Source organism: Neodiprion virginianus, chromosome 7 (assembly GCF_021901495.1).
Source record: "Neodiprion virginianus isolate iyNeoVirg1 chromosome 7, iyNeoVirg1.1, whole genome shotgun sequence".
Taxonomy (NCBI): domain Eukaryota; kingdom Metazoa; phylum Arthropoda; class Insecta; order Hymenoptera; family Diprionidae; genus Neodiprion; species Neodiprion virginianus.
In genome coordinates this window covers 2,271,532-2,554,801 of record NC_060883.1, presented here as the reverse complement: position 1 = coordinate 2,554,801, position 283,270 = coordinate 2,271,532, and the positions used below count along the sequence as shown (strand labels likewise).

General features: G+C 38.5%; 6 protein-coding genes and 5 long non-coding RNA genes across 36 annotated transcripts; 3 read left to right on the top strand and 8 right to left on the bottom strand.

The window, feature by feature from the left end:
- Window positions 1-6,086: 6,086 nt before the first annotated feature.
- LOC124308901 (uncharacterized) lies at window positions 6,087-25,013 on the bottom strand. The gene is made up of 3 exons (XR_006909138.1): window positions 24,905-25,013; window positions 15,551-15,754; window positions 6,087-6,865 (listed from the first exon to the last, which is right to left on the bottom strand). It is a non-coding gene; the product is annotated as an uncharacterized LOC124308901 (long non-coding RNA).
- On the top strand, window positions 23,224-24,164 carry LOC124308900 (C-type lectin domain family 4 member K-like). The gene is made up of 3 exons (XM_046772061.1): window positions 23,224-23,384; window positions 23,562-23,792; window positions 23,894-24,164. Exons 1-3 carry the CDS (start codon window positions 23,282-23,284, stop codon window positions 24,034-24,036), a joined length of 477 nt encoding a protein of 158 aa, XP_046628017.1. The 5' UTR covers window positions 23,224-23,281; the 3' UTR covers window positions 24,037-24,164.
- A 64,782-nt stretch (window positions 25,014-89,795) lies between the features above and the next one.
- LOC124308433 (hemolymph lipopolysaccharide-binding protein-like) lies at window positions 89,796-91,041 on the bottom strand. Its single transcript, XM_046771138.1, has 3 exons — window positions 90,898-91,041; window positions 90,479-90,527; window positions 89,796-90,395 (listed from the first exon to the last, which is right to left on the bottom strand). Exons 1-3 carry the CDS (start codon window positions 90,974-90,976, stop codon window positions 89,987-89,989), a joined length of 537 nt encoding a protein of 178 aa, XP_046627094.1. The 5' UTR covers window positions 90,977-91,041; the 3' UTR covers window positions 89,796-89,986.
- Window positions 91,042-96,548: 5,507 nt separating this feature from the next.
- Window positions 96,549-100,457, bottom strand: LOC124308884 (hemolymph lipopolysaccharide-binding protein-like). Of its 2 annotated transcripts, none has more exons than XM_046772041.1 (4): window positions 100,329-100,457; window positions 97,905-98,106; window positions 97,486-97,534; window positions 96,549-97,402 (listed from the first exon to the last, which is right to left on the bottom strand). In XM_046772041.1, the coding sequence occupies exons 2-4, from the start codon at window positions 97,981-97,983 to the stop codon at window positions 96,994-96,996; spliced, it is 537 nt and encodes a 178-aa protein (XP_046627997.1). In that variant the 5' UTR covers window positions 97,984-98,106; window positions 100,329-100,457; the 3' UTR covers window positions 96,549-96,993. The 2 variants fall into 2 exon arrangements, with proteins under 2 accessions (XP_046627997.1, XP_046627998.1); XM_046772042.1 differs by having other exon boundaries at window positions 97,905-98,103; window positions 100,329-100,422.
- Window positions 100,458-111,140: 10,683 nt separating this feature from the next.
- Window positions 111,141-111,835, bottom strand: LOC124309089 (uncharacterized). The gene is made up of 3 exons (XR_006909169.1): window positions 111,716-111,835; window positions 111,378-111,465; window positions 111,141-111,213 (listed from the first exon to the last, which is right to left on the bottom strand). It is a non-coding gene; the product is annotated as an uncharacterized LOC124309089 (long non-coding RNA).
- Window positions 111,836-131,253: 19,418 nt separating this feature from the next.
- On the top strand, window positions 131,254-132,458 carry LOC124308789 (uncharacterized). Its single transcript, XR_006909090.1, has 3 exons — window positions 131,254-131,318; window positions 131,431-131,740; window positions 132,323-132,458. It is a non-coding gene; the product is annotated as an uncharacterized LOC124308789 (long non-coding RNA).
- An 11,383-nt stretch (window positions 132,459-143,841) lies between these two features.
- On the bottom strand, window positions 143,842-151,734 carry LOC124308788 (elongation of very long chain fatty acids protein 1-like). Of its 5 annotated transcripts, none has more exons than XM_046771845.1 (7): window positions 151,616-151,734; window positions 148,288-148,346; window positions 147,050-147,240; window positions 146,404-146,484; window positions 145,898-146,060; window positions 145,467-145,606; window positions 143,842-145,071 (listed from the first exon to the last, which is right to left on the bottom strand). In XM_046771845.1, the coding sequence occupies exons 2-7, from the start codon at window positions 148,331-148,333 to the stop codon at window positions 144,907-144,909; spliced, it is 786 nt and encodes a 261-aa protein (XP_046627801.1). In that variant the 5' UTR covers window positions 148,334-148,346; window positions 151,616-151,734; the 3' UTR covers window positions 143,842-144,906. The 5 variants fall into 5 exon arrangements, with proteins under 5 accessions (XP_046627801.1, XP_046627798.1, XP_046627800.1 ...); XM_046771842.1 differs by lacking the exon at window positions 151,616-151,734 and adding an exon at window positions 149,649-149,689; XM_046771844.1 differs by lacking the exon at window positions 151,616-151,734 and adding an exon at window positions 149,392-149,432.
- A 4,607-nt stretch (window positions 151,735-156,341) lies between these two features.
- LOC124308800 (cysteine sulfinic acid decarboxylase-like) lies at window positions 156,342-161,100 on the bottom strand. The gene is made up of 6 exons (XM_046771895.1): window positions 160,709-161,100; window positions 160,135-160,387; window positions 159,861-160,077; window positions 159,327-159,703; window positions 158,196-158,387; window positions 156,342-156,664 (listed from the first exon to the last, which is right to left on the bottom strand). Exons 1-6 carry the CDS (start codon window positions 160,978-160,980, stop codon window positions 156,491-156,493), a joined length of 1,485 nt encoding a protein of 494 aa, XP_046627851.1. The 5' UTR covers window positions 160,981-161,100; the 3' UTR covers window positions 156,342-156,490.
- Window positions 161,101-161,404: 304 nt separating this feature from the next.
- On the bottom strand, window positions 161,405-244,402 carry LOC124308806 (protein doublesex-like). Of its 21 annotated transcripts, none has more exons than XM_046771902.1 (9): window positions 219,721-219,933; window positions 219,296-219,388; window positions 218,812-219,074; window positions 215,048-215,235; window positions 212,179-212,904; window positions 211,507-211,753; window positions 193,960-194,103; window positions 181,945-182,200; window positions 169,399-171,075 (listed from the first exon to the last, which is right to left on the bottom strand). In XM_046771902.1, exons 5-8 carry the CDS (start codon window positions 212,455-212,457, stop codon window positions 181,950-181,952), a joined length of 921 nt encoding a protein of 306 aa, XP_046627858.1. In that variant the 5' UTR covers window positions 212,458-212,904; window positions 215,048-215,235; window positions 218,812-219,074; window positions 219,296-219,388; window positions 219,721-219,933; the 3' UTR covers window positions 169,399-171,075; window positions 181,945-181,949. The 21 variants fall into 21 exon arrangements, 18 of the variants coding, with proteins under 18 accessions (XP_046627874.1, XP_046627873.1, XP_046627870.1 ...); XM_046771910.1 differs by having other exon boundaries at window positions 215,052-215,235; XM_046771903.1 differs by lacking the exon at window positions 215,048-215,235.
- LOC124308812 (uncharacterized) lies at window positions 223,838-275,901 on the top strand. The gene is made up of 3 exons (XR_006909103.1): window positions 223,838-224,248; window positions 230,261-230,412; window positions 275,771-275,901. It is a non-coding gene; the product is annotated as an uncharacterized LOC124308812 (long non-coding RNA).
- LOC124308810 (uncharacterized) lies at window positions 258,403-271,591 on the bottom strand. The gene is made up of 3 exons (XR_006909100.1): window positions 271,581-271,591; window positions 270,825-270,829; window positions 258,403-268,640 (listed from the first exon to the last, which is right to left on the bottom strand). It is a non-coding gene; the product is annotated as an uncharacterized LOC124308810 (long non-coding RNA).
- Window positions 275,902-283,270: the final 7,369 nt, after the last annotated feature.

The window sequence follows — 283,270 nt, the reverse complement described above, 5'->3', positions numbered from 1 at the left end:
CAAAATTGGCGGTGTTTTAAAGAAGACCGACTATTTTTGGTTAGGCCGGATAAAAATTTATTTTAAAACAATACGGACGTTTCTTTCGAACAAGAAGTTTTTCTAATCGGTAGGTATTCGTATTTAAATTTATCTTTTCCCGCGCGTACACTCGTACAAGTTGCGTGTAAAATATAGACGCAGTGTATCGCGTCTCACTGCGTGGTACGAGACTGGAATTCCCTTCGGACAGGAGACTCAGTGGCCTATTTATCACTCGGAGCTTAGCTGAAATTATTAGGTCCCGAGGAAGGTGCCAAGAGAGAAGAGAAGAGAACGTCGCGCTGTCCGGCCAGCCGGACTCGCTAAGCTTCCAATTACTGGACCCTGAAGGACCAGGACTCGGGACCAGGTCCTGGGTTGTTTGTATCGGTGCAGCTCCGCCTCCCAATCTTGCGGTCTTAGAGTGAAGGGAAGGTCAATGCTTGGAATGCGAAGGGAATGCGAAATTTAGTAAAGGGAAATTGGAGCGGCGAGCCTCTCACTTTTCGCCGACTTCCAACCCCTCCTTCGTCTATCTTCCTCCATCTTCTTCGCCTCCCCGACTTCCTACGCCGCGTAGTCACTGCCCGAAGGGATTCAGAAATTCGAGGAATTCTTCGGCTACTTACTCAAGGTATGGTCGGCCTTTATACAGGTGAATACTTCTTGGAAAGTGTCTTTAAGTTACCTGAAACTACTTCGAGCTGATCTAAGACGCGTGAAGTCACTTGAATCAGGATGTATCAGGTGTACTCTTAGGTCAAAGATGCGTTGATGTACGGAAAAATTGGGTAACGGAGGTCGAAAATCAATTCCCGAATTAAGGTAACGGCTAAGTCGTTTGGTTGGAATCGCGTGAGTTCATTCGAATTTACGTTTAATCAGTTTCGGATACACTGTAAAATGAATCTGCCAGATGGTCTGAACCACGAATTAGGCAAAGAAGAAACAACGTAAAGTACCTTACTTTTTAAACACGTACTTTCTCTTCTCTCAACTGTCGATTCACACGGTCTATTGGACAATCATCAAGGTAGTCGGAAGATAATTAACAAGTTGAAAATTTCAGCATCTCCGAGAAGAGTGTACAGAACTATGCTGAATGAGAGTAATAAAAAAAAATAACAGAAAGATCAGAAATTCTGTACGGTGAGGCGTTTCCAATCTGGAACCATACCAAATGATTACACCTGTGCGCGGCACGTGAGGTGAAAAGATGGCGGTATTTTCCCTCCTTTCCTTCGGCCGTGCGTTCTTCTAGCCCGAACTCGGGCCCTTTTCTTTTATTACGTCTTACCTCATTTCTCGCATTGAGACAACCTTATCTCGGTTCTCATAGAATTCCTATCTAGCCAGCCGCCGAGGCGGCGCTCCCGGCGGAAAAGAGCGTCCGTCGGCGTCTCGGCGTCGCGAATAGCTGCCGTCCCGAACGAACTCGCCGAGCTATTGTCGGGTGAAATAGAGGTCGTTTTTCCGGAGGTTAAATAAAGGTTTGATAAATGTGGAGGAGACCAGACCGCCGCGACCTCCTTCAGACCACGTTCCGCCCCCCTCCTCGGACGTCGAAGTATATAGTACAAGGTGCGGGAACAGAGACCAATCAGATGAAGAGAGAGTGTCGGAGAGAGAGAGAGAAAGAGAGAAAGAAAGGGAAAGGTGAGAAAAGAAGAATAGCGAAGGGTTGGGTGAGGGAGCTAAGTGGACGGGACCTCGAACTCTGCAGACTGGCAGCAAAGATAAATCCGAGTGAAGGACAGTTCCGGCAAATCTACGCTTGATTCAATTGTTGCCGTATCTCTTTTTTCCCTGGTTCCCCGATCTTTTTTCCTTGAGCTCTTCTTCTTCTTCCAATCATTTTCTTTTCTTTCTAGTTTTCTTTTTTTTTCCCTATTGTTTTTTGCGCTCCCTGCGGCACCTTCGAATCTGACGGTTCTTTAGCAGGTGGAATGTGCATGTATGGTTTGCCCGCGGAAGCTGAGGAGCATAAATTCGCACTGGAATTTGAAAACTTTTGATGCCCATCAGCGCTGAAGATAATCTAACGAACTATATTTCAGTTACTGCTTTCAACACGAATTTACAGATGCGAAGGGATGAAAGAAGGGAGAGTGGAAGATGAAAAAATATTTGTCGATGTCCCGCAGAAGCGAAAGTTCCTGAGGAATCAGCGCTTTCAAAGACACTGTAATTATTATTTTCAGAAACAGGACGAATAAACGATGAATGGAATACAAGATTCAACTTCAAAGTTATGTAAAGCTCTTTACATTCAGTTGAAGCAATGAATTGTAATCAAGTGACTTGAATTCATTTGACACTGTTCAAAGCGGCACAAAACCACGTCAAGTCATATGCAATGATTCATACATCACTCAAAATCGTGATTAAGTAATAATGAAGCTGCAGTAAGAAATTCATTCGGATAAGCTTAGAATGACTAAAAAGTCTCGAGTAAATCGTAAGCAGAAGTGAAGTGACGGTGGACGGATGGGGAGAAAAAGAGGTCATAGGTAAGAACCGAGAAGCCGTGATGAGTGGGTCGAATGAAGGAGTCCGTACTGTTTGAACTCTAGTATTAACGTGGGGCGAAGTGTGGGTGAGAGGAGAGTGAAGAAGAAGGAAGCTGAAGGAGGAGGGAGGGGGGGGGGGAGGAGGGAGAAGCGGGCTTTAGTCAATATTGATTTCGCATTTGGCGATGAATTTTTTAAAATTAGCATCACCGCCTCGCGGCCCGGGGAGAATAAGGAGTCGTTCGCGAGTGGCGGAAGTAGTCCTGAAGAAGGAGTAGGAGGAAGTGGCTCGAAAGGTATATATAACGTGATTGAAACGGACTAAAAACAGATTACGATCTTTCGGCGATGCCGGCAAGCCGCGGAAAATAGGGAAGCGGTGCAGGAAGGAGTATAAGAAGAAGGAGAATAAGGGGGTGGGTTTATTGCCCGACTCGGGTTACCACGAGGCTTGTATCCGTACTTTTACTTTTACCCACCACGTTTCTCTTCTCTTTTTTTACTTGCTTTTACCGCCAACACGTCTACTCGTCCAAACTTAAATTTCTTCAACCCCCCCGACTCTGTTCGACCCTTATTGAACCCCTTGAGTCGAGTTTTATACCGATGTCCGAACATCGTTTCAAGCCTCAATATCCTTTTCACATGGTTCATTCAACTTCGAGATCAAATTCCGACACGACTAAAGGGCTTCGAGTAACTTCGAATTACTCGCATAGTACACGCTGAAAAAGTTTTTCGAAAATATTATCATGAAAAAGGATTTCAAAGGGCTGCGACTAAGTTCAATGCACGAATTTGAGCACCAAACAGACGACTTTGTTCATTTCACAGTGGTTCCAATCATTTTTCGTGCATTCCGAAATTTCCACTTACCGATCAATAATGAGGGCCAGTTATTTCACCAAAGAAAACACATCATTTGTACTGATCGACGGTAAGAACTCGTTCGAACTCTTTCCTCTGGCATTCCGTATAATACATCACAAGTTTCAGTGAGGTTAAACTTCCTGACTTCTCTTACGCTAAAGTATGACACTCGGATCTCAACGGGGGGGGGGTTAAAACGTGGGTGTTAATAACGATGACGAACGGAACCCAGGCGTGTTTCATGTGTCAGAATTCTATGTACCCCACGAAGAAATTTGTCTCCTTCTCTACTTCCGCTGTGTTCACTTCTTTTTTTCATTCTCGTTTTGTTACCCTTTCTCATTCTTTTTTCCCTTCCTTTTTCTCTTTAAAGATCGTGTAGGTGTAGCGAAGCATGCGAGGGACGTTTGGCCCTCTCGCCTCTCTTCACGGGCCGTAAATATATCCTTGAAGAGGTTGCCTGCCGGTGGGATACAGCGAAAGAGGACGTTAAACGGCAATAGACACTCGACCGGGTGAATGGGGCTCGCCTTTCGGTCCAGCAGCAACGCGTTGTTTAAGAAAAGCTTTGACGCTGCCCGGGCAGGGAAGAAACGGGGTGTAGCCACCCCGTTTATGGGGGGACCGGAACTACTATAAGGTCGTTTCGGCGGGTGCCGGATGTCGGAAACTCCCCTTAACGCCAGCTTGATATCTACGGCTAGGATGATCACAAATATACTCCTCCCCCCCACCCCCCCCCCCCCCCCCAACAGCCTTTTTTTCTACCTCTGCTCGTAATTTCGCTACGAGGGAAAAATAAAGGGAAGGAGAGACAAAGAGAAAGAGAGAGAGAGAGAGAGAGAAAGAGAGATAGACAGGCGGAAAGAAAACGGAACCGAAAGAATGGGGAAATGGAAATATACAGAGTGAATTAATCTCGTGACAAGAAGAGTGAACAATGCCTTACCCCCCGCCATCATCAAGACAAGAGATACGGTCAGGATCTTGACTCCATCCTCTGCAGGATCCCTATTGTGGTGCATAACGAATGACGACCAGAGGATGAAACTTTCATAAGTATAGCGTGCACCGGTCGCTAATGGAATTCTGTGCCGAGAATTCGGGGAATTTTATATATTCGGAAGAATTATTGTCCGCTTTAATTCTCGGCATTTTGTGGCAGGTACTAATGAAGTATGTAGAAATGGAAAATCCTACCCAGAGTTTGAAGTAGGTAATTATTGCCGAAACGGTTAAACCCTCGAGAATTATTGATTCAAGTTCTGAAACATTGTTGAAAAGAATGGAAGAAAAAGAAGAATTATTTAGGAAATCCTAATTTGGGGCCGAGAGTCAGAAGGCTAGCGTAAAAGTAAATACCAATGTGTTCACAAATAGAAAAGGGTCAGGCTTAGCTGAGCCACGACTACGCTCAGTCAGGCAGTCGATCATCAAATGTACATCTTTTAACATTCATTATAACGCTTGGCCAAGCAAAGCGAACAAATGGTAGTCTCATTGTTCTTGTCCTGATTATTCTTCAAACGATTCTCAATAATATCGACAAACCCGGTTGCGAATTTCAAATAGAAAATTAACGTGACCGACTCAACTACGATACCTTTTGTGCAAAGCTGAAGTGAAGCTTCAAGTCTTTTATTTAACTACATCCATTCCTGGGTAAAACAAAAAAAAAAAATCAAATCTATTCTCCGCCATATATTCTAACTAGTTCGACATTATTAAAAATTTGCGTGTTGTGTGAATGGATGTACGAATGTAATTATTGAAATTATTGTATTATAAATAGACAACCAACTAATGGATGAATTATTTTTCATGTCTCATTTGCCGTTCCATTGGTAAATAAATGAGATCATCACACCAGCGAGAATATTATTCCCATTCCTCGGTTTTACCCTCCTGCCACTATCACGATAACAATTGAAAGTATCCGTGGCGGTGATTTACGATCATGTTTGATCGAGAGAAAAGGATCGTCGCTTTTCCGAGCTTTGGACTCTGGGCGAATTTTCTGCCGGGCACGATTATGTGTCCGGGGGAGCGGGGGGGTGTACTTGGGGGTGGAGGATGTAAACGGCGTATCCTGAGGGTGATGGGCGTCGTTGCATGACGAGGGACGGCGAGAGGCACTCCAAGGAGCGACAGAGTGGACGAGGAAGATCTCCGGCTCTTCCTACCTCCTCCAGTTTAGAGACACTGACGCTCTCGGACAGCCCGCTAAAAGCCAACCCCCTAAAAAGCCCCGAAGAGCGAAAATACAGCCAAGAGTGAAATATATAAGAGGTGAAATGAAAGCCCAGGAGCCGAGGGAAAACCAGACCAAAAATACCGACGAGGAAAAAAAGATGCTCGGTGTAAACGCGCTGCGATCAGAAGTCGATGTTCGGGCATCCCGAGATCACGCGATTAGTACAATTTCAATTACACTTCACATTTCCACAACGTGAAAACGAATACCACGAGTCTAAATTTTTCATCTTTTAATCACCCAGAAATCAGTAATAAAAAATTGTAACTTTTATTATAATTAAAGGGTAGTAATTCTAAATTAATTTCCAGCATAAAAAATAAAAAAAAAATCACCGACATTTTAAACTTTCAGAAAAGACCTGATTTACGAAAATCCATCCTTGAAAACTATTATTATAGGTATATACAATGTCGCTGAAATTTTTGGAAAATGAAATTCCCTCAGTCACGATCATTTGAAATCTTCACTTCTCAAAATTCGAGTCAATTCCAATGCAATAATTATCATTTCAAAGTTTTTCAAGTTACAGTTTCTAGTCAAAAAATAATCATACGTGTACAATATTTCTATGCATAAGGTACGGTCACTTTCAACAGTGATTTCAGTTGAAATTCACAGAAATTCTAGATCAGGCTTTACTAAATTCCTCAAAGTTTGATTAATATTTATTCTTTCAACTTATTTTCGTAGGTCAGTCAACTCATTTACCATATGTGACCAGTATTTTATTAGTTTCATTCTTTATCTCGTATTAATTTATCTGTTATTTCAATCATTTTTCGGTTTTTCTTGTCTATCGATAACCTGATTAATTCTACTTTTGTCGTCCCACTTTCGGATGAATAATGCCAGACACCCGAGCAAAGGTGACATGGTGTATAACGCAAGGTGAAAGAGGGTTAATTCTATGGGAGAATGGGAGAAGGAGACAAATCCCAAATCTCTGGCGCGGGGTAAAACTCGGCGGGAAGAGAGGAAGAGAGAAGTGTGAAGAGGAGAAGAGAGGAGAGGAGAGTAGAGGAGAGGAGTATCTCAATCTGGGGTGATTAAAGCGAGAGCGTTTCCAACGTCGCTTTAACCCCCTGCCGACGACGGCGATGACGTCCCTCCCAGCGGGGCTCTTCGACGATGTATTCGATTCTACCTCGTCGTTTCGCAAATTCCGAAAACGCACTCCAGAGCTCGTTGCAAGCGATGGCCGCAAAATCTGAAAAAAAAACAATCAATTACTAAATAGAGAAAGGGATGAGGAATCTATTTATTACATAGAAAATCCGTTTCGTCGGTTCAATTAAGGGAGTGAAAATTTTTACGAAAATTCAGACCCAGATGATTTTCGAGTTCTGAGAATTCTCGCTGTATAATAAAATATGTTATACATTTTGAATAAATTTGTATTTTCGATTATTAAATATTTAAAGAGAGAAATTTTTCTCTGTTTAATTTAACCCTGATAAAATTGGCTCTTCATGGTAGTTTAAATTTGTAATTTCTGTCGCATGGTTTTTTGGTTCTTCTAGTGTTTTTTTTTTTTTTTATTTCTTTTTTCAAAATGAGTCTCGAGATTGGGTATTAATTATAAAACACACTGCCGAAAACCGTGATTGGGGAAACGAATGAATGATAATAATCGTAAGTAGAAACAATATTGAAAAAGTTCTGTTTCCATTCTCCTATCTTCAATATATAATGCATTCGATATTGTTTCAAATTGAATAATATTCTTTCAAGTAGTCACATGTCACTGTCAATTTGAAATAATCCAAAGCATGCAATTCGTCAGTTTTTAAATTAAGACTGTAAAAAAAAAATCATTACAAGGTTTTTCTGATTCTCCAAAACGAACAGTTCATCATTGAGATTAAATCAACAGGTTTCTGGACAACGATCAATAAGAATTTTCAAAAATTCACTCTATCAATAAATCAAACCGTTAAAAATCCAAAGTAAAAAAGGCCAAAACTGTTTTGAATTCCGTGATAGGTAACTCAGTGCAAAATAGTTCTGGTAATTCGCGAATTGCAGATAAGCTTGGGAAATAGCGGCGAAGCGAGAAGGAGGTCAGGTTAGGTCGAGTGCGCGTGGTCGCAGACAACGACGTGTGTAAACCGAGGGTTAATTATCACCGAATGTGCACTGCGGGCCGAGCGAGGACGACTCGAGTGATTCGATGAAGCGAGCAGACCTTGAACACCGCGAAACCACTTCAATCGCACGTTACTTCCCCTGCCCTCCCTCTTTCTCACCCTCTTCCCACCGCCCGAGGGTGGCGGGGTGCGTTCGCTAATTTATGTTGCATCAGGAGCAATTAACCGCAACGCCTGACGAGCGACCGGCGCGTCGCCACAAATTATCGCACCCCCGTTTCTCCGGGCTGTTGCCGGCACGCCGGTCGGACGATACGCGACAGTGATGGCCACGAAGCTAAAAATAATCGATGCGTCGATTAATTGGGTCCAAAAAAATAATCAGACACGATTGGATTGATGCGGTAAAAATTAATCGATTAATCTTGCGTTTCGTATTTCATTTTTTTTTTTTTTTTTTAACTGTGCATTTAACCAAATTTCGTAAACTTCAGTATGCAGTCTTAACAGCGGAAAAGTTTTTTTCATAATTTATAGTTTCGTTGAAAGTATTTTTCAATTTCAGGTAAAAATATTCATTTTCATACAGTGAGTAAGACAATGATATTAATCGATACTTTAATCATATAAATTGATATTATATTGCGTCGTTCATGGGAATAAAAAACAAAAATCTATTGTGAGGAAACGTAATTGAGTCGGTCGATTGATCGAGATTGAAAAATAATCGATTATACTCGGTTAATCGAGAAAAATAATCGATTATGTTTGATTATCCTTCATTTGCAAAATTTCGTGAATATGAGAATTCGCTGGGAAAATTGAGCGATGCATTTGTTTTAGCATTCCTCGGTGGAAGAAATATCCTGCAAATGATTCTAAAATTATAGGCTGTAGGAAAAAATATTTGGATAAATAATTGGACCACACGTATTAGAAATGCGATGTTTGAAACATTTTTGACAAATTATATCAAAACTGTTGAAAAGGAAAAAGAAACTCTTCAATGGTTGTTTCGTACATTTGATCGAATAGAAAACTGAAAAAATTTCCATTGACTAAAAGCGACATTTTTATATCAACTCACGATTTATCACACCATCGATTTAATAATATCGCGGTGAAAAAAAAATCGGCAGATATTTCCCACCGCAATTATATCATTAAATTACGAATCAAGAGTTGCACACGATATGAAGCATTCACACAGCGGTTTTAAGCCATCGTCAAAGGATAGCAGGGCAAATTTTTCCCATCTAATTCCTGACTGCAGTGGTTAGATCCTCTTGCAGTACAAAATGAATAAATAATTCGAGTTGCAGAGATTTTTCGTAGCCATTCGTCCTCGTCTTCCTTTGGGTCAGTTAGCTCCGATTTGGTCCAGCGACTCGAGCGTGACTTGGCCGTCTCTCATCCATCGTTCTATGTACCCACAAGCCATCCCCTGCGTCATGGGAACGCGTCTGAGAGTATGCGTGTGTGTGTGTGTGTGTGTGTGTGTGTGTGTATGGTGCATGCAAATATTTAATTAAACCGGCAACATATGTGCGGCAGCAGCAGCAGCAGCAGCAGAGGCGGGCCTCTGTACTGTAAATATATAATTATGCATGAGGCTGGAGTGCTGAGTGCACTTTGCATCCCCCCTTTCTCTCTCTCTCTCACTCACTCTCTCTCTCTCTCTCACTTTCCGTAGTCCTAATGAATGGATAGACTACCGGCGTGTCGTCGGAGTCCAAAATTTTTCGTAAGGGTTTAGAATTCAGTGAATTTTGTATAATCGAAAGAATTATTGTCCGCTTTAATTCTTAGCATTTTATGGTAGATACTAATGAAGTATATCGAAATGGAAAATCCTATCCAGAGTTTGAAGTAGGTAAAGATTGTCGAAACGTTTTAGTCCTGGAAAATAATTGATTCAAGCTCTGAAAGATTGTTCAAAAAAAAGTTTTGTAGCCGGCGGAAATTCTTCTTCGTTCAAAGTCGTGAAAAAATCAATTGCTAGATCCTTTTCGCGAGCCGATGAATAGTCTTCGTGAGGTTTGTTCACCAAATACATGTCGATACATTTTATTAATTCTTTCACGGGATGATTACGGATTGAGAATTTCTGATATTATGCATTAATAGAAAATACAGGACCTATAAACAAAAACTTAGATCTCCTCAAAATTTGTAGAAATCTAGAAATTTTCTTCCATTTCACTCTACGAGGTCCTCATTTTATTCAGAAGGACGTCTTTTGATGGATTGGTTAATTTACTGGTAATAATAATTTTTAATTAATTAATTTTCTGTTTTCCTCGTGTTATGGCTATTAAAATTTAAAGATTATTAAACTTGGCAACGTTGCACGGATATTGATGACGATTGAAAAATAAGAGTAAAATCTGACAAATTTATGAGATTCTTATCAATTTTGAAGCGATCTAAAATAAAGCCTCGATATCCAAGCTTTCGTTTAAATTTCCGGTAGCATCAATCCTCATATTTTCAAATAAATTCCTGCAGATTATAACAATTCAACAAATACTCAATGCGCGACTATCGCGTAGTAAAATCAATAAAAAATACCATTTTTGACGATCCGATTCTCCCGAAACTGCGATGGCGCGGAAAATCGGGGTCAGGATAGACCGAGTTTGCATTCGACCGCGTTGGCTCATTTTATATGCATTTTAATTAATTCCGTGCAGCAGGGCAGTAAGTAACAACATTATAACCCCGGAACGATCCCCTCCCCCTCAGCCTACGCTTCTATCGCACCACGATTCTCCGTGCAGTATAAAACTCACTTCGTCAGGCATACTTTGTGCAGTGTCGTGGTTTTGTCGAACTGCAGCGGCTCGCCGCACCGGCTTACCGCTATTTTATACGCTTCCTTTAATTTACCCTCTCCCAAAGTTCCTCGACGCACCGAATTGCGGTCTTGCATTTTCCACTTCCCCTCTTCTGTTTGCTTCGAATTTTTAAAAAAATACTTTGCACGCATTCTTCTTCCACATCTGTGTAGTTTAATTTTTTCGCGAATAAATTTTTTTTGACGTAATACCAAATTTCAATTATTTTCTCTCGTCTTCTTTTTATATCTAATCTGATTCGACGCGATCTGGTCTGATTTGTTTTGCTTTCTGTGGGATATTTTCAAAATTTCTCTTATTCCTCTGCATTTATTGTTTTACGAAAAAGTGTACAACTAATTGTCAGTATAATACAATCAATTTTTTTATTTTTTTTTTTTATGTTTCTAATCCTCCGTATCTTCATTTTCATCCGTGTTCGCATTTTCGTTCGTCTCCTCTTCCTTCAATCTTAACAATCTTATCGATCTCATCTCTTCAGGGATGGATAAATGTCTCATCTATAATCCTATCCTACCTTTGTTTCAAAATTCGTCTTGTCGACTATCTTTCAGTTCCTTCATTTTCCGGGTTCGGGTTTGAAATTCTCCCCATTCTCTCACCCTACGCATTTCCAGACTCTTTCTCTCGCGTTCCTCTCCCTCCCTCCCCCCCCCCCCCCTGATTTATATTCCCCGGCCTTAACGTCCTCGCGCGAATACGCCCGCCATTTCAGCCTCGTAACCCCGCAAGGGCCGACGGCCACTCTCCGCGATTCCGCCATCCCTTCGCCATTCCGGCATATCCCTTAACCGTCGCGGCCGCATGAGTTACCCTCTCAACTTTTATTTCGTACAAATTATCCGCACCGATGTTACACGTCACGTTTCGCTGAGCAAACCGTATTTTTATTCACCGACCTGTGTATGTGCGTATTTACGCACAAAGGGTGATGTAGACGCATGTTTTATACGAGGAAGGAGGAAAGACTCGCCGCATTCGGTTCACCGCGATGACATCCGCATGCAGGGAAAATAAAATAAGGGAGACGCTCTTTTTTCATCCCTGTATTATAATTTTCTTTTATATACCGCTAATTATTGCACATGAAGTTCTATATATGTATCAACGTATCCAGCCGAATGAATTTATTTCTGTTTGCATAGCTTATTCCAATTTCTTAAATTCTCATTTTCGTTGCAATGAACCATAAATTTTATCGCTTTTTCGAGTAATCGAGTTTCTACAATTTTTTCACAGTCTGTGTCTCGGCGGAAAATGGGTCGTGTAAGAAATACCAGAAATTTCCATTCGCGATCGATTGAAAAAATGATTTTTATACGTCCCAACTTCGAAGTTTATCTCTATGAATTTTTTTTTTTTTTTGTGCCAAGTAAGTATTATAGCTAAAGAAAAAGAAAAATCGAATTTTAACGCTAAATAAACATGTCGTATTGGATATCAGATGTTTGAAGCAATTTGTGATTCAAATTTTATATACACGGAATGAAATTCGTGTCTAGCGTATCATCTTTTTTTTCTTTTCTTGCGTATTATTACACGAATAAGGAAAGAGAAATGTGGATCAACTCGATTCAGTGAAACGCGTCTGACGGAATGAGAAGCCGCGTCTTCCTCGTCGTCGTCACGTCGCTGAGAACGAATTGCGCGTTTTGTAACAATTAAATATAGTCAGCCGAGGCTTATACGCGTAAATTTTAATTAAAACTGACTAATTAGCTTCAGCCATTTCACTCAATTGCTTTCGCTGAAAAAGGGAGGAGAGAATTTTGCGGTTTCATAGCCTCGGGTGTAATATACGAGAAATTTCATTTCTATAGACAACTACTGGGTGTCCCGTTTCCAAAGGAGCCACAAAAAATCAAAGAAGATAATCAACGTACAGGAAATTCACGAAGAAACGACATCGTTAGATTACCGAACGTTAAAAATTTCATACGCAATCGGCTAGTTGCTGAATTTTATACCGCACAGAAAATATTTCGAGAAAAATTTGCTTATTTTCCTTCAAGAAAAAAAGTAAGCATTTCTTCAAAAAAAACCGTCTTAATGACCTGAAAAAACTTTTTTTCACGAAATATGTCACTGAATTTAATTTTGACTTTAACCAAAGACTGAAAAATACACCTTGGGCAAAAAATGTCTTCCACTGTTGCGGAAAAAATGAAATGAAATCACTTGCTTTATAAGAAAGAATTTTCTTTCCCTTCAAGTGTCGAAATCACCTTTATTATTTTATTCAAAATGACACACCATGTACATCAGCGTTCTACGGCAGGTAGTAATGTATTTCTCTTTGATTATACTAACGGCCTCGTTTGCCCAAATACTCTTCATAATTGTGTACATAACCGTGGTAAAAACGATCTCCTTAGGGAAGAAGAAGAAATTAAAGAGAAAGAGGAAGAAGGAAAACACTCGCTCGAGGCAGCAAACACAAAAACTTATTACACCGTTTCCGGTGAGTAGGCAGACGCCTACACGGAAATCGGTGTTTATTCATTCAACGGTTATGTAAGGTTGAATAAAAAGAGAGTACAAGGTGTAGCTTGAATATGGAATTGAAGAGGAAATGAATAAAAGCGGTATTAATGTAATAATTATACGTGTACAACGATCGTTGCGGGGATATTATTGAACGCAGCGATTCGCGTGAACATCGCGAAAACTTGCAGTCGACTGCAATTACAATTAAATCGGAGACAGCGAGACCGAGAAAGGTAGACAAAGCCGAGAAGGAGAGAGCGAGAGAGAAAAAAATTAATATTCATGAAATATTACGACCCTCCGAAATTACCTTCGAATAATTCATCTACGTAAGACGAAAACTTTATTGTTCCCATCTAATCATTAACGCGTTTTCTCCCGAATTCATCGCCAATCGCGTGGGTTTTTAATTCAAGAATACGTAAATACAATTCACTGCGTTTTTCTTCAATGTCCTGTTTCACTATCCCCGTAAACGGATAAAAAGAATAATATACTCCGAATTTCACTGCCATCCCGTCCTTCCCTCGATTTATAAGTTATTAAATAAAATCCGAGATTAAATAAAAAGGAAACAGTCTGATTGGTTAGATTTTGGAAGCTTTTTTCGATTTCAAAATTTTTCTCTCCCCTATCTCTTGGCTCAAATAACGCAGGTCTGCAACAAGATATATTTTTCAACTGCACGGGATGTTTTTCGTTATTATTATGTTTCCGAGTGTGCTAAATCCAAAAATGACTCATTTTCCTCCAGCACGTACGGTATTCTTGCAAAGTACAAGGAGCTTGCATAAAAAAAAAGCATAACAGTAACGAAAAAATCACTATTTCATTACAACGAATTAAACAATATTTCTTATAAAATTAAACAAACAATTTCTTTATTAAATGTGTTCAACATTCCTTGTTTATTCTTTTCGCCTATAAAACCTTTTCTTCTTTTTTCTGATAACTCTCTAAACACGCTTCCGCTTTCAATTTTCTGTTTGTATTAATTCTCGCGTCTCATTCTAACCCATATTAAATGAAAGTAAGAAATCACTTGTGCCTAGAATTTTTAGAATCAAGAATATGATACCAGATTTCGAATTAAACGGGAGTTTCACTCTGAATGAAGCTGAACACGAGTTCAAGAAAAAAACCTGACGCGTCGGAACTTTTCGACCAAATTTTCCAGTTTCAGTGAGTAAAAATCGATGATAAACGGTATAAAAAAAGAAACCTGTACAGTTTTTTTTTTTTTTTTTTTGTTTTGTTTTGACTGCAGACCTATGTTATCAACGAATCGACTAACCCTTGACAAGCTTCCAACTCGGGGCGTCTGCAACAATAAGACGCGGGCAAATCCAAGTTATGAGATGAAACGCGCGTCTGTTAGAGGCGGGGTTAAATCGGTGTTTGTCAGGTAGCTCGCGGAGCTCTGACGGAGGGTGGAAGATTCCATAACTGAATCATCCTCACGTGCGGAGGTGAATACACGCCGCCCCGAAACGTGACAATAGAACTATCGCTGCCTGTTACTCCGTTAATCCATTTTCGCGGATCAAAGCGGACGTCGCCTCCGGGCTTGTGCGTCTCCTCGCCTGATCGTCGAGAGGAAAGCCGGCGAACCGCGACCCTCGGCTTCCTCCGAAACACCCCAAGAACCGCATGGATGCACCAAATCCCGTCACCCCTTTCTTGAATATTCAGGAGCTTGCGTCGGCTGCTCGACTCGACGGCTCGTCGAATTAACCGGACAATTGGGGTGTTACGTAGATACGCATGTGCGAACGGCTGGCGTCCCTTTCAAGGTTTACATGTGTTTCGAAATTTCAAAATATCCATTTTTCTTTCCTTCTCAGTTTTCTTATTTAATGGTACAACGTGTCAAGAATATTATCCAAAAGTTTCAAGTCAATTGGAGTAAAAGTCTGTGACAGAAAGCCTACCGTTCTTTTCTCAAAACTATATTGTTCAAGCCAGTGGCCACGATTTCTCAAAAACTGATGCAAACTTATCGAAATTTTGCACTTTTTCGAATACAACTCTGCCAAAAATTCAAATTTCGATTTTTTTCAAAACCCTTCGTTCAACCCCGAGCCATACTCACCTACTAACATAAAATATTTGATTTTTTGATTTCGGATTTATCTATTTTTGGCTATCGTGGCCACCGCAAGGGTACTTTTTTCTAAGGGTTCTCAAAAATTTTTAAATAAAAATTTCACGAAACATGGTTCAAATTTTGTTCTTTTACATGCTTAGTTAGAGAAAATATGCTTTTTTTTCACCACCGAAACCCATGAAACCAATTTTTTCAATTATTCTCAATACTCTGAAAAACTTGCTTGTAATTCGTTTCCAATTTCTATCTCGATCCGTATTCTCGGTTCAAGATTTGTCCCCGTCAGTACGACTGGGACTGAAATGAAATACCGCTGAATACGATGCTTGAAAAATAAGGGTATTCTCACACACCTTGAAGCCAGTGTTTTCACTTTCTACGGGGGGAGGGGGGCTGAAAATTCTTCCCCCAAGCTCGTCGTGTCTCGGTTGAATTGGGGTTGTATGCTCATTCACTCTGCCGAGAAATTGTCTACTCTGGTGGGAAATCGGCAGTCCCTCCCACTTCCAGCTTTTCTTCCTTCAGATTCGATGATATATTCGTGCGTAGAACTCTGGCTGAAAAATTTTCCAAACAAGTCTTACATTTCAATAGTGAAAATACATGGAAAACTATGAAAACAGTTTTATTCTGATTTCAAAACTATCCAAACAGTGAAATTTAATGAAATCATTATAACAATTTATACGTTAAAAATAGTCAATTGAACTAAACAGTTGAAAAATGTCACAATGTAGTTGCGAGAAAAAAAAATGATCAGTTATATAGCCAAATTATTAGTTTTTCAATCTTTCTGCTTTCGGATATTTTAAATAATCCAATATTCAATGTCCTAATTATATAATTAATGCCTCACACTTGAGCACATTCAAGTAGTCAAATTAAATTCTTCGCAACATTTTTCATAGCAGAAACAACTAATCGAGAAAAACGATCACCAGTCGCAACGAACTACGGAACGGTTAGTTCGCAACTAACAATAAGTTTCTTCCGTTTCCTTCGAATAAAAATTAATTCCCATTCCATAACCGCGTGCAAGACGGTTTCCGGTCTCAATTAAGGCGGTAACGAAACTGTCTTTAATTAAGCAGTCTCTGTTTTAGGCGTGACGCTGTGAAACGACACACCGAGTACAACGATAACCGTTTTAAAAATCCATTTGCATCCCGGTTTGCCCAGGGTTGTTTTCGCCGAGGAACATTTACGCGTGCAGCGTTATGCTCGTGGGTGAATATGCTCTGTTCCGGAGTCCGACCGCCCAAATATTTCAACGTTTTGCAATTGCGTATAGTTCGCCTGCAGCACCGCTCCCATTACACCGGGCTAGCTGCACTTTCCAACCGTGGCATGCGGCCGCTGCCTACAACTTTACATTTAATTACCTTCAGCCCGACTTCGGACCACCCCCGGAACAGTTTCCTACCGGAAACGAGCGCCGGCGTGCCTTCCAAACCCCCAGCCACCCCTTCCTAGCAGATATTATCGCGAGGTTCATCGGGGGAGGGAGGGAGAATAGGAGAAAAGGTGCAGGCACGGACAAATGAGAGGAAAGAGAGACGAGAGAGAGAGAGAGAGAAAGAGAAAAGGAATGGGAGGAATTAAAGAAGGAGAGAGTTTCCCGTTTCATTATTCCATTCGATTCAATTTGAACAGTAGCCACGAATGAATTTCCTCTATAATTATTTTCATTTAATATCAGGTTGACTATATTTGATACTCAACCACGAGTAATGGAAGAATAAACTTACTCAAAGTTCATTCGCATGTTTAGAAATCGGATTCTTATTTCGAATTCGGATGAAAACTAAAACGAAGATGATAAATCGTCAAAATTTGTTTGATAGGTCAGAGATCATGATTTAATTTTATAATTTAATCAAGGATTTGAGATTACTAATAAAGAATAATAGAGAAAAAAAATTGTCGTTACAGTTCGATTCTGAGTTTGAAAATATTGTTTCTCGAGTTTATAATGTGCATTTCAAATTCAACCGAGAGACGAGAAGACCGGTTTTAAGAAATCCGAACAACAAAATTCACCGACTCTCTGTTTACTATCAAATTCCAAGAGATGGAAAGCAAAATTCTATGCAAGCATGAACATAAAAAATGACCCATATTCTGCGAAGGATTTTTTAAAAAAAGTAAAAAATTTATGTGCAATAATTTGGAATTATACCTTGTCTGTGGAATAAATGCGTACATACACTTTATCCATGAAAAATCGCGTCCTTTTTTTTTGTATAGGGCTGCAGGCACGATGCATCAGTTGAAAGAGCGCAATTTTCCGCTAAACGAAACGTAGATATATATGCATAGATACACGTCTGCTTTTCTCTTCTCGCCTTAAGCAGAAAACAGCTTTTCACTTTGCCCTCGATACTTTTTATACGTACAAATAGATACCGATTGAAAATTAGCACCTATTTTCAACGCTCCAAATCACACACGCCGCGATATTAGACAGCGAGTTTAAGCGAACGCTTCGTGAAAGGATGAAAATTATTCGCTACCCAATCACGTTTATACTGCTGCTGCAATGCTGCAGGAAAGAAACTGCATTCACGTATTCAACCGAATACAAAAGTAATCAATTTATTCCCTAAGGATTGTTATTTTTTATTAATATTGTAATACTGGTTGATAAGAGACGCAAAATATCGAACGAAGCCAAAAGAATTTTTTAATTTTGCGAGCCAAAGATATCCGTTACAATTGCTGAAAATGTAAGACTAATTTTTACTCAAGCCTGATTTATCGTTGATAAAAGAATTTTTATTTTTTCTGATGCCAAAATAAATATTGTTTATTTTTTTCTCACTCTTATCGTCCTGTTGCGTTAAATTTCTTTCAATTCTCTTGCCTGCCATTCTGATTAATTTCGATTTTCTCGCCCTCCCTCCGCGTCGCTTTCGCAATATATCGGACACCGCGCTTGTGCGTGTTCGAGGTCAAACAAATTTGCGACCGATTAACGGTGTAAGCTGTAAATTTCCGTGGCATGATTGAACGCGATCGACGTTGCGTTTAACCGATACGGATTATATTTTCAAAAGTTGCCAAGTAAACAGAGCGGCTTATATCGCCGTAGGGGTTGCAGATCGGGACTGAAAAGGGGTGTGCTCAACGAGTGCACACAGTTTACAGTAATGTAAACAGTGATTTATTCTTCGGTATACACACGGTGTGTGCACAGCCACCCTTCAATTCTCATTTTCAATATATCGCCATCATATATTTACCACCTTCGAGCCACCCTTACGAGTCGTACTCACCTATGATAATTACGACGTTTCAGGGGATCGATCGGTGATTGAATTGATTTATTTATCACACCTAAGATATGTTGACGGAATGTTTTTTATTTCTCTCGTATTCATAAAAACGACAGAAAAGTGTTACGCGCCCGCCGTTTTCAGGATAACAGGGAACGAACGGATGAAAATAAAATTATTGTTGTAATAATCTGTTGGATCTCTGAATCATTTAGTTTATTTTTAATATTCGATTACCGGTCACCACCCTTAGTCGCAATATGACGTATCGATCGGTTTATCTACATACTCAGGTAAAAACGATGCTTACCAAAAACAACATTTGTTTGCTTACAAAATATCGAAAAACAAATTGCTAAAACAGTTCCTAATAACGCGGGGGGTGCATTTTTGAGCAATTTGAAGAGTTCGCTTGGGTTTCGGGATTCGAGGGACGGTTAATCCCCGATGGGACGATGTAATTGCCTGTTTAATTGGTTGAGCAAAGTCAGGGTAGATCGGCGGGGTGAATGGGTGGGGGGGAGGAGCACTAATTATTCCGTCCATCACTCCGGAGCGGGCGCGCGTCGAATAATTAGCATCTTAAAACGTTTGGAAACTTTTATACTGAAATACCAGCCCCGAGTCTAAGCCGACGCTCGCACCGCGCGGTAATAATCAGTCACTCAAGTAGTACAGCTCGACGGCAACGTCGACGGGGCGCGAGCCGACGAGGAGGCGAGAAAAGTTAGAGTTTATGAATCGGAGAGCAGCCCCCCCTTCATCCCCCCCCCCCCCTACCCCTCCCCCTCTCACCCTCTCGCCGTCCCTAGACTCCTCTTCCTCTCTTTCTCTTCACCCTCGGTGCGGGGTGAAGCGCAGCAAGACTAGAAGAGCGAGGAAAGCGTGCGGCACAGAAGCAGCAACAGCAGTAACGCCAGAGCGTGTGGCGGTGGTTACGAGTCATTAGTCACTGTCTAGGACAGAAGCGACTTACTCGGGGATTTTAAATTAATGGCGCGTAACTTGCAGCGACGGTTTCGCCAAGACAACGATCTTGCGAAGCTCGTTGCTCGGTGACGAGATCGAAATAGACTGCGAGGAACATCGGAAAGGGTGGAGAAACGAATGCCGAAAGGAAGGATTCGGAGTGATGGATATCAGGAGTCGGGCAAAAACGTATCGCTACTTACGGTGAATTCAAACGATTTCCAAGATTAAAGTCAGACGACTTGCATGTGGACTCAAATCAATACAACGGTTCGAAAGATGATTTTGGAAATTCCCTGAGGAGACTGGAAGTTGATAACGAAGACCTTCGAACAGACTTGACTTCAATTCCAATAAGCCTGACTGGATTCGAAGTGGTTTCGATTGATTTCCAAGCTTGAAGTCAGACGTCTCGAAGGGAACTCTTCTTACGATCTTAGAAACGCGCGTAGAGGACTGGAAAACCTTCGAACGAACATCAACGAATTCAGGTGATTCCAACGCACCTGACATTAACTTTTCGCCGAGTGTATACCCTTCAATTGCAATTAGGCCCTATTGAAGCGTTATTTCTCAATACCATAACCAATCCGATCGGCGTACCTGGCGAAGGACGCGACGCGACGGTTGAATTTAGCATAGGTTACATCATATTATAGGAGCAGTTATAGGAGGTGAAGTTTCCCGTGGGTGTAGCACAAAAGCGGGAGTAAGGGGAAGTAATTGGGACAATTATCCCCGACATTTGGCAGGCAAAGGGCGTTCGACGTGCTGCCGATGACAGAACAAGCGTAGGGCCGTATCCCGGGTGTATTAATGACGTTTCTAATTAGGATACGTCTCAAGTTGCTGTGTATCCAGAGGGTGGGTCGCCACCCTCGTTCGCTCGCACGTTATACCGGCAACGAAGCGATCTCGACTGTAAAAGGAAACGTTCGTCAGGCAGCCAGGTAGAAAGGCGACGCCGTGCACCAGGTGCCTGTCATTAATAGATAACTTCGTGTTTCCGCCAAGTTACACGGTTATATCGCTCCCAATTATCAACTTCCACCTTCTCCCTATGCTGGGCGTGAATTCACCTTGATCATGGAATCCGTGAAGCGATCGCAATGCTTCTCTATAGTTCCGATCTGCAATGGAGACAGTAAATGAGGCGCGATGATCGATCGACGAGCATACTTTCCATTTCTCATAGGTCCCAAACCGATGTCTTTAAGGCTGCCAAATTGCTGGCGAGACTTTTTTCAAACATCCAGTGCTGCCTTTCCAAATGATTTCATTCGAGGTTTCAACACGAAGTTCAAGAAAATTGTAATTCTGATTTACGTGTACCCGCAATACTGCCATGCACTGAGTTTAAAAAATGCTACATTTTGTTCACATAAAATATTGGTAGAGGGATTCAACCATTCCCTCGGTACACCTTCTTGCAAGGCTCACTCTATTACTCTTTCTCTAGCACAGAGCAACGTGCTTTCACGTTGATTACCTAGATCGCAGGCTGCGAGAAGCGAACTCCCGCAGCCACTGGTTTACATCCTTGGAATGACTCACCTTTAAATTGTAGCAAGAACCGCAGAAATGCGATACGAACATACCCTTCGTGTGGATGTTTCAGACTCGGAAAAAAATCACCTTGTTCAGGAGATTTTTACGTAATTATTTTTTTCCTTCGTGTTATAACCTTAACGAATGAACTCGACGGAGCGTTGCAGTATTAAAAAACAACGTATTTCCCAACTTGGGCAGTTCATCGAAAATTTTTGTAAGCGGTCAGTTTAAAACCATCATCCGAACAGAGAAGTTTACAGAATCTCTTGAAATCAAGTCCTTCAAATAACTCTGAAGAAATTCCGTACTTCTTGTCTTTCATAATAATATTCAATCATTATAATTTTGATACAACTAAAATTGAATAAACTTTATCAATGTATTCAATCTATATTGCGAGTTGACCAAATTAATTACCTTCAAAGTGAGTAAATCTACTCAACTATCTCCGTAAATACTGGTAAATAATTGATGGGAGACATTTTATCAATTCAGTAGAAGACAATAATTCGGTTACCACCGCCAGAGCAATCGTGTGTAAATAGTGTCATACAATTTGTGTTGGCGTGTTTTTAGAAAAGATAAAGACAACTCCATAATTTATACCTTATACAATACTCGCTGGACATGCAAAGCTGCCCACAATGCCCGAGACGATCCAAATCGACTAAAGGTGAACGAGAACTTTTATTTCAAAAGCTCATCTCCTCTCGATACGAACTCAACCAAGAGAGGAAACCTCCGCGTTCCTCTCAGGTAAATTGTGATCAAGAATTTTGTCTTAGTACGAGCGTTAAATTGTCTTGGCGAGTTTGGGTTTCCGTAAACAAAAAGTAGCCAAACCAAATCCGTCTTATAAAAATAGCAAAACGGTAAGTGCGTATATCCATTGTGTACAGACGTGATTACCTGCTAAATGGACCGTCAAAATCAAATTTGAATGATTGCCAAACGTCCCAAGATGACGGACAGAATATAACCGAAGGTTTGTTGAAACTCTATGAAGAAAGAACAAATAAAAAAATATTACTCTATAAAAATACAGTCGTAGATTTTTATTCATGAATTTGTCATTAAAATGAAGTATCGAAAAGTGCTAACGATCCGTTCAGAGTTCATTTTAGCTTGACTTATCAGTCTGAACCATTGTTTCCAGAGCATCGAGGTGAATCGTTGACGTACCTTTCATGGGCATTCGGTAAACCTTCCAGCCCGAAAAACTGTGTTGTCATGGCGGATAACAACGGAGGATTGACTAACGCATTCTGCGAAGAACTGAACGCTTTTGAACGAACGACATCGTCTGAAGACGCCTAACAATGCCAATCTCTTTCACGAAAAATCACCAACCAGCCATTCGTTTGATTCTGACTTTGGATTCTACTTTCGGTCGAGTTTTTGTAGAACAATCGTCGCGGTGACGGTGTAGCAGAAAACCACAACAGAACTCTTCTATTCTCCACGTGTCGAGACCAATTCCAGTGTACAAACCGGACCGTTTGAACAACGATACAGTTCAATGTGATAGTTGAATACTTGACTACGTCTTCATTGACCAAACCCTTGTGCAACAATGGCTGAAGAGGTGGGTGAGAGTAAACTATTTGCGGGTTTGAATACCACCGTGAAGGTGTGTAACAACGTCTCAAACCAAACTTACCGCACATGGCAGACTGGTTCCACGGTGGCTTTGCCCAACTTGTGTAAAAAATTCTGCAAGATCGCGTTTCAAGTCCAACGTACCATCAGCTAATTCTCTTTTTTCTTAAAGTATAATTCCGAAGACCAACAAAATAAAAAGACTCATCCAAAAATTCAATGGTCTGACATTTTTACGATACGTGTATCACGAAGTGATATTATTCTTTTCAAAAAAAAAAGTGAAGTGGAATAGAATTTCAGTTTGCTGATATGAGCAAATAGATGGCTATTAATCATCTCGCACTCACGTTAATCGCAAGGTTTTACTCGATTTTTTTTTCTTCTTGTTGAAATAAAAAATTACGCACATTCATAAATAGACAGACTGTGAGTCTGATTCGGCAGATTATCGGCTATGGATTGAATTATAATACAAACAACGATTATGGTCGAATCTCATCGATGCGCGTGAATGTTTTATGATGCTGGTTTTTCCGCGGGGTCAAAGAATCGCACTTATTATCAGGAGACTCCAAGCCAGTAAGAACTGGAATCGAACATTACGTAAGAACGTCGAAGCGTCAAAGTGAAGTCAGAAGCGAAATCAGTGTCAGTTTGAAGCTGACTCGTGTCTGCAGCACTTTGAAAATGGCTTCTTTATTCAAGTCACTATCACTGATTCAAATCGCCACGTGTCTCCTGACAGTTTTTGCAGTTTTCTGTTGCCTCGCAGAAGCTCACACCTCCTTAGGTAAAAAAAAAAAACACAAAATTTTCTTACACTATCACTGACAGTTATACGCCATTTTCAACCAAGGTTCGCGTTTATTATTTATCTTCTTCTCAACCTGTTTCTACATCTATGTTGCTCTTGTCGAAAAGGAGGGAACTCAACAAAGTTATTTCAAACCGTCTCAAACTTTTCCAGCTTCTGGTTACACCGAGTACACAGATGAAAAGGTAGCCTACAAAATTCACGCAGACCCGAAAACTTGGCTGGAGGCAAAGCAAGTATGCGCGGAAGAAGGAGGCAGCCTGGCATTCATAGATACTCGTAAAAAGATTCGATTTCTGGGGTCCAAGAAGAGTCAAGGTGTTCAACTTTGGGTTGGCATATCAAGAACGTCACCGTCGACGGATTGGTCGAGAGTCGACTGCGGTATGTTTCGCGTATCGAATTTTCTCCCCCTTTCTGCGAAGCCCGTAACAAAAATGGATCCACAAAAGTAATACAACCTTTATTTTCATCCCCTTCTACAGATGACACATTGTATTACCTTCCGTGGGCTCCGTACGAACCCTCAAACTCGCAGAACTGCGTTGCCATCAAAGGTTGCAGCACAGGATTATCCAGTCAGAACTGTTTCGACCGAAAAGCTTTCGTCTGCGAAAAGAGAGTGTGAGAACCAGTGATAGTACCATTGTGTATAAATATTGCTCGCAAAATGATTACCAAGCTAGGTACCAAGTGTAATAAACTATAGATCGATATCCAAGCTCAGGCAATCTAATAAAGCTCAGAATAACCAAATTCAGATTATCAAGTGCTCTGCATCCTCTCATTTTCGATTCGGGATTTCAGCGTCGAGGTGTGTCGGTTAAAGTGCTGCCCGGGGTAGGCAGAGAGAGAGAGTGAGTGGCTAATCTACGCGGCGTGGAAACAATTCGTGTGGTGTAGAAACTGAACCGTCGGAACAACAACACAACTCAAGATTCGCGTGTGACACTTGAATACGTCTTTATCCCCAAGACTCTTGCAACCGAGAGCTTGAGGAGGCGGTTTTGGGTAAACTATTTGCGGGTTTGAATAGCGTCACGAAGGTGTGTAACAACGCCTCAAACTAGCCCACGAACGGCTCGTTGATTCCACGATGTTTCGGTTCTCGGCTTTTACCACCTCGTGTGCATGGAAGGCCCGGCAAGATGGTGCCGAGGCTCGGAAAGCCGGTATATTCGCCTTTCGGAATAGCGCTGTTTAAGTTGTATATTTCACTACCCATCCCCCTCTTTCTCTCTCTCTCACACTATCTCTCTTTGGAAAGTTTTGTCTTGTATAATTATCGTTAATTCTCTCCTTATATCCCCTCTCCAGCAAGTATCTCGAAGTCAGAGTCAACTCTAGGAAAAGCTCACGAGGAAGAAGCGGAGCGCCGCTTCTTCTCTCTGTTGTTTTTCATCTCGAAAGTTTCACGGCTGTTCGACCGGTTTACAAGTCAACTTTTTAACTAATTCAGTCACGATGTTGTTATTATTTCATAAAAGGCGACGTACCTCTTCTCCGCTCTTTCAAACTGTCAGTGACAAAAAAATCCGTCTTCCAAATCAACTTCCAGAACTGATGAAAATTTCTATACTAGTGGATGATTTCATCAGTACGTAGTGTGTTGAACAACCGAGCTAATTTTAGTCGTCAGAGTCTTGAACAGCTCTTCACTCATGCGTTCATCGATTCTTGATTAAATGTGACCCCGAAAGTGATAACTCGTTAGTTATACAACCGAAAAATCGTCGTCGTACGTCATAATGCGATAAGATAAATGCGGTCAAGAAAATAGCGAAAGCAAGATTGGGCTGCTTTAAGAGAGAGAGAGAGAGAGAGAGAAAAGCTGTATGTGGTTGAAAAGATAAAAGCACAAATAACAAGAAGCTTCGAGCTTCATGACTGAAGTCGAACCCTGTGAAGCTTCTTTTTTCAAGAGTCAGGCAACCAGGCTGTATTATTAGTTCATTTTACTGCATGAATTACACTTCGGATAACTATTTTGACTTTCTTGATATGAGGAAAATTGGTAATTTTATACCCTTGAAGAAAATATATCTACCGATCCAGTAATGGAATTGCTCGATCGGACGATTGTGTTTTCTTTCATAAGCTACCCAGCCTTTTTTCTCATCGGCAGTACGCTTTCGATAAATTTCACGACCAATCACGAACGAATTCGATATTACAGCACATGGCCAACAAACACCGCGGAAGACAAAGAAGAAGAAGAATGATAAGAATAACAGGAATAATAAAGAAAAGTCGGCTTGATCGAGTTCGCGGATGATCCCGGACGGAGTCGATTGATCTAGTTTTGCCAATTCGGGGCGGTCGGATCATCATTCGAAGGACCTGCTCGCTTCTCCTCGAAGCAGGACGAAATAGGGGTCCCTTCTTGCCTGGCAATATCGCGTTGGACGGCGGGTCGTGCCGCCGAGCAATAAGTGTCAAGGCGCTCGGGTCCCTTCGGGGAGGACTTCATCCAAAACGCGTTATCCTTCCGAAATGAAAGGGAATAAGAGAGGCTAACAGAGGCCGAAAGTAGTTGGCGAGTGGAAGGAAACGAAGAAAGAAAAATGAGGATACCGAGATGAAAGTCAGAGGACTTTTTTACACCCCTCGTCGCTTTGACTTACAATTCTTCTTCGTAATATTTCTGTAATTGAAATAATCTACGTCAGATTCAGATCTTGAACGAGAAAATGATCGGGATTCATTCTGCGATACTCAATTCCGATGAAAGTTCTGATTCGAACTCGGGTTAAACGTCGAGAAACTTCTTTCCCACAATTTCTCAAACTTGCGCACACGATGTTAGTTCTTTTTTCTTCTTCTTCAATATCCTCCGCACCTACTTCGTCTTCTATTTTTCTTTTTAACGACACCTTCAGCCTTTGAGCGACAATTACACTTTTCCTCAAGTGTTTCCCAGGGTGTAAACCTACCCTTCGCATGCACATCCGCAAGCCTTAGACTGACTGACGGCAACGACTGTACTTGTTCAACCGAGACTCGTTACCACCGGGAAAAAGGAGCCTGAGACACTCTTCAGAAAATTACAGAAACTAGGAGGAAGTTAAACCGAGGCGAAAAAGTACTCCTACGAAGCCTTGTAACGCCTTCAAGTCTCTATAAAGGCTGACCCTCTTTCTCTCGGCAACTCGACTTTGCAAACCCTCGTTAAATTTACAGACAGCAAAAATTTTATCTTTCCGTATCTTGCATGTGACGTGTGCTTTATAGATCTACGAATGCGATAAAATTTCAGACTACTTTAGACTTGTGTTTAACGTGATATGCACATTTTCCTTCATTTTTTTTTTTCATCGACGTAGTCTTGATTTGTTTGTTTTCTTATAATGCGAATTTTCAAGCAGGCATTTTTTTCGAAATATTTACTGTGTTCGTTTCGAAGAAAGAAGAAAAAAGTAATAGATAGAACTTGGATCTTACTGGTGAAATAATTTCAACGTCTAACTACGAATTTGATTTTACGATTGAGTAGAGAAATTCGAACATTTTGGTAGTTCTGGTATAGAATTTTTAGTAAGTGATCGTACTTTTTCGTGAAACATGGTAATTTTTCATAGATCATCGTCGTATTTTACAAATAATTGTAGAATGGATCGCATTTGCGTGATCGTGTTTCTTATAACAAATATTGAAATAGATGTAATGTTATGTGTAATATCGTCAAATTCCTGGTTTAGAACAACAAAAAATGTTAGTTTTTTCACAAGACTCACCGATTCTCTAAATCCGTCTGAATCATACTCGGAAGATGAGAAGATCAACCTTCGCATGTACATCCAAATTCTGCCAAGTACTCGACTTGTCTGCCACAAGTTTTCCTTGTGTGAGAGATGCGACATCTGGCGGTCGTTCAAAAATTCCTGGAATTCACAAAAACGTTTTACTTTTCAACGAAATTTTAAAAACCCTACGAGAAAAAAAATGATGTCGCCTCGTCCCAAAATGGTAATTATCTTTCATAGAAAAATTGTGAATTTTTATAATTTATCGTAAAAATTTGTAACTTTCTATACAAAATACTACTATTTTCGACGATTTGCCACAATGCTCAACGATTTTCTAATATTTCCTACAATTTTCCACGAACCGCACTTTATTACTGTTTGGCGTAGAAATTATTTTCACCAGGGAATGACTCTAAGAAAAAGATACATCGTGTTTTACGGATCAGATGCCGCTGTGCGGGAGCTCATCAAAGCAGGTAAGAACAGTTTGATCTCGAAACTGGATCCGATCATACGCCATGCGAAAGGCAGACCGAAGCTCTTGCAGGACTAAGAGGATTAAATTTCACCACAGTGAAATCGAATTTTGACCCGTTCTATTGTCGGAGTTTCCATTAGCCAATGTGATTTTATGTTCACGACACAACACGCAAGGACGAAAAGAGTAAAGCAGGAGCTTTTCGTCCATTACATTATTCATTATTTAAGGAAGTTTTAACGGTATTAGGCGCCTAGTCAAAATTCGATTGCGTTGCGTGTCCGACTATCGTATTAGGTTTTTTCAAAGTTTGGCAACGTCACGTCACGTCACGTCAGTGTGAAAGCTTCGTATATTCATTCTGTATACTTCGAAGATCTGTCATGCGTAATATCCATTTTTTTTTTTTTTTTATTGATAACTTAAATTCTAGTCCGTTCCTCCGTAAGAATACGTGTAAAATTTGCGAAGAGGTATTTGCTCATATTTCACAAAAAAACCCGCGAATCGATGCAAAATTTTAATCTAGTAATTGAATCGCATAAATGTATTGAATCGTCAAGTTTTATGAAAAACTGAATGACAATTCTCGTACAGTTAGAACTCCCTTAACACCAATTCAAACCTCACTCTTCAATATCTTGAAATCTTCAGTGAACACCTGATCAGTGATGCGAATAAAAATTCACTGAACATTAATTTATTGCAACGGATGTTCACGGTTGACAATTTGTACCCGGATCGACGCGACGCGACGCGACGCTTGTTTACGCCGCATGCTGATACGAACCAATCGTAATTTTCACCCCGGCTCTTCCTCTCCCACACCACGTTTATACGCCACGGAAAATGGGGGAGAATAGAAGAGGAGCTGCCGACACCCCGGCGAGATTAATAATCAGGATTTCCGTGTGTACTTGGGCGACAGGATCTGATACGAGTCCTGGGGATCCCGGCGTGTTGCTGTTCCCCATTACGCACACTGAACGGTTCTCCGCGTAGCACCGGGTGCTAAATAATTATCCCCGTTGTTATTATCGTCATTGTCATCGTCATTAATACGATTATTATCACTATTATTGTTATCGTTATTATTATTAATACTACTGCTACTACTATTTGGACAGTTTTGGGAACTACGAGGGAAAGGATATGCGTATATATGTATGTATAAAGCTTCGATTGTCTTCCTTGATTAGAGAAGCTGCGGAAATTTGGAAACTAAACGAGCCATGTATTTTACGCATAGCTATATAGACAGAAAGAGGAAACTTCGGTTCGATTTAGCCAACCCCTAAACCTTTTCATCCTTGTTACACTTTTTTTGCACGGTACTTGCGCCGCATATTGATTCTTGTTGCAAAATTATTCGCGTTATAGTTGAAGGAAAATATTCCGAACTTGTGAAACGGAATAAAAATTAATGGAGCCTTGTCCAACTGTAAGTTTAAATATTAATTAGTGTTTTTAATTATCAAACGAATTTCCAGTTGTAAGAAAATTTTTCACATTTTCTCACCATCTCACTTTTCATTCCTTCGAAATTGACTTCGCTTTCTTGGTTTTGAATGACGTAAGAAAATTCAACCAATCGACGAACGTTTCAATCGAAAAACTATCTGACGAACGAATAACCAGAATCGGAGGGAGAGAAAAAATGAATTAGGTACAAGAAGGTTCGGTCGATTTAAATCCGAGATTTAGATCCGGGTCGAGCATCGTGAAACGATCCATATTTATGGATAACACAAATTTGCATTTACAACAACGTGGTCGGCTGGTACGATAATTGCTTACCGTCAAAACTGTTACTCTGGGAACCAAGCGTTAATATCCCAGGGTTCGTCGAGCCGGGTCTCGCCGTGTGATAGAGAGATAGAGGGAGGAAGGGAGGGAGCAGGGAGACAGATATGCATGTATTCGGAGAGACTGGGAGTAATACTGGTTTGGTTAATTTGTATTTAATTGGAAGGTAAGAGCTTGATACGCGGGATAACCTCTTCGAGTCGTAAACTCGAGCTGTCCCATTCCCATCCCCATCCCATCCCACATCCCATCCCGTCCCATCTCATCCCCGTCCCATTCGGTCCCATTTCCCATACCGCAGCAGGCAACGTCGTCTCTATATCAATGTAATTGATACAGGATCTTCGCCAACTCAATTCCCTGGATGACAGAAGACATCCGAGGGAAAATTGAACCTCCCTCACAGGCAAACCTCTTTCAAATTCCCCGCGGGACCGAATTGCTCCGGTACAACTATACGCGCCTGCCTAATAACCTCGCTCGCCCTGTAATAAAGCGTTAATCATATTTCACCTGTGCTCGAATCCTTCGGGGGCGAAGGCGATAACAGCTGAAACGGACGGAGAAAAGTCGAGAATTGCTGATGGATGTTCGAATCTATTTTTGCAAGATATTAAGTTCATATCGTATTACACGGAGAAGTAAATTGCACGTTTACGATGTATATCCTAATATATATATATATGAAAAAACAAATCACGCGAATGTAAATAATTTTAATTCGATGCAACACCCGTGATGTGTGAAATATTTCCAACTTGATATTTTTCTTTTCGTTCAGTTCGAAATACGTACGGACCAGAAAGAGATTTATTTGATAAACAGACGAAACCGGGTATTTATTATTGTACACAGAAAAGGGAGACAACGTTGAGGACGCGGTGATCCTGACGAATGACGTTCAGAAAAGCTGTCTTATACGTGGGAATAATTTAAAAGATTCACCCACCTTCATCCCCTGTTTTCTTCATTTTCTATTTCGTTTCTTTAATACAGTTTCTCTCACCGTCTTTACAGAGCTTTCCGCAAATTTTACCCCCAACTTTTTCTCCCGCCTTTATTTTTGCATCCCGCGATCATTTCTCTTATTTTCTCCTCACCTTTTTCTTATAAAGAAAAAAAAACAGATTCTTTTTCTCGTCAGTGGGGATCATCTGCAGTCGGGGATGAAAAACCATGGAGTGATAAACGTTCGAGCCGAACGTTGACGTTCTTCCTGACTGACTGAGGGTGAAATTGTCATCCGCTTGAGAATTTTGAGCCGAATCTCTGTTCGAGAAGGGGAGGAAACCGAAAGGGATAAGGGGGCTGATTGCGGCCCATTCGGAAACAAACTGTGTCGGTCCGGCCTCGAGGTCCGACGGGGCTGGATGGTGAATAAATTTCAATAATGTTGGTATTATATCGTCGACCCCCTTCGCTCCCCCATATGTTCCCTGTACGTCGCACCCTCGGATTATTCAAATTTCCCGCCACCGTTTCAAAAACCTGTCCGTCCTTCTTTCTATGATAATAACGGACGATACGCGAGGTGTCTATCGGCGATTTGGAAATTGACGTAACCGATGTGAAAATTGGTAAGAAAAGTGGGATAGAAATAAAAATCAATTATTAAAAATCGTTACTGTTTTATGCCTTGGAATGCGAATTGAAAAAGATACAATAAGCAAAAAGATCGACCTTGAATATCTTGATAACGATAATTGATTTTGAAGAATTTATAAAAAAAAAAAAAACGAAGCTTGATCATTTTTAAAATCCTCGAAGAGGAACGAAGACTGATAGATAGGTACGTTTCAAAAAGAAAAACCGAAAGTAATAAAATAAAAGCTTGAAATAAATTCTTTCGGAGAAAAAAAAAAAAGAAACGAGAAGAAAGGTGATGGAAAATAACGATGCTAGGGTTGAGAATAACGATTATATAAGTAGGGGTGTAAAGAGATGCGACCCATTTTAATTATCGCCAAAAGAAGAAGGGAAAGGGAGACAAAGAGAGAAAGAGAGGGAAAAATTGCGAGGGAAATCTGGTACAGAGAAGAGAATAAAGTGAAAGAGAAGGAGGAGAAAGAAGAGGCTGCTCAGGGATCTGGGATGAAATCTTAAATCTGTAATCTAAAATTTTAAATCTCGGAATTCTCTAAGAGAAAGAGTTAATTAAAAAAATAAAATGGAAAATAAATGAAACGACTTTTTCAACCTCCCGGTCGAGTTTCGAGAGGAACAGTGACAGCCTTGACAAGTTCTCGCTTTTACCTCCCTGAATGACTATGTAACGCGTACATACATACGTACTTATGTATACCAACGTATATACCAAACACCCTTTCTTCATCTCTCTCTTTTCTCGCTGTCTCTTAAATCCTTAAATATTTATTTTCATTTTTATTACACCCTTTCTCTTTTATACTGTTTTTTAATCGAATTTAATCCTCAATTGCTACCTTGTGTAATAAAACAAAAGTCGCAGATTTATTTTACACCCTTGAGCGATTCCGTCGTGTGAAAGAGGCAAAACTTTTGTATTTTATAATTATCTTCGTTTTCACGACAAAAGTGATCTCTTAGTAACGGGGGAAAGGAACGTTTTTAAAATTTTCTCTACCGCAGAAATGAAAACCAAACCTGAAATATTTTACATGTAACGTAAGAAAGAATTTGAAATCCCGTAATATATTTAGCCAATCACACGCTTGAACTGTTTCATATTTAGGTAACAAAATAATGAACAAAAATTAGCTATGTTTCAATACGTGTGTATAATACAGGTACGAATAATTGAACAGTAGGTGCGATGGAGAAGCAAATGGAAAAACAAAAGGACGAGAATTGACGTGAACAGAATAAAAAAAGAGTATAAAAATAGAATAAAAAAATAAATAAATAAATACTCTGAATATCGACGTGTTCGATGCTCGTCACGCGGACACTAATTAACTGTTATCATCTATTAATGGTGAACTATGAATAATTCGCGCTCATCAACGACCCCTTCTGCCGAATTCTCTCTCTCTCCCGCTTTCTCTCTCGCTCTCCGTCTCTCCACGCAGCCCTGTGTTAAATAATAATCAAACGATAATTACTACGCTCGTCCGTTTCCACTGCTTATAATCGGATCGTGGAGAATCGAACCGTGAGTTAAAATCCCCGAACACTGTAATTGCAGGAGATTATGAGAGGATTTTATAATTTAAAACAAGGTCTTCTATCATTTTTCTTTTTTTGTCATTTAAGCTTTGGATTATTCGTTCCCATTTTATTCCAACAGCTTTCGACAAAAAAAAAAATAAATAAATAAACGAAGTTTAAAAAAAAAAAAAAAAAAAGACAATAATTGTTGAACTCCAAACAAAGTACAGTGCATTGATTTTTCTAAAGAGTTTCATAATATTGCTCACAAGCTGATATCGGAGTGATTATTTTAGTGAATTTCGATGATAGATGTATTTGTCAAGGATCGAAGAAAATTTTCAATTCGTTAGTTATCCAATAATTTCATTTCATCGTAATATTATATCCGACCGACAAGAATTCGACAAATTGACGAATTCAAAACCGTAAATAAAGTCTGAAAATAGAGAGAGAGAGAAAAAAATTATTCCAAATGTTTCAAAGCTATTCGTCTATGATTTTCTATCACCGCAATTCAAACCCAAAACAATCGATGTAAAAAATTGGGTGGATTTGACGCGCGAAATACTTGTTTCACAATAATCGTGACTCTGGACTGCTGCATGAATCGCAGCTTGCGAAGAGAAGGTAAATTGCGATGGAGGAAACAGGAGGATAGGAGAGAGGGAGAATTGGTTGGGGATGCAGGTTTCTGCCGACGACATTTCTCCCCGGAGGCGCGAAGAGGCTGCCTGACGTCACTTCCTGCAAGCTGCAGCTCTAGTTCTAATTGTACCGCATTTTCTCCAATTTCCCCGCCGCGTCTCGAGACCGTCTATAAATGCAAACCCTCGTCTACAGACGTACGTATATATTTGTGTTTCACCCCATGTGCAACAGGATAGAGAATTCGCTAACTGGAATTCAACCGATCCCAGGAAGCTGGAACTTGGATATCCGCGGAGAGAATGAAAAACAAACCGGGTAACACTCGGAGACGGAAGATTCCACTTGAAACTATTTGAAACTATCGCCGTTCGGTCTGTCTACCAATTGTACGGAATTTTGTTCTTCTTTTCAGAACTTTCGAAGTCAGGATTTTGATTATTCTTATCGTTATCGCCATCGCTTGTTATTTCGTACTTCAGACTTTTTCCCTTCTGGTCAAAACCTTACAGTCTATTTCGAATATCTGATTTTTAGTTATTTTATTTTTGAGAATTCCAAACAATGTTCCATGAAATAATAGTCCATCAGAAGACGCCATACCAAATATCTCTGACCTCGCACCAATCCCAAATTTGTTTCGTTATATCGCTAAGATTATCGTACCGGCTGTCTCGCATACGATTTATGTAAGCTAAAATTTGATCTCTGAAGGAAGAGGCGCAAAATACAATGTGTTTAAAAATACGTCGTTGTTGAACGATAGTATCCCATATGCCTTTTTGAAAATCACCAGCTTTTTCCATAAAATGCAAAATTACTAAAGGGCGTACAGTTCGCTCGTTTATAACTACCTTCGCACCTGTATAACTGTGTATAAATTTCGAAGCGATCCCTTGTAACAAGGGAAATCCGAGGCTCAGCTTCGTTTCCAATTATTTTATAAAAGAATTAAAAAAAAAAAAAAAAAGAACAAACAAAGCTACCGGATCACGGCGACTAGGTTTCGCGGACACGTGACAATGCTGGCATTGTACGTATTACGGTCAGACACGCGAGGCAGCCTGCAGCATATGTCGAGAGGCGCGTTAATTCATTAATAATAATTTGCATCGCGTTGCAGCGGCAGCTGCTCCAGGCTCCGGTCTGACTGCCCATCGTCGTTTTCTCCGCGACGGCGGAACGGATGTAGGCATGTGTACCTACATCCAGGTTATACGTATTACACGGGAGTCCCGAGATTATCCGTTAACGGGAATACGTCACATATCCGAGAACTAATTTCTCCCAGGGAACGACGAAGCCGGCCGGCCGTACGTACGTACAATGTATGGGAAATTCCATGCGAAACCCGACAAACGTGGTGAACTCAAGATTTTTGATTTTGTTTTTTAAACTTTGAATATACTGTAACAAAGAAAAAGAAGTTGAATTGAAGCAAAACTGTAGTGATTCACGTGCAATTTGGATTAACAAGCCAAAGAATAAGAAAAATAAGATCGGAGAAAAGGAGAATGTTAAAAAAAGGCAGTGTGTAATTAATTAGTATAATTAGGTTATAATTTCTCCAGCAATTTTATCGTCGAATTGATTACGAATGATTGGTTTTTATGTGTAAACGTATAGATTGTCACGTAATACAATTTAAATTGAAGAACTCTAAGGAACAAGAAACAAGAGTAAGTATAAGAAAAAAGTGAAATGAGAACGAAATCAGTTCATTAATTATAATTGATCGAACCGTCGAGTGATTAATTGTAGCTTCTTATACGATTTAATTTAACAAATCGTAGGAAAAGTGGGAACGCAAAAGCTTAAGGAAGATGTTTCAAGAAAATAAACGATCATTCGAAATATTGCGCATAATCGATACGTATAATCAAAAAAAAAAAAAAAGAATGCCACCTTCATTTTTTTTTCTTAACCTTTTAAAACGAAAATGCAGCTCTAGATATTTCAACGAATTATTTACTTTCCTTCTCAATGTTTTTGAATAGATGCAAAACACTGTCGTGTTTCTTTCGAAATTTATACGCGTCCGACAAAAATGTTCGTGGAACATACCAAAACGTGAAATAAAGAAGTACAACAATTATTTTTCTATTTTCTTGAATTTTTCAAGAACGATTTGATCCTCAGGCGTATATCATATAAATGGTTATACATTCGGTGCACATCTTCTGGGTATAAAACTGGTGTCACATTGGGACTCTGAAGACCCCACGTTAAAAATCATTGCGTGGAAACGGAAATGCCGATTCAAATAACTTGAAAAAATTCTAGGATAATTTTTAACTGTGACGTTTGAAGGCAAATTAGCTATATCCAGCAGAATGAAATTTTGAATACGAAAAAAAATATTCACAAAACAGTAAAATAAATAGAAAATGGATCATTCTACTAAAAAAAGAAATCGTAACTTACGAAATTTTCAATATTCTGAGCTAAAAATTGACGGAGTAACTCTGAAGGCACAGATATTTAAGAAAAACAAAAAATATATATATATATATAGAAATACTGCGTGACGAAAAAAAAAAGTGTAATCTTAGGAAAATGTATGAATTAACGATTGTTACGATATTTCATCATTGATTTTGCATAAAATCTAATTGTTTTGAATCCCTTTGATAATTGACGGCGAAGAAGCCTCGAGGTCATTTCGGAATCGATATCTGCATCTGATTTTTCAGGCATCCACTGGAACAAGTAGGACTAGGATAAAACTAGACGACGCCAGGCTGAGGGATTAGCGAGTTTTCAACGACCCGGAGGGCAGCCGCATGTTGCGGACCTCTGGGAAAATAATTCATATCGTTGAAACTTTGCGTGCGAGTTTGCGACTACGCGAGTACACCTCTATACATGCATATATAATACAGATGCGCGATGCTGCGCGTGGGAAAAGCAAAAGCTAGGAGTTTGAAAAGAAAAAAAAAAGAAAAAAAAGACGTAAAGTCAGAGGGACGAGAGACAGAGAAAAAAGGAAAACTCGGAACTGTTTTTCCAGGATTTTAAAAATAATAGTCAGGAGGCGACTAGGGTAGAATTATACATATATCTATATATATACGTATACGTTATAGGTACATAAATTGCAAGGTATGTACAAGTGTGTGTTCAACTACCCGATTGCATGTGCAAGCTATTCGAGAACCGGAGGGATGGTTTAAAGCCGCACGAATTTTTAACTTTTTTAACGATTCACCACCCTCACCCTCGACGCGCCCTCAACGCTAACGCTGCTATTAATGCTGCCTGAATGCGAAACGTCGGAAAGAGAAGAACGAGAGAAACGAAGCAAAACAAAAGTGAAGAAAAGAAACAAAAAATAAAAAATAGAAAAAGTATGAATTTTTGTACTTTTAATTTGTACGGTATTATTTAACTGCCCGTTTCTTTGTTTTCAGAGAAAAAAGGAAATCGTTGTAATCACTCCGAAAATGGAACGTTAAATTTTCACTACATTTCGACGTTTTAAAATCTAGAGAAATCACTTCTGAGCATTTTCGAATGAATGTCTGTGTGCTATACATTTTTTTGCCCGACGATATCTCGAGAACGAGTCAACGGATTTCAATAATTTTTATCCCAATCGGCCCCGTTTTTTTTTCAAACTTAGAACTCAATTTAATTATTGGGAGAATTATTTACACAGTTTTGGTTGAACGGTTGCATAATAAAGCGGTTATTTGGTTACTTAGTTAATCAGGTTGTTCAATCATTTCCTTAAAAAACAGTTTATACCTTCATTGAATTGTCATTGAGGTGCTACGATTGTGTATAATTATCAAACTATCAAGTTATTCAGTACTTTGAAAACTGTTGAAAATTTCACGAACATAATGTCATTAATCTGAAAGTCAAACTCTATAAGTAAGCCAATTAACCTCAATAAGAGATGAAAACAAATATAATAAGAATAATTTCTTCAAACGACGAAAGTAAAACGTAAAGAAAATTTTTCGTCGTTAAAATTCGTAATTTCTACCTGCGATAGCACAAAGAGAACAGAGAAGAGAGAAAAGGCCTCGGGGTAAGTTAAGTTGTTATTTGACAAATTCAAAATACCAAATGCAGAAGCTGGCTGTCGCGGCACGGATTGAGTAGTGAGTTTAATTTCGAGTCGGCAAATATTTCCAAAGAGATGAGGAAGGTATTGCATGAGATGGAAAAAAGCTGCTAGGCGGGAGAAAAGCGAGAAAAAGAGAGAGAGAGAGAGAGAGAGAGAGAGAGAGAGAGAGAGAGAGGAGGGGAGAGAGAAACGCGGTAGCGGAGGAAGATTAATTATATTTTTGCCACAAGTCATTAAACAAGTTGATAAGGAATTCTGCCTGATGGCGTGTGTGTGTGTGTATATACGTATATATGGGGCATTCCGTGAAATCTCGATCAAAATTCCACGTGGATATCTCAGATTGGCTCTATAACGTTTTGTATGAAAGTACACGACGAAAGACGTAATCGTAATTTTTTTCACAATATTTCCACCCAACGTATCTGAAGTATGATTTAAAAACTTGGAATAAAAACCCAGTTTATAAATTCTGGAAAAATTCAGAGAAGTCTTATAAAGGGTAACAAAATTTTCGACACCTATTAGAAGATGCGGATTTCATAACTTCGAACGATAAATAAGAAGAATGAAAAAAAATTATTATTATTATTGGATTGCATTTTTCTGCCGAAAAATGTCTATTCAGAGAGATATTATGGCGAATTCTTATGTTCATCCTTGTGTCAAAAATGCAACCCAATAATAATAATAATTACATATTTTTTTATCATTTTTCTTATTTATCTTTTGAAGTTATAAAACCTCCATTTTCTAATAGGTGTAAAAACTTTTATTATATTTGATAAGATTTTTTTCTTCTTGGAATTTTTCCAGATTTTCAAAAATGGTTTGTTTTCATGTTGTTAAATCATACTTGAGATAAGCTGGGTCGACAAATTGTGAAAAAAATTGCCATTGGCTTTTTCGTAATGTACTTTCATACAAAAAATGATAAAGTCAATCTGAGACATCGACGTGTAGAATCTTGATTGAGATGTCACGGAATGGCCCATATATATTATATATATATAAGCAAAGGCTTGCAGAAGCCGAGTATCAGGTTATGTTGCCCGTCTACACAATAACACAAAGTCAGAAGTTAATTATTACTTACCAACCGGCAGCGAGCCGAGTTCAAGAAGAAGGTGATGTAGAAGAGTGAGATAAAGAGGAAGAGGACGAAGAGAGTCCTTACTCGAGATGGCGTGGTTCATTTGTTTCAACCTTTATCCTTATCCGTACAAAGTTGCAATACATGGACAAAATGCCCGTGTATTTGTATTCTACATATACGTGTACAAGACATTATATATTTACACGCTTTTCGCAACCCACCACCAAACTTTTCCTCCTTAGAAACTTCCGCAAGGATCCTCTCCTTCTCCCCGTATACCTGCAGTGAGGCACGGTACACTTTGTTTTCATCCCTTAAATACAAACACTCGCCTCCTCGACCCTGTACTCATATATATTTATGCATTCACATCGAGACGGAGGTTACCTAACCGGAAGTTAATTCAAATGAAATTTACTCATTCAAACGTAAGAATTGATACGATACAAAAGGTGCTAATAAATTGCCAGATCATACTATCGAATCACGATTTGAATTCGATGCAAAAGTAAGAGGCAAACAGTCATGCGACGGTAGAAATTTTTCTTGAGTAATTTCAATATAAGAATAGTAGCTAATTTTAAGTAGTTACAAAGAAAGAATAGTTTTTATTTTTAAAACCCTTCAAACCATCGAACCGCACTAAAAATTGTGGAAAATAATCGTTCGATACGTAGAAGTGATCGCGTAATGTGATGAAATTTTTTTGAAAATGATTGACCAAACGAGTGAAAATAAAATAAATTTGATTAAGTTTTGAAGGTGATAAAAATCAGCAATAAGTGTAAAAAGTTTCTCGAATGTATTAACGCGAATGCGGTAAACTAGGTTCAATAAATTCGAAGCAGTATATGAATGATTCTTTTCACCCTTCCAATTTTCCTCCATTTTAATGATCATTTTTTTCTAACTATTTTCTTTTACGTTGAATAATTATTCATCAACAAATGATTCAACCCTGACAGAACGGGGAAAAAGCCTTACGGTTTCGGTGAAAATGACCATTTGACATTTCCTCGCTTTTTCAATGCACATGGAAAATCCTCTCCCTTGTAAAAATATCCACACATACCGTGTACATATTAATAAACATGAATATTTTACAAGTACGCATGTAGGATAGGTACTTGAAGGTAGGTATAATAACGTGTGTAAGTTCGGGAAGATCAGACTGCAGCTTTGAAAATCTACGCTTCTACGGCTCAAAGCTCGAGCCTCGATTCCGGGAAACTGGAAATGTAAAACGACTAGCTCTTTGCCATTTCCATCCTATGCTGCAACTCGAGTGCTGCGTGGATTCGATTTGCTATGAGCTATAATATTTTACCGAGGTTTAGCTGTGTGCCGGCAGTCAGGATCATTCGTGTATTGTGCGCAGGATACTCCGGAAGTGGATCGATTCTACGGAAATTTGTTCTACAAGGAAAATTTTCGACAGAATATCTTCTACAAGTTTGTTTCTACAGAAATATTTTTCCACAGAATGGAATTCAAGATTCACGTCAGAAATAAACCCGCACGAATAATTCTACAGGAGAATTGCTCTACAGAATATTCCGCTACAGAACATTTTTCGGCAGAATATTTTATCTGTAGAATATTTTTCTACCGAAAAATTGTTGTATGGAATAATTTAGAAAACTGAGGATTTCTGTAAAAAAACATGCTGTAGCATAATTCATGCAGGGTTTATTTCTGATGTGAATCTCAAATTTATTTCTATAGGAATATATTCTGTAGAAAAATATATCTGTAGAAACGAGTCAGTAGAACATATTCTGTACAAGATTTTCTCCGTAGAACTTATTTCTGTAGAATCGAACCCCATTCAATATCCATCCCTTATCTCAACGTTATTGTGAAATTGATTTCCACGTTTTATTAATTCTTCTCTTCATCGCCCGCACCATTTCCCGTTCTTTCACTTTCATCCTCATCCCCAGTTTGTGGTTCCTTTTTCCCTGTCTTATGGTGATCATGATCTTCAAACACTATCAATTACCGCCTTTCCTCTTTTTGCCACCCTGATCGTTATAATTCTCCACGGATTTTTTCGTCTCTCACAAAATTCAAATTCAAAGGAATGAAATTTTCGTAGCTAAGTTGGAGCGTGTTTGCAATTTTCTACGATAGTTATTATATCGGAAAAGGAATGATGAAACCGTTATGACCAAGCCATAGAGCGCAGGAAAAGAAACGAGAACGTAAAGAGTACAACGTATATATGCCTATATACATACATATATAGGATATATATAAGTGAAAAGTTGCGCCGAGAAGGCGGAACGTTTGAAAACCGAGCACCTTTCACAGTAACCTCGTAGTTTTGTTGTTGCTGTTGTTGTTGTTGTTGTTGTTTCTTCTTTCGTTCTTGGCCGCTTGAATCGTCGCAACGCAGCAGCAGCAGCAGCAGCAGTAACAAAACTCGGAAGGGAAACCGTATTAGGTAGAATATATATATATATATACATATATATATATAAATGTATAAAGGACGTCTGGTTCAATCGTCAACTTGATCCTATCCTCGCAACGCGATATCGGGTTCGTAACAATTTATTGGCACCCCTCGCAACGCCCAAGAATCCTGGAAAAATTCAGACCGAGACGCCACCGGAGGCTTCTCGATATCTTCCGTTTTCAATTTTTGCATGCTTGTCTAACAACAAGGTGTGGCAACAGAAAAGTGCCAAGATCTGCATCTTTCGAAAAGTTCATTTCATATACATCTAAGTCCCATCTATTTCCCACCTTACTGCAATTTCAAAATTCTTTCCCTGGGAATTTGTAACTTCCATCCATTTGAAACTTTGAGTTCCGGGTTTTCAACTATTCGAAACTTTGATATTTCGTCGGAGTTTGATTTCTTCACTTCAAGTTTCGCGAGGAAAAAATTTCGGTATTTGGTGCTTTCGGAATTTCAACCCCGCCACGAATATACCGTGTACTTTTGTATTTACTGAAAGATGTGATTTTCTCGAGCTAAAGAAATAAATAAATAAATAAAGAAAGAAAGAAAGAAACAAGAAATTTGAATATTCGGAGGAAAAAGAAAACGGGGTGGAAAAAGTTGGCCCCTTTTCTCGCTAAACGAGAATATTGGCGTGAGGGAAAAACTCCTTACGCGAATATTTCAGCGGGCTTGGGACTTCCTAAGGTATAAGGTGTAAGGTGGAAGTAGGTGAATGGAAATCTATCGATTGTTTGTCGAATGGCGAGGCGCGGTGCGCAGGGTGCGAGAGTTTAATTTAATTCGTTTTCGAGGGTATCGCAGCGGCAGGAGCAGCTCTCAAATTCGTAGCCGCGAGGGGATAAGGCCTCGATCATTCTCAGAGGGTATTCATTGGTGACTAGGGTTGAACGTGCCGAGAACGTAATTAAGCGTCTGTACGCTTCTCCCCCCCTGCCGCTTTTCTCCTGTTAGGTATACAAAAATGGGAATATAAATTTTCATTCAAAGCCTGTACAACCGAGCTTCTGCCTCTCTTAGAAATAATTCTGCCATTTTCCATCGCGCCGTGAAAGCGAGTTGCAATATTTTTTTTTTTTTTTTAATTTCTTATTTCTCTATTCTTATTTTCTTTCTTGTTACGTGTCAACAGATTCGATTATTCTCATTGTGATAAATGCAATTTTGACAAAAATGATGGTATTTTTTTTTTTTACGATCCCACTTTCGTTAAACAGAATTCAAACTTTGCTCCGTACCTTTTACCAAACTTCCATTACATTTATATCCAAAAATATAGCTTGTCAAAAACTATCTATACTCTTAAAAAACCAAAAGTGACTAGATGTTCCAGATATTCACTTCTTTTTTTTTTTTTTTATCGCATCTGTTGAATTTATTTTCGATCGTAGAAACAATTTCATTCTCACAAAGTGCAAATCCATATGTGTAGACGTGATAATTAGTATCGTTGCTGGAGCGAATACGAAGTGCGGTTATAAATCATACGCGTTGAAAATCCCCAGAGGGTAAAGAATTTTCACAGCGAGACGTAAAAAGACGATAAAAGGGAAAAAAAAAAAAAAAAGAAAACGAAAAATGAAAACACACGTGGGCTAGTCAGGTGTAGAAGCCACCGATTATCGTTGCGCTTTTCTATAGCGGATCGCGCATGAATCCGCGACTTACACAGTTCAAGTGGAAAGTCATGTTTTTCCCCGCACTTTACTCGGCTCTCGACCTCCTACCAACCTCAGCTCCATAATCCCCCAGGGATCCGGACGAGTGAGCTTCGTCGTCGGGTAGATTTATTAATTGATTTTTTTCCCCATTTCCTTCTTGCTTTTATTATTATTTTTTTTTTTAATCTCTATTCAACTCCCGTTACATTAGCAGAATAGCGGTTATCCTGCTGCATGAATACGAGTTGAGTTGCAATTTCCAAATGAATATGTAAATAAGTACCAGAGGAAAATCGTATACCGGAATAGAGAGAAATGAATCCTCAAGCGAAATTAAACTTCATTCGTTAGAAATTATGAGAAATAAATTTGCAATATTGCGTTGCGATAGATACATTTTGGATGAATGTTTTTAAATTTCCGTTTATCAATTATGGAAACTTAATTACCGTACGTGATATGATCAATGTCAACAATTTCAAGTAAAGGAACTTAATCAATTAATCAATAAAAAATACTGCTTTCGCACTTTCGTATATGCATGGTGGTCGAAAAAAAAAAAAATAAATAAAACCAGGACCGTTTTGAAACCCGAATAAAACGCGAATGCGTTGACCGATTTCCGAAAACTTTCATTAACCCAGCGAATTTTCCAAAACCTGTTTTTCAAGAGCGTGTGTCTCAACAACGAATGAAGACTTTCTTGATTTTCAAACGCGAAATGAAAAACTCGTTCTTCTACTTTCAAGAAAAAAAGTGTTTTCAAAAATTGGTCAAGACAATTTTTTGGGCCACCCTGTGTATAAATTGTAAAATACAATACTGTTTAAATTTTGTCCAGATAAAATGCGGTGGCTGAGGTTTGTCTTAAAAACAGAAAAAAACGAACATCGTTTCCTCGATTCATCAGTTCCGCATGCCTTGTGAAATTGCGAGGACGGAATTGGGTGTGATAACCTACCGTATGCTTTCCAGGAATGATAAACGGGTTCGGTTCAGGTATACATGAATCTATACGTACATGTACGTAAAACGCGGAGATAAGTGAGAGAAGGCAGGGGGCGAATTGAAACGTCGATAAATGGACGATGTACGAACTCCTGTGCAAACACAAACGTTTCGTCTATCTAATTGTATAAATATTGACCCACCGCTGACTGGCTTGGTTCGTTGGCTGGCTTACCGTGGCACACCGAAATGTTAATAAGAAAATCCATATGCAAAGAATACATATATACGTATAACTTATACGTGTGTATGAATGTTTGCTTTATTACTTATCCATAACTAAAAGAAAATGTACAAATTTAAGAATTAATCGAGCTAAAGTTGTAAGAACAGTTGCACAGTGAGTGTGAAAGTTCAGAGTTGATACTTTTTTTTTTTTTTTTTAATGACTCGCAAGAATATCAGACTCTTACGTTAAATGAATTACGGTATTTGCAAATTATTGTATTAAGCTTTGTCACAAACCCTGAGTAACGAAAAGTGTTATACTTTTATGAGATTATTAAAGTTTCATACATTTCTTACGTCTTGTGTTATTCGAACTCACTTACTTTCGGAACTATTTTTTCAATAACTTATTATTCATCCCGATCACTTTTTCACGCTAAAAATTTCTTTCTTCTTGATTCTCAAGATTATAACAATTCATACAGAAATACTAGGATCTCCTATTGTTCTAGAAATGACTATTACAGTATCACGATTGTCCTTAAATTACGTAGTACATTTTTTATTTTTTGTAATTACGGATAAGCGATAAAACAAACATTGATACCAAAAGTCTCTCCGTGGGCATATAATGTACGGATGATAGACGTTTCCCAGATTCTCTGATCCAGTTGGAAGTCCCTGAAAAATTTCGGATCCCGGCTCACTGGCGAAATATAGGGGAAGAATAAGCTAAAAACGGAGGGAAAATTATTCGAGAACGTTGGACGTGTACGCGATGTATGTTGTACATGTACAGAAAATATTAACCTTAGGAAGTTTCGAGGATTCGAGGAGAGACGGGTGTAGCACGTGTATACTGGATTTATTATCAGGGGTGGAGGTTTCGAAACATGAAAGATAAAATGCAATTTTTATCAGAGATTCTTCGACAGCAATTTTTTTTTTTCTTCTTCTTTATTTCGGCCAGCCCGGTAAATTCGCTCGATATCTTCCGCTACTGCGAAAATATTGATGCTTCGGTGTGAAGTTAAAAAATAAAAAATACTGAAAATACCGTCCAATGATGTTTTTTTTTACTAGATTCGGTGGAATAATACACTGTGAAAATATGAATAACACCAAAGAATTTGACATAGTAAATTCAATCAGTCACTGCTGAATTATTGCAATGCGTAGAAGCCACAAGAAACGGGTAATTGCAAAGTGAAATCGAACGGATTTACAAAATTTTCAATAATTTCAAACCGACGTACAAAATCGAAAATCAGCATTTAAGCTTTTGTTCATAATTCTTTTTTCTCTTGCATTTTTACAGTAAAATCATGATAACCGACGAGTATTTAGTGAATTTGATAAATGCATTGTGCGAGTATCTCGTAATAAAAATTAACAAGTAAAACTGTCGATTCTGATTTCGCATCTTGTAAATTGCACTTGTCAACGAAAATTCACTTTTTGTGTATAACATGAAAACTTTCAACTGATTGTGTTAGGAACACGGTTTAGTATGATAAAATTGATATCAGAATATTTTAGATACGAATAGTTTTGTTGCAACATGATTTTTTTAGCGTTACCAAAAATTCAGTTTTTATGAACAAAAATGAGGTTATATATACCGTTACAGTACACTGGTCACCAAAATTTTGCAACATTTAAGGTGCTTACTAATTTGCAAATACCTATCTACCAACCATGTTTATTTTCATTCGATCAGGTCTAGTTTTTGTGTTGCAACTACTACCAGTAAAAAATTGAATGTCTATCGTTTTGACTTATCTTTTTCGTATCAGAGTGTTTTGTTATTTACCAGAAACACCATTCAATTATTTAAAATACAATTCTACCGATGATAGCTGTAACGCAAAAACTAGACATTATCGAGTCAAAATAAACATGGTTTTATAATAAGGGTAGATTATAGGTATCTAAAAATTAATAACCACCTTCCTCGTTAATAAAATTTTGTTAAACAGTGTTATTTTTCACGGATACTCTCTGACGTACGCACGCGGTACTTTCGTGATCAGGGTCTCCGAGGACTCGACCGCGACTCGGCTGGATGAGCTCGTCGTTTGCGGGATGTTTATAATAATTTGAAATTGGCGGTGCGGAAAAACTGGGCGGCGGGACTTCCCGGGACGCGGCTCAGCCGGCTGAGCCGTCGCGTCGCTTCCCTCTCCAGGCCTCCGGGGGATCCCAGACGATGCGAACGCCACGCCGCGCCGGTTCCGATCCCCGGGGAATCCCCTCGTCACCGAGCCAGACGAACAGCCCGACCACCTTTGCGAGCAGCGTCAACCGCCCACCGGAACCAGGCGCATTCACCCTCGAGCCCTCTGAGCTACTCAGGGATCATATTACGACGCTGGATTTCCGGTAGCGACGAGGTCGAATTTAATGCCGTGGATGCTCCTATTTTCGGAATTTATTTCAGATGATTTTAACTTTAAGCTTGGTCCCCGATTTTTTTTTAATAAGGTAAGTATACCGGTTATTGGTACACTTTTGAACCCAATCATTGAACCTTTGATTTTCCAAAATTATAAGCTTACGGCACGAATTGTGAATTTCTTCGTGACTAAAACCAATCGCGAGACGGTTAGACACTACAAATTTATTTTTTCATTATTTTTAGAACCAAGGATCAAACGGATACAACGAAAAAAGGTGAATGATTGGGAAACTCACCTCATTCTAAAATCTTGGCAACAAAATTTTCTGATCAGGTTCAATAGATTTGTTCAATCTTTTGATACAATTTGCCATATAATTTTGTTATTTGAAACGATTTTTGTAACGTGGTGTTTAAAAGTCTCTTTCAAATCTTCCCGATTTTTTCCTAGCGTTTTCCGATTGTCCTGATTTTTTTTTTTTTAAACTTAGTCATTTACCAAATTGATTTTTTCTGGTTTCATTTTCTTTTTATCGCGGATTTTTCCGGTTACAAAATAATTTTCTTCTCACAGATCATTCAATTTTTGCAACGGGAATCGCAAATTTTGTTCACGTATATGAAAAAATTTGAATGGAAAACAATTATGTAGAAGATGAAAATGAAATGCACCCCATTAATTTTTTCCCAAATATTTTCCGACTTATTTAAACTTTCACAGATTCACAATTCCAGTCGGAATAAAAAAAAAATAAAAAAATGATATCGAACCGAATGCTTGCACAGTTACCGTTCGTGCTTTACATAAAATAAGAATTCTTTCGCAGATTTGCTTGATCAGACAAATAATTCACTGGTACAATTTTACCGATATTTTCCGTTCAACACCGACTTTCCAAAGCAAAAAAAAACTGCTAATCCAAGCGCAAAGTTTCAGGTTTTCCATCCACGATTTTGAAAAAAAAAAAGACGACGATGCAAATTTCTCCGTACCAATAAACCAACCTAACAATTACCTACCCGCTTGTTTGTGATTCTCCTGTGATTCCAAGTTATCACGAATAACAGTAGGTATTACTATATATACACACACACATATATAAATACATGTACAAAGTTTTGTCTGGAGAGGGTCAGGCGCTAAATGGAGAAGCGAGGGCGCCCTTTTTCACCCCCGGAATCGCGACAAAAACGGCGTCGTTCTTCCCACGGCTTTGGCCCTCGGAAACAACCCTTGCTTAATTGTTTATTAAAAATTTAGATTACGATTTACAGAGCCCCGTGCCGCTGTCGCCGCCGCTGTTCCTCCTGCAGCCCAGCCAACTCTTTGTTTCCCTCGTTCCATTTCTCCGAGCCGTGATCGCGGTCGTGAGGAATTAAATGCTTTTCTACCCAGCCCTTAAACCGCGAGTCTCTCCCTCGTTCCTCGCTGTATTCACGGGAGGGTGAACGTTTCTCTCCGGCGAGAAAATATCGAGACTGCAACCTCGTTTCATATTATAAAGCAATTTCAAACCAGGTTTTTCGTGTCTCTTCAATCTCACCGTGTTTTTATTCTCATCAGTCCGGATGGAAAATAAAAGTCATCGAGAATACAATATCTTTTTTGTCGAATGAAAAATCTTACAACTGATTCTCATCTTTTTTCTTTATTGGTGATTCGTGAAAAAATATCAAAAGTTTAAAATTTTTCATAGTGTCAGGCGAAAAATTCACAAATTTTAATGTTCCAAATCAGAATAAAACAGAATTTGTGTGTCTTTCAATTACAACATTTCTGAAATTTTGGAATCGAATCTAACCGGTGTAAAAAAATATTCAGATTTGAAAAATGTAAAATTGTATTTGAGATTTCTTCTCTTTTCTTTACACTGTAAATTTTGATCTTCCAAATGAGGATAAATTAATTATGGGAATAATCAAAGGACGTAAGACTTGTTGAAAAATTCGAATTCGTTCCAATGCCAAATTCCCGAAAACCAGTAATCGATTATACAACAACTTAGCACACCAGTTTCCCAGCAGTTCAGTCTTGCATAGTTTTTCGTCGAAATTGTTTCACCCTCGCCTGACGTTCCGTGCCTAAATTCTTACCCCAAAGGTAGAGTGAAAAGTGTGAAGCGAGGGTGTAGATGAAGAACGTTTAAACATTTCTGACCGACGTAGCCGTGTTTGGGTGCTTATAAATGTGTACCGAGGTAAGTTCAGCCCCCCTAGCCCATCGTAGAGCTTCGCAGAATGACCGGGTAGAAATTCTGTAGTAAAATAGCGTGAATTCCATGAGGATCTCTTCCGAGGGGTACAACAGCGACGGCTGCACACGACGTTGAGGGTGGCGAAAATGGGTTCTTGGTACCATCGGTTGAGTCTGCGCGAGGGAGAAAGATAGAACCTGAGAGAGGGAACGAGCGAGGCGAAAAAGCGTTAATGACTTCAGGGCGGCGTGGCGTGTCTGCGGAGGGACGTTAGCAACGCATGGGTAATTTTAAACGGTAATATAGGTACGAAACAAGCAACAACTTCATTGAATATACGCTTTCAGCTTCGGCACGTGCCTACCACCACCACCCCTCCCCTATCCGCCATCACCGTGTCCTTTATCCCGGTGAACGTCGACGTTATGTCCGCCCTTCACGCTCCGCTAGGATGAACACATCCGCGGAACAATCGGGAAGAAACTGAGAACAGGTCGGCTTGTTTGACCGAGGAAAGCTGCGGGGCGAACACCCCCTCGACAACTACGAACGAACGCCTCTGGGCGGTCTTGGAAATCTCTGGAGGAGATGAGGAGATGAGGAGGATGAGGAGGGTGAGGCGGATGAGGACGAGGACCGAGTTTCCGGCCCCAAACTTCCAAGTCAACCAAATATACGTATACGTATGCAGCGAGGGTGGAGGAAGGTACCCACCCATATTCCAAGACGCGAATTGAACAAGTACCCGGCACAAGTTTCCTACCCCTCCTTTTCAACCCCTCCCCGACCCTCTCGAAACCCACTCTAGACACTGCATGCCTACTTGTGTTAGCTGCTGAGCTTTCTATAACAATATACCTACCTACCTACCTACCTACCCTCATCGAGTTTCCGTCCCATTCTAACCCCTGTGTAACTTTGCCCCTCCGCCTGTGGATCCTCGAATATAAACATTTTTCACCCTCCGCACGCGTCTGCGATTTTCCCTAAATCTGGTGGTGAGTTTGGATCTACTTGCGGAACAAACGTTCCGTTGATACGCCTGGGATAAGCCGGTCGAATGAACGGAAAATATTCACCTTTGTTAAGCAAACGTAACAATTTTTTGAAAACAAAAATTTACTTACCCTCCCAAATTTCAGTCAAATAGATTTTGAAGTCGTCTTTTTTTCATCATTCAGTTTCTGCGTAATATGAAGTTGTATGAGATCTTGGTAAAGTTTCGTGACAAAATTTCATGGACTACTTGATCAGGGACTAAAGTTTCGTTTTCAATTGGTCGAGTTTGAGTCTCCCCTCATATTTCATCAAAACTCAGCCGAGAGGTTGTTTTGAAATCAAGAATCCAACAGTTTCCACTTAAATCGTACATACCAGCACACTGAAATAGTGAAAAACAGGTGTTTGAGTGATGAAAGCATGCTTCCAAAAACAGGTTAGATTAGGTCCAGTTCGAGGTTAGATCAGATATTATCAGTCTTCGTTGAAATATCTTCAACTGTAAGCTAGATTTCTTATTTTTTCTTCTTTAATCTGTATAGAATTTTGATATTATCACATTAAATTTGGATGCGGGCAAAGCCGCGACGGGCTGCTGGTACATAAATAAATAAGCAAATTTACGACTTGGGAATTAAGCGGAAGGGTCTCTCGAAGGTGGCCCCATAACTAATCCTTCCTCAACTCGGAGACGCGGAGGCGTAGCGCTTTTCCAGGTTGACGAGGCGCCTAATTAGTGCGAACTTTCTCTGTAACCGTACACGAGAAGGACGACGACGTCCCGATGGACATTGGCGTGAATAAATCTCTTTGAAGCCTCGTATTCTCGACCTTATCCCGTTACGCAGCGCTCGGCGTTAATTAGTGAATAATTTTCAAAACTTTAATATAACACGTGTGCCAATTCGTGCATTAAAATCCAGTGGAATGCGCCCGAAAAATTATTCTTTCAGAGGTATAAAAAATGGTTCGGCATATTTACTGTTCAATTCTTGAGTTTCATCTTGATTTGAATCACCTTTGTCAAACTTTATAAAAATTTTGTCCGATTATTGATTTTAGTATGTGTTACTTTCAAATGGCAAGAAATATTTCACTGTGCCCTATAAAACGTGGCACCTAAAGGTATTTTTGGTCGCTGACTTATGAATCTGTGCTCAAAATTCATACATGACGTTAAGATCTGTGCAGCCTGATTCCAATTAATCAACACTTTTACAACGTCGATAAGAACATTCATCTCGAGTAGGTTGGTACGCTGTTCTTCACGTCGGAATCCAACGCTGTTCGGTGTTGATCGTTCGGAAAGATCTACGACAACAATTAAAGAGTGAAGAAGATTCGTGTTAAGCAGCGAGCCACGGGAGTGTTAAAACGGAAATTCATCGTCAAATTCGCGCAGCTAATAACCCAGAGACGGGTCAATTTTGCCCAACGGATATACAGTGCAGGGCGTCGTTCTGTAATCAGGATGGATACGGGGAGGTGATAATGAGGGGTGACCGCTCGGCGAAGGGGCCAGTGAATGAAGACAAATAGCGCTCCGCATCTCCCTTTCCGTTGGATGGTTCCGCATATCCCATGGTGGAAGATGAACCTCGCGAGGTCGGAGTCAGGTTCCCAAGGCTGACGCTTTCCGCGGGCAATTCCGCACGAACAGCCGCCAACTAGCTCCCGGTTTAAACTCGACTCCCTGCAGTTGCTCTATCTGGCCAAAAACCCGTCCCCGCTATCTTTCGACCAGCCGAGGTAACCGTGCTCTCCGCAGTTCCACAAGCGACGACCCCTTTAACCACCCCCTCTTTCCAACTAGATAAAACTGTCAAACACACCCGCGTCCCGCAGAGAATACCTACACTCCCGACGATTATGTCCCTCTGGCCTCGTTGTTCATTATGCTTCATTATCACCGTGTAGGTGTACCCACAGTGCACCCCGATACTTTCGCAACTCTCAGAGTATAACGGTTGTATCAGAGTGCAGGTCTCGCGTGTGCGACTTGAATTCATCCGTGGTAAGTGGGACGAATGATTTTCCACCTGCTAGTTCTTTCTCCGGTCTTTTTTTCACCACCAAAGAGTATCTGCAGGACGGTGTGTAGCATGACGTAAGGAGATAAGGCGAAACAATGCGCGTACGCTTTGGTTAAACCGATCAGACAACATATCCAAGGTAACGTCATGCTTCATATTTTGTCCTTTAGTATTTGTATTATTATTTTTCCAACTTTTGACTGCAACAACTGAAATTTTCAGCCAGCAGAATATACGGAAATAAACGAGCAGCCTCGAGTGTATAACTTATATACATGATTACTGTGACATCGTCTTGGATATGTGCAGACTGAGCAAGAATCGGTTTTGAGTTCCAACGCACTTTATTTCCTTAGATCATTGTGTAGCGAGTTATCTCAAACTGATCTCACGAACACTCTCTCCAATTCACCCGCCTAGTGCCTGCACCAACGAATTTATTATTCAGCTAATGTCTGTGCTTGGATGGTTAGGCAGCATTTGATCATGAATTTTAAATGACGACTGTCAACCGACCCTCATCTCGGAGATGAGTATAAACTTCACTGGTTAAACCCATCAATCATACACGAGAAACGTGGATTAAGAACTTGTGTCGAGTTGAAGAATTTATAGGTATTGGTAATTGTGTCGGTATAGTTGCACGATATTACGATAATGCGTGCAAGCAAATGTATTCGAATGTTGGACCTGTGAGAAAGGTGTTTTTTCTCAAATTGTATTCACACTTGCGGCTGTGATTAGCTACTCGGTTATCCGTTCGAGTTACATAATTGACGCGGTTTTTACCCCATATATGAAAACTCCATTGAAATCATAACGGTATGTCAGAACTGAAGACATATTTTCGTTTAGTCTGTTCATATCTAAATTGACGTCACAGAAATCACGTAAATAGTTTATAGGATTCAGGTTACTTATTCATTTCCGTAAATTCTGTTTCCAGTTCTTCCACTCAAAAGATGCAAAAATGATAATACATGACACTAACCAACAAAACATCAAGCCCATGAAACGTCACTTCGGATATGTATTCCGATCGGTTCAACTAAATCGTATGCGCTTTGTTTCGCCCTATTTCCTTACACCACGATTGGAATGACGAATGAATAGCTTATTCCGCACAATGAACTTTGCGAGATTCCATCTCAATGGTTTCCGACTCTCCCGTGCTGCCTGCAGTGCGGATACATAATGAAAGCGGCCGATGCCCCATTGATCAATCCCGCTTCTGACAACCACCATTACCGTCCCGTTTCTTGAACAGTTTCATCTTCCATCCGAGGGTTTGCGTGGATGACTGTACCATTGTTGGGCCAGCTCGTCGAGAAGGGGCGGCGGTCAGGCGCATTTCAAGGGGGCGCATAAACACTACAATTGGGGTTAAGGGGAAGTCTGAGGTCAGCCGGGCAAGACCGTGCAATAACGACGGTTCTTAATTACGGCAAGAGCTTCTGTGATGGGGGGGGGGGGGGGGGGGAGCGAAAGCTCCGGCAAACAATTTCGGGCCGAAATACGATTAGAGAGAAACGCCACGGTTCGTCGCTGCTGCTGCTGCTGCTGCGGGCTTCCGGTGCCGCACCGACAATCGCGGGGTGGCATCGATAGCCTCTGGCTCTTGGCCCGCGATGCTAAACCACCCCCTCACCCTCCTCGAACCGAACTAAACTCTCGGACTAACCCCCTTTCGATTCTAGCCCCGAATTACGCCCGACGTATTAATCCTCTCGAACAATTACGAAATTATCCGCTGCTGCAACCCACCCCCCCCCCCCCTCCCGCCTCCTTTTCGCTTACCAGCTACCAGCGGCATGCATACCTTCCTAAACGATTCTGACTCCTCTATCTAGTCGGGCATGCGCCATAGCTATGTATGCCTCGCCGCGTTCCTGCGGTTTCCCAAATAATTGAGAGAAATTAATTCTTGCCAACTGTAAGCGGATCGGCGATCAACCCTCGGATATAAAAATATGATAGACTGCTCGTCTGGACATCAAGTTTCGTGCTGAATTGAGAAATATTATTCAATTCAAATAAATTAAACCTGCATGTTTACAGTGGAGAAATCGTTGAAACTGTGTCTCAAAGCTTGGACAGTCTAAGATCATGCCTTTTTTTAGTAGCTTTATTTTTATATAAAATGAAAACACTTGGCACAATTTCAGTTTGAGGACTTTGTTATTTACAGTTTCGAGAACATTGTAGAATTTTTTTATTTAAATTAATAACAAAATGGTGACACGGCGCATATGATTACTGCAAGTGTTTTTATTTTCTTAAAAAAAAAAAACTCCTAAAACTAGGTATGATTCTAAACCGTCCGATCTGCAGCCCCCCCTTAACTGTCTAAAAAAAACTTGAATTACTTTTTAACGAAAGTGCTGAGAGCAAAATAAAGTTCTTTGAAGTCATTATCGCCGTCGGCTTGACCGCAAGGCCGCTAGCGGACACGTTCTAAACTCCCACTCGGTATGCTGAATTAGGCCGTAGACACTCATTTGACTGACGTATTTTCATTTCGGGCCGCACGTTACGTTGGTCGTTGTTTAAATTGATTAATAACTCCCGAATAATAAGAAGTACCGATAATAATACACCGTACCACGACCTTAGCTGATACCGCCTTGTCGGGCAGACCAGCCCTTGTTCGATGGCACAATAGATATACCAATATTCCGAAACGTAGCACTTATCCAACGATCCACATCAAATATAATCGCGTGGAGCTCAGCCACTTTCTGGCTTATCATGAATATTTACATTCTGCGTATAATGTGCCTACTTCCATCGCCTTGAGGATGTGGAGTGAAGGAACAATGACATTTCGCTACCGGTCGATTCCTGATTAAGGTATCCTTCACGCGATCCCCGTCAGGCTACTTTTACTTGACATATCGAGTGACTTTCGCTACAGCTTACAGAACGATCGAAACGAGTTCGTGATTCCGATTTTCGTATTGGCCGAGGCTTGAAATCACCGTAGGGATAAAGCTCCGTATTTTAAGGGGCTATACCCGGACAGGATTTTTGAAAATTTCATTTTCGTTGTGTACATACATTCAAGTATATATACAGAAAATTTCATGTCCATCCAAAAAATATTCTCAAAACTAGGCGTACGTTTGCAAAGATGCCCCGCACCGTATTGAAGTGCTATTGAAACCAAAAAAATATCAAAATGAAGTTCAATGTTACCGCAATACGTAGGTACATAAATTTTTATATTCATAAATTGAAATGCCTCTTCATGAAAAAACCCCCTGAAACGGTTTGGAAAATTATTCAATCGAATACAAACAAGATTTTAAAACGCCTGATCGAAAATAGAGGCAAAAAATTTCACTCGACGTGCGAACGAATTTTGACACGTTTGACCGAATCACGTTTACCGCAAAATCGAATGAACTGAATTACCGCCTGGTTTAAATGGTGAATTCGTTTTCCCCGCATCGCGAACTGTTAAATATCGCCGCGTGGCTAAAAGCTGACTAAAAAATTTCATCACGATCGTCATCAAAGATAGCTTTTGTACTTCATACGCGCCAGCCTAGAGAGCTTGTGAAATATAGTTGGAGGGGCGACGGAGGAGGAAGCGGGGTTCGTGAAAAACTCGTTAACGCTACCCGGGATTGAGTTAGTTATTCGGCCCGAGCTGGCCCGCCATCCATATCGCGGGGCGTCCCTCCTACGATATTATAAATTCCAGGTGCGCATACAGGGTGGCTCAGCCATCGCAAGAAGAAACTTCTCAAGGGTTAAATTCAATTCTCGATGAAAATCTGAGGAGAAACTTCGGCATCTGCTCAGAATTCACCGAGTCGAAACTCCTCTGATCCGAGGTCACAGGATTGATTTTCGAATTTTCGTAACCAATTTATTTTTCGTTCCAAAAAAACGATGGTTAATGTGTTTTGAAATTTCTATTTTAGAAATCAAAACGAGTCATCATCTTGAGTGGTAGTAATAATTTTTGTTGACATTTTTTCGAAGAAAAATATGGTTGATCAAGTGAATACCAAAAAAGCACAGATGCCGACGTAGCATGGAGCAAGATCTTTCGTTTCGGTGGTGGGACAAATTAATGATCAGCGGTACGTGGAGAACAAAAGAAAGAATAGAGAGAAAAAAAGTGCGCTGGCATTGATTGAAAAGGATATAAAATAAGAAGAATAATAAGGATAGGAATGGCGGAAAGTGAGACGCGACAGTCGGTCATTTCGCCTTCGTTCCCGTCGTCGGCGATAAGAGTTTCCAGAGATGCTCGTATAACCGGGATATCGATAGACATAAGACATGTACGAGCCGTCGTGCATAATAAAGGAGTAAACAAGAACAGTGCGGTTGAATAAAGTGGGGAATAGCCTGGAGAAATGACGGTGCAACTTGAGGTTTTATCATCCTTCCTGCAACCGCATAAATAATGTATTAGACTACGACAGAAGAAGCGGCTATCATCTCCGTTGCCGGAGTAATATCATCCCGAACCACCTTGAATCTTTATACACCTATCGATCCCGTCGCGAAACAGCTAACTGTGAAACTAGAAAATCTCCCGTCGTGCTTTACTGTCTGAAAGCATCCCACCGCTGATACCACAATTTCGTTGAATCACATCTGAGAAGTGCAAGATCGATCATTGATTTTGAAAGCTACTGAATTCGTATCGAGAAAAAATGACTACCAAGGTTTGGAATGAGTGAAAAGATCGAAACTGGAAAATCTCCGGTGACTCTTCACTGTCTGAAAGCATCCCAGCGCTGACACCAGAATTTCGTTGAATCACCGTCTGAGAAGTGCAGTATTGTCACCGATTTTTGGAAGAATCTGGAGTCGCATCGCGAAAAATTGACTACCATGGTTTAAAATGATTGGAAAAGTCGATAGGAAAGACCGCATGGTGTTCGAATGAGGAGGGACGATCAGCCGAGAGTGAGATTCTGGTGAACAGTTCGGACATCCCGTCCACAATCAGGAGCCGACCAATCCACAGGATGTTTGTAATTAATATTTGGGATCACAGGGTCAGGCGATTCGTCCTCCGAGAGGCTTACGGACGCCGCGCAGTTCCGACCCTGACGAGGGTATTCAGAGGTCAGACCGCCTTGCGGGCTCCGCCATCCGGACACACCCAGATATTATTCTACCCTATGGCCTCTGCCCGACTCGACTCTATGGTCGGAAAATACCAAGCCGCTGCCCATTTAACGGGTGGGAAGAAGCATCTCGACGTTGACGAGACGCGAGCAAAGACGATCCAGCACGGTGGGAATTCAGCGGACGGTGTTCGAAGGATCTGAAGAGTTTGAGTGACACTCGAGAAAATCCTCGACGATTCTCTACGCTCGGGGTATTTTTTCAACCGGTTTTCAAGCCGATCCGATTCGGACCACCGGGTACGAAACTTCCGTATCTCAGCCCCTCTGTACACAGGAATTCGATAACGGAATTGGGTAAGCGGGAAGGCCGTTTGCTAACGGGCGCGATACCGCAGACCCACGTCCGGTTGACCGGCTGTTTTTGGTTGGGATCAAATCCCTCAGCCGCCGTCGCGACGTCGGGCGTCGTTTGTCCGCGGTTTTACGCCGCTCCACCGAGGTGGTAAAATGCCCGATCAATTCCCGCGTTCCGCACCCAAGCCCAAAGGGAGTCGAGAACTCGACGTCCATGCAAAAAGATCTTCTTCAACAGCTGGCTGTAACTCAGACTCACTGTGACGGGGACGAGGACGGGTGAAAACTTGGGTTCCACCTCGAAACTGGGCTGCAAATGCGTCACTCCGCGTATGATAACGTCAAACAGTTTTGACGTGGATTCGATGTAGGACGGAAATGCGATTCTGAAACAACTTTCGAAGCGTTTCCCGACGGGTCAAGTCTCGCGACAAAAAGGTCCCGTCTTCACGGAAGACGGCTCGTTCCACTCGATTGATCGTCAATTAACTATCCGGTAGTATCGACAAAAGTTGGCAAGAAGAGTTTAGATTATGTAAAGAGAGAATTGGCTGGTACATGGGAAAAGAAAAACTTATTTCATGGATACTTTCCCCGTTTACAGGACGAAGGGAAGTCTTCTCCGCGAAAAGTTGGGAGACTCGAACGATCGAGGTACACTACACCGCAGGATGAGAAAGGGGAGAAAATCGACTTACACACCCTTGATCGGGGATTCGCTTAAAAATTCTCTTTACTCTCGCACGCTTTGCCCAGGCATTGTATAAACATGGGGAATCTCATGACTAGGCACGAAGATGTTCAAGGTGAAGTCGCGATTGCTGGCCCGGAAAAAAGAAGGAAGATCGATTTGTCGCAAGACCTTGTCACATCCATTCCTTGTACGGCGAATCGATGATTTAACGACGACGAGATTGAGCTGGATCGTTTCGAGAGTTGCTCAGTGTCAACGTTTAAGTCAAATCGCGATACGCTCGTCGAGTCAACAGACGGGCGCCAGAGGCTGATTGAAGTGCACCATCGAGATGGTGATTGGCTCCGTCAAAAGCTCGGTGTATGTATCGATGTTGCGGGATGCCGAGTGAAGGCGGCAGTTGGGCTCTTCGATTCCATTAATGTAATACCCAGAGGAAAAAAGAGAAGGAAAAAAAATAAGAGGAAGAAGATGAAGAGGAGCATGCGGAAGTCTTTTTTCGCCCCGGCAATGGAGTCGAGTTTTCTTCAATTTTCCTACCCAACCATCGGCGTCCGTTGCGATGACCGAGACGAGGGATGGGGAAGGCTAATGCTCGCAACCGGAAGGAAGGAAAACGTGAAAGTCCGTCGGGAACGGTCAGAGTCCGACCGACCGTCGCTTCAGGAACCGCCACAAAGAGTAGGCAGCAACCGTTTCCGGTCAAGTTACCTCTCGACGTTTGTTTATAGTCTGCGGGCTTCCAAATGGTTCTTTTCTTAGCCTCGTCTGAGGGAAAACGTAAGTACTTCTTTCGATGCATGTGTTATCAATTTTTTGTCCAACGATATTTCGAGAACGAGTTACTGGATTTTTATGATTTTCGTCTCAATCATCGCGTTTTTTCTAAACTTGGAACTAATTATAATTTAACTTCGATCGGTTCAGTAGTTTAAAAAATTATTAAAATAACAAAATTATAAAAACTAAAATAAAAATTATGATGTATTCAGAATGGATAAACACCTTGAGATTCGATACCGTACTACGATTGTGTAAAAAGCTTCGATTTCTCCGTGTGTTGAACGACTATTTATTGAAACCAAGAATTTTATTCGCGAGGGTACAACGGTACGGTGTACGAAACGAATTTTGCAAAGCGGAAAAATTTTTCGCGGACAAGGGGTTGATGAGCGCGGGATAATAGGAAAATGGAAAACTCTTTACGCCGCATTAGGCGACGCCCTAAGCTTTCCTCGACTCCCCCCCCCCCCCCCCCCCGCCTCCCCCAACCCCCTTCTCGGAGAGCATCACGAGCGTAAGCATCAATTGAACGAGGAGGGTGGCCCGAGGAGAATAAAGGAACGACGAGGCCCGGTCTGTCATCGTTAGGGTGGATGGTGTTGTTGTGCTTTTGGGAAAGTGGGCGACATCGACAACCAGCGACCGAGAGGGATGAAGAGGGGTGACTTCGTCCCCCCGCCTGCCTGACAAACGGGCGTAACAAGATGTGACGCGAAACCGGGGCAACAGGCGTGTTCGCACTTGAGTAACGTTTTGGCGAGTGGGTAGTAACAACAACATAATTCTACACCCGCGGCGATTCTCCTTTTTATCTCTTTTCCTCCATTTTTCTTTAGTCCTGACATTTTTTCAAAAAAAAAAAAAAATCACCCTTTGTCGTCGTTTAGAAATTACGCCCGCTTTTAAGCCCGGTTACATGTCGCGTTACGTCCATCCGTGTGAAATTCGGTGACGGTGTGAAAAAAAAGAAAAACAAACTTATTTTACCACCTTCGCACTTGCGGAGCGTTTTTGTTAAATTTTCCGTTGGACGCTTGATTCTCATCTGATATATATTTACGTTGTTAGTAATGAAAGAAAAAAATTGGGATACAAAACGTGTTGGACATGTATTCTGATGTTTTAGGTGTCGTTTCGGGGTGAATTTAATGCTGATAATTGCACAGTTTTAGCCGTCAAATTTAACGTTACACAATGTTGACTTTTATGATAGAGACAAATACCGAAAGGTTCATAATTTTATTTCAAAAAGGGAGACGCTGAGCAATTTTGGATCAAACATGTTCAAGCAACACAAAAAAAAAAAAAAAATGTTGATTTTATCCAGTCTTACAGTTAGTCTTTAATAATGACTCGTTATCGCGTTCATTTCAAAACGTTTTTGTGGTCGTTGATGCACGATGACGCTGAAAAAACATACGTTCAAGATCGAGCGATGTTAATTTTAAGACATCGTTACCTAGTTTAGGGTTGAATTTCGAATCTATTATCCAAAACTCATGCAAAATAATACTGGAGAAACTTTTTACGATCGGCCAAATAATCCTGGATCTAATTTGCGGGAAATTAAAGACAGAAAAATGTCTAACCGCCAAAAGAGGAAGGTTAATTTGAGCTGAAATTAGTACAGAACGACACCGAGGGTGTTGAATAAGCATGTATAAACCACAGATGAAAATTTAGCCAAAACAATTGTTGAATTAAACAGCCGGCTACGACTTACTTCCGCGCGGTATAAAATTTTCCTCGGAATAAAGTCGTGGGACGGGAATAAAAGCGGGTAATAAAATCGTGAGAGAAGCATTTGCAGCAATTCAGATATGAAAATCTTTGGTCGAATGACCGGGAGCCGCGTAGACCGGAGGCGGAGGATTCGAATCTGCAGACACGGAGGCCAATACAAGACCGTGTAAATTCCTCGGTGCACCTTAAGTCGGCCAAAATCGGTTTCACGGAAGCGTTCTTCTTCCCGATATCTGGCGCTTCCAGAAAGCTCGTACGGCTATATTCGCCCGGCTCTAGCTGCCCATTCGCTCGCTACTCTTTTTACTCGTTTCTTTCTTCCTTCCTTCCTTCCTTCCTTCCTTCCTCCCTCCACCTATCCCCCTGACAGTTAAAGTACATTGGGTAACGTTCGTTTTTCCAGAGGAAACGAGAGACGCTCCTGGCTACTGCACCGCTGCGCCAACGACCGGAAAAACTTACACCGGTTTCATACTTCTTTCCGGCCGCGTTGCTGCTGCAGCAACGGTTGAAATTGATGTGGGAAACCGACCGCGGTTTTCACGACTGGAAAGTCCCGTTAGAAAACACATTTTTAATTTCATTTCTTACAATCATCCCGAAAGATAAGAAACGGGATTTTTCTTAAATCTCTACAATTTCAGGTCAAAGTATCAGCGCAAATTTCAACCATTTCTCGAAAACTGATCAACGCATTTTTATGCTTTTGGAATTGTAAATAAACTAAATCACGCCGCTCCCGATTTATTTTCAAAAATTAATAATAACTTGAAAACGAATGAAATAATTTGAATAAATTTTGGTATTCGTTGGTCTGTTTTACATTTAGCTAACAACTGATCACACTTCCAACAAAATTAGCTCAGACGATTCCTGAATCATTTCCGAGACGTAAAAGTTTTCCTCAAAAATTTTTACGACTTCCTTAGATTTTGCCTGCTTGTTTCTACTCACAATCGTATTCGTAAAATAATTTTTACGTAAAAAAGAAATAAATTATCTGTTAGTTTTCGTTGAAATTTATCATTTAATTTATTCTCTTCTTTCACATTGTTTCATCCAATCTTAGAACTTGGATTGTCTTTTATTTTCTCTCATTTATTCCACCGAAAAATCCCCCGCGGTAAATTAAAAGTCGAATTTCATATAGAAGCACAAATTTTTTTTACCCTCAATTGCGTTTTAATTTATCTTTTTCAACTTTTTCATCGTTTCTTTATTATCCTCTTTTTCTTTAAATCTCAGGCTCCAGACGGTTTTTCGGTGATTAAAGCTAAATGAAGCATGAAAATAAAGAAACCCAGAGGTGCACAAGAGTTTTCGATTTAAAGTTTTAAAAAAAATTGCCTCATGGTTTTGAATCTTCGATTTATCGAGGGAGCTTCCCGCTCACTTTCCCTGCGTGAAATGAACTTCGGGAGACTGAAATTTATGCCTCTTTCTCTTTCTCTCTCTGCCTCGATAAAAATTAGGTTTCAAGATCGTCGACAACGTTCTGAATTATTCACGATCGGATTGAAAAAATCTATTGTAAATAAAACCATTCGATGGCTGCTAAAACGAGAACAAATACTGGACTAAGGTTTGTTTTGTAATTCATCGGATACTTGAATAACTTTCGAACTATCTCGCGACCTTCCGCCCGCATTGCAGTTATTTGGATTAAAAAATAGCAAAGGTACTTTACACCATGGTGAAAGAAAAAAAAAAATACACGTGCAAGAGAAACTATACGCTTTTAAATATTCAGCTTTTATAATGACACCGCGGAGTATTCAAACTTTTCCAATACATTCATTCACAACGCGTTATTATACCTGACACAGGTATTTTACACGGTTTAAAACAACTCCAACTCCTTTTCATTGTCGTTGAACAAAGCTAAATCGTAATATGGAAAAAAACAAAACAACGATAAATAAATATTTTGTAAAACAGAATTTCTGAACAAAGTTGAAACAAAATAAATGAATCAACGTAAACACACGAAGCTTACAAACTGTTGAGTACATTCGAAAAGTTGTCTGAAATATCGTTCTCTGCGTATAATATGCATGTACGTCTACATCCGGGAAAACGTTTTGCTTCAGAAATAATTTTGAATAATAATTCAAAAAGGGAACGGGGGGATTGGGGGGGGGGGGTTCAGTTTGTCTTTGTTTTCTGTTTTTCTCTTGTCACGTATGCAATTTTCTATCTCCTTGTGGTTATTATTTTTTTACAAAATCGCGCACACTCGATTTGCAAGCAAACAAAAAAACGAAACATTTCATCAAACCAGCGGTGTAAAAAAAAAAAAAATGTTAAAAAAAATCTAATTCGATTCTGTCAACACATATATATATATATATATACACGTATATAATGACCGGGGTCGAACATCGCATGGCGGTTATGGATTGAAATTTCGTCCGGTGCCCTCGGAATAGAAGGATGAGGCGAAAAGGGATATCGAGGAGCATTATTATACCCACCAACCCACCACCTCCAGCTATTAGGCGTTCGTCATTTATGGACGTGGCCGTTGAAACTTTGGCTCGTAAAATCAAACGGGCCAAGTTGTTCCCGGTTCGGTTATAAGCGCTGCCGCTGGTGTCTCGGCCCGGACGCACGCTGGAGGACAATTGGATTCAGGTGCATATAACATCGTCTACCTCCACGTCCACCCCCTCGACCCACTCCATGCATCCTCGAAGCATGCAGCTTCATCCCTCGGTACTCGTCGAGGGCGAAACTGCACCGGTATGCGCGTACGTTCTACGTGTAAAGGTCTTCCCTTAATTTGATTTCCACCAGAGATGAGGGATCGCCCCGGGACTGCGAAGCGTTATGAAGTGCTTCTTCTTCGTCAAAGTGAATTCAGTCTAAATGTGTGTATATGTATATATATATATATATATATTAATTAATCAACGCCCTGCGTGTGTGTTCTCAACCCCTTCGTTTCTATGCTTATACCTTCGCCTCTCCAACTTTCTGCTTGAGATAATTGAGAAATTTCGCGATAAACTTGACGCTGCTCTTCTGTTCTTTGATCGTGCCCATCGATTAATTAGTCATCGAACGAAAAGGTTGGTTTTTTTTTTTTTTTTATCAACACAATACTATAAAAGTTAAGCCTGCGTCGAACAACGTTAAATTTACCACCGAGTGTGGATTAGGGTGGTCCTTACGTGGGATTGATGTATAAAAGAATTTATTTTCTTCGCAATTTGGAACCGATTTTACAGGCACGATTTTTTTCTGTGTTTTTTTTTCCACCTCATGTAAGAACTACCCTAGTGTGCATTGGTAATATCGATTGACGAAGATCAATAAACGTTGAATTTACACGTGACATTTTTTTACAGAGTTAACGAGAAACATGACGAAAAAAAAAGTATAACTTTAATCTAAAATGATTAAAAAATACAATCGATAAAAAATCATTCCCTGGCATGAAATCGAGTGACAGAAAAAATTAAGAAACATCAGATCGAGCATCATTTTTTTTTTTTGCTCTGTTTTGAATGTTCGATATTAAAAAACAGTTTTTTTTCACTTTTCTTATAATCCTCAATTCGTGACTCTAAAATCTTTCAGAGCTTCGACGAATCGTTGAAGTTTTTCTGCGAGACTTGTCTCTCAAATTTTATTCTTACTTCCGTGTTGATTTCAATTTCCAATACTTCGTATATACCTTCTTTCTTTTTTCCTCTTTCCTTTCGACCTCCGCAAACTCTATTTCCGAGCATCCTGCAAACTGTGTACGCTTACAAATATATACCCGCTGTTATATCTCTCACTTACTTTCTCTGTACAATAATTTCCTCCCCTTCTCTCTTTCTCTCGCTCTCTTGCGATACATATATATATCCATATAAATATATATGTATACATATACATATATATATACGGAAGAAAAGTTGTGATATAAGTTAGAAGTTGAAAATTTACTGACCTTAATATACCTACACGCGCATCTAGATACGTATGATGTGTACGTGTACATGTAAGTTGTGAATTTGTGTGTGTGTGAACGATGTCGAGGTGCAGGGAATAATAAAGTTGTGAATTATCGACGCTTAGATTGCGAATTAAGATTGCAGCCTGGAAATAAGCGGTTTTGCAAACTTCGAAAGAAACCAGAGCTGGAGCGGCCGGCACTCCTACTTTTTCAACCCACTCCTCGTCCTCCACCTTCTCGCGATGGAGAAGCCGCCACCTTATAATATACCTACCCTTATACGCAGATACGCGATCGTAAATATATGCAAATTATCATCCTCCGCAGGCCGTACACTCTATAAGTATACGCGAAAAGCTCCGTATACAAAAGTGATGAAAACAAAAGAAATAAAGAAAAATGACTAAATAAGTAATCGCATAGACTTAAAATATTATTTTCATGTAATTTATATCGACGGAAATTTTCTATGAAATCCAAAAGCAATATATTAAATTAGGGATTGTTACGTATAAAATATATAGTCTCGATATTTTTCCTTTCTCCTTTCTTTTTTTTTTCATTTTTCTTTTACGTCATAGAGGAAACTGTCAGAAACGAAATTTAAAACGTGAAGATTACCGCGGAACAAAGTTAGGACTGCGATCTTCTTTCTCAAGGGAATGACCGATACGCGGTTAAATATCCTCTCAGAGATTTTTCTTCGCCTACTTTTCTCTTCTTTTCTTTAAAAATCTTACTCTCATTTTTATTTTTATTTTCATCATGTTCTTATCACATTGTATCTCCGCAAAAGTAGGTATATAAATAAACTATGTGCCGTGATAATTTCTCCCTCCGTCTCGAGGGTGAGATTTAAAACGCATTAGCCGGCAGGTACGTGTATACGTACAACAAAGAGAAAAAAGAATAAGTCACAAGTAGCTGGACATAATAATGGAATATGGTATTATGATGATATATTATACATATATGTGGGTGTATAGTATTGTTTGAACTAACTTTTATACGCGTAAACTTTGCGAACAAATTTACGCGATTTTTTTTCGTCTGAATTCCCAGCTTCTCAAATTCAATTTTACACTATTCTTGAATTCGGTGATTACATAATTTTGCAAAAATTTTATTTCAGGTCTCGTGTTTCTCTCTTTCTTTAATCATTACTTGCAGCAGAAACGAGAGATTAAAAAAAAAATGAAAAATACAACCAAGAAGATTAAAAAAAAAAAAACTCACGACTCCTGCTGGTAACAGTAAAGTGATACAACATGGAAAAAAAATGTTGAGATTCTTGACCTTTATTTATCTCGCAATCTCCTGCAGCTACGCTAAGAAGATAATTTTTAAATCAATAGAAAATTTATATCCCTTCTTTTTCTATACGATATCAATGATCACGTGCGTTTCGAATTTAATAATCCTCCTGAATAATTCAATATTTTTACAATATCACATTTTTGTGTGATGAAATTTTTAGATTTTTACATCCACGCAGCTGCCATGAACAGTAAACACGATTGATTATTGTACCGATTTCCTGTCAAAGTCGGACGAACATAAGACAGAATAGTTTTCTCTTCTCTCGTTTTCCCAAAAGTATACAAATCAGTACAATTAAATTGCAAATCCAGGTAAATCCTACAGAAGATCATAGACCCGTGTACTTCTGCACGTTAAAATAAAGAGTGTAATAATGTGATAATAAAATAACTACATGATGTGAAAAAAAAAAAATAAAAAAAAAATATCCTCTTAGGTCCGCGATTGGAGCGACGACGATGTCAGTTATTATTATTATCATCATCATCGTTATCATTATCACTATCATTATCGTTATTATTATTACTATTATTATTATCATTATTATCATCATCGTCCTCGTAGTTGTTTTTGCTGTTTTTGTTGTTACACTTCTGGAAGGTAACTTTGAAGAGATCTCTCGGCCTATCGTGTCGCGTGTTCGCGAGCCATGAAGAGATCGGCACGCGGTTGGCTCGTTCGGCGGCTGATCCGGGGTCTCTTTCTCTCTCTCGTTATCCCTTCGGGGCCACTCTGAGTATTAAATTTTACTACCCGGGAAGCCGCGAGTAGCGCTCGTACATTCGCCACTCGGTCGCTAATGCACGGCCTCGCGAAACGCGATATTGCCACAGGTTCGCGGACTCTCTAACCCCCCTTTGCACCCCCTGATTGCGAAATCTCGTACGGTTCTTTACTTCCGTCGGCGATATTGCGCTGCCTGCCATCTAGGAACGCGAACGACGATCTGGATTTGATTTTTTGCCGTATTACCCGGTCCTTGATAAACCGAGCGAAAATGTCCCGTGCGGAAACAACTCGAACAAATATAAATAGAGTCAAAAATGAACTAAGAAGAAATTAATCCGTGAGAAAACATTAAAATTAACTTGAATTGAATTTTGAATGTGATAATTTTTCTAGGATTATTCTCTGATGGGTTATATTTATAAATCATGGATCATTATTGCGTTGGTTAATTTTTCCTCGAGTTGTTATTTCTGGAGCATTTGAGGTGTACGGAAATAACGTCTCACGAATAAACCAAAAAAAAAAAAATAACTCAAATCAAAAGGACAAGGATAAAAATAATCCAAACAAAAAGTAAGTGATAAAGATTTTAGGTACTCAGACGTTCGTCTGATTCTGCTTGCCGATACCGTTTTTTTATTCAGAATATGCACGATATGAAAAATCTTCTGGAGAAAATTGACTAGCGTATAAATTTTGGCAGAAAATATTTTCGGCTTCGACAAATCGGAAAAAAAAATCACCTGTCTCTTCAACAAAGAGGTTTTCTATTTCGTACAAGAGTCGTAAAATCTATTCTAATCTTGCAATAAAATAAAACCCGAGAAATCGTGTAAAATAAATCCAGTAAGTCAGGGATGGATAAAATCGAATCATACACTCTTGAAAATTCAGCACAATCCGTCTCAAGAAATTCACATAATTTTATACACGTTACCGTAAAATTTTCATTCACGATCGCGAAATTAATTTCAATGTACCAAAATCTAAGCCTCTTAAGTATAACATAAAATTCACCTCAAACTTTTCTTCTACAGCGGATTAATATTTTTAAAAATTGGCACAGACGTGACTAAATTTTTTGAAATATATTTCTTCTCCTTCGCGTAGCGATCAACAATCACAAGGCCTGATTTTGAGGGTCGGATACAAAAAAAAATAAATAAAAGTGAAGTGAAAAAATTAGGCTGACGAAAGTTAGCCGACGTGAAAATTTGTTTTTTTTTTTTAGTCTCTGTCCAGTTTTCTCTCCTGCGCCGTTTCTCGCTTTCTCTCTCTTTCTCCTCTCTTTTTCCACTCTTTCGCTTTTTCTCTCCCCCGCGGAATTCCTCACGGAGAGGAGGCTTGGTTAGTCGTACTTCCAGCGTATCCCTGAGGTCGTCGGGAGGGTGCAGAAAGTGTTAAATATACCGACGCGTGGTGCCGGCCTCATCCCTCTCACCACCCCCCCCCCCCCCGCCCTTCATTCCTTCCTTCTCCCCCGCCGCCCACCGTCGCCCGGTTTAATCAGTGCGGTTTCAGTCCGGAATCTCATTACACGAAAGTAGGAGACAATGCTCCGTTATTCTTGCGCACCCCGCGCCCTTCGACCCCCGGACAAAACGCACGTCTGCGTAATATGTGAGATTAGGTTGCACGAATACATATATGAATACATATATATATACATATATATGTATATATACACGTACGTACGTATATACATATGTACATATGTATGTATAAACGTGCGGAGAGAAGGAGAAAAAAGAGGGAAATGACAGAGAGAGAGAAAGAGAGAGAATATGGATCTGATACCTGTGGAAGATTCAAAAATTTTGCGAAACTGAAATTACTTTTCATCACTTTCAGTGACACGTACAAAAAGTATTGATTTCGAAGAATCTTTGCGTTTTCGAAACTCTGTAATCCCAAAAACTCACGTGATGATCTCGGAAACAGCTCGATAGAACAAATTGAAACTTACAGGATTTTACAATCAAATGATGGACATGAAAAATTTCCATGTCGCCTTTAATTTAAACTTCCGGTTCTACCGTAAATAAATTGATTTTCAATTTTTTACCGAGAAACGTACACTACTTCCTACTTATATTACCTTTACTCAATAAACGATTACGTTTCTCCAAGTTTATATATTCGTTGTTTATAAAGTTTATAAATTTGTTGTTTTTCAGAAAAAAATTAATTTCTTTGGGATTATTAAACTAAAATTTAAGTTTCTGAGCTCTGATCGTAGTAAGATTTTTCTTCCAATTCGATTATTCGAATGCTGCTGCTCGATGATCGAACGAGGAAGAGAAACAATGTTCGGTACAATTTTACCCTAAGAATAATTTATAGAAAGCAGGTGATGAAATTCACTTTTCCGTATACATGAAATATAAATCTGAAAATTCGCCCAAATTGAAATGACGGTTTGGAAAAATGTCGATCTGCGTTGATTCGAGTTTCCAAAAATTCACACAGAAAAACAAAAACTGATTAAAACGATGAAAATTGAATTCGTGAAACGAGTATGAAGTAATTTTCATGTACTCACCATTCATCATCCTTTGTTCCAAGTCAGGTCAAAGCACCAAAGTGCACAAAACACGTGGTTAACTTTTCACTCGCTACACCGACGACCGACGAACAGCGATTTCAAGTTACGACTGTGCAACCCGCCACTGTTTGGCAACATGGAACCCTGTAAATCGGAAGAAGCGTTAAAAAAAAAAACGCACATCCAAGAAAGCACAAAAACATGGTTCAAAGCATTATTATCATTGCCTCGTTATTATATTACTTCCGCAGCCAAAATGCGGTTTGAAAAACGGGAAGAATGAACGTAACTTAATAACATTGTGGAACCTCGTTTTAAAAAAACTCGTTATTATATTTCATTGCAAAATAAGCACATCGCATAATAACGATAATGTTAAACCGAATTTGAACCAATGGGCAATTCGAATCTAAACAACGATACGAGTCATGAAACTTGTAAATCTTTTATTCAGATACGCAATAGGTTCGTATTTGTATTTATTTTTTTTTTTTTTGTTTTCTCTTCAATATATATAAATAAAACGACAAGGAAATAAGACTACAGAAATACCAAAGTTCGTCAAACTTTTCGAACGAAATTCAAAATCGTGCAGATAAATTCATTCGTACGAAAAAAATACAATCCAGGAATGTAACGTGACGCAAGTATATATATATATATATATATATATATATACGTACATATACACATACCATACATTTACGTATTATATAAATTATACGGCTACTCTCCGACGAATGATATTTTCGTTTGGCAAACTCGGTTAGCCAAACCAACATTTACCGAGTCCTGATCGATACTTTGAGCAAACCTACCTGTCCGCCTATTTATCATATGTAAACACATACCGCAAAGACTTTGGGCCGAGGGCTGCACGGTTCGATTTGTGTTTTTCTTCCACGCTGATCGAGTTCGTGGCAAACGTCACGTGTCATTAATTAATTCGCGAAATTCCGTAATTAGTCAACCGTCAAAACGGTAGGACGGGAAAATAGTTGGATTATAATAAATCAACCGATACCCACTTTGCCGAATGATTTTAGGATCGAGGAACAATTACGGATAATTAAAATTCAGATATTACGTAAAAGTTTCTTTCTCTGCGTAGTTTGATTGTTAAGTTGAAGCGAATGTGCAATGTATATAAAAATAGAAGTGGAACAAATTCAAGACGTTTATACCTGCTCCACGATATTTTCGAAATATTCACGACTTGGTACAATGTTTGTATATATTACAGATTTTGAGAAAAACTTCAGGGTGTGAAGCGTAAGCGAGTGAAACAAAAATTGCCTCGATTCAGCGGAGCAGAAATTTACCAGAAGGCAGTCAAACGTTAGCCGGGGGTTGATAAAGGGGACGGGGAAAAAAAGTGGGGTGAAAAAAGTGACGGCAGCGGTAGGAGGATGGAAAAACAAGAAAAATATTGCTTCATGAACACCGCGTACGCGACGCGAGTACCTACGGAGAAGGAGAAGAGATTGTTTGTCAGTTTGTTTGTCGACTGACTCCGCAGCAGCTCTCCGCTATAACCACGTGTAACTCGACACGACAGTTGGAAAACCGAAAAAAAATGGGGTTAGTAGGAAAAAAAAAAAAAAAAAATCGAGGGGGAGAGGAGAAGCGAGGTGAGAGACGACGACGCGAAAAGAGAGGATAAACACAGGCGACAGGCAAACAACCTGACAAAGAGAGAGAGAGAGAGAGAGAGAGAGAGAGAGAGAGAGAGACAGAGAGAGAGAGAGAGAGAGAGGTGGGCGGTAATTGGGCCGGGCAAAAACGAAACCCTGTCAAAAATAATCCGTCACCTGGGCCAAAACTCTGCAGCCCCTTTTCCCTCCCGCCCCCTCCGTACCGGATCGGCGAGGGTCTTGTTTCGCGCAACTGGGGGTGGAAAAAACTGTTTAGCACCAATTCGCGCTTTGTCGTTCAGCTCAAGGTGCGGTTTGAAGATTTTCAGACAGTGAAAAAGCTTCTTGCCAGGATTATACCAGCCGGTAAAAAAAGCCCGGGATGAAACAGGCTTAAACGGATGGTTGGAAGAATATGTCAAATTTTTTTTTTTTTTTTTCTTCTACTTCAATCCTTTCACCGCGTTCCCACCATTTTTCAACCTTAAAAAAAAGTCGTTGTTTTTTTTTCTCACCTTTCTCGCTTGAATTTCGTTCGAGAAATCTGATGACAACTTTTTTTTTTTTTTGCTTCTATTTCTTCCACACCGTATAAAAGAATCGCAGAGACAAATTTCAGAGTTTTTTTTTTCATATTTTTAATCGCGTTTTGGGGAAATAATATATATACGATTAAAAAACCTCGAAGAGCTTGAGAAGAAAAACTGTGTGATAACGGGAAGGGGAGAGGAGGGTTGAAGGTCCTCAGGGTACATTATATGTGACTTAATGTTTTGGGAAACGAGGCGAAGGGCGAGGTTCAAGCGACATACAGACAGACAGACAGACGGACAGACACGCGCCTCGGGAGATTAATCCTGTCACCTGCAGGAAATTTATACCAAAGTTAGGGTTGAGGTTTATACGGCCCCGCGGGAAAGGGTGTATTAATTTAATGATTCTTGAAAATACCCAACCCCGCAAGCTCACGCGAAATATCGACTCCTTGCGTAGGTAGTTAACGTACACTCGGGGTTTAAGATCACGTCTCACCTTCTTCAGAAGCGTTGCTAGAAATTGGATCCGAAAATCCCGAAATTCACCTTTTTCACTTTGTCGGGACACGGAATATTTTACTCTTATATTTTCAATGTCCGCGTTACGAATTCAAACACACCGTACGCAGGTGACGATAAACTAGATTGACTTGAATAATTTTACCAATAGAGAAATCGAGTTTGCATCGAAGAAAAAATAGAAAAAAATATTCAAGATTCATCCGAAATTTTAAATATTTGTCAAACAAATATTATCATAGAAACGCGATAGGTAAATTTACCCGAAGAAGTAGTAAAATCGATGAAAAACGCAAAATTTCTAGCAATCAAAAACAACTGGATGTATAGCGAAAAGTAAATAAACAAATTTTCAAATAAATAAAAAGAAACTCTAACGACGGTGTTCAGTTTTCCCATAAATATCTCCTGAGGTAAAAAAGCCGATGCAGCTCTTGGTTAAGGGGGCAGAATTTCGTTCCTGTTTTCCCTGTTTCATTGTTTCCCTCCCTGTGCATAATGCGGAAACGTTATAGGTATAGGTATATGGTACGGATTTTCCACCGATACATAAAGTTTTGGCTTGTAATAATGGGGAAACTTTTGAGGGTTAAAGTTACGTAACCAACGTTTCCTCTCTCGTAATATAATATAATACCTGAATTTGCAAGTGACTTCGTATGGTAGCGAAAAAAGAAAAAAAAGCTGCCTAAATACCCATCGAATTTTGAAAAAGCAAAACGAAGAGATTACTCGAGTATAAATAAAGACTTTGGTTCACAATGTGATTCAATTTGCAAAATTTGGGGCGGGGTTAAAGTTACGAAAGCACTTAATTCCGAATTATTTGGTGGCGAAACTTGAAGAGCCGACGAGTCAAAGTTCCGAAATGCAAGATTCCGAAAAATTCAAGTTACTTGGAGCAGAAATTTGAAAAATAAAATTTCGATGTAGTGAAATTCCGAATATTAAAATATATACTCGCAGAGCGTGTACATGGAGAGAAAAATCTGAGAAAAATTACCCTGCTGTTACTAATCGTGATGTAAAAGACACCTAATGCAGTTTTTATTAATGCATGTTACAAAAATTATGGGTTTTTATGAAAAAAATTACTACCTTGCTCAGAAACTATGTATTTCGGCAGCACAAAATTTAAAATGTGACGACGCATTTTTCTGATGCAGCACGGTAAAAACTGCGTTAGGCGTCTTTTACATCACGATTACAGTAACAGCAGGATAATTTTTCTCAGATTTTCCTCTCCGTGTAGTTTACTCAACGAATGGGTGTAAAAAAATATTGAAAACCCAAAACAAACAAAGTTCAAGGCGGTGAAATTTCGTCAAGCCATAAATTCACGGAACTGAAAATCTTCGATACTTCAGATTTTCGAATTTTCTCATCTTCGCGCTTTCGGAACTTTATCTTGTCTCTCGGCATTTTGTGCTTTCGGATATATTATAGTTATACCCATAACTCGACGCTTTCGGAGCTTTCAAAATTTGGAATTTCAACACCCCGGCCCCAAAACTTCAAGCTCGAGACGATATTCGCGAGGATCCCTTTGTCGAAAGGACAGGTAAATAAGATGCGAAAAAAAGAATCCCACGGACGAAGAGGTAGAAAAAAAATGGGAGGATATAAATTGAAATAAACGAGTCACGCGGGGTGTGCGAAGAAGGGGCGAGAATGTCTCGGCGGTCGGCGTCAAGTAGCCTGCGGGACGGGACGGGACGACAGCCGAAAGCTGTATACGCTTGATGTCCATAAAACACGGAAGCGACTCCGACTCCGCTCTTCGCTACCGCGTCGGAAACGTCGAGGCATGTATCCCATTTTTTATTCATCCCCCTCCGCGGGCTGTCTCGCTTTTCCTCTCGGGTTTCCTCGCCCGGTTGCCGCTTATTCCTTTGTATAAAACGCGTATTATACCCACCCAAAATATACCCGGGCTATACTCATAAGCCGAAATATCCTCCTCGGACAACCTTCGCCCAGTTTTCCCTCATCTTTCACGATCGAAATTTGAATTTCCCCAAAAAGCTTTATAAGCTCTTGTGTATAATGCACATTTTCACGCTGACTGCGGCGTATTTTGTTCGCCCGGATCGATTCACGGCGAATTATTTCATGCCTATTTGAAACATTGATACTTGAATGATATTTTATTTTCTACGTTGGTAAACACATTTTTCCCCCGACTCCACTTTTTTTTTTCTCTACTTTCAATCAACGTTATTGTTGGTAGAATTGTTTTGAAAGGGTTTTACGAGATATTGAAATCGAATTTTTTTTCTAACGTTTAAATAATCAAACGCAATAGGATGGCGAAATTTAACAAGCGACAAGATAGTGAAATGTAAAAAAATGCAATAACGAAGAATAGAAACGAAGAAGTACCAGAACTAGTGAAGTAACCAGCTAATGAGGTAATGAATACCTACGGCAACAGCATCAGGTATATCAAATATTGAAAAATAATAATACAAAATTATTAGTAACAAATTTCACAGATAATAAAAATATCATTTTCATAACAAAATTTTTAAAACTGACTCTATCGACTGTTTTTTTTTCTTCGATTCTCAAACCTTGAATTGAATTGATTAATATCCGAAAAAAAAAAGTTTGTCGAACCGCATTGAAGAAAGAAAAAAGAAACAAAAAAATACAGCGATGTCACGTGATCAATTTGTTGACAAAATAAAGGTACAGAGAGAAGTGATAATTGTATTTTAGATCAAGACGGCATATCGTACAAATATTTCATGCGAACAATTCACGCTTCAGTAAATTGGCTTTATCAGGTAAAATAATTCGCCCCTCGCAATCTGTCACTCATAGACATAAGGTACACGTGGCAAGTAGATGCATAATGTACATGGGAATGTATACCCATACCGTGTAGCAGACACCGTTTATCGATGCATACACGACCGACCCACAAACGCAGCAGGGTCGTTCTCACTTGTCTATCAGAGAATATACAGGGTGAGAAAAGGATTTCAAGGATTGAAATGGAACGTGACTTAGACTGAAAAATGACGTACGCGGTGGTTAAGTTAGAAATACTCGATAAATCACGTCTGACTGAATATATTCTTTAAAAGCTTTTTACAAACTCCTTTAATGAAATTACGTACAAATTTTATTATATTATAAATTCAGCCATACTTCAGACTTGGACATCTTTGAATTTTGAGAATTGGAAACAGATTTTTTCCGATATTGTGAAATGGAAATGTCGAACTTGATTGTCGAAGAATAGTCATCATTTTCTCAATTTTTCAAAACTCACTCTCATCACTTGTCACGATTAATGAAACTCTCCATCAGATTTCAGAAAACCAACAGCACGTATGTAGTTATTAATTTTTTTAAATTACATACATCATTGTCTTGTTACTTAGCCAATTTGTTATTTAATTTACAGACCAACATTTTTTCCATGTCCTTGTTTCGTTACTTCGTCAACATGGTTATTCCATCATTTGAATACTTTGAAAATTTCCTTCAATGTTTATCTCATCACTGAATGTCAGCTCCAATCAAAATACAGTAATAAAAAATTGTCCCCCCTATACTGTTCAAAAAATATTTCTTACACCCTCAGTAGAAGCAAAAACAAATGATCTAAAAAGTAATACAAACGAAACGATCAACCACCGCAAAATTTCTCTGACTAACCGACCCCTCAGGCATGAAAATAAAAAAAAGTACGTAACGGCAAAAAAAAAATATAAAAAAAACCACCCCACGTGCAGGGGTAATAATATCAAAATAAACAAATAAATAAAAAGAAAAATATTTTTAAAAAAACCACCCTGTACGCTTGTACAGGGTGACGACATCCACCACATCACAGAGTTTGACGTAGTATATCACGTGCCGGTGTACGAGGTGTACAATAATGACGGACGGACAGAGGAGGGTGGCAGAGATGAATAATGAAAGTGTTCGTGAAATTGTATGGCATCGACGTGTATACACGTATAACGGAATAACGTGACGTTGTACACACAGGGGTAGTCGGTATCCGGTAGGTAAGAAAGGCCGGGTGAACCGATGTCACTTAGGCGAGATTAGCCCCCCACCCCCTAACTCGCCATCCTTCTTTCTCGCGCCTTCCGCGTCAGGGAAGCTCGCAATGTCGCGGGTATTCCATGCAGCCGGCTGTGTAAAATCGAGCGATCGGAAGGTGCAGCCTTCCTCGGCTCTATTTTTAACGGCGGTAAGTAGGCGCCGACAAGTGTTACCAAGGGTTGACGAGACGCCCGACTAGCCGGGAACGGAAAGCGCCTCGCCACCTGCAACCCGGCTCGATGTGAATTTTTAACGCACCCCTTGCGGCTCTGGTTCCTTCATCTAACCCGATCGACGCGACGTGGCGACGTCAAGTCCGGATACCGTAGCTGCGACTTACCTAAATCTTTCGAATCTTCTTCCTACCCTGTTTATCAATCATTCAACGCAGCTCCGGTATCTCCCGGGAATATCAGCCTTGGCTAAACAAAACCCTGCGGAAAGTCTCCTGCACGTACGTTTGGAAGACGGTATACGTTAAATTAGTTTCCGTCCTCGATGTCCTTTTTCAAAATTCACGCTCAAAAAATCCCCCCTCCACAATATTCTAACCTTTCGGTTATAATAAATTCGTTATTAGAGGGAAATTTTAGCCATGGGGAATTTTATCCTGAAGATTTTATCGGGGCGATGTTTTCAATAGCCACAAACCGGTTCTGAGATAATTTAATTTTTCTGAGCCAAGACTCGGAAGAACAAGAGAAAAAAATTCTTCAAAATGACGGTCAGATTTTTTTATCTTCAATTTCGCCTAAAAATTCAGGCGATTCATTTTTCAAATTTTCACCACCACGCAAATTGAAAGGAATTGTAATTATCAATTACAAAAAACGAATTCTTTTCTTTTTCCAAATTTTTTTTTCATCGAACATGGCAAGTCCTAAAACAAAAAAAAAAAAACAAAAAAAAAACTCACCCCCAAAAAATATTTCCTAAATAATACACAATTTCTTTACCATGAGTGAAAAAACAATCCTCACCATTTTTCGCATCTGGAATGAAAAGACTTTGAGGAGAGGGTGACTGAAAAATAAAACGCCGGCAGAAAGAAGTAGAAAAAAAAATAGCCAGAATAAACCTCGTCGTTACCAACACAGCACTCTGGCCGTATGCATTTCCAAATTTGCCCGCAAAGTTTGCACAGCCAGTTACAACAGTTTTGGATAGAGTGACGAGTGCAATGTTGGGAGTTGGGCGTGTAAGCTACAGAGAGAGCCGGGGTGTAGAGAGAGAGAGAGAGAGAGAGAGAGAGAGAGAGAGAGAGAGAGAGAGAGAGAGAGAGAGAGAGAGAGAGACGAGGAAACTCGCGTAGAGATGCGGCGCAATTCGAGCCGGTGACTGGCGTCGACTGCGGCTGTGGCTGTTACCGTGGCCGTGGCCGTGGCTGTGGCTGTGGCTACACTAGCAACATCAGCGGGAGCAACGGCAACAGCGGCATTACACGCTGTGACTGTTTACCGAGCGGTGAAGCAAGGCGGAAGTCGGAACACCGGCTGAATCGGGGCAAACAGCAACCGACTGCTTACGACGTCTCAACCCCATGCTTTTGACTCTAAGGGAAGAGGGTGAGGGGGGAGGTTAACCGCAAGAAGACGCTCTCTAGCTTCTCCCCTCTCTCTCTCTCTCTCTCTCTCTCTTTACTTTCCCGATTCCGGGCGGAATGACGTGTGTGAGCGGCACAAACTGTCCGAAACAAAGTGTACCTTGTACACCTGTGTAGGTATAGTAAGAACCTGTGTAACATAATCGACCGATCCAGTATTGCAGGGTTCGTACGTTTTTTGAAATTTGAAATTTCCTGACTTTCCCAGGTATTCCAGCCTGAGAATAAGATTTTTCCATTAACCCTTCAAGAAACATGACGCTGATTAATGACAATTTTTTTTACAGATTAATACCAATACCTTCAATATTACCTAGTAATTAATTTACTGTCCGACTACTAATTTACAAACAATAGCCTATGATTTTCCGTAAGAAAAAAACAAAAGAACATTTCGTATTAAATAATATGTATGAAGTGGTGCGAGGGAACAAAAATTTCAGTGCAATCTTTTTTTCTCAAGATCGACAGTACTTTTTGTTTTGTTAAAATAAAAAAACAGTCAAAGTTTTCGAAACTGTAAAATTGAATCAAATTGTAATATAATATCCATTATTATGTTTTGAAACTTTTTCTTTAACAACTTTTGTACTCCGAACAAACAACTAAGTTTTCCTTCGTATGGGTTTGAATTTTTATCTTTATATTTGAAAATGTAAACGATCCGAAGAAATAAATAAATAAGCAAATAATTCACGCATATATGGTAAAAACGTCGTTATTGATCGGTCGAAACAAAAAAAAAATTCGGGAGTTATTTTTCTACTCGGATTATCAAAGCCCCGCTCCTTGTTAATCCGGCGCGATTTGCCGAGTTTCTACTGTCCGTTTTCCCTTACAACTACGTCACATGCTACGTGTGGCATTCGTGAAACGCCGTCGGCACTCTGCATCGAGCTAACTTGACGTTGCCACCCGCAGAGACACGGATATGTGTATAACACAGGTATTATGCATACTTGACTTCCAAAAGGAAAAAAAGAACGTAACGAAAAAGAGGATGAAGGGATGAATGGAATGCAAAAAATAAGAGAAGTAGAGCAAACTGCACCATTTGTGCTCACGTGTTGTAGGTACCTACGTTTTACTCCTGTTTATTTTTCAAAGGCTAACGATAATTACGAAATTTTATGCAAAGAATCGTCCAATCTTTGCTTGAGCGTGTATTTTCGATATTCATTCATTCATCGATTTTTTCCCCTTTTTTCTTCACAGCCTTTCTTCTTTCAATAAATATTCCATGTCTTTGTAGGCAATTTTTTGCTATCCCGCACTTTCGAATTCTCTGTAGTTCAACGCCTTGCTAGAAAAATCACTTCAATCTTACCGAACAAGTTTGAAATTCGATTCGAATAATCTGACGAAAAAAGATGACGGGAGGAAAAGTCAATATACGAGGGTGAAAAGGAAAGAATTGAATAATTGATCACTTGTCTCGAGAAAAGAATTGATATCTGTGACAAAAATACGAAATAGAACGAAAGATAAAGTTTTGCGGTAAAGTCGAATAAGACTCAAAAACCGACTTCCATCAATTTGCTGTTAGATGTATTATTTTTCTTTTTTTTTCTTTTTATTTGAATTTTCTTTTTTTTTTTCCTTGCTTCAGATTCCCTGGATTATTTTCCCACTTGACGTATCCTTCGCGTTTCTCTTCCCCTCGAATCGAGGAGATTCTTGGGCGTCACGAAGCAGACCCAGACTGACGGGCCGTCTGAAAAATCACTCACTTGATCAATACCTGCTACACCTGCAGTCGGAGGTAGTTTGTCCCTCGAGTGAAAGCCTCGCCCGCCTCGTTCAACTTTGCCAGAATTTTTTCCCGCAGCTGCGAGTATAATCACAGAGCGAGAGAGAGAAGCAGAAGAAAACGAAACATTTCTAGTACATCTGACACCCTCTGCGAGAGGAAAAATGAACACACTGAGGGTGAAAAAAACTAACCGATTCGCACTTTCCCTTTACAGGTTGCGACGCGACGCAATGCGATACGATGCGATGCTTGACATTTTGCACATCGTTCGTATATATCCGAGATTTATATCATGCAGACGAAAATAAGAAGGGAATTATATGAGAGAGATTGTCGGAGATGCGTATGAAGGTGAATGCAGATACAGAAACGGTAAAAAACAAAATAAAAAACGATTCATCCATTTCTCTCAACTACTTTTATCTTTTGAAATCACCCAATTTTCATCGCATTTTCGAATCTGTATATTCAACCCAGAAAGAAAAAAATTTATAATTGATTGAGAATAGTTTTCAGGCCTCGAAATGTTTATACAATTGTTTTTTTTTTTTCTTCTCGAATCGCGAGGCGAGACTGTTTTAAATTCGTCTAAGTTTGGATCACTACTTTTTTTTTTTACAAAAAAATTAGTAATTTTTGAAACGGTATATTGCTACCAGATATTTTGCGGATACAAATTTTCCACAATACGAAAATTGTGTCAGTGTTTTTAATTTTTCGGGTTTCGATTTCTTTTCTATAAAACCATTGGAACCGCTTTGATGACTATTTTTTAACCGAATTTAGACGTTCCTCGAGTTGTTAATTTTCGCACTTCCAATATTGATAAAATTATGTTTTCAAATCCATTGTTGTAACGTTGAAAACAAACGATAACTTGTTTGTCCAGGCAGTTTTCTAGTACCACCAACAGTTTGTTCTCTGTACCGACTTGAAAAAAAAAATTCCATTTTACAAAGGAATCGTCCTAAAAATCGGAAGTAATCCATACGTGACTTTTATCGAATAGTGCCACAAGCCCACGGGATGTAAAAATTATCCGCGAAATCTACCGAAAAAAGTAACCGAGATGACGAGGATTCCTCGTTCAAGTTGTTTGAAAAACTCGGTCCTACGAAAAAAAAAAAAAAAAACATAAAAAAAAAATTTTCATTCACCGTTTTCACCACTTTCGGGAATGAAAAATAATTTCGTATAAAACGAAAATCGGCCGTTCGCTCCGCCAAAATCGCGGACCGTTTTCGTCTCGGTTCGGTAAAAAGGAAATTCGTCCCTCGGACAGCGCGGGTGGGGACGATCACTCCTATCTCCCGGGCAGCGATAACGATCCCGTAAATCCTTTGTTTCCATAAGAAGATTACTTCCCGGGATGTAGTCACTTCGGGGGCTGGTTACAGGGTGTATATATCGCTTTCATCGCGGGGCGTTAGTTTCGCGGAGAATCGTTTATACAGCTCCCTTCTAAGCTAAGCCTTCGTAATTCCGCGCACACTTAGAACCTGGAGAGGTTGACGAGTCCCGGGGGAGCAGAAGCCCGCGACTTCCACCCCCACCCCCCTTGCAACCTTCAGCTATTCGATATCAATTCAATCCATTCGATGAAAGGGTTGCGCCGTTCCGATTCAGGATGTCGATACGGATTTATGGGGATCTCGCAAACATCACTTTCTCTCCTTCTTTCTCCCCGTTTTCTACAAATGTCCGAAAATGACATTTCCATTTTCGGAACTCTTGATGATTAACTGCGATTCTTAAAGTGTTTTCAGCGCTATGTCGGGTTACCGACTCGAGACTTTTTACCGGAATCCATCTCATTTCTTCGTAGAACTTTAACCCTTACTTGGCACCGTGCAAGTGGTTTGGTTTTTCTCCAAATCTTAAATGAAAATTGTTTAAATAGCAATGGAAATAAAATATTTTGATAAAAATACATGGTTAATTTTTTCACAAAATTTCCTACTTCATTCCTCAGAACAAATACCGTTTTTTTTCAATAAGTGACTTGAAAACTATTTCTTTTCTTGTAGCAATACATTAGTCGAATACTCAGCAGAAATTTTTTGCAGTAATGGTCATTTTTCCATTTTTTTTTCCATTTCGTATTGCCTTGTAAAACAAGTTTTGATCTACGAAAAAAACAATCCATTTTCCAATCACATTACAAAATTTCAATAGATAGGTACGTCAGTTTTTGAGAAATCGTGCCTACCGACCTGAAAAATATAGTTTTGCGAAAAGAACGACGTACGCTCGACCCTAATCAGAATAATTTTCAAAGGCTCTCTCTCTCCTAAAAATATTCACGACGCGTTGTACTATTGTCGAATGAAAAATTTTATTATCTTTTCTAATGGATTTTCCTAAATTTCGCAACCCAATGTAACCCCTTAAATTATAAAACGCAAAATTCCGAGACAAGAAGAGTATCGCGTAGAGATAATCCGCCTCGGTCGTAAACGTTGGAAATAAAGACAGAGCCCTCCGCCTCTTCTAAGCCACGGTATATCTATCGTCGTCGAAGAATCGACACTTGGGTGGGACATTTATGAGGATCGGTCGGATCGACGGTCCGCGCGATCCAAGATCGAGAGCTGCATCAACGAGGGGAAGGCGCGAGGGGCGGGGGAGGTGAAGGGGTAGGTTACACCTCTCCACCTCCTCCAAGTACCCTCTAAAATCCGTATCTGTCCCGAAAGCCGTATATACGATAGATATATGTAGGTAGTGTAGGTATGCCTCACACTCGATACACCCCGTTATCCTCGACTCAGGCCGACGCTGCTGCAGCTTCAACTTTATCGACTGACAATTTATTAATCGACAGATTCATTGCCTCCGCCCCCTTCCCTCCTCCTCCTCCTTCTCCTCCTCCTCCTTCTCCGCCACTCGACTCGATACTAGTCTCCCATGATATACCGCCACCGATAAAATCCCTCCCTCCCTCCCTCCCGCCCTCTCTTCATCCCTTGCGAGACTCGTTCGACCTCTCCTAGACTCGCAGGTCGACGGTTTTTATAAGGCTGAATCGACCGGTCCGTAAAAAATCTAAGGTTAGAAAGGAGAAAAAAAAAACAGTTTAAAAAATGTCCGGCAATGATTATTGTATCTTTACTAATTGTAAGTACTATAGTGACGGAGGCTGTGACGAGCTGCTTTGCACACATAAACGATTCGAGTAGAGGTTTGGTGTTTGGAAAAGTTAAAATTACAGAACACTGGTGATCTTGGGCCGTTTTTACAACGTATAATTTAGATTTCAATGTGAATTTCTACCCAGTTGATGAAGCTTGTCAAATTGCAGTTGACTACAAGCTGACCCGTGAATTTATTTCATTATGATAATTAAAGAATGTTGATCGAAATATTTTTGTTGTAAACTTGTGAACAATTTATATAACATGTTGATAGAGAATTCAAGTTTAATTTTCAACAATCCGTCAGAGATTCACGATCAGTGTATAATATACCACAAGTTCAATATCATTTCATTCTACAGAAAAGTTTAATACGCGTAAAATTCGACGATTGAAATTAAGTGTCTCTCCTCCGTGACTTCCGTTGTTTTTTTTTTTTTTTTTTTAAACGAAAAATGATGACAGTTGCAGAATTTTTCTTTTGTCCATAATCAATAATAGCGAGGGTCATACGTTGGTTGGGTTCGCATGGAATTACCCCCAGCGGAGGAGGGTAGCGAGGAGAAATGAAAAAAAAAAAGAAAGACGTCGAAGAAGAGGAATACAAAAAAAAACGTTAGAAAATGAGAACAACAGGATGAAAAGCGAAAAGAAAAGGAAGATAAGAAAAAACGGGGAAATTCATAAGAGGTAGGATGAAAATACAAGGGGGAGTAAAAGAGGGCAGGAGGAATTCCCGAGCGAAGGAAAGGAAAGCGAAGGAAGGAAGGAAGGAAGGAAGGGGGGAGAGTAAAGAAAAGGCACGCGGTTTATACTACATCAGCTGCTTTGCATGTCGTTGTTATTCAGAAATAGTCACAAACCGCGGCCGGGTAGAAGTCGAGTTTTGGGGGTTGGGGTGGGGGTGGTATTCTCTCTCCTCCCCCTCATCCCTCTGATCCAGCTGCAAGATGTTTTATTAATGAAAATGAAGAAGCTTCTTATATTTCCCTTCATTCCGCTCCGTCTCGTCTTAGGCAGAGTCGCCCCTTTCATTCCCATCTCGAGTGATATTATTCCCCGTGTCTCACAGCGGGTTCCATCCCCCGATTTTCCGCCCTCTCTATCTGCCCTCCCGTTTTTAATATTTCTCGCCGAGCCTCCCGCCGCTCCGAGAGAAACATTGCTCCGAACAAGGGTGGTTATCAATTAAATCAATGAAAGGAAATTTTGCCCGACTGAAAAGAAAAGAATATCACGACGAAGAGAATCGGACTTGACGGAAAGAAGAAGAATTTTTTACTTTCGGTGGAAAAAAAACCGTTTCGTACGATCCTTATTTTCATAGAAAATTAATATCGAACTCGATCCAATTCGGAATGTTAAGGAGTCAGAAACGCCCCTAAAGTTGACTCGCTATAAATCAAATTTTTACAACCCGTCGTTGATGAGATTAAATTTGGTGATAAAACTAATTAGACAATATTCGCCATCGCCAGACGATAATATGCGCAATGTTCTACCCTCAAGGGTCGCATCCCTTATTTGTTGGGGTAGGCCTAAGGGTTGATTTTTTCCCCCTTGAACGGCTGAATCAGCGCATGAGAAAACAAGTATTCAATATTTTTAAATGTACCACGATTACGGTTTGTACCGTTTAAAATCATATCTATTTTTATGATTTTTTGATTTTTTTTTTCAAGAAAATGAAAACACTTGAAGCAATTTCAGTTTGAAGGCTTTATGATTCGTAGTTCCAAAAACATGTTAGAATTTTTTTCTAAAAAAACTCCTAAAAATAGATATGATTTCAAACCGTCCAAGCTGAACCCCCCTCCTTAAGCACTTGACCAGAGAACGAGTAAAGGAGGTTGAAGAACCGATCAAGGAGTCTGTGTCACGGTCTGGCTGCCCGGTAAAGTAAGAATAAAAAAAAGGGGGGGATGAGAAGGGGAGAAAAAGAAGCGGAGGAAATCTGCGGCCGCAGAAAGCGGAAAATAATAACGAGAAAAGTTCCCCTTGAGCGTTGCTCGGCACTATACCTTGTTGGACACTCAAGTGCGCGTGGTCAGCCGAAGAGTTGCTGCTGCCTCGGCTTCCACGCTGCGAGGTATGGATCTAATCCAACATGAGCCCCGGTTACGTCCGTGTATATATATATATATATACGGATCGTTGAACCACGCCAGATTAATAGATACAACCGCGCACCAAACCGCCAGCTTATTCCTCGCCCTTGAGAAGGGGAAACGTCGCTTCTTCTAAACCTTCGTCGGAGCGTGGAACAACCACACGCGATATCCGTCCTTTTTTCTACCCCCCTTTTCGTAAGCCGGTCCCTTATTTTACTCCGCTGTGCTTCTTCGTTTTCTATTTAGTCTTATTTTCCATGTTCTCATCTCAGTTGCCAAAATAACGACGAAGAGGAAGAGAGATTTTCTTCGTACCTTCGGTATTTAATGATACTGAGGTTTTCACTGAACTTAACCAGCTGTTGATCTCAGACTTGTAAGAAACCAAGGTACGACAGGAAAAAGTTTGTTTGCTCGACTTGATCGTGGTGACTGGATACAAATTTTTCTCCAAAGTTCAGACGTCGAATCGAACGTTCATAGAATGACAAGATACCTCGAACAGTTCCCAGTGATTTCACGTGGGTGAAAGTTCAGGCTTGAACAGTGATTCCAACTTACTCCAAGTGACTTTAACTCGTTCCAAATGATTTCCCAATTAACAAAGGCCTGACTCTCAACACAGTCAAGCTTGCGAGATATCGAATGAAACGGTGATTCGAGACGAATTCAGATTTTTATATTTCACGATGAGTCGCGTCCTGCGGATCGCGAGGTGAACGATAACGATTGTTTGTCCATTAACCGCGGTTCGTTTTATTATCTAGTTAAGGTAGCGTGGGGCCCTGAGTTATGTGGGTCACGTCGGTGAAAGAGAGGATCATCATTCGTATCGTTCGAGAGGTGAAATAATCGATTGTTAACCGGCGCGTTTATTGACGGTATATATCGCGGGGTGCTTGGCTCAGATCGAAGGGTCATAATCCGACATAATCGTCGTCGAAGTTGCGAGGGACGAACGAGTGCCACGGATACGGTATTCGATAAAAATATTCCCCCCTTGCGGAGGTTGCGACGTCGAATTTCATATTCAAACGGCGGCCAGAAATAACGGAAGATAATGAGGCTGGGATCAGGGTTCGTGTCCCAGGGTGATCCAAGAAGAAGAAGAAGAAGAAGAAGAAGAAGAAGAAGAAACGGAACGCTTTGCGGTACTAATGAAGGATGAATTTCTGCCGTTTCTTTGGCTCTGGATTCCAAAAATAAACAAGACCAATTCGGCGGGGCGGAGTTTGTCTGCAGATAAATGCCGCGATATTGTATCAGAGGAGGCTCCGATAAACGACCCGCATTTATTTATCCCCCTAATACTATCGGCCGGGGCGAGGGGGAGGGAAAAAAGGAAGATGGAATAATAAGAGATAGAAGCAAAACAACCCGACGACAAAAGACGGAACGAAACCAACCCAGTCGGAAAAGGATTTCGTAGCATTCCGTCGAGCAAGCGAATGTATGTTATCCAAACAATTGACCCTGCTCAGATAAGAAGAATTTTTCAACCTACGTCTGGGATTACCGGCATGAATTGCCCGTCCTTTGATCAGGGGTGAAAGGGCCGAAATAAAATATCGGATCCAAAGATTCGTAAGAAGAATTTCGCTCCAACCAACAAACGATTCAAACGAATTCTGGGTCATGGTCCAGTAATGGTAATACTCGAATCATTCGTCACCGGATGCTTGGTGAACTTGATCGATAAGTCGAGTAATTTTCAAGTACAACATGTTCACAAAACTTGTCAATGTCTTGACCACAGTCGACACGTTTAAAGAATTTTTCTCTTCACAGTTCACAGCTTTTCAAATATTTTCACCGAATGGTTCAAATGATATTTGGACGAGTTTCAACAGTGCGAAAGAATCGAAGCTTGTCAGACGCTCGTCACATGTACCCACAGCTTTTTTTTTCTACGGCTCGACCTCGTATCCTTAGATGGTTGAGGGATTTTTCAAAAATCGTTTTTTATTTATTTCTTTCTCGTAATGTTTCGTTAAATATTAATATTTTATAATTAATAAAGTATTTAATATTAATGATAAAAAATGGTCATATTTTCACGTTTTCACAGTGGTGTTACCCCTCATCGTGGATGCTGAGATTCGATCAAATGCCGAAAGAAGTCAGACGCGTGTCGTCCTCCGTGGGAGGCTCTGTTGCAAGAGTGTTCGTTATTACCGAACGCCGAATCGTTCGAAGACCGCGGTTAGAAATTGAAGAAACGAATCGATCCATCAGGCGCCACGGTTCTGAGACACGAGCATCAATCAGCCTATCTTCCAGGCGGCAGAGAAGCCGAGCATCTGGATTCACGTCGTCGTTATAATTCAGCATCACGAACAGCGCCGAGTTGAATTGGAACCCAGAGATCGAATCGAGTCGAGTCAATTGTCCAATTGCTTCTCTCTCCCTCTCTCTCTCTCTCTCTCTCTCTCCGTTGCACGGTCTCATATTCTTGAACCGACAGCAGTTATCGTCTCCCTCGCAATTAAATCAGCTCTCTGACATCGCCTCGACGACTCCTCGGCTCCTCCCTCCCTCCCTCCCTACCAACCAGCCAACTGTCTGCGTTACAGCCTCTCTAATTCTCCGCTCGAGATCCCGTTTTAATAACCCAAGGAACGAGCTGTCACGAGCCACTTGGCTCCTCGGGTCAGGTGGGTGAGAAGCCTCTGTCAAACATCGGTTTTTTGGTACCTCGAACGATTCGTCGGACAATCGATAACTGTTCCCAATATACTTAGCCAACGATGTTGAACAATGTGACTTGCGATCCCTCTCGATTCGATTTCGCAATTTCAGATATATTTTATCCAGTGTTGATGGTTTTTCAGTCCCGTTTCGCTTGTTCCAGATATTCAGCTTTCCACCATCGAAGCCATAATTTCTCATCATGATTTTTTGTTTGGTCCCATAATTTTTAGTTTACTGGACAGCATTGGTCACGCGTGACGGATGTTTAAATTGAATACGAATTGTTACTCCATAATGTTCACCGCGGTAGGTTAATCTGTTCTGGATGTCTATCTTCTGACTGACTGAACGGTATTCATCTGTACCCACGCATCGAGAAATCCCAGCAGTGATACGTAGGGAATTAATTAAACCATGACGAATGTAGGTACAGAGATGTACAAGATATATCAAATACCGAGATAGAAGGTATTCCATTCCGAACCGACTTAAAGCTCTCGAAATCTGTGATGTTTTTGGTTTATTTTTTCAGAATCTACTATATTCAACATAGTAGATACCTTGTCCGACAAAAAGAACATCTCTGAGCTTGACAATGAAAGCCTTTCCAATCGTTTTGTGAAGCTGAAACAATTTCACGTCTGGATAAATTCATCGCCGTTCCAAAGAAGTAACACCGATATCAGAACCAAGAATGGATAGAAGATAATAAGGAAAAAATGTGTATCAGGTCGACGCGGAACGCTTAAATCATGGCCATAAACATTAAGAATTAGAGATTTTCGATTCTGAATAGATCATTAGAAGAGTCGATCTTTTTAGCGATAAAATGGATCTTTTGTATCGATTCTCCAACCTTCGATTTTCGAGATAATCGATTTTCATGAGGTGAAATCGATTCTTCTACATGCTTTCGAGTTCTGTGGCAACAAAACAATGAAAAATTTCACCACACCGAGGCACGTGAAAATATACTACTGCTAGAACTAACTAACTTAAATCGGCCAAAATTTGCGATTCGACCAAAACAATATAATTGTAGATTTGACACTGGCACCTTATATTCTCAATGACGATGATCCGCAAAATCGTTGTAATACCAAGAGAGAGAGGGAGAGAGAGAGAATCAAGATAGAATTTAAGAAAGTACATTTGAGACCCGTGTTGCATCTGCCATTCGAGATTTTGGTCATTCGCTTAATATGGAGTTTGCCATTTTCGAGACACGTGAGCTAAAAATATCGATTTTAACAAAATCGATCTTTCACGCTTCAATTTTTGGTAAAATCTATTTTCACACGTCCGATTCCCAATCGTACCAGAGATCGATTTTTCACATAAGATATCTAGTAATAATCCATAATCTCTGACGGAGAAGCGTCGCGACGGAAGCGACGCCACGCGGTGAGTATTGAAATCATCAGACTCGGTGAAGTCCCGCGTCAAGAACCAGAAGGCACTTCGAGTCGAACGGGGGAACAATGGAAAACGGAACGTTCGCCCGTTCCTCCGTTCGCTCCTAAGTATGATGGCCCGTGAAGAAGACGCGCTCACTATGTAGGCCAGATAAATACCCAACCACCCATCCTCGGCGCTCGCTGCTTCTGTTGCACGAGTGACTGAATGCGGATGGTGGAAAGGTAAAGGGGAAAGGGGAAGAGAGGAATATTCTCGCTCTACGGCTCATTGTCCTCGTTGTTGGTGCAGCAACGGTGGTTAGCGTCCCATTGTCGCCGTAATGCTCATCGTCAGCCAGACGACGCCACGTCGGCTCTGGGATTCGGATCATCGTCGTACCTTGCCGCGTTTGAATTACACCCCCGTCACGCGTTGGCGACCACCGCGCTGAGAGAAATTGCGTTGCAATTGCTAAAAAAGGATCGGCAATAGCGCAAAATGGTTACGCGTACCTCGTTTTTCCTAATTCCAATAATGTTCAAACAGTTTTTTCAACAATACCTGTTTTACGGAATTTTTCTAGTTACTGTAACAAATGAAATTTTTCTCAGTGCACCTATTGCTCGTAATACGGGACCGGGTTCGAATACCCTTCCACTTTTTCAAGAAGAGAGAGACAGATTTTTTTGGGGCATAATGTATCAGGGTGGCCACAAATTTTTGGAAAAAAAATTCCATGACATATTCAGATTTTCCATTCCAGAATTCGAATCGAAGAAAAATGTAATGTAGAAAAAAGTCGCTCGAGCCAATTCCGTTTTTCGACAAAAAAAAAAAGTAAACTTGTTACCTCGAAAAATTATTTCTAGTTCCCATAAGAGAAAACTGACATTTTCAGTATTTTCCTGTATTTGATTGTAATACCACCAATAATTCTTCACGTCAAAGCATCTAGGTATTTTAGAAAAACTCACGAGTAACGATGAATTTTTTTTCACTCTCAGTCATCGCGAAAAGATAGAGAAAATAGAGAAAAGTGTTTTTCGCACAGATGTTGAAAACCGGATTACTGCACTCTGATGCAGAAAACGAGACGTAACGTGCAAATAAAGTGCAATAAACGGAACAATAAGCGAATAGACGACGAATATCGTCAACTTTAGCCGCGCGCCGTTGTCGCAGCTTATACTCGCGCTTTCGTATTATATTTCCGTAAATAATAAATTGAACCTTAATAAGATTCTTCCCTGTGCAAAGATACACAATTTTCACTTGTGTGCGTACTTTTTCCTTCAATTCCACCATCTATCGCTGCAAAGCGGAACGGCAACAAGATAGGCAAAAGGGATCTACGCGACGGCGTAATATCGCCAACTCGACGTAATATTGCCTTATCATGCATATTGCCTCCTCAAACAACGTATATACGTTTTATAATGACAATAGCAGTGATAGTAATAACGGTTACGTAAATAGTGACGACGTTAACGAATAATGAACGAACAGCGGAGCAAAGGCAGAAAGCGGAAAATTCCCCGTCACGGGTCGACGATGTTTTGTCTTTGTATTCGATTTGCGAGTGAATGGTTTGAGCTTCGAATTTTGCATCGATTTCATTCGCAACTCGTTTGAAGAATGACCTGAAAATTTATAAAAAAATCATAGTTTGATTCCGAGAGAAAATGATGACAGTTATCTCCTCACCCTTGGGTAAACCAAAAAGATGGAATTTTCCATATGGAGAAAAAAAATCGGCTCCCCCAATGTCGAAATAAACGATCAGGTGCACGTTTAAGATCAATAAAACAAAAAATTAGTTGTATCAAATGAACGGTTTAATTTCGAAATAAACAAGTTCGGGTCAATTGAGATAGATGAACAGGTTATGCTATGTGGATACTATGAATTACATTAGAACGCCTATTAGACGTTTCGTTTGGATTTTTGAGGCCCAATTGTCGAGGTTGTAAATGAAATATCGTATTTAAATCGGATTATTAGTGTTTCCTTGAGATCATTATAAGGAATAATCTGCAGTATAAGGACGTTCGCATACAAATTCGAGAGGTGAGTGGCATTTGAGGTCGTGTAAAGTACCACGGAAGTGTATTCCCCCACAATTTTGATCGTTGTCGAAATTATTGGATTCTCTTTTATTCCAGATCGCATAGCCAGCCTGTTCCAGCGACTGTCCGTGAATAGTGAGATACTCGCCCTCCCGGAAAAGATCATGAAAACCGCAAAAGGCAACGTCCCGGAAGCCGTGGATCTTCTTTGCTCGCTTGAACACCGAAATTATGGCCTGGGCCTCGTCAGCGCTGTTGATGATGACGAGGTGGCCGCCTTCTTCTTCGCAGACCAAGCGCGCATCGAACCACGTTTTGTTCACGTGATGAAACTTGTATCCACCGACACCGGGAAAGTACCTGCGACGAAGTCGGGAGTGAGAATGCAAAGAAGTCGGACCGAACTTGAGTGTTTTTATTTGAAATCGAAACGTTAGGCTTACGTGTAATCGTCCCTCTTTCGTACCGGCTCGCCACGCAACAGGCAAGGTGCTGCAAAATGTAACGACGGTGAATTTTTTATGCTGATCGAATCCAATCACCGACCGTATAATACGCGAGAATTAATGAACTGTCGAACAGCGAAACCGCTGTAATGTCGTGTCGAATTACTTCAGCGAATGGGAAATCAACTTGACGAGCGATTCAATTTCACATCCGAGAAAGCCGTTCCGGAAAATTCACCGATACGAACAACGAGATATCAACAATCTTCGATAAAGCGAATAAGCTACATAAATGTTGTCTACTTCGATCAAAAATTCATTCTCGCCCCACGTTCGAGTATGAAATCGTCGTTGTAAAATCGATGAAAATACGATTCGGGTAGAAGCGTGACGAATCGTTGACTCGTACTACTTACCGTCGTCATGCGCGTTTGTCCGATGTTGCAGGAGTTCCAGTGAAAGGCAGAGAGTTGCGATAAAAATAAAGCGCATCATGATTCTTGGATTACCGACGATTCAAATTCGACGCTGACAAAAGTCCATGCGGATCAGTCGAGCAATAAGATAACGTTACTGATACGGAAAACAAAAAATTGATCTTTAACCCCTGATAAAATAGACCCAAGAAGATAACCTGATTGGAACGAACGTCTTCGTTGCAGTAATGAAGGCAGTTATTTTCCATTTGGAATTCCTTAGATTGACTAGGAAAATAAATTCAAAAACAAATTGGAATAAATAATATTAAAGATTAATTTTCTGTGAGGAGAAAATTTACGATCGCTGTTACGCAACTTTGAGTAAACCGTCATTCTCCAGACGCGTTAAGAAAAATACTTGAACGGTGTGAAAGGTCACGACGATGAAACTTCTGACCAGAAAATTATCACCGATGCTTCACAAAAACAATCAAATCGCGTCCGATAGGTGAGAATTACTTTTGCGTTCTCTTGGAAAGTCCGCAATAAACGCCAAAACGAATCGCGAGTTCGTACGGAATATAATATGTACATCCGTAAGACGCATGTCTATATGTTTATAGTTTAACGCAGCTATAATTCATGTTTCCCTCTCAAATTCTGAGCCCTCCGATATTCGTTCGTTGATATAAGATCGAGGAGGGTGCTCAATTTTTTCAACTGGTAATTCATCAAAGTTTCATTTTCATAATCTAGAAATACCTCGGTTCGAGGCTTTCGCTCTTTCGCTTCTTTACGTTCTCTCTCCTTTTTTTTTATCCTGCATCTCTCGATTCTCCTACAATTTTTGCTCCCTATACTGCCTTTTCTCCTCTGCCTCTCCCTTCACTATACCTCTCAATGAAACTACATACGTGTATACGTATCGTCATTATTATATTTTATTCCTACCCTGTCACATTTTCAGTTCACCATTTTGCTATGCTATTTAAAACATCGCTGTAGACAGCTCGAAAAAAACCACAAGAACAAAAAAAAAAGAAAAAAAAAGAAACAATATGCGTTAACAAGAAATCTTTAAAGAGGGGGGAAAAAGTAGATAAAAATTAAGGTGACGAGCAGGAATAAAAAATTCAAGATACTTTCAAACACCTTTGATTAATTGAAAGGAAAACCCTCTTCTCACCCCTCGTTCCCTTTCCATTTTTCTCCCTTTTTCCCCTTCCCCCGCCACTGTGCATGACATCCCCATAGACTAGGTGCGGTGTTTGCGGTTACGTCACGTACCGAACCCCGAGTCTGAGTCTGATTGTGAGTCGCTGCTGTCACTAGCTGCTGCGACAGATCCTGCAAAGTGATGTACAGCCTTATTATTCTTCTCCAACTTTTCTTCACACGTCCCTTCGCATATCGTTTTCTCCCTTCCTCGCACTTTTTTCCTTCATCCCCCTCAACGTTACTTGCTCCCTCCCTCTCTTTTTTTCGCTCTCTCGTAAACCTCGACCCTCCATTATACTCGATGCGATTTCAAAGGGATTTCATAAAAGTGGATATGGTTTCTACATCTCTTTTTTTCTTCGGTTTACTTTTTGCTTTTTCTTATTTTTTTTTTTTTTTGTCATCTTCAACGCACAAGGGGTGGGAGTGAAAGTCCACTCTTATATTTTCGGTGATACAATGTAAAAAAAAGACGAATGAGAATGCAATTGATAAGTTTCTTGGTTTCTCAACCTGGAGAAAAAAGATAGAAAAAAAACAAGGATTCCGATAATCTTGTTATTTTTGAGTGAAGAAACAAATCTGTTCAAAACTGTCTTTCTTTTTTCGAGTAAACGCAGAAACGTCCAAACGAAAAAAGACAGGCCAACCCATTTCACAAATTTATGAACGGAACGACAATGGAAATAAAAAAATGTTGCTCGAAATTGATTAAATACAAAAATGATCTGGTCAATTCAGTTGAAATAATATGAAAAACATTTCTATTTGATTTTGTCAAAACTTTACACCATAAATTGTGCATGAAATCAATTTTGGAGCCGACCCTAGTAAAAAAATCATCTATTTATTGTACAACTAAAATGAAAAACTCGCGTTTTGATAATTGGGTTTCGTTACAGAGGGGGACAAAAAAAAAACGGACGAATAAACTAAAACAAGTCTGAATAACGCGATTAAATAACGCGGTATTATGGAAAAAGTTAACCGGTCTCGTGCTAAGCAACGTGACGGTTAGAGAAGCAAAATTGGGGTGGGTAATTAACGAGTACGTCTTTATCCCGACAAACTGCGGGACTTTCGGCTTTATTGTGTACCAGAGAATGGGAGACCGAGGCAACGATACAAAACCTCTCTCTAGGTGAGCCTGTAATTCTGTGGGTGCAGCTTACTTATAGAACAGTAAACGGTAAAGAGAAAAATATATGAATAAGTTATAAGATAGATTAGTAAATGAGTAGAGGGTTAATATTAACACTGAACTTAGAACGTAGGAGATAAGAGACAGAACTCTGGATAAACTAGTAGATAGGGAAAAGTAAATAGACAAATATAATGCAGGAATGTAAAAGTAAAATAGACGCAAACATGAAATGTCTAAATAAAATGAATTAAAGGAAAGAATGAAAGGCGCGTATTACGTGTCCATGAAAATGAAAATACGGAGAAATGGGAGTAAAAGTGAAAGAAAAAAAAAAAAAGAAAAAATAGAATCGATGAAAATGCGTCGAAGCCCCGTACCCTGTGAATATACGTTGTACATCCGCGTCCATTTCCTCGGGAGTAAATATTGACGACGCGTGCAAGGGATCCAGGTCGTATAACATAGAAGGGCTCCCCTTCCCTCGACGTAATTTTCTCAGCTTAGATACGTATTCTGGATGTTTTCTTAGCTGCCGTGGGATTCGGAACATGATACGTGAATACCGCGTTCCAAAGAGGAGAGAATAACAAAAAAGTATCCAACAGGAAAGACATTCGCGCAAAAAAGAGAGCCTCGGAAAAGCTAGAAGGTTTTTGAAGAAAAAAATAAATAAAAATTCCCATTGACAAATGGAATTCCTAAAGGAAAATCGTTGTACTGGAGGACGATTGAGATTTTTCAGATCCTTACGATTGCCCGAATCTTAACAAACAAGTCGGAAGAACAATTTTTTGGCGATACTTTTTTTATCATCGTGAAGGTGATGATTTCGAAAACGGTCGAGTGAAACATCTAAAACTGATAGAACTTGGCAGACAAATGAAAAAGTTTTAGAAGAAATATTAAGAAACAAAACCTTAGAAGACTAAAAATTTATAAGTTTCTTTAAAAGTAAATATATAAACCGGGATAAACATAATCGTTCATTTAGAAAAAGTGATAAGGAGGAATATGTTTGTCGGTTAAACATTGAAAATCGATTTATTTCCGGTAGAACCGGAAGTTCAAATTAACCGCTTCGTGACAATTTTTCATGCCCATCATTTGATTGTAATCTTGTAAGTTTTAAATTTGTTCATCGAGCCGTTTCCGAGATCATCGCAAGAGTTTTTTGGACAGCCCGTCATTTTTCTAAAAACCTATTATTCGGATTCTAGAGATTGAAAAATGTGAAGATTCGTTGAAATCAAAACGAGTGATTTTCGACCAAAACCGATACTTTTCCTGTATCACCAAAGATGATAAAAAGTAAAAACAATGAACGCGTAAAAACGGTTTATACAAATGAAAAATATCCCCTCCTAAAATTTGTAAATCTCGTTCAATACGGTGCAAAGTTTGAGTTCCAATTTCCTGTATCTCGGCACCGACGTGGAGTACCAAAAATTTATAAAAAATATAATCTCCACCATTCTTATCTCCAATATGAAAACCTCTCCTTCCGTCGCGAAATCACTCGATACGAGAAAAACAAACGTTCGAATTTCGACGAGGAAAAATAATAGTCAAAGAGCAAAAACGGCCGAGGGGGTGAAATAATAAAAATTCAAAAGGCTGGTCAAGTCAGGCAGTAACGAGCCACGCATCGCGTGTACAATACTTATATTCCCGTAGGTAACTACCATTAAGGGATGATGTATCCCTGCACTTATCTCCCCTCGAGTCAACTCATTGTCATAATAAAGTCATAGCCGGAAGCAGGGGTCTCTTTTGTCTTGAGTACTTCCACTTTCCTCATCATCATTATCCGTGTCCCCTTATTTTTGGCTTTTCCTGCTAGTTTATTTTTATTTATTTTTTTTTCTATATTAATGTCTTTTTATTTTCCTTACGTTTATTTTTCTTTGTTCCCATCTTTACGTTCAGCTGCTCGTCTTTTTCTCATCCTTCTTCCAGGCCGCTCTCTCTCGTTAATAAACTGCTTGGGTAGAACAGCTTATCATGTATTATCAACCAACGGTTCACGAATGATAGTAAGACAATTTTTATTTTTTTTTATTTTAATTTTTTTATTTACCTTTGAAATCTCGACACGAGCTTATCAACGACGTTAAAATTTTTACATCGAGCTTCTTGAGAAGTGTGTGAAAAAAATTATTCCACATTGTCGACATCGCGGTTTTAAATTGTTAAAAAAGAATAATTTAAAGAAGAAGAAATAATATCGAGACAACTTTTACAAGTCAAATTCAAGTTTTATAGCCTTAGAAGCGTTGTTGAAAATATCGTACGAAACAGTTCGGAATTTGTAAAAAATTAGTCAAAATATTCATAGATAATTATGACAAAAGAAGAAACAAAAAAAAAAAAATAGTCCAACTATGTTCAAATTCGAGGGAAGGAGATCGCATAATTAAAACGATATGACATTGAAAATCGGAAACTTTATTATATGGCCCGGGAAAAATACACGGGGCATTGAACTAACGATGAATTGTAAGACTGGAGATTTTCGAGTTTTTTGGAGTAATTGTAGAAGGCAAGGAGAAAATCGGTAGGTAAACGCGGGATATGCGGCGGTATCGATAATTGACAAAGTAAACAAATGAAATGAATTAAATAAGCCCCTTGAAATCTAATAATAAGCCTGTCCGTCAATTTATTCACGTCGCTAATTACCGCCGGATATTCTGAATAACGAACGATCCCTTCGTTTTTCGGCGAGGAATAATAATTCCAATTAAAAATCCTAGGTTTAATGGACTCGCGGAATATCGCAGGATGTGGAAGAAGAAAAAAAAACAATTGGGATGGCGAATATTTTCACCTCCGGTCGTACGAACGGTAATATGAAAACTCTATTTATACATATAGGGAGAGAAAAAGTGAGGAGAACAGAGTTTTCACGTGACAGCGAGTTTCCCGTGGATTTCAAAAACTGCTGTAGCAATTAGCCAACTCGAGGTTCTGAATGCCGAGCATCGACAATGCTCGCGACTGCAGCCTGACAATTAGTGCGGTGAGATGATTAACCGCATCCGGAACTCATTTCTGCACGAATTGCAGCCGCGCGTCGATTACAACGACGAGGAGGAAAAATAATAGCCAACGATTTTTTGTTTTTCTTCTTCTTTTTTTTTTTTTTTTTTTTGTCATTGCTCGTTATTTTTCCACGTTACTTTTCATCTCTTTCATAAGGTTCTCATCCCGGATGTACTTTTTCAAAATACCCCTCGCCCGGTATTGTTATACCTACGTTTATTAATCAAATCACGTTAAACAAATATCCATTTATCTATTTATTCAATTATTCCCTGTCCGAATATTATTATACGCCTACATGGGGGAATTTTATCCTGAAGATTTTATCGCAGAGATTTCGACAAACAGGATCTTTTACCGACCACCATATCATAATTGATTTCAGAAAACAATTGGATGGAATATTTAATACGCTGAATAGAAATCGGCTGGTCGAATTTCGGGATAAACGAAGAGGTGTAAATTTAACAATCACAAAACATAAGTTTCGTCAAATTATGGATTTAATATCGAAGATAACAAGTTCGGGTAAATTGTGAATGATAAACAGGTTTCACCGTGTGAACCGTGAATTATATTAGACTTTTCGCTTTGCTTTTTGAGGCCCGATGTTCGACGCGTGAGTAAAGTATCGTATTCGAGTCGCATTATCATTATTTTCACGAGATCAATACGACGCGGTTATAAGATTACGCATCATTTTCATCAACGTCGGGGAGTTCGCATATAAATTCGTACAGATCGTCGCAGCGGAGATCATTGAATGTACCACCGTAGTGAACTCCCCCGCAATTTTGGGAGTTGTCGATGTCGTTGGGTTGAGATTCGTGCCAGATGTCAAAGCCAGCCCGTTCAAGCGACTGTCCGTGAATGGTGAGAAACTCGCCCTCCCGGAAAAGGTCGTGAAAACCGCAGAAGGCGACGTCCAGGAAGCCGTGGATCTCCTCCGCTTGCTTGAACAAGACGACTATGGAATGGGCCTCGTCGGGACTGTTGATGACGGCGAGATGGCCGCCGTCTTCTTCGCAGGCCACGCGGGCATCGAACCACGTCTTTTTCTCGCGATTAAGCTTGTAGCCACCGACACCGGGAAAGTACCTGCGACGAAGTCGGGAGTGAGAATGCAAAGAAGTCGGACCGAACTTGAGTGTTTTTATTTGAAATCGAAACGTTGGGCTTACGTGTAATCGTCCCTCTTTGGTACCGGCTCGCCACGCAACAGGCAATATGCTGCAAAATTTAACGACGGTGAATTTCTTATGCGGATCGAATCCCATCACCGACCGCATAATACGTGAGAATTAATGAACTGTCGAACAGCGAAACCGCTGTAATGTCGTGTCGAATTACTTCAGCGAATGGGAAATCAACTTGACGAGCGATTCAATTTCACATCCGAGAAAGCCGTTCCGGAAAATTCACCGATACGAACAACGAGATATCAACAATCTTCGATAAAGCGAATAAGCTACAGAAATGTTGTCTACTTCGATCAAAAATTCATTCTCACCCCACGTTCGAGTATGAAACCGTCGTTGTAAAATCGATGAAAATATGATTCGGGTAGATGCGTGACGAATCGTTGACTCGTACTACTTACCGTCGTCATGCGCGTTTGTCCGATGTTGCAGGAGTCCCAGTGAAAGGCAGAGAATTGCGATGAAAATAAAGCGCATCATGATTCTTGGATTACCGACGATTCAAATTCGACGCTGACAAAAGTCCATGCGAATCAGACGAGCAATAACGACTTTGAATTCAATGCTGAGCAGTGAATTCTTTTTATATCCGGCTCCCGGCTACTGGTTGAAAAAACAGAAATACAAAATTTCTATTTAACCCTTAATGAGAAAAAAAAACCAAGGAGGTAACCTGATTGGAACGAACGTAATTATTGCAGTAATGAACGCAATTATTTCCTTCTGCGATTCCTCAGATTGGCTAGGAAAATAAATTCAAACACAAATTGGAATAAATAATATTAAAGATTAATTTTCTGTGAGGGGAAAATTCACGATCGCTGTTACGCAACGTTCAGTAAACCGTCATTCTCCGGACGCGTTAAGAAAAATACTTGAACGGTGTGAAAGGTCACGACGATGAAACTTCTGACCAGAAAATTATCACCGATGCTTCACAAAAACAATCAAATCGCGTCCGATAGGTGAGAATTACTTGTTCTTTTGGAAAGTTCGCAATAAACGCTACAGCTGGTCGGCGATCCTGTTCGGATATAATATGTAAATACATAAAAGTACATGAAATTGTATAAATATTAAAAAATTTTGACAAGCATCGCGAGTGTGATTCAGAACTAGAGAGACAATTTTTTTTTAAATCAGTCATTAAATTGGAGATGTAGTATGTATTATAATGGCTTTTTAACAGGTCAGTAAACAGAAAAAAAACGATGAGAGTAATAGAAAAAAACATTCATAAAATAGAAAAATCCGACCGTTGACTCCAAATTTTGCGTGAAAATGTTTGATTGCGAAAACGGAATGTTTTGTATCTCAAACGATGAAAGTTAATTTGGGTGTTTTGAAAATCTTCAAACATTCAGAATATCGATGTTTCAGATTTTTAAATATTCTCACTACCGCACTTTCGAAACTTTGAATTGTCCGAATTTTGCCCTATCGGAACTTTGAGCGTCGGGTTTCGGTCAATTCGAAACTTTGATAATTCGTCAAAGCTAGATTTCTTTACTTTAAGTTTCAAATTCGAAATTTCAACACCACTCCATTCAAAAGTTGGTCCAAAGTGGCACCCCTTCCCATTGAAATAGAAATCTGATCTTAAAGAGAGACTCTTTTATCTTCTTTCTTATATCAAGCTATTCTGGGGGGCGAACGAATCGAAATTTCTTCAACCTCGAATGAATACCACCCCAATATATATATACATATATACTCGTATATAAGTATACATATTTTTTCGCCCATATAAATTTAATCGTTTACATTTTGTCCAAATTGAGCAATATTTATTTAATACTTATAGTCCCCAGTCTCTCATCCGAGTCAACGCGTTATGAAAAAGTCATAAGGAGGAAGATTTTTCGTAGAATGTATTTTGAGGGTGGGTGAAATCATAAAATGCAGCGGCAAAGGACTGTCGTAAATTTAATATGAAACTTTCAGAAAATATAAATATGCCACGCGTTACATCCGAGATACGGCCTTGGTCATGATCGTGGGGGGGGGAAAGAAGAGAAACGAGGGAAGAATCCACCCCTCTGACGGCAGTTGGCCGGGTTTAGCATCCCGCCTATCCCTGTATTTACAACGACAAACCAACGGCGGCAGTTTGCTCGGCTAAACGGTTAACGTGTAACGGCATAAAGGGCGCGTCGAGAGAAGAATGCTTTTTTTATTGACATTTTTGAAATTCAAATTCTTCCAGTCGCGCGCTGCCTCGTTCCGTAATTCACTTCGCTTGCAATCTAACATTTTGCCGAATAAATTAATTAATTCAGCTCGTTATGTTTCCGTCGTGTAACGTGAAAAATGTTCCAGGTTGTTAAAGATAATAGCCAAAAATTTGACCTCGATTGACCGAAATGTTTACGCATTGCTTGAATGGACGTGAATTGTTCACTGACTTTCATTCTTTTTTTTTTTCCAATTCGATTTTAGATTGATTCGAAACTTTATAGACAAGGTATACGTTCACATTTAATATCATTGGTGTTTTTAGTTTCTTTTTCCAAAAGAAGACAAATTATGAATGTTGTCTCCCATCCTTGGGTGAGTAGAATAGATGGAATTTTTTTTTTTTTTACGGAAAATCGCAGTCGTCTGTTCCAATGCCGAAACTAACAAATTATCAAACTATCAATTTGATTGGGGAATAAACAAATTTGGCCAAATTTTGAAAGATCAACGGGTCAAACTGTACGTACTGTGAATTATATCGAAAGGCGTGTATAAGAATACTTGGAGTAAAAAATTTGAGATTACAGACGCGGAAAAATCGGGCCAAACTTGAGAGTTTTAATTTGAAATCGAAACTTTAGGCTTACGTGTAATCGTCCCTCTCTGTTACCGGCTCGCCACGCAACAGGCAGAATGCTGAAAAATGTAACGACGGTGAATTTCTTATACGGATCGAATCCCATCACCGACCGCATAATACGCGAGAATTAATGAACTGTCGAATTGCGGAACGGCTGTAATGTCGTGTCGAATTACTTCAGCGATTGCGAAATCGACTTGACGTGCGATTCAATTTCGTGTCCGAGAAAGCCGTTCCGGAAAATTCACCGATACGAACAACGAGATATCAACAATCTTCGATAAAGCGAATGAGCTACAGAAATGTTGTCTACTTTGATCAAAAATTCATTCTCGCCCCACGTTCGAGTATGAAATCGTCGTTGTAAAATCGATGAAAATATGATTCGGGTAGAAGCGTGACGAATCGTTGACTCGGACTACTTACCGTCGTTATACGCGTTTGTCCGATGCTGCAGGAGTCCCAGTGAAAGGCAGAGACTTGCGATGAAAATAAAGCGCGCCGTGATTCTTGGATTACCGACGATTCAAATTCGACGCTGACAAAAGTCCACGAGGATCATTCGAGACATACGATAACTTTGAACTCGATGTGAAGCAGGGAACTCTTTATATTATAGTATATTGATCCTGAAATTTCATGGCTTTCATCCCCAACGAATCAAAACTCCGAAAATTCCGTCGTTCACGGCTCTTTTAAATATTATTGTACAAGTTTTTTTTACTATCCGCATATTTTTCCTCTGACAATATCCTTACGACTTATTTTATCTATCCATCATATTCATCACAGTTCTTATCTTGTATCCATACATTCCATTCCTTTGCATGGATATAATGTTCAATTCGTTTTCTCAAATCATTAGTTTCAGGGAAAAAAAGCGTTCCAACTTTTAACCATCAAGTTTTAGAGTATAAAATTACGAATATATTATGAATATTGCTTCGTAAAAATTTCATCATAATTCTTTCAATAGCAATTTCTAATAACGTATGAAGAATTTGAATAATTTACGACCATCACGGGAATTATTGAAAATAGCAGCTGCGTAACGAGGGTTCCTTGCAGTTGAAATCAGTGCCGAATGGTGAAACGCATTCAATTCTCTCACAATCTATTTCTCTCTCTCTCTCTCTCTCTCTCTCTCTCTCTCTCTCTCTCTCTCTCTCTCTCTCTCTCTCTCGTCAAGTGTGCATCAGCAGCAGCGTGATGCAGTTTTCCGCAAAATTAATTTGCGAAAATCAATATATCGCACGACCGCGTCACAAGTTCGTCACAGCCTGGCCGTCTGCCTGCCTGGTGAAAATGGCGAAACGAACGAGATTTCAACCCGTATCCCGCAGTTCCGTGACGCAACTGCATCGTTAACCCCCCATTGAAATTATTGTCCGTTATAAAGTCACGAACCTGATGTTTCGCAGGCGGATGCAATTTTTCGATACGAAAATCAATTTTTCCCTACGACTCCGCTTTTAAAAAGAGGAATTTTCTTTTCACCCTAAATTATCTGCAACACGTTGCAATTTTCGACACGACACGAAAATATGTTTTTCAAATTCGTTTTTCTCTTTGCAGATCGGTAATATCGATTTTCCATAACATTCTCATGCTTTTATAATGTCCACCGAAGTCAAATCTTCGCCAGTATCTCATTAATTAACAAAAGTGTATAAAAAAAATTGTTTCGTTCAATTTTAAGTTACACTCATGTTCAAAACTGACACTTTTTTGTTAAAAAGAAAAAAAAAAAAGGATACAATATTTTTTTTATTTGCCTATCGTTTTTCTACGCTTACACCACTCGACGGTGAAATATATAATCGGCGTCAGTTTCAGAGGTAAATTTTTCTCTCATCCTCCGGACAGTTTATTTTCTCCCTCCGCTCAATTCGTTTTTCAATTTCCCAACTATTTCGCCTCCCCGTTCGGTGGCCTCTCTCTGCAAGCGAGGAGATGGACACGATTTTTGACATACGCTCGTCATTCGGACGGGTGAATAATAACGATGTTGATAACAACAATAATAATAGTCATGATAATAATGAAAAAAAAAACAACAGCAACAACAATAATAATAATAATAATAGTAACAATAATTCCTGTGGGTACGCATTGGTATTCGTCCAACGTGATTCCGATTCGCCAATTAAACGAAACTCGATAACAAACTGCAGTCGATTCGTGAATATTGCCGGAATATCGTGGATAGGTGATTATAAAAATGATTGAGAAATTTTATCTCGTCTGTTTCGATTTAATGAGGTTAAACGCTGTCGATTGATTTCTGATATTTCCTCTCGGTCTCGAGGCGAGGCGACGTGTGATTTACGGTTTTTTGACGAGGATCGAAACGAGACGAAGAAGACGAGGACGAATTTTTTTGGAATTTAAGACTCTGACCCCGCTAAAAACGAGGTATACTTACCAAGGAGCGAAACAGCTTGAGCCATTTATTTTTATACGAATAAATATCGTAGCGAGCTGGCGTATAAACACTGAGTAACGACGCCCTCTGAATACCGGCTGCAAATGACCGGGAGTGCCATCGCCATTCGCCTTTTACTTTTATTTTATTTCATTTTTTTTTCTTTTTTTAATTTATTTATTCATTTTTTTTCCCTCCGCTTTTCAATGTCTCCGTCGTTAGCGTGACCGCGACTGCCTAAAATGCGCCGCGTTTGTAAATTCGGAGGTAAAAATGCTCGCTCGCGAAAAGCGAGATATTCAAGATTAATTTAAATTTCCGACATTTCGTTGTACAAGGTAGAACGAAGGAAAATTAATTGAAAGGAGAGAAAAGATTGAGCGAAACGAAAATATTATAAAGTATTGAAATAAGTACGACGGTGTGAAACTGAAAGAGAAACCCGCAAGCTTCCTGGCTCTCAAAGCCTCGCGTAATTGAACAACTAGACCCTTTTTTTTTTTTTTATTTCTTCTTATAATTTTTTATTTTCTTTTCTTTCATCTTCCGGTCATGATCGAGTTACTTGCTACTCCAGGAATCTCGCGTAACGCGGCGGATGAAAGGATGAGAAGGGCGAACGGTTGGGGGGGGGGGGGGGGGGGGGTCGGAAAGGACTTCCGGAAGTCGAGGAACTTCGGCGACTAACTTTAAAACCGATCCGCAGCTGCGGAAATCGGATGTGTGCACGGCCGATCAAACTCCGAACTACGTGATTTCATCGGTTTAATTAAAAACCCTACCTCGAGGCTCGAGTCGACCGGATATCCGGTTTGCAGATCGAATCAATCCACGTGGATTGTGTTTTCGATCATCTCGATAAGCTTTTACCGTTCGTCACTTTCGGTGACATGAGAAAATTATTGGTTTCTAGTTTCTAGTTTCAGCGAATCCTCGCGTTTATGTACTTTTAAAATCTGAAGAACAGGTTTTTAGAAAAATCTCGATCTATCGGTCTGTCCAAAAAACTTCCGCGATGATCTTGGAAACGGCTGAGTACAAAAATTTGAAACTTACAGGATTTTACAATCAAATGATGAGCGTGAAAAATTTCCATATTCCGTTTAATTGGAACTTTCCGGTTCTGCCGGAAATAAATCGATTTTCGATGTTTTACCGACAAACGTATGCAAATTTTTCCTCTTTATTACTTTTTCTAAATAAAAGATCACGTTTTTCTCCAGTTTATATATATATTTATTTAAGAAAAAAAATGGATAAATTTATCGTACTTCAGAATTTTACTTCCAAAACATTCAGCTTTCCAATTTTTGTACTCATGCGTTTTCTGGATCGTCGCGGGAGTTTTTTGAACAGACCGATAGATCGAGATTTTTGTAAAAAACTGTTTTTCCGGCTAGCGTTGTTTTTTTCTTTTCCAAAATCGCCAAAAAAACTGCGAGACTTATCGATTTTCAGGGTTTTTTCACGCGAGCCACGAACGAACGAACGGCAAGAAAATTAGCCAATCTGTGCGAGAGGGTTTGAAAGGCGGTCGGAAGGTCGAGAGGGAGAGTGGAAGGCGGACCGGGAACAGGAAGCGAAGTATATTTACGCGGCTAATCTCGATCGGCGACGAGAGGAGGCAAAAGAGCGCCGGGGTGAAATAGCCCTCGGCCCTCTTGCTCAAACCGTCTCGTCGCCGACCCGTGACCGAGTGCTTTGTCCTCCACCCCCGTTTCCGAAGTCACGAATGGCCAGAAATCGCCGCCGTTGTGCGGCAGCGAGTTTTACCACTCGTGGAAAAACACCGTCAACGACGAGTCTCTCCACGTTACGTGTCAGACGCGATAGCCGGAGGTAATATTAAATTTTTGGGCTTGGTGAAATTCCGAATTTGAAAAGTTCCCAAAGCGACAAGTTCCGATTTCATTGGTAGCGAAACTTGAAGTAAAGAAACGAATGATGCTGCTGCGACAATCGACGTTATTGTAAAGGCAGTCCTCTTTCGGGCTTGAAAATTCAGACGCGAATTGCCATCCAAGCGTTTTTCATCATCTTTTAACATTGCTGCTTGTTTGTTCACTTCGTAAGCTCACGAAGCTGCTCTATTTATTCTGCAACGCCTAGTTCGTTACGGTATTCTAACTTGTACCGGCTACCAAACCCGGCATCTCCCACCACCAAAGGGTAGGTAATTCCCCCATGTATTTACATTTTGCACACCGGCACACCGATGTGTATAAGTAATACGCTAGTACGCGGAGGAGCTGAGTTAACATCTTGATACGAAGCAGAGAGAAGTTTTAGGGCCGAGAGATCGAGCTACACCCTGTCGACCCGGTATCAAAATTTCCCCCATCCATCCATTCATCCATCCATATCCAGCGCTAATTAATTAAACGGCAAGGCTCGATGAAGAGGCATGTGTGCGTCGCAATTTGATGCTCGGTAGGTAAGGAAGAGCCAAGATAAAACGGCCATTAAGCAACATCGTATCCCAACGCTGACACAGGCCGTTGACCGAAGATACGTAAAGACCGATAGCCATACGGGACTTTTCGTAATCGAAAATGGACGAGATAAATTAACCGTCAGGCAGTGCTCTCTGCGTCCAACCTTGCACGCGCGACTAAAATCGGCAAGCGGTCGGTACGTAAGGACGACAAAAACTGATGTCACCATAGCTAATCGCGTGTACCCAGAGAAGGTAGAGTCGAACATTATTATGCCTGTGGAATAACGAACGGGAACAGACTGAAATTTTCACACGAGTCCGTCTGGACGCCGATACTTTTCAAATACGCAAATTCATTTGGGCCAAATTCAGCAGGGTCAATCTAACTCCATCGGATCGACAAAAATAATGCTATCTAAATAGATGCAGGGTAAACATGCAAAGGGTGAGAAACATAGTCGAAGAAGTTAATCAAAGGATGATGATATACAGTTGTTCCTATGCGCACCTTATGTAATTTCTGTACATATGTTTAATACATAACTCGTACCGTTAACCGAATATAATAATATGTATCTTCAAACGTGAAAGAAGATGCAGCTGAGATATAAAAATGATTTCTCAACTGACGTTAGATTTACGTGGTTTTTTAAAAATGCAGTCTATTTGCAGCGGAAAACCCAGACCTTTCTACACAAAAATACTACTTGTAAATATTTTTTGGAAATTAGGTGAGACTCGATTGTTACCAATGTCTGAGTCCATGCTATAACAAACCCCGATGAACCTCGGGCAATCGTTGTCAGAAAAGTAATTAAAAAAAATTTAAAGATGATCGAGGTTTCTTTTTTCTACTTCTACTTATATTACCTGGTTAGATTGCGACTCTGTCCGCTGATCCCCGAACACAAAATTGTCCAGAAATTTTTCGTCAACTGGCCCAGATTATAATTACTCGTGTCTGTTCATTTTATACATTATACATTTACGGCAGTGTCCGTGTCAATTGTTAGGAATTACGAGTTTGAGAATATGTATTCCCGACAAGATGAAAAGTTTGGTTAGCTGAAACAAATAAAGGTTCGATTAGCTGGATCGGACAAAGGAATGATTACGTGAAACAAGCAGAAGTTTTATTACCTGAAATAGACGAAGGTATGGTTGGCACAATCACACAAGTCCATAAACTGAGAGAAAATGGGTCGAGTCCAACATGATATTCGCTATAATATTCGTCGCTTCGATTATTAATTGCATCGATGAATATCTTTCTCATCTGAACATTCTATAGTTCTCAGTGCATTTGTAAAAAAATTGGTTTTGTGGCTCTGAAACAGAAAATAATACGATCAGTTAAACGAGTGTTTCTGTATATTTCACATATATACTTCATAAATACTTACGCCAAGATTCTTCACTATCACTACACACTCGGCGATTTTTATCCCCATGAATTGGCCGCCGGCTTGGAAACGCCGCGCTTTCTCTCAAAACCAGAGAGTAAAAAAAATTGATCGAAAAGCTGCAGACTTAACACATCGAGAGTTCTTTACTTTTTCATATACCGTTTACGAAATCGCTGAGCAAAAAGCGCGATCGTTCGATTCGCATTATCAGGGTGGCGACAATTTTGCTCGAGTATAATTCCTCGACTTTTCCCTCACTTTTCACGTCACAAAATTTCGAATTCCCTGACATTTTCCCACGAAACTTTGATATTGTTGAGCAGCTTTTACGACCTCACAGCTCGGGAGGTTGTGCACCTTGAATATCTTAATTTCGATCTAAAAAACACCTAGCATTGCTTCGTTTGAGACGAATAATTAGAAATTGAACGATTCCATTTCCGAAGGTCCGTTTAACTGAATTTATGAAGCATAGTTAAAGATTGATAACGATTTATATGAAAAAAAAGTACGTTTCTCCATTTGGTCGATCATATTTCCCTGACTTTTCCCGGTTTTAAAAGTCTCTCACCACGCTGCTCGATCACTAGATCACTCGATCACTCGATTCAACTGGCTCACTCGAATCGAAACTCAGATCACTCGGGTCACCGGATCATCCATTTTTGGGCCACTGGATCACTCGATCACTCGATTAGTCCCGGAGGCAGCGTCAAAAATTTGCGGGTCATTTCCGTAAGCTTCATCTTTTTTAAGTTAAATGTGTAACATATAATATTAATACGAACGTCTGTCAAATCACCCTCACGGCGGGGGGTTGCGGCGGGGTTACAATTACAGCAAAATAAATTGAAAAAAATAAACGTATTGCCGAATACGCGAAATTTATCGCAGGCATTAATTGAAACATAAGAAGCTTAGAGAATATCGACGGTTGCGTAGAATAACCGTCTATCTCGAATTATCGTTGAAAAACCGGGTATTTCGCGTTTGCAATTTTTTAGCCGCAACTCAAGTTGGTAGCACTGACAGGCTGAATACGAAATTCGTCAGCGGCTCACAAAATTCATACAAGCTCCGTTTTGTGAATGTACGTATTATATGGTTATCTACAAAATTATAATACAGAAATGAAAGTATAAAGCACTAGGCGTTAGGTTGAGATGAAATTAAAGATTATCATTTCATGTTATTTAATGTCATTACCAATTTAATGTCATTATGCCGAAATAATAATCTTTAATTTTATCTCAACATACGCCTGATGCTTGATGCTTTCATTTCTGCTTTATAATTATGTAGATGAACATATAATACCTACATTCACAAAACGGAGCTTGCATGAATTTTGAGAGGCGCTGTCGAATTTCGTATTCAGACCGACAGTATTACCAACTCAATTTGCAGCCAAAAAATTTTAAACGCGAAATAGCCGGGTCTTTGAACTTTACTCGAGATAGCTGATTTTTCAAGCAAACCTCGAGATAGCCGTTCATTCTACGCAACCGTCGATATCGTCTTCTACCCACATAAGTAGGCGGAAAAAAATAATTACAAAATTCCCGCCCGCAAGGATGAAATTGATTACAATGCTTCTTTTTATGGTAAAAAACAAAAAAGTAACAGTCTTCCACCGATAAAATAGAATAAAACCGTTCGAAAAGGCCTTTTTGTATATTTTGCTTCACTCCGATATTCTTGCACTTTCTCATTTAAAAAATCGTTCACGTGAAAAAGATGGATTGAGAAAAAATTTGTCACTGCTGCCCGAACCACGTTTAAATTTCGCAAAAGGCTATTTTCGAGCATTTCAAAATTGAGATATCCTCGAATCCTTCGGTGGCTATGTTTTGTTCGACAAAACAAAAGTTTTTACAAAACTTGAGATTCGGGCGGTTTTTCGTTGTACCGAAAAATCTATCTTGAAATGTGCTGCAATATTTGAAAATTATGAAAAATTGGTTTTCGCAAATTTCAACGTAGATGTTTCGGTACTAAAAAAAATCGCACGCATCTAAGGTTTGATAAAAACTGTTGTTTCGTCATGCGAAACATAGTCACCGGAAGATTTAAGGACATCTCAATTTTGAAATTTCCGAAAATAGTCCTTTTCGAAATGTCAACTTCCATGAGCTGGTTGTAAAAAAAATTTGCCAGTCCAGCCCTTTTATGTAAGCTATTTTTTAGTAAAAGAGTGCAAGAATCTCGCAGAAGAGCGAAATCTAAAAGAAGCCCTTTTCCGAACTGTCCTATTGTATCTAGGACTGTTATGTTTGCGTTTGTTACTATAAAAAGAAGCGTTGTAATTAATTTTATCCTTGAGGGTAACCACTTTTTAAATATTTTTTTCCATCACTTATGCGGGTGGAAGACGAGTTGTGTCGTGGAATTTAGACGAAACATGACATTTTCTGAGCTTCTTACGTTTCAATTAATGCCTACGATAAGTTTCACGTATTCCGCCATGCATTTTTTTCCTCACTTTCTGCAGTAATTGTAACCGTCGTGTACCACCCCTCGTCGTGGGGGCGCGTTGGAAGACGTTCGTGCTACTCTGTTGTATGTGACACGGATAACTCGGACAAAAAAAATGAAGCTCGCGAAAATTGTGCAACGAAATCTGTCGTTACCTCCCGGACTATTCACTCGATCACTCGATCACTGGGATCACCTTGGACACCTTAACCACTGGATGGAGTCGATTACCGGATCCCACCGATCCCTCGATCACTGGATCATTGGATCATTTGCAGGATGGCGCCGATTGTGCTCAAATAAAATTCCCTAACTTTTCCCGTAAAAAAAATCAGAACTCCCTGACGTTTTCCCACGAAACTTGAATGTTGTTGAACAGCTTTTACGATCTCACAGCTCCGGAAGTTGTACAATGTACATCTTGGATATATTAATTTGGATCTAAAAAACGTGAATAATATTGCTTCGTCTCACACGAACAATAAGAAATTGTACAATTCTATTTCCGGCAGTTAGCTTGGCTAAATTTACAAAGCACGGCTGAAGTTTGAAAACAATTTATAGAAAAGTGCGTTCTTTCCCATGGTTCCTCATAATTCCACGACTTTTCCCGATGGACAAAATTCTCCGACTACTTCCGGTTTTCCCGGTTTGTCGCCACCCTGATTATTAATAATCGCGCAAAAGGGCGCGACCGATTTACCTGTAAAAATACCTTAAATATCTAGGACTTGTCGCAAAATTCTGCAGAAAGCCAATCCGCATCCGCGTCTTTTCGAATCCGACGCGTCGCGATGCGGATTGTTCTTCCGAGATGCGGGTCAAGTCCGGGAGGGAGGTTGGAGGGCATGCATTACCTATATTGTGTGGCGTGACGGTCGGCGTTCCTCTTCGACGCGAAGTCTTCGAGCTCAGCATCTCGCCATCCAGCGTACCACGGAACGCGATGGATGGTCGAGAGATGCGTTTTGCCCATTCGGACGATCACAGAAATCAATCGAATGGAATAACGATCGGTGATCACTGAATGATTGAATTGAACAACAATGGAAAAATGGTTGCAGAGTGACAAGAAATGGAAAATTCTAACTTGTTATTATTCAAACGCTTACAAACGGTCGAGAGACTCGAATACCGATTCTTTTGGGAACAAAATTTCCGTGATCGTTCGACGCTGTGGATTACAAAAGTTAGCAACATCGCGGTACATCCCGACCTTCCTACCCTTGCCTGTTTCCCAACGGAAAAGAGAGACTCTCACACACACACGCACAAACCCCGCGACGGACCCGAAAACGTTCGCCTACCTGCCCGGTTACCTATATTCGATCTAAACGATTCTCCATTCTTTCCAACACACGTCATTCTTCGTCATTCGCGCCGTGGTCACTGACTTACATTTTCGTTGTTTACCTGTTGGGAGCAAAACGTTTTTGTATCGTAGTCTGCCTACTCAGAATACAGTATCGCGGTTGTTTCCCGCAAACCCTGATATCGCATGTATCGTTTTAGCAAATATGGGCAGACTTTCGGTACATCAACCTTTTGTAAAATTGATTAAAAACATCCTGTATGCCAATTAGCATTTTTCTAAGCGAGCTAAGAAAAAAAAGCATTTGATGGATACTTGTTGAGTGTTAAAATATTGAAAATGACGTATAATATAAGATGCAATTTGATTGCGTTACGTTATGCCAGACTTTGCAATTTTATCGATACAACAATAATGTGAATATTCGAATACGTTAAAACCTCAGGTGAACCCACCGCTTAAAGGACATCGTCGGTAAATTCAAACGTGGATTATTACATCAGTTGCGAAACACAATTCGATCTCGCGAGTGCCGAGTAAGCGATGGTTACCTGTCGCGATGCTCATTCCACTTTTAGCAACGTGTAAAATTTCTAACTTCAAGTGAGCTACGGTTAATTAAATTGCGAAACGAAAATTATCCGACCAAAAGTCAAGCACGTTGCGATCGCTAATGAGCCTATCCATGCAGCTAAGAAATCCAAGATTTGCGTAACAATTGTTACCGCCACGCCACGTGACAGGGGAATACCAGGGAAATACCCGTAACCTAAATACGTGCAAACTCACCGACGTTGCCGAGTAATGGAGAAGTTGCTCGGATGTCTCTGCTTAAATCTGGAAAAGCAAAAAAGGACGCCCGAATTAATTCGTGTACAAAGACGCATTGTCAGTTCTCGAATTAATTATCACCGTTGTTTACAGATTACGCAAGGATTGAAATTATGCTTCAAATGTACCACCTCGAACAATCAAACGGTAATTGAAATTAGTATTCTTACCTCCTTTAGGTTGCTCCACACTTGAAATGTAGTAGTTCGCGTAGCATCTCACGATCAGGTCGAATGGTGAAGCGTCGCACTTTTTACACTGCGATAAGAATGTAACGGAATATTACTCATTGAACGTACTTGGATCAGATTTCATGTCCCTACAAACTGTGTGTTTCAAAATAATTTTTGTTTTTTTTTCACAACATTTCAGCGGTTTCCGTTGTATTAATAAACTAACTGCATAAACGAATAACAGAAAGTTGGTGAAACAGGCACAAGTACCGAATAGCTACCACTATTTACGACCAAAAGCGACAATGTGATCAAGAATCGTATTTATTACTCACCTTCCACTTTTCTCCACTCCAAGGGATGGTCCAGTTTTCACTTTATTTCCAGAGATCAATCGATCGAGCCGACTCTTTCGGATCGTTGCTAAATTAGGTCAATCACACTGTGAAACGTGGTACTTCCCTGTAGTCAGACAAGAGATAACATTTTGTTAGTATTCCGTGTTCAAAATAAATTCACGCTCTATTGAAAATCGGCGATCATTATTACAAAACATAATCAAAGACCGAACAGCGATAAAGTTTAACCGAAAGACAAACCTCTGAAGTGACAAACGCGCACCAAGGATGGTTACTTGTTTCGAGAGGTAAGACGCACGAGTCGTCGCGCTTGTTGTAACGCATTGTAACGACACAGCTTCACATTCGTGAATAATAACACTTCCGTATTCCGTTAACGAACCGATAATTTATTTTTATATAAAAAGAATGACGCCTCAATGAACCACTCACTGATGAACACGTTACAATTGCATTACGAACTCGTTGTCAAACGAAGCTCACCTTCCGCAAGACCCCTTTTTCAGAATATTAGAAAGAAAACCGCAATGGAAGATTATCGGAGTATTTTCTTGTCACAAAACGCTTGCGACGAGTGAAAAGTTTACCCGAGAGGAATTTCAATATGTTGCTAGCCTGTTCGACAAGCTTCGGAAAGTTAAAAATCTGCCACGTGATAATTACACTCGATTCCAAGCCCGTTCGCACTTAACGCGTCGTAGCTGGTTGCCCGCAAAGGACTGATTGTGAATGGAACTTGTCAACGAAGCAGCTACGCACTTACCTAAGCGAAGGTCGGCCGCACAAACAACAACAAACAACACCCGACGCGGAGAGTCGAGAATCGAATTCGCCAATACCTGAAATTGCACGGTGGAATGAAAATTTGATACACGAATGTGTATGACTGTCGCAGACTGCTTTTACTTCAGTAACCGGTTTTTCTTTCTAATTTTCACAGATGAGTAAGGTGGAAATACACTGATCGAACAACGTGACACCAGTTATTGACACTTGTAGCCCAATCATTGACCCTTTTATTTCCCTTAAATTTAGAATTTCTCGATGACTAAAACCAATTGCTAGACGGTTAGACACTACAAATTTATTTTCTTGTAATTTCAGAACTGAGGATCCAGATATAACCAAAAAAGGTCAATAATTTGTAGTGTTTTCGCGAGTTTTTTTACTTTTTTGGGACGTCCAGCAGCCTCACCTCATTCGCTATAAAAAAAAAATTGAAAGTAATTGCAACAATACAAATTTGCTCTTTGAAGAAGTAAAATTAATTCTCAATTAAATTTCTCCAGTTATCGAATCAAAGAACTGATTCTTCATTCAATGCGTCGAATCAAGAGAATGACAACAAATTCCCAATATAATTTTTCGAATTAAGAAATAAAAAATAATTCTGTAAATTGAAAACAATTTCTCAAATATTTGAGCTCAAAGTTGACTACGTAAGAAACTTTGTAAAAATCAATTGGGCGTCTTAGAGATGCCACTGTCGTCTGTAAAAGATTCGATGTATTCACAGAAATATAAACGATACACGTTCATGTACTTGACTGACGTTAATTTTTACGTCGTCTAATTTCGGCCTACGTATTTCTTGAACGGAATTATCTCAACTATGTTACCAACGTTTTGCAAGCGATAGTTGGTGGTTACGAACAACTTCCTTTACCGGCGTGGTCAGTTGCTTGGTTAACAATACGTGAAACTGCTACGAAAACTGTTACGAAAAATTACCCAGGGTCATTTATCAGTCTTTGTATATCCTAAGTCAACGACACAGGTTTCGTTATTCCTCGGAATCCCCTCAGGGGCTTACGAAAATTACAACTCTGGCACGCTGGCGGACAACCTCTGACACGCAACGTGCTCGAAGATACGGTACACGGATAACTTTCCCTTCGTCTGCGGGAATTGAAATTACTCGGAATCCCTCTTTGCTTTCTACTTTTTTTTTTTTTTTATTTTTTTTTTCTTTCTTTTCTCAATCAATCTGTCGGCTTTCCCTTATTGCCGTGATAAGCCGGGAAAGGAAGGGTGAGAAGAAGGTGTGGAATTATCGCCCACCACTAGGGGAAATTCCTTTTTATAAATCAGGCTACCTGCAATGATTACTTTTGTATCGTCGTTTTCACCCTCGTCCTCCATGAGGGCGGGGGAAAGAATTTTTCCCCGTCTCTTGCCGGATAAAACGAATGAATCGAATTCGAGAAATGGAATAAGAAGTGTACCTCAGCCTCGAATTCCGGCAGCAAAGTTGCTCGCTTCGAAGATAAGACGGTAATTTACTCTCGCAACTGAGAAACCAACGACCACTCAAAAATAACATAGCGAATCTTTTTCCCGCAGCTTGTAAGTTTCTTTCTATGGTTCGATTTGAAATGTCAAAAATACACGAGGCTGAATTTTTTCCTCTGAGAAGCCGCCGTTTTGATGAAAATTATTATTTCGCTTGTTCCTTCGTTCAAAGACCAGATAACACCTTGTATCAACTATTCCTTTTTTTGTTTTTTCATTTCGGATGATCCAGTCCAGAGATATCTCATTCGTCGCAAGTTGCCTTTATTTAAAGGTACTCCCGGATATCGGTTGTAGCATCTTTAAAAATCGTTATTTTTACACGTAAAAGGTATCATAATAAACTTCAATCTTACCCCAATATGTATATAAATTTTTATATGAATAAATTCAAATGTCTTTGTGTGAAAAATTCTTGAAAAATCGCTTTTTCCGGCCTCCTGACTGTACATAACCGCTCAGCACGTTTGGCTGCTAACTTCAGGCTAGTCAAAAATACGTTGCAAGAGGATCGGTCCGAAAATTCCCTGAAGTTCGATGCCCTTATTTTTGAAACTCCCACGTATCGAGCTGTACCCCAATTATGCATCGATCTCCAGGGACCGGTCATGAAAATATGAAATCGCTGTTCCACGGAGTAAGAGCGATTTTATTATACACTGCAGGGTTCCGAGTTAACATGTGTAAGGTTACCACCCGGAACTGTTACAAGCAGCATCGGCGAGGATGAAAGATGAACCGTGAACGATAAACGGTAAACGATGCTTTCCTGCATCGGGGAGCTCAAAGATTCAAAGAGAGCTGCTGCGCCGCTGCCTCCACCTCCACCTCCACCTCCGCCTCTGGTGGGGGTGCGGCTCTCAAAAGTCGAACGCTTTGAATTTAATACCCAAGAGGAGCAGGAGGAACTCGCCTCGATTCCACACAACAGCCAACCCTCCAATCTCGGTTAAAATATCCCAACCGCAACCTTTCTTTACATCTATACAGACCTGCACGTCTGAGTCACTTTTACGAAAGGTTGTTGTGCTCCGATGCTGCTGCTGCTGATGTTGTTGTTGTTGTTGTTTGCTCTTCTGTCTCACCTTCTCGTCTGGTGTGCTTTTTCCGGTGTGATTTCATGCGTTTCCACCTCTCAAGGGAAAAGAGCCTTTCCGTTATTCTCTCACTTTAATTCATTACTTGGCATATTTACACAGTGTCCAGTAAAACATCCGTAACAAACTCGAGGACATCTCCAAGGTACTTTTAGGTAATTCAAGGACATTAAAGATGGCATATATCCAGGGCAAAAGAAAAATTCAAAGATAGTTTCCAGAACTTTTCAAGGACAAGCAAAATTCAAGGACATTGAAATTGGAATACTCCCAGGACAGAAGAAAAATTCAAAGATAGTTTCCAGGACTTGCGAAAAACAAGCAAAATTCAAGGACATTTCCAAGACATTTTTAGGTTAATCAAGGAAATTCAAACTAGAATATTTCCAGGATTCGAGAAAAATTCAAAGATAGTATCCAGGACTTTTGAAAGACAAGCAAAATTCAAGGATATTTCCAGTACCACTGGACATCATGGTATACCTATATCCGCACCCCAAACTCTCCATACCGCGTCTTTCCAATTTCTCGGATTCGCCCGAATTACCAAGGTTCCGAGGTTCGTGGAAGATCAAAACTGAACTGAGAGCACGCAACAAATTTGATTCCCCATCTACCCACTTATTTAGCTCCGAGTTTGAGAGTTTGGTGGACGATCGCAGCTTCCATGATATTCGAAAAGTAGTTGAAGGGATGAAGAGCAGGTGCTAGAGGATACCAGGGAGAAGAGAAATCGACTTCGAATAAGCATAATCACGTTCTTCCCTAAGGCCTCCGACTTTGCCCCCGGTCCTTCTCATGACGCAAAGCGTACTCGGTAAAAGGCTCGAATCTTTCATTGCGCCGGAGTGTAAAAGGCCTGCGCAACTGAAGAGGAAGAAGAAAACTCTCTGAACGAATCGCGACAGATAGCAAACGAGATAGGCCATCTGATAATATCAGCAAAGCTGCCACCGAGGTGGTTGAAAAGTTGTGCGTGTACAGTTGCAGTCTGTGTATATATATGGGGCATTCCACGTCAAATTAACAGCCTATATACCTCATCCTCTTTGACTCTGATCATTTTTTGGTATGATATTCATACCGATCTATAAAGGTCTCGGAATGTTTTTTCAGATTTTTTGGCTACGAGTGAAAAGTGAAAAAAATCGAAAACGCAGTTTTAAAAAATCTTTAAAAATTCATAAAGATTCTATGACTTGAAATGTGATTTTTAAGCACCAATCGATAATGGATTTCAATACTTATGATTTTTTTTTTTGCACGTGTTTAACTTTCGCCATGTAGGAATTGGAGTTTTTTTTCCATCTTCCATTCCCCGATATAAACTGATCGCGGAATCATGAAAATCAAGTGATTCTGCAATCTATTTAGACTAACATGTATAAAAAAACTAAAAGGCAAAAAACAATTCCAACCCGAAAGCCCTAAATACTTTCAACAAAAAAAAAAAAAATAGTAAATATTGATATCCCATTATCGTGTATTGCTCGAAAATCATATTTCGAATCATAGAATCAGTGTAAATTATTCAGATATAAAAAAAATTATCTTTTTCGTAATTGGTTTTGCGATTTTGTATAAATTTCACCAGCAGCTGAAGAAAATCTGAAAAAATTTCCCCGAGACTCTATCGCGTTGGTAAGAACATCGTACTAGAAATCGATCAGAATCTAAGGGGGTGCCAATTTGATACGGAATGCCTCATACGTACTACTCGAACCCGTAAGCCAGTGAGTTTAAACCGAAGTTGAAGATGGAGGAATCAGAATCCCGAGATGCATCAGGAGATGGAAGCATTTCCTGTACCATCAGTGACAAGCAAGGTAAGAGGTTTGGTCTGGTGAACCGAAGAAGAGTAAACGCCGTTTCAACTTGAATGGTTAGTTAACAGGATATCACTCGTGCTTTCCCGAGTAAGTTCCTGGAGAACGAGGGAGCCGCATAAAGCCGAGAGCTATCCGATGTTTGCCAGCGGTTTCCTCATCTTTATTCCATCTGCAAATGAAGCCTGCACCGCAATGCCGCTTACACAACGACTCCCAGAGTCACTCGGTGAGTCAGTCAGTCAGTCAGTCACTCATTCGTCGTCTTTGCGTCTCTGTCGGCTGGCGAAAGAAGAGATGAAAAGACAAGAAGCGAAATGTGTGCCGAGCCATCTCCGGAGGATGGACACTCCGGGCATTCGTAGAAACTCGAGGAAAATTGAAACCAGAAGACGACGCGTTGATTCAACCTCGGTACACGCGACACATGTTTGCCCTTTTCCCCTCGGCCGTTTCTTGGTTTCACTTCTCGGGATGCATGAGCCGTCAGCCTCATTATTCCCTCGAAATTCACTCCACGCTGACCCAGATCACTTTTGGCCTTTGACTCCCAGTCGTACGTTAAGGTCTCTCGCCCATTCGGGGGTTTAAGCCTTTCGGCTGTGTCCGAAGCACAAAGAAAGTGTCATCGGGGGATGTGGAGTCGTACGTGTGCGCATATACAGCTCGGAATTACCGCTTCATAATTTTCCCTTTGTCAAAGTGGACGGCACTGGGCGTTTTCATACGAGTCAGGGTACGCTGTTGGCTCAAAGGTTTCCTGTGCTTGGTATCTCACTTCCCTCTCTCTCTCTCTCCAGGTCTTTCTCTCTCTTTCGGTGCATTAAAAAGGGATGAGATGGGGATAAAGGCAGGGAGCGAGGGAAGAAAAAAACACTTAACTGCAACGAGCCGAAACAAATTTCAATGAACACTGACCGCGCGACCGGAACGAATCCAACTCGGATTTAATCTCGGTCAAAACACCCCCACGTGCCCTACGAGAAAGGAACCTGAACGTGTGTGTGTGTGTGTGTCGGTTTTGTGTCTGAGATCGATGTGGGCAAGCCTGTACAAGCTGGGCGAGTTCGGTGCTGATATATTATATTTATAAAATAAACAAACAGGTCCGTGGCAACAATTTTCAAGTCGAGGACACGAGTGGTTCGAAATGTTCGTCGTTATTTGAGCGGTTTAAATATTTTTCTCCGACGTACTTGAACATATGTTTTGGATATCGTTATTTTAGCGTTAAATTACTTAAATAAGGTGCGAATTCCTGCAACAAATAATCATATTTTCAAATATCATCAGTGACTTTTCACTCTTCAGGAACGTGGAACGTCTTTCAAATGACCCGAAACAAATTTTATGTGCATTGAAAAAAATTGTCCAAAATTAGATTTCATTACTTTAAGGATGTACTGGCTCTATACATTTTCAACCAAAAGTGAGTCTCGTCGACAATATTGAAAAAGCAGAAATTTCAAAACAATGAGAATATTCTTTAAAAATTCATGTGTATTCAGAAAAATCAACGAATTCATTTTACATGCCACAAAAAAAAAAAACAAAACATTTCCTGAAAATATATTGAGCAATGTTTCGTGCAAACAATTTATTGATAACTTTTGGGCATTATTATTATTCAAGTTTAATCTTCTCGTCGTCTTTGTTGCGGTTGATTTTTTTTCCGATTTTCATCTTATCATAAAGTAATAAATATTGTCGACGAGACTCTCAGTTGTTTGATGATATATAACCAAGTATAATCTTAAATACGGCCATTCAATCGACGATAAAAGATATCTCAGTGGAAACCAGTGAAAGTGGTATTTTTAAATAATGTGACCGACAAAAAACAGCAGGTATCTCAGTTACGTATATAAAGTAAGGAATTTTGCATGAATAAAAAACGCGGAAAAACATCATCTAGGTAAAAAACGAAACTTGCAGGAATTGCGATTGAAACTACAAAACTGGCCACTCCCTCCCCTTTCCCCTTTTTAATTTTCTCGTTTTTGATTTTTTGACCGTAGGGGATGAAACCCAACCCTAGTCACGCAACGGTCCCCAACAAATTGGAAATAAAAGTTGATTTTACGAGGGTCCGTGCCGGCGCGGCGTCCTTCCAACCGGACCGCACAACGCCCGATGACAGAAACAACTTTTGCCAGCTGACGCCCCGCTCCTTGACTCAAATGCCACTTCTTCTTCGTCTTCTCCCCCTCCGCCAACCCTCAAGAAACTTCGATACGCTCCGTTACCTTTCCAGTATTCCGCAGGGCGTCGATTATTACATCTAAATTAATTTTCTTCGTGTCTGAAAATTTTACAGTCGAAGAAACTCAACTTTGTCGAGTCTAGGTACCAAGAATCATGACCATGTCTTAAGAAAAATTGTTTAAGCTTTCTCGATCTTTGTATTAATTTTCTATTTTCATTTTTACCTCTCTGTTTCTTCTTCTTCTCTATTTCAATTCTTTTTTTTTCTTTTTCTAACGAATTTGTATAATTCTGCATGAGACGATAGGGAAAAGTGTACGTTTTGATAATCCCCTTGTATTTTTTTTTTTAATGTACGAAAGTTGAAATACCAAAACGAGCAAAATTTATCGTGAAAAACGAAAAAAAAAATACATATATATATATTCAGTGTTACCTTACAACTTCCTCTTTTGTGTGTAAAAAAATTGATAATATTAAATACATTTTATTATTGAAAAAAAAAACAAAAAAAAAGAAAAACATGATTTAAAAAAATCATCGAAACGCGAGACTACACCCATAATGAAGAAACGATATTTGGAAACTTCATCGATAAACATGCGTGTACCTAAGGCTGTTTTCCTCAATCCGCTCCCTCCTTTCTTCCCGTTGTATTTCGAATGCCGAGATCGATACCAGTGTCCACCATGAACGGGATGAAAGGGATGGAAAGGCGTAAGGTGATGTTAATACACCCGCATAAATACCGAGCTTCAGCTCACAACGACGAACACCGTCGGTGTGTACGGCCCAGCATGTATTGTAGGTACTACAGGTACGGGGAAACTCGAGTCAAGTTAGCATCCCGTGTTATAGGGGACGCTTACAGGGTGGGTGAAAGTGAAGGGGTGGGAGAACGGCTTGCCGGGTTCGGCATCCGTCGAATTTATGTTGTTGGGTCACAGACTTTAATGAAGTTTCCTATATACGTATATAATATATATATATATATCGTACACGAGTTGTATACCAAGGCTCTCTCCTTGTTGCCGGGTATGGCTATCCAATAAATCAGTCGGTCTGTTCCACGTGTAATAAAGCCCCAACGATTTGTTGCAAAAAAGGTACACATTTCAAGAGTTTCCTGATGTTCCTCGACTCTTCGATCCGCGAATTTACTACTCGGTGAATCAGCATGAATACCGGGTGATGGTGATACTACTGGTGGACGATCTATAGGACGCTGTTAAAAATTAACGGTCTTGAAATTGACCACGAGTCGCCGGTGTGGACTGCTGTTGCAACAATTTTCGTGATCGATTTGGAACTTGAACGTTCGATGGCGTTAGATCGACATCAAAAAATATTCTATAGAAGTACACACGACGTCTTTTTATTTTTTTACAATGGGCTGTCGGATGGTCTGTTCTTGATTCTAAAAATTCTATGCGAAAGTGATTTATTACTTCTGTTTAATACGTATCAGAGTGAGATTCGAGAATAAATACAAACTGGGAAACAGAAAACGGAAAGCGGAAGCGTGTTCTGAGATGTATCAAAGAGAAGAAGGTTTCATAGGCGAAAAGAATGAACGCGGAACGTTAAGTTGATTTCATAAATAAATTGTTTGTTTAACTTCATAACAAATATTGCTTAGTTCATTGTAATGAAATATTGGTTTTTCCACTACCGTTATACTTTGCATAAATACTGTACGTGACGGAGGTAAACAGAAATCGTTTTTGGATTCAGCAAACTCGAAAACATTACATATACCAAAAACATCCCATGCAGGTGAAATAAAATATTTTCTTGCAGACCTGTAATAATTTGACTGACTTCCGGCGAGTCTTGTGCCGAATCAGATTCATCGACTCATCGACTCGAGGTTCGTTTAGTCACTGGCTTTGGGACTCGAGCCTCCCGATTCTACTCCGAAAGATGCGGTCGGTACCGGAACCGTGTTTACCAACGTTCAAGTCTATCTCGGATCTCGGTTGGCGCATCGTCATCATGGCTCGGACAAGTGAGGGACAAGGTAGAAAAGAGGTTCGTTTTGAATTTCGGTACGGTACACTAGCTTTTCATGCATTCGTTATTACGGTCCGCGTCCCTGCAAGCCGTTCCCGAGTCCGTCCCTCAGCGACTCTCCCCTTGGTGCTTGTCTTCAAGTCGCTCCACGCACTCAAGGACCTTCTTTCGGACTGAGAACCACGTCCGTCCTCACGTGTAATCTCAACTCTATTGCCGTTATCGGCACACCCGATCAACCGAGAATACCGCCTGTTTTCTTTCGCCTTCTTTGATGACCCGTGGCCGCAAGAAGACCTCGCTCCGCAGCGTCAACACCATCCGGAAGAGCTCAAAGTCACGGATAAAGAGGGCATCTCGCAGCTCGGCGATGTTGCGATTCATAGGAAGCATTCCGCGGAATCCTCCAAGACTAAAGTCCCGAAAATCAGTACAGTTTTTTTATATCTATGGATTACGAGATTTTTACCCATTACAAAGCTTCGAGGGGAACTTGAAATCGAATATATCACTCAACAAATGCACAGCCGATTCGCAGACCGAAAAGTTTTTTTAGCGATTTGTTTGATTCCAAGTCCCCCTCAAGCTTTATAATTCATGAAAATCACGTAATCCATAGATATCAAAAAATCTGTACACCTTTTTCCGAAGTCTGTATCTCGGAAGCTAATGACTTTTGGGACTTGTGTCGACGAGAACTTTTCATCGTGATGATATGTGCCATAAGATACTGAAATTCCAGCCAATTTCCATAAGGATTCTGCGGTGTCCTTTTCAATACCGAGAGAAAATGCAGGCGAATAATGATTGAAGGCTTTTTAAAGACGAACCTCAGAGTCTGGAGTAGATAGAAAACGCTCAAACTACGGTTTTTCAATCGTTAATTTATAAATCCACATTCGACTCTTTGAAAAGCCCAACTTGATGGAAAAAGAGAAAGAGTGGAAAATAAAATATGGATGAATTTCCATGGCTTGAACCGAAGATCGAAAGAAAGGAACGATGATGAATAAAACCAGCAGAAAACACACTCGTGGAACGAATTAAGTACCTCCTTGTATAATTTGCGAGAGTGGGCGCGGGTGGCAGTGTTGAGTAAACCACGCGACGACGTTGTCATTGAAATTTTCCCCTGGCCGTGCAGCCAGTCGTCAGACGTCGAGACGCTTTCCCTCCCTAAAACTGACGCGGGGCTTATCGTATTTACCATCTCTTTGGGCGCACCATTTGCAGAAACGTTGAACGTCCATTCGCCAGTCTGTAGGGTAAAAACTAAATGGCGAGGGGCTGATTCAAAGAAGAAGGTAAAAGGAAAGGATTCACCTCGACGTTGACGAGCTTGCCGTGCGTTGTACGACCGCTTTAGTCCCTCCGCAAACGTTTGCCATCGCTAATCAGAATCTGATCTGTCCAGACGTTTGTCCAACCCCTCGTCATTTTATTCTTTTCTTTTTCACTGCATCAGATTTGCAGATTTCAGAATTCTACAAAAGTTTTCCCACATTCTCAAAGATATCAAACGTCTCTAGAGTATTTCGATGGTTATGCTATATTTTGAATTTTTTATTCGGTTCACTTGTCGATGAATTTTTTCAGATTTTAATACCTCGTGTCAACGATTTATTCAAGCTTATGACTTTCGGGGGAATTCGAAATATTTCCGCAAGATTTTAAACACTTGTTTGGTTTGACATCGATTTTACGGGGTTCTAAAAAAATTTACACGATCTCAGTGGTATTTTATCTTTTTTATGAACGATTTTTAAAGCTTCCAAGCTTAATTATTTTTTCCAACGATTGTCAAGGTAAGATACGATTGAAAATTTTTTTGATTGAAATTGGTCAAGTTAGACGACTCGTTGAGAGTATGAGGATTAGAAAGAGATTGCGATTGTGAATTTGTTACGATCTCATTTAATATCATTAAAAATTCTTCAAATAATTTTCACAGAAGAGTCCTAGAATTGATTGACATTTATTTTTGAAATCGTTCTGAATCTCCAAAATAGTTTAAAAAACCTTCTAAAATCTTGGAAGACTAGAAAAAAAATTATCGTCAAGCCTGGAGGAGATCGGAAATAATTTAGAGGTCGCTACCAATTATTGTGATATTTTTCATTCATCTTTATGCGTACACCTTAAAAAAACAAGCTAAAAAATTAACCACGCTTATATAAACGTAAAGAGAGAGTGAGAGAGACAGAGAATGCGACGCTGATGCGAATTACGGCGTTTCAGGTTTTCCCGGAACAATGGCTGAGCTCCGGTTAAGTGGGCCCCTTGTGTCTTTGGATGAAGGAAAATGTTTGCAGACCGGCAGACTGACAAATAGCTTCTTATTCGCCGGCCGGATATTAGCTAGCCTAGAGAAAGGAGAGCAGGGCTGAGCCGAAACCTCGATTCACTCGCATCTATTTTTGGAAAACATTATTGCTCTATTCTTCGCCTCCTAGCTTGCTCTAGCGTAATATGCAACGAAGAGGAACCGGATGGCATGGCTGGCTGCTGCTCGGCAGGATCTCGGTTATTATTTCGGTTTGCCTTTCAACGGCACGAGAAAACAATCCGCCCCAAAAGCCGGCTCGAGGAGAATCTTGGCCGTTTTTTTAAGCTCGCAAACGAACCTCCGTCGTCTCTTCGCGTTGTGACTAACGTTTCCGCATCGCTGAAAATCCGGACGAACCGACTGAGCCGTGCAAAAGTCAAGATTCGGTCGGCTCAAGTTTTTTTTACAACCCATTTTAAGTGGCCATTTTACTTCTCCTTTTTCAGCTTTCTAGTTACTGAGAGGCGATTTTTCTTTTTTTTTCTAGTGCAAGAGAAATACCGTTTCATAGTAATTTTTTGCCCAGCACCCTACTTCAAATTTGAAATAAAAATAAAAATGGTTTTAACTGCGTGTAAAATGCTATTATTTCCGGCGGAATGAATTACGATTATTTTCAAATACGTGTACGTGAATTTTGGAAATTTTTATTTATTAAACTACTTTTGTTTGTTCCACATGGTCCCCAAAATATTTTCAAGTCTGAGAGACCATAGAGGATTCATTTGTTTACTTATTGCAAAAATATCGCATGTAAACAAATGGTGGAAATTCCCTTTCTACGGAAAAAAAGCTTCTTGTGTTAATCTATCATGGAAATTCAAATGCCAATTGTCACACCAGCTTAATACACATCGAAAAAATTCACAGAGTCTATTCAATACAATTTCTTCCTGTTGTTTTTCTTTGTCCGCCATATTGCATCCGCCATTTTCAATTAATGCATTTCGAGTTCAAATTCGTAATCAACGACCCGAAAATCCCACGAATGTAAAATTCTAGTGAATCGCATGTGAGAATAAAAAAAATATGTGCGTAAAAGTGTTAACCGATTTTCAAAGGTCCTTGGCGAATCAAATTCTCGGTAATCTGCGGCAGTTGTAAAATATTTCCGCAATTAATGGAGAGGGGAAGGGGGAGGCGAATAAACGCAAAGTGAAATAATTTGCGAATGTCAAGTCGCCTGTCCTCGCCCTCGGGGCGTCGTCTTGGATCCCTTCTAATTCGGTGTGAACAGGAATTTACGCTTGCGGTTGTTGCGCAAAGACGACGCAAAGCTCGTAGGGATTAGCGAACGAGGCGACGCGACGCGGCCGTTTGTCAATCTTCCTTTCCACCTGTAGCTTCGCGACGCCGTCGTCGTCGTCGCTACTGTCGCGAGTCCAGTTTCGATTGATCCTCGACACGGTTGAGATTCATGCTTCATATTTTCCTCGTCAATTACGCGATCCCCTCCGTAATTTATATTTCAGGCGTATCTCTTTGGCACGCCGCGGCGTCAGCTTGCCAAAAATTGAAGAACCAGCCATAATAAAGGTTATGCATCCGTCGCGCGCCGGGTCTCGTTTCTAAAATCTGAAAAGTTTTCTCAAACATTTCGGAATACCGGGGAGACTTCCTCGCGAGAAGCCAGCTAGAAGAAGAATAAGAAGAAGAAGAAGAAGAAGAAGAGCCGGGGTGAGGGGGAGTTTATTGCCGACACCCCCCTAAACTAAATCGCTAAATCCTCCTCATCCCCCCTTCTTGCCACCCTACCTCCCTTATATTCTTATCCCAGTTGGTTATTATACGTATATAACTTTTATCGTTGTTGAAACTTTGCGGAAAATTCATCTGTAAAATTGGAATCCGAGAAAAAAACAAGCATTGGAAATGGAAAAAATAACAAATGGGCGGCGGGGGTTGGATAGGGGGGGAGGGGGGGGGGGGGGGGGGAGGAATCCTTACTGTCGTCTGCACGCCGTCGCAATGTTACATTAAATTATACTCAAGTTGAACTAGCGGATATCTGGTGGAATAGAATATTTTGTAAGAAAAAGTGTAATGCAGTCTCGGGTGAAGAAAAAATCGTCAAGGGTGGGTGAGACGTAAAAATCACCCCTTCCTCGAGTTCTTTAACCCGCCGGGAGAGAAAGAAAAACCGTGCAGTAGTAACGCGACGATAACAATGATAAAAATATTTGCAAATATACGCATTATGCAAGCGTTATTCGTCGAACAGATTACGCATATAAATTCACCCTCAGGGAGGCTAAACCGAGGGGTTCGAACAGGCGTCTTATAATATTATTTGAATGTCAAAAGATCTGATCATTCGGAGATACGAAACGACAAGTAGCCGATATATGGGGTGGTCTTCTTTCAATCGCTCCATCTCGGAAACTGGCAGAGATGCGAAAAGAAATTTGATACAAAACTTGAACGGTTTCAAGCCACTTTCGTCATCTTAGATGAAGAACACATGTTTTGACTACGACCGGCCGATTGCGGGTTTGAAAGCGAATTCCGAAACGAGAAAATAAAAATCTCATTTCTCAAATTGTCAAAAAAAGTTCAAATTTTCCGAATAATAGATTTTTTTCAAAAAGCAAAATACTCGACCACCTTCGGACAAAATCAAGTATCGATCCTCACGGTTTGAAAAAACTACGAATCGAGCTACGAGTTTGAGCTCTTTATTTTGATATTTAGAGATGCATCGTAGCGATTTTCCATTTCCTATTTAAATAATGTGGGAATTTTATATTTTTATTTTCCTTCAACTTCGGAATTTCATAACTCATCAACGCATTATTGTACTGACGAGACCAGAACGTATTTTTATAAGGAATTGAAGGCTCTAGAAAACAGTTCCCCTATCATTTTCTGATAAATCTACTCTTGCAAAAATTATACAAAGTCAAAAGTCAACAAATATCCTTAATGAATAACTTTTGAAAAGCTAGTTTTATCGTAAAACAATACAAAACCTTTTTTATAGAGTGTTCAAACCCTTACATAAATACGTTCTGGCCTTGTCAGTACACTAACGCGTTGACGAGTTATAAAATTGCAAAGTAATGAAAAAAAAATAAAAATTCCCGAATTATCTTGACGGGAAATAGAAAATCGCGACGACGCACCTCTAAATATCAATATCAAGAGTTCAAACTTCGACAGCATCTTTTTATCGTCATTTGGATCAATATTCTTCACTTGAATTTTGAATTATCCAGTCCAACGTACGTCACAGGTACACCAACAACACGTCGATAATGGTTAAGGGGTGGATTTTTCCCAATTTTCGATTGGCGCGAGCCCCGATCGTTGTTCGCCGGTGGCGTGGGGCGATTCCACTCATCTCTCATCTCCGCTCGCGCTAACAATTCATTTAATTACCAGAGTTTGATCCCGGTGTACCCGAAGTGTTCGGGCACAGGGTTCATTGAGCAAATAGAGTTCCATTAGTAACTTTGCGCAGCGCAACTCCTGCCATGTACCCACCTACCAACGTTTGTCGGCTCGAATAGAGGAGTCTCTGTGTGCACAGGTGTAATTCGCTGCCCACCCGCGTTCAGCTTAATTGAACATAATTACTCGGTTGAATGAAATTCTCCATTCTGATTGCATCCACACGTTGTTTCGCATCGCTCCTACGACGCCCGATTTCTTACGCGGATAATAAATTTCAAATTTTTGTAACTACGCGTTAATTTTAGAAATGCTTCTTTTTTCTTCAATTTTATTTCGTATCTTTGTTTGTTTTTTTTTTGTATTTTTTTTTTGTCACATGCTGTAAGAAAAGTATAGACTGGAATTTCTACGAATCGATAATACGGAGACGCGATCACTGCTCAAGACTTGTAATGAAATTAATGAAGCTTGATCGATCCACAAAAAAAAAAAAAAAAAGTGTGAAAATAATTTTCTTAGGTACAAAATTTTGTAAACTTGTGTGTAATCTTGCTAATTGCAGTCAAAGTTCAATAAATTCTACATAATCTGTGACGCGGATTCACTCGATGTTTGGAAAATATGAATTTCAAGAAATCTATAGTTGATTTAGCTAAAATTCTGATGTGATTTTACGTGCTATTTACACAATTCAAGTACACAGGAAAGTCTCTGAAACCCTACAACAATTTTAGAACTCTTATATGCACGTATTAAAAAATATGGACCGAAAGTTTTTACCATAATTGGCGATGCGTCGAGCCCCTTGAGGGTTTCAGGATGCCGTAAGCGGGAGAAATTGCGATGGGCGATATGAAGCGACTAACTGGAAGTTGGACCAACAGTAGGTAGAAACAAGGGACGTCGACCCTCGACATTGTCGAGCTAAGGGTGAGCCGCTTAGCTCAGAAACTGTCGCTTCAAGAATGAAGATCGCTCGGGTTGCTTGGGCGAATATACAGGGTGCCGAAACATTCACGCAAGAAATAATTTTGATAAAAGACACAGGTTTGTAGTTGAAAAAAATTAATATTAAAATTAATAGTTGTTGAAATCGGATGTAAGAAGAACGTGATTGGCGATCAATGAGGCAGAGATGTCGATAATACGAAGATAGACTTTATAATCCATGTGCAATAGTTTTAATTTTACGACACGTTCGTAGCGATTGAAAGATATTGCAAGTACTTCGAAACAGTATGGTCACAATAACGAAGAAAACAAAAATAATGCAATTTCAGAAAAATGTGAAAAAAGAAATCGTGTACAATATTTCCGTGTAACCTAAATTTCATGGGGCTCATTAAATTTCATGGGGATACACATTATGTGTTTTCTTCCAAAAAAAGGGAAGCGGAAAGTGAAAAAAGGGAGATTGTTTTACAGGTCGCTAATTTAATTGTATTGAAGTTAGTAGGTAACGTTATCGTAACGACTCATGCTGAGGAAAACCGTTATTTACCCATTTTGAAGTTATCTGAAATTCAGTAAACTATAATAAAACAAAACACACTAACATTTCGAAATCTTAGTTCCTTAAAAATCATTGTAAAATTAAGAAAATAGTGATTTTTTTCCCCAATGTTTCGTTACAATGAGAACGTTGCTACCTTCAATATCGTCTAAATACAACAATCATTCAAAAAGTAAGCTGAAAAATCAGTGGCAAAAGGTTTGCGATATCGTGGCAAATTTTTCAAACCACTCAAAAAGAAACGTATACTGAAGCAAATTAATCGAGCTTTGGTTCAGCGCTAATCATAATGCTGCATCGATCCAAACGAGCGAGGAACATGCGAAATACATTTTTATACAGTCAGAAAAATAAAGAAAATTAATCATACCGATCGCCTGCACAGTGAAAATCCCATGAGTTGAAATCGAGGCATCGCAGCTTCTGCATCCAGAGTGTCGATTCTGCGATGTGAAAATGTGCCGAATCGCAGATCCGGTATCAGCAATCCTATTCCTCAAGTAGCCACCACTTTTATCCGGAAGTTAAAGCCGGATGTATCTCGTCTTTTCTGTAAAATACACAAAAATCGATCAGACATTGCTAATTAATTTGTCCAGCTATCTTATAGATTTCCTTATGTGAGCTGTATTCTTAGATTTAGTTTTTAGATTCGAGTAAACAAGTTTATTTTCTTGTACAATATCGTATCTCTTTTGTTCTGCTTGATCAATTTGTTTTCCAATATTGCTATGGAAATATTTACCAATAAATCATATAATGCACAGGATACAAACAAGTTTGTTTGTTTTTTGGATTTTTTTTTTTTTTTGCTGAAAGAGGAAAGTGTTTATACGTCGTACACGGTGTATTAGGCACAAGCATGCAAGTATTACACGACTAAAAGTTGTCAATCTTTTGTCGAGAATTTAGATAACTGTAATTCTACTCATATATGTATATAATATAATCGTATATACGCAGAAGGCAATAAAGACAAACGAATAGAGAGACATGTACCCGTTAATGGGAGATGCAGAAATTCCGTAGTATTTACAGAAGATCCCGCTTGTTAACATCGTCCATTTTATATTCACATGCGTGCAATAATACTTGGTCACTAATTATTTTCACTCAACGCCAAACGAAAAGCGAAATAAACAAACACACACAAGACCGGAAATTCACTTGAGCCGTGTACATATTATTTTACGACTCGAGCTTCGATATCAACACGCGGCCATTTTCTTTTCAATAACAACGTCGTCACTTTTCTCCGAGTTTGTTCGATCACGCGTAACGACGGGGACGTTATTCGCTTTCAATCTCCGATAGACAACTTCGGATTAATCAACCGCGTTTCGCACGTCGTAGAAGATTCTCGAAGAGGCTAAAAAACTCACCTGTCGGTATCCGCCGTGATTTTGCCGTGGAGGCTGAACGAGGCTCGAGACAAATCTGACGATAGGCCGGCCAGCCGCGGCGAACTTCACTCATCGCCGAATGCCGGACGAGAATCGAGAGGCGTTGCATTGCTCCGAGACGTGTTTGGTGGAATAATGTCGAACACATCACAGGTACGAAGACATTTACTAGACAAATTAAACAGAGTGAAATATCACGCTTGAACGACGCTCGGCGTTTATCTTCTCGACAATAACATCATCGCCTGTTTTGTCGTAGCGGCACTGCCCTTGCTCGTGTATCTAACGGAAATGCTCGCAAATCCTGGACAAATCAAGAGTTTCTTCACTTCCGACTGTCGCAATGTTCCGAAGGAGACTTCAAATTAATCAACCGCGATTCGCACGTCGTAGAAGATTCTCGAAGAAGCGAAAACTCACCTGTCGGTATCTGCCGTGGTTCTGTTACCGGGGAGGCTGAACGTGGGTCGAGAAAAATCAGACGATCGGCCGACCAGCCGCGGTGAGCTTCACTCATCACCGAACGCCGGAAGAGAATGGAGGCGCGTTGCAACGCTCCGAGACATATTTGGTGAAAGAACGTCAAGCAAATCGCAGGTAAGAACACAATTACGTGTACAAATTAAACCGAATGACGTGTCTAGCTTAAACGACGCTCGGCGAATATCCTCTCGAGAATAACGTCGTAGCTTGGCTTAGATTTTGTCAACCCCGTGTAGCGTCGCTACCATGATCGCGTATCTAACGGGAATGCTCGCGTATCCCGGACAAATACAGAGTTTCTTCACTTCCGGCTGTTGCATCGTTCCGAAGGAGACTTCGGACTAATGAAAGGGGTTTGGCACATCGTAGAAGATTCTCGAAGCTGGGAAATTCACCTGTCGGTATCTGCCATGGTTTTGTTACCGGGGAGGCTGAACGTGGCTCGAGAAAAATCAGACGATCGGCCGACCAGCCGCGGTGAGCTTCACTCATCACCGAACGCCGGAAGAGAATGGAGGCGCGTTGCAACGCTCCGAGACATATTTGGTGAAAGAACGTCAAGCAAATCGCAGGTAAGAACACAATTACGTGTACAAATTGAACCGAATGACGTGTCTAGCTTAAACGACGCTCGGCGAATATCCTCTCGAGAATAACGTCGTAGCTTGGCTTAGATTTTGTCAACCCCGTGTAGCGTCGCTACCATGATCGCGTATCTAACGGGAATGCTCGCGTATCCCGGACAAATACAGAGTTTCTTCACTTCCGGCTGTTGCATCGTTCCGAAGGAGACTTCGGACTAATGAACCGCGTTTGGCACATCGTAGAAGATTCTCGAAGCTGGGAAATTCACCTGTCGGTATCTGCCGTGGTTTTGTTACCGGGGAGGCTGAACGTGGCTCGAGAAAAATCTGACGATCGGCCGGCCAGCCGCGGCGAGCTTCACTCATCACCGAACGCCGGAGGAGAATCGAGAGGCGTTGCATCGCTCCTAGAAATTTGATGGAATAACATCGAACATATCACAGGTACGAATACAATTACGTGTACAATTTAAACCGAGTGACGTGTCGAGCTTGAACGACGCTCGGAGATTATCCTCTCGACAATAACATGGTCGCTTGTTTCACAATCTATCAGCCCCGTGTAGTGGCGCTGCCCTTGATCGTGTGTCTAACGGAAATGCACGCGTCTGTCGGACAAACGGAGTGTTTCTTCACTTTCGGCAGTCGCAACGTTCCGAAAAATATTTCGGACTGATCAACCGCGTTTCGTACGTCGTAGAGGATTGTCGAAGGTGCGAGAACAATCGCCGGTTATTATCTTCTGTGATTCGGGGCTGCGGATGGTGAATCTCAGCGACAACACAAAATGGCCGACTGCAGCTGCGGCGTACTTCACTCACAACAAGACGCCAAACCGAAGAGAACGCGATACGACGCAATAACGTGTAAGTTCATGTCTTTTCGCCTGATTTCAGTGCCTCCTGTGTATTATTATGCCATGTATGTGTAGAATTATGGTTTTCACATTCTCTGCAAAACATCGACAACCTTCCATTGCGAAATTCGTGTATCGTTGTATAACATATTCTGTACGTCGTTTATCACACATAAACGAGAAAACCAGACCAAAGGTTAACGAAGCGGCGATATTTCTTTCTCAATTTTCGTAAAGGTTAAATAGGCTTACACCGAGCTTCACGATTACGATATCTGGTATATAATTGATCACCCTGCAGATCCGAGCTGCTCGAGCCTAATATTGCTTTACCTACGAAGACGATGTTCTTACATCATACGTGAATAGCACCGATAAAAATGTATGAAAATGTGTAAAGTGCTCTTCACTGAAGTCAGCTATTACAGAAGGTTATCGACCAATAGACCTCGTCCGAAACTGATATTTTTTTCTGTATAATGAAATCTGCGCCATAAAACACTGAAACGCCTTTCTCACCCACCTCACCAAATATGCAAGGATGATCTGTAAATTAATCCACGATACTAATCGATTTTTGTGCTTTTCACAGGAACAAGGGGACACGTTCAGCGATTAATTGTGGCACCAGTTCCGAGATTCCGAGCTTCGAAACGCCACAGAAACGAGGCTCTGGATGCTGAGCTGCGATGTATCAATTTTAACGTGGGAATTTTCACCGTTGAGGCAATCGGTATGATTAGATTGCTTTTTATTTCTCTGGTGATACGGTATTTTGCACGTTTCTTGCTCGTTCGGATTGCTGCAGCCTTATAACTGGCGCTGAACCGAAATTCTAATTATTATGGTTTAGTCTATGGGTTTATATACATGACATTAGTTCAACGAATTTGTGGCCATTTTACGAACCTTTTGTCACTGATTTTCAGGTTGTTTGTTAAATGATCGTCTTAGCGACCTGCAGATTGTTATGCACGTATTTTCAATTTGTCTTTTTTTTTAAAAAGTCAGTTGATTGTTTCTAATAACTTTTACTCTTGTTTCACACCTCAATTGTCTCTTTTTATTGAGTGATGAAAACATGCGAAGAAATTACTACAAACCAGATCTCGCTTCGTTGTTTCTGTCTCCTCTCTCGTGCTTTTTACGTACATTATCTAACGCTACCTAAAAATATTTTCCCCACGTACTTCTATTTAATTACCCCTCTTTTAATCGCATTGAAAAACATTGCCAGACAACAAAGGTTACAAAATAAAAAAACAAACAGCTTCTCTTATTTCGAACGTCTTTTTTTTCCTTTAAATTTTGTGAATTTAATTTTTTCTTCAAAAATGAATACCGCATGCAGAAGCGGCAAATTTCGTTACTCAACATCCTTCTTCGAAAATTTTTCGTCACGTTTCCAATGATAAAAAACTGCCCCGATCCTATCACTGTTAGAAAAATTTAACTAAACGTAATAACCCAGCAGGTCCATTTTATATTTGTGTTATTTGTCACATTTCTGTTATTGAATATGAGAGAAATTTTTTCAATATCACCATTTAATTGGTAATATTCGCTTTCTTTTTTGCATAATAATATATTAAAAAATGCTTAAGTCAAGTCAAAATTTTTAGTCGACATGCTGGAACATCTTTATTCCAACCGTGTATCCAACGCTTGGCACCTATTAAAAATTTGAATCTCAATGTCCAGCCTCTGCCAATGGCGTGAAAGATATATCGCGAAGCGTGTGGCCCGGGTCGTCCAGGAGGACGAAGTAATGGACTGCCCGAATTCGAGGTTCGGGGTTCAGGGAAGAAGGAGGGTAGACAAAGATAGAGATAGCGAGCCGGCGGTCCGTGCAGATCGGGCAAACCCTAGGGTACGACTACTCCGAAGCCGGGGTGAAATTATTATCTAAACTGGGGGAATGAATCTTGGCAGTGTTCGTAAAAAATTAACTCTCGCCTTCATTCATCCCCTCCAGCTCCGGGCCCTTATGCGACCGTTGTTCTCCCTTTTATGCATTGTTTTTTACTTTGGCAAGCCGCTTTTTCATCGTTATTCTTTCTCTCCTTCTGTCCCCATTCGTATCCCTTATACTCCATTATGCATGGCGCGTGCCTGCGCACTCGCGCACAGCCCGATGGGTAGACATTTTTTTACGATCACATATTTCCGCGGCTAGTTAACGACCAGATTCCCGGATTTTTCGACCACGCGACGGCTGCTTCAGAGCGTTGAGCCGAACTATAACCCGACATGGCTTGACGTTTCGTAAACCGTGCACTGCGATCCAACCGCAGACTGCCACTCGACGCCGGGTGAAACGGGGGTTGCAAACCACCGTTACTCCCTCGAAACGTCATCGAAGCCCGGCGAAAGAGAACCTGAAAAAACGATATGCGGAGGGGAAGAAAAAAACACGAAACAGACTCCCTCGACGGTTATAAAAGTAAATTAAACTGAAATTCAGGTTGTTTAAAATGCAACAGCCAATTTCAATATTATATACCTACAGAATCACCATGGAAATCATCTCGTTCTACTTGACGAGGAAGACCATTATTTGAAACATGGGTATTCTGGTGCAGATTGAAGTTTGAGACCACCGAAATAAAAAACTATCTTATTTCTGAATCCGTATGAATCAAATCTTCCATAGATATATTTCTCATATTTCTGATTCTGTTTCTAAATATGGAAAAAATTGAAAATCTTCCGCGTTGGGTTAGAACTGATTTTCAACGGCATTGGCGCCTCTCGTAAGATTTTTAGACACTAATCAGGTAGAAAAATAACGAATTTTGCGACACTTATTTTGATCTAATTTTTTTTCTTGATTCGGTAGCTCTGAAAATTTTCAGATCGTAGATTGTAACTAGTGTAATTCTTTAGGAGAATCGGAGTGCAAAATTTCCACTAGGATGAGGACAAGATCCTCCGCATCCATTATTCACGTGTGAAGGGGTCGACGCACTGCAGATCGCATAGATCTTGCGCCCGGGGTAATTAGATCCGTGATTGGGCGAGGATTCAGCTACGTCACCAGACCGCGCATAGATTGGTGTATTTCGCGGGAGGCGAAATCCGTTCGCCACAAGCGTATATACATATAACTTCGCAAGTTTCTGCGGCTGTCTCCTGTCCCCCGGTCGTACTATACGTTATCCTTCCTTCCGTCCTTCCTTCCGCTTTCCACCCGGCATGCTATGCGATTCGCGTTACTTACTCGCATGGCGGTTTCGGAAGCCCCGTGGTTGAGGTTTTACCGGATGGTGAGAGACGCCCGAAAGGCGGAAAGGTGGTGAGGTGGAAAGGCGCACCGGAAGACCAGAGGAACCCCAGGGCCCGACATATTTGCCATAGTTTGTCTCCCTGAATATACCACACCCCGATACCCATCGGTTCGCCGTATTATACATTCGATATGAAGCCTCTGCGCTGGTGTAAAGAAATTCCTGCAAAATCTCGATCTTGCCAATTTAACACTGTGGGTTATTTTTTCACGTCTTAACAACTTTTCAACAATTTACAACTAAAAGACTCCAATGTGATTGCATTTCAGACTTTTTCAGACTGTAAACGTTGATTTTTTATATTCCCATATTTAGAAGCGTTATCAGCTGTATCAACGCCAGTAATGCTCCGAACGAGATAAAATTTTAAGACTAATTTCGCTTCCGTATGAGAAACGTGTGACTGAAAGCTGATTCGATTTTATCCACAAGTAGAAAAACTTCACACTTTAGTCCTGCTTTCTAACCTCAAACTGTGTTCCGGACACGGTATATTTAAAACTGGGTAGGATGGATTGATTTCGAGATGACAAATGAGGAAGCGAGAATTGAATTTTCCGTAAAGATAAGCGATGAATAAATTTCGCTAGTACGGCAGAGCACGAACAGTTCTATCGGCGGTTACCAAGCTACGGGGGGTTAGCATAGAGCTAGCTTAGAATAGTCGATTTCCCATGTGCATTCCTTTACGGCTTACGGGTTAAGCGAGTCTCGTAGTCATCGTTTGCGCGTAGCTGTATATTCTGCGATCCAAGGAATCGCGATGCTCACGTCATGCGTGAAACACAGGCACGTATATGAGGGAATTGAATTCGGTCGAATTCGCAAAGGTCTGTTCACTCCAGGATCGATCGCATAGTTTCATAGGCATCGACCGCTTCACGGATTCCTCGTGTACTTGAGCCAATTCTCAATTTGACAATTAGCCTCCATCAAAAAAATAAATATCGTACATAAGAAGGTTTTAATGTGCCGAATCTGCATCTGCTTTCCATTTTTTGCCGTCACGTACATGATATAATTTTTTTTTTACACAATTCAGAATTTGCTGTATTTTGTTTTTGCATTTACACTACGTTTGTTCTATTCGAATAATCAACCCAAGACATATTGCGCATAGGCAGGTGATACAATGAATAGCTCTCGGAAGGAATACTTGCAGATTTTTTTCTTGGTCGATTCGCGGCGAAACTGCAATCTATGATATGAAAAAAAAAGAAAGCTACAATGTAACCAGAATAAATTATACCAGTGGATAGATTTTCTGACGTTTTAATCATTAAATTTTTTAACTTTGTCACCTTGTGTATAATATCGTGCTATTCTGTCCGGGAGAGGTAAAAATTTCGATTCGCTCCAATGGGATTTTTCGAGAATTGTGTTTAAAAACGAAGTATGCATGTATATATATATTCAAGGACGTTCGAAGCTCCACGCGAGCCGGATGATGGGAAAATTTCTCTCCGAGCGAACATCACATGATGCGAAATGCACTTTTCCCGGGGTGCAGCAGCATCGCGTGGAAAGGGGTTTATTTACAATCCCAACTAGGTCAGCCAGACGATCTTCTCCTCTTCCTCTACGGGAAATTGATTTGTTCAGCTTGAAGAGCAAACATTCTTATATTTATAGCGGGAGGAGAAGATAGGTTGCAGGGTATTGGCACGGCTCTGGATCATGGCTGTGCGGTATCAATGTAGCTACGTATCCGACATTGGATGTAAAAGTTGGATGAAAAGAAAGCAGAGTGTTAGAAAGTTGGAATGACGACGAACGGAGGGAAATTAACGAAACTTGTGCCATTCCTACTAAAAATTGACAATAACACGGGTCAACGATAAAAAAAAAAGAAAAAATTTTCCCTCGAGTTTCTATTGAGATGAATAATAATAACCACAACCCTTATTTATTACTTATAAAGTTTGTTTTTGTGTTTCTTGCGTTGTTAAATAAGTCTTGAAGTTTTTGCTTAATAGCTAATTATATATGGTTGTCTATTCGGAAGAAAAAGGGGAATGTTTTCACTGAAATGTAACGGACTTTATCGTTATTAACGTTATCAGGATAATTTTATCATCTCTTTCACATTTCTAGTTTATTATTAATTATTATTTTTTGATAAAAGTCATTTAAGTGCAAAACTCAAGTTTGTTCAGTTGTTATTTACAATAAATGTTTTGAAGAGATAAAATAGTGAAAAAGAGACAAAAATTTACATACGATAAATGTTTGAGAAAATTGATAATTCTTCTTAAAATTCGAAACATCGTTCTTGATTTCAACAAAAGCAAACTTTATACAATAAAACTATTTTTTCGTTCATTATTTGCGTGGAAGAAATCAAAAATTGACATCCAGAATCGAGACTCAAAATTCGTGTTTACCGTTGTAATCGGAAGTAAAACGACCAATTCTTGTAGTTCGCAAAATTCGATTCCTCAGTTGTCTTTAGTGGCGTTGTTTCGCGACTCGAGACCAAAGCACCAAGGTTCTTGCTCTGATCGGATCAGATCAGACGAGTCAGAGGTAGAAGACGTATCGCGACGCAGAGTTGCAGGTATAGACGTATAGACATATGGTCGGTGATGCGGAGGGTGGCATTAACAGATGAGAAGTGGTTTCCAGTTTGGGGAAACTTTTTCATCCGCGTGAGAGGCGTAAAAATTCATTCCTAAAAACGCAGAAGAAGAAAAAGAAGAAGAAGAAGAAGAAGAAGAAGAAGAAGTAAAAGAAGAAGAAGAGGGAAAAAACCAGGCATCCGACCAAAAAATGGTGTAAAAAAAAAACAAAAAACAAGGTTGAAACTTCTCGATTGCAGCGCACGCGTTCAAGTGCGGGAAAAGTTGCGGTCGTGCCGATTCCACGACGACTTCTCTCGAGCAAGAAAAATGCCTTGGGAAACTTTGAATATTTACAGCTTCAACCCCCCCCCCTTCCACCCTTCCTCGCCCTTCCTTCTTTCCGACCTCACACACCCTCCACTCGAAGCAGCGATCAGCTTGCCACCTCCAGAGTTTCGTTGAATCATTCCTGAAAAACCTTTGAAATTTATTATCGTGAATATTATACGTACCGCCAGGGATTATGTATTGGTGTCGATGAAATTTTCAACCCGGTTCGATTTTCCATCATCAGGTTCTACGCTACCCGATATATTATTTACAGGGTAACCGAGAATATTTGTTTGTACGCTAATATTCGTGCACCACAACCGTCGCGGAGTTGAAAAGTTTCATTAACATTTTTCAAACCGGTCAAAAGTGGATGTTGAAATAAATTTAAATTGAATCTACAAGATCTTTTCATTTTTAATTTTTTTTTTGCAAAAGTACAAAGTCTGCGGAAAATGTTATAAAACCTTTAAACACTTATTTTTATTCGATTCGTTTTTGGCTTGTAACGACGCGTTGTTATAAATTGAAATATAAATATCTTGTGTAATTATTGATATAATTTCCCCAAAGATTTTACAAGTTATTTTTCACCGAATGGCAGTTATGAAAATAATCTAGAAAAAATCGACTCTTGCGTGTAATATTTACACTCATACTTGAAAGAAAAATTATTAGTGATTGAAACTAACATTCGAAAAGTGTATATTATTTACAATTATCAATCGCATCAAACTTTCGTGGCAGCAACAAGAACCTAATTATAATTTTTACCATCATTTTCTTTTGTTCTTGGCTTTTCACGGTTATGAATAATATTGCAAAAAAAAACCTCGCCCACCTTTTTTTATCTCATCTTCGACCTAATTCTTGAGAATAATTTTGACCCACGACGTTGGCGAGTCCCTTGATTTTCACCTTCCTTTACAAAGCATGGAAGCACATCTTTTCCGAGATTTCTCGTTGCCGGGGATGCTGAGAACGGCGTCCAACCGTCATCGGTGAAATTATATATTATATACGCAATTATCGTCTCGAGCGTAGTTTTGCTTGAAACTTTTCCGAATCCCTGCCAACGAAGACAAGGGTGTGCACCCTGCACTTTGCGGCAATAAGTCGCCTTTATGCATCGACCAGCTGCCCCGTTACGACGCCTAACCTGCGCTGTCTGCTAAGTTTGAATCGATTGTTATACCGAATACTTTCGTACCCCCGAAACGATTTTCACAACCCCGTAGCCGTGACGTGTCGCTGGCGAAAATTTGATACGAGGATAAAAATAAAGACCAAAGTTGAGAAGAAGAAGAAGAAGAAGAAGAAGGAGAAGAGAAAGGAGGAGGTTTAAGACGAAGAAAAAAAAACAAAAAATTAAAGAGGAGTGTAGAAACGAGCTTCTCTATGCATACGACTGTGAAATGAGAAAACGAAAACCTCTGAATCTGTTTTATTACGAATACTGAAGGAAATGGTAAAAATTTGAGAACGATTGCTTCTCGGTCAAGAAGTTATACGACGGTACGAATAAATGCAATGGTCGATTTTTTTTTTTTTTTTCGTTTTTTTTTTCCTCCTTCTTCTACTTCTTCTTCTTTCGTCTTTTACTAATGGAACGACAGTCGTTGCGTTCTCGTTTCGTATATTTCCCTGCACGAATAGCTTCATTACATTTCTAAACGCGGGAGAAACGTGCAATTAGGAAGAAAGGGGTGGGAGGGAGGGATATAAACGGCGTTATAATAAGCAGGTCGTTTAACGACTCGTCATTAAATCTGCGGTACACGGAGTGGTCGTCATTGTCGAAAGTCGAATGGTGCGAAAGGGGGAATATTCCCATCGCTTCTTCGCAGTCGGAGAGTGAGGGTGGATCCCCTTAAACGTCGTTAAAGACGTTTAAGTGATTCGGAGCGTAAGGGAGAGATAGGGGTTTTATTGCCGGCCGCTAACAGTTACCAAACCGAATCCATAATCTCGTTATTGTTGGAGATAAAACGAATGACTTATACAGGCGTAGGTATAACATTGCCGGTTGGCAGTTGCCCGAATAACGGATAGGCTGGATTATTATTTACTATTATTATTATTATTATTATTATGCGTCTAATGGTCCGACTCGCTTTAATTCCAAAACCATATTATTCGTTATTACGAACACTTACTTTATCCACGTATAACTCTGAACGATTTCTTTTTCATCCCAGTCTCAATTTTTACATCCCTGAAAAGCTACTGCGCCATTTTTTTTTTTTTTTTTTTTTACTTTTCATCACCTTTACTGGGGTTAGAGAATTGTTAGTTTCGGTGGAAAATCAATTTTCCGAATTTCAACGAATATTTTTCGTTTTACAAACCTCTGGAATCTGAAAAAAACAGGGTTTTGAAAAAATATCATGAACGGCTGGATGAAAAAAATTTGACGGGCACGATAAAATTTCGACGTCCCGTTCAATTTGAACTTCATATTTTACCAGAAGTAAATCGATTTTCAATGTTTTACCGACAAACGCAGACTTTTTTTCTCCTTATTACATTTTCTAAATAAATGATTATATTTTTCCCAGTTTGTATATTTATTTTTAAAAATACTTATAAATTTTTTTGTCTTTCTGTAATTATTCTTTCGCTCGGACGTTTTCGAGATCGTCGCGAAAGTTTATCCAACAGACCGACAGAATCTTCCCTTTTCATGCCGATGAAAAGACTCGCAGAAAAAAAAAAAAAAAAAAATCCGTATCGTAGAACTTTTTTTTTATCTTACTTTTCATTTCTATTTCTTTCTCTTCTCGCAAATCTTTACACAATTTACCAAGTTTTTCGCAAATAGAATATTATTAATACAGCTCTTTCGTTATTATTAATGTTACGGGTGTTCTAATTACCGTTGTAATAACGAATGAAATTTAACGACCCGCAGAGTCGAGCCGAGTCGGTTATAAACGTTGAGATTTTTCCGCGACAAGCGGGAAAACCACTAATTTCGTATTCAGTGAGCGAATGAAATGACTTCAGGCTGTTGGGATGGAGACGAAGAAAAAAGGGAGACGCGAAGAGATTCCGGGGCTTGCGCTCGTGCGAGAGAGGAGGACCTCTACCATAGGGCTCTTTTTAAATGATTCTTCCACGTCCGAAAATTGCTTGATACATACTGTATATAGGCTTAGGGTCGGGCCATGCCGGTGCGGGGGAATTGAAAGTAAAAGAAGCGAAATGAGAGTGTTTAAAACAGGAAGAAACAAAATGAATTAAAATAAAAAAGAAACGAGGAAAGGGAAATAAGAAACAAAAAACAGCATTAAAAATCAACCCTCCAGCGGGTCGTACATTTGTTACAAGTCCCTTGACTTCGTAAGTCTGCATTAGCAACAACAACAACAACAAACACGCCATTTGTATTTAACGATAATACCGCGCTTTTATTCCCTCGATTTTTAGCTTTCACGTTAATGAAAATATCTCGGTCTTTCGTATTGTTTGGTATATCTATTTTTGTACATGGCGTTTGTGTATACATTTTCTGAGCGAAAAAAAAAAGTCTTTGCATCAACTAAATGTGATTAATATTTATTAGTGACAATTCAAGATCAGCTGGTCTGACAAAATGGTTTGTCGGAGTATTTAAATCAATTGAATATTTTGTTAGGCCAACGGATCTTGAATTTACGTCTCATTTTCACCTCACGTGTCTGATACGATTTATGTGGGTGGGGTTAAAAAATTATAATGTCCGATTTATAGAAGGGCCAAAATATCGAATTATCAAAGACGCGAAAATCCATGGGGCTTCGATTCGTAAAAAATTCGATATTGTAGCCCTTCTAATTTTTCACCTCTCCATCTTTTCACCCCTACTCGATTTATACAGCTATAGATTTTTCTATTTAATTTTTCGTTGCAAAGATTCCCTTCTTTTTTCCTTTTTTTCCGTTTCTGGCCTATTCGTCGAATGTATTTTTCATTGTCAGTCAAATGCTGGAACTTGATCTTACCGCAGGATCGTTCCACAAAGATATGAGACACAAATTATATAAAATATCGTAATTTGTTGATTTTTTATTGATTTATTTATTTATTTTTTTTTTTTTTGCAAAAAATAATACTTGCCTGCATTACGCACTATGCGATTGGTATTTTATTAAAAATTACGCCGACTTTTGAAACATCCGAATCGCAATGAATACTGCAGTATCCATTCCACACCCTGTGGCATGGAATTAGATTAAATTTCAATTAAGCTCAATTAATTAAGCTACGTTCCTCGTGGGAACTCCGCCTGCCTGCAGCAGCACCCCGAATCCTCGAGTCCTCGTGGCGAACAAGGTCTTGGGTGAGCCTTGCTGCAACGCAGGAGTGAGAGAAACAGAGAGAGAGAGAAGAGAGATAATCTCTTTTTAATTGGTATCGTGCGACGTAGACGCGAACTCGGTTTTCGTCAGTTTCGTGTCGAGAAATTCGTCGGGACATGCACTCTGTGTAATGTTTGAAAGAAAAAGAGGAGAGGGGAAAAAGAAGAAAGAAAAGAAAAAAGAAGGAGATTAAATATAATAGGAAAGAGAAAATTAATTAGAAATTAATTAATTAAGGAAACGCGGGGAAATGAAAAGAGATCTGCAATTGGGGCGAGGAATCATTCGTGGATATATTTTCATTTCAAGGAATCTAGAAAGTGGAAAAATCTGAAAGCTCAGCTTCGCGAAGTTTCAATTTCTTTTTTTTTTTTTCTTTTCTTTTTTTTTTTTTCACCTAGGATTGGATGTAGTGAAACAAAAGACTTGACTTTTCACAAAAGGTGTCGTAGTTGAGTCGGTCACGTTAATTTTCTATTTGCAATTCCCAACCGGGTTCGTCGATGTTATTGAGAATCGTTTGAAGAATAATCAGGACAAGAACAATGAGACTACAATTTGTTCGCTTTGCTTGGCCAAGCGTTATAATGAATGTTAAAAGATGTACGTTTGATGATCGACTGCCTGACTGATTGTGAGCGTAGTCGTGGCTCAGCTAAGCCTGACGCTTTTCTATTTGTGAAAACATTTGTACTTACTCCTGCAAGCACGACGGAAGAAAGATTTTTTTTTTTTTTGTCTTCATAGTTGCCCTGATTTTTTCCGAACATTTTCGTGTTTGAGAACGACGAATTTGCGAATAAAATATATTAGAAACCATCCCCCCTCATTATGATACAACAGTAACGTAAAAATTAAAGTCAAACTAATATAATAATGATATTATTCGTAGATTCTGCGATCAGGGTTACAGAAAAATTCTTTCCTTCTTGTCGTTGGCTTGCGTTAGATATCCTTGTTTTTCACTTTACCAATTCCTTTTCCTGTAAATTCGCCTCTTCATCTCATTTTCACCTTCAAACTAATCGATCCGATTCTTTTCTCATCCTCGGGACTCTCGACGTTAATCCTTATTGTTTTACTGTTATTATTTCCCTCTCTACTCCCATTTCACGAACATTCCTTCTATTCTCGTCCCTTCTCCGTGAAAAGGATGTACGCATATTCGTCCGTAATCGTGAATAGAGAGATTCTGTTCGTAACGTATTTGGACCAAGGATTATCTTGTGTCGACAGGATGTAACGGAAAGGACGTAACCTGGTTGCCGCGGCTTCCGGCGAGCATTGAATATTATAATGCTAGGCGAGCTTGCGATATTCAGATTTCGTTCGACCTTCGAGCGTAATGCGATTTTATTTCGGACGCTCGGTCACGTAGCCCGATGCGCGTGAGGCCTGTTTATGAAACTTTATCGAGATACAAGAGGTTGCAAAAATTGTAAACCTCTGGGGCTCGAAACTTGTATTTGAATTAGAAAGGAGAACTCGTGTTTGATGGGCTAGAATCGGATATTTTCTAATCACCTAAATAAACAAAAAAAAAAAAAAAAATATCGAAAATCGATTTAAACAATATCACAGTGACGCCGAGTATAGTTTTCTCACTTTTTTTTTTTTTGTTTGTTTTCCTTTTACTTTTACTATCAAGAAAGTACAAAATTACAAACTCAACAATACAAGTCTTTTTTTACACACCATCTCCGAATCTAAAATACTATAATATCATGTCATTCAATATTTCTACCTACCCTAAATTATTAACTCTACTTGTCGCTATGTTGTTTTTTTTTTTTTTTTGTTTAGTTTTGTTTTGTTATTTCTCGGCTTATTTGAATATTTTTCCTATACACGATGTGTTATATATGTATACGTATATCAGGGTGGTCCTTAATAGGGTTGTTTTCGAATTTTTATGCTCCCCAGGGGCTTAAGCGCTTTGAAATTGATGAAAAAAAAAATCCCTGATAATTTAAGCTCTCAATATCAACTCTAAGACAGTTCGCTTTGTGATCGAAGTATCTAATAGAAATAACCTGCGGGAAAAACGCTTTTGGCTCTTTGAAATTTTACAAGCCGTTAACGAATATACGGAAAATAATGTGAAATGGATATTATTGTCGAGAGTTGAAACGCTCTACGAAAAAGCTCTGATGCATAGAATCAATAAACGAAAGCTTTCGTATGTTAATTAACGTTCAAAGTTTCATTTACATAAAATTATCGTAATGTCAAGTACGGCTACGAAATAAACAACTGTGCTATCATAAAATATATCGCAATGTTCGTCGACGATTTGAAAAATTACAAAGAGCAAAAAAAAGTCTTTTCCCCATGTTATTTTCACAAGATACTTCGATCACAAAGCGAACTATCTCAAAGTTCGCATAGAGAGCTCAAATTTTCAAGGATTTTCATATCTTTGTATCATCAATTTGAAATCGTTTAAGCCTCTGGAAGCATAAAAACAAAAAAAAAACAACCACATTAAGAACCACCCTAATATATTTACACATATCTGTCATTATTACAGAATATATATGTATATATATTTTCATGTTCGATGGAAATTCGTGCACAGAGATTGAATATTGTAATATACTACCTATCAGACGTATAATAATATCTTACATTGTAACATAATTTTTCTCGTTCACATTTCTACCGCGACTTCTTTTTGCAGTATGATCTTTTGTAAAAGTCCCAAAACATGTAGAATATCACTACAACGTTGAACATGTAAATGTAGGCAAGTGGTTTCCGGTCCGGCTCGCATGATGGCATCAGCGATTGCGCCGTGTGCACAACCATTATCACAAATTGAATCTACAATTAGAAAATACGTCGACGGTTTGAGAAGAGAAAATATTTCACATTTCATAATTATAATCGTAACATTTGGAATCGTGACAAACATAATAATAACAAATATCGTAGGAACGAGGATAAGAACAGAAACGAAAGGACGAATTGAAACAAAGACAAGGATAACTCGAGAGATGAAATTTCGACGATAAGTACAATTTATAACGTATTAGATTCAGAGATTTTTTACGGAAATAAAAAACAAAAAAAGATAAGGGAATGACTGAATTACGTGTAGGAATTTTTTATCTCACAGTTTTACAGCCTGTTTTTTCTACCTCGTCGGTGATACGTAATCGAATAATTATTGCGTTAATTAAATTTAATTCCAATCGTTAAAATATATGTTTGCGAACCAATTGAAGTATCGTCAGATACGATTTCCAAGGTTCGAGTTTCTTCCGCACCGAAGGTCCCAGACACGCCAGTAAATAATAAGTGTACATTATCACGTGAACAAGGCAATTCGGCAGCATGACGAAGGTCCACATTCCGCCTGAAATGAATTTCAAGGGTTGTATTGCTGTTTTATTGCGAAAACTAAGATCGAAGTATATTTCTGAATTGTTAAATTTTGTCGCAGAATTTCGTTCGACTATCAACTGTACGTAACGTAACGTTGCGTAGAGTAATAACGTTCCAAAGTTGGCTGGGGTTTGATTAACTCCGTGTAAGCGATGTGGAAGTTTCGATAGGTGTGAGTGACCAGGGTTAATTGAGTAGAAAGTGATCGTTTTCTTTTTCATTTTTAATTTATCGACTTTCAACCGCGTCGAGTTCGTATTACCTGGAGCGTATTTGCAAGCTATCCAGGAAAGCATAACGGTAGCAACGTGGTGGTAAATGTGGAGAAACGACGCCTGGTTGTACTTCTTCCGCAGTATGAAAACCACCGTGTCACCGAGCTCGACGATTTTCAACAGCAACAACCACCAAACCCATCTCGCCATCTATGTGGGAAAAAAGATTCATCGAATTCAATAAATCCCTGGAGCCAACGATCTTTAATTTCCTAGAATTAATCAGGCGATTTTTGTTTGGAAATTATTTTTTAAACAAACACATTAACCAGAGAGAAACGTGATCGTTTATTCAACATAATTTATAAGGAGAAAAGTATTTACGTTTGTCGTTAAAACATTGAAAATCAATTTATTTACGATAGAACCTGATGTTTTCTTATTTCACCAAAAGTGATGCAATGTCGTCAATGCAATTCGTTCTTATTTCGATCTGACTGAACGGTGAATTGAATATAATGGAAACAGAGTCGTTATAACGAAATCTACTCACGTTCAAAGGCTCGGGACTGTAGGAAAAATCGACCGGTTCACAGCCGAGGGATATGTTCGTTGTGAAACCTGATGTGAGGAGCTGGAAACGACGATTTTTTATTCAAAAGGTACATGAATGAAACTTTGAAGATTTCCCGGCAAGGTTTATCCTCGCCTCTCAAGTTTTTTGCATTTCTTTGCAACTTCCTTCGCCTCGCCTCTCATAAAGATTGCAATTATTCATCAGCCCGTATATTTTTTTTTTTTTTTATACTGTATACAGACTTGCGTAGCGGAAATCGTCCTTGCCAATTATAAATTAACTCATCGCCTTTGCGCCTTTTATACGCATCTGGGTATACGGTGGATTCTATGCGAAGCTTGGAAATTTTGTCGTCGAAAATCGTTTTAAACATTTATAAATAATTGAGCGGTTGGATAAAAAGTCTGAAAAAATTAAGGGTACTGTTTCAGAGTTGGGACAGTTGCGGAAAATTTGTTAAAATTAAAAAATTTGGTTATCATGGAATTCCCCATATTTTCCAAGCTGCGAGCTTTCAAATGAAGAAAGACAGAGCGACGGGACCGAGCTTTAATTATTACTCACAGTCAGTGCTCGGCCGACTGACTGACTGACTGACTGACTGCGATAAAGTTACACTTACCCCGTAGAATATAACCCCGCTCGAAATCGCCACGAAGATGTTATAGGCGACCATAAACCTGTGGAGAGAGTAGGGACTGCGTCGTTCCATAAAACGCGGCCCGAAGTACAACACGAATCCCAAATAGGCGAGGAGCGTTAGTGCGACCGGTAACGGGCTGCTCATCAGGAACCAATTCCTCACCCTCGGATCTGGAAACAGGACGAAAGTCGTGCTAGTAGTCCTTCGTTTTCCTATTTTTCTTTATTTTTTATATCTTATTATCCGCCATATTTCTTTGCTGCGGATAGAAAGAAAGGCTGTCCGCGTAATCAGTGATCGAATTGTCAAACAAATTAACCGAGATACGTTTGAAATAATTTCAATCCGGAAACAATCCACACTGAGAAAAATTTTGTTTGTTACATTGACTGGAAAAATTCAGTAAAACAGGCATCGTTAAAAAAAACTGTCTGAATATTGTTGGAATTACGAAAAACGAGGTGGGCGTAAACATTTTGCGCTATTGTCGATGCGTGAGAAAATTAGTTCAATCAAACTACAAACAAAAGCATCGATGTCAATTTTTTATTCCAAGACGTAGAAGAATGTTAAAAAATTTTGTACGTTCGTCGATTTTTCAACATTGTGAGTAGGTACTGTAGTTTCATGCGAAAAATTATGCTCTCTATATTATTACTAAAAGACCGATATTTGCTATCACGGCGTTTTTATAATTGGATATTTTATCATTTTTATTATTCCACGAAGATCCTAATTTCAATCAACGATCGGTAACAGTTTTGAACTTACTTTTGAGATGCCAAAAAAAAAAGAATCCGTTCCAGTGAATTTGTCGAAAAACAAAAAAAAAAACGATCGTAAAGTGAAATTATACGAATCTAACAGGTTTTGTATCATTTAAAAACGTTATCCAAGCTCTTGTTCAAAATTTTTGTCAGTTTCTTCATGCATCCTTTCAAAAATCATCGTAGTTTGGTGATATACGAATTTGACAAATTAACACAAAGCGTTCTTTTTCGTATCACGAATCTTTATCAAAGTAACGACCTTCATTCTTATATTTATACGTACATCGACTGAATATTCGGAAAAAACTTTTATACCCTCCATCCTTCAAAAATGTATCACTAAAAAGCGTTCCACTCGTGCAGCCGTAGAAATAAACGTTTAAAAAAAAAAATTTTTAATAAATAAGCCCTGAGAGTCGGTGAATTTGAGAAGGTTTAAAAACTCACCGGAAATTTCCTCCATGAGGAAACGGTACGTCTCGACGATTCCCATTTCCGGTTCCAAGCTGTGCCCGTACAGGGTACGATGAAGAACAACCGTCGATGAAAAGAAAAAAAAAAGGATTAAAAGTACGAATTAACAGAACACCGACGTAAATAATTTGTGATGAAATTTAAAAAAATCGATCAACGATTCGATAATTTATTCATGTACGAAGTTCTTCATTCGCACGTTCCTCGGTCTCAGAGACTGCGAACTCTCCTCGTTGAATGTTGTCCTCCGAATAAGAAGACCGGTGTTATAAGAATCGCGAAGTATGACTCGAGAATTCTAACGTCACGTTAGAAATGTGAAACGTCATTCGAGCCCAGTCCAGGTATTTACGGAAACGTCGACATTAAAGGCCAGATGGTCACCTGTCCGTTTCGATAAAAGGACATGTTTGTAAATTACAAACACAGGTGAAAACGCGACGCATTTTTAAGCAGCCAAGTATTACAGCAGTGCTGATATTAGATTCGCTAGTGGTTACGGTTATTTATTACTTATATTATTAGTATTAGTATAAATTATCGTATTGCGTGTAAATCACTTCCAAAAAGATTTTGCACCCCCTTCGATACAGCCCGTTACATTATAAAATGAACCGGAGAATATGTAGTTACAGATACTGTTTGATATTTTATATTTATTTTAGTTTTGTAAGTTCAACGGGAAATATAAGCCTTTTGCACGTGCTGAAACCCCGGGTTTTTTTTTTTTTTTTTTTTTGACAATACATTTTGACATACAAAATGGGGAAAAAAATCAATCTTCTGAGAAAAAAAGAAGTTCTCCCAATTTCGTGAGGTGTTGTTTCTTGCTTCTTTATGGAGGAAGCTTTGTGACGGTGAAAATGTTATTGTTTTTTTTTTCATTTCATCGAAATCATTGATGATTTTTCGTAGAAAAAGGTTAGCAAAATTTCATTAGCCTGACGATGTGGTTTAATTTGGTTTGTTTCGTGTATTTTATATTCAAGACATACCTACGTATGTTCAAATTATTGAACGACTGTGAAAATGAAAATTGTTTATCTTGTTTAAAAAATAATGATGATTTATCCTCACGTCGTCCGCATAAGCACGCACGCCATAATTCTTTATCAACTTCTTAACTGGAATTTACCAAGCGCTACTAATTTCTATTGTTCGCACAAACCAATTTCAACCGGTTCGCAAGGACTTCCGACTTGTAATCGCTTGTGTTATCATCAGTCATTGTCCAATTCAATTCACATATGTATTTTTGTTCAATTTACGTATATCTTTTATTCAATTTATTATATAAATGGTGGTAAAAAGTTTTTTGATACCATCTTCTATACCCTAGTTTTTCAAGATCAGTTTTCATTTTTGTATTAACTCGGTTGAACGTTTTCATATTCATTAATTATTAAAGTCTATTCGCTCCGCGCTCGTACTTCGCAAAGGTCACTTGAGTCACTACATTGTATTGTAATCGGCAAACATCCGTTGTATAATTAATAGATTATCAGCGAACACAGTTAAACCAAGTATCAAGAATTCCCATTTTTCAATAACGTGTCGAAGATTGTAAGTCTTTTTCATTTTATACTTCGAACGCATGTTGGGCAAAGCAGTCCGCCATCAGTCAGTTTTATCCTTCGTTCCCAAAATATCTTTTCGTCCTGTAGATTTTGATTTACATCGTTATATGTCTCTCTCTTGCTTTTGTATTTCATTGCTCAGAGAACAAGAGTTTGTGTACCGGTGATCGTAATTTGACGAATTCCGGGATGTGGAGGCCAATATTTTCACCATCTTATATTTTTTCTCCCCAAATTTTTTTACACGTAGTTATTCGACTCTATCGGCTGACTGAAAATCCAACAATAATAGTTTTTTATGAAAATAAAATATTTCCAAGCAAAAATTAATCTAGAGTAATTTCATCAAAGATTTATCACATCCGTAATATGATTTCAAAGCACACTCGTTCATCATTTGTCCAATTATTACACTAAATAAAATCTCGGCTTGTCATTGAAAAATCAGAATTATCCAAAGATTCTGGGAACGATCCGCTACGTAACGGGAAATTCCGACTGTGGACCGTGAGCGCAGTTTGAAAGTCATTCGAGTGAGCTTTCCGATTGAGACTTGAGGTTACAAGAGAAGTTGTTAGGTGCAGGTGAAAATCAGACGATTACAAACGACAACTTGATGCCAATTAGCGCTGTAGCCGAGCCAACTAAGCGAACCCAGGGATACGGCCGGAGTGCAAAGGAACGCGATCAAAGCTAAGGGGGTAATTGGCAGATGGTCTGCACAGTTTACTCTGTCGCCTTCCATCGTCGGACGCCAGAACTGTGGAATTTCCCTGTCGCGAGTTTGCCTTACGGCTAGAAATTGTCCCGTTTCTCGGTTATATTCCGGAAGTCGGTGGTTGGCTAGTTTGAAAATCAGCCGTTCGTTGGAGCGAGATTTTTCATACCAAATGCATACCGAGAAAACGAACATCGTACATCTTGAAGTGTTTGTGAAAATTTGATACTTCTTTCTTAGAATCTATTTACTACGAGTTAATTAATAATGCAAAAATTCGATACGACTCGACGGCTGGGAGGTGGATTAGTTTCGAATATACCGTCACGTGAAAAATTCACGCGTGTTCCATGTTCGTTGTACAATGAATAATTATAAAGTGTAATGTGTGTTGACGAGCTTTTCGGCAGGGTCAGATGTCGGCGATAAAAGAGAAGCATTTAATTGTAAGCAAATTTTTTTAGACAGCGTCGCGTGCCTGCTAGGCGAAAAATCAGAAGCTAATGCCAATTATTTTTAGGCTCACGAAGAAAAAGTTATGCACATTCGGAATCTTGAAATTTCACGGACATTTGGAGCAATTTGAGTTTGAGAGCTTTAAGTATTAATTATAGTTTGAAAAACATTTTAGAATTTTTTCATTGAAATTAATAACAAAATGGCGGCGTGGTGCACATAAGTGGCGAACGACCACGTTTTCAATCCACTGGCGCAGATTCCGGGGTCAATTTTTATCCGATCGACTTGAAATTTTTACACAATCTTTAATACTTGTTTATCGATGCGAGCTCGTGGCTACATTCTTGAATTTCAATCCCAAGATTTTTTTTATAAAATTTTTTCTGACAATTTGTCACAAGTGTTTTCATTTTCTTTAAAAAAAAACACTTCTAAAAATAGGTATGATTTTAGACCGTCCAAGCTGCCCCCCCCCCCCCCCCCCCTCAAAGCAAAATTGACTTTGAAGAAAAAATTATCGCAGTTTCGCTGATTTCCTTGCAAGTACCTTGACTTCGGCTTTTCCGCAGTCTAGTTCAGCGCAAGTCCACAGTCTCTCAAATTCCTCGTAGCACGCGTGATGCCGGAGAGAGTTTCGGTTATTCAATGATTGAATGACGACACGCAAACTTTGGATGACTTCTCACCACAGTTGGAAGCCGCATAATCAATCGAGCCTCTGCTACCGGTCATCATCGAATTACCAGTGTGTGATAGAGACATCGTGGTGCACTGATTCAGTCTGTTATTCGCTTGAGGCAGCTGCAACGTCTTCCCTGCAGTTGAGGGAAAAATCATTTAAACTGATTTAAAACCAGACTTATTTCCTTTAAAGGTTTTTTTTTTTCAACGAATTTCGGGATCCTGCCGATTTTCCAACGGATAATTTAACTAGCATAAAAACGATACGTTTTGCTATAATTTTTCGATGTCTAAGAATGCACGGATATTTTATCTAGAAGTTTATCAAACGATTTTTATGCCGATTCTAATACCGATTTTTTCACCGATCATTGAACTCGGCTGAAAATTATACGTTTTTTTTCTACAACTTTTCTGTGCCTCATAGTAAACAGATATTTTATCTGGAAAGATTTTCATGCCGATTTGAATACCGATTTTATTAACTGTTCCTCTGCATTTTCGTGATCCCTTAGAATGAGGAGTTTTTGTACGGACTAAAAGAGGAAAGGAATTCAATTATCAAAAAAAAAAGTGTCATTTACAAAAATGGTGTCGCATAATTACGCAACATAAAAAACTGATTTCAAGCCTCATCGACAAGGATAATTCAATTACGCGTTCGGATTGTGTCGTAAAGGAAAAACAAAAACCTGATCCTGGCTTGATTTCCCCTCAGAATGACAAAAAATAATCGATTATTTTTCCTCACGATCGGTTTTTGTTTTTTACTACCATAAGCGACGCAATGCAATATCAATTTATGTGATTGGAGTATCAATTATCATCACTATTTTACTTATTAGGTACATGATTTATATAATAAGTGAAAGATGAATGAATATTTTCACCTGAAATTGAAAAATATTTTGAACGAAACTGTAAATTATCAAAACAACTTTTCCGCCATTGAGACTGCATACTAAAAGTTACGAAATATTGTACTCACATGCACCGTTTCAAAAAAAAAAACACAAAATAATCGACGAATCGTTCGATTCTTACCGACTCAATCGATTCGTGTTCGATTATTTCTTTCGGCTCGATTAGTCGATGCATCGATTATATTCAGCTCACCGGCCATCGCGAATACCCCCCCTGAAAAACGATTCGAAAAATGAGAACCAGGGAGGCCAGGAACGCTCACCTTGATCAGCACCGCGGTCGTCGTTACGACATCGAAGAGAAGCTGCGTGCCGGTTAAGATGCAGGCGGTAATTTACCGCTCGAGGATCGCATCGCGTCGATGCGGAGCCGCGTGTTGTACAAATGGAAGGAAGGGGGACGAGAGCCTCGAGACGGGGCGAATACCGCAATGCGGTGAACTGATCCGCACCCCGGGGGCGACTGCGGAGGCCTCTCCAGGTTCCAGGTTCGACGCCGCCAAGGCTCGTCCTGGCCAATTCTTCCCTCGGCTTGCCGCCTGCTCCTGACGACAGAGACGCCGACGGCGACGGCGACGCCGGTTCTTCGATCTGGTGCGCGAGTCGATCCCAGTCTATACGGGACGACGGATCGTCCTCGACGGCGACGTCGCGGTCACCTGCGGGAAAATACCTACCTCGGGCAACCGAGGAGGGACTCTTTCAGGATGGACGAAAATTTTTGGCCAACAATTGCGTCGGTACCTAAAACCCACACTGAGAGAAATTTTTAGTTCCGGTTACCGCTCGGTCCTTAACTATTTTCATTTTTTATTTTCATTTATTTTCATTTTTTTACCGGAAAGTCTGGTATCCTTTACTCACTTACATTTTCCTGCAACTGTTGCGAAAATTTAATGCTCGTGCAAGAATAAGTTGACGTTAAAGCCTTGCTTAGCTAAAAAAGTGGAGTAAACCGAACAAACTGATTTTGCGTTGGAATTATCAAAAAAGGATCTACAATGGAATCAAAGAATCACGGCAAAGAAATAGTTTTTTCTCATTTTTTTTTTTTTTTTTTTACCAGTGCAATATGGTTTCAAATTTTTACGGATTTGATTCTTCGCCTCTTTAAAAATCGGTACAGTATTTTTCACTCTTTGTAACAGTTTCGAGCCATTGTTAAATAATTTTAGTAATTGATTTTACCCAAATGCTGCAGGTTGATGAGTTCCTTTTGATTTGTAGCTCTGAGAATAAATGTATGATGTACCGGGTGTTAATCTGAATCAGTTGATTAATTGAATAAACAAGATATGATTCAGAGGATACTGTTGAATTTAAATCGAGTATTTTCTGTGTGAAATAACGAGTCGAGCTAATTTGATGGGATGGATCGTTTCTTTACTTCGATTAAACGATTCGGAAACCTTGAAGAGCGGAAAACAAGAAACGTATATATTGATGTAATTAGAACAATTCCGAAGCTTGATTCTCACTGAATTTTCTCACCACTGCCAAATGATGCGATGCCAACTTGAATTCAAAAGAACCCGACGAACCGAAAGAACCGTAAAACCGAATTTCAAACGTTCTCCGCAATGATTTTCCGTTTGTTTTCAAAAATTGGCACGATGAATAATTTTTCGCGATCCGACCGAGGCGCTTCCGTCGAATCCATCCCTTGAATTATACTTCTCCCTTAACACTTATACGCGGTGCCTCCTCCCCTCGATCGATGACTGAAGATTTTTTAAAACGCCGACGTTTTCAATAAAAAATCAGATAATAATCAACCACGTTGAAGATTTCCCGTGCACTGTGTACTCGAACGAAAAGAATTGAAAAATAGAATTTCAAATAAAAAGTAAAACACGTTCCGAATGAGAACTTGCAAAAGTCGACGATCCTTGCTCCAATTTTACCGCCAATTTCCCTTCGAATCGGTTAACCCCGAAAAAATTGGACCGCGTAATTAACGCAGTTTTTAAAATCGAGTTACGAAGCCGATTCGCCGGCCGGTCAGCCTGGCTGCCTTACCTAAGGGCGGGCAACCACCCCGCGCACTAAGGCTTAACTGGACACTGTCCGCGAGTGCGACCCCAGCGACTCGCAAGCTCCGATGTACGGCTTCCCCGTCGGCTGTCATTTGATTCAGGATTAGCCGGGTCTCTCACTCCCAGCTGTCATGCCGTGCTGGCGCTACAACCGCGTTAGCATTCCTCGATTTGATTACCGAGTCGCAAAGCTCGCCGGATGCGGCGTTTTTTTCCGATGGTCGGAGGTAAAGCTTTTCGAACTTTTGACGCGGATCCCGAAATTGCTGTCGAAAAGTTCACAGTTGTTTGGAAATCGAGATTCAACTTCAGGTCAGACTCGTTTTAGGGATTCTTAATGCGTTACATGAAAGCTCAAAGTGAAGTTCAAAGTTTGGGCTACGAGCTTTTGGCGGAGGACTCGAATTTGATGTCGAAAAGTCTCCGGTTGTTTGGAAATCGAGCTTCAACTTCGGGTCAGACTCGTTTTAGGGATCCTTGAAGCGTTCGACGAAAGCTCAAAGTGAGGTTCAAGGCTTGGACTTTGAGCTTTTCACGTGGAATCCGAATTCAATATTGACAATAGAATTTCAACTTCGGGGAAAACTTTTTGTAGGGATATTTGGTATGTTCGATGAAAGCTCGAAGTGAACTTCAAGGTATGAACTTCGAGCTTTTGAGTTGGATTCCGAAGTCATTGTAGAAATGTTTTTACGCTTCTTTGGTAATCGAGTTTCAAATTCGGACTAAACTCGATTTAAATATCCTTGAAACGTTCGATGAAAGCGCAAAGCGAGGTTCAAGGTTCGGGCGTCGAGCTTTTGATAAGGAACCTGAATTCGCTTTCGAAATGTATCCAGTTACTTGAAATTTGAACTTCAATTTCGGACCAAACTCGTTCCAGGGTTTCTTGCTGTGTTCGATGAAAGCTCAAAGTGAAATCCAAAGTTTGGACTGTCTTTTGAGCTTTATTACAACTCTCCGTGCTGTTTACCATTCCAAACTTAAAATCGTACGTTAGTCGGAGAGATCACTCACAACAACGTTATAAGCTCTCTTTTACAAGCTGTCACACCGAAGCGTAAGTTGTTGGGTAATTACAATGAAGCTTGAAATCTAGCTCAATCCTTGACCTACGTTTTGAGCGTTGTTCAAGCTTTTCAGCACCTTCTCTTCCCGAGTTCTCGTAGTCCTTAAAAAAACGTCGAAAACGCATTTTTCGAGATATCAAATACCGGGAAGCTTTGACGAAACCTCAAACTCGTCACTAATGCATGCGCGGGTGAGCGAAAATTAAAGTATTCGGAAAAGTAACGTATCGATCCTTATTCCATATACATATTGAAATTTTACAGCTCGTGAGGATTTAGTGCTTCAATTGCGTGCCGCTGCCCGTCTATTCGTGGAACCATTCGTATCGACGTAGTCGAGTTATGAATATGTATCCGAGACGTTGTACATAGATCTGTGTACATAAGGGCATGTGATACATAGTGAATTTAGAGTGACGAAAATTAGGTATTTCGCGTACTAGAAAAAAATTAGAATCAAGCCACGAATAAAAAAAAAAAAAGGTATTTTATTACTAGCTAAGCGTGAATTATTCAGAAAGGGAAAGGTTAAAAGGTACGTAATTAAGTTTGATCGCAAACAGTTTGAATATATCAATTCGTTTATTATTTTAACAAATCTACATGCGTGACTACGCAATGCGCTCGTCTCTCGTTATAAGGCCAGTTACGTGGCTGTGTATGGAACTGATTTGGAATCAGAAAATTGTGAAGATTTTTGGTATATATGACTTCACAAATTTTTGCCGATCCTTTCCAGTTCTTCGAGTACATAAATTACGTCGCTTCCCAAGACACCAGAATTTTGTACAACGAAACGAAAGAAATTTGGCTTCTGACGTAGTGGTTGATAGCTGATCATCAAACTCCCGCGTTTCGTCATTATTTCCTTCATCTTCGGTGCCACCTTTTGCATGTAACGTGAAATGATAAAAAAACGATATTTAGATATCGAAGGAGGGGATGTTTTTTTATTTTTTTTTTTGCTTCAAATTGAAAAACGATTCAAACCAACAAATTAAACCTGGAGTGACGAAGCAATGTGAAACGGAAATCGGAAAAAGAAACGTGCAGAAAACGATGCTGCCTTTTTTTTTTATTTCAATCTTGTATTTCAATTTTCCACCTACACTTCTGCTTGATTTATTCTTTTAATTTTTACCTCCTCCCTGTCTAATGAATAAATAGCCCGATATCTGGCTCAACGGTGGTAAAATTTATGTTGCTTATTTCGCAATGCAGAGGACAAGCTAATAAATTTTACAAGCTGACCTTTCAGAATGTCCAAACTATTTGATTGATGGAAAAGCTGGCGGTAATAATTATTATAATATATATACGTGTATGTAATAGGTAACAAAGAGGACGAGAAATATTCAGAACCGCACGACGGTAAGAATAAGTTTCATTATACACGAAGTGTAATGAAAATAAGTCATTTGTTGGTAGCGTACCGAAGATTAATAAAATATTCCTTCAGTGAATAAAGCGACCGAAGTATGATAATATTAACCGAAAAATTTGCCAATCGGTCGGTAAATAATCACAGTCTTCCTCGCTGCCGACAAGCCGGCGGAGCGAAAGTTTGTTAGTACGGTGAAAATCCGCTAGGCGTAAAATTCAAATAACAAATGACGATCGCTGAACCGTTATTAGTTTGAAATTCATTATCCGAATGGACGGCGATGAAAAGTTTTTCAAAAAACTGTGAATAATCTCTCAAAAAGAGTACGCAAAGTGAGTTTGTACGAAAATTTTACAAATATATTATACATTAGCGATTATTAGTGCATTTTCAACGGCGAGAAGAACACGGAGATGACCATTTGATCAAATCGCAATTCCGTCTAGAATAATCTTCGACGAACGCCGCCCGACTTTTGCCAACTCATCCCGTGAAAAATGTGAGCATAACAATCAATTTTAAACAATACAGAGACAATATTTTTATCCGATTATTCGGAAAAATTTTCGAATAAGACCGTGGCTACGATTTTACTAAATTCTATCGCGGAAAAATTTCTATTATGTACCGTTTATTCGAAAATTTATCAGCCACTTTATCGTACGATGTTTAAAATTGATTCACGGTTGTGTGAAATCGATTTTACCGTAAAATAATAGATTATTAATCCATAGGTATAGGTATGTATACAAGTAAACTTTATCTTCAAATTCTGTGCATCGAACAGACCAAAATAAAGAATTTCAAAATCGAGAGTTTCTCCGCACGAATGAAACGATTCGTAGTTATAGTTATAAGGAATCGTGAAGCGATTTTTTACAAAACAATATTTTCACCATCACCTCTTTCACAAGTAGTGATGCATCATTGTATCTAAAAGTGTCTGCGAATTTAATTCTTTGTGCTCAGCGCCTTTAGTAACGTAAGCCTTGAGATTTGTCTCGGTCTGTCGATACTCGAGTATCATACTTGCCTTGTGCAATCGTTCGTTGTAGTTATGAGTTTCTTTAGCATCCCTAAGAAACGGCGGAACGTACCAGAAGCAAACGTTTACGAACGAAGGTTTAGTCACGAGTTCGAACCCGTCGCGCCTTTCGATTTCCTCCTTCATATGCCTGGACAGCGACATTAGGTGATCGACGTGCTTCTCGAAGCCTGAAGTTCCCTGTGAATTATTTTCATCGTTGTGAATTCTTTATTTACATGATTTTATCATCGCAGGCCCAAACTATGCCTGACTAGCTTAGCGCCACAGCTTCAGTCTTTGCAAACATTCATAATTGTGAATAAAAAATCACTCCGTCGCTTGAATACTGAAAATCACAAGATGATTTTAACCTTGCAAAGAAAACAGCGCATTGATTTATTATTCAGTTGAAAATCAATCGTCGATGGTTCGGCAATTGTCTCAAGTCATTGCGAACAAATTTTCCAGATACTCTCAGACCTCGGGTGCCAAAAATCTTGGAGATTCTCCCTTCATGTTTATCGGTATGACAATCTTCCCCCTCCGTGATTAGCTACTCAAGTACTTGTTGTCGTTATTTTTCACGCTGTAACATCCCTCCTCATTTAGAGTCCATAATCGACGCAGCCAGGGGTATTAAGATGACGTTTTAAAGTCTTCTCGGAGCCTTAAAGAAGCCTGAAACTCCTTTTGTACGCCTCGAAAGGTTGTGAGATGACAGGTGTGCATAGGGGGATCGCTAATGTATGCATGAGTATACTGCAGTAAACACTTGAAACAAATCATGCGACACAGAGGCCCTTGGGCTTGAACAGGGTGCGCCTCGATGGCAGCTTGAGTACCGAGGCAGGCCACAAGATGCAAAGTTAAGGGAAGTCGCTTGCGTGGGGTGAAAAATGCATCAGAAGCTAGTTTTGTGCATCTGCATAAAAGTGGTTATGTGAGAGCGAAAGACTTGAAAGAGAGACGAGGTCTTTACGCCTGCGAGCAAATATCTCAAGGCGCTCTGGAAGTTTTTGATTAAAGTCTGAACTGTTTCTTCTTCTTTAATATTTCTCCTCGTTCCATTTCTTATTTGCAAGTAAATTTCCTGATCAGACTGTCTAACTTGTAGGTGCAAGAAATCTTGAAAGTTACCTTAGCCTGCCACATTATCCAGAATTTAATAACGTCCGCTCTCCTTCCGCATTGCATGTACTTATCTCCGACATCTAGATTCGTCGGATAAAATTTATCCCGCTGAAAGAGGTAGGATGCTTTTCTCGAATGGGCCGCTTCGAATATTCCGCTGTGTCTAGTCAGTAGTAAAGAGCACTGCTGAGGCACCGCCAACAATTTGTGAGGATTGAAGGTAATCGAATCCGCTCTGTGAATCGATTTCAGCAGCGTTCTATGGACTCGGCTGAATATCAGACCTCCGCCCCAAGCTGCGTCGACGTGCAACCACATGTTGTGTTTTTCACAAATGTCTGCAATCTCGTCCAGCCGATCAATCGCTCCCAGAACTGTCGTTCCTGAAAGTGGAATGAAAGTCAGTTTAAAATTAGATGCTTAAACGACAGGGAGGAGAAAATTTAAGAAGCTAATCCAAAGCAAACAGGCCCAAATCATAATTCAGTTCTCTTTTTCATACATGCCATTGACTCTGAGGTATTTCGAAAATCCACTGACCTGCTGTGGCGGAGACCATGAAGACAGTTTTTCCTCTTTCCTTTTCCTTCAAAACGTTTGCCTCCAAGTCGTCGACGTCCATTCTTCCGAGCTCATCCGTCGCCACGAGGACAACATTCTTTTCGCCGATGCCACACATGTTTGACCACTTGAGAATGGAGTAGTGGGCATCTTCCGAAGTGAATATTACCAGCTGCAGTCCGGCAATTCCGCAGTTCTGAAAAGACAGTCGTTGCTATTCGTATGGCAGGCTTCCGTCGTTCGTCAAACTCACCTTCGTCTCAGGCCGTAGCCAAAATCTTGCCAAATTGATCGCTGTGCCGTTGGCATACGATCCTCCAGGACAGAACATCCCGTCCCCGGAAACTTCTGAATCCTGGTCTTCGTTTCCTCTGTAAAACATCTTCAGCATTTCGCTTATCACGCTCTGCTCCATCAGCGTTACTACCGGGGCTACTTCGTAGGTGTAAATCGAGGCGTTCAACGAGTCGGTCAACCATTGACCAGCTAAACCGTAGGGATCCAATCTAGAGATCGTTGGAACAGTTTGTTCCGAGTTAAAAAGGCGTGAAAGAAGAATTGAATAAAATGTAGCAGTTTTAATTGTACCAAGGCCATGACTCGGAAGTATAGATAATAAACGGAAAGTGTAGAGGAGTCCGATATCTTCTCAAGATTAACCCTTTGCGGATATTCTTTCTACTTCTGGGCTCATCGACTCGGTATAATTAAAATTGCTCTATTCTACTCCATAGAAGAGAGCAAGGATGAAAAAGAGTTCCAAAAGTAAAGATCGGGTGAAAGAAATTTGCCCGTGTTTTAATTTGTGATAATCAGTCAATTCTCACCCTGAGAACAACTGATTCATGAAATAAGGGTGACCAGTCTTAACGCTGAACTTGTACACGTTTTTTATCATCTCCAAAATAAGTTCCTGAGACTTTGGTTCCTCCTGAACGTTGAACGGTATGATTTCAGAAAGATGGGCAGGCTCTCTCCAGCGGATGACAGGCTCGTCTCGCCGAACACCGTCGAAGACATTTTCGATTAGGATCGAAGCCAGCTGAGTCAAGAAACACTTGTGCTTTTCTTCAACCGGTGAGTTTTCCCAATCAGACATTTTACGTTGACTTGGTTCGACGCGCTGTCGATATTCTCCGCTCGGTTATCCGGCAAAAATGTAAATGCAAGGTTCGAGGCCTCTGTGCCGCTTCATATATTCGCGCTTCACCCACTAACCCGGAGGATGCGTTACCTGGGCTTTTATCAACCTTCTCCCCCAACGTCGTTGACAATCCCCCCTGATTACGATCAACGAGACAACAATGGTACCACTAAGCGACCTCAGTTAATGCCCAGGGACTTGATAATTGATTCGGACCAAGATTTAATCGCGCGTTATGCAATAATTCAAGGGTTTTGTAAACAACGAGGCTAAAAATCCCCGAGCATTATCACCGAAAATCTATTTCCCTGTCTTTCCTACTCTGTTGCAGCCATACTTGGATAGAAATGAGAAATCGAACACGTTGTACAGAAATTCCTGAGTAGAAAAATAGTTTATTCATTCATTTACATTCGTGATACAAGTTATCCTTATTTTCAAAGGATTTCGACAATGCTAAAGAAATTTAATTGCCTGGTTAATTCATCTCCCTTTCAAATCTTTTGCAAAGCTGAACCGTCGTCAAAGTTTCAGCCAAACTCTTTTAATTAATTTTTCAACGCATTACTTCATGCCCTGAAGTTCCATTATGCTCATCAATATCAGTTTGATGTGCGCTTTGGTCTTGGCGCTCTCTTCGCGTAAGTTTTTCACTTGTCTGTCCAGCAGTTTGAGTCTGAGGTTGATCACGACGACGGCTTCGTCCAAAGTGAACTCGACGAAATGACCGAGACCAACGTCGAGCAGGACCATCGAACTGTCCTCGATCACTGCTTGGACGTAGAAATTGTTTCCCATGTCTAGTTTAGTCTTGAAACCATTATTTGCCTCGGATGGCATTGATTGTAACGTAGATATCGTCGATTTTAACTGAAGATACTCCGCCGTCTCCAAATTCTTCTCGTTCAGCTTCGACTCCAGTTTTCTCAAATCTTCCCGAAGTACCTCGTTCACGTAAGTCTCGAACTGCGCCACCTTCTTCGCTATGAATGGATCCATTTCGATCGATCTGTAAATTCATTGATTGCATTCAGTTAACGGAGGCTAGGATTTTTATCATCTTCGAAGAATTAAATGAAGATTAGTGTAAGGAAATTTTCTCATTCGGTTTGAAGTTATCCAAAACAGTTTAAATCAAATTTACACCTGTTCGTGTCTTCGATGATAAAATGTTTTTGCGAAATTACTCGAGGTTAGAAATGAAATACAATGATAAAATCGAATATTAGAAGGGTGAATAGTTTTATGTATTTATTTATTTTATTCTCGTGAGAATGGCTCAAAAAAAGTTAAAAAACTCCTTCGAACCGGTCAAATTCAGACCATTCTTTACCTCAAACGAACCTCAAACGGTGATACGCTTCTACTCTTGATGTTTTACGCTCTCAGCTGTTGCACCAGCGGCTTGTATTCCATTCATTCGATTCGACGAGCAGAGACAGTTGCGCCACGCTACGATAGCGTCTAAAAACAAGCTTGCCGGTAAAAAGGGCTGCGATATTCAAGCGCGGGATAATCGGATTCTTTTACTTTTTTTCAAATTTCCAACTTTACTATTCATACACTCGTGTATGAAATTTATTCCAAGCTTCGCGAAAAGCATCCACGATTCTATATGATATTTAGTTTTCTAGCAGTGCGAGAGAAAAATAATCAGACATTCTTTTCCACGCAGTTTTCACCATGGATAAAAGAATTCGGGATAAAGTTTTTTACTTATTTATTTATTTATTTATTTTATCATCGCTTCACAGACCGACGTTAAACGACAAATTCTACACTCTGAAGTTAGAAATTGTTTCTCTTACAAATGACTGACGATGATCTAAATATGCGCACGTACAAGCGATCGATGGATCGAACAGACGGTATTTAGAACATTAAACTATTATAAATCTGTATTAATAAGGACAACGAGATACGGATATGTTAATAATCGCACATGTAAGCCTGCAGATTGATCGCTGCGGTTATATTCGTGTGTTTCACGCATCGACACTCACACGTGTACGAATCGAATGACTAGAAGACCCTAATTCACCGGGCATCATCATCTTTGTAATCGTCATTGTCGGTATAGACACGTATATCACATACACGTATAATTTATATGCGAACGCGTATCCGCAGCGTAATCCGAGCCGGTTGCAGGAGGAGTTTATCTCCTATCTGCTCTACTTAGAAATCTTTAATTAGAATCGATTTTTATCCCTCCTTCTCCTATCGTTATTCCCCTTTTTTTTTTTTTTTCATTTTTTTTCGTTCCTCTTCTCTTTCTCTCCCTCATACATTCGATATTATTGCTGTATAATAATGTTATTACGCACACACAAACACACACACACACATGTATATATGTATGCATGCATAGAGAATCGTGACGGTTTATATTCATTGTATATAAGTGGCACCTAGATCGCTGCAAGCCTGCAATGTGCATCGTGTGTATTATTGTTATACGGAAAACATTCAATAGCCACATGCACGTTACATTATTCAAATACCATATATAACGTTATAACGCGATGCATTTTACACTCCATTATTATAGACGGTCGGACACGAGGGAGAACGATATTCATTATCGTTATTATTCTTATTATTATTTCTTCATCGATAATATATTCGACGCTGCGCAGGTACATTTGAAAAATGTTTAATGATATGGAAGCAATATTGTACAATAGCTGGCGTAAGTAAACCTGTTAATTTTTTTTCTTCAACGGGACAACGATCGAGTTCTGTACAATAAAAGTAAGAAGAATAGGAAAAACAAAAATCGGAATTTTGAGAACTATAAGATTGACAAAAAATAATCGTTGCAGTTTAGAGATGAAACCAAAAAGATTTAGAAAAAAAAAAGAAACTTTGCCACAAAAATATAACAAAAAAAATGTATACGTATATATATTTGTCGAAGTTGATCACAGTAAAAAACCTTTTTATTGATTATTTAAAAGGTTGCGACGTTTCGATCGGCTACGGCCAATCATCACTAACTTCAAACTCTTATGTACACACATACATATATATATATGTGTGTGTGTGTATATATGGATCGCATTTAATCTCAACGCGCGCGAATATTTATTTAATAATATCCTTCACATATAGTTGGTATAAGATTAATCATTAACAAGTGTGTAAATCACGAACGATGCGTTATTAGCCCGGCTAAGCCGTGACGTTTTAATTACCGCAAACGCTTCATAAGCCGCGGGGAAATTATACCGTTCGTTATATTAAACCTGACGACGACGACGATGGCAATGGCGATGCCGATGGACAGGTACGTGAGACTTACGCGTGTATTGATCCGCATCATTATAACATTATACATGCACACCTGTATAAAAATATAAATGCATATTTATATATACATACATATTACATTATATATATATGACGTTTCGTCATAGTTGCAGCATTGCATGCGTTGCATTGCGCTGCGCTGCTACTATATCACCCTCCGCCTTTATGCCTGCATACACATGTGCTTGCGTGTTGCGGATGTATATGTGTATATATGTATATATATATATATATATATATCGCTGCCGCATGCACCTGTCCCCGGGACCCGTTGATCAATGCAATTTTCTATGACCAACCAGTCAGTCGGCAGTCCAAGGGGCAAAGTTTCCCACCGCGGCGTAATTTTAACTTGTCAGAATTAACGCGGTGAATTTTATCTGTTCGCGCTGCACTGCGCTTTGCCTACTTGTTTATTCCCCATTTTATTCTACATACCTAACTTCACGTACGATATTTACGATTATATCGGTTTGTGCAATTTATACAGTGCGCAATGTGCGTTTTATTATTTATTTATTTGTTTGTTTAAATTTTTTTTTTCTCTTCTTGGTCGAAAGATCGACGCTAATTTCGAGTTTTGAATACAGTTGTGGGACTGAATTTTTTTTTTTTTATTTTTTTTATCGCCCGTAGCATCGTGGTATTATGGACAAAAAAATAAAAATAAAACAACGAAATTAGAAATAAGAATTTTATCGTATAATTTAAGAGTTATATTGTTGATTTAATAAAATTGCACAAAACTGTGATGCAAAATTATAATCACCGTTTTGGGAGTTGCGATTTTTCAAAACTTCGTTCGAGTTTTCTTTTTTTTTGTTTTCATCACTCTTAATAGCGGAGAGGCAGATGGAAATGATTTGCAGAAATTAAAAACGAAAACTGCGAAAAGGAATTTTACACCAATATTCAATACACACGTTTTTGAAATTTTTACTTTATCTCTCACAAATCGAAAAATTTCTACCAATCTGCGATAACTGAAAATCATCATTCTTTATCCAGTTTTCCCCTCGGTTCGTGAATGAAGAAAATTGGCGAAACTCAGAACGAAGGGAGAAGGGGAGAAACGAGACGTGAGGAGAAAAAAGAACCGCGTTTAAGCCTACTTACAAAGTCTTAAAACGCGTTTGCGAGACCGCGCAGTGAAAGTAGATTGAACTGCGCAAGTTTGTTTAAAGTCATTCAGATTTAATTTATACGGATGCAGGTGTAATGCATAAGATCGTATTTGCATTGCAGTTTTCAAATACTGCATATATACGTATATATATATATATATATGTATCATATGTGTGTCATTCCCCAAGCATAATTTACCTACTCGTGGTTAAAGATAATTTCAGCGATATAGATGTATCCAGATTCCACAAGTAGGTATGCAAATATAGGTGGCCTAATTTTGTCTCTTTTGAATTTTTCGCTTCGTTTCTTAACCCCTTCCCCCCCCCCCCCCCCACACCCTTTACTTCTCTCTTCGAAATAAAATGAATGAAAAAATTAATCGACACGAATTTCTCGTTTACGCACGCGTCAGTTTTGAAATACAAAAGAAAAAAAAAAAAAAAAACCAATACGCGGCAGGAAAATAATTTAAACAGAACGTATACATGTAGGAGTTAATCCTTTCAGTCACGTATAACTGTGCTGATTGTGAGTCAACTTTGGAACAAGATAGTATTCTGCATTTTTTTTTTTATTTTTGGAGTCACTGATTACGAATCTGAAATCACATTTTGAAAATTCGAGATGGTGGATCCAATATAGTGGACAAAATTTTTGAATTTAATCGAAAACCTTACAAAAAAAAAACTTGGTGCGGGATTTTTTCAGATTCGCAATCAGTGAAAAATCCCTGGACAGAGTTTTTTTCCGGATTCGATCGAACTTGAAATATTCGTCCGCCATGTTGGCCATCTTGAATTTTTGATATCCGATTTCAGATTTGTAATCAGCGACTCAGAAAAAGAATTGTAGTTTATGTAAAACATGTATACGCGTGTAGAGGTGTAAATTTTTCGGAAATGAATTATTCCTTCAATTTTCACGATACTTTTCAATCAATTTATTTCTAACAATAACAATTTACATTATGTCGCAATAATTACTCTCGAGTATTGAAAACCTATCAGTGTACTATTATAAACAGGAAAAAAGCGCGACGAAATATGTTTTCAAAGTTCTCTGAATGTAAGATGAAAAAAAAAAAAAATGGATATAAAATAGGTGGTAAGAATACTTACCACTGTGAGTCAAAGAGTTAAAATCACTATCTTGTGAGTGAGAAATAAAAAAAAAAGAGAGAGAAATATTTTAGACGGTCATTCCTGCAGCTTTTCCCCCCCTCTCTCTCTCTCTCTCTCTCTTTGAGTCTCTTACACGTGTGAAATATGCATACTTGTGTATTTATAGCGAAAGAGAGACGCGCGATGTTCAAGTCGCATCCCTCGCGCAAATATGCATGCATGCATCGTTCGTGCGCGCGTACGTGTGTGTGTGTGTGATATTAACATGTGCACGCAAAGAGAGAGACGCGCATAAGCGCAAGTATATATTTTTCAAAGGCGACAGTAAAGATTGGCGGCGTTTAACGGCCTCACTCTCCTCTTGACATAAACTAAGAACTGTATTGCTTAGATAAGACTAGAAAACCACTCTCGCGGCGTCAAGCGTCAGCCTTAGCTTTATGCGAATGAATAAATGTGTATAAAATAATTTATAATAAATGTTCCATGGAAAATTTCGCTGCGTTTGCCGTTTTCAATGTTACATCTACGCGCGTGTAATATATATTTATAATATACGCAGGTATGTACGATGTTGAAAATTGAGTGCCAATCCCGCGTCTGTAAATCGCGTCTAAATTCAAGAACACGGAAGATATAGAATTCGAAATTAGAATCATGGTCGAATTGTTGTAAACGAACATCGAAAGTCACCGTTTGGAAGGACAAGAAAAAAAAAATTAAAATTTCAACTAACAAGAATCAACGAATTGGGAATTCGGTATTTCTGTGCTCGTCATGAATTCTCGTAAAATGCACTTTGCGTTTGTATCGATATCGTCGTTATCATTTTCATCGTTATAACAATAATTTCCTATCGTTGTTATTATTATTACAATTATTATTATTGTGCGAGGGCAAATCGCCAAACATTATTAGGTGCAACGTGAAATTAAAATCGCACGTAGTGACGATTTGAATAAATAAAGCAGAAAAAAAACAACCATGTTTGCACACTCGTTTTTTTCTTCACCCCGGCAACAATATGTTTTTTTTTTCTTTCTCTTTTCAACTTCTTGTTCTTTCCTTCTTCTTCTTCTTCTTCCGTAATACTTATTTTACACGCGAGCACGTCGCGTTTAATTAGCTGTTATATGTGTTTGATGTTTCTATACATTGCGTATGTAATACGTTATATATATATATATATATATATGTGCGTGTATATATATATACGCATATACATACATATATACATGCATATATATATATATATACCTACCTGCACGTATGTACGTGACTGCTGCATACGTCTCGTGTCAACAATGCCCATTACGTGTTTCCATCACACTTGTGACCGCCGACTTTTTATCCTTTCATTCGATGATTGATCCGTCATTTTTATTTATTTAAAAAGAAAATTTCTATTTTATTCGAACTACTTTTGCCAGATGATTTTTAGTTAATAATTTGCTTTCTCTCTCCTCCTTCTCTATCTGGTTTTATAATCGTTATCAAAAGCTAATGCTATAATCGTTATTATCGCAGTGTGTATATATTTCCACTTCTTATTTCATTCATTCGTGTAGTCTAATTATTATCCAGAAAGTTTTATAATCTCAAAATCCTGCGACAATGCGCCTTTATTCACGAATTCGCAACGTCGCGGTCGATGAGAGGATGGCCGAATACCAATGATTGAGAAAAAGCAATGCTGAAGTATAATTTCCGTTTATTTTCTTCTGGGGTTTTCTTTTTTTTTTTTTTCTTCTTTCGATATTCATTTACTTTCGTTTATTTTATGCTTTGCCTCTATTGTACATCAATATTTTACAGCACGTTATGTATATTATACACATTAAGTGTTTTGTTTTTTTTGTTATTAATTTGTGATACATATTGTTTGTTTGTCTTGTTTTGTTTTTTTCATAAACGAAGACAGGAAGTAGAGGGGAAAAAATATATGTGTAAATACATATGTGGTATATAATATATCGTTTACAGAATATTGACAGTTTGAAATGCAAAAACATACGACCGACGAATTATACTTTTTCATCGTTTCATTCGTTTCCTTCGCTTGTTTATTTATTTATTTATTTATTTACCTTTTATTCAAATCGTTACGACTTAATCACTAATCAACTTAATTACCATTATCGTTATTAATATCATACTTATAATTACAATATACATATACATACGTATGTATAATAATATGCATATCGTGTATCTGTATACATTATATTATATATTTTTCTTTCAGTTACAATGAAAATATGGCGACAGATTATACGTAATAATTAATTCTTAAAATTGGGTCTGCGGGATTTTCTTCTTTTTTTTTTTTCTTTCTTTCTTTTCTCATCTCTTCTTTAAAAAAATAGAAATAATTTACCGCGATACATATGTACACACAAGCACACACATATGTATATATATATATGTATGCATAATGTACATAGATATATAATTTTTCCTCTTTCACGTGTTTTTCGTCTTGTCTCAAATTATTTCTAAAGATAATAATCGCAATAATAATAATAATTACAATTATTATTATTGTTGTTTTTACAATTACACATGTATTAACTCGTAGCACGTGCGATTAGGAGCCTATGTGTGTGTGTGTGTGTATATATATATAATATTACAGCTTAACTACGTCAATGCAGTCATAACGCGTAATTGTTACTATAATCTGTTATCGCATCATGGGCTGGCATCGATTGACTTTCATTCTAATATCACAATAAATAAAAAAAGCAAACAATGTTCCCTTTTCTTCTTTTCATTCTCTCTCTCTCCCTCTGTCTCTCTCTTTCTTTCTCTATTTATTTAAATCTTTGCTCATTCTTTCAACTTCGTGGGTTTTTTTTTTTTTTTTTTCTTACTATCGTCGCTCTTTTTCCCGCGATATATTTCCTTGATTTCTTTCATTCTTTCTTTTTCTATTAGAAACTTTCGCCCCCCCCCCTCCCACCCCCTTTTTTTGCTCCTACAAGTAGGGGTAAATTAATAATGTGTACACAGCGTACGTATGGATATTGTGTATGTATAAATAAGCGTTGACATACGCGCCGCGACGGAGAAATTGAACCATCATTTTTTATCACTCATTTTGATTTCGATTTCTTCCTCCTCTATTTCTTTCTTTTTCTCGCATTTTCGCATTAATATTAACAGTGAAGCGTAAGAATTGAAACAAATTCTTTCCGCGATGTGCAAGGATTTTTGCGAAAAATTTCTTTTTTCCGGTTTGCTTTTAATTGATCTTATTTTTGTTGTTGTTTTTTTATCATTATCGTTATCATTACTATTATTCTCTGTTTCTTTCTCTATCCTGTCAAGCCAATACGTACAGAAATTTAAAATTCGTCTTATCTCGTTAGAAAATAACTTTTAAAATCATATGAATATGAAATCTATCCCGTTATTATACGCTCAACATTATTAATGCCGTTATTATTACCATCGTTAACGTTGATGATTTTATTTTTGTGTTTTCCCTACATTATTTGCTTTCACGTAGATTTTTGAAGTCGAGAACAAACGAATTGAAGAAGCTGACCGTAGTAATGACAGTATAGAAATAGTTTAATAGCTGCAGCTGGATGTACGATGAAAAACTATCGTTATTGCTACTATCATTAATATTATTGTTATTATTATTATCCATATCATTGCTGTTGTTGTGGGTGTTGTCAGTATCATTTTCTTTGTTAGCATGAACATTGTTAATATTAATATTATCGGAATTATTGTTATTTAATTATTATTACTATTATTAATATTGTTATTGTTGTTTTTTTTTTTTTGTTTGTCGTTATTCATATCGTTATATGCGGCGTAAGGTGATTAAAATCTGTACAACATATTCATCACGCGCTGTACAGTTCGAGTCGATATTACTACATATCAAAATCAACGTCCGCGCTCGTACAAGGTACATGTAAATAGTTTTTTTTTTTTTTCCTTCTGTCACATATGTATATATGCACGTGTGGGTGTGTGTTCCGGCATACACACATATATATATACATACATGCATACATACATACATATATACACATATATATATTTGGGAAATTTGGGAAAGAAAAAACAAAAAAAAGAAAAACCATAGAACGAGAAGAAAAAGAAAGAATAGAGAAAACAACAAAGCAAAAAATAATCACATTCTCTCCACCGTCGAAACTAACAGGATATAAGATTTATTGTATTCTAATGTGGATATATAGGTATACTTTTAGTTGTTTATTTATTTATTTCTATACTGTTTTTTTTTTTTTTTTCGTGTAATTGATTCGTTTATTTCTGTTCTCTGCGGTCGGGAATCGGGGTGGTGTTTAATTATCGTTTTTTGTTATTTTTGTATTCTTTTTTTGTTTCTCTTCGTCCAGCTTCATTTTCTTCTTATCGTCTATGCGCATATTATATACCTACGTTTTCAGACCGCCGTCTTTTGTCCAGTTTCTCGTGCAGCGTCTCGCGATCATCCTTGGCGAAACTGTAATCAGATATTGGAAAGGAATCGAGAAATTAGAGACGTTAGAGACGGGAGAAAAATGAGTAAAAAGGAATAATTTTTTTTAAAAGAATTTTGCAATTACGTCGTTCACAAGATTTTTTGTTATTTATTGAGCGTTTTTGGAAAGATAGAAAATCGGCCCCTTCTACTGCGTCCCGAAAACGGGAAGATAGGGAGATAGTCTGCTGAGCAGTGATATGGCCACTAAGCTAAAGATAATCGAACAAGACTTGATTGACTCGGTTGTGAAATTAATCGATTGGTCAATTCTATCGTATTTTTATGTAACGACGCATATGATGAAAAAAAGGCAAACGTCAGTTCGTCGTTTCAATGGCGGAAAAGTTTTTCGATAATTTATAATTACATTCAAAACATCTTTCAATTTAAGGTAATAATATTCATTTACATTTCACTGATTACATCAAACAGGTAACGATTGATACTTTATTCGCACAGATTGTGAGAAAAAATAATCGACCATACTCGTTTAGTCGGGAAAAAATAATCCAAGTGTTAGAGAAAATGAAAAAACCTGTGAAAATCGATAAGTGGAAAAAAAAAGTAAAATAAATAACAATAAGCGAAACAAAAAACATAGCATCGAAATCGCCTGCAGCCGGTCTAGCTATAAATCAGAACTGAAACGACCGGTATAAAAAGGCGTGTCTTGTCGTTGCTACCGATAGCGATCGAGTCGCGCCACAACGCGTGGCGTGTTGTGCAGATACCTACATATTATATTATATAGTAGCCGATGTCGCCCGTCGCTCGGGAAAAGTTGTTAAGTAATCACTGGATAAGTTGTATGCATGTAGGTGCATTGCGTATATATAAATATATACTTTCAATGTTAAATTAAAAGACAGATTTTCCGGGAGTTGCGAAAAATCTGCAAATCTCAAAGAACAGAAAAAAAAGAAACGAAAAAGGAAGAAATATTATCAATGTCTAAGCTATAACATCGTTCAAGATAAAAATTAATTTTTGTGTCTGGGTTGAGTTGATTATTTTTTTTTTTTCATTACTTATACATTGAAACAATGGAAAAAAATACATACACCCCTTCCTTAAATTTTGCTTTTGCAGTCTAGCATAGAAGTCTACAGAGATTTTGCGCCTGGGATTTGGACACGTGATTATTACATGTTGATCGATGTTATAAAGAGATGAAAATTATTATTTTTCGAGAACAGTTTGATTTTTCAGCCAGGAGGTTGTAATTAAAAAATATTGAATCGATTTCAATTATTCAGGGAATAAAAAACCGAAGGAATATTATTTTTGACTAAAAGTAATTTTATTGCGAAATTGAAATTTCGAAAAATATCGAAGCATACAATTCTTTTCCCCCTACTGTATTACACTCGCATACGATATAGCTTTGAATTACAAGGGTATATAATGTAGTGGGAAACGTCGTACAGTTTGTGTAAAATATTAATTAGCGTTACGTAATATTATGCACTGAGTTGTAACGCGTTAGACGCAGAGAATTACAGAAGCAGAAATATCATAGTACATAACGAAGCGAGGCGAGACCTTGCGGCAGTCGAGCAGCGCTATCTTTCGACTCTCTGCATCCGCGGCGTCGTCGTCGGCAACGAAATAGGAAAAGAGAAGAAAACGATCGATGAATGCGAGGGAAAAAAGAGAAAAAACAAAGTGGAAGAAAAAGTAAAAAGACTAGATTCTCGTAATAAAAATCTGCACGCGCTACACTGTACGGTGAAGAGATAAGAGGAACTTAGATAGCGAAGTATGTATGTATCTGCACCGTGGCCCCGAGTCTCGGGTCGCAAGGGGCAAACCGAGCCACACGTCCAATAATCGAGAATTGTTGCTGCTGCTGCTGCTGCTGCAACTTCAACTTTTGCAGAGTGGCGAGAATTTTGCTTGAATAAAAATTCACTAAATCCCCTGACTTTTTCCCGACGAAACTATCAGTAACGTTGGACAGATTTTATATGACCGAAAGCTCCAGAAGTTGTGCACCTTGAATATACAAATTTGGATCTAAGAATACACGCAGTATCCATTCGTTTCACACGAATCCTAGTTTTTCTCTTCGTCGTTGAAACCATAATTTTTTCTAAGTCTCATACTGAACCCTGCAACTGAAAAATGAACAGTAATTTCGAAGCGATTTCTTCTAACATAATCTCGCTTATGGCTCTGCAAGGATTTGAAAATCGAGTCGTGCTTTCTTTTCGCCTAGTTCTCCTTCTTCTCCTTCTTTCAACGGCTGCCGCTTGAGCGATGCATTCGTCGCTGCAGCAGCGGCGGCCCTGGAACACGTATGAAAACTAAGTCCAGGGGTTTCATTTCACTGACTTTACGAGGTAGACATAAAATGGATTTTACTGTCGGCTAGTTCGCCAGTTCTCGAGTTGGTAACATTGCTTTACCCGGCATAATATACGGTCTTTCCCTTCCCCCCCCCCCTTCTGCCCAACCCGCTTCACTCCCTTGCTTCAATCCTGAAGCGAATCTCCCGTGAATCCCTTATCCGCAATCCTTTGCAACTTCACATATATATATATATATATATATATATATATATGCATTTTCGCAAGTCCTTATAATGCGGTTGTATATAAACTTTTCCTATGAAAAATGTATACATATACATATACATATATATATGTGTGTATGTGTGTGTGTGTATGATAACTACTCGGTTTGACGTATATACGAGCGCGTTTCATATCCTCGTATAACATAATATTATATTATTCCATGTAAAGTTATTTAATATTATACCTTATACACCTTACATACATATATATATGACATACGATTTACTGTCAGATAAAATCAGTGCGTGTAGTTGCATTTGACGAGTGGTTCATCCCCACCCCCCCCATTTCACCCTCCCGCTCGTCTTTTTACTTCGTTTATAAATGTACCTACATTTATTATTTAACTTGCATTTTTTTTGGGAGGAAACGGATAGAAAGATAAAAAATGAATAAGTAAACGGAGACAGTATATTCCAAGTGCGCAAAGAACAGAGTTGATTTTTATTCTTGATATTTACACAGGCAGTTAAACTTGTGGTGCCTGCATACGTGTGTGTATATATAAATATAAATATATATACGCAGAGTGGCGCTGAAAGATCGCACAGCGAATTTAATTGGCCTCTATATTTACGGTAAAATTATTCACTGACGTGTTTATAATATGGGTTTTAATACGGTCTTAATAACGAGGAGTTAAACGCTGCTACAGTATAGTTATGCCTGAGCATTATACGCGCCTATTATACATGTGTCGTTTCTGTAATTGAACCGGCGAAAAACTATTATCAATTAAACGATCCGAGTACGCGGCACGAGTTGGCGAAGCATAAGGCGAAGAGAAAAAGGAGGAGGAACCCTAGCGGGGAACATTAATATTGCATATCTAGTTGGATCGTTGCTGCGGACGATCATTATGTATAAAATGTGCGCAGTTATAATTCTACCGGTATTCAATAGCGCAAATTACTTTTCAACGTATATTGATTGTCTCTGCAACATGGATACCTATACTTGTAGCTAGGACACGATAATCATGGAAGCTTCGACGTCGAGTCGCACCCATGTTGCGTTCGATGCAAAAAGTTGCTAGATTCGATAAACAATATTATTAACAGATTTATCGTCGTTATCTACAACTAGATTCCGCAAACTGCAACCTCGTAGTCTAGATTATTCGCTATTGCAATCAACGATGATCTCTTTCATACTTATTGAATTGTCGACTCGGCGATACTATGCTTCAAGTTTTATGTTATACATTTATAACTGGCATCTAACATCGTTGATAACACTTGATCATTTTTATCACGCATCGTTTATTAGAAATGCAAACAAACCAAAGTCTAAATCGTGGAGAATAACGTTGGAAGGAACGTGTATACACAGGTTACACAGCCTTGAAAATATTCTAAAATTCTGTTTCTACGTAAGGTTTTAAGAATGTTTGTCAAACGACGAAAGGTGGAAGAAAGCTTAAATGTTTCGTGGAAGATTTTGAAGAGCTAGTCTCGATGATGCGAAAAATATTGAAAATCGCGAGAACGGTGAAAAGAGTTCGAGCTGGAAGCTCGTGAAAACTGTGAAATCATTTTACTGTATTTTTTCATCAACGTTCTTACGAATACAAAAACCCTTCATATGTAAACCAATTCCTATTATTGGGATTTTCATTCCATTTCAAACGTTTTAATTGTACTTTTTGTATTTGAACTATAATTGATCCGAATCGATGGATCTTTATTAGCGGGGTAGAATTTTGAGCGTTAAAGGAGGGTGTCGAACAAGCAGATTACTCCCGTATAGGCGCTAAGTTTCGACTCGGACAGACTGTGAAAACTTTCAAACGCTACCTCAGGTACGAAATTGAAACATTTTCACGAAGCAAACTCGCCTGATCTTTGTTCGGTCGTTGGTAGTGCACGTGGAAGATGTATCGGCCTCGTAATCGCCTGCGCAGGGTAGCGTGGAGGAAATAAGGAGAGAAAAACGGAATGAAAATAAGACCGGCGTCGAGGTTCCTCGTAGTCCGGGGAGTTACGCCGTGGCAAATTGTAGCTAGTTAACAAAGAGCATTCGAACCATTACGTACGCCGTGTGCAAGAGCGTGAATATCGCGGCCCGAAGGTACGGGTTCCCACTTCCTCCCTTTCTGGTCCTGGTCTTGGTCTTTCAGGCCGTCTCGTAAACGACGAGCGTCGCGGACCCGCGAGCGGTTAAAACCTCGTCAAAATAACGTCGTAAAAAGAGCGAGGCAGAAAGAGGCGTCTCTCGACTCCTACTTTCCATCCGGTGTGCGACACACCTGAGCAGTGGCAGTTCCTCTTGGACGTCGAACTGACGAGAGCCGGGCACTGCATTCCCTCGGCTTTGATGCCGCCTCCCTTATTCTTCGGCGAACGTGATCAAATCCGTGAAAAGGGATCGTGAACGGAGGCAGCGTCAAAGTATAACCGGGCGTTTTAGAGTCCCGGTATATGGTTCGTCTCTTCATGGGCAAACATGTGTTACGGGTGAGCGTTTGATGGCTCTTATTGTACGCTACCAGCGGTATGTCAGGGGTTGGTTTGTGCCCACTCAAGTTCAAGTTATTGCACAGGTATGTATAACCATCGACGTCGTTTTGTTCCATTGAGAGCGATTAGCCGCGTTCTCGATCAGAGAAAACCGCTCGCTGATCCAACGGACTTTCGGATGAGATCGTTGTCGCGCTGGTTATCCTTGGAAATTCTAAGCACGTTGGAGATAAGAGTCAGAGAATAGCGAACACTCGAGAATTAGGATTGAACAGGGAAAAGGCATCTCTGTGATCATCGTCTCGATGAACGGACAATAATCAGAGAACGACCATTTACGCATCATTCCGCGGAAACCGCCTCGATGGCCTCCCATTCCGCTGAGAAACCTCGTTAGAGAGTGATTTACAACTCAGCCTGGATTGGGAAACGTTCTGCCACTTCTGATCATCGCGTCTTGTGGTCAGTACCATTTAGGTCTAGTGTTCAAGGCGTGTTTTTGGCCTTCGAAACTGGCTCGCATCGCTTACATCTTCGAAAGTTGAGCGAGTTCAAGTTCCAAGGAACGAACGAAACCGAATAAAATTCAAATGTCAAGTAAAAGCAACGCGTGAGCCTAATGATCGTTTACCATAAAACTTGAGCGCGACCAGCTCGGTACATTGGAACGTGCGGCATGTGGCGAGAATATTTGCTGCAAGCAGTCGTAGGTACGCGGTTAAGTACACACGCGAGTGAATAATATAAATAGTCGGAGATGAGGAAAGGGTTCGGGATTGGAAGAGAGGCGATATAACGTTAACTGCAGAGCCTGTTAGCTATCAAAGTTAGGGTCACAGCCTACGTAGTACGACGAGATCGAAGAAACGACGCGACCTAACCCAACAACCGTTGAGATTCTCGAGATCCGGAGGTGCAGCCGGCTATCAACCCGGGTATCAGCTGGAAAACCGCGTCACTTTGCCATCGCGGTGCGAAAAGCCCGAATTAAATACCCTCGGGTTATCATCGTTAGCGATAAACGCCTGCAGGTACGGGCGTTGGATGTTTTGACGGAAGGAAAAACCTGAGAACGCGTACGGCAAACACCGAGATGCCTTATAGGAGGTACGCGTGTAAAAGAAAACAAAAGGGAAGAGGAGAGTTGTTATCGAATGGGATGAGCGCGAACTGCGGTGTAGAGGAGAAAGGGGGAATAGTACTTCGAGTTTTAGTACTTGGCCAATCGTAAAAATTTATGCAGGCTAAAGCACACGGTGCAGTGGCCAGCGCACACAGGAATCGACGACGACAACGAGGACGTATAACGCGCCGCTCGTCTGTATTTACAGTATACGCGGATATCGCGGACCCGATTACCAAGAGATATAGAGCCTTCTTTAACAGTTTATCTTAGGCCGCAGCCTGCGTCTCCTTATTCTTCGTCTTCCTCTTTGGCAACAGTATTTACTGCAACCGCACGCCCATCGTCATTGCGCTGTTATCATTTGTCACGTCAACACACCGCGGTAGAAGCATCGTCGATAAATCGATCGAACGGCAGTAGGTATTAAAGAATCGAACCGGTGAGTGACGAGGATTGTCACAAAGATGGAGGCGAGGGGTTAATCACTCGCGGATTTGATGTACAGCCGATTTGAACATTAGAAAAAACTTGATGATGATTTTAAAGGATTTTTAAAGACTTCAGACATTTCAAGACTACAAAAGATTTCGAAAAATTTCAATAGGTTTCAAAAGATTTCAGATGGTTTCGTAGGAATTCAAAAGATTTTAGGGATTTCGAAGGATTTCAGGAATTTCAAAAGATTACAAGAGACTTCGCAGGATTTCAAAAAGGTTTTTTCGTACGCCTGTTTGAAAAAATCTCCTCCTGGCGCGACGCCACGAGGCAGGAGTTTCGTCGTTCTTGACAAGTTTGAACGAAGACACCGTCAGCTGTGTAGAGTGCGAAGAGATACTCTTAGCAGATTTCAAACCGAAGTTGTGTATCGTTGAGACGGTCGTAAAAACAGTAGGTAGGTACCTACCGGAAAGAGGGGCAACCGTGTAGACCAGTTACCCCAGAAGAGGAAAGCCGCTGGGCGAGAACCGCAACGACTTTGCAGGCAGGTGCAGCTGGATGAAGTAGCGGGGAGTTTATCGTCCTGCGGTAAGTGCTTCGCGGATTCCCACACACCCCCGTTTCTGTTGTCCTTGCCGGTGCAGCGTCGGCGGCGTAAAACCGATGCGGAGGAACGATTTGGGATTTAATCGCGGCTTCGGGGAGAAGAGGAAAACCGTCTGGTGCGGGACTCCTCGCGGGTTTTCAGTGCGAAGGGATCTACGGAGGCAATAATTAGGAACCGCGCTCCTGCACGCCGCGGTTCAAGACTCGCGTGCAGAGCGGTAAGAGAAGCAGGCGGCGGTTCTGAGCAACGTAAGGAGCATGAGAGGCTCGGAGAACGGGCTCCTGGGTTTAGTACTTTCTAACTGCAGTCGCAGGCTACAATTAAACCCTCATAAAGTTGAGTCGTAACTTTTTAAAACCGGACCAACCAACCAACCAACCGACCACCGACCTGCGTTCTGGTTCCATGTGCATCCACCTCCTCCTCCTCCTCTTCCTCCTCCTCCTCCTCCTCCTCTTCTTCTCTGGACGTACGGCAAAAAGCCGGAATTGCATCCTTAATGAAGCCCAGGTCGGCTCGTACGCGAATCGCTCCTTTTCTCGCTCGACGATGGCTTCGGCTGATTCTGGAATCTCCCAGGCCCGCGCGGACGGTTCGTCAAGTTTGAAGAAGTCGGTTCCGGTGTCGTGAACGCCGCGGAAAAGAGGTTGAAGAGACCGCGAGAGAGGCAGGCTTAAGCCGTGAATGGCGTTTATGGTCGTAGGTGCGCGTCGGATGGTCGGATGGTCGGTTACACGTGGAAGAAATACAGTCAAACCTTCTCATCGAAGCAGTTAAAGTCGCGCTCTCGCGAAATACACCCCAGAGTTGTATGAAATACGAGGCAGGCCAGCGAAGTCCGTTGAGCGTGCTTTTTACTCTCGTTGGTAATCGTCTTCTTTGTGTTCTCGACTCGGATGTGTTTGTAACAGCCGATTTTGAATTTGACGCCGGCACAATCAGGCTCCGCGGCAAGGAACGAGTCGAGATTATTTCGCGCACACGTCACCATCGCACCAACACCGAAACCGAAGAGGACGAAGAACCGCGGACTAGACCAAGGCGGAGATCCCGGGCATCAAAACGTCTCGACGTGTAGCCGCGGTCTGAGATAGTCCGGGAGTGAGTTTCGCTAGCCGCAGAAAGAAAGAGAAAAAGAGAGAAAGAAATAGAAAGAGAGAGAGAGAGAGAGACTTGGGTTACCCGCTGTCACATAAACTCGGATACTTTAGTGCGCCGGAGCAAAATAAGCAAAGGACCTCGGACTGACTCTCAAGTCTCTGGACAGAGAAAGGGAGAACGACAAGAAACGGAGAGAGAAAAAAAATATAGGGAGAGATAGAAAGAGAGAGAGAGAGAGAGAGACGTAGAGGAGAAAAATCTGCGAGCCGTAAAACCGAGCGCGTTTATGATCGTCGTTAAGTTCGCTTCGAGCGGCCCTGTCTGATTACATTGATGCTGCTTACCGCAAGTTGTTCGGGACTCTGCTCGCTCGCTCCTTCTCTCGCTACATGCCAAACCAACGCCGGGCGGACGCATGACTTTGCCACTCGCCGAACGCCAACCCCTTTTGCACAATCAATGTTCCAAGGCCCAAAGCGTCCCAACTTCGGGCTCTTTCCACATTAGGTATGTTGGTTGAATTTCAAGGTTCAACGAGTTCCTTTCAAAACCTTATTGCCACCGCCCTCTTAGTGGTCGGAACCGAGGAGGAACGATGTTACCTTACTTCGCTTAATCGTCCCTAAATCGCCTCTCTCCTGCTAGCATGTTTCTCTTCTTTTTATTATTATAACGTTATTTTGAAATTATCTGATTTCAATTATATTTCTGTTATTTCTTCTGCTTGTCAAACTTGTCCCGCTGTATTCGTCACCTGGTCGGTGTGTAAAGGGGACTTCTCGCAGGAAGAAGATAAACATTATCATCATTATTATTATTATTGTTATTATCGCTCGTTTGATCGGCCACGCTCGGACCGAGTGTGCGTTTCGAAATTGGAATAATAAGTCGGAGGCACTGGGAGTATCCGAATCTTGGAGAGATAGCGAGGCCGATACAGGTCGTTCCTGGGTCCGTTTAATGATCGTTTTCGTACCGCTTCTGGTGTTCTAGTATCTTTGCGGTGCCGCGTTTAACTGCGCTCGATTATTCATCTCATCCAGTTTTAAATATTCACCGTTTTAATCCCCGTCAGACGATCGCCGCAACGATATCAATGTCGATATCTTCCAGATGACGTCGCAGCGGACTTTCGAAGATTAGTTTTCGCGCTCTGCATGAGGATAGAGACGCGTATAAAACTTTTCACGTTGCTCTTTTGTCTGCGGCGAGGAGCCAGCGGAATCCAAACGGAACGGAACGGAAAGGAACGGAACGGAATGGAATGGAGCAGAACCGAACGGATAGGTTGAGGTCGTAATCGGGAATCCGGGAAAACATAAAACTGATTCTATACTATAAAACGCCCTTCTTCGCCTTCTCCGAACTCTTCAACCTAGACGCTCACCGGCTCGCTCCCTGTCTTTTATTTCTCGAAGCGCACACGCTGCAGGGCGGCAAAACTTTTCCCGTCTCACTCACCCTTTCTCTAGTTTTCCTTTATTTATCGACTCGTGGAGCACCGCTAATTATAACCGAGGAAACGGCTCTGGTACGTTTTCCATTTTCTTACCGCGAATTCGGAGTGAGTCGTTATCCCAAGCTCTCAAATTTTTCCTCCGGTAATCGCGACCAGACGACGAAGACGACCGGGTGGAGAAGGCGAAGATACCGCGGCGAGAGAAGAAGAAGAAGAAGAAGAAGAAGAAGGAGAAGAAGAAGAAGAAGAAGAAGAAGAGAGGTTAATAAACGCCACAACACTAAACTAGCAAATTTACGAGCACTTACTCGCCATCAGGCCTGGCGGACCGCGGTGATCAGACCCACGCAAATCCCATCGTGAGCGAAATCCGTTTCACCAGACAAACGCGCTCGCCCCCCCCCCCCCCTCCGCCCTCTTCTCAGCAAGCGAAATCCACCGCGATTTCAGTTAGACTCGTGAAAAGACTCGAACTGTTGCTTGTCATGCGAGAATGGTTACAAAAACGTTTTTAAATCCCATGGGATCACCATCTCGCCCAACCGTCGTTTTGGGCTTATTACAGATTTTTACATTCGAATTCCTCCACTTTACAAATTCGTAACGAATCCGAGAAACAGTTGATGTTATAACAAACTTATCAAGAATAATGAATTGTGTACGAATAAATAGTCGTCGATCTAAGTTTGATAAGATTAACATTCAGAAGAATCGTTACGTAGAATCTCATTAGTCTGAATAGTCGTAATACCGAATGAATCAAGGTTTTGGAAGCAGCTCAAAAAAATGTATTAGTACTAAGGTGAAGGACAATACAAGTTATGAGTTTCAAGGTGTTCCAAGATGCGAAGCTCATTCATCTACGGTAACTAAAAATTTGTATATTAACAGTTCTTCAAATATTCGACACGGCTGGATATTTCAAACGTTGAAAATGCACATCGGGCATAACATAAAACTGCAAGTGGTTCATATGACCATGACTCTTCGCCATTTTTCATTCCTCGGTCTCGTCGGTTCGGTCTCCTTGTGTAGCCTCTAATGACCAGATGAAAATTGAAGGAAGTTCAGGTACTTACCGGGGCTACGTGGCCGGGCGTTCAGGGGGGCTGTCCGGACTCGATGGTACCCTGTTGACGACGTGGGCGTAGAGGGGATGCTGGAGACCAAGGTGAGCCGTGGGGGGTGGTGGTCCAATGTAGGGTGCCTGAGGGAGATAGGTCGGGCCACTGGCTGCCGTACCGGTCGGGGTACCGTAGCAATTGTAGTAGTAACCACCACCGTGGATGAATCGAGCCGCCTCCCAGAAGGCCAGGGTCCGGATTTCGGCATTGGCTAGAGGATAAAGAAGCAGAAGATGAGATGGTTGGTGGGAAAATGGTAGTCGCCGTAACTTGGTAAGCGTGGTAACTGTGCTTTTGTTGCAAGGCGAGGGATTAATCGTGAAATCTCGTGAACTCGTCAAATCTGGTGCACACTTTTCTGAAAATCTTGTGGAATCGCTGGAAATATTCTATTCTGACACGTCTTGAAATCTTCTGAAATCTTTTGAAGTCTTCTGCAATCATCTGAAATCTCTTGAATTTTTTTGAAATTTGTTGAAACCTTTTGAAATCCTTGTAATATTGAAATCAGGTGTACCTACGACAAATGGATGAGTGATTCACCCCTTGTTCCGAAGTCAAGTAACTCGCATCGAGGTCGGAAGTTCTCTCTAGTCTCAACCCCTTTGTAACCTCGAATGTACGACATTCCGGTTATTAGAATTATGTTTCGTTTGTTTGTTTGTTAGTTTTTTTATTTATTTGTTTCAAACTCTCCATCGCCACGGTCCCCAGAGCTTCTTGAGCACCAGGATTTGCGAAGGTCGTGAGCGAGTCGCGCTTTCAGACGGCTCGGGGAGTTAATAGCACCCTTCTTAGAACGAGCATAGGAGACCAATGGGAGGTCGAATAGAATTAAAATGGCCGACTCAGCCGAGGCGTGGTTTTTACATTCGGTTTCGAGGCTGGAAGGTGCTGCTAGTGCTGTGGGCATAGCATGCGTCCTTCATTCCTTCCTTTTTTCTCCTCCTACTTCTCGAGTTTTACTACTTAATTGCACCGCCGTTTGCTTATTCATTTTATTCTTCTTCCTCTTCTTCTTGTGCAGTTTCTTTGTCCGTTTTTTACTCTCTCTCTCTCTCTCTCTTTCTCTCTCTCTCTCTCTCTCTCCGTCTCTCGATCGGCGAGCACATCAACTTCCAATTCTCCTCATCCTTCGTCGCGTGGTGACGTGATGCGATACTTTCCTCTCGTACCAGCATCGTTACTTGAATCGGAACTCAAGTCCGCAGTAACAAACGAACACGAGCCTGTAACACTGTTGGCTCTAACAACCGAGGCGCACGTAAGAAACTAGTACAAAATCTTAACTGCCTGAACCAAGTAATAAGCTATAAACCCAAGCGAGCTGAGCACGCTGCTCGGATCACTCTGTCTCTGTTTCTGCCTCTTGCCTCATTCTTCCACTTTTCGTCCTGCTCTTCGTTACTACGTATGACGTAAAGTCCGAGCATAATCGCCCACTGCGTTTAAAGGTAACGATCTTTCCTCGAAGTCATTTCTATCTTTCTCTGATCTTTTCTTGACCACTAGACGGCATCAGTTTTCGAATTAAGAAAGAATCCTGAAGGGAACCTTCGTCTTCTGGACCGGACAAAGGTTGGTCCAGGTTCCAGTCGGTAGATTAGAGCATGGTGTAAGGAAAGAAGGTGTGTTATTGGGAATCACTACCGCTTAGGACATTGAGAACGTCCCTCCACATGACATAACGTGGGACTTTTTCTACTTCACATCTCCGTTTAGAACACAACTTGTTTCCTTGCACAATGGATTGGAGTCGAAGGACGTGAGATTTAGATTGGTTTCCGAGGGACGCTGAACCCCGGGAATTTACCAATATGATCGCTGATTCCGAGCTCGGGATTTTAGTCCAGCCAGCACGCGGCTTGATTACTCGGAAGTCACGCGTCGCGTGGCAACAACTAATAATGTGTTTGCCCTCAACGCACGTCCGAAACATAACAGCACACGAACGAACGTAAGGCAAGAACCCGGTGCGGTGTGTTTAAACTGCGATCAATCAACGCCAGAACGACGGTAAAGAACGATTGTGCTCGAGATTCTTGAGAGAGCTTGTTTTAAAAGGAAATATCGGAACAGGCGACGGAAATCGATGAGCTTTCGCTCAGTCAAATTTTCCGAGCTTAAGTGCCTCCGAAGTAAGAACAGCACAAATCTACCGTCCACGAATCTACGATAAATTTGCTACTCCATGCTGGCCACTTAATCTCCGTCACAATATTCGATCCAATTGATGTAAGGCTGCGAAAAATTGTGGGACGTATTTGTGGGAAGAAACAAAAAACAGTAAACGATTCCCTGACTCTCCGCAAAAACCGCGCGGAGATTTCCCTGGCTATTCCAGAATTTCCTAAATTCCGTGACCAGTGGCCATCCTGGACTCACTCTTTGTGCCCGAGCTGGAATAGTTGGATACGCACTCGAACGCGATGCTGCGGAGGAACGAAGGGCCGGATGGACGCAAAAATACCGCGTATACGCTGCCGATCATAAATTATATTTTAACGATCTCTATGCGTCCGTTCTCCGGGACGGAACTCCGAGGGCCTCGTCGAGGAAGATTCCTCCTTTCCTCATCCCAGTTTCAACCCGAAGGGGTGGGGGGAGTGAAGGAGGAGGGCCGAGTCGTGCCTAGTCGTCGCACCCTGATGCCTGCTCGAGTCGACTCTGACTCCGCCCCAGGAGACGATGAGTCTTGGTGTCGCTAAGGTGTCATTCGCGGCTCTCGTCGAGGGCCTTAAGGGACCCTGTTCGGGGAAACGAAATCGTAAAATCGAGGCCAGTTTTTGCTTAATAATTTTACGATAATTACGAGACTTGAGGTTATACCGACTGTCGGGATGATCGTTGCGAAGTTATTATCATCTTTCAATTTTCAATCTACAACATCATTGGGGGAAAGTAAATTCTGAAGAGGCGAAGGCCAAGGAGGAATGAATTCACGATTGTATGAACAGACTTCATCTTCGAACGTCAGGATGCTTGCAAAATCATATTTTAAAGTAACGACTATTTCAAACCATCCGAAAATGTCAAATGGTAGAAGATATCAGGCTGAAGTTAGTTACGTTATCGTAACGAAACGTCGGGCTAAAAAATCGTCATCATAGGGGAGATTAAAAGTGTCTTTCAACGAGTTGGCTTTTTAAAGTTAAACTGTATTTTGCTTACGATAGGCATATCTGAATCTGGGACATTTCTGAAGCTAAGCATTTCATGTTAAATGGCGAAGGACTCGATGAAGAATGTCTAACCCTAAATTCCATCACCGCAAAGTTGAGAATGGGTCAGAGTTGAAAAAGTTACAAGTATAATAACGAGTAGCAGGTTCCGGATTGTCAGAAATAGGAGCGACGGGTGCAGCTGCCGCAACTCCGGGGTGTTTTAACTGCCTCAACTTCCGGCCGTTGGTTAGCTCGTACTTCGTGACGTCACTTCCATTTTGCGAATATTTAAGCACAACAATACCCGCGGTTATATTTAGTGGCCGCATAGCATGAGAATCATGACTAGTTATAACACCGAACGGATGAGGTAAAACTCGATCGGCAATCACGCAACGTGCCAACTATTGACGATCGAATATTAATCCCCTCCACGTTTAGTGACTCACCTGATCCAGTTTCGTTCGCGATTCTAGAGGAAAAGAAAAAGATGTAATGATTACAAAAATATCCATCATCATCGGATCGTGTGTTGACGTTTTCACCGAGCGTCGTAAAGAAAATGGCGGAGTTTCTACTTCGTTATGTATATTAAAAAACAGTTGACCGAGGACCAAGGAAGGCAAAAAAAAAGAGCTGGTTAACGAAGCCAGGATTTTTTTTTTTTTCTTCTTACCAACTTCTGTTTACTTTTTTACGTTGTGCAAAACCACAGTGAGTGAGAAGATTAGGAGAGTCGCTGAGAAGTTCGCAGCACGCGCGGCTCTGTACAGGGTCGTAAAAACCGCTAGTATTTAAACGAGTTGCAGAGCTGCGACGCTGAACCGGCGGTGGCAACTGCAAGTTTACATCGCCGCAGACTGAACTTTCAATGCTGTAGAAAGCAAATTTTCAGCGAATATTATTAACTGCTCCGTGTAAACCGCTAGAGTTTCATATTATATGGATCGCGTGTCGATCTCGATCGTTGTTTGCCATCCATTATGTAGGCACCTAACCGATAATGTCCATTTCACAGCTATGAAAATCTGACCCCGATCAGGAGATAAGAATCGTTTATTTCCGATTTGCACACAAATTGAACAGGTTTTCATGTATTCTCGTGTTTCCAAGATTTCAGGGTAATTCGATATTGTTCAAAGAAAATATTTCATTATAATTTTCGAATGGAACAACGTCTGCGAAATGGGAGAAAATCGTTTCGACTTGTGGTGAGAAAAATGTTTCAACTAAAGTTGAAAAAATATTAATTCGTAAAATCAGAGAGTCTACCTTTTTTCGGCGACCAGTAAATCGTGACATTTAAAATTTTTTTAATGTCATTTTTCAAATATTTCGATTATAGCAGGCTATTTGACATTAATATAGCGATGTTTTTTTTTTGTTATATTGTTTTTAAATAAATATGTAAATGAGTATTAATATTTCGTATATATTTCTGAAATCTGAGATACTAATTAGCCTAAAAATGAAATTTTCAGGTTCATGAGTAAAATTTCATGACATTTCATGACTTTTTAAGGATCGCATAGAATTTCATTACATTTAAATATGTTCAGGGTTTTTCAGGTCGTTATACACTATGTATAACAGAACCCATGTTCAGTTGCAAGAAAAATAAATAAAACCCATCAATTCTTGTACCGCAACGGCGATTTTCTTCCGCAAATTGAAACAGTGACGAGAAGTAGGAGAGAAATCGTTCCGATAAAATTTCATCCCATTTGACAGAGGGTGTAGTGGAGTGTTTCATTTTTTTGACTTTTATTTTTCAAGTGTCACTCGAAAAATTTGTGACAAATACTGAAAACAAATCTGGAAGAGGTACGAAAATATTTAGAGATCGATACCGATTACTGTAATATTTTTCATTTATTTTTACGTGTACATCTTACGGACTTACATGTATATATTAGTTTTTTTTTTTTTTATCGTAGTCTAATTATAATATCTAATAGTCCCCGTTTCGTTTTCAGTACTAATTTTTATTAGCAACGATTAATTGGACAACGATACGAAAAAAAACAAACTAATATATATGCGTATACAAGTTCGTAAGGTGTAAGCATAAAAATGAATAAAAAATATTAGAACAATTGATAGCGACTTCTAAATATTTTTCTACCTCCTCCAGGTTTTATTTTTTTTTTATTTATTTTTTTTTTTTTACGACACTCTTAAAAAAAGACACAAGTTAAAAAATGAACCACCCTAGAGTGCAGTTTTGCTTGAAAAGTTCGTCGCGGATGCAGCTAATGTGGATGACTGTACTTCGGTTGCACTCTACCTACTTTAGCCATATTAATCCCGCAGTTGAAGCGCGCGTCGCGAGCCTCGCGCGCGCTAAGTTTAGTTTAGTCAGTGTCACCGAGGTCGGTATTATACGTAGCTATACGTATAAGATGTGTACCTACGTGCATGCAGCCGAGCTACATAGTAGGTTGCATACGCGGGACTTAAACTAGCGGAATTACATTCTGCTACATAATGGTAGGAAGTGTAAGGCTGCGACGTTCGCGAAGAGATATCGCGATTCTTATCGTATGAGACCTCGATTCGCGATTCCTGAATAAGTAAATACATGAATATGATAAGAATTTTGAAGAGGGATTAAAATAGCGCGTCAATATTGAGAGAGAGAGAGAGAGAGAGAGAGAGAGAGAGAGAGAGAGAGAGAGAGAGAGAGAGAGAGAGAGAGAGAGAGAGAGAGAGAGAGAGAGAGAGAGAGAGAGAGAGAGAGAGAGAGAGAGAGAGAGAGAGAGAGAGAGAGAGAGAGACGCAACTAGGAAGGCACCAAGTAGATGTTTACTATGATTATTTTTTATTCTTTATTTCGCTCGAGTTTATCAAGATAAGGGGGAATATATATCAGAGACACGGAAACGGAGTACAATGTGTATACATGTATGAAATTGATAGAATGTACAGAGATAGAAAATGCAGGAAGGTCGCGTCGATGCAGATTTAAACACAAAATGGCCGGGTATGTTCTCTGATAAGATGCAAGGTTACAAAGGTTGACGCTTTGACGTCAAGCGTTTCAACAAAAATGACGCGTGGTGCAACGCTTCGAACTTAATCAACGACTCCAGTCGACGATTCCTATTTTTTCCAATTTTTAATTTTTTTTTTTTCTTTTATTTTCATCTTCAAGTTTTCAACGAATCAATATTAGTAGACAAAATACCACATGTTACGATACGATCAAGCTATCTTTATACGAATCGATTCAATCTAGTCGTGATCTTCGTTCTACTCTTTCATCCTGACAATGACCCGGATCAATTGGAATTTCATTTCAATAAGTCTGATGATGGAAAATTGCGATAAAAAGTAACGAGGGTAGGTGAATATGTGTATACAATATTGATCGATCTTATTCCTTCATCTAATGAAGTCTGAGTAAATTTTTCTAGAGGCTTTATTAGATATATATTAGATACTTGGTGGTGAAAATATTGTCGAGTCTCGATGATGAGGAATAAACTAGTTGAAATCAGAAAGCAAAAGGCAGGGTAACAATGTGCCAGTGCATAGCGGTCGTGTATGAATTGTATTAATTATAAGCCCGTTACGAAATAATGAAACATCGCAATTGCAAAATGGCATGCAATTGATCGAGACTTGAATCTGCACGATAATTGGCAATCTCGATCAAACCTGAACAAGACTGTACAAGAGCAGTTCGACTTTGAGGACGGGGCGAAAATGAAAGTTTAAAAGGACCGGTTACATCAGAGATCGAAAAAAACGCCGATTTGTTTCTTTTTCTACGTGGTGTAATTCTAATGCATTTAAATATTTTATAATGAAAAAAAAAATTGCTAATAAGTGTATACTCGAATATACCTCCGTTTGTAAAAAAAAAAGAAAAGAAAAACAATCAAAAAACAAGTTATAATGTAAATGCCATGGAAATACAAAAAAAAAATGTCAGCTTTTTTTTCGGTCTCTAATGTACCCGCTCCCTTGATAAAAACAAGTTCCATGAATGTTGCATATTACTACACCGATCTTAGGTACGTGAAACTTGTCTTAATAGATGCGAAACTACGCCGTGGAATGGAAAACAGCGTACGTACACAGGTGTGGAAAAATTATCGACGAGTACTGTTAAAGCAGCAACGCGGTTTCTCGAACGGAACATTGTAACTTCTGGTACGGTTGGTTGGTTGGTTGGTTGGTTAGTTAGTTGGTTAGGCGGTAGGTGAGAGGGAGGGAAGGGCGGGGGGGGGGGGGGGAGGGATAGACTCTAATGTCAAGGAAATCTTGTGTGTAAATCGCGTTTGTGTGTTTGTGCACGTGTCGGTTTTCCGCGAGTTCCTCCCGCCCCGCTCTCTATCACTCTATCTCTCTCGTTCTCCACCTTGTCGAGTGTTGTCGGAGTGCACATGTGCAACATATCGCGCAAAAACTAACCAGCTTTCGACCAGTGTGCACTCCAATACCACAAGACGTCGTATAACGAACGCGGTTACGCAAGAAGCTCTCCTCCGCCTAGCTTTCTTAGACTTTGAAGCAGACTGCCAAGTTTTGCATTTATCTTTATCTCTCTCTCTCTCTCTCTCTCTCTCTCTCTCTCTCTCTCTCTCTCTCTCTCTCTCTCTCTCTCTCTCTCTCTATCTCTCTCTCTCTATTCGCGTTTGGCACGGGATCCGCCGACGCGGTGGCTCGCGGAAAATGCGCGCATAAGCAGGCCTGGAGGGGGGCGGGGGAGGGGGAGGGAGGCCGACATTGCAACTGTGTGCAAACTCCAATGTTACAACTGCCATGCCGCTACATACTTATACTCTCGACGACTATGCTCTCGTTCTTCGAACTTGCGTTATTCGCCGGCCACGGACTTATAGACGCGGTACACCCGGTACACTCGGTGCAACAAGTTATATTTAAACACCATTATGCACTGACCGTGTTATCCAACATTCGCATAGGCGTAACCTGCAACGTGTCGTTCGTGTCGGTGTTTGTAAACGAAAAATTCACCGATAACGTTTTAACAGAGTTGATGCTGAAGTTAGTTGGTCACGTTAGCGTAACCAAAATGTCGTAGGAACGATTTGTTACATTAGAATTTTAGAATTACTTCGAAGGAGTTGGCTTTTCGATACGAGAGCATCGTTTGCTTATCGTGGTTTAACAAATTTCATACATTTCTAATGTTGCAATGTAACGAGTTCTTCTAAATCGATTTTGCATCGTTACGGTAACGTTACCAACTTCAACCTCAGATTCAGAACTCGTTATCATCCGTCAGGTTCTCTAAGTCTTCGAAGAAGGAGCTCTGCTGTCCTCTTTGTCGTAGAAAATCGTGATTTCGCAACTCTAGGATTTTAAAAATTATACAACGAAACATGCTCGTAGATCCTAAAAATCGACTATATCCGCGGATCCGCGATGCAGCGATTTCTTCCTAATGTTTCGTTACCTTGACGTTAATGGCTTGTCCGTCCTTCGATCCGAGGAAAACTTGACGAGGTCTTTTAAGATTAATTTACAACGCCGCGGCGCCGTTTTGTACTGTCGAACCATAATCTTTGCTAACAAGGACCGTGTGCGTCGATTTGGTGCGAATGGCACGGATCAGAATTGATCCATAGAAAATTGACAATGTTTATCGCGATTCCTCGTTTCAACCCTAGTCGGTCACACAAAAGTGATATTTTGCTTAAAAACTGAGTTCTAAAAGTCGAAAAAAAATATTCAAGTATTGTTTAAAGATCGCAAGATAAGCTCTCTCTATTTTCATAACGCAAATTGATTATTTGAACATTGTAAAACATCGGCAAAGTTAAAGAAAGTGCCAACAATTTTTTCAGCATACGTTTGTCGTCAAATTTCTCCGCCAACGAATTACCTTCACGGAAATACGTTGTTCCTTTTTTTCGCCTACGTATATTTATAACAATCATAAACAATTAAGGACTTGCAGAAATTCCCAATCGTTCCAAGGTTTAGCAATTTTTTTTAGCTGATAGTGCAAAGAAATTCAGGGTTTTCCGTGGGATGTAAGAATAAAAAATAAAGCATTAAAAGAAAAAGAAAGAAAAAAAAAGGCTTTTGCGACTGAAAGGGTTAAGCGACGTTTGAGAGTTGCGGAAATTCTCGTTCCAAGACGAGGGACAGAGTCTGAGGTGCACTGCTGATGCGACAACGGCAACAGCAGCAGCAGCTGGTTCCTTCTTCGTTACAGATACGTTTTTTTTTTTTTCTTTTCCTTCTTGCTATAAAGACTCCGGAGTTCCGTGATCGGGTCTCGCGCGTATGTAGAGTGTGGAAAAACCGGAACACCGGGACATGTCCATAACCTGCGATGATTCGTTCGCCTTACCCGGGGCATCGATTGAGCGATCGTGCCGAGCTCGTTGCGAACTCGACTCGGGTCTAACATCTTGTACCGATTTACCGCATACCTCGGCAACGCCGACTCCACACTGGTAACAGTGGTTACCCCGTTTTATCGACATCCCGTGTCTCTCTGCGTCATTGCCTCTCGCAGGTTTCACTCCTGTTTTAATTACGCGTACGAGATTGGGTGTTCGTTGATTACCTTTCTTTCGTTTTTTTTTTTTTTTTTCAACCTTGAAACCTGGCGGTAATAGCGAACAGACCGTAGAAATCATTTTTCTCCGCGTACGATATTTGTAAAACCCGCTTACAACTCGAATTCCAAGATTATTTTCCTTTTCTCTGCCGATTGTGTTAACTTATTCTAATTTAATCTACAGTTCCTACCTTTTCGTAATCGCGTTCATCGGTAGTCCACCACCGTAAATTCGATCTTCATTGATGTTTCGCAATTGATTATTCTATTTTTTTTTTTTCATTTTTCGTTTGTTGCCGAATATTACTCCGATAAACATTAAGTATAAACTAATATTTTACACCTCTGTAATAGGAACTTCATCACCGTTTACCCATAATTCGCGACGTTAATAAATACACAGAAGTTAAGGCTTTTCAACAGCTTTTAAAATTTGATGAATTATTCGTCATTTTTTTATTTTTTTATTTTTTTTTATTTTTTGAATGTATCTAATAAATTCTCGTATTCACACACGCGTTATATTTTACGAATAATATACAAGATCCGTTTTTATATGTACAAGTATTTGATACGCAACGTTTTTACGAAGTAGTATAATTGATTTATTTAATCGCACAAGTTTAACGAGAGCGAGAAAAATTCAACTCCGAATTTTATGATGCATGATACGTAAGATAAAATATTGCAAAAAGAAAGAGGAAAATATTTACGAACATTTTGATTCATCTTCGATAATCTTCCGTGATGAAATTGTAGTTTTCCTTTTTGAAATTTTACAAGTTTAACTTAATGTGAAATTAATTGATTAATTTATCTATCATCCAGCATCTTCCGTGGCGAAATTTTAATTTCTCTGGTTTAACGTTCATCGATTATTTAAAATTCTTTACGTTTAAAGTTTAAAAGTTTGATCCAGTATGAAATCTTCCGTGATGAAAATATCGTTGTTTTCCTCTTCAGTTGATGCAATGAAAGTTTTGCTGGGATTGTTCGTTTTTCTTCAAAGGTAGATTCATTCATCCAGCTTCGGATCATCCTTGTTGCCATCTACGATGAGCGCATCCAGCGATGAGGTTGAATTCCCGCGATATTTTAACGATCTCTTGCAATATTGATAATTGAACGAAAATAATAGTAAAATGTTAAGAAACAGAATATGATATAAACAGCGTTCGATAAAAATTCTCACGTAGTTTTGAAAACGTCAAATTATACCATTTAATCGCAAAATCACTCCACAGCCATTTTTCCCAAGTGACGGTCAAACATTTTTTATTTTTATTCTTCTTGAGCTTTTGCGTGTAAAGAATTTTTTGTATATTGCTGCGCATGCATTAACTGCAGGTACGTTTTTAACCGCTCGTTTTGACTTTTAAAAATTTGTTTTGCCTTTTTAATTAACCAATTCTATCTGATGACTATAAAATACAGTTATAGCCACAAATACTTTGCATCTATTGATAAACATTAAACTATAAGAGATCGTAGTCATGCATAATGAAAGTAATTTTCGTGTTGTTGCATCTGAAATGTAGAATGCGAAGTTTACACATGGATTCTTCAACTTTTTTTTTTCGTTCATGCACAACACATTTAAAAGTCATACATTAATAAGAAAATGATGCGGCCAGGGTGTACACTGTTCATGAAAAACCTGGAAGTTTGGAAAAAATCAGGGAAAAGTCGGAGAATTTAAGAATTGTTGTAAAAAACATTTGAAATTTTCAAGCATTTGTTTTTTTTTCTTAAATAGGTACGGCAATACGTATTTAATATAATGAGCCAACTTTCGTTTCTTGTTTTTACCAATTTTTATAGATCAATCTCGAAATTGAAGCTTTTTCCATTCAAACAACGTCGACAAGGTGTAATTTTTTTCAAATTCTTACCACTGACAATGATTTGTGAGTAAATTTTAATTAAAAATTTATCTTGAACCGTTTATAATAATGAATAAACAACTATTGACTTTACTCAACTTCGGCTCGGTGGTATTAGTATGAAAAATAAAATAACGTATTCCTCGTGTTGTCATTTGAATATCGGAAAGCTTCGATTTCCGAGAGCAAAGTTTTAAAATTGGATTTCAGAATTTCTTATCTACGAGTTTTTTTCTGTACAATAGACCAAAAAATGTTTCTCCAAAGCAAAGCACCCTGATGCATAGCCATGCTTTCCAAGAAAATCTAGACGAGTAAGGGAAATTCGTTTTTGAAATTTCGGTGTACACCCTGATTGCTTAATTTGTAGACGTCTCACCTTCCGTTATGCGTCGGGAAGCCTCCTCAAGGTCGGCTCTCGCATCTTTCAATATAACGAACATTAGGGGAAGCATTTCCCAGGGATACCGGAAACGCTCTAGGAGTTTGGTACTGTACTCTAATAGAACCTCGACGTTTTCACCTGTAACATAAAACAGATAATAAATATTGACCGTGCCGTTATGGACGCGCGAAGTCGTAGAAAATAGAAGCCAATGCGTAAATAATCGGGATGTCCAACGATGTCGGAATTCAAAGTTCCCGGTTATTTTTTTCAAAACTCTCCTATATTCGTATATAATGATTTCTACGGCGTTTGTGCTTTATCATGATACAATCAACATCGAACACCGTCATTGTATTCGACGATGTGTAGAACTGATGAACTCGGTTGGAATCAAAACTGGAGAGCAATGAGAAAATAAAAGGGTAACAATATCGAATTTTCAAATACCTGCCCGAAAGTCTATTTCGTAGAATTTCAAAACGTAGAAAATCGAAGTACGGAAAAGTCAAAACGAAATGTGAAGTATAGAAAATCAGAATATAGAACCGTCACGATGCTGTTGAATTCTTATTCGTTGTGAAAAAAAACTATTTTATATTACAGCTATCTTTCTGTACTCTAACCTTTCTAAGTTTTCACTTTCTCTGTAAATTCAAAATTTTGTAAAACCGATTTTCACGTTCTTCAAAATTCGAGATTGTGAATATAGAAACGGTAATTTCAACGCGAATTCCCGTACAATTTCCGCATTTGCAAGGGCACTTTGAAATTCCCGTTTACCGGACACCCCGTTAGTAATTCCCGACGAATCCTGCGATAAAATAACGAAAAACGTACCATTAGGCGACCAAAATATCGCCAACTAATTGCCGGTTGTCGACAAATAAGAATGAGATTGTTTTTCCGAGAAAATAATAATAATCCGATCCGTGGAGAGCTTATGATTACCCGGTACTAATGTGCAGTACGTATAGTTGGACTTGGCTCCGCCGCTTTTGCACCGTCTCATCTTCGCAATTCGCTCCCTCCTCTTCACTCGGCAGCTCGCTTCAATGAGATAATTCATTCCGACGAATTCACTTCCATATCCCCATTATTTTTTATACCGCAGCCGAATTATTTCCGCGTTCTTGGTTCGCGATGGACGAGGTGCGTAAACTCTCGAGTTTCGAGACTAGGCTTTCTCATTTCTCGAGTGAATTTTTTTTCTAGGGACTAGAGAATCCTCGATTAGGAATTCCCGGGTGTTTTAGAATTTTCGAGGATTTTCTAAAAGTTTGAAAAAATTGTGAAACTGTTAATATGTATCTTAACTTCCTTCCCTGGATAAGCAAAGTTTTTTAGTGGTCGTTTTTTTTACACTCTGTTAAAAGATACATTTAAATGAGGATCCAATAAGGTTAATATGCTCTCAAAATATTTAAGAGACGCATACCTAAAACCTTTATAAGAATTTCCAACAAACTTTTCCTGCGTGAGAAAAAAAATTCCCAAGATTTCTGTAAATGCCCCCTCAACTAATTTCAAGCCGTAATTAATTCCGGGGTGAAAATAACAAAACGTAGGCGAATGTCGCGTTTCGCATGCGGAGAGAACGCAGCGAAGGATATCTGAAAGGTCGATTTTCTCGAGTGTGCGTAGCGCGATACGACGGTGAAAACCGGCGCGTTCGTCCTTCTATGACATGATATATTAGAGTCGTAGGCGGCCAATGAAAGCTGCGAGCCGCGAGGCTCCGCCCACAACATCCGGAACTGTTTTTAAAACGGAAATGGCTCCTCCCGGCGCCGTTCGCGGCCGAACCGTGAAACGAATTGGAGAAAGAAGCGAGGAAGATGCGGCGGCGGCGGCGCGTTTCGGCCTCAGGTGATGGGTTTTTGCTTTTTTTCTCATACGGCAGGCGTATCGAACGGCCGAGGCGTCGGTCGGCGCTTGTACCGGCGTCTCGGTCTCTCTCCGGACGCCATTTTGCTCCTATGTTATCCAGGCGTAGACGCGATCCGGGCAAGCAAGGGGAACGAGGCGCGAGACGGGTGACGAGGAAGAGTAGGAGGAGGAGGAGGAGGAGGAGGAGGAGGAGGAGGAGATAGTATAAACGCTAGTCAGGAATTGTGTTTTATCCACTCGACGACGCCGCAAACGATACGCTGACAATTAATGACGACGACTACTGACGTGGAAAACCGTTGGAAGAATCGAGTGATAAATATGACGCGTCGCGACGCCTCGGATTAGGTATCAGGAGCATCGGGGTGTACAAGTGTACCCTTTTACTTTTTTATTTGAGAAGTTGGATGACATTCTGGTACCACGCACAGCAACGGAAATGAATTTTGAAAAGGAAATTGACCAGCAAGAATGGTAGAATTTATTATCGTGATAACAAACAATGGAAAGGATCCCGCGGAATTTTTGTGGAAATTGGATCTCGGTCGAATTGACTGGATTTTAAATATTTCATAAGGGTTCTGTACTAAAGCGTTGAGTGTACTTTTGGTTTTTTAGCCAGATTTTCCCCCAAAGACCGCCCCCAAATATGCGGAGGTAAATCGTTTAGGTATCTCGCAATTCGGGATTCACCGTAACAAGTTAGATTATTTGGAACCCGTTGCAACTATGATATGTAATATCCACCAAAATATTAGATCTCGACGACGGAATTTGAACTTGTGGAAAAAACGGCAAATTGTTGTCAAAAATTTGACAAAGTATGGAGTTTAATGTATTCTTGAATTACGATGCGAACGGAAACTCAGAATGAAAAAGTTCTACAAGCCACATTTTTCGATGAGTCAAAAACCGTGACTCCTTTTTATATCTTCACTGCTTCCAAAATTGCAGAAATTAACCTTAAAAATGTTGAAAAATCTCCAATTAATGTTTGCTCATCTATCAAGTGTTTAGCTTGACTTTGTTAACGTCGACGTAATGTTATTGCGAACGACACTCGTCACATCCTTAAATTTAGAGTGATGATTCGATCATCGTATCATTCAATAACATCGCTTGGGTCTTATTTATGCGCAGGGTCTGAGAATTATCAAAAAACCATCGAAGAACGTTCAGTTGGAAGTTCAGCAGCTGAAGGATGACGAAAACTGGAACGCCTCTGTGATCGGAGATGACAATTTTGGCGACAAAGGTAAGAAAAGTATGCAAAAATTTCTACATCACAAACTTCCTCCAAGATATCTCTGCATTGTTCCGTAACCTTATCATAATACATACGGAGAATTACAAGAGAGATAATATCAGTCCTCTTCTGTTTGTTTAAACGTCGTGGCGTCGTTGAAGAAAAATATATTAAACGAGAGCCGCGTCTTCACGTTGCTACGACCAAGTGGGACCATTGATGCCATGGTGTATTAAATATCGCCCCACGTCTGCGACTGATAGAGTATACATTATGCTTTTCATCGCTGATCGCGTCGCGCCCTTGAAGTAATTGAAACGACGATCAAGCGGCGATCGATCGACCATCGAAACGATGATTCGTTCCGTGAGGACGATCATCGAACGCTTGCGCAGTTTTCGCAACCAAGTCGAGACGAATTGGTTCGATTATTCCATTTTATGGATGGAGTCCTCTGACGGAGTTTGCTGTGCGGATACCGAGGAGTCGTAACACCTACAAACTTTCCAAGTTTCCCACATATACACGGTGCATTTGACTGCTGCGTGGGTATTAGAATGATATGCATCTCGGTATACGTATACGTATATTGCAATACGCGCCGGTATAACCAAGAACGGCGCAAAGCCGTTCCTCCGCAATTTCGTTTTACGACTTTTCGTCGCCAGTCTGTCAGTCAGCAGGACGACTGCAATCTCAAGACCACGTCGCGGTTTTCACCCGAATCTTGGATCTCCGAATTCTTAACCCAGTATTTACTCTCTGGATTCCTGCTCCATTTATCGAAACAAAGAAGCTGGAGACTGGTCTCAATAGATGCGGAACATAAACGAAACGTGGAAACTGGGTTAGGTACTCCAACACTGTCGGAAAATTCAGCGTGTCAATAAAAGTCCGCACCGATTAGTGTAAAATTAAGCATTATCGGTTTAAGTCGTTCGATTCTTGAGACCAATTGGTCTCAAAATGAACACTGAAATGGTGTGGACTTCTGTAGTAGAATATTTCCGGTGTTACATTTGACACCACATTTATAACGATCAGTTTTGGGACAAAGTGGTGGAGTGCAACTCCTAATCCTTTCAAACCCTTCCGAGAAAATATCCAAACATTTTCGCCACTACCGTGAAGTCGTCCGGAGTTTGTCCAGAGTTGGCTTATCGAGTTGGCCGAGTTTCGGTTATCGGACACTCCCGACTGGCTGGTGGTGCTCTTGTGCCTTTCGTATGCCACAACAACGTGCAGAGAGAGGCGAGGCAACTGCACTTCCGGTCCTTCAACAACAACTCACTACTCGGCCAATCGCACGTAGTAACAAAAGCGGGTATTAACTTCTCAGAATTATCCGCGACACAACGTAGCCACAATATTATGCCATGATAGACTTTCAGTGTTATTGTTACACGCTGCCTGGCGTATCGCTGTTGCACGTATGGAACCCTCTACTGATCGTTGGGCTCGTGCTTTGGATCCTTTTTCCGTTTCTGGTAAGCGAACAATTTCATCGGTATTAAAATCCACCATCGGAAAAGTATCGCGATCGACCTGGAAGGTGATTTTTTACATGGTGTCGACACTTGTTGTGTACTCCCTTCCGCACGCTATTCGAAAGGTTTGGACCAAAGCGATACGACAAAGATGGGACAAAAGTATAGAACATAAATTTTATTTCCTTGCGTGATTGATTTCAACTGGCGCTTTCTTGTAAGGATCGATTAAGACGGATGAAAAAAATCGTACGAGTAACCCATAGCATCAGTGCTGTGCCAATCAGCAGTTGAGAATGACGATATAAAAGTAATCCGTAAATTTTTATTAATCATCAGAGATCGTCACAAATATTGAATTACCAACTATTTAAGTGATAACATAAAATATTCTATATCTTTGGTGCAAATCATTGTTATGTTGGATAAATTTTGGTCCAAGCCCAACGAATTGTTCATCCGTAAAGTACAAGAGTGTCCACGCCACGCCCTGATTTTTTCACCTTTGTTTAAGTTCAATTTTCTTGGGCAATAGAGAATTATGTGGTGTTTGAAAGAAGCGACTCGAGGTCTCTCGAGTTTGAGTGTGTATTTCGGAGCATTTCCAAAGTTTTAAAATTTCAGAGTCCTCTGTATTGTTGAGAATTATACACGTCTGTTCACACGTGATACCGGGACAGTGAGAATCCGGTGAAATCATTGATTGATACCATGAAACTCTCCGTGAGAGGATCAGCGTTCAATGGGAAACCTGATCCTTCGCTGCAGGCGAATTGCGAGGTGGATGGAAATGTGCTTCGATCACCGAAACTACAAACGGGAATTTCAGTTTTCCAGAATCAGGTTGCAGGCGGCGAGGGAATGACGAAACGAAGAGACAGCGAAGGCTATCGGATCTGCGTGCTATGCAGAAACGGGCGGTGCTTTGTAGCAGCGATACCGTTGTTGTTTACCAGTGTAACGGAACTCTCCATCCCGCATCCGACCGATGTGTGGCTCAAACGCATCCGCAGCTCGATGAAACTTTCAATTAAAAATTTTGTTGATTTGCCCCCCCCCCTCGTCCGAACTCCAACCACGACGCACGTTCGCATGGACACGGACATGCGGACACTTCGTCGCTTCTACGCGCAGGTATCTGTTTCCGGTTGTGTTTCACATTTCCGCGTTATGTTGCACCGCTTCGGAACGGAGTAACCAGAAACTCCGAGTGATTTTAGAATTTATTCAGTGTGCCTTGGAAATGATTCTTCGTTCAGATCGGTTTCTATATAATTTAAGGGGTGGCTTTATTATTTATAGTTTTAAGAACATTCAGGAATTTTTTCATTTAAATTGATAACAAAATGACGGCACGCCGCACGTATGAGTAGCGAACGACCACGTTTTGAAATTGATGGCATAGGTATCTCGGTCAATATTTATCCCACAGACTTGAAGTTTTTACGCAATCTTTAAAACTGGTTTATCGATTCAAGCTCGTGGCTAGATTTTTGAATTTCAATTCCGAAATTTTTTTATAGAAATTTGATCAACTAATTTTTAGTCGAAAAATTTAAGTTTTTGTTCATAATCGTGCATATTTAAACGTAATTTTTTTTTTCAACAATTGGACTACGAGCTCAAACCCGAAAAGGTTTTTTTTTTTTGCTGGTTGCAAGTTGGACAGTGATGTCAGATGATAAATTTCAATGAAAAAATTCTAAAATGTTCTTGAAACTATAAATAATAAAGCCCTCAGACTCAATTGCATTAAGTATTTTCATTTCTTTGACCCTTCTCCCCCCTGAGTGAAGAGTGAAACACCAAGCTTTCCGAGCATTCCGAAATTATAGCGACAATGAGATTCGAAGGTGGTTTGCAAAGTGTGTTTCGAACATTGACGGAGCAACTTTCGTTTCAACCTTTCACGATTTCGAGGTTATATATATTATATATGTTTCCAAAGACGAGTTCGGAACATTGGAAGAATGTCTGGGATTGCAGAGTTCAGCAGCTATTCCGGTGCAGTGCAGTTTTCAGCTTGCAGCCACGTTGCTGCTGATGTGCGGCTAGACTGCAGCAGTTGAGAGAAATATATAAGGATCACTCTCCGGCTTTTACGACTTCGGCATTTCGGAAGTTGTAAAATTCTCCACCGTCGTCAACTGTACGGATAGAGTAGTACCGAACCCTCTTTTTATCCGTCTTTCTCTCTGCTCCCGAGGGCATGAAATCCTGTGAAAGCATTCGGTGATGGTCGATCGATTGCGATTTCGAAAAACGAAAAATCTAATCGAGTTAATTTCTCTCGTCGTTTAATTCCGAACGTTTCTGTTTACATTTCGTTTTACGTGTGAAAATTATGCCCGTTGAAGAAGAGAAACCTATTAAAGCAAATTTATGAAAAACCGTTTTCTCGACAAATTAAGTTACACGATGGACATAAATTAAACGAATCTCTCGAAATTCTCACCGCTTTAAATCGATATCCAAGCTTCTGTTAACAACTTGTAAAAAATTATCGCAGCTTACGTTCAAATAAGTTGGATAAATCTCGTAATGAAATGACTAAAAATCGTTGATTTTTAATTCGCCAAACTCCTTAGCGCCGCGGCTTCTGGCTTTCCATATTGCAGGCGTTGATCGATTTAGACGCAATCAATTTGGCGCGTGAGAGAGAAAAGGAACGAAGAATAAGAGACTGGCATACGAGTTGGAACGAAGAGTCGACGGGGCGTCCTTAGCCCGATTCTCTTTGGCCCCCCAACCCCCGTTCGGTCCGCGTTATAAGAGCTGAGAAGCTCGTAATATTTTTACGATGTTTTTGTAATGGGGGAATTCTAAAAGAAAGTGACAGATCATTTAACCCTGTGCCTCGTAAACTTTTCCTCCCGGCTCCCGATGCCACAGGATGCAGGGCGAGAGTCCCGGGCTCGCTAGACTGTGACCGAACGATTTTACTACCCTTCGTCGTTCTCGCCACCCTGATTTCCTGGCTCCTGGGGGAAGGAGAGCCGGCGATGCCCTCCGGCCAGTCCGGCCGCTCCTTAAATCTCCGCTTTCCCCTCGACACTCCCCCGCCGACAAAGGAATTAAATAGCAGGAGGCTGAACAACGATCGACGAATAATTTGTCAAGATATGTGATATCGGGATTCACGATTGCTTGGTAATTAATTAACAGGCTTTAACGATTCTCGGCATTCTGCTAAAGGACAGATTCGTTCGTCACGTTCGTACCGATCTCGGTATCAATTTTTTTTGTAGATGACATCTGGTAAATGTACTGAAAGTTTTCTTTTTTTTTTTCAAATTTACGCGAATCGGTTGCGAGCCCCGTGAAAATCGTTGAAATTCGTGTAAATCGGCGGTAAACTATCTCAGAGTCTTAAAAATTTCTGGAAATCGGTAGCAAAGTTTCTGAAAAAATGTTGTAAATTTTTACGGATCGACTGGAAACTATTTTAATAACCTATGGAACTTTACATAAATCGGCTTTACGGAAAACGATCTCAAGATTATTGGAATGTCTTTGAATCGGCTAAAACATTAGTGAAGATTGTTGTTAAAAAGTAGAACGAATCGAATATCAGTCTGGTGGAAATCGGTTGTAAACGCTTTGAATGCCTCGAGATTTTTCATGTAAATCGGTTACAATCTTTTTTTTTCAAATAATTCAAAAACTTTGGATCGGTTTAAAAAATCGTAAAAATTCCAATCAATCGACGATAGCGATCTGTTAATTCAAATCCTTAGAATCTCGATAAACCTGCAAGGAAAAATGCAAATAAATCGCAACAAAGTGAGTTTGTAATTGAGCTGAAATTTTAGACCGCGAAAGATAGGAGCGAGGGTATTTTTCGCGTTTTTCTCCTCTTCGCGGGGGGTTTCGGGTGTTCAACCTTCGTTAATCCTCACTCCTCGCAGCGCAATCCCTCATCTCCCTCTCGGCGATGCGATGGCCAAACCTCACGTCCAGAATCCGCGGTGAGTCACGAAGCGACTCGTCGTTCCCCCCTCGTCAACAATGCCGCCCATGCGGCTCCGTTTACAAATTAGCTGCTTATGCGAAAAACGATATCCTACCTGCAGCAACGTCGCGCGACGACTTCTCGACCGCCGTTAGTTTGTAATCAAATTTCTCTCTCTCTCTGTCTCTTTTTGCCTCCAAATCACGGTATTTTATTCTCGTTTTGTCAGATTGATCGAGTAAAAAGTAAATCCAATACAATCGATATTGTAATACGATTTTCCGATGCGTATATATCTATCTCGAACATCGATCATCGCTTCCAATAAATCGAATCCCGATCTGCGTTCGTACAATCTTTCTCCAACGATATTGGATTTCCTGAATTCTCGGTTAAATTCAAGTGGGATGCTTATTTTTTTTCTTACACAAAGAGAAAATTTTCCCAGAGCTCATAAAATACCGCAAATGAGCAATGCTATCTAAATATTCGATGAACATTGTATCGAACATTGATTATCGATCGGTTTTGCAAAATCAAAAGGCGGAGTCTGCAGCTGGAATTTCGATTTCCTCAATTTTTTAACCAGTCTTTTATTCTTCGATGAAAGAATTTTTCAGTGTAATTTAGAACTGGTGTATATTCAGTCATCGTGGAATCAAATAAAAAAAAAAAAAAAACGACGAGCGTCTTTTATCGCCGGCTTTATACGCATTGAATATTATAATCGATGAAAGCCACGGTTGTGTCCACGTCGTTTCGAACTGGATCTCAAGAGCTATTTTCTCCCACTCTCACTCTTGGTTTCTCCGAGGCTTAACCGTGGAATCAAATCTGTTTAAACGATAAATATTTCAGCACGTAGCTTGGGACGAGGATCGGAAAGCAGCGCAGCCTCAAGTAGGTACGATCGCTATCGACGGATCATTACAGTCGGACTGTTTATACGAGTCTCATGCCTAAACGTTGCCGACCAGTTGAGACGTGAAAATCCCCCGAGAACGTGTCGCCGCTGGGTCTCTAACAGATTTAAAACGCCCCGCGAGTCTTCAACGGGTGTTCCAGTTTTAAACGATCTCGGTGTCGGAGAATTTAGGAGGCAAATACTACTTTGCGGACACAAAATCAAGGCTCATTTTCTCCAACTTATTTGCGAAAAGTCAATTATTTTAACTCTACCTTTGTAATTATATTTTCTAATGAATTACGTAGGATTTTTTCGATTCATTGAAATTCAACGATATTATGTTGGATTTGTGACACATTTTTTTTATTTAGAAAGAAACAGAAGAAGAACAACTGTCCGCTTCAAGTTGACGCCAGTTTTTTTTTTTTTGCCAAAGATTAATATTTATGAAAAATTCTACGCACTCTACCAGATTTTCGCATCTTCTTAAAAAATCTTTTTCGTTTTTATTTTCTTCTTTTTCTAAATTGAAAATTACGACCTGCAGGTAGTCGCCCACGGAGGTAATTGAAAAAAAAACTTTTCTTCCACGTCGAGATTTATATTAACACGTATGAAAAATAGAAATAAAAAAATATCAATTTGGTTTTCTTAAATAAAATGGAAAAAATTATTTCGTGTACGCAAAGAGTACGTATTACTCCTTCAACTGTAAGAAAAATCTCAACTTGACCCCAGAACCGACTTTAACGTAGAATTTTAAAGTCAGCGTGTTTCAAAGAAATTTCTTTCAAAACGTTGAGGAAACGTGCGAATCGCGGTGAAACCGAGGCTGAAAGTAAGCGCGGGGATAAGAGCCGTGTTTACCCGATTGTTTACACCATTTGTGCGCAATAGGAGTTTGCTTCTCGCCGCAGAGCGGTCAGTCAGCTCGGTTTGCTCTTCGAACTCTTCCACGGTGGCAGTCGAGCCATTATCCACGTAGAACTAATCGCAAACTTATTGCCCTTTGACAGTGTGTGTGTGTGTACGTGGTTGCGTGTTGCACGGTTTTTTCGAGTGTGCGCGACGCCGGCGATAAAGCTATAAAGCGAGTCCTGCTGCCGCATTCAGCAGCGGCCTTAAACCCACTCCGAAGCTAAAAGGTGCAAGAATCGGGGCTTAAACGGTGACCCTTCTTCTTTTATTTCTTTTATTTCTCTTTGTGCGCTTACGCGCCTTTTGATTTCACGATTTGAATTTCGCGCGCGAGGATTCACTCGCGGAATAGATGAGAAACACAATTGCACTGATCGAAATTTCCACACTGGAAAATTTGGGCAGGATTGAAGAAATCGAGTGTGAACAAAACTCACAAATAATTAATCCATCAAAATATTACCAAATGTACTTTTGTCAGAACTGAAACGATTTTGAACAGACCACAGAAGCAATAAATTTGAATATTCAGATTCTAATTTGTAGAGTCAGCAGACATATTTCAAATTTTTATCGCGGCACAATTTTCCAATTGAAAGCTAAGAACGTCACGACCTTTCAAATTCTGCCCACAAGATTGTGCTTTGTAAAATGATATATTCGATCCAAAATAACTTTTTGTACGTATTATCAGTTTTTCAAATTTCTTTCCGTATTGTTTTCATAGAAAAAAAATGCAATTTTTTGCTTGCTCTGTCATTTCCTCCTACTTTGTTCCGATGATATATTATAGCAAAGTCTGCAGTGACTCGTCAGTCGGATTTTACGTCAACGACGACAAAAGATACAAAGAACCGAAGCGTCGATAAATCTATGCGTAAAACTTCATCTCCGATGGTGTAACGCGCGTGTATATATATAAAATATAAGGTACCTGGATCATGACCCAGCATGATCCGAGGGGTGCGAACTGGGTGGATAAACGGTTATACTCCTCGGGCCATATAACGCGACGAAGAGAGGAAAGGAACGAGCGGTAGACGTCGTCGTCATCGTCGTCGGGGAGACGCGGAGGTCGTTAAAAATTTAACTTGTCAAAAGGAGGGTTGAGGAAGCTGCCGCCGCTTTTCCGCAAGTTCGAGAACTGTCTACTTTGATTTTCTCGAATTTGAAATCGTCTGCTAGTTTTTCTCTTCAAACTTCATTCGTAGAAAGGAGTACCTGAGCCGTTTTCGCATCATCATTCTGACATATCTCTAATTCAAACACGATTCGGAGACATAAAATCGTACAAAGGGGTCAAAATTCGAGTACGAAAAGACGCCGACGTCGGAGTCGAAAATTATGTTCCTCTCTTTCCATTCCATTTCATTTTCTGGTAGCAATTCATCTTCGAGGCGAAGGGCTACTAGATTTTTTACGCGTCGTTGAGTGGTAGGAAAATAAAAAAGAAATGAAAGAAAGGAAGAGAGTCGGAATCGAATTTACGAGCTGTTTAGCCAGAGGCACTTAAATTTTTAGAGGGGGGGGATCGGTGTGTATCGGTCGGTCTATTAGGTTATGTGAGGTTTAACACGCGTTAGGATTTAGGTTGAACCAAACTTGGGCGGTGAAGCACAGAGAAACAGGATTATTGTTGGTTTTATATGTTCCACATTGAAAGAGCCGACAAAACGTCGTAAACGTGCCGCATAATAGAAAGAGAGACGGGGAGAAAAGGGAGCAGGACGATTGGTTCGACACGCAAAGGTGAAATTACAAAATACATTTGAAATCGTGTACGAAAGTTTCGGGGAATTGGTTATACTCAGACAAAAAAAGGAAACGAAAAAAAAAGAAAGAATTTTGATAACGAGATCGATTGAAATTTTCATCGATTCGATATCGATTCGAGTATACGCAAATTTTAAATAATTATTCTGAAATTTCTCAACTGTTCGAAATTATAAAAGAAAAGAACAGACAACGGATAATTACATTACAGAAGGGAAAAACACTGTGAACTCATTGCCGATATTTATATGAGGATGAAATTTTTCCTGTCAGGGATAAAGATTGGATCTAATCGGATAAAGATGTATATTATAGTGCATCAGGACGGTCTGCTGAATCTTTGCTAATGTCGACTGATGGGCGGGTTATTAAAAGCGTCAAGTCAATGGCGCGCGATTCAGACTCGTAAAACCGTAGAGGTTTACAGCCCCATATAACGACCATAATCACCCCTGGGATTCTGAATTCATCCCCTTCTGTTTCCTGGTTTTTGATCAACCGAGGCGCGTATCCTACAGTATTGCAGTCGGAATTCAGCGAGGCGTCGGTATTTATTATATTATTCATTATTATATTATTAATCCCAATGATTTTCGGATGTAGCTTTCGTAACCGATTCGCAAAACGATTCGACCGTTTCGCCTCAAACTTTGCCGATCGCTTGGTCCATAGACTAACAAATTGTAAGAATAAACAAAAATAATCGATTATCGCACGGCATCGATTTCGGAAAAAGCGTGACCCTAATATCTGCAATCGCTGCGAATGAAGATGAAGATTTCTTCAGTAAAACAATTCTCCTAGAATGAAAGTGTACAAAAAAATTTACAAAATAAAGGATACATCATTAAAAATGAATAAAGTCATGAGTAAAATAGGTGAATTAATAAATAAAAACAGTGAGCAGTTATCAAATAAAAAGTTAAACTTAGAAGAAAAAAAAAAAAAACAGAGAGAGAGAGAAACGAGAGAACGAAGGAAGGAAAAGAAGTCGGCAGGCAATCAGTAGCAAATGGGGCACAGCGGGCTAATTTCTTGGTGGTCAAGAGGAAACGGTTAAACGCCTGAAGGCGCGTTTCATGAGCAGAAGGAGTAACAATGACTTTAAAACGTGCGTGCATTGGGTGTGTGTTTATGGTGCATTCCGTCGTAAGCCGGACGCTCGTTCATTTCGAGTTACGAGTTGGTCAGTTTAAGGAATTATACTCAGTCAGGAGGCCGAATACAAGCGATTTTTCAAGAGTTTTTTTTTAGGAAGAGACATTTCAATTTGTTGATATAAAAATTTATGTACGTGTTGGGGAAACATTGAACTTAATTCTGATATTTTTTATTTGTAAAAATAATGATTTTTAAAGCTGCTATAGTCGATCTCCGGGAGAACTTCTAAAGAAGAAGTCTTAATTTGTTTATAAATTGGAAAATATTTATCAGCGAGAAAAAACCTTCGTTCAAAGACTGAAAAATATATTCAAAAAGCTCGTGCAAAAATTTGAGATTGATCGGTTTAGCCGTTTCCGAGAAATCTTGCTCACCGACTTTGAAGAAAAGATTCTTAGAAAAACGCCTCTTAAATTTTGTCGGTCGCTTTACGCCTTACTCCCGCGTATTTGGAGTTCGGTTATAGGCGGGTTATATCAGAACTCGGTAATCACTCGCCGGCCAATAACCATTCGAGAAAAAATCGTCGAAACGTTGCTGACCTGTCGAAGTCAGAAGCCAGAGTTACTAAATTTCACTCGAACAATGTGCGGCTTGTCTGCCTTGCGATCCGGAGTCGAATGCTCGAATAAAGGAATCGGTGTGTGTGAGAGTCGATTTTCAAATACATGCATAGACGGGGAAATCGAGATCGTCGTTTTTGGTCTGGTCGACAATTTTTCTAATCAAGTAACACAGAGGCTCGCATGAATTACCAGAGATTAAAGGCAGCCAGGCTTGAAAATATTCACTTTTCACAGATTTACAGAGACTTTAAAAAACCTCCTTGTCAATATTTGATAAATTATTTACGATTATATCAAATCGCGGAATGAATAACGAGTTTTCTTATAAAAGTGCACCGTTGTATTAAACTTGCAATAATAACGATAAAATAATACTGACAGTCAATTTTTCGTTGTTTCTAATTTTCAGTCTTGAAATTATAGAAATCTATTTCACGCTTTGGAATCTGCGCGTAATCTTACCAAATATCGATCACTTGCATCCTTATAAATATTCTCTATAATTCTGTACGATTAATCAATCAAAAAAAAAAAACAAATTGCGAACCTCCATATTAATCTTGTGGCCCCAATTATTCTACACGTATTTTTTGTACGTTGAAAATTTGCGTTACCGTTTAGAAGCTGAAATTATCGACGCGTCTGAATTTCGACCACTGCAAAGTTTCTAGTATAATAATATTTCCTGAACCAGAAATTGTTTGTTTATTTTGGTGAGAAATTTGCGAGCATAAAGATAATGCAGATATTCGTTTAACCGACGTTACGTAGCGTGGCTGGAAATGGAATTGAAGTAGAACGAGCGACTAAGTTAAAACAAAAAACAAAAAAAAAACGAAGAGAGAGGGAGAAAAAAAACTGGGGGAATTGCGTATAGATAAGTGAATAAATAACAAGGAGGAGACAATGATAAGGTCAGCAATAACGGTATTAATTACGAATAGTATAATTGGCGGCGATAGATAATAATTATTGAAACGTTGAGCAGGCGTATTAAGCAGTGCTGCGAATGGATCGGACGTCGAACAATGAAGAGTATTGAAACCGAATCGCGAGAAGACATTATTGCAATCTCTTTGAATGTGGCACTGTCCCTGCGAAGAAGAGACTCGCTATTAATTAATAATATATGAAACGGAGAAAATCACGGAGACAAAACTCGCTTTTTGTACGAACCGCCTATTAATATACTCTCTTTCACTTATCTCGCGACTAATTACGACTCTACAGATTACTCTGTCAACTCTGAATCCCTCGTCGACGATCCCAATAATTTCTGTTTACTCTGTATTGAGGCTCGAAACATTGGGGAGGGGGGGAGGGGGGGGGGGGGGGGGGGGGGGGGGAATTACTGTTTTGCAATATTATAGAACAATATTTTAGGATCATAAAAAAAGTGTCCAGTTCGTGCTATGGCAAACATATTTTTTTTGAAAGGTTTTCAATTCTCGATCTTGCCACAAAAATTTTTAACGCATTTTTCTCGAAAGGCACATTTTTTCAAACTGGGAAAAAAGATTACTTGAACATCGTTGCACGGATCGATTTGAAATTTTGACAATAGCTTGGCAATTACATTCTCTGTGGAAGTGCGTAGCCGTTTTTTGTTGTTCAATGTAAAATCGACTTATTTTTTTCAAAACCGCACCGTTTCGACGAAATTCGATAAAAACAAAAAAAAAAAAAACCTTTTTTTCTTTAATTGAAAAAATTACGTTTTTCTTTTTGGATTCGTTCAGAAGTATTGTATTCTTGCGGGTGTAACTGCCAAATTTGGAGGGTGGTTTCTCCCTCTTAAAGTTTAATGGCAGATAAAAAAAAATAAAAATACGTGTCGCTTATTTTTAGTCTATTATAACGTAATACAAGAGAAATGAAATCTGAGAGTTCGACTTGGGATACCTTCCTTGTCAGTCTCGGCCCTTCCTTTATCGGCCCGTCTGTCTGTCTCTCTCTCTCTTTCTCTCTCTCTCTCGCTGCCTCTCTCTAACTCTCAGTCGTTTCTCTACCTACATGACGCTTGAGCGAGGGATGAGAGGCGGCAGGTTGCGAGGGTCGGGGCTGCTTTAACTGCTTTGAACGGTGGAGCAACAGGTAGGTCAAAGACCCACTCGAAATATTGCCACCGAATAATGCGTGTGCGTACAATAAATACATGTACACATATCACATGCCTACAAACGTAACGCGTATAAATATGCGACGAATTAAGCGGAGTTATGAAATTTGGAATAAAAAATCCACAATTTAGACACACTTTCGTTTACCTTGATTTATTTTCCAATATTATTTAATATATAAACGGTTCTCATTTCTATCGCTAGACTTTGCTTTTAGCGAAGAAAATCGCTGCGTATATTAACATTATTTCTTTATATTTTTCGTCTTCAAATCGTGCCACGTGTACGGTAATCTAGATATCCGAGGATTTATACAGAATCGACGGTATTGTAGTATAGGTATCACATTATACCGGGATCGATTAGTCATGCATGCAGCGCGAGTATTAAGCAAATGCATGGCATAAGGACAATATACGAGAACACTGAGTTGTGTTTTCTGCGGGTCACGAAGTGGCAAAAAATGAATAGTTATAATGCTTGTATAATATTCTTCTTGTCTCTCGTAAAACAAGGATAACATCCACCTTCTCATACGGCGTCGTTTGATAACATTGAAATATGATTGAATGGAACTTCTTTTCTTTTTTTTTTCTTGCGCTCGTATAAATTATCATAGAATTGTTCCTACGTAAGGTGTCACAGAGGTGAGGAATTAAAGAGAAAAACTGGCGTGTAAGATAAAAAAAAAAAAAAAACTATCGAATGAGATAATGAAACAAAAAATTATCCACGTACATCGTTTTACCTCACACCTTTTTATCGTACTCGCTTCATTAAACAAAATGATGCATACAGTCCTACACTACGTACGTTGATCATTTTTCTCTGCCTTTTTTTATTCAGGCTAACGGAAAAACCCACCTACAACGAATTTAGCACTGATATAGTTTGTGAATATGAAAACAAAATGCTCATTTTCAAAATTCAAAATGACTGATCTAATATGAGCGAGTATGATGAATTTTTATATTTTCCGCCCTGTTGAATTTTGTAATTCTGACGTTGGATTGGTTTTCAATGACCCCAAAAACCCCCCGATAACAAATTTACAGAGACAGAGAGAATCTCTTGAAACTTGACAGTTCAGCTGTTAGATGCCAAAATAATAAATTTTTGAGGTTAACTTTACTTGGATTAAGTTGGCCTCGTGCCTGGTGAATAAAAATATGATCGTGGTACGTTCTCGGCGTCGATAAAATTCAATTTTCAGCACATGCGGAGCTGAGTGTCAAGTGTCAAACAGTATTGAAGTTAGCAACGTTAACGTAACAAAGCGTCGAAACAAAACTCGTTAATTTACTATTTTTGAACGATTTAAAAAAAAATTTGGTCCACAAAATATGAGTAGAATTTGGCTAAAACTTACGGATTACCGAATTTCAAACAATACAGAAGTTGCGAAGTAGCGTTTATTTTGTTGTTTTTTTTCCATGAACATTCATCGTTATATCAACAAGTTAGAAACTCGAACCTCGCAGTTTCAAGAGATTCGGGATGAATTGTAAAAGAAAAACTCACCGTTTCGCCGCTGCGGTAAATACGACGGGGGGGTGCCGTGGGGGTAAATCGCGGGTAATTTTTGCGAGGGTGGTATCGTAACAACCGATCCCCCGATTACGCTGTGCCCTCCGTTGCTGTCGTGATTGCTCACCGGGGATCCCCCGCTGCTGCTGTCGCAGCTACCCTCCAAACTCGACCTCTCGGGTTGGGGCACCGATATCAAACGATCGGCGACGTCAACGACCACCGAACGAGGGTCCACCTGCTAGGAAAAGGTGCGTTAAGATCACCGCGTCTCCGAAAGCCGCGCGGCGAGACTGCGATTTTGTTTCAGAACGAAAAAATTAAAATTCGCAAATGTGGGAAGAAAATTAAATTTGAACACTTCTTTTTTTTTCCCCCACTGCAAAGTTTTTGTCAATTTTTTCCCGGCACATTTTGCAAAATTCTGGAACACGTACGCGTACATTTACTATTTCTCATGCAAATTTTATTGTTTCTTTACATTTTGCCAACTTATTTTGGAAAAATTTTTCAAGACTTTGGAGCTTTTAACATTCCTCATGGAATTCATCGGTTCTTTGAACGCTTTGCCAACTTTTTTTGCACACATTCTCGCAGCAGCCCCACGCGTCTTCCGACGTGGTTTGGGGATAAGGAGGGTATCTTGAGGAACAAGGAATTACTAACTTCTTCGGGCCCTCTGACCCTGGCCTCGTCCTGGGCCTGAGCTCTTCTCAGCGCGGTTTGCAGCGCCATGACGCGTTGCCGTTCCGCGGTTAATCTACACTTCTCGCAGTTACAGCTACGATATTTACAGTATCTCTTGTGACCCTTGAGGGCTATTTTTAGTCTATGATTCCTACAACGGGCACAATTCGGCGGTGTTCTTGGATTGAGCGCCGCGTTTGACGACGAGGCACTGGAATCCATTTGACCGGATGATAAAATGTCGTCATTGTGATCCATTTTCTAAGATTTTTTCGTTTTTTTTTTTTTTTCTATTTATATCACGAAAAAATAATTCACAGACTTATCTTTACTCGACTGTACTTCGTTCACTACGCGTTTTGATTCTGTCCTTAACGAGGACGCTTTTCACCCTCGAAGTTTAATGATCTGTGATTACGTTTTATTTTGATTTTTTTTTCCACTTTTTAAATCACACAGCAGGTTCGATTGGATCGATTTCCCATTCTCACTGTCAAAGTCATATGTTTCATAGATTAACGATCTTTTTGTTTTTTTTCTTCTTTTTAATTTTTATTATCGTTTTTTTTTTTGCACTCTGCTACTGATCCTGCTGCTGATGCAGATCGCGACGATTGTGGTAAAAATAATTCTTGCAGCGTTGGTGATTTAAAAAATTCTCCAACCGCTCCGCGGGGGGATCAGACTTCATCCTGACGTCTTTCTCTGCAACAGAACGTAAAGAAAGAGATTCGGTCAATTTAATTTGCTTTTTTTTTTTTTAGATTCTATTTACGCACATGCCGTAAGAATTTCGCACGCGATTAGCGCGATAAAAATGAACAGACGGCGAGTGAAAAAAAATCAATCAAATACATTCGACAGAACGATAACAGCAGCTTGATGATTATTAAAAAAAAGTCAATTATCGACGAACCTCGATCACTGATTGATTAATCGAACAATGTATCGAGTGCCTGTGCGGATTAAATCTCATCCAGTAGGACGCGTTTTATACGGATTTCAATTGAATTCAATTCCTTGATGATAAATCTTTTCCTCACTCCTCTGAAACTCGGAAAAGCGATGAGGAAAAAAAAAAAATTCAAAGTGTTACCCGTGTAGGGAAAATTGATGAATATCTTTTCCCCAACAGTTTTAACAATGATTCTTGTTCTAAGAACTTTCAATAAATCAATGAAGCTAATCGATTTCGTAAAACGTGAAAATTTCATTAACCGTTAGGGGGGAAAAAGAAGATTGTTGTGTAATTTCAGACGATGAATATAACTTATAAAAAAACTTTATTTTTACGTTCACCAAAATTACAATATATATATATATATATAAAACTATATTTACACACGAAAGCGCATCAGGTGATGCACTTGGATACGGAGATAAATACATACATATACACATATTTATATATATATATATATATATATTGCATCGCACAGATTTGTCTTTAACACTACTAATTATATGCAACTTAAATTTTATCATCGCTTATATAGTACGTAGCAAAGCAACGCCGAGTGCACAGAGATGCGTTGCACTGTCTCTCTCTCTCTCTCTCTCTCTCTCTTTCTCTCTCTGTCTCTCTCTGGATCTCTCTCTCGACTCTGGCGTTGCATGCATGCACGCAGCATGCAGCCAGACACTTTGACGTGACACGAGAGGGGGCAAAATAGGTGGTGAGGGGGGGGGGATGATATGATGTGTATACATATATATATGGAGAGAGAAAGAGAGAGATAATTTTAATACATGTACAAATTATGTACTTATATACGCGGATGTAGGTACATTATACATGTATGTATGTATATATATAACCACCGTAAATATAGCTCGCTTGGTTGTTGGTTGCTGGTTCGTCAGCCTTGGGGAGAGTTAAAGTTCTCGCAGATTTTAGAGAAGAGGAAGAAGACGAGGGAGAAGAAACACGCGCGATTCGTCTCGTGTAGCAGCAGCAGAATCATCGCCAATACCACTCTATACAATATATACATATATATGTATATATGCGGTATAGCCATATGGGTATTACATATGTAGAAAAGTCGCTATAACGGTACACTTTGGTATTCTGCATACCGAAATCATTCGAGATACACACATATATTATACTTTGGTATATAATAAACTTATGTGCGTATTTGACACGTGTAATAACTGTTGAAACACGAGGAATGTAATAATTTCGCGAATTTCTGTCTATCGGTTTTGACGATACGTATAAATGATGCAGTTGTTGTTTTGGAAATTTCAAGAGGCTTATAAAGAGGAACTCATTGAAACAAATTCACGTAAATTTTCATAATGTTTAAAAAAACAACTAGATTCTGATATACGTATATTAAATATCGTGAATATGCTTAAAAAATGTACACATATATGTATATATTAGGGTGTGCCAAAAAAAGATATTTAGAGGTGCCTGTTTTGTTTGTTTCCATTTTCCATTTAACCAACAAGTAAAGAAAATCAAAAAAATTATTGATTTTTTGCTTCTTCTCGAAAACGGCTTGACTTATAAACTATCTAAATACAGATTCTTGTAGAAAATTTCACGCTCTATAAAAATGTACCGAGATAAAAGTTTCCTAACGTCAACCGCTTAACAGATATTCGCATATAAACATTGAGTCGTCGATTTTCTTCTTTTTATTTTTTTTTTTTATTTTTTGCACAACCCAATATACATATATGTACATTTTTTAAGCATATCGTGATATTTTATATTATATGCATTGGTGTGTAAATTTGACATCGGTGTGAATTCTTCCAATATTTAGCATCGACATAGAGAAGTGTTTTCACAGTAACGCCGTTTAATGACTTGCATAAAGCGCATTTTACGTACCTACTTATACGTAATATAGTTAGTCGGTCTTCGAAGCTTCGTTCGTCTTCTTGTCCGTCATATAGGTATGCAAGCTCCTCACCGTCGGAATGATGCGAAATAATATGAAATGCAAATAATTTCACAACTCCGAATGCAAATTTCTCGTCGCCTGCACCGACGACCCGACCGGACGACGATTCCCGGTGCTGCAAGTTTATATTCATTATTGCTTTCTTATCGTTCGTTCGACTCGTGGTAGCGATTTTTTTACGCTCAAGAAGTGGGTGGATATAAACAGCAGGTATTTTCATCGAAGGCTGTGATAGCGCGAAAGTTGAAAAAAAGAAAGAGAAAAACGTCACGTCGATTCGTTGCAATAAATATTTTAGAGAAAATGCAGAATATCAATGCCGTATGATTTTGTCGTTTTTAATCTGCATGATTTGAATTATAGCCCACTTTTGTCGACATTTAATCGTCCACTTGTTATCATCTAGGATTAATTTTTTCCCTACAGTTTTCTTTTATTCTATCAGCGGAAAAATTCTGTTACTTAGAGATTCGTTGTCAATTAATATGAATAAAATTTATTACATTCGTTTAGAAGACGCAAAATCAGCCTGATAATTTATAAATATATACTTTCAAAGTTTTAGATTTGTGCTTCGTTGTTTTTTCTCCGCAATTCTCAACACTATCAATTTCAGTTACGCTTTTATAACCGCAATATCGTTACAATATTTGAGTTTATCAATTGATTCGAACATCTTTTCGAATTCTGTCTATTATCCAAGGAATAAAAATTGTCCCCTGCTTTGAGGAGAGAAATCGAGCAAAAATCCCTGAAGAAGAACGTTTGATTAATGTTTTTAATTAAAACGAAAATTCACTTGATAAGAATCGAAAATTATTTACATCGCGAATTTGTATATTATCCACATAATACGACAATAAAAGAACAACTTTACTGCATCTATTTCTCATCCGGTATAAATCACGTGTCGAAATTTATTATACACGGATATTTACACGCCGTGTTTTACAGGCACCGAAGCTTTCCATTTGATAAGTCTGCGATGCAATATCAAAAGCAGCTTCTTCTCTCGCACCTTTCTGTGCGAACGGAGCGACGGGTAACTTTAGGCCTAGCCTTCGTTGCCTCTCGCCTGTTCTCTCGATGCCTGACTGACTGACTGACTAACCGAATGAATGAATGAATGACTCCAAGATTGCAAATCGCTGCTGAATTTTATCGCGAATTAATCTTAGTCGCAGTTTTGTTTCCTTCTCGAGCGCCGAGTTATTTCACGATACATATATATATATTTTTTTTTGTTTTTTTTTCCACACCATCATCGTCTCTACTGACTTTCCTCAATTTATCTCGCCCCCTTTTATATCGTCCCGAACGAATTGAATTTACGGTTCGTTTTACACACCGATCGGTAGAAATCGATGTGAAAATAATTCTAAAATTATTCTACTTCTAATTTCTTTCTTTTTTTTTATTCTGGATGATAATTTGTTTGTTTGATTTTTTTTTTTTGTATTTCTTTTTAAAACCCATTACGGGTGTTTTGATACAAACCGCTAGTTTGCAATTCAATCGATACCGTAAAGAAGATCGCTACGCGATACAAAGATTTGCAACAATGTTGCGAAAATTGATTCTGTATTGACGTGGCTGTTTTATCCGAAACGCCAACTGCAGTATCGCCATTCCGATCATGTTGAAGTTAGTGACGTTATTGTGACGATTCATATTGAGAAAAAAATGTTGTTCCGGGATTTTGGAATTGGTTGAAAATTATTGAAACGTAATTTAAAATAATACGTAATGATATTTTGAAATATTAGCTTCTTTAAAATCGTTACAACAATAAGAATAGAAAAAAAATATTATTTTCACCCCCAATGTTTCATTAAGATAACGCTGCTAACTTCAACCTCGTTTATTCCGCAACGTCACGATGCCTGCGTATGGGAATAAATCAGAATCTACGAAGGATAGAAAGAGGAGAGAGAGAAAGGAAAAAAAATCGGGCCCAGAAATTTTACATCCGGAATTCCTCGACTTTTTACCAAAGCATCCTAAGAGCCAAAATCAACTCTTTTGCCTTTCAACAGAAAATTCGAACCAGGAATTAGAGATCAAAAAATATTTATTCAACAGTGACATCAATTTTCACGTCTGTTGAGGTAACTTTAAATTTTATTCTTGACACCGAATCTGCCTAGAATAAAAATCAACGATTTTTATCGGGTTTTAATGATGGGTAATATTAAAAAAAATTAGCGAGTTAAAATTTTAACAAGTTTCGCGTTAATAATTAATGTTTTTCGTTATTTTTTCTCTTTGAAAATTCTCGTCTTTCGGTTTTTTTTTTTTATTTTCATTTTACATTCAAGGATCGAGTTTCAGACTCGTTGCGGCGCTGATCGATCCTCGCGCATGAAGGATCAGAAGCGAGAAGGTGGAGGATGAGGAAGAGGACTGGTTTCTTTAAAAATTCTCATCTTCCCGAATTCGTTCGATCAACTCGATCCGTCTGCGTCGGGTAAAGCGGGCGAAGAGGCGAACCCGCAAATTCGTTACAATGTCGCGTTTCGCTTTATTCGTTGTATCCGTTCTTTTTTATTCGCGTATACAAATGAGCAAAAATCTCGAATATAAGTCTCCAATCAAATAATATCCCATTATATTATTAATTTTTCTTCTCAACAAATAATCGCGAATCACGAGCAAATTGAATTTTTTCCAACTTTTCGCCTCTAATTATCCTTTTCGATTACGGCTTTATTTTGCAATACGGAATATTGAAGGAGGATCGTTTATTACCGCGCCATAAAGAATTATCATAATTTGAATACACAACATCAATCAATACAAAGTATCCCCCTTTCAAGATTCGATTACTCGCTAAAATTTTCCGAACAAATATTGCCAACAACGGAGGACGATTTTTTGTCAATCACGCCATTTTACAACTTGTAGTATGAAAATTGATGATTGATTGAACTTGTGGGAGTCGATTAAGATTAAACAATATACTCAAGTGTATTTAAAATATTGTTCGCAAAAGATTTTTCCGCCCGCAGTTTGCAATTTCATTTCTTTCATCGCTTCTCAAGTATGTATGTATATATATATACGTGTACGTGTTATAATTAAGCTCTAAAAAGTTGTGAAATTGGAAAAATACTCTCGGTAAACAAGTCCCTTGATATTGTTTTTTCTTTTTTTGCCAAATCGGGATACACGGGAAATTGTGTAGTCTCCCTTATCTCCGTCTGCCTTTCTTTTTCTCTGCTTCTTCAAATTGTCAATTGATGAGCCAAATCTTGATTCTCCGGGTATCGGGCCGAAGTTAAACTCAGTCGAAAGGGATTAAAAAGAAGAAGAAGAAGAAGAAGAAGAAGAAGAAGAAGAAGAAGAAGGAGAATAAGGAGGTTGAAACAACTTTTCATTTTCTCTCGCACTCTCGAGTTTGAAGAGGAGTCGCAGAAGGAGAGGAGCTGCTAATTCGATACTAATTAACTTAATTTATCGTTAACTTAACCAGCGTTGCAAGCTGCCGCGGTTTGAGCTTTCGCAACTTGTGAAATAATATCAAAATAAAAATAAAACAATTATCGTTAAATTTTAGATTGCGAGGAAAATATACAGGCGATAATTAGATTTAGAAAAAGAAAAAGAACAGCAATTTCAACGAAAGCCGCGATTTCTCTGCAGAAAGTCTGCAGATTGCAGTTTTTATTCATTTATGCATCACATCCCTCACCGATTTCAATTCCGTTGCGGTTCTTCTAAATCGCAGGCGATTTTTCTCCCTCGGTTTTCCACGCGACGATCTTTTTCCGAATACCGATCTCTTCTCTTAAAAGAGAGAATCGGGGACGCGACGCACGTGCACGAGACTTCGAATTCACAACAACACAACCGTCGATGCGACGCCGCCTACGCCTCGTGATCTTCTCTCTCTCTCTTGCTCTCTCTATCCCTCTCTTCGGCGTCGTTCACTTGTTGCCGCTACCCGGCGACCTCCTTTAATTTTTTCCCGCGAAAAATAAAAACCCGATCATCAACAGGAATATATTGAAATTGAATTGCGGTACAAGAAACTTTGAACCACCACTTGTCAAATCGTCGTTTTAGCAAAGTCTCTCTCGCAAAACGTGAAAAAGCGATTTCATTCCGTCCGCACGCGATCTATATTTTTAATACGATCATCGATCATCGTTGTAATATATATTTTTTTTACATACTTTTCACGAAACAGTTTTTTCCTTCTCTCCTTGTTCATTCGTCAATATAAATCTCTCACTTCTCCACCCAATCTTCCTTATCATTGACAGTTTCTCAAAAACAAACCAACAAACAAACAAACAAATTAGATACGTATACGAAAATCGATGAAAAAAGTTATCCAAACGCACACACACGCACACACACAAGAGTACCGCACAAAAAATCGAAATTCCCGTCTATAATATCGATCAATCGTTTATTACCACAGTAGCCAATCGAACCACGTGAATGTCACGGGGGTGTTGTAGATAAAAAAAAAAAAAAAAAAAAAAACATCCAACAACGACAAACAGGCAACAATATATGTATATGTATATATATAAAAAAAAAAATAAGAACTACCGCACGAATCAACTAAACGCGAAATAGCGTGGACACATACAACAGCATGGGTTTGTCTCGCGTTACGTGACACGTTGCTACCGCTCCGGTGGGTTTGCGCTGCTGTTGCTGCTGCTGCTGCGGCTGTCGCTGCTGCTTCGCAAGGCCGAGAGTGCGATGCGCGCCTGAGTGCAGTCGGTAACTCACTGCCGAGTGCCGAGGCAGCGAGCCTCGCGAACTGCCTGAGGAGTGAGTGAGTGAGTGAGCGAGCGAGGTGCTGGTGTACTGAGCGCTGCTCGCCGCCGCTCACCGCCGCTCGCCGCCGCTCGCCGCCGCTCACCCACCAGAAGAGCTCTGCGTTCGTTCTCCGTTCTCCGCTCTCCGCGCTCCGTTCGTCGTTCGCCGTTTGCGTTTAGCCTTCTCTTTTATCCTCCTATACGGCATGGCACGCAACCGCGACCGAGGAGAGCTCTGGCTGCATGTCGCGTAGCGTCGTCCGTCAGTCGCCGCCGCCGCCGCCGCCGCCGCCGCCACCGCCTCTCGACCTCCACGCGACGTCGGTGGTTCGGTGATTGGACGGAGGGGCGGGGGAGGGGGGGGGGGAGGTTTTACGATTGAAACCGTATCCTACACGACTTGCCGAGAGACTCTACACGTGCGATTGTGTGCGCAGTTGCATCGATGCATTACGCGAGTCACACACCGACGTCGCCTCGACGGGACTTTTTGACTTTTAATTGCGGGTGTGCGAGAGTTCGATTTTTTTTTTTTTTTTATTTCGTCGATGGATTTCAGGAGTTCGAGACGAATGTATACTTGCTAAACCGAGAGACGAGATGATTAATCGGGTGGTAGGGTGAGGGTGAAAAAATTAGAATCGCGGATTGGTGGAAGAATTTTGAATCTCTTGAATGATTTTGTATTGTCGAAACGAATTCTGACGCTTCTACATTTTGGTATTCTAGGATTTTATTGTTTTACCTGTTCAGAATTACTTTTTGCTATTTCTATACTTTTACGTCCCGCATACATAAATGTGATAGAGATAATTAATAATAAATGACGTTTCCCGACAATAAGACGAATACGACTTTAATCATCCGACGTTTTCATAAATATGAGTAAAGATCGAGGTATAAGCGAGGTGCTGTTTGACGCCTCGCGAGTTGGATCGAATGTCGGTGTTGGTGCATGTGCAACACAGAACACAACCGCATTGCGTGCCATGCAGCGTGTCGAGATGGGAAGACTCGTCGGTAATGATCGATGCATCGATTAATCGATTATTGTAATGTAGTTGAGTTGTTGTTTGAAAGACTGACTGCGGTATTTGATGTATATATATATATATACAACACTTGATGTTATAAGGCAAAATCGAATGACAGGAACAGAGGTTGTTACAGAGTTATTTATTACTGGTTACAAATTAGTGACCGAAAAACGATCTTAATGATCACGTGCAATGAGTCGAAAGGCAGAAGAAAATGAAACAATTAATACAAATATACAAATCTCTAAAATCCGATCACGCATCGTGTATTTATTTACTCAAGGAATTCTCAAACGTCCGACGTGAATGTGCATGTAAGGTATGCATGTGCAGTTCACGGCCCGCGAACCGTTTCACGCGCTAATACCGCGCGCCGATGGAAAAGTTGCTACTTTTGCACGAACCGACCGTAAGTCGAGTCTCCTCCCCCCCACCCCCAACCCCCTTTCCTTCCCTTCCACCTCCACCCCCTTCTACAACCACCACCGTCTCGCTACTGACCGGCTACATTCTTATTTTTATTCTTATTTTCCCCGCCGACAATGTTCCATCCTCGACACTCGACGCTCGGCTCAGGTACGCGAAGGATCTCTAAGTTACCGACTGTGCGCCGATTTTTTGAAATTTCGTTTTTTTTTCGAATTCTTTTATTTTACTTTTTTTTTTGCAATTTTCTTTTTTTTCTTCTACTTTCCTTTCGCAAGAGCGATGGAAATTTTTGTGGATTTTCAATTTTTTCGGTCAAGGATCGCTTTGACATCTTGTGTCCGAGTTTCGTAAATCCTTATCGATGTATTCGCTTTTGATTTGGTAGAATGAAACAGCAAAAAAAAAAATTGTATCGTCGAATAATTTTGTACACTTTCGTGTCATGTTGTGAAAAAACGAATAAGAAGAAAAAAAATAATGCTCGTGTTTCGCGATGGATTTTTTGATTATTTTTACTACGTCAAAAGTTGTGCAATTTTAAGAAATTTGCCAAAAAAAAAAAAATGTATATACATAGATATATATATACACACGTTCCGAAAGTAACTCTACTTATATAACTAAGAGGAAGAAGAAGAATTAAAAAAAAAATCCAAGAAACAGAAGAAAAAAAAAAAAAATTGAACTAAAAATTTGCAATAAAGCCAAGCCGCGGAGGATCGGCCTTAATACGTTTATGCAGATTGAATACAATGAAAGACGGTAAAAATAAGAAAGTAGGAAATGTAAAGAAAGGAAAAAAGAGAAAGAATAGAGGAAGGGGGGGGGGGCAGGGGAAAAATAAATATTCCCGAGCAGATCGAGGAAGTTCGCCCGCCCGGGGAATATTGCACAGCCGTTCCGTTCGTTGTCCGCGCGTTCTCTCATGATCCCTGCATGCGGTGTATCCTGCAGGCTGCACACGCGGTGCATCCTTGCTCCTTGAGGGCATCCCGCAAAACGCGAGGTCTCGAAAGGGGGAGGGGGGTGGGGGGCAGCTGCATCGGAAATTGGCCGATTATCGCGTCCCGCGAGAGTGACGCGGGTTCTCTTTTGCATACATGTTGAAACTGCAGGCGTATGGATGGAATTATACAGTATACGTGGGTAGATATAGCCTGTAGAACACACGCAAAACGGCGACTTTTGCCGGCTAAACGCCGGTATTCAACTACAAGACAAGAGAAGAGAAGAGAAGAGAAGAGAAGAGATGAGATGAGATGAGATTCATTCCTGATTCCGGCACCCGTTCCGTGCTCCACTCTTTCTGCATGTTTCAGGATCTCGATGCGTTATTGTAATATATACGTACGTGCCTATACATCGATCATTCGCAATCCCGAGACTTACGCGAAAACGGAGACGAATTGCGGTTAATGCGGGAGAACGGACGGAATTCCGTGAAAAATTACATCGAATGTGAAATTAGAAATAAGAGGTTTCTGAAAAAACTGAAACACTCGAATCGATTGAATCGAATTTTTAATTACACACCTCGCCGCGTGTACATTCTTCGTTTATGCCGAAAGAGAGAGAAAAAAAATATAATACGAACCCTGATAATATCTCGATTCTTAAATATTCTAGAGCAATTCTATTAGATTTACGTTCGATCAAATACAATTTTTACATTTTTCATGGATATTTTGTTCGTTGTAGTTTTTTATTTATTTTATTTTATTTTTTTTTTTCGATCATCTACACGCTCGTGCGAATGGAGTTGTTGTTATTTTTGTAAAAATCTTACATTCTAATATCAAGTTGTTACTCGAGTTCTTACGCTAAAGTACATCCGTGCGTTTGTGTGCTTACATTTTACTTATTTTCAATTACACTTTATCGATTTATTTTATAACCGAACGATTCTTTGTAGATAAAATTTAACTTTTTTTTATTTTTATTATTTTTTCTACTAACAAACGATTGCAAAAGCAAGCAAATGCACGATTCCGTCTCGCTTTTTGTGCCCTGATATTTTATCACGTCGATACGTTAATTTATTTTCAATTCAATTAATTGGCGAATCTCGAGCTGCAGAGTTTACGTTCTAAGGGAGAACGACGGAGAGGATCCGTAACCATTTTAGCCTGCATATTTGCCCAGAACTTCGTGACGCAATCTAAAACCATCGACCATCCCATTCCGAGTCTATAGAAATTAGATAATCACCGATCCTCGTTATTTCATTCGATACCGAAATTCAAATCTCTTAAAACTGTGCCGTGTAGGCGTATGATGATGAAAAATGACGTCATGGATACGAAAGAGTGCCGAGTGACGGTTCTGTGAGTAGTAAAATCGTCTTCTACGATGTTTCATGCGTTAACAATAAAAATGGCACGATTATAAATAAAAATTAAATCGATTCAAGCAAATAAATCGAAGTCCGAAGCTTACCGAAACATATCAATAACTTTACCGTAAAAATTTTCCGATATTTACTCAGCCGAAAAGTTGTCGAACTTCCACTGCAATAAATTCTACACATCCTGTAGCTCGATAACCATTTCTTAAAATTTTAATTTTTTCATTACTCCTCTCTTACTTTCGTGGCAAATATTCACTGCAATTTCGCACTGCGGATGAATATTAACTGCATGCAGAACGTGCGAGACACGTGCTTCGATGATAATCGTGCCGGGGTTACATGTACCGTTCGGTCAATCGAACGAACGAATTCAACAGCAACGGCATCGGCAACAGCAGCAAAAGTAGCAGCAACAGCATCGGTATCAAGATGTGGCAAACCTCGTCTGCGCCTGTATTTGCGGCCTTGATCTTTTCCAGCGGTCGTCGGTTATCCGCGAATCACAATTCGCGATAGTCAGGATACAGCAAATACACCAAGGTATAATAATACAACTAACGCGGCGGTCGCGGTGGCAACAGACACATATTATTGTCATTAGGTAACCGAGCGTTATACCTGCGTACGTAAATAAGCATATAGATGCAACATTTTGCCCGTGAAATAGATTGTCGAAAAGATGAGAAATTCTTTTTTTCTACTTTAAAAACTGAGACAAAAATTTTCAACTATATACCATGCAAAATCGTTTTACAAATTTACAATCAATTTTTTCATTGTATTTAAAAACCTTTGAGTCACGAATTTTTGTGCTGAGTCAACTTTTGCAACAAGATAGTGTTTTATATTTTTTCGAATCGGTGATTTCGAATCTGAAATCAGATTTTGAAAATTCAAGATAGTGGATCCGGTATTGTGGATGAAAATTTCATGCTTGATCGAATATGTTGAAAAAAAAACTTTGTGCGGCGGTTTTTGGGGTCGCTGGTTGGATTCGTCGTACCGAATTTTCAAAATCTGATTTCAGATTCGCAATCACCAGACCTAAAAACCTTATAATTAATGTAAAACATGTGCAGAAAGGTAAATTCCTCGGGAATGAATTATTCCTTGAATTTTCACCATGTTTTCTCAATTAATTTCTTTCTAACAATATTAATTTACATTATATCGCAATAATCACTCTCGAGTATTGACAACCTATTATTATATTAAACCGCAAATAAATACGTTTTCAAAGTTCTCCAAATATTCAAAAAATGTATACAAAACAGGTGGTAAGAATACTTATCACTGTGACTCAAGGGTTTAAACAGAATACGATTAAAGACTTGAATTTCTTTCAAATACGAGTATTAGAGAAGAAGAAAAAAAAATCCTCGTTTCGTTTGTATTGCAAAAAATTATTGTTTCTCTCTTTCTCTCTCATCCTCTATACGATGCAGTTTCTTAGGCTACATATATACATACATGCATACGTGCATAATATGTAATCGGCGCGAGGAAACGTCGGAAGTCAGTTTGCCTGCATTATATGCAGTGCAGTAGCGCATAGTGCAATATTGTGCCTTGTAATGACGTGACATTACACGTGTGCCTGACAATCCGAGTACCCGAACCTATTGCAGATTACATAGTCACTCCCCCCCTCTCCCTGTTTACCCCCTCTTCGACTTGCCGGCTGGAAGTGCAACGAGAGGGGAAAGTCGGGAGGAAGGAAAAGGGGAGGGAGCGACCTTCCGTAGGTGGAATTATATCAGTACTACCTCAATCATGAGAGGGGGGAACGCGATGGTTGCGAATAATTTAGGCTTTTCAGGGTTTTGCTTTTTATTTTTGATTTTTTTTTTTTTTTTTTTTACATGGAAAAAGGTTGAAAACTTGGAGAAACGAGAAAAACATTGAATGTTGGAAAAAAAGAACTTTTGCACAACCGTAGGTAAACGTTTGATAACGGTGAGAGAAATTGACGAAGAGAAGAGAAGAATATGTAGATTCGTTAAAAAAGTTTGATGATATTTTGTAAATATTTTTTATTTATTTATTTTTTTTTTTCCTCAAAGCTCGCCGTCAAAAGTTCAATTAATTTTCTGCCAAGTCAGCTCATCGGACTTTATTATAATATTACGTACCGTAACATGTACAACATATGTATCAGGTTACAAGATTATTTTGAGAATTTTTATCAATTATCTACACAGATATATATGTATAAATATATGTGTACCGGTGATTAAAAATTTTTTGTATCAATCTCAAGGTGAACTTGAGACTGATCGTATTGAATTTTTATCGATGTCTCGTTTTCTCGTGAATAATTAGCCCAATACGCGCAGTTTCACCGCGTTTACATTCTCTTGGGAACAGAAAAGAAAAAGAGAAAAAAAAAAAAAAAGGGAAAAACTAAAAACCTACGACTCACGGATAAATTAATTCTGCGGGAGTGAAAAAAAAGGACCGATACGTGAGGAAAAGAAAAAAAAAAAAAAAAAAAACTTAGTAGCACGTGCAGAAAAATGTTAATCGAGTAAAAAATTATTTAAGATTAGACAATTCTTGACATCTCGCGTTACGTTATAATTTATGCATATACGCTGGCTGGAATGATAACGTATAAGACAAATATACACACAGTTCGCAATAATTGTTGCATCGATCAGCGAGCTTTGGTAACATTATAGCAATGCAGACGATTAAGAGGTTATCTCGTTGACACTCGAGAGGCATGGTCATTACTGATACACGTACGTAAATCACATGCGTGTGTTTTTTTTTCTTCTCCAACAGTGATATAGGTATGCACGTAGGTGCGTTACGGCTCCTCCTTATCGCTCTACTTGTGTGATGAGTCCGCGGATCGCGTAGCGTCGTTCTTGGTATATTGTTATATTATATATTAATGTAACGGTATAACAACGTTGCGATACTGCGGCGAGCAGCAGCTATTATAAATACACCCCGCGATTAAACGTATAATATTGTTATTTTGTCGCACAACGCAAATTTCGTATAATCAATTTACGTATAATACGCGATTATGTGTATACTTGAACATCTTTTAATGATTAAAGAATTACCGTTATTTATACACTCCTTGTGCTATCTTCTCGATTTATGTATATAATACACCTAATATACGTATGGATTATGCGGAATATTTATTACGATTTATCAAATTTACGACCAAATGTTTCAGTCTTCTTTTTTTTTTTCATATCGCGGCGTTACGTTAACTTTTTAATTTTTTCTTCGGTTTTGTTTTACTTTTTTTTATTTTCTCGTGTTTTGTTGTAACGTTGTATGGCATGATTTGTTAAAATATCGCATACGAGAGCTAAGAAATAATCGTGAAAAAAGAAAACACGATTAAATAAAAAGTAATCCAAGTATTGAAAATTGTTGTGAATCGAATTACTGATTAAACATAAATTTTTTGCCAATCTAGCGAGATTGCTCCTTTTACTAACAGTCGATCGATTGACTCGCTTGGTTTTAAACGACCGAAAGTAATATTGATATAATGAAAAATTGTGCAAAAGCAAAAATAAATCTAAAATGAGAGGTTGAAAGGTGTGATTTATGTGCGAAGATACAAGGTGAATGACATATCGCCGTTGCATTAAATTAAGCAAGCAAGTGAGAAACTATATGTAATAAGTAAGCAACTGGTAAAGTAAATATTATGCAAGTATGCAAGTAATGAGGAATTAAACCACCATCCATTCATATTCAGATAAGTGATTCTCCATTCGTTCTCCATTCTGTTCGTACTCTCAAAAATTCCAATCGCGTTTTCATGGTAAAGTTGCTCAAGATTGATGAAAAACATTTGTTAATTATTCATCAAAAATAAAAACATTACTTCCCCGCCCTAAAACGACAACGAAATGAATACGTACTTACTTAATATGGTATTTCAAAAATGGCGCGCACCTCAAAAAAATAAATAAATAAAAACACACAGGAAATTGTATTATATAATCAACTCCTTAGCAAAGTAGATGAAAATTTTTTTGTCGAATGTTATAAATTGCGTGTAATCGATCGAACGAAATTTAGAAATGATTTTTAATACGTGCCTGTTTTCGTGTTTTTGTTCTTCGTGAAAATTGAAACTCAGCGTGTAAGTAACTCGGTAGCCGGTTTACGAGCTGGACCATTTTCATCGCTCGCCGAACACACACTGTGAATCTCCCGGCAAATACACCCGCAAAATATACTCGGCGTGTACACCCAACTGCCTCGATTCCGTCTCCACCGAATGCAGTTGCTAAGAATGACGAAAAATTATCGATTTTCGATTCGAAATCGTTTCAGTTTCAGCCCTAATGGTCGAATATCTATACTAAGGTCTTTGAAGAAACAAAAAGATTCATAAGTTTTAAAAGAAAAAAGATTCTGGAAAAATATGAGGGTTCTACGTTTTGTGGAAGATCGTCATCAAATTTTTTTTAATTCATGAAGGCATTAATTGTTGTTTCTTTACTGAAGTTTATATTCAATCGAAAGATCACTGTGCTTGGTACAACGATGTATCGAACGGGAATCTTAATTAAAAATTGATATTAAATTATAACTATTTCATGAGATTAAACTAATAATGAAAAGGTTATCAGTCACACTTTTCAAACATCAGACTTTGATGTAAGCTATAGAAAAAAATTTTATGTACACTATTCTTTAGGAATTCAAAAATATAAAATAAAAATAAAAATGCCAACAAGCGACAAATTAAACGAGGACGATCTTCCATGTAGCGTGAAACGCTCATCTTTTCTCCGGAATTTTTCTATTAATGCGTGTGTCACCTTACGTCTATGATATCGATGACCCGATGGACCGATCGGATAAAATGAGGATAAGCGAAAAGTACGAGCGCGAACGTCTAACGATAAAGTCGAGCGATAAATGATATATTAATACAGATATCGAGCGTAATTGTACCGTGTTTATTTCGTTAATATTATTCATTTAGCTAAACTTCTATCTACACTAAAAATCTTTCAGAAAAAAGTCGAGCAATAATAACCGGATTACTTTGTCGCTGAGTATATTGATATTGTAATTTTTTCTATTCGCGTCGTTCCGATAAAATTTCCTTAGTGTTTACCAACAAGTTACAACCCTCAACCGCTACGCGAAGTATTTCTTGGCACTCAAAATCGATCGATTCGGAAGAAACCGAAACGCGAACATGCCGATTCGAGACTTCGAATGGGTTCGGCTGACTTCGGCCGTCTTCGATTTGCCTCGGAGTTGTCGCCGGTACATTCGGCGCAGTCTTCGTCGAGTCGCGAACGCGCGAACCGATCGCTGGGGACAAGTTCAGTCTCGATTCGGCCTCCCCCTCCTCCCGTTTCGCCCCTAGTGAAAATATTTACCGATGCGCGTTTAGGTTTTTCAGAGTTTGGCGTCGTGGCATCGCGAAAGCTTTGTACATTCACTCTATACACAGCGGAAACTCGATTAACCAGACAAATCGTTGTCGTTAGGCGTTCGGATAATTGAATATCGCAAGAAAAGCGATTTTTATGAATACATATTATTACGCGATACACGCATAATGCTCGGTGTTTGTTGAAAACAACAAAAACGAATTGAAATTATCAACAACAATCAATGCTTATTGAGAAATTATTGAGACATAAATTTTCGGGCGAGTCAATGCCAGTTCAGACATGTCCGTGCACGCATGGATTCGACTTCGTAAAGTTATTTGATCGTGGTTGGCAGTCCGGATAATCGAGTCTCCACTATACTTCCAAGATCTGTCGTGCATAAAATTCTTTTTTTAAAATTTATAACCGGAAAGTAACACTAATACAGCAATTTCACGTATTACGCGTGCGATGCGCTTTTGCCTCGTTGCAACGTGTTGCGGCCTGCACTGCTGGATACAACCTCAGCAACGTATGCACATTTTTTTTAAATAATTTTTTCCAATATCATGGAAGCGGTGAATAATTCTGAAATATCTTTGTCAATGATTATCAGACTTGCTTCTACTGGAAAAATAAATTTCAACGAAATTTCGATGTCACTTCGTTACAAATTGAATCGACAACATCAATTCTCTTTCATTCCTCCGCAAGAGTACGTGTAAAATGAGCGAAGACATGTTTACTTATATCTCATAAACAATCACGCGAATCGATACAAGATTTTAATCCGCTCATTGGATTACACAAATCTATTGAATCGACAAATTTTTTTGAAAACTGAATGTCAATGCTCGTATTGTTAGAACTCCGGTTTGGCGATCAAATCACGCACTTGTCACCCGGTACGTTATGAAACAATTTCGATATCTGCGTCGAATTCGATTTTCATTGAATTTAGAAAGGCCTGTTTTGCATTTTTTTCACAATTATACGCCATTCCAAGAGTTTGAATATTTTCTTTGTTTCTAATCTAATCGTTAACTAATCGTTTACGAAAAATAACTGATTTTGCAAACATGAATTTATTATCGTTATTATTATGTTGAAAATTTTGCCAATTTGCGAGGAAAAAAAAGAACAAAGTAAGAGTGTATTATTTTTATTTTTGCAGGTGACCGGGCGTTAATACAGTGTGTAAAAATTTCGGATTTCGGTAAACCCAATTTCGGAGTGTGAATAAAACAAGTGAAGTGGAAGCAGCAGGAGATTGGAGAAATCGGAGGAACATCCTTCATCCTTCGCAGGCAGCATCAACGGTGCAAGGTAGGAAAATAAATTCATTTTTTCATTTCTAACTTTGATTCGTGATTGAAAAATGTTTCGAAATTTGATATACATGTACAGGATATTATTATTGCACAATAATTCTCAACAATAACGATGCGATTCGACGATGAAAACGAAAATCGTGATAAAATTGAAAATAATTTTAAAGAGATTTAGGAACCAAGAATGGAAAGAGAAAAAAAAAAAGAAAAAGAAAGGAAAGATACGGAAAATTAATTGCACGCGAATTTAATTATAAATTTATACCGGCCACCCGTTGTGCAAATAAATATTACATATTATCCACCTCGTGCGACGAGTTGCGCAGCATCGCGAGTAATTGTACAAATGTACATTGTTTCGCCATGCCTGTATTTATTGCATACAATATGTTATGCGTTATACGTGGGTATTCATACTCTGTACGAGGGCATTACCACGTGCGATTTGCAGACAAGGTCGCGGTCTGCACAACACGATAATCGTATTGATTGGAGAAAGGAAAAGGGAGAATCTAAGAGTGGGGAGAAAATTGCGGAAAATAGAACGCATGAGAAGCTGGCTACCTAAATAGGTTTCTCTGTATCTGTCTATTGATCGCCGGATTTATCAAAATTGATATGCAATCGTGTAATCGTAAATCTCTATATAAAGTTAGAAATAGAAATTTAAGAAAATTAGTAGTTATTTTTAATTTTTTTTTTTGTTCTCAATTAAAATGATTTATTGAAAAACAAAGATCTTTGGATAATTTGATTATGCGGAGAATCGGACGATAAGTTGTTGTTACTTTAAAAAAAAAAAAAAAAAAAAACTTGAAAAATACGTGCGATGTAAGAGAAGAATGAGAAAAAAAATCTGTGCTTTCGAAAATTTTCTCTCCAAGCTCACTTGTGCGTTGTTATATTTATACATGTGCATCGATGATACAATCGATAGAGACGCGTGCACAAATTACAACGATAATGATAAGCCTATATATATAACGATAACAATTAATCAAATTTTTATACAATGTATAGACCTCTCGTCCGATATGAATTTCCCGTTGTTATACCGATACAATATTGTAAAGAAGTAGATAGATAACGCATTTATCTATCGCGAACAAAGAGTCTCAGACCGATCGCAATATTGCAGCTGATAATTAGTCGCGAGATATTTCGACGCCTCGTAGATTTTTTATAATTAATAAAATTTTCGTATTAAAAAAAAAAAAAAAAAAAAAGAAAAATCTCAGACAGAAAAGTAGGTAAATACTTTACCATTTTCAATGCAATATTTACAATCAACAAGACTCAAATTGCATCACTAATGATCGCGATTGATGAATCTTATATGCTATTGTTTATTACCGAACGTACTCGATTAAATACGAAATATGAAATGAAAAGAGAAAAACGAGTGATGGGGGGGGGGGGGGGGGGGGGGGATTTATAAACTAAACAACAACTCGCTGCAATTCGATCGGACTGACTGACTTTAGAGCGAGGTGCCACGTTAATTATATATTGAACCCTTATACGCGTCATATATACATATAATATATAGATATGTTACGCCACCTATGTACGCAAGCTTACGGGTTTGATTTTGTTTCTTTCGCCTTTTTTCTCACACCCTTTTACACACCGGAGTATAGGTATCGTAGAAAACAATTGGAATTATTGCTTACTTTTTTATAAAGAAATTTGTGGTTAGGTATAACATTTCTGATTTCTTATCGATCCTACTTCTCTTCCTTTTACATTACACGATTTCTCCAATTTTCTTCGCTCCTTTTCTCGTCCTTTACTTCCGTTTCTTCTTCCTCTTCTTCTTCTGCTACACAGTTTTCCCAATTTCCTTCGTTTTTTTTTTTTCTTTCGTTCTTATCTCAGGTCACGTTTTCCCACTATATTTACCACCAAGAAAATTATTTTCACCGCCGACTGTACTATACATGAATGTGTCCAATCTATACAACACACATGCATCGTCCTAATATATACATACACACATACGATCTATACGCATGCGTATGTACAAACGAATCTCACACGTGTATATAATATTGTATTACTTCGAGGAGACGGTGAGAAGCGATTCGCGGATCTTTGCGCTGATCTGCGGCTTGATTCTCTCTGCTTGCACGCGTATCCGATGCATACATGCGTCCATGTTATACACACATACATATGTGTACGCGAGTGCATGTAGACGATAAGCGAACGAACTCGATCAAGGATTCAGCTAAGTGGATAGAAAAATTTCGCTGCTTTCGAACGAGGACGATATTATTGCATGTGCATGTACATACATGTATATATATATATATATGTGTGTATCTATGTATATAAATACATACATATATGCATAGAGATACGTATATTTGTGTATACGTTGTAGAGATATGAAATGTGCTTGCGCGCAGCATCGCGCTGCATATTCGTTCGGAATTGCAAACGCGTTTCTTGTTTTCCCTAACGTTTGGTGGTGTCATTCTTTCTCCTCATGCTTCTCGCATCACTCCTTATTTTTTACTCAATTCCCTACATTTGTCTTCCTAGGCTTATCCTTTTTATTCAGCCTCATTCACGACTTATATATAAATTCATCGTAATCGTCGATATTCAATTTACTCATTAAGAAAAATTTGGTGATACATATTTTATTTATTGATTTAAATTTAATACATGTTGTTTTTTTTTTTTTTATTTTTGGAATTTGCTGGTGTCTTCTATTTTCTACGTTCCGAGTGTTGAGAAATATTTATAAATTTGATGTAAATTATGGTATGGCGTTGTATGTGTCTGGATGTGTAAGTCCTGCAGGTTTCCTCGTCGAGTCCTTTAATCCTTCTTTTTCTCCTCCTCCTCCTCATCCTTCGCTGCTGCAGCGCAGCGTCGTCGTGCACTGGTTAAATCCCAGGGTGTTCGCGTCAAAATTACGAAAGGACGGGTTAAACACACCGTGCGTTCCCGATCCTCCTGGTGGTGGAGGTTATTACACGTTGTAAAGAGAGACGGACGGAAGAGAAGAAGAATAAAAAAAAAGGAGGATGGAGAGCGAAAGAGAGAGAGAGAGAGAGAGAAAAAGATAGCCCACGTCAATCACTCTTGTTTCTTGTTCAAATGTATTATAAAGGCTGAGGATAAAGCGCAGGCAGAGATAGGAGAGGAGAATTTTTCATTCCTAATTCGGAATTCCGAATACATGGATCAAAAACGTACGTTTTATTGAATAGCTATCAAAATACAAACAAAAAATTACACCATACGAGATTGGAAAATTGGTAATTATTTTGGCCAACTTTGTTTGTTTTTTCTGCAACAGATAAATCCTTTAAGCTTACAATTCGTAAATTTCAATTGTCTGTAATACATCGCGGAGAGCGAGAGGAATAGAATAAGAACGAAAAGAAAGGGATGAAAATTTCAGACCATAGTTCGAATTAGGACAAGAATATGTATATTTTGTCGCGTCAAAGTCGCTTTTTTTTACAGCGATATTTACGTAAGTTAACGGATTGACTTTCTATTAATATTAGACACAACTATAAACATATTTATATACATGCATGCAAAGATATATTTCTACATACCTATAATTCGAATTAGAATACATATCTCGAATCCGTTGGTCGTGTTGGTAAAGCGATTATACGCTGTCAGCAACGCGTGTTGGGTAAAATACACGCGTGTATACGAATACACGTTAGACATGCATGTATGTATAATATTATGGATAGACGCGATAGCGCTCGGAGCAATTCGATCCTGTGGAGAATAATTCGCCTCATTTACCTCGGCCTCTGCTCCTTGGCTCTCGTATTTAAACCTACAGCCCACACACACACACACACACACACACACACATGTACGTAGGTACCTATATATGTGCGTAAAACAGAGGTTTATCAGCATCGTTTCAATACATACGTCCCAACATTGTTCCGATTAAACGACGTTGGATCTTGTTACATTTTTGCAAAATACCTACATAACTATCTTTACGTGCCTCTGCATGCGTCGAGTGTGTCTTACACGTATTGCAATTGAAACCTGCACCTACGTTACGATTGCATATAATCGCGAGATGTACGATGATAATAATAATGATGATGATAATAATAACAATAACAACAACGACGACGACGACGATGACGACATTTTATTCGGTCGGCCGGATAGCCTCGAAGCTTCAACTTATCAGCGTCTCTCGATGCTCTTTGACACACACACACACGCACACATATGTATCCTCGAGTTATATGGGCGTTCACTTATGCATTCTCCCCCACACACGTGGAACGATTTCCCCGCATGCGACGCGTCGCCGATACGTTGCATACATACGTGACCTACGTAGTTGCTTACGTTAAACCGGTCAGTGACTAACTTTGTCCGATTAATTCATCCCGACTTTCTGTGTCACATGCTCCGTTTATGCATCTGCCTTCACATGCACGCACATTGTCGTGCATATATGTATATATATTACGATGAACATCCAATGACCGTCACAGCGTCTTTCGATACGATCGATTCGGAAATCGGAGATCGAAAGAAGAACGAACATTCGGAGAGGCAGGATCAGTGCCGAGATCGGTACTTCGTCTCTTTCGATCTTCGTCCGAATCGCCAAACGATTCCTGATCCTCGTTATCAATCTTTTTTACGACCCGTACACAATCAGAGTAATTGAAGTAAGGGTTCTTCCGATCAACGCTCTTCGGCTTGACGAGTCTAAAAAAATCTGCAACTTTATCCTCCCGAGGGCAGAAAGTTATTTTTTTTTTTATCGTCTGAATCTATAATGAACCGAATTTGATACCTTATACCTGTTGAAATTTAAGGGGACCGGTACAGCGATTTTCAAAAAATAAAATTCAACGTCGTCGAAAATCGAATTATTTCACAGTCAAATATTGTTGGGTAGAAAAATTTTTAATGCAAGGAGTTTTCCACATCGATGTCTCAATTCTTGATCCTTTGGATGCCAAATAGTGTTCGAAAAAAAAGTTTCCAATCAAATTATTTGCATATTAATAAATTTTCTTCCAAATCAGGTTAACTGATCGCAACAACTCACAGGATTTTTATTTTATTTAATTTTTTTTTTTCAAAACTTGACGTTCGAACGATGCGAAACGATTTAGGCCATCGGTGTGAAAAAAAAACCTTAAAATTAGATCGCGACGTCTCTCTATTTTTTTTATTTTTTTTTTCTTGTTCTTTGTTCAAAAATGTTTTCAATGCGAAGCGAGTTTTAACTAACGATAACTCAATCAGTCGAGTGAGGTCACTTTCACTGTGCGCTAAATTTGTAACATCGCGTATCAATTTCAATTCTCTTTCAATTTCAATGTAGCCGCCGTAGTAGTTGCCTTGCCGATCGGTGGGGGCAGCAGAGCTGCTCGGTAATGGTCGGTGTGGAGGGGTCGGGGGCGGTGGGGGGGTGTCGAAGGACGGGGGGGGGTGTAGGAAATGAAGGAGGGGGGGGAGGCTCAATTACAGACTTGATTCCCCGTGGCACTGGCCGCGTTCGTCGCGGCGCATTGCCATCGTTTTAAGAGTCGAAAGTACGTGTATGCGTGTGTGTGTGTGTGTATATATACATATATATATATATATATATATATACTATATACATACATAGTACATATATATATGTGTGTGTGTGTGTGTGTATACATTAATGCATACATACAACTCGTGCACCGCATTATTACATTATACATACAATGTATACACCGCATATAGCGTGTACAGGGCATTCCGCGCCAATGCAATGTAATGTGTTTAGACCGATGTATCGGTGTTTCATCTTACGGAGGGTTGATTACTTTCTTTACTAGGGGTCGGGAGTTTTTTTCTTTTACAATCATTACGGAATTGCGTGATCCTTATTCATTGTGATCATCGTCCATTCAATTTTTTCAAGCATCGTTGAAATCGACCGGTTCGATTTTTGAATTTCTTTGACGAATATCACAACGAATTAACCTCGGGGAGTTTGAACAGTTTTTCAAAAATTTGGCAATCAAATTTTTCTCCACCCAAATTCTTTCCTCATCGCTTTGACGATTTTTTTTTTTTTTTTTTTGCTAAAAATAATTGCTCACCAAAGAGGGTAAAGATCGTAATCGCGAACTTGTTACAGGAAAAAAAAAAAAAAAAAAAATGTTTTCGCGAAGAGTACGGTAACAACGAAACAAATGTTAATCGTAATATGAGAAAATAAATTTTTTTTCAAACCGCTTCACGCGAGAATATATATATATATATACATATTGATAAATGTAGAAAAGCTTGCGTGAACACGTGCTACAGAATATATAATATATGTCACATACCTGATTGTCGCCAACGTACGTCAAAGTACAACATTCGTCGGCGTGTTTGTACGTGGTAGGAGACATCCTGGGTGGGGGGTCCTTATCCCCCCCCCCCTCCCTTCGCCCCGTAACCCCCACGCCACAAACGGCGTTTTTGCACCCAGACTGAGCAAGAGAGATGGATAGATAGAGAGATAGAGAGATAGAGAGAGAGAGAGAGAGAGGAGAGAGAGCAGGTTGCCTCGTCGAACGCTCCGTTCCGTTGTCGTTCCAGTCAACGCGTATCTCCCGCTTCGTGCGGCAGCAACAGCAACAGCACCGCCGTAGGATCGCAAACCACTTTTGCAGCCTCGGCGACAGTCTTTTTTTTTTATTCAGGCAACCGGGACGTCGTTCTTTCAGACTTCCATCGTTTCCATTCTGCCAATTATCCTTCACCCTTCCAACTCTCTTTCGTACGCTTGAACTTTTTGATACTTTTTAAACCTCACAACACCTTCGATCACTTCACTGTTTGAACTGTTTGGAGTGTTTCAGTCGATTCAAACGTCCAAGCGATTCGCTTTGTCAACTGTTCCCGAACCTTTTCAACCGTTTCTGACTAGCTTCAAATCTTTCCGATTACACTTCGACTGATTCTGAACCGTTTCGAATGATTCCGACTAGCTTCAACTGACTCCGAGCCGATTCAACCGTCCCTGAACCGATTGACCCGTTTGTGACCCGTCCCGACTGGTCCTGAACCCGTCTAACTGTTTTCGAACAAGTTCAGCCGTTTCCGAACCATTTCAACTGTTTCAGAAACGTTTGAAACGTTTTGATTATTTATCGTTACACGCGTGCGACCTCGACTGTTTCAAGTACGACGTGAACAGCGTTTCGTTGTCGAAGGAGAATAAAAAATGTATCATCCGATTAAATTCCACACATCGGACGATCATTCGCGGATTAAATTCGCGCTACATTTATTCAAATAAGAACTCGGCGCCGAGTCGGGGGCGGCGAGTGGAGGGGGGAGGACAGGCAGAGATCGAAGGTCGCCGCGATCGAGGACGATCGAAACTAACATATAGCATAAAATCGACGCGACCAACGCTGGTCAGGCTGTGTGATACCATTCGTATATACGTACAGTATGCGTATACAAATATACACAATTTTTATACGGAGTGTGTATAATAATTTACACGGTATACAGACGAAGACGAAGACGACGTTGGTTAATATTGACAAAGGTGTTCAGTCTAGCATTTAATTATGATGCCAGATTATATATCTGTATTATTACACACGTTACCTGTAGACATTTTATCTTCTTCTTTGATTTTTGATTCTTTTCCTGTTTCTTTCTTTCGTTTTTTTTTATTTTTTTTATTTTTTTTATTTTGTTTTTCCCCCCTTGTTCATTTATTTTATTAACAGGTTTTGCGTCGATGCTTGCATCTTTATCGTAAACCCTCTTCTTTCGTATGATCCGAAGATTTCGTATTTTTTTTTTTTTTTAATTATTATTATTATTTATTTTTTTCTTTCGCGATCTTCCTAATTTTCACAACGCTGCCGGACGACGACGACGATAAGGGACCAAGGTTTACGTACATGGGAATAGACGGAAGATCGTCGAAGTAACCTAAATGAATTTATTTTAAAAAACCGCGACGAACAGGAACTGATTGATTCGTTCGTTCGTTCGTTCGGAGTGAAACGTGACGCGGCGGCGCGGCTGTGGCGTAAACTGGATATATTCCGTGAAATTCTGTAACTTAATATCGCAGAACCTCGTCTCACCCCGGTCCCCTTGTTATTTTCCATCTTGTTTTCTACTTTCTCTCTCTCTCTATCTCTCTATCTCTCTTTCCATATTCGCCTTGTAAGGCCCGCGACCATACTTACGTTATACGAATATACGTGTATATAATAATAATATACGTATACTTATGTGCACATATGGTATTATATAACGTTGATAAATTGCCGTACGTTAGGCGGCAATTACAGGTAAATAATAATATGTGATACAAAGAATTTAACATACTGGCGATGCACTCGACGCTGAAATCGTTAGATACATAATCACACGAGTGTCGGCACATACTTGTATGCATACATATACATGTATACATATGTAAATATGCATATACATACATTACTACAGACGCACGTTCTCTTCTCAAGTATATCGCTCTACGTCGGTTATTTTATCAATTTATTCGACGGACTGTACACGTTTGTGCAACATTGTAACCACAATTTGCCTTCTTATATACCGAGTACACTCGGTACGAAAAATATTTACCCAACCGAGCCAACGCGTTACGAGCCAGCGTAACGTGGCCGTCGTTAGTCTTCGCCCCTCGCCCCTCTGCCCCCTCAAAAAAACTCCACTCGCAGAAATCCCTCGTCCGCCTTTTCGAACAACGCGACGACGACGCGGGTAAAAAGGAAGAAGACGGCGGTATGGAAGGCGAACGGAACGGAACGCAGCCGACGCGACGCGGTTTCACGATTCTGCCCCTCCACCCCCTCCGCCCCCGCGCCGCCACATCCCCTCTTTTTTGCTTCTCCCTCCATTCTACCGCGACGCGCTTCTCCGGCAGCGAGCGATAAATGACAATATTCTCTGTTACATGCATTTATATTTTTTTACATGTATGAATTGTAGGCATGTGTGTGTAGGTATACCGTATCTATGCCTCTAAGTCGCGGCGAGCGAGCGAGCGACCACTTTCAACTCACTAAAGAAGGAACGATACCCGAAGCAACGATGCGCGGTCACTTTTGCACACAAAGTATCGTATAATGTTATCATATATACACATTGTATGCACACGCACGTACGGATATGTTGAATATGTTGGTGCATACCTATGTATGTATGTGTATGCGTGTGCGTGTATTTATATATAAATACCGACCGACCGACTCCTCTGGCTGCTGGGCTTGTGGTGTGTTGGACGGATGGAATGAAATTAAATGAACTTTGCTGAACTTGTGTAACCGCGATATGTCGTTGACGTGTCCCTTAATCATTTTTTACGAGGGAATTTATCGGTGAATAATGAGTGACTTTTTTTTTTTTCTTTTAACCGATCTCAAAAACAACCAAATCGATTTTTATGAGAGAAGAAAAAAATCATTAGGTTTTCGTAATGAAACATTTTCACGCAATATTCGGAGCAGGACCTCGTTTTTGTCTATTTTTCTTTGTTTTTGTTTTTTTTTTTTTTTTTTCTTACCACTTCTTCTATTTTTTAAACATAGTTTTATCTTATTTTAATACCTGTTGCAAATTTATTATAAAACATACCGCATCTCCGATTTGATTGCTGGTTTTTTTTTATCGTTTCCACAGGTCCGAAACATACTCACGATTTTTTTCAACATTTGCTTTCCAACACTTTTCGAGTTATTGTTTTTTACAAAAAATGTTTTGAAGAAAAATGTTGAAAAAAATCGTGAGTACGTTTTAGAACTGGAGAAACGATTTTGAAAATCAGTAATCAAATCAGAGATGCGGTATGTATAATTATAACAGATTCTATCACAGGTATGAAAATAGGACAAATGATTAGCAAAGATAGTAAAAAGAAAAAAAAAAAAAGAAAAACTACGCCCAACTTTGAATCTTGCGTGAAAATGTTTCATTCCGGAAACCGAACGGTTTTTTTTCTTGTTTTATAAAAATGAATTTGGGTGTTTTTGAGATGCGTTAAAAAAAATCATAGAGTAAGGATGATCGATTGAAAAAAAAAAAAAAAAAAAAATTGAATACATACGAAAACATAGTGAGTAGTACAGTAGGTATTATATCTATAATATGTATACAATGAGTACAGATATGAAAGCCTTGCGGTCGGTCGGGCTAATTTGTTACCGCGATTGTACACGCGGTGGGTGAGAAGGAACGAAAGAAGAAAAGAAAGGAGGAAAAGTAAACAATAAAAATAAAAGAAATCTATAAATAAAAATTTAATACCGCCGTCCGACGGAATTGAAAAAAAATTTCGGGAAAAATACGAACTGTCCATTTTTTATTCAATTTTTTTATTTTTTTCAAACAAACCCCGTCCGGTCATTACAAATTTTTCATCATTCTTAGTTTTCTTCTTGTAGATTTCAATGTATAATGTATAGGAGGCCAATTTGCATTTTAAACGGTGGGCAGATGATTATTGAATAAATTGACGCAATTATAAGCGAGTTATTGTTAAAATAATAATATAACAATTATTGTTTCTACTATTTAGTTTGTTTGTTTGGTTGTTTCATTTTTTTTTTTCATTCTTGTGCATACGCTTAAGAGGCGTCATGCGATCGAAAAACTGCTGCTGCTGCGTGGCATCGACAGCTTGAAGCAACTCTGTGTGCAAGATTTAAAATCTTGCACGCAAGGCTGCTGCTGCCGCTGCTGCAGTTCGAGTTTTCCTTTAATACACGGTATGGATGCGTAAAGAAATGCACATGCATGTGTTTTTTATGCAGGTATACATACGGGGCATTCCGTAACATGTCGATCGAGATTCTCTACGTCGATGTCGCAGATGGAAAATACGCGACGAAACACGTAATCGCAATTTTTTTTTCTTGAATTTTGCGACCCAGCGTATCTGGGGTGTGATTTAAAAAAATCCCATTTTTTTAAATTTGAATGAATTCAGAAAAATCTTTGAGATGTAACGAAATTTTTGACATCTATGATAAGATGGTGATTTCAAAACTTCGGAAGATTGATAAAAAAAAAAAAAAAGGTTTGAAAATTTTTTTTTTCAATTATCATCATTGGATCGCGTTTTAGACACGAGGATGAACAAAACAACTCGTTATGATATCTCTTTGAACAGATGTTTCTCGGCCTATATTGCAATGAGCATTTATGTTCGTTCTTATGTCAAAAATGCAATCCGGTAATAATAATTATCTCTTCCATTTTTCCTGTTCATGTTTTGAAGTTGTAAAATCTCCATCTTTCTGTAGGTGTCAAAAACTTTGTTGTACGTTATCAGATTTTAAAAAGTGGTTGTTTTTCACCAGTATTTAAATTATACTTCAGATACGCCAGGTCGAAAAATTTTTAAAAAATTGCGATTTCGTTTTTCGCCATGTGCTTTAATATATAAAAAAAAAATACAAAGCCAATCTGAGACGTCGAGGTAGAATCTTGCTCGAGACGTCACGGAATGCTCCATACATACAAGCACGTAGAGGAGACGTAATACGTCCCCCGCTATAGGTATGCAAATTATAAGAAATATATACTGTGCATTGTGTCGAAGAGTTGTAAAACTGCAGCAGAGTTTTGTACAGTATGTATGTCTGTACATGTATATTGTATATTACGTATGTGTAAATAATAATAACGAAGCTGCTGCTGCTGCAAAGAAGAAGAAGAAGAAACGTGGTGGTAACATAATGCGATGCATTTGGTTAAATTAAACTAATAACCAATCAATTATGCCGGTTACACATAATGTACGTGCATAGGTCTATGTGTAGGTGTGTGTATAATACGTTCTTCGCGCTTTATGTTCCTCACGCCGCCACTTTTGCCCTCACCTCGTCGTCATCCTCATCCTCATCCTCATCCCGCCGTTTGAGGAGCACGAAGAGGTGCGTGAGAATATGTTTCATTCTATAATACTTGAGAGGCTATAACCATCGCCGATGATGACCGGCTCTTTTCATTATATTGATACAGAGCAATACGTGTACATAATAACGCGGTATGTAATACCTATAATGTATATCTGCCGCCGTTCCTTTTCTCTCGTTCTCTGCTTCTCTCCCTCCTTTTTTAAATCGTATAACAAATGTATACATACGTGTGTTGTTACATAAACGATGTAAATATATTATAAATATTTTAAAACTGAATAATGAATAACGAACAATGATAATATGATAATGGTATAAATAGTAGTTTCAATAAACGCGTATTACTTCAAGCGTGCAGTAATAATATACGTATGTATATCCTTTTTTTTTTTTTGATTCATCCTTCCATAATGCTACTGTAACTGCCATGCTCCGACACCATTATTATATAGTTATGGGACCCGCGGCTCAAACGGAATTTATTGAAACGACTAAACTCTGCCAAAGGATACGCCGTGAAATTTCGATCTCTTTTGTACAATATCGATCTATTGTAATGTATATAACGATCGTAACGTCGATAATATCGGGAATATACAACAACGATCGAATAAGGTGACTTTAATCGCATTCACGATCTTTCCGAGGAACGTAATACGCTGATAACGGTAATAATCAAGTGGGTACAACGGGTATTGAAAGTGAGCGGTTTTGAAACGAAACAGTTTTTTTTTTTTTTTTTTTTTATCTTACGTTGTGTTTCCCCTCAGAGTTTATTGTACGCTGAATCGATGCAGAGAACAAATGTTTCGCTGAAATATTTCTTTTTTTTTTTTACTGTCAGTTCAAAACTTTTATACAAGGATTGGAAAGAAAGAATTGACAAGAGTACGAAAGCCCGATACGAATCAATTATTTTTTTTTGCAATTTAACCGTAGGATCAATTATCACATTTTTCTCGTCTTGGATCAAGATCGATCTGTTGATTTTAAAAGATTTCAACCAATAGGAATAAAAAAAAAAAAGAAAAGAAGACAAGAAAATTGCAGTTTAGTTAACATCTATCGAGTAATCGGTGTTCTGCAAATAAATTTTTCTTGCCTGCTTTTCATATTTCCGAAAAAGTAGAAAGTCTTTATCTTCTTCTTGTTATCCTAATACACGTACGATGATTCATAAATCATGCATTCGCCACTTTTGTCATCATGTATCCTATAATTTGCGAAAAAGTTCAGATAAAATATTATATATATATCCTTATCTCTTTTTATTCTCACAGAATAATAATTTAATTTCGACGATGACGAGAACAAAAAAAAAAGCATAACTTGTAACTGATGCTCGAATTTTCGAAACTATAATTGCTCGTTTCCGCGAATTTTTTTTTTCTTGTTCATCGGGTACAAAAAAAAAAAATCGCAAATCTCTTTTTTCCATTTTCCTCAATTTCCCAGTAATGGAGCATTTATACAATTATTTCATCGAAGAACGTGCCATTCTCTAAATTTAACCTAATCTGTAATAAAATCAAAGTGAAACAGATTTTTTTTTTTTTATCGTCTACAAATCACCGACCATTAGCACAACATACAATATGCGCATGGATATGTAGTATGTATATATATATTCCACACACACATACACACACGTATATGAGGATATTAAATGTATATAATATGTTTGCTGCCCCGAGGCCCGTTTTCTCACTGAATTGTTTCTCTATCGCTTCAATCCACGTGACGTTGCGAGCGCTGAAGAGTCGGTTGAAATCGAAACTGCTGCACTAGACACACACAATCCGCCACGATTCTTAGCGCGTGCGCGAATGCGAGCGAAGTACACTGTACTTACCATACGAGTAACCACGTGGACGTAGAACACCGCGCTGAAAGACTTGAACTATGTTAATGCGTACGTACCTATCGTACATAAGATATATGAAGACGAAGCGGCGCAGCGCGTCAAGTTGCGCGTGTAGTTTGCACTTTGTGTCAAATAGTTTCCCGATTAGTTCGGTATTTCTGCGCAAACTCGTCCAGACCGTTTAGATGCAGACTGCACATGGTTACACCGCGCACTGCACTGTGCTCTCCGCTGCACTAAAGCGCTCGCCGTGATCTTCCGCGATGCTCGCGGGAAAAGGAGAGAGTAAAAGAGAGCGAGAGAAAGAGAGAGAGAGCGTGCGTGCGCTTATGCGACCGCTTAACACCGCTCGGGCATGGCAGCGAGCGCAGTTTGCGCAAAGTAACGCCGCGCTGCGCGCGAGCGAAACGAGGAGCGCTGTACGAGCGCGCGCTCAGCGCAACCAGTATGCGGTCTCTGTAGGTACCTACTCTGTGTTTAGCGGTGCACGATGCCTACACGGGCATTAATTCAAGCGCACGGAAGCAAAATTGCGCGCGATACGGTGCAGCGGTGCTCATTCGAAGCTCGGGAATAAAGGGGAACACAGAAGCGCGATGCCGATGCGCTTGCGTTTGTACTTTACGCGTCGGCGCACCCAACTCTCTTCTCTCTTTCTCTCTCTCTCTCTCTCTCTCTCTCTTTCTCGCTCTCGCGCGCTCTTTAGCGCCGAGTGCAAAATGCTACAACGTATGCAATGCAATGCCAATCGACGCAAGACACGCAGAGGGTCTTCCTCCTCCTCCGTTTTCTTCTTCTTCTTCTTCTTCTTCTTCTTCTTCTTCTTCTTCTTCTTCTTCACCTTCGACGCGTAGGCCGCGGGGCTGAAGAGCCAAGATTCGAAACAACCGGCGCGCAACAGTGTTGTTGCCTGTTTGGAGAGATTGCGCAGAGGCCACTTTTGAGCGCTTAATACCCTCCCTTCTCCTTTGCCGCCGTTGCGCGACAAGCTTCTCTTCTCTCTTTCCCTCTCTCTCTCTCTCTCTTTCTGTATCTGCTAACGTTTCGCTTGGCAACAATAACGTCGTCTGCGCTATCGCTTTATCACTTGCAAATGTGTTCGCGTATTTTTGTCTTTGCTTATATGTGCGAGAACCGTTTGTAGGTAGACGTATGCGAGCGCATTTTGACATAACCGTAACCGATTCGCGATGCACCTATTTGATAATTCTCTTTACCGCGACACTGTAGTTAGGACACATACGCAAAATTTGCAGGCGTATTTACTGTACTCTGTTTAACATTGTACGCGTGTGGAGAGTATTATTAGACAAGGTTCAATTGCTTGTATTTTGTGCTCGAAAAGAGATGAAAGAAAAACGAAGTGTGAGAGAGAGAGAGGAGAGCTAGAAATACAGCGAACAGACGTGCCAAATTACGATTACACGCACAGATGTGCATACATGTACTTTTTATAGACTTGAACTTCGATCACAAAGCGAGCTAGTTGTTGCGATAAATTTTTCATTTTCTATCTTATTATTATTACACAAGCAAATACTGAGCGAAACTGTAGTTTTTGGCATTAAAATTATTATTAAAACCTTCTGGTATGATTCAAATTGCCTGAAAATTATATTTACGAATTTTCATATCATTCATTAACATGTAATGGAAGTGGTTAAAATTTAATCACCAGTTTAGCTTTGTAAAGAAATTTCTTCATGCTATTACTGTATTATACGAGAATTACTCGAAACGGGGTCAAAATTCATGAAAAGAGAGCGAAAGAAAAGAAAAAATGATACATGTATAAAAAAAAAAAAAAATGTTCAAGGCTACCGGAAAATTTCGAACAGTTTCGTAAGATATTATATACCTATACTAGGTGTGTATATTTGACTAATAAAAATTCTTAAAAATTGCCTTGCATATTGAAAGAGACATCTAATTGACCCATCTTGTCTGTCTTCCCATTTTATTCAAGCTAATATTAGTATAGTGATTATGTACATATCGGCATTTATGATACCTATATGACACATTCCGACTGACGCGATAAAGTGCAATTAAGATTACTATAATTTTCTCTCTCACTCTCTCTCTCTCTTCAACGGATGGTAAATACGCCTTACACAACGCATACTTTTCGCGATACAGTGTATGTATCGTAATAATTATATGTGTAAAAAAACGTACATCATGCGACATGAGTATCTATATAATACGACATACCTGCAGGACGGTAGTAATGTTTGTAATATAATTTGTTTGCGATCGCGAGAACGACATTGAAGAGTCGCGGTGTACGATGCAAAAAATTTGACTTTGTCAGCGAATCGCCCCCCACCCCCATCGCTCCTCCATCACCCCTCATATCTCTCTCTCTCTCTCTCTCTCTCTCTCTCTCTCTCTCTCTCTCTCTCTCTCTCTCTCTCTTCGTCTTGGACGCCATACGGAGACCGCGTGCAGATTCCGCGACGGCCGATTCGCGATTGCAAGGGCGAGAGGGAGGGAGGTGGAACGAATACTTACACGTAAGCGTAAGTACTTTGACGTACTTAGTATCTGACGTGCGTCTAGCCACTCGAGATGCTGAGCCAAGTTGCAATTAAAGTGCGGATGTACCTTGCCACGCGTGCAATGATAAAAGCAGGCCGCCTGAACGCGTGGCAACCGGAATTGCACGCCGGATGCAGCGGTTGCCGCTATCCCGGTTTGCGGTTCGACGATGTAATTGTTTTATACGTTATATGTTGTAGATTGATAATGTTATACTTTGTGCTGTAATTGTTTAGGCAATTAACGCGTATCGATTGATTGCGCCGAGTCTAGATATTGCACGTTGTATTGAAATCTGATTGTGCAGACGTTTGACGAAGCTTCGTTATTTTTTATCTATTCAATTTAACTTTGGCTATTATTTTTTTCTTTGCGTTCACTCGTCGAGGTGATTAGGGTCTTTGATATCGCGTATTATTTTTTTTTTCTTGTCGGGACTGGAGAATTCTTGACTAGGAAATCCCGGGAATTATCGAATTTTTGAGAATTTCTGATAGTCTTGAAAAATCATAAAACTGTTAATTGAGTGGAAAATAAATTTGATCTTGTTAATAATGATCGACATTTATCATCTATTCAGTCTTCCTGTATCTTCTTATAAAATTTTTAATTTGTTTCACTTTTATGAAAAAGTAGGTACTTTGAATATACGTATCTTAGTTTCCTTCCTCCATTTGAGGGATGAGTTTAAACTGTATTTTTCGAGATGTCTCATATTTATTTTTATTCTTTCTCTTCTCGACTATTTTTTTTTTTTCTCAGTGTGTGCGATAAAAGTCGAAATTTGAATATCAATAAGAGCAACAATAATAATAATAATTCGTATCACACCTTCTCCGCAACTGTTGCTTGGATTTTCCACAAAGTCGTTAATTCGCGTGTTCACGTCTATAAATAATTATGGCGAAACGCTAGGATTGTAATAATTATTAAACGTTCCACTTGCAAGATTATCCTCTCACTCGTGCGCGGAACTCTCGAATGCAACAGGCTGATTCCACATCGAATACGGAACACCTCGATTTGCATTCAAGTCCCCTTCCTGTTACACACTCGCGATGGATAAATCCGGCGCCATTGTTGAATTTCAAATTTTCGCAGGATTTTCAACAATTTATTTTTTTGGTCAAAGACCTAAGCGGTTATTTCAAAATTTTCTCCCTAAATTATTGGGATCAAACAAATTCCAAAATTAAAATCCCTCGGAACAGTGAACGAAGTAATTCCATACAAAACGATTTGCTCAATTTGTCAGTCAAACTTGTAAAAAAAGAAGAACAAAAAACACCTTCTGAATGTCGTGGATTTTTTCAAACGTACCTGTTGCAGAAGATTTATTCTAAGAGTGGAAGAAAAATAAAATTGTTCTTTACTAGGGTGAAAAAGTGTAGTGTAGGAAATTCCGATTTTGATAATGTCTTTGTTTGAAACCCATAATTCTGACAAACTTCAGGAGATACGATGATTTTTTTTATTTTACTGAAATTGCAAAATATGTAACCTCGTTGTTAGTTCAAGACTCGTAACAAGCATATAAATAAATAATTGCAATATTACATGAAACTTTAATGACTTGGGTGTCCAAGTGTCTGAAAAGTGTTAATGCGCCTACAAAAAGTGCAAAAATATATTAGAAACGTGAGAAAAGGAACGTTACCGAGACTAAACAGATGCGACGTATACGTCCCACTGCCCCTCAAAGGGTTAAAAAAAATGCCGAGCCAGATTGTACGTACCAACTGACAATGAAACGTACCACTGGAAATGAACGGCTCCGATTCTGCAGAACAAGGATAGATTTAAAACGCGTTGCTCGGGCCGTGCAGGTAGAATTGTAACTCCGTTCCACTGATCCATTGGCCCACTCCAAGTCGTCCAAGGCATACCTGAACCAGCGGTAGCTTACAACTCGAGCCACTCCGACCGGTTCACCGCCTTTTCAAACTTCTCTCGCCGCGGCTTCGATGCACGTAGGGTACGTACTGCAAGAATTGCACGCCGATGCAATTAAACGCGCATCTTCTGCAACCTGCCGCTGTTGCATCGAATGCCGCCCTCCTGCGGTCTTTGGAAGAGCGAGACCGAGGGATCGTGGTGTCGACGTGTCATTCGAAATGATTTCTTTTTTTTGTTTATCTATCATTGTCAGAGAAAATTCGCAGTCTTGAGAAATCATTCGGGATTACAGAAATCTCTTTTTCATCTTTTAAAGTAATTGTATTTTATCTTGGAAATGGTTTATAAGTGATATTGTATGTCAAGTTACCATTTTCGTAATCAGCGTTGTATAAAATTTCTGTAATCGCGAAATATGTGATCGTGGTGTGTAAATTTTTTCTCCCCGTTGAAACGATCCTGGAACGAAACATTGCGAGTCGATCCAAGGTTTCGGTCGATGAACAGTGTAAGGTTAAAATTAACATCGATCCGAATAACCGTACGATGATCTATACGCGATTATTTCACTAAGATAGATCCTTCGGTCTGTGTACCGTACATCGATCCTCTTTCGTTCTCACTCCATCCTGCAGCCGGTATTTTATATGATATATACATACGTGGAAGAAGATTTCAACAGGTATTATTTGTTATAGTCGTGTCGTTGTAGACGACGTGAGCTGCGAACGGAATTGGTGAAATTTGTTTCTCATCATGGTAAAGCGATTATTGATTTATCGAAGATTTAGATGATTTTGGGAAAAAGCATCTACGTCATACCGTGAATTGTATCCTTGATCCACATGTAAGACGTACAAACAGTGAGAGAGATAGAGAGAGAGGGAGAGAGCATCAACCCGGTGCAGCAGAAGCGAATAAATAAGGTTCGGAATGCTGTAAGCGAGGTTTTTCGTACACTTGCAGAAGCTGCTTACCTGTACCAACCGCAGGTATACATACAGCTGAAGTAATGCACGGTCAGCAGCAGACTTTGAAAGTTTCGTAAGATGCATTATGCTATATACTATACTATACCTATATATAATACATATGTGGTACACATTACTGTCTACGTACCATGATGCAGGGTGTGCAACACACTTTTCCAGTGCATTTCAATGCACACGTGCCGTCGTATAATTTGTTTAAATGTGCATTCTTCGAATAAGAAGAGAGAGAGAGAGAGAGAGACAGAAATTAGTAAACGATACGAAGAGCGACAAATTTTTCTTCTTCTCATTTTAATGGGATTGCATAGGATATTTGGGTTGCTTTTTTATTTTGAATTTCAAGAATGGAAAACTATGCTTTCTAAATTTTCAAAATTGAATCAAATACTACAATATAAATGAAAAAAAAAAAACAACAAAATATCGTTTCAAATCATTGAATTTAAATTCGAACAGAGACACGATTGTTTTTCAGGAAATCGATTTAGATTCGATTTCAATTTATCAGGTGCTTGAGAATCTCTTGAGAAACGAAACCTCTATGATCATACGATTGGTCAAAGTGTTGATAAGAAGAAAAATTTCTACTCGAGTAAACTCAGTTTAGAAGAAATCTAAATGCTTGTTGGTTCTTCCAACACTTAGAGTTTGAAGACTGATAAATCCTTGTGACAATATTTGTTATTTTTTCCCCCCTAAAAATATGATCTATCGATTTGTAAGCGGTGCAATGATTTCGTTGTAAAAATGTCCTGTAATCGCAACGATCTTCACGAATTGTCGAGGATCAATGATCAGCTGAGAAACTCGAGGCCTAAACGGCGGCGGCTGAAATCTTTCTAACATCTTCCACGTGTATGTATGTATAGCGATTATACATATGAATGCCCGTTAAGTTATTTCGTGCCGGCGTTGAATTTTAAACGCGTTATACGCAAATCAGCATATATTCAGATATGCATCGGCGAGGTTTGGTTTAAGAATTAAACGATCAAAAGCTGAATTGTTTCTTATCTCGCAACCGAGTCCCGTGACATTGTGTACTAGCGTACAACAAAAAAAAAAAAGAAAAAGAAGATGAAAAAAGGAAACAAGAGAGAAAGAAAAGAAGAAATAGAAAAATAGATAAATAACAGACTAACTTCTCTTATGTGTTCTACCGGATAGCGATCAGAATTTCAAAAAACTCGGGGAACCGTCGTCAGCCATGAGATACAGCTGAACCCGCGGCATCGGGCATAAACGGTATTCAAATTCAACTCCAGCCTCGAATATACATATACATTCATGCACACTGACTGGATCCGCATTTAGATTCCAAAACCGCTTTAGGTGAGAGAGAGAGAGAGAGAGATGGAGATAAGAGGAATAAAAAAAAAAAAGAAAAGAAAAGAAGAAACCGAATACATATTCTACAGATTTTTTTTCTCCATACAATGTTTCGCACATCTTATATATTTTATCACACATTTTGAATCTTTGTATTGAATATACGAAGATATTTTTTCAATTCAATTATTTGTAAAGTATTTAATCCTTTATTGTTTCGGTTTTATAAATTTGTCATTCATTTATTCAATCCATTCATTTATATAAATTTTGAACTTGCATTATTATTGAAAAAGATTTGTTGTTATAGATTTTTGAGAATGAGGTTTCCATAGGTTTTACTCATCTTCTATGTCGTTTAAGAAAATGATGTTTTCATTTGCAGACACAATCAGTGGGTGAAAAAAATTTGTTCATAGATTTTTACTTTGAAAACAGTGAATTTCTGAATGTTTTCTATTCTTAAGTCACGCAGTAAGTAGAAACGAGACGGTATTCATATACGTTATTTTAAAAAAAATCCAAGATCCTCGAAATTCGAAGTGGACGAGATAAATATCATAGGCTTCGTTCTTACCTACCGCGTTCTTGAAACCGACGAACACTGCGAATGATCGACGGCAGAGCTTCCGAACCCGAGAAATGACGAACCGTGAATAGCTTGCTCGTTAATCCGTAAGCGGCGCCACCGTCTGAGGACATCGTCGAGCTTCAGCGCTCTATAATTTGGGGATTCAAAATTGGCAGGGCGAACTTTTTCCGCTTGTAATATTTATAATACGATAAAAAATTTCCGCGGGGAATTCAAAGAGGCGTTAAAAACGAGTTCACTGATCAATTTATTTTTTTTTAACCAATGTGTGTCATGTCCGCATTACGCTGCACGGTGTAATGATTCACTTCTATAAGATCAGAGGGTGATTTAATATTAACGCTATAGAATTCCTCAGGGTTTTTTTTTTCCAGAGACTGAAAACGTCATCGTTTTGAAAATAAAAAGAGTCTCAAATGAGGTGAAACCTGAGTATTACGAATTAAATTAGGTTTTTGTTTGTTTTCGGAACAAATTTGCGGGATTTTGGAAATTGTAAGCTTTTTTTTGTTCTTCCGGAATCGAGACTCTCATTTAGTGTAATCGAAGTATTTCGGAACAAGATTACCTCTAACGCAGCTATGGAGTGCGGAGAAAAGTGATAGAAAAAGAGAAAATCGTTTGGGAATTTTCGGTTAATAAAAAATTTCACCCCTACCGTATGCAGGCTTTGAAAGGGTTGAAAATGTGTTTTCGGAATTGAATTATCGGGGTAATGAACCGAGCTGCTTAAGCAAGTCCTAACGTGTGCAAAATTAGATATCGTTTGATGGGGGAAACTACACACCCTCCAAAGTTTAACCCCCTATCTAGCCGTAAGGATCTCCGCTCTCGAGTCGAGTAAGCATTTTCAACCATTTTTTTTTTTTTGTTTGCCTTCTTTTTTCTCGCTAACCCGCGTATCGACGATAAACAAGCCCTAATATTTTATACACAGCGCATTTTGCCACGAGTAGGGTTTTCTGGTCGAGATTTCTCGAAGCTAGAATTACTCTGGACTTACTCAAGACGAGGAAAAATGTGTCGAGAAATCGAGAAATCGCGTCTTGATCGTACGCAACAGTAGATACTGTGTGTAACTTTGATTCAAGGATTGCTTTTACAAAGATCCTTCAGGTACTTGCTATTTGTTTAATTGAAAGACTCCGTGATTAATATTCTTACTAGCCTTAGGAAGGAAGCTGTGATACATGTATGCAAAGTACCTACTTTTTCATAAACACGACCAATTAAATGTTTTACAGGAAGATACTCAAAGTTTAATTTAGCTAGTTTTGTTAGGGAAATGTGAAAGTATTGAAAATTTGAATTTAAACAAGACTGAATAGATCATAAATGTTGATGATTATTAAGAAGCTTAAATATATTTTGTATTGAATTCACAGTTTTATGATTGTTTTTTTTTTAATAGTTATTTATAATTCGTCAAATTTTACGTACCTCACTTTTGTATCCCGTTCTTCTGCCTTTCCCTTTCTCTTTTTCGCTTTCTCGTTTACGCAGCTGTCGAATTATGGAATGAATAAAAAAAAAAAAAAATAATAATGTAAACCAACGTTGAGCATCGTGAAAAATAAAAATCGAGAGAACATTTCGAACATACGGTAATAAAAGGTGCAGGATAGGAGATATTTCGGCAAAGTAAATAACGACAAATCATCGAATGAATAAATTTCAACGACGAATGAGAATTCGAATAAGCATTGATTTTTCAATCGTCGTTTCGTTTTTTCGTTTCGTTCGTTTGCGGTTTTTTTTTTTTTTGTAATTTTTTTCTTTTATTTATTTTTTATTAAGTTTATTTTATATATCGACAACAACACGTCATACATTAGAAAACAGAAGGTGTTTTTTTTATTTTTATAATATTTTTTTTTTGTTTTTTGTTTTTTTTTTGTGTATTTTTTTTCACTTATTTTGTTTGAAGCAAACTCGAATGAAAAGTTTTGTTTGTTTACTCATCTTTTTTTTTTCTTCCTCGCTTTGTGTTTTTTTTTTTTGTTTTTGTTTCATTTCGTTTCACGCTTTTCTTTTTCTTTGTTTTGTTTGTTCTTTTGTTGTTTTTCTGCTGTTGTTGTTCGGTTTCGTTTATAATTTAATTTTTCTTCGTGGAACAAACCGAGAGACATTTTTTTTTAACACATATATATATATATATATATGTGTATGCGAGAGCGTATATGTGCAGTCGCGCGCATCTATGGAGTCGTATATGTATACAATTATGCAATGTATCATGTGTAATGCATGTATATATATATATGCTTAGATGCATGGACATGTTCGCGAAGCGTGCTTTTTACAAGGTTCACACAATAATACCATAATAATTCATAATAATGTTAGACAATTAATATATTTATAATATATAAAATACACGCGGAACATGTTTATGCAATTACGCATGTTATAATTCATAATACACAGATTTTTGTATCTCAGTATTTTTTTTGTGGTTGGGAGGGGGGGGGGGGGGATTTTTAGTCCCTTTAAATTTTACGAGCAAATTTTTTCGTGATCGTATTTTCTTCCGAATGGTTTTTTGTGTGCGCGTATATGTGTGTGTATGTGTGTGTGTTCAATGAGGTCGTGTGCGGGTGTTACATATTTATAATAAAGTAGCAATATATAGTACTTGCAGATTGTAATAATAATGCGTGTTTTTTTTTTTTTTCTCGCGAATCAGAATGGTTGTTTTTTTTTTGTTTTGTTTTTTTTTTTTTCTTCTTCATCGCCAATTCTTATATCTTGTCCATTCTCGATCTACAATATAATTGTTATTTTGTTTCACATAATTCATTATAACACATCGTGATAATACAATATTATGTTTCCTGCTGCATAAGATAGTGTTACAATAATGTGTGTCGTATATATATTATACGTTATACAATGATAATAATAATAATAACAAATTGTCTGTAGGTTATTATGATAATAATAATAACATTATTATAAGTTATGATTTCACAGAGAAATAAGATGAGGAAAAACAAATTAATGGTTTTCCGCTTTGCGAACGCGAATGTTTTTTTTTTTTTTGACTCTTGTTTCGTATCAATCGCATTACAATTTGTTTTAACCTCATTTCAATTATGCATTCATTATCTTCGTTTATCACTATTATAGGTAATAATAATAATAATGTATATTAATAAGTATGTAAGACAAGTATAGGGTTTCATTATTTTCTTTCTTACTATTCTTGTTTCTTATTTCTTTTTGTTTTTCCATCCCCATCGTCATCTTTCATTCTTCTCCTTTGCATTCTCTTTCTATTCTGTTAATCCTTAATCAACTCATTTGCCTGCGTTTGTTTTATCTGCCTTCTTGTTCTCAATTTTGCAATTTTTAATTTAATTATTATTATTTGTTTATTCAATTTTGTTTTTCTTTATGTTTCTCAGTTGTTCCTTGTCGTCCGGTCTGTTTATTTATACAACAACAAACTTGATAATCTGCGGCTGGCAAATCGAATATATTTCGTGTGTGTGTGTGTGTGTGCGTGCTTTCTCGTGTAGGCAAAAATTTTTTTTCCAACCAACTACGTACATATGTCAAGAAAACGTCAAATTTGCAACGTTAATGAAAATCAAAAACGAAGAACAAGATCGAAAATAAAAAAGTAAATTGAATGAGAAAAAAAAAAAAAATGCTCAACAAAGAATATTTGGATAGTCGAAGGAAGAAATTTTCTAAACGAAATAAAAAACTTTTTTTTTTTTAAGTAATCAACTACCGGGATGTTTAAAAAGTTTAGAAAAAAAACGAACGAGTGCGTATTTTTGCGTACGTGCGTGTGTGTTTAATGTTTGCGTGATGTGGTTACGGTACGTTTAGGGGACAGTCGTCGGTGTGTATTATTTATTTATTTAAATATCGAAATATTCTCCCTCTTCCGCCGCGCTAAGGTCTTGCCGGTGAATTGTTTTTTTTTTTTTTTTTTTTGTTTTTCTTTCTCGTTTTTTTCTAAGGGGTGGTTGGGGGGGGGGGGTGGGGGATACAATCGAAATGGACACGGTATCGTTCTTGGACGGAAGCCGAAATAAGCGTCCCGGAGTCTCTCCTCTTATTATTGGAATTTATGTACAAAATTTTACAACCTACTCATCGCGCAGTTCCATCGACATATAATTTATTACTTTATTTCTTTTCTTTTCTCCTTTTGTTTCAATTATTATTATCATTATTATTATTAATTTTATCCTCCCCCCGTAAGTAATTAGTATTATCGTCGTAGAGTTAGTATTATTATTATTATTATTACTATTATTATTATTATTATTTCTCTCTCTCTCTCTTTCTCTCACGTTCTTCATTAAATTTATTTAATCAATTAATTAACCTTTGTTTATATAAACTTATTTTTCTTTTTGTTTCTCCCGTGAATTTAGTTAATTTTTTTTTGTTTCGTTTTGTTTTTGTTTTTTTTTTTCCTCTTTCATTTGTAATATATATATATATATGCATATATAGTGTGTATAGACGAAATAGGACCTAGAAGTTATTAAAATTTTTCATTCTTCACTTTGTTCTTTTTTTTCTCTTATACTTTTGTACACTATATACTAACGACACCTAAACATTTAATTTCCACTCACGTTTTTCCCTCGATTAAATTTTCACACGTACGTATATATATATATATATATATATATATATATAATCACGTATCGCTATTATATGATCAGTAGGTAATAGTTTATTTTTAGTAATTAATGAAAATTTTGCCGTACAATGGTTATTATTTATTGTTTATTATCATTATTAGTGTTATTATTATTATTGTTATTTATTATTTATTATTGATCAATTATTATTATTATATCGTGGGTGAAATTTTCATCTTTTATTTTTTCGTTTTTTTTCCATTTTTTTTTTTTTTATTTGCAGTAGTAGGAGTAGTTTTAGTATTAGTAGTAATAGCAGTAGCAGTAGCAGTAGTAGCGGTAGTAGTAGTGGTGGATTTATTTTTTTTACCCTCTCCCTCTCTCCCTTCTCTTTTTCACTCCCTCATTCCTCTCTCGAATCCATACCGTTCTTGATCTGCAACAATGTTCTCATTCGGTTTTGATACCGACGATTCCACATCTCGATTAAAATTTTTTCATATCACTGCCACTCCTGCTGCTGGCTGCTGCTTCTGCTTCTGCTTCTGCTTTCTGCTTTCTGCTTTCTGCTTCGTCATATTCTTTATTTATTTATAGAAATATGCTTACAAAAATATAATTTCGCGAGACTCGCGGAAGCGATTCGCGAATCGTCGCAGAACGACACCCGGTTATTTATTATACACGAAATTTCCGAAAAGCGCACGTTTTTTTTTAAACCCCCGTAATGACTTATTTTCGAAACCGTTCGCGCGTCGCGGACGCGTTAATATATATTTTTACGTTACTTTTTTTTGCGTTTTTTTCTTTTTTTTTTCTACCACCACTTTTTCCAAAATTTTGTTTCAATCGTTCGATATTATTCTTCACCTTAATCTCCCTCTCCTTGACTATAACAATAATAATCGTAATAATTATAGTATCTATTTATTAATCACGGCAAGACCTTTGCGGGGAAATTTAATTTTGATCACCATAAAATTTATTTATTCTTAGCGTGCCAAAAATGTTTTTTTTTTTTTCAATTTTCTCTTTGTTTTCTGAGTATCCCTATTATTCCCTCCCTCTTTCTCTCCCTTTTTGACTCTCCGTTTATCTCTCATTTTTCTCTTTGGTGTTTCGTAAATTTTATCTAGCCTACGGTAGCAATTTTTTTTACAGTGATACCAAATATAACGAAATATATATATATATATATATTTATATATGTGTATATATATACATATATATTTATTATTATTATTATTATTATTATTATTATTATTATTATTCAATTTAGTTTTCTTTCTTCTTTCTTCTCTCTCTCTCTCTCTCTCTCTCTCTCTCTCTCTCTCTCTCTCTCTCTCTCTCTCTCTCTCTCTCTCGCTCTCTCTCTCTTTCATCACTCACACCGCGACAACCCCTGCACGATAATTTAGATTTAGGATTAAAAAATTTTTTCGTTTAATCAATTTAGCGTGTGCGAATTCCAAATATACATATATATATATATAATTTTTTTTTTCTTCCTCTACTTCTCTCTCTCTTTCTCTTTTTCTCTTAATCTCTTATATGCCAAATACATATATGTCTCAAAATTGTGTACAACTGATAATTTTATTATATTATTCGCATCATCATCGTTATCGTAGTTTTCGTCATCACCATCGTCATTACATTATATTATCGTCATGTACAATATATATAATAATAATAATAATTATGTAATCCTCCCCCTATCCCCCCCCATTCCTCTCTTCCTTCTCATCTCGATCGCCTTGTTTTATTTCAATTTTTCGTTCGCTACTCGTTATTCTCTTCTTTTCTCTTCATTCCCTTTTCTCTCAATTCATTTTTACGTTTCTCCCACACGCTTACTTCTATACTCTTATCGTTTAAACATTTCACGCTCACGTACAACCCTATAATATTATACATCATATACCGTTTACATGCACATGTATACATATACATTTGCGTGCCTGTATTATGTATAACAATTTGTCGTGTATTATCTACGAAAACACAATAATTGTATCATCGTATCGTTATGCTTAGTCTTTATACGTACATATAATATTATAGTATATTTCGTACCGGCGTTTGATGTTTGCAGTATTCGCAATACGTCGTGATGTTATTTTCGAAAGTATGTTTAACAAAACGCTGTAGTCGAAAATGAAAAAAAAAAAAAAAAAACGGAAAAAGAAAAGAGAAGAAGGAATAACGAACAAGAAAAAAAAAAGAAAAGGAAACGGTTATTCCGCCACACATTATTCGTTAGTTCAATCTTTCTTCTTCTTCTAACTTATGGTTTTTATTTTTGTTTGTTTTTTTTTGGTTTTTTTTTTTTTGTCTTTTGTTTTCACACATCAATATACACACCTACGTCTCCGTAATCGAAGTAATTTGTACTTGTAGCCATATATTTTAAATATTATCGTTAATAGTATTACTATTGTTATTGTTATTATTATTATTATTATTATTATTATTAAATTTTTTTTTCCATCATCTGATTTTTTTTGTCTTTTGCTTTTTTCTTTTTCTACACACGTTCAGCAGCAATTGCGGCGGCCCGAGCAAATCTTGTAATAACCTCTCATTTTTTTTTCACGAGGCCGTTCGGTGTTTTCTTTTTTTTTTCATATTTTTTCTTTCTTTTTACTACCTTACTTTTGTTCATCGAATTTCAAATTTCTTATATTACTCGTTAATTGTATATATTATATATATATATATACATATATATATATATATATATATCGTCGTTCGATATGAATAGTGAATATATCCTAAATTTAATGATAATATATTGTAACAATAATTCCTCGCGATACATTTTACAAAATTTGACTCGTCGAAAATTTTCAATTTACTTTAATTTCTTACATTTTAAAAATTTTCTTAAACTTTTTGTCCCCACTACCCAACAGTCGAAATTTATAGAATATGTATTATACCTAAATGCCAAAAATATTTATTTTTTTTTTTTTTTTTGTGCGATAGATCCGGTGCAATTATATCTCACATATATGCCAAAATGTAGATTGCACATTCGAAGGATTTATATTATTATACACAATTTATACCGCGGGAAATGACGAACGAAAATAAATTTTTTCAACAAACTAACGACGTGACGATCATGAATGTTATACAATATGATGAAAATATATAATTCAAAATATAATCATGACATTAATAATAATAATTACAATAATCACGACAAAGTCTATGGAAATACCTATATATATATATACACATATATATGTATGTATCATTTTTTTTCCTTCATCATTTTTCAGGGTAATTTTGGAGGCGGTTTTTTTTTTTCTTGTAATTTTTTTCTTCTCTCACGCTCTCTTATCTCTTTTCTATTTTTTGTTCCAACTTGCAGAGAGTCGTTAATTTTTTTACACGATCGAACGCCGCGCGCAGTCACCAATAACTACCCGAGTGTGTATTATTAATAATTATCACTCAGACGCCGCGTTCAATCAATTTTCGGACAAGAATTTTCCCTTTTTTTTCACCACCAGCGTGATTTCGTCGTTTCTTTTTTTCCCCCTTTAAAATTCATTAATAGCTCAGGATCTCTCCCCCCCTGTCACCCTGAAACTTACGTGATTACAACAATTTTTCGTTAGTTGATTAATTAATTTCTTATACTCATCTTAACGTCTTAATACAGGTGTATGCATATCGTATGCACGAGATCCTTACTTATCGTTAGATATTATAGCCTCCGAAAATTGTCGTTAAAAAAAATGTATTCTCGTTTCCTTTACTCCGTCGTTTCGTTTTCCTTTACCATCATTTTGGTTAAATTTAATTTCACCTAAAACGTGTATCGTCTCGTCGTTCGATTTTTGAAAAATTTCTTTCCCAATGCCTCTTTCGTTATCCTTCACTTGAAATTATCATTATTATCATATAATACTATAATAACATACCCAAAGATAATTATGTATATATTATTATTATTATGTGTCTATCGTGTTTTGGTTTTTTTTTGTTTTTTTCGTTTTTTTTTTTTTTTAAATATTTCCGTGTCACGTGTGTATACTAAGCTTATCATTATCATTATTAGTTTTATTATCATTTAATATTAAAACACCTTAAATCGTACGCAATTTAGGTATTGTTACACATAATTTTTCGCACCCGTTGGACGGGGTCTGCACACTGGTGACCGCGCGTCTCTCATTATACATTATACGTTATGTTATATACTTCCAATTTACAGATTATGTCTATGTACCTAAATACAATCGTCATTGTTTTTCGTTTTTTTTTTTTTTTTATTTCGATAATACGATAATTTCTTGTTTTTTTTTTTACGCCCTTATTCTTTTTTCCAATAATTCCATTAGTCGTTTTATCGTTTTTCATTTCCCTTGACAATTTTTTTTGTCTATTTCAAATGTTTCTCCCTGCTTTGGATCCAAATTTTTATTTTTCCCTTCACTGATTTTTTTTTTTAATTTTTTTTTTCCCTCTCTTCTTTACGTTCGAAACCTCGTTAATTTTCAATTCTTTAATTATCGTTCATCTACGACGCACGTTTACAGTAATTCACCGTATATGCATGTATACACAATTGTGTTGTATATATATACTCGTAGCCTTACATTCGTTATTACCTTTTTTTTGCATCGAATCGCGATATTTTGCAGGGTATATAATGTAACGCACAACGCGTATCACCAGCTGCGATGCGCGTAAATTATTCGTTCGTATTTGTTGGTGATGGTTTGTTTTTTGTTTTTTTTATTTATTTATTTATTTGTTGTTGTTGTTGTTGTTGTTTTTTCTCCGAATCATTCCTCCTACCTTATTTTCGCATATGATTAATCGTTATACAACAATGATTAACTATATATACGTATATACTAATATATGTACGTATACTCGTATATCAGCATACTTATACCTACATATTTATTATATGGCTCTACGGATGCTCGGTTGTACTGCAAATAAAAAATTTCATAAATTGTTTGCATGTTTTTTCCTTTGCTAGTTTCTGTTCGGTGTTAAAGAAAGAGAAAACCAATTTTCTTTTATTTATTTATTTCTTTTTTGTTCCTCCATTTTCTACTCTTCAAAAAAAAAAAAGAAATATCTGCTTCGTACTGGTTTTTTTTTATGCGTATGTGTGCGTGTGTGTGTGTGTGTGTGTGGGGATTTTTTCTTTCTTTTGCTACGTGTCTCTTCTATTGAAAATCTTTGTTGTTTAATCGCGGTTGGCGTCTCATGGTTTCACCTTTCTGCTGTCTTTGTTGTTGCTGGTTTTTTTTTTTTTTATTTTTATTTATTTTCGGGAGGGTTCACTGCTCGTTGATTGACGTAATGAGCTTTGATTGAAAATTTCACTGATTTCTCATTCTAATTATCATACTTCATTGTTGTAATACAGTGTAATTAAAATATAGCAATACTAATATCGGTTTGTGTGTGCACGTGCGTGTAATATGTTATATATATATAGTTCATGTAATAAATGTATGCAATATTGCGTTGACATTGCGGGGAAACGAGGACCAGTCTTATTTTGCACGCCGTATGCCGTATAAATTATACATTTTTATCAATGTTATTATATATACTGACACGGTTCATATCGCGCGTTATTTCTGTAACATGAAAAAAAAAAATATATATACGTATGTATGTATTATATAATATATTGTTTGTAATATGTACACGAATCAATTGCAGTAAGATTGCATCGATTCATTACGTGCTGCTCATCTGTAAATTAACCCGATAACAATTTAATAATTATCCTGGACAAAAAAAAAAGAAACAAAAAGAAGAAAAATAAAAATTGTCCAAGAGAAAAAAAAAAATTACCGTCATCACAACAATAATGATAATAATAGTACTGCATTCCTGCATTGATGAGAATCAGATTTTTTCACTCTCCCCAAATAGGAATGTTTTTTTTTTTTTTTGTTTTAATTTTATTTCTCCCTCCTTCTTTTTCGCAACAACATTTCGCGAAAGTCAACAAACTCGATGAAATTATCGATCACACATTATAATATATATTGCACTGTCCCGAATTTGATTAATTATATTATTATAGGATCCGTCGGCTGTTGTATCATAGTACGTATAATAATCGAGGGGTTTTCTTTTTTTTTTTTTCACACAACATATCTTGATTATTCGCAAGGTGTAGCGATTTTTTTGATGACTTTTATCATTTGTCGTGAATATTATCGTCTCGCGTAAGAAATCCCCTTGAAAAAAAATTTCCCTACTTAAACAGGAAGTTACACAGTGCCAACTCTGCATTATGTTATAATATATGTATAATTACGTATAATAATATACATGCGTTTGTGAATCGTGAAAACTTTCATCGAGTTTCTTTTCTTATCGTTATTCGCAAATGAAATTGAAGCTCGTGGAAGCCAACCGCGAGTATTTCGGTTTAAACTAATGCGTTTTGATTGATTCGATTTCTTTGTTGCCGCTGTTGTTGTAATTCATTTTTTTTTTTTGTTTTTTTTTTCGTTTGTATTCATTTTTAATCTATTTTAAATTATTGTTGTTTTTTTTATTTATTTTTTAAACCATTCTTCCTGTTTGACGTGTGTTTCAAGCTGTTATTGTTATTGTGATGATAATTATAATATATATAAAGAATATTTCGTAATGGATTGTTGCCTATACATTTATATTTATTTATAATATGTATGCGTTTAATACGTGTCACTTTCGACTTCTCATTCTTTCGCCTGCAGTCATACGTATACATGTATTTTAATCATGTTTAATCGTTAAATATGTATACCTATATATGCATATATTAATACAATGGTATTACAAATATGTCGAAAATAACGGATAGCACAACAAGTTTTACGGTTTTTGTTTCTTACGCTGGGATTTGGTTTTCATTATTTTCTTTTCTTCGTCTGGGAACAGGGATCGACAGGGAAGATTTTCCTTCCTTCACTTATTTCCGTAATCTTTTTGTATTTGAAAGAAAAAAATAATCAATTTCCTTCTCTGCTTTACTTCCATTTTTTTTTTTTCTTTTTGTCAGTTTATACGTCGAATTTGAATTTAGATTCGTGATCATTATTTATACCACCTCGCGGACAGTATTCATTTATTCGCAATTATCTGCAATAAGAAGTGACTAAAATTGATAACCTCTGTGCTGAGAATTTCGATTCTTTTGTCCGGCGTATGAAAATTTTGAATCGGTACAAGTTACAAAAAAATACCAAATTCAAAATTTTACCTGCCACGTGAAAGTTTTTTTGATTTTCTTTATTATTCTCATCACTTTCGGATTTTGAAGTTTATTACCTCTGTCTGACGTACTTTTTTTTTTTTTTTTGTTGTCTGCTTTTTTCTAGTTTTCACGTATTTGTTTCGATTTTTGCCCGCAAGGTGATCGAAACGAAGAATAATGAAAACAAACGATCACAGAATAATCTTTACTTTCTTGATTGGCAGAGAAGGAAAATCAGATTTTCGAGGTGGAATAAAAAATAAAAAAAAAATGTCGGACCAAAATACGCCGAAGTAGTAACAACGACGGTTGAAGTACTATATATTATATATAACATAGGTACATTGTTACAGATACACACATGGTCTCCCCCACACGTTTGAGGTCGCACGATATATTGTTTGTTTATGTAATGCATTAAAATTCTAATATTATATTGTGTATTACGGAGAAAATAATAATAACAATTATCAATCGGTTCGTTGAAAGGTTGTAATATATATATATATTACTGCAGGCATGGTATTAATTGATTTATTATTGTATTCATTGTTACGTATAATTGTACGCGTTCCGTTTTTATACCGTAGTTTTTTTTTCTTCTTCTTCTATTTTTCTCGCGTTTGCTGTCGTTGTTGCTGTTGTTGTTGTCGTGGTAGTAATTTGTGTATCTGTGTGTGTGAGCATGCGTGTGCTTGTGAGATACCGTTGACGGTCCATTAATGATGCGCAGTTTAACACATACGTAGATTTGGTATGAGAATCATATATATATATACTGTTACGACTGCACGACGCGTGGTTAATCGGTTTTTCCAATTGTCATTAATCGATGAATCGTCGGTGAGAATATTAAAAAAAAAAAAAAACGAAAAAAGTAAAAAAGATTGCTTCTTCTTCGCGTACTTACTGGCAATGGAACGAAATTTGAGACGAGAAAAAAAAAAAAAAAAATCAAACAAAACTGAGAACAAATTTACACATGGTTTCTACGGTTTTCACGGTTTTCTCGGTTTACATGTTCTACTCTATTATTACATATGGGTATTATTACATGCGGTATTGTTATATGATTTGCGTGTGTGTCGAATAGTAGATAAGTGGATAAGGTATAAGGTAATTGTTATATAATAAAAATCGGTTTCTGTTCTTGACACAATATTAAATTATCGTTACTATCATTATTATTGTTATTGTTATCATTATTATTATTGTGTTTTGTTTGTTTTTTTTTTTTTGTTTTTTGGTTTTTTTTTTTTGTTGCCTTTCGTTACCATTAGTATTGTTATTTTTATTATTATCATTGTATTGTTATTATATACGTGTCTGTTGACAGATAATATTGATAATCATTACAAGTTACACGGCGCTTCTTTATTGTTGCATATTACACGTTTCTCTGGATTTTTTTTCGTTCGTTTTATGGATTTATCTTCGTTTGATGTAGGTTTTCTTTTTTTTTTTTTTTTCTTTATTCTTATTCAATGTTTCTTCGTCATTGTCATTTTACGGATGTATCGTGAAGTTGTATGTACGTCAAGTTATTTCACTCGTTACACATTGTTCGTGAGTGATAAGTTGCACGGATCGGATCGGTTTATTTGTTTCATCAATTTTTCTTCATCCGTTAGTTGTTTCCATTCGTTGACTTTTTTCCAACATTCCTCTTGTTTCTCGTCAATTATCGCGTTTCTATTGTTTCCTGTACGGCGTGATATAATAATAATAATAATAAAATAATAATAATAATAATAATAATAATAATATAAAGAGTATTTGTCGACACACATTAATTCACGGTTTATAATCCAATCGTACTGTATGTAGGTATAGATAGTTAATTATATCGTAAGTTACAATGCATACGTATATTCAATGCGGTATATATATATATATCATGTATACGAGGTACTGTAATAATAATCAAATAATCAACTAATCATTTTACAATGTTACATTATATGTATACTGTTTGCTGCGTGATAGTAATTCAACTGAAATAACATTCTTTACGAATATTATTAGGTATATATATGTATATACATATATATATATATACATACATACATATACATATCATCGTTATCGTTACTTTTATTATTGTTATCGTTTATTATAATGGTAATATTATGCAAGTTGTTCGAATGATCAGTGTGTCTGTGTGTTTTTTTCGGTTTCTCTTTCATTTCCGGTTTCTTCGCTCACTCTAGTTTGGTATTGATAGCTGTTTGTTTTTTCCTTCCTCTTCTTCTTCTTCTTCTTCTTCTTCTTCTTCTTATTATTATTATTTTTATTATTATTATTCATCTTCATCGTCGCTAAAACATAAATAATGTACCTTTGCACACGTACCCATATAGCTTTTCCAATGTTGTGTCGTCAATATCATTCGTCATACGTTACACGCGACATGGTATTATTAATTATACTATGTGCATTATACGTACTTGTATTTAATTCATTATCATCATTATTCTTATTCTTATTATTCTTATAATTATTGTTACTATTATTAGTACTATTGTTATTCTGTCAATGGGTATTATTTTTATTATAATGCGGCGGGGATTCCATTACTATTGTTACTGTTTATTACTCGTGTTATTTTTGGTTTTTTCAAATTTTTCCTTCTTTAATTGTTTTTTTTTTCTTTTCCCTTCTCCTTCTATGCTGTTCGAACCGGGTTATTTATTTATTTTTTTTTCTCTCTTCGGGGTGAGATTATCAGCGGGAGAGACCATAGTACGCATACCTATATATAATACAATCACTTATACGTATCGTCTATAATAATAACAATAATAATAATCATCATTGTCGTCGTCATAGTCATTGCATAATCGATAAATATACATATATTATATATGCGTCGGTGTGTTATAAGCAGCGTTCCGAACTCCTTGCCTGAACCAAAAAAATTGTTCTCGGGTTGGTTTTTTTTTTTTTTTTTTTATGTCATTCCCCCCGTTTCGTTCCGACTGGTTTGGAGACCTGTTCATTATGTACATATACTTTTTTTTTTGCTTCGGGGGATGGGGTGATGTTTATCTTTGTTTTTTTTTTATTTTTTAATTCTTTTGCCAATTAGTATATTTTTACTGTTTTTGCACGCGATTTTTGCGTTGTTTCTGTTGTAGCGACATTTTGACTGCTGCCATGCGTGTATATATACGTATAATGCGTGTGTGTGTGCGTATTTTCATTCCTTCATTCCAAGCGTTTCATTTTCATCATAGGCGTGAAACCTTTAACGAACGTGTCCCCCGGAGGTTGACGATATTTTAACTGCCTAACATAATTCGATCATCGTGTCACGTATACCCAACGTAAATTTACTCGGACGAGCGACCGGGTGTTGCAGAGTTCTAAAATCCATTCGAGTTTGACGAGCGAAAGAAAAAAAAAAACAAAAAAAAAACAAAATTAACGAAGGGTGGAAAAACTGATCGATACCTGTAATATTTGATACAATAACGATGATTTTAAGGGGTTGAAAAATTCACCGTTTCAGTATCGATCAGTGTGAAGAAATTTTTATGCGGTTACCTTATTAATACAATATACTTAGAAGTGGGACTTTGAAACGTAAAGTTTTTCCTACATTTTTTACGATTTGAGAAAAAGTTTTTGCTGCACCTGCCCTTCTTATTTTCGAAACGAAAAATTCTTTCACCACCACCTTTCGATGTTTCGCGTATTATTCCCTTCACTATCTCATCGAATTGACAATAATTCACACGATCGATCTCGTGTAAAGAAAATGTCGAAAAAAACCGTGAACAACAACAAAAAAAAATACTCTTTCAAATTCACGGAAAAGAAAAAGCTTGGAATCGAATACTGTGCGTGATTTTGTTGGTTTTTCGTGTATATGACGATGAATTATTGAGTGTAATTTACGTTTTTCTCTTCACTTCGCGATGAGGGGTTGGGGCGGGGGGCGGGGGGCGTTGGGGGTGGAATTCCGGTTAAAAAAAAAAAATTTTTACGGTCAGCTCGCAAGCGCCAGACAGGCTTTGGGTGGGCGTTTCGGTCTATGTCGGGCCCCTTTGTATAATTTTAGTATTTTTTTTCGTATAAAATCAACACTGAAGGCACATTCTATCGGACGAGTCGGCCCAGTGTGTGCTGTGAGTGAGAATATATGGCGTGGGACCCAAGCGAGGTTCGACCGGGTGCCCCTCGCGCGGGGGGCCTTATGCACCCCCCGCGAATTGACGAGGGGCAGAGATTTTCGTTGAGAAACGACAAACGGACTCCCGGCCGGGTCCCACGCAGGATTATTAACTGCATCTTCGTATATATTGTGGCTGTATTTCTTTTGTATTCGGCTTCATTTTTTTTTTCTTCTTTCTTTTTTTTTTTTTTTCTCTGTCGTCTTTCTATTGCATCGGGTTTTGGGGGGTTGGTTTTGCATTTTTTCCGCTTCACAAAAAAACGTCGAAATGGCTATTTCAAAATTGAGAGCCGGTCTGACGCTCGCGTCCGTTTTTCTTTTTCTTTTTTTGTAAATTTGTCTTCGTTCTTTCGTTACGTCTTTGTGTGAAATTTTTTTTTTTTTGTTTTTTTGTTTTCTTACAATTCACGCGAAGTTAGAATGAAATGGAAAGAAAAAAAGCATATCAACTTTTCATTCTCTATAATTATACATTTCATATTATATTATATAAGTATGGTTTGATTTTTTTTATTTTATTTTTTTTTCCTCTCTCTTTCTTTTCATCTTCTCTTCTCCTTTTTTATTCTCTCTCTCTCTCTCTCTCTCTCTCTCTCTCTCTCTCTCTCTTGTAACTCTAATATACACATACGACCGTGTTTTCTTTTTTTCTCCATGTTTCCCTTTTCCTTCTCTCTTTCTCCTTCGCTTTCGGTTCGCCCCCTCTCTCTCTTTCTATCTATCTATCTCTTGCTTTATACTGGCACACGTATCGTACTTAACGGGAGGTAGATTTTTACATACAATAATATACTCATATATCATATACGTGTGTAAGGTGTGTTTTCACGTGTGTGTGTGTGTGTGTGTGTGAATACATGCACATTGGTTAATTTACTTGTTAACTTTTATCCCAATTTTCTACCTCTCGAATTGGCTTAACTGGAAAATTCTTTACTTTTCTATCGCTGTTTTTAATTTTTTTCTCCCCTGGTTGTTCTACGGAAACGGAAACCGATGCCAAGTTTTTCTTTCCTTCTCTATCGTTTTGTTTTTACCGCAGCTTTTTGGCACGGCCATTTCTCGTTTCAAGATCGCTCGGCATTTAGTAAAACCGTTTTCTTTTCCGTTGCTACAATTTTAATCCTGTAATCCTGTAATCACGATTTTTGTCTACCCGCAGCCCCGTGAGCGATCTTATAACGAGAGACGGAGAGCAAATTTATACATCATCTCAGATTGCAAAATCATTTTTCGATTCTTACTGTCTTTCGGACGATAATGGATGTATCTCTCTCTCTCTCTCTCATTCAGCTTTTTTTTTTTTTTTATTCGTTTCTCACTTTCCCTTTCTTTCTGTTTTGCCGAGAGGGAAACCAGAGGCTTGGAATCGGGCGAGTGTTGGGGCAGGAAATGGGGGGAGGGGGGGGATTTTTTTTTCCTTCCTTCAGATCTACGCGTTGCTATATACGTAAAACTGTCTTCACTATTGTCTATTTATATTTAAATATATCTGCATCAATCGTCGTCGTTATCGTCGTTTTTTTTTTTTTTTTTTTTTTTTCATCCGATTACGACAAGCTATAGCTGATTATACACTTGTAACAACTTATAATCGTTATACGATAATTCTATTTATGTGTGTATGCGAAATATTGTAATTCTTGTAGGTTGTACAATTAATTACCGACTAATCGATCGATCGACCGATTAACATTAGACGAACCGATAGTTTGAAAATGGGATTTGAAACTGATGTAAAATGATGAGAGAAAAAGAAACAAAAAAAAAAATCAACGTACAAAAAAAGGAGACAAACTCATTCTCAATCAGATATTGTCATCATTATTGTTATAATTATTATCATTTTTGTTACTGTCATTATTATTACTGCTGAAACTTGGTGGAGAGAAGTAGAAAAAAAAATCAAAAAATCTTTTGAGAAATGGTTAAAAACTTGACGATTGTTGCTCGATTTTTTTTTTCACTGCACTTTTTTCTCCTAGTCTTGCAAGGAAATTGTGAAATCAATTGCTGATGTGTTGAGAATTATTCTCCCTATCATTTTTCTTCCTTACTTCGTGCAACGAAAATTTAATTCCGAAAAACGCGTGTTGTTGAACTTTATTTTTGGAATAGTAATAAAAATAAAAATAATAACAACAATAATAATAATAATGTTAACAATAACATGTACGTTTAAAAATGTACATAATGTGGCATCTGATTGCTTTTCGTTTTGCTCCGTTTTTTATTGTTATTTTTTTTTTGGTTCTTTTACCTTGTCTAACACACGTGTGAAATGTACAAAATATAATAATTGACTAGCTAAAAACTTAACTTATTGTAACAATAATATATATAGATATATACATATATTTATGGCGGATCATTTTTTTTTTTTTTGTTTTTTTTTTTTCTACTCAATATTTTCCTCCACTGTTCTTGCATCGTGTTTGGTTTCGTCTCCGCAATTAGATTCTCACACATGTTTTTCTTTTTCGCATACGTGAATGCCGATCGGAATCACGGATTTCTGCACGGGAATAAGCGGTTTTGAGTTTTTTTTTTTTTAATTTTGATTTTTCACTTACGCTTGAAATTTGTTTCGAGTTAATTGCGTGTGATTTTTTTCTTCACCTTCGTTATCGTTTCGTTACATTCTTCTGCTTTATGTTTCCACAGATCAAGATTTGTCGGGTTCTTTTTTGATTTTTTTTTTTCTTACTTCAAATTTCAAGATCTTCGCAAGCGTCGATTTGCACGATACGATCATTTTTAAATACGTTAACGTCAATTTCACGTCTGCATGTACATAATATGTATATGGTATTTTGAGAGAGTTGGGAGAGAGCGAGACGACCAGCGAAAGAGAGTTATTTAAGCTATACCGAAGACTGCGGACACATTACAATAATGTTATTATAATAATGATAATAATAATAATAATAATAATAACAACAAGAATAATAATAATAATAGTAATAATAGTAATAATAATAAAAACAGCGTCAATTACAATACAAATAACAGTAATAATAATACGATCATATTGATCATAGTAATAAATAATATATCAACAACGAACTTATTCCTATAGACGATTATTATCATCGTTTGAAAACATACAACTTTAATTATATGTCACACAAGATAACTTTCGTACGGCAATTACCATTATGTGTAAACAGCCGACGTTATATTTTGTAATAAGAAAAAGAAAGAACAAAGACAAGAAAAAATTAAAAAAAAAAAAAAAAAAATCCTTCAATTCAAAGAACGAAAACTGTCAAAATGAATGAAATTGTGAAAGTACGGAAAAAAATGAAAAATGAGAAATCCAGTACAACGGGAGAACAAGGAACCGTGTACGATTGTTGTCGGTTTCTTTCTTTTTTTTTTTTTTTTTGTTTTTGCATTTTTTTTGCCTTTTTTTCCCTTCGTCTTCTCTACAAATCAACGAACAATTGAATTACCTACATGCTATACAAATATTAAATAAATTACAGTGAGATATAATTAAAAAAAATCTTGCAACAAATTTACAACAATATTGTTATCATATTTAATCAATACAATCGAAGCTTTCAACGATATTGCAAATTATAAAACGCGTCTAACAAACATCTAGTACCTATATAAGTAATGACAGAGTTGCATGTGTATGTATATGTGTATATATATATATGTATATATATATATCGTTAGTTATGTACCACGATTTATTTGTTATTTCATCGTGTCTTTTCACTTGTTATGTTTAATTTTTTGGATCGGGGCGAGGGCGGGGGTGGGCAAAGAGCGATTTTGGGTTACGTCTGACGGCAAACGGAGTTCCAAACGCCTTCCGTCATTCATTTTAAACAATACTCGTATCGATAATATAATTATTATATCTATAATAATATTTTATCCTAATGTATACGTATAGGTATGTAAGTAATACTATACCCATAAAGCATACGGTGTATAAACATATCGTCGTATAATTTTTTCAATTCGATTATCCATAAATATGTTTATACGCCCGTTCACACGCACACGTATGTATAATTAATCTCCGAAGCGTTATATATTATATATATGTATATATATATATATATATATATATATATATTATATATAACATGCATCGGAGAAACTACCCGCATTTTCAGACACGCGTATACAAATTATACATCTTACACGTCATTTTATTTAACTTATTACTATTCACTAATTTTCATATTCTTATATATATATATATATATATATATAAGAATATGCATAAGTTTTTTTGTTTAGTTTTGTTTTATCTCCACCTCTTTGCATACCTTTCGTTTCTCTTATCCTTCGACATTGACAAAATTATTGAAATCACTCGTTTTACTAATGTTACGTGTATTAATAATAATTCCGATGCACGATTTGAGTGTTTTTTTTTTATTTTTTTCCTTGTCGTTCCGTCTTCTTTTTCCTCCGTCTTCCTCCTCTTCTGATTCTTCATCTTCTTCTTAATTTTTTTTTTGTCACCTCAACTTCATCTTCATCACCATCTTCACTGACAGTGATTTTCGAATTTAATTGTTGCAATCGTTTCTGACAATGAGCCGCCTTATTTTCCCTAAAAACTACGCGTCTGCTTTAAAATCGCATTCAGGCTCAACTGCACACAATTATACGGCTTACACGCTATAATCGATAATCAATATGCGCAGCTATTTATTATACGTAGGTGCGTTATTCTAATCTTTAGTAATAATTATCAATGCTTATAATTATCGATATTATTTTTTTCATTATTACAATTATTACTATAATTAATATTATAACTGTTATTACCGGATTAATAACGTTACGAGCCTGTTATCATTATAGTTAGAATCATTATGCCAATATTGTTGTCATCGTCATTTATTATTATGATTATTATTATTATCATTATTGTTATAAATATTATTAATATTACAGCCGCGTTCTCTAAACGCGTAATCGCAATCCAATCATATCAATCGATCAAACCATTATTTTATTACGTATTATATATAATTCATATACGTTATACGTTAATTTTACAGTGTTGTAATCATTATTATTATTATTATTATTATTATTATTAATACAAGCATTATCATTAGGTAAACATTATCGTTAGGTAGGTTTAATATGTATAGTTTATACTTGTTTTATTCATTTATTTTTATTCATATAATATATGTATATATACATATATATTATATATATAAATAAATTTAAGTATCATTAGGTTTCAATTATTACTAATTAATCATTATCATTATCAGTATTATTATTATTATTATTCTTATCGTTACTGCTACTATTATTAATATTATCATTAATAAATTTGAAGTGTGTTTCTAACATTCATGGAATTTGAAGCAAAACTTCGAAATTCAGGATGAGGGAATCGTTTGTTTTGGGAGAGGGATTGGGTAATTTCTATACGTTATGGGGGGGGGGGGGGGGGGATGCCGAAAATATATTTGGGTTTCTTCTTTAATTTTTGTTTTTGGAATTGATTCTTCGGGGGGGGGGGGGTTTCTTTTTTTTCTTTTTTTTTTTTCCTTTTATTTTTATTTATTTTAGTCAAGGGAAGAGACGTTTGGTAATTAATGTTTATCGTATTCGTCAGCGTATCAATAATCAATGATCGCACGATCGTCGTCGTCGTCGTAATATCAATCGATGTCTGCGCTCTGCCGTGGCGCGCCGATTTATACGTGTATGGCAAATCTCTTTCTTTGCTATTCATGTATATGTATATATATATATATCACTTATTTATTTTTAATCAATCTATGAGTTATACACGTAGTTGATTGCATGAAGAATTGGAAAAGAATTTTGCACGTATGTATATATATATATGTGTGTACACATATTATATATATGCATATACATATGTGTATATTATATATTGTAATATACATGTTAGAATTAAAACAGCAAGGAAGTGATCTACGTCGATTATTACTATCGCTATTACTATTATAACTATTATTATTGTTATTGTTATTGTTATTATTATTATTATTATTATTATTATTACTATTGTTATTATTGTTATCATCGATATTACTGTTATTCGATTACACAATTAATTATATCGATCAACGAACGATGCGTCTTTTAATTAAAGAAATTTCATTTAACGAGCGATCGATTATACAACGCATATACGCATGTACTGACATGTGTTATATACATACACAATCGTACATAATACACAGCTATCAGTTTGAAATATTCATGTGTGGATACGCCGGTTATTTATTTCGCTATTTTTCTCTGTTTTGTTTGTTTGTCTGTTTGGTTTTTTTTTTTTTTTTCCTTTTACTTTTGTTGTCCATTTTTATTTTTCACAGCTGTCGGATTAGATCGGTTGATTTTTGGTAGGTTTGTTCTTTTCCATTTGTTTTATTTATTTATTCTATTTTCTCCTTACTCTTCCGTTCGTCTCTATCTGTTGGATTGTGCGCGAGGGGTTGAGGGAGCTGTTGTGTGTGCGTGTGGGTGTTTTTGTTCGTATAATATAATAAGAAGGGTAGGGAATTTTTGTTGAATGATTGAGGAAAAAGATTAACACGTACATTTAAACACTTTGGATCTACGCGTTATATAATATACCTATATATATATAGAATCGAAATCATATTTTTTCATCGCTGATGTTGTTATCATTGGCGAAATAAAAATGATATATAATACGCTGTGACGTTTATGTATATGTATATATATAACTGGCCAAAACGAGTAATATATATATATATATATATATATATGTGTATATATATATACATATATATACAACAATGCATGGACTCTGAGATACCGGGGTTTGTTTTTTACTCGATATAGATATATTTTTTAAAACGTTTTTTTTCCTATTTTATTTTGGGAGGGATAATTTTTTTTTTTTTTTTACCAATACGTCAAATTATCGTAACATCAAAATTTAGATTAATCAATCCACGTTACGTGTAATGTAATAAACTTAATATTGCGAAACTCTTGATTGGATTGGAAAGTTTGGATAACGTGGAAATATTTCTTTTCATATTAATTTTTTATTTATTTTTTTCGTAAATCGTAAATCTTTTCTTGTTTTTTTTTTTTTTATGCTCTTCATTCCACAGCAACGTACGCTAATATGAATTTACATCGGTCAAGATTATCGTATGATTGATAGTTGAATTGCTGACTTTTTCCACCGCTGCTGAAAATCTGTATTTTTTTAATACGCACCTCGGTAACTCGTAGTCACATGTAATATCTACATAGTATAATATACATATATATACATACATATATACATATATATATATATATGCACACAATAAATAATGCGGGAAATGTTTTTCTATTCCGTATAATTTGAAACTGGAGTGAAAATTTTCGTTTCTTCAACATTCATATCTCACGTAAACATCGTTTCGCCGTAAAGATATTTTCTATTGTTTCTTTTACTTTACTTTTATTGAATATTTTTACCGTTTTTCTCTCTCTCTCTCTCTCTCTTAATTTTTGTCTTCTATATTAATGTTTTATGCCTAAACGTTTGTATTTGTTTTCATTTATTTATTTATTTTTTTTCAAATTTTCTACATTTTTCATCTCACTTAATTCGTAATTTTCACCCTCTTTACGCTTGTTACAATTTATATATTCATATTTAGAACGTTCGATGATTTGTGCTTTTAGTCAGTTGTTTACTTTTTATTCATTTTTTTGTTTTTTTTTTTCATTTTTTCTTCATCTCTTCTCCTTCTTCAACTTTTATTTTATTTTTGCGAGGTTCGAGTTATATATTCGAAATGGTATTTTTCATAAAATTTCGTAAATTTCTTTTTCATCCCCATTTTTTTTTTGGTTAATCGAAAATCCGGCGCGGCAGCAGCAGCAGCAGCAGCGTTTCTTTTTTTTTTTTTTTGTTTTCTTTCTTCTATTGTTACGCGGTTAATATTACATTCAAAACTGTATTCACATCAAATGACAAATTGCACACTGGATCGTTAATCAGCGAATTTGATCACGCACGTATTTTTTTTTTTTTTTTGTTTTTTTTTTAATTTTTTTTTTGCTTTCACCCAAGTCTTCTCCGTGGAAATAGGAGAGGAATGGAGTTGGTTTATTGGTTTGTTTTTTGTTGGTTTTTTTTTTTTTAACAGGAGGGATCAGAGGGAATGTTCTTTCTAAAGTTGAATCTTTTTTTTCTTTACCGTTTCAGCTCATTTTCGGGATCAATTTGTGGGTAATTGGCTTGCTGGAGTTGGCTCGACGCGTCGAATGGAAAATATATACTAAGGCCGATTTTGGTAAGAATACACGTTTCTGATCAACGTTAATTTTAATGTAAGGCGCAAACGTGAAAAATTGTACTTTTTTTTTCTCTCTCATTCTCTCATCCTCATTTGTAATTTTTTCTCTCCTACTCCTCCGCTTCGTCTTCTTCTCGTTTCGTCATTTTTTTTTTCATCGTTTTTTGTAATTTTTTTCGATTTTTTTTTTTTTTTTTTTCTTCTCTTTTGCTTTTAATTTTTCTCTTCTTCTCTTCGTCCCCTTGCTCTTAATTCTCTCAATATATAATATATATATATGTATATGTAATTTTTTTTTTCTCCTCCATATTCTTATATATATATATATTCTTTTTCATTTTTTTTTTTTTTTTTTTTTTGTTTTTGTTTTTGCTTCTTCTTGCCGTGATGTGTCTTTTGGATATTTAATATTACGGGCCGAAAAATTTTTATAGAAACGAGTTTTGTTCGATGGGTGTCAAAAGTATCTTACAATAATGATGATGCAATAATAATTATAATAACAATAACAGTTACCAAAAGTTGTAGAGTTATTACTATTATTATTATTATTAATGTCATTATTACCGTCTTCATCACTATTATTACAATTACGTACCGAGATATTATTTAATTTAATTTTCTTACTTTATTTTTATTTCGAGTATTCGCCGAAAAACAGAATTAATTTTTCTTCCTTGTCTTCTTCATTTTCTTCTTGCATCATATTATTATCTTGTTACGTCGATGTTGCATTTGTATTTGTTTATCATCTTCTTTTTCTTCATCTTTTTACTCTTCGAATATTTCACCTACGTTTTTCTTCCTGTTTTTATTTTCATATCTTTCATTGCTGTATTGCGCAACCGAGGAATTCGCATAGAACGGGAAAATGAAAATTGGAGATAAACAGAAAAAAAACAAAAAAACAAAAACCGTTGTAAGGAAAAAGAAACGATCGATATGAAGCAAAATTATAATGTCGATAATGCCGGTAAAGTGTGATTTTTAAAAAAATTTCTTTTGATATTTTTTATGTTCTTGTTTCGTTTACTTCGTCGAAAAATTAAACACGTCGAACACATATTTTTTTGCTCATTATATTCATTCGGTTAATCCTGCATATTTTATACTTTTATCATGTATTAGTATAATCGTTATACTTATATATTATATATTATTTTATCATATATTATGGTATGATTCAATAATAGTATTCGCTATTCAGATTCAATCATTATTATTAGCATTAATATTACTCGTAATAGTATAATATTCATTCATTAGATAATATACAAGATATCTTTATTTCGCATAATCGCCATTGAAAATATCGTAATGATTTTTCGAAATTAGACAGTTTCCTCGATCGCTCCCTCCGTGCTTATTTGTATGTTATACGTTATATACAAAAAGATTCGATTGCTTTTTCATAATAAATGGGCCGCAATTGTGTTTCCAAATTTGTCAAAAGAAGAGAGAGAAAAAAAAAATAACAGATTCCGAAATTAGTGCGGAAATCATCTGTGTTGCGTATATTATTGCCGCTGAATGCGCAAAATAATACATTCCCGTACTAGTGCAAAAATTTACCATTTTCCGCACTCCTTCGCTTATGCAAAATTGAATTTTTCCCACCAAGTTGGGGGACAGAAAAAAAAGCAACAGTGAGAAACAAACGATGAGGAGAAAAAAAGATGAGAAATAAAAAAATTCTGCTACCGATTTTTACATCTCGGCACGGAAATTTTGTTGCCAAGTGTTTTAACTCTCTTGTTTCTTTTACTTCACCTTCGAATTTACAAATAGTAACGCAATTGACCGGCCGTTTCATGAAAATTATCGAATTCACGTTGTATATTATCATGGGCATGACAAATTACGCAGAGACACATATTTTAAACGCACAGGGAGTTATCGTTAGAAAAGTATTGCTGTTTCATTAAACAACGATATTCTTAACCGGCAAATCCGGTGGAACGCAGAAAAACAATTCCCACAATCTCTCACAATTTAATTTTTATATATATATATAATATCTTAGGCGTTTCTTTTTTTCGTTTCGCCAGGTACGAGGCATGTCTCTCTGTGTCTGTACATGGATTCATATATATATATTTGTGTCACTTGTGTAAGGTGTGTCATTTTCTCATTTAGCTTCTCTTTTCTTCTTCGTCAATTTTTCTCATCGTCGCTCTGATTTTAAACCGATTCGCGTTTCACGTTATTCGTATTACCCTTTCTCTCGTATTATTGTTTTTTTTTTTTTTTGTCATTTTATCTATCACGATCATGTGTATAAACCGTTTTCAGATCTATATTTATTTATTTTTTTTTCTCGTAATCGTCAATTTGTCGTTTGTTTGTTTGTTTGTTTGTTGGTTCATTAATTTTTCACCCTTCGTTTTATCAATTATTTATTCACCGATGTATCACGCGCATGTACGTGAAATGCATACGTATCGTATAGATTTAATTCCTACGCATCATTTGTATTGCAATATCGTCAGCCTCGGATCGGCTCGCGAATATCCTCACATAATCCTCACACATCAATAATTGTGCATCGCTTCTATTGTTTTTGGATCTTTTTTTTTTTTTTTGCGTTTATTTATTTTATTTTATTTTTTTTCGGGTTTTGGTGTTTTTTCTTTTTCTTACTTGCAAATTTGCAGTTTTCTTTTCCCCCCTCTCTTCCTCCTCAAATTCATCCGTCCGTTATCAACTCTTATGCTTATATACAGGTGGTCTTATATTTCTCTTAATCCTTACGTCCTATAATATGTTAATAATAAAGTCCAGTTTTTTTTTTCCTTTCTTGTGTTTACTCATTACTGCCAGTTTACACTTTTCGCATCGGTATAGATTGTGTCATTTTGTGTTCTGTTTTTTTTTCTCTCATTTACTACACATGCATGTATGTACATATACGCGTATACACACGTGTGTAGTATATATTGTACGGTACAATGTAACGTGTGCAGCGAAGATAAATTTTTATAATTCTTATCACACACTGAGCGATTTTATCAACCGCGGAAAAGGGAATACAACATTTTTTGTCAAACACATTTTATCCTTCATATTTTCATACATGATGCACATAATATACAATGTATACATGTGCACATATATTCACCCAATATATATACATATAACAATTGGTGTTATATATATATATATATATACATTAGATCGTCTGTAATGTCGAGAAAAAAAGAATATAAATCGTACGGTCAAAGAATAAAGGAGGGATTGAAAAAAAAATTAATGAGACGAAAAAAAATTTTTTAAATGAAATATTTATCGTGTTATTTCCATTTGCACTGTAATACAGATCACACGTATCTATGTAATATTACACGTAATATATATATATATATGTATACATATATATATATTTATATAATAATCGCGATAGTTAAAATTTAATTCGTTATTTTTTTAAATTGTTGTTTAAATCGCTGGATCTCCCGGTAAGCAAGGAAATCTTGACGTTTCTTCACGGCTCTATTGATTATTTTATTTTGATAATTTGGTGAATTTTAGATTACAAAAAATGTGTCGATTCGCGTATCGATGTGAAAAAAGTAAAAAAAAAAAAGAAAAAAAAATAAAAAACATATCATCGGGCACACTCGCATTTTCTCATTATTACTCTCTCCGCATTCGTTCAATATATATTTTGTTTTTTTTTTCTCTCCCTTATTCGTTTCACTATTTCTTCCCCTAACAAGTAGATTTAAAAATTTCATATTTCTTTTTATTTAAATTTTTAGGATCATTTTGCGCCTAACGTTCGCCTAAACCTTAGTATACGAAATATTAACCATCTTTGGATTGATTTAGAATTCTCTTTTCCCTTCCTCACTTCTTTTCCAATCTCTCTTACTCTCTCTTTCTCTCTTCCTCTCTCTTTCACGTTCACTCTCTCTCTCTCTCTCTCTCTCTCTCTTTTCCCTCTCGTTCTCTCTCTCACTCTCACTCTCGATCCCACCCTCGCTTCCTCCCTCCGTCTTGTTTCCCCGAACATTTGTCACGTACACTTGCTTATATTCACAACTGCATCGTGCAATTGCATCATATTTAGCTTGGCTGCAACGCTGGCCGCATCAAGGACACTTGGCTCCTCCTGCTTCCCGTTCACTCTTCCTCACATGCATTCATCTCACCTCGTCTATGTACAATCGCGATATCTCCCATCGCGAAAACGAAACGTAAGAAAAGAAAATTTCAATCCAAAAAAAAAATAAATAAATAAATATATACAACTTTCACCGAAAAAACTTTCATCGCTAAAATAAAAAACAATTTGTCGCAATCGAATTATGAACTTTTACACCAACCGAAATGAGGGAATTATTATTATTATACATCGATTAAATTCAACTTCAATTATTTAATCACTTATTATCTAATCCTAATAAATCGAATACAATATAATATTTAAACCGTTCGCGGATTATCGTACAACTCGAGTACAGGAATTATATCACAATTCGCGTATAAGATAACTTATCATCATCATTGTTATTATTATTATTATTATTATTATTATTACTAGTATTATTATTATTAATATTAATATTATTATTATTGTTGTTGTTGTTGTTGTTAGTATTATTTTTATTCTTACAGATAATTTTCTCTCCCACTCGATACACATCTATCATATATATTATATATCAACGATTATTCCTATATTCACTATCATTATATAGTTTTACTATCAATTAGTAGTATAATTGATTTCGTAGACTGATATAGTTATTATAAACGTGCGATTGTGAAGGTTTTTTTTTTTTTTTTGTTCTCACGTGTTTCGACAAACAATGGAAGGAAACAAAACAGTTTACTCGAGGTGAAAAAATTTATTTCAGTATAAACGACCATAGGAAAAAAAAAGAATCGAAGCCAAATTTCAAAGATGAATTGTGAAAAGAGTTGGAATAAAAAGAAAAAAAAAAAAAAACACTTGATCTTAAACGCAAGCTCGAAATCAAAACTGGCAATTTCTTGGCGACTCTTCTCCAATTTTCACGTTCATCAACTTTCCTGTTGTATTTTTAATTTATATCGTTTACTCTGGACTATTCTGCTCCCTTTTGCAGATATTTGTCAGAATTTTGAAAAATCCAAAATTTTTATTACGGCTTTTGTTTTTTCATCATTTCCGAATAATTATCTTATATTTAGTTTTTTAAATCATTCTTCGAGTCGCGGTACGCGTATTTTCTCAGTACGTCGACTTGCGAAAGAAAAGCGAACAACGTTTCAAATTCATCGATATGAAAGAAAGGAATAAAAGAAATAAAGATTCAAGCCATTATTTCCCAAAAATTTGAGTCACGCCGACAGTTCCGCTCCCTCCGCAAGAAATTTCGATAAAATTTCTTTCATTACCATCGTACCGATCGACGATGATAATTGTTTTTCACCAACAACTAGCTATAAGTGATTATAATTTTGAGTAGAATTGTTTAAGGCCGAACGAAAATTGATTGAATGTATATAAAAGCCCAAAAAAAAACTCGGTTGAAATATTGGAAAAATATTCACGGAACGTCGCGTTTAATTTTTGATTTTCTTTCCCTTACAATTTTTGTTTCATAATTTATATTTCATTTTTTTTCATTTTTCATCTTAATTTCATCTCCCCGCTCAATATCTCTTAAACATATGTCTAAATATCGTAACAAAATTATCCTTTATCGCATATATTAATATATTATATAAATGATGAGAATCGTCGCGACTCGCGAGCAAAACAGACGCCCAGTGAAATTCGAATTCCCTTTTACCGTGGATTCTTCTTGTTTGCTTCTTTTTCTTTTTCTACGTCTCTCCTTTCCCCTTTTCTTTCATTCAAAATTTCAAAAAACCTTAGACCAAAAATTTCCTTAGGCCAAATCGCACTGCCACGCGTTTCTACATACGATATAGAGAATTTGTTTTTTTATTCGTAGATTTATATATGCGTGTGTATACATAATATAATGTATCGCATATACCGCTTAGGCGTGAAGTCGTCGTTTATTCGTCAGTTATTCTCTTCTTTTGCTTTTTATTTTTATTTTTTAATTATTCTTCCTCTACTTCTACGACTCGTCGTAATAATTTTTATTAAAAATCTTTCATTCGCCTCAAATAATATCGCGTACGACGTCACAATCGTCTCTCGCCTTTCATCCTTCAGCTTTATTCTCTATATACATTTGTATGCATCGCGTTTTTGTTTTTGTTTTTTTTTTTTATTCCCTTTGTAATCCTACATATTATAATATATACATATGCTCGATATAATTTTTTTTCCCCACTCTCTTTAGAATTTAGTGTTTTTCCTCTCAATTTTTCCCCCCTCATTTTCTTCGTTCATCTTTCCGAGACATTGTATTGATTTTTGTTTGCTTCTTTGTTTGTTCCCCTCCGCGAATCCCTGTTTTAGTTTTTGTTGCTTTTTTCCCCCCGTTTCTGTCTTTTTCACCATCGCGCGTACACAATCACGCGTTATCCAAAATCTCGTTAATAGCATGTAATTTTCCTGCACGTCTGTTTCGCCCGCGAGCTGCCACATTTCTCAAAACGCGTCGTTCCCGATTTTTCCAAAAATTCACGCCTCGTTTTATCCTCATTAATTTTTTGTCTTATTTCCTCTTATTTTTCTTCTTCTTTTTCTCCACTTAATTCTTCATAGTTTTTTTTTTTTTTTTTTCTTTCACTTCATCACCAGAATAATCCCCAAAATTTTTTGACATCCCAAAACGTAGGCCGAGATCGCGGAAAAAGAGCGGATCGTCCGTCTGCGCGTGTATAATAATCAAACCTGAGGGAATAACGATCGAATTCCTTGATTCGTCATAACGATGAATTTTTCTATCTTCACAACCCTAATCTTGGCTTCAGGCAAGGTTACTCTCGATTATTACAACAACAAAATAAAAATTCAAAATGGATGTATATATGTATATATGTATATGTGTGTGTGTGTACAAACAAATGAAAAAATCAATATAGAAATTAAATTCAATGTCATTTTATTAGCGTGAATAATAAATAAAATAATGCTCGTAATAGCAATAATAATAATAATAATAATAATAATAATAATAATAATAATGGTGATAACGGTGATAATAGTAGTAGTAATAATAATGGTAATAATAATAATAATAATGGTGATAATAGTACTAGTAATAATAGTGGTAATAATAATAATAATAATAATAATAATAATAATAATAATCATTGATAATAATAAATTAAACATATACAGTGACTTGTGACTAGGTAAAGACTCACCGCTTGCAAAATAAAAAAAAATAAAAAAAATTGTGTGAATTACGTGTGTGTTGCCTGTGTATATAATTGAATTAATACAATAGTACAATGTGATTGGGAGAAAACTATATAGAATATTCTAAAATAATAAT

What these genes read in the sequence shown, in the direction of transcription:
- LOC124308806 (XM_046771912.1), bottom strand. Translation starts at nt 212,457, where the DNA reads ATGGATCACAATGACGACATTTTATCATCCGGTCAAATGGATTCCAGT. An exon ending in GGGTCAGAGGGCCCGAAGAA is followed by an intron (nt 211,754 to 212,178) that starts GTTAGTAATTCC and finishes ACCTTTTCCTAG; the next exon opens with CAGGTGGACCCTCGTTCGGT. An exon ending in TTCCCGACGCATAACGGAAG is followed by an intron (nt 182,201 to 193,959) that starts GTGAGACGTCTA and finishes TTTATCCTCTAG; the next exon opens with CCAATGCCGAAATCCGGACC.
- LOC124308433 (XM_046771138.1), bottom strand. Translation starts at nt 90,976, where the DNA reads ATGATGCGCTTTATTTTTATCGCAACTCTCTGCCTTTCACTGGAACTC. An exon ending in GACAAACGCGCATGACGACG is followed by an intron (nt 90,528 to 90,897) that starts GTAAGTAGTACG and finishes TACATTTTGCAG; the next exon opens with CACCTTGCCTGTTGCGTGGC. An exon ending in CGAAAGAGGGACGATTACAC is followed by an intron (nt 90,396 to 90,478) that starts GTAAGCCTAACG and finishes ACTTCGTCGCAG; the next exon opens with GTACTTTCCCGGTGTCGGTG.
- LOC124308800 (XM_046771895.1), bottom strand. Translation starts at nt 160,980, where the DNA reads ATGTCTGATTGGGAAAACTCACCGGTTGAAGAAAAGCACAAGTGTTTC. An exon ending in ATGAATCAGTTGTTCTCAGG is followed by an intron (nt 160,388 to 160,708) that starts GTGAGAATTGAC and finishes AACGATCTCTAG; the next exon opens with ATTGGATCCCTACGGTTTAG. An exon ending in ACAACGAACGATTGCACAAG is followed by an intron (nt 156,665 to 158,195) that starts GCAAGTATGATA and finishes TACATGCAAAAG; the next exon opens with GTGGCACCGAAGATGAAGGA.
- LOC124308788 (XM_046771842.1), bottom strand. Translation starts at nt 149,674, where the DNA reads ATGAAAACTGATCTTGAAAAACTAGG. An exon ending in CCTCATGGAGGAAATTTCCG is followed by an intron (nt 147,241 to 148,287) that starts GTGAGTTTTTAA and finishes TCCTGTTTCCAG; the next exon opens with ATCCGAGGGTGAGGAATTGG. An exon ending in GCGGGGTTATATTCTACGGG is followed by an intron (nt 146,485 to 147,049) that starts GTAAGTGTAACT and finishes CGTCGTTTCCAG; the next exon opens with CTCCTCACATCAGGTTTCAC.
- LOC124308884 (XM_046772041.1), bottom strand. Translation starts at nt 97,983, where the DNA reads ATGATGCGCTTTATTTTCATCGCAATTCTCTGCCTTTCACTGGGACTC. An exon ending in GACAAACGCGCATGACGACG is followed by an intron (nt 97,535 to 97,904) that starts GTAAGTAGTACG and finishes TAAATTTTGCAG; the next exon opens with CATATTGCCTGTTGCGTGGC. An exon ending in CCAAAGAGGGACGATTACAC is followed by an intron (nt 97,403 to 97,485) that starts GTAAGCCCAACG and finishes ACTTCGTCGCAG; the next exon opens with GTACTTTCCCGGTGTCGGTG.
- LOC124308900 (XM_046772061.1), top strand. Translation starts at nt 23,282, where the DNA reads ATGGCTTCTTTATTCAAGTCACTATCACTGATTCAAATCGCCACGTGT. An exon ending in AGAAGCTCACACCTCCTTAG is followed by an intron (nt 23,385 to 23,561) that starts GTAAAAAAAAAA and finishes AAACTTTTCCAG; the next exon opens with CTTCTGGTTACACCGAGTAC. An exon ending in TTGGTCGAGAGTCGACTGCG is followed by an intron (nt 23,793 to 23,893) that starts GTATGTTTCGCG and finishes CCCCTTCTACAG; the next exon opens with ATGACACATTGTATTACCTT.